Below are 288,358 nucleotides of genomic sequence, written 5' to 3'. Positions count from 1 at the left end.
TCATTTTTTAAAATGTAGGCTACAGGACTCAAATTTTTGTAAGTTGCACATCACTCTACATTTAAAAAGTTCACTACTTTCAAGTAATTTCATTTCTAAACTGCGTTATGTGCGCTTCTTGTAAATGTGTAGTCAGCATAATGTACTGTATGCACAATGAATCTGTAATTGGCATATTCAAAGTAGAAGTGGAATCAATTTTATTTAACACTTGACAAGATCACCTAAATGTGTCCAAAGACAAGATATGGTTCCCCTTCTACTCAGTCAGTTTATCATCAAGTTATCATCAAGAACACGTCCAAACATGGACAATCTTTAAACAGATGCATCTCATTGGTTGTTTGCTAGATTGATTAACCAAATGTTTTCTGTAAGGCATAGTATAAGAAAAGTCCCTGTAATGTACGGTACACATATACTTTATAATGGAAAAACTAGTAGTGTAGTGTAATGAAGTGTATAATAAAGAGTCACACTGTCTGACCCAAATCAGATGTTTAAGCTTTTAGTTGAAGTGGGAAGGAATTTGGGGTGAGGTGTTTTCTGTAATATATGGGTCTCTATGGGTTACAGAATCCCCCATGCTCCTTCTGGTTCTGCTTCTACTGCACCCATTTACTGTAAATGGAGTGTCTGTTGTGTTGTGGGCGTCTGTTAAGTGCTGGTAGTTTTGGTATTATTACCAGGGTGCAGACCAAGACCAGTGTAGCGTGGGTAGTTGCGCGTGGGAGGCTATGACTGAGATTACTCAGCATTCTGTTACTGGGCAGAAAAAGGGAGGCCTCCATGACATCTGCTACCTAAATTGTATAATTTTTATGTATCAGATAAATGCTGCACAAATTTTACATTTTGTATTGGCACTATGCCCCTTATATACTGTATCTTCCTCTCTTATATCTTATTTCTTGTGTTTATTTTTTATTTTTGATTAGTTATAATATTTTGATAATGAAAACTGCACTGCTGGGTAGGACTTGCAAGTCAAGCATTTCACTGTACTCGTGCATGTGACAAATACAACTTGTTTAGATAGAATGGAGTTGAGTAGTTTTAGCAATAAGGATTGGTCTTGAAATGTAAGCATGTAGGCTTGTCTATTTCTGTAGATTAGATGTCAAATGGCATAACTATTGATACTGAAGGTTAAATACAGTATTTTTTTAGCAACCTTAGCAGGTGTAAAAGGTCTCTGTGTAATGCGCATGTTAACATGACTTAAAAGCTTTCTTCATACGGTGCAGAACTTGTCAGTTATCACATTGTGTGGGTTGTGTTTACAATTTTAATCTTCTTTCAGAGTGGGAGGTTTATGATTCCCTGTATAGATGATGTCAAATAGAAAATGTATAAATGTCAAGTTAATGTCACTGATGTATGTATATGAGTAGTAGTAGCTTAGTGTCAGCGTCCTGAGTGAAATGGAAGTCGCCATGAGTTCTGGTCAGAACTCAATGATTAATACCTAAACAATGACCTTTTCATTACATCAGATGTGTGTATCTAGTAAGACACAGCAGATTTCTTCAAAGAATACAGGCCTAATGTGTGTGTGAGGCTTTCAGTGTGTGTCAAGTGATTCAACAGGAATGATTGTGGTTGAGCTCTTACAGAAAAACCACATGATTTCACGTGGAAAATCACATGATTTCACATGAAATTTCATGTGGAATCATGTGAAAACGTGGTTTTGGAACTTCACATGTGATCACAGGTTTTCACATGTAGTTTCATGTTATCACGTTGCTTTACATGTTGTAACCTGTTATCACATTAACTTCACATAAGATCACATGTGATCACATGAAAACATGTGTTTTTGGAACACTTCATATGTGAAATTCATGTGTTTTTTCCATAATGGTAGTTTAAGCCCTCTGGCCTTGATTCAAAAGAAACACAAAACCTTTTTTTCCCTACAGCTTGGAAATATAGATTTACCAGTAGTTCAACGACTAAAATATTTAGTTGTATATGTCACATTTTCAATAACTGTTTTGGACTCATCAGTTTTTAAACTACAGTATGCTTGCAATATGGACTATGGGATTCAATTGTTTTCACAGTGGCACTATATTTATATCATGAAACAAAGGAATAGGGTTACGCAACGACATGCTTATTCAACAGTTTATTTTGACAAATACATAGACACAAATCAAATCAAAATCTATTGGTCGCGTACACAGTTTATCAGAGGTTATAGTGGGTCCAGTGAAATGGTTGTGTTAATAGCACCTAACAGAGCAGCAAAAAATGTCAAACAAGTACACAAATAAACAAAAACAACAAATCACGAATGTCAGAACGAATCCAGTTAACAGAAATAACACTTTGTAAGTAATCCAAATGCAACCTATGTGTATATACACGAAAACGATCAACTAAGAATGATATATACAGCGGTAGATATATTACAGGGAGCTATGCTGAGAATCCAGTGTATAAACAGTGTAACTAAATGCAATGTACAGTAGTAGATATATTAGAATGAGCTATGTGAAGAATACAGTGTGAAAAACAATATAAAAGAAGCAGTCCAGTGTTTAATGTCTCTAGGCTATATACATGGCACAGCAGTGTTGGCTGTATGAGTGTGTGTGTGTGTGTGTGTGTGTGTGAACTTGTGTGTGAACTTGTGTGTGTGTATTGTGTAAGTGAGTCTATCTTTGTCTCTTACTACAGGAGATGGTGCGATGGCTTTTCAACAGTCTGATGGCCTGGAGATAGAAGCTGTACTGTCTTTGTCTGCTAGATGGTAGCAGAGTGAACAGACCATGACTTGGGTGGCTGAGCTCCTTGATGATCTTCTTGGCCTTCCTTTGACATCGAGTGCTGTCCTACAGGGCAGGCAGCATGCCCCCTGGCACCACTCCGCCAGGACTCTAACCTCCTCCTGTCAGGAAGGTGGAGGTGATACAGTGGCTTGCGAAAGTATTCACCCCCTTGGCTCAATTAAAATAGATTTTTTGGGGGGTGTATCATTTGATTTACACAACATGCCTACCACTTTAAAGATGCTAAATATTTTTTATTGTGACACAAACAAGAAATAGGGCAAAAAAACTGAAAACTTGAGCGTGTATAACTATTCACCCCCCCAAAGTCAATACCTTGTAGAGCCACCTTTTGCAGCAATTACAGCTACAAGTCTCTTGGGGTATGTCTCTATAAGCTTGGCACATCTAGCCATTGGGATTTTTGCCCATTCTTCAAGGCAAAACTGCTCCAGCTCCTTCAAGTTGTATGGGTTCCGTGGGTGTACAGCAATCTTTATGTCATACCACAGATTCTCAATTGAATAGAGGTCTGGGCTTTTACTAGGCCATTCTAAGACATTTAAATGTTTCCCCTTAAACCATTCGAGTGTTGCTTTAGCAGTATGCTTAGGGTCATTGTCCTGCTGGAAGGTGAACCTCCATCCCAGTCTCAAATCTCTGGAAGACTGAAACAGGTTTCCCCTCAAGAATTTCCCTGTATTTAGCGCCATCCATCATTCCTGACCAGTTTCCCAGTCCCTGCCGATGAAAAACATCCCCACAGCATGATGCTGCCACGACCATGCTTCACTGTGGGGATGGTATTCTCGGGGTGATGAGAGGTGTTGGGTTTGCGCCAGAAATAGCGTTTTCCTTGATGGCCAAAAAGCTACATTTTAGTCTCATCTGACCTAAGTACCTTCTTCCATGTGTTTGGGGAGTCTCCCACATGCCTTTTGGCGAAGACCAAACGTGTTTGCTTATTTTTTTTTTTAAGCAATGGCTTTTTTCTGGCCACTCTTCCGTAAAACCTAGCTATGTGGAGTGTACGGCTTAAAGTGGTCCTATGGACAGATACTCCAATCTCCGCAGTGGAGCTTTGTAGCTCCTTCAGGGTTATCTTTGGTCTCTTTGTTGCCTCTAGGATTAATGCCCTCCTTGCCTGGTCTGTGAGTTTTGGTGGGCGGCCCTCTCTTGGCAGGTTTGTTGTGGTGCCATATTCTTTCCATTTTTTAATAATGGATTTAATGGTGCTCTGTGGGATGTTCAAAGTTTCTGATATTTTTTTATAACCCAACCCTGATGTACTTCTCCAGAACTTTGTCCCTGACCTGTTTGGAGAGCTCCTTGGTCTTCATGATGCAGCTTGTTTGGTGGTGCCCCTTGCTTAGTGGTGTTGCAGACTCTGGATTCTTTCAGAACAGGTGTATATATACTGAGATCATGTGACAGATCATGTGACACTTAGATTGCACACAGGTGGACTTTATTTAACTAATTATGTGACTTCTGAAGGTAATTGGTTGTACCAGATCTTATTTAGGGGCTTCATAGCAAAGGGGGTGAATACATATGCACACACCACTTTTCCATAAAAGAAAATATATATATTTATTGAAACAAATTTTTTGAAAATGTGTGTATGTCCATTACATTAAATCCAATTAAAAATTCATTTAAATTATAGGTTGTAATGCAACAAAATAGGAAAAATGCCAAGGTGGATGAATACTTTTGCAAGGCACTGTATGGTCCTTGACTAGTCTCTAAAAGCACTTCATGATGACAGAGGTGAGTGCTACGGGGCGGTAGTAATTTAGTTCAGTTACCTTAGCTACCTATGTAGTTAGATTTGTGTTGACTGCTTGTTGAGGCACGGTTGACAGTTTAATAGATAGAGAAGCATCATCATCATCATCATCATCATCATCTCTCTCTCTCTCTCTCTCTCTCTCTCTCTCTCTCTCTCTCTCTCTCTCTCTCTCTCTCTCTCTCTCTCTCTCTCTCTCTCTGACAGATAATGTATCATGGGTGGGAATAGGAGATTGGTGCAGGGATTATGTGGGGTTTTTGGAAACTGAAACAGTGTGTTGCTAATAATTTGATTCACAGTAATAGTGACATTTGGTACATGAAAGTGTGGTTGTGCTTAAGGGGTGTCTTGTCCTTCCAGAACTGATTGGCAGGTTATAGCCAGTAGATGGCGTTACAGTCCCAGGAAAGCCTCTGAGCTCACTGACTGCAATGAAAAGGGCAATTCGACATTTTATAACACCTCATTCTACTTTTTTCGTTTCAACATGGACTTGTAATGCAACGATAACCGAGTAAAATATCTTATTTCATATATGAGTAACGTTTATATAGGTATGTATATATGACATTAGAATAGGCCTATATTGAGTGTAGTGCAATAAAGCAGTGGTTCTAGAACACAGTTTACTCATATACCTGCTGTTCATCCGCATTGCGGTTTATACAGTCTCTACATATACATACACTATTAGCCTGCAATATCTGTAGTGTTATTTCTGACGAAACCACAGGCAAATGTGGAAACAACATTGATTCAACCAGTGTGTGGGGAAATACTATTTTCATGGCACTTCGATACCGAAGTGACATTTTCGTAGCAGGTTAGGAGTCAGAAGTTAAGGTTAGGAAAAGAGTTAGGTTTAGTGAAAATGCTATCCTAACCTGCTACGAAAATCACTTTGTATCGAAGTGCGGCGAAAAGTGTGTGTCCCTCATTGTGTGCGCAGTGGGTTACTTTCGTAAATTGCTCACTCAGAAAACGCCAAGTCATCTTCTTCAGAATGTTTTGCTAAAGTGATTTCAGATAAGAATGGTAGATATGATATAAATCATATTACAGTCTCATACTAATGTTCTATAATTGTGTCAGTCTATTTAATTTGGTTATTGCGATAACAATAGCCTACACCACATCTTATTTCAACGTTTTGAAATTCAGAATAGATTTGGAAATTATTGATGGATCTTATTCAACTAAGCTACTCAAATATCTTGCTTAACAATGTTGGCCTAATTGTAAAGAATAGTATAACCGAAAATTAAACGTAATGTTTGATGAATTAATCGAAATGTCATAGATCTACAACTCTTATGTGCCATTTTGTTTTGAGAAAACAGGTTGATATGCACAGTAGCCTAAACCTAATGAATGAACCAAAGGCTATTGTATTATTTTTTTAAACTTTGAGCGCAAAATGTATAATAGAAAACTATGCAAGGCAAGCTACCAATAATTATTGCTTATCAAATCATATTTGTCACATGCGCTGAATACAACGGGTGTAGACTAACGTGAAATGCTTGCTCACCAGCACTTCCCAACCATGCAGAGTTTTAAAAAATTGTTACACACGAGGAATATAATGCACAATAATGAAGTGATAAGGGCTACAGAGAGCACCAGTACCAGATCAATGTGCAGGGAGGGGTACCATGTATTTGAGGTAGACTAACATGAAGACAGGGTAAAGTATGTTATGAATTTATGCAAGCCCTTTTTATTTGGTAAAAAAAGTACAACTTAATATAAGCCTAGTTGCAAATAACCTACTAGTGTAGATACAATCCTGGTTAGGCCTATATATCAACTCAGAAAATAACTGTTATTTTTTGTTTTGATTAGGCTATTTGCATCCGTAACATCAGTTGCGCAGGTGTAGACAAAAACACTGAAACTATGAGTTTGTTTATTTATAGGCCTACTGCTTTCTGAACCAACAAATCCATCAAATGTCACAAACAGTGCTGAGACTGATAAGAAGTTGATAAGAATAGACCTTACCTGACATTTAGCTAACTTGGTAGAGGTTTGGATATGACTATTTTGTGCAAATGTATGCAGCTTGCAGCACTGTCGGGAGAGGTAGCCTTGAGGTCAATATGAAACACCTACAGTATCTATTTGTTTTTAAACATTAATACATATTTTACTGGTGAATATATATCAAATGGAAAGATTTTGAAAATGATCATTGTGATAATGAAATACTGATTGAATGAAGCAATGAAATACAAATTAGATGCATATTTATTCTGTAATAGGCCCATTTTAACACTTGTAAACCATGAAAAGGGTTCATTTGAAAAAGTAGGACATGACAAAAATGGGTTAGGATTTTGTGGCAATGATAACCAGGCTTGATTTGGGAAAACTCAATGACATGGTCTCTCACAGATCTGTAGTCACTGATACCACAAATGGGTGTTAAAGGATGTGTGTTTAATGTCACATAAATTGAACTTGTTGCCTTCAGTAAAAAAAAGTATTATATTGGTCTCTAGAGTTCTTGAGAATTGTACACAGCTAGAAGCCTATTTTGTCAAAGGAAAGTTGTGACTGGCACTTTCTGAGTCAAACACCTCCACAGTCTGTGGTTATGGCAATTCATGATGCTCATCCTTTAAGTCTTTTTCACTTTCAGTCACTGGAAAAAAAATATGAGAAAGTCGTCATAACTTTAAAGAACTGTATCCGCAAGATAGGACCTACTGCTTTATAAATCAAGTAATACCTTTTGATTTCATGCCACACTCTCCCTATCTCCAACCAAGCAAAATGGTTCCCTTCTGCATGAAGAAAGTACAAGGGGTTTGGTAAATATACACAAATTATTTCAGTCTATGGATTCTGTCATTTGTAGTAATTATGAGGTTTGCTATTTTCATGAGAACCTTTTGGCATTGAACAGTTAAATCCTTGATTAGGCATTGTGTCTCTCTTTGTGGACAACACGTGTGTGTGTGTGCGTGTGTGTGGGCGCTCGCGCATTGAGCTCTGACCATCATCCAGTACCTGACAGTAGTGTTTTGACATATGTCTGATTGTTTTGGCATTGATTGTCAGAACAAGCTGAGTTAGTGTGAGCGTGCAGTGTAGAGAGACTGTGGGATCCAAGTAATAGACAGCAGAGCTTTAGAATGAGCTGTGTCTAACTAGAAGACCACTTCATGGAATTCACTTTGTGGAAATCGGTCTTCATGACAAAGGAGACGTTAAGAAAACATGACAACAGAGGCACTGAGCATTTAGGTTGAAATAATACAAGGTAGCATAACATGATTCATCTATTTGTGATGTGTCTATCCCATTGTCCTACCTCCCAGCATCTGTTTGTCTATGTGGTGTTATAATCTTCAAGTATTATTATGGTCACTTTTATGTAGATGTCCGTAATAATTATTTCACACATCATAAAGATGCACATGACATAGCTCGGCTAGATTTGCAGTAGGTTTATAGGAACAAAGTATATATTTTTAGTTGACACAATTAAGGTAAAATGTGTGTAACATAAAGTAATCTTATTAGCCTTACTGTCTTTTTTGTTGCTGTTGATAGTCACATTGTAATATTGTCCTTGGGTACTGTATCTGACAGATAAATTGTGACAGTCAGCAAGTGAAAATAAGAGGATGACACAACTGGTGATTGAAGCAGATTGCATCTATGAAACTCTAGGCTCTGAAAACGTATTGCAGGCCTACAATATATCAACCTGAGACAGAGTGAAACTTCAGTGGACTTCCATGACGTAACAATTTGAATGATGTTTGACTGTGCAATTGTTGTCCTCTGAAAAAGCAAATTGAGCCAGGGTCTGGTTTTGAAGACCATGTCATAGAAGTTTGAGATGTGACATACCCTTGATACTCACTGTTACAAAACATGCCGTGTATAGAGTAGGCTTACATGGCCTTGAGGAAATACAACAAACTCACATTATAAAAGCAAACAAGATTTTGAGGCTCAATAGTGGGTCATTCATGTTCTTCAGAACAAAATATTTGTTTTAATTAAAGACATAATCAGATAAGTGAGGGTTGATTTTATCCACACAGACAAAAGTAATGTACTGTAATGTACTTCAATACAATAACCTCTCCAAACTATAACATTACTTCGGTAATGTTTTTCAAATGTCAGCGTTGACCTTTCTAATTAGTGTGTCTGATGTTCTTTTGAGTTGGAGTGTATTATCTAGAGGCTTATGCATTATTGCCTTGGCATTTAAAAAGAGAACTGAGGAGAGATATGAATGTGACCCCTGACCTTTCAAGGTCATGTTAGTCAAGTCAAACGTTATACACATGGCTAAGAATTTGTATGTTGATAGCAATTATACATCTCTAGTACAGTGTAATATAAACATACAAATTACAGTTAATGCATTTCAGGTTAAAAGAACGAATACACAAAGGTCAGAGCTGTCTAGACAGTCCAGATATAGTCCAGGCAGACGTTTCAGAGATGATTGTTTATAACACCCTAAAGCTGGACTTGCTCAAACAGGTTTCAGTGTGTATATATGTACCATATCATAATACTGCATTTAACATGGAATCTCAATGTACCAATAATACAGGACAATGTGAATAAAGCAACAAAACTTAAAACCATCAATATGACATTGTGTTTGTGTGAGAGAATGTGTAAGGCTCCCACAAAAGAGGGGAGATTTGAGCACTGAGCAGTGAGTCAAAGTGCGCGTGGGCTTGTTTTGAATGCACAGATGGCACCAACCAAACACATAGGATGTTGAAATGTCACCCAGAAATACCAAATCCTCCACAAAATATCTGTCTGAGCTTTTTGTGAAAACCACAAGCCTTTCTCAGTTTTGTTTTCAGGCGTAATTTGTTTAACCTGGAAGTTGGTTTGTTTTTGTTCATGTAAAAGTTAAATTCACATTCTTGGAACTACCTGGAAGTTGGCTGTATTGTTCATGTAACAGTAAAATTCTGCCTGCTATCTTGCTTGTTCTTTTGTAAAACTTAATTTTATCAAATTAGGTGCTCCCGTTTCACTGTATTTTGGTACACAAATGGTATGAGAGGAATTATGTTACAGTTACGTGGTCTATCACTAACAACAAGAGAATACAGTTGATGATATGTAACAAATTAATGAATGTCCTCTATAGACATTTACCTGTAGAATTTCAGGACACTTTTGTGTAGGATCTTAATTTGATCACCCTGTTGCAGGAGAATGTTCCTGCAATGCAGGAAATTTAAAACTTGTAGTTTGAGGTTTATAAAGGCTTCTGAAGTTTGTAATTTCCCCTTTAAAATTTCACTTGATTTTCCCTTACAAAAAATGTATCAACCCCTACAAAAATATCCATTAATTATAATCCACATAATAATTCACATTTCCTGATAACAAAGAGGGAGCCTATAATGTGTGTGTGTGCGCGTGTGTGTGTGTGTTTGTCAAGACTCCCACTTGTGGTTGTGTGTGACATTCGGGTTGCTCCTAGCTAGACTGTGGGAGGCCTGCAGACGCTTAACGGCTTTCACACGGGCACAAAATGTCTGCTGCACATGATGAACACACCTCAGTCCATCTGATGTGGAGTCTGTTACTCTACAGTGTTCAGAAAGTGGAAGATTCATTCACTGATGGCCAGAATTGTCCGATTTTTATGTAAAGAAAATGCTACATGTTTATGGCACGTACATTCCTTTATGAGCTTGTACAACTTACCCCATCATTTATAAACAAGCAATGCAAAGCAAAATATGTTACTTTCTCATGGACTTAGCTTTGGCAGTGTCAAGTTGTTGAAATTGCATATTGTGCTTCCATGGTGTCACGGTTTTCACCTGTAGGCAACTGCATTTTATTTTCAGGTTACAGTCAAACTATTATGTTCAGTCATTTATACATTTTAGGTACATGTCAGATGAGGTTAGTGTGCTTTCAGATGGAGTAAGGCGCCGTCTTTTGTTTACATCCCACTGGTGGCTATAGTTGTCCTTCTGAAAAGTAATCTGTGGTAAATCTACTCTGATTCTTTTCTTATTTATGTGAGTTTCAGTATTGATCGTTGAGGTTCGTTATTACATAGGAATGATTGGTCTTTGTCTCCAGTGCCCAATGTCAATCTTCTCTCTAAGATCGTTTTTAAATTGAAACCAGTTTAAAGAGACCTACATTTAACTTCAGTCTATTTAGCTTTCATCACTTTACAGATCATGGTAATGTCATGCTTCACAATTCAGCTTAAAATGGGCGGTGCTGTTTTGAGAACATTGCTGTCTTTCCTCCATTTGTTGTCTCAGCCTCTCTCTGTGGGAATTCCATATGGTACAGTAACTCTGTTAAGTATCATGTTTTAAAGCTGTAAGTGTATCATAATTCAGCGGTCCTTTCTCTCTCTTTATCTCTCTCTCTCTTTCTCTGTCTGTGACAAATAAAAAGGTGGGAAAATACTCGGCAAGTCTGCCCACGGCTCTGAAATCCTCTCAGTTTAACCACGGAACGCATCAAAGAAATGCTCTCAAAACCTCTTCTGTGTCATCTGACTAATTTTGATAGTGAACATGCACAGTAAACTCTATATTTAGTATTTTTACAATACAAGCATGCTGTCATGTTTGCTGTTAAATAAAGAAATGGGTCAAATGATCTGTTTACTGTAAGAGTTGTTTATTTGATTTGGAAACAAATTCACACTTAACAAACCCAGTACAAATTGTTGACCTAAATCATTACTTTTTTTAAATTTATATTTCTTCATGAATAACAGCTAATTGTATGAAAAACTGAAGTGTTTGTTGTTTTTGTTAAAGGCCTCAAAGGTTTTGTTAGGCCTTAACTTTGAGTATTTATAAGTCAAAAGTTGACAAGATTAGCATTCATTAAGAAATTGTGTAATAAACTGTAGTAGCTCATTAATATTGAAACCTATTTGTGTTAGACTTGTTTTTATATAAATACATCCAGAAGTCATTCTGAAACTATGATGGCTGGGGTGATAATATACAGGCGCTCAGGGGAAATTTGCCTCATGAAATGTTCTTTCACAACCCACTCAGTTTCGATAGGAAAAATCGTTAACCTTTTCAGCAACAACAAATGCCTATCAAAAAAACAAGTGCAACATATTTTAAGGCTCTATTTATTTATTTTTACCAGAGACAGACTACTGGTGGAAATGATTGGTTTACAAAAGAATGCATGGAAATCTAAAGTATACATCTACCATCCAAACGCAGACTTAGTTCATCACAAATTAGTTTAAGGCAATTGTTGTACATTTCCCCCCCAAAAATCCTTGCTTTAGCCGTTATTTAAGTTTGATGAAGTTTAGACAGTTTGTGTATTTCCTGTATAACGTTGGTACAGTGTGTTGAAGTGTGTTATTGTTATCATGTAGACTACTGTATGTGTTGGTTTCCTGTAATATTTAGACTCCACGGTATAATTTATTTGTAGGTAGTTATAGTTTTCTGGATTAGTTTAAAGTGTACATAGTTGTAGAGTCTGGACTCCCTACTTTCATGACCATAAAGAAGGCACATTACACATTTAGTTGTAAGTGTTTTCTGTTATTGTTGTCATGAGTAAAGTGTATACAGTATTATTGTATTATTGTGATGGCTGTCAGTTTAGTGTACAGTATAATGTTAGCGAGTGGCAGATATTTCCACAGTGTGTTTGTTTTAAAGCTTAGTCCTGTCACCCGTTTCACCTGTCCAGGTCTCTTTATCTCCTCAGATTTCCATTAGTCGGAGTGTGTGATTATTTCTGTGTGAGAAATACTTCTTAAACTCGTGTTACCCAAACTGTAATATTTTGCAATTCAAATCAGAAATATGTATTATTTGCATAGCTATAACCTCTTCATTAAGCTTGCTGCTGTATATCTTAACTGCTGTCCTGTGTGTGGGAATTTGTTTCTCTTCAACTGGACACTGGTAATTTGTATCTGTTTTATATGGTTTTGATGGGGATATGACATCTAAGTCTCATATTGGAAATCCTTGTAAAACATGGGCCTGATGTAATATGCCCTAAATAATAGACAGACACAGGGCACCATGGTTAATCAATGTGTGTGTATATGTTAGGACTTGCTATGTGCTTTCTTACAAAGGAAAGGTATGTTGAAAATGGAAATATTACAGGATTTGGACTTGTGCTTTAGCTGTTCTGAACCAATGCAGATATTAGCATCTCACTTCCTGTTTGAAGCTGTTTTGTTTACATTGATGGTGCTATTTTTAAATGGCTTAGGCATACAACTTATTCAAAAAATGTATTGGTTTGTTTTGTTGTTTTTCCTCGTTCTCTTTTTGAGTATACTACAAAACCCCAAGTAATACAGTGTGACTCTGTTAATTAATAGAATCTGACCACAACCCAGGAACCTAACGCATATGTTTTTCTTTGTAAGTGGAAGCATAATTAAATGTGTGTTTGCTCATAGTCTGTGTGTGTTTATACACATACACCTATACTTAGATGACTGTCTACCGGAATTGCTTTGTAAAAACAAATACTATTTTCTTTATATGTATTGTATCTCTGTCACTACATTATCTTAATTCTGACATGTATTTGATTAATGCCCATGCAATGGCTTTTCTCTGACACACTCCCAACTGACAAACTCCCAGACTGCCTTAGCCATGTAATTTACACCTCAAATTCAGCTCCACAAAGTTATTGACCTTCAGTGCATCACTTTTGTGTCTGACTAATTCCAATAGAACTTTGCGTTCAGTAAATACAGATATAGGGCTAATTTGAGTTTCTGTCCTCTCGTTTCAGTGTCTGTTTACAACGTGTGTTGGAGAAAAGAAGAGGAGGAGATCGGAGAGAAGAATAGTGGCGGAACGGTCACTCTCTCCTGCAGGGCATGTAGGGTAAAGTAACTACACCTGTTAATGATGAACGGAGACCTGAAACCTCAAAGAGAAATGTTCAGATCAGTGTGTGATTAAAAAATGCCTGCAAGTTTAGTCAACCTCCTGCCTGCCCCCACAAAGCCACTCTGAGTTGGCCTGCCGCATGTGTGAATCGTTCAGACAACGTACAGGAGACATTTACTAATCACCCCGCAAACCATCCCAACCACATAATGGATGGAAGCATGTCTGGGTTTTTCCCCTCTTTCTGTTTGAGATTAATTCACTTAAGTGGAGCTTATCCATTAAGTAGCCATGGATGATCAATAGCTGTCATCCATAGCAGAGTGAACAAAGTACTGGCTGCCATGATCTCTTAGCCTGGGTGCTGGTGTCAATGCTGTGCTCCTATACGTTGTCTCACTCACCACATCTGTCTGTTAGGCTAAACAACAAGACAGAGAGAGAGTGTACGCTTCAAAGATGGGACAGTGACCTTGTTAGTGACCTTGTTATACTGTAGAGTGAATCTGCTATATGTGTTCTGTTTTGGAAACAGGGTCACAACAGTTCCTAGTCAATGTACTGTGACTGCATTCAAAGCCATAAAATGGTCATTGGGCAGAAATCGGCCTGAGAAGATGTGCATTTCAGGCAGTAAAACACTGCTGTTAGACTGGTTGTTTTTCATGGCTTATTATGACAAGCGTGTGTGAGTGCATGCAAATCACCTTTTTTTGTGGTGCATCTTTTCTGGAAGCTTAACTGGTGGTTCTTAGAACAATTTAAATAATGCACACTTTTTTTGTTGTAATGGGGGATGCTTTAGATAAAAACACTGTGTTTTTGATGAAGAGAGGGAGCGTGCAAAGTGTGGTTTGCTTTTATTGTTGTGGGTGGGTTTCTCTTCATTTGATCAAAGATAGCGAAACAAAAGATGAGTGAATTTTTATTTTTTTTTACCATCTGCTCTCCTACTCTGTCTCTCTCTCTCTCCCTTCGCTGGTCTTTCATACAACAACGTGTGTTTAGAAATTGGATCAATTGTGTGGTATAGTAATTATTTATTTAGAGAATATCTGATAATGTATTTTTAAGGTTATTCATATTTTATATTATATATGAATATTTTCCTCTAGTAGATTTTTATGAAGTTTCACATTTTATTAGTCGTATGTATGGGATATATATAATATACGGCGTCCAACTAAATGCTCACTTGCAGGTTCCTTCTCCACATTGCAACAACAATAAGAAATAATAAAAGATAAGAATACAAACATAAAGTAAATGGCTCAGTAGAATAGAAATCAACATTGTAGCATAAGTATAATACAGGAAGGCACAATTTATAATCCAATATTTATACATGTTTTGGTGAAAGGGGGATTGGGGTGCAAGTGTTTAAATTGTGCAGTATTTAGCAATAATAATAAGAGTCTGGTAGCAGCAGTTATGATGTGTGTGTAGTATGAATTTATATTTGTGTGTGTGTGTGTGTGTGTGTGTACCAGTCAAAAGTTTGGACACACCTTCTCATTCAAGGGTTTTTCTTTATTTTTACTATTTTTTGCATTGCAGAATAATAGTGAAGACATCAAAACTATGAAATAACACAGATGGAATCATGTAGAAACCATAAAAAAATATTTTAGATTTTAGATTCTGCAAAGTAGCCACCCATTGCCTTGATGGCAGCTTTGCACACTCTTGACATTCTGGTGAAGACGGCTCAGTACATCACTGGGACCGTGCTTCCACCCATCCAGGACATCTTCTCAAAACGGTGCCTGAGGAAGGCCAGCAGTATCATCAAGGACCCCACACACCACAGCCATAAGCTGTTCACTCCCTTACCGTCGGGCAGACAGTATCTGATACCAACAGGCTCAAACACAGTTTCTATATACAAGCCATCAGACTGCTGAGCACTTTAACTGGACTGACCACCTGCACTGACTCTCTGCACCTTAGCACACATGACGCTTTTGCGCCCTCTTGACAAGAGTGGTGGTGTTGTTGGTCCATGACAATACCCTGATGATGTGAACGCCGAGGAACTTAAAACTGCTGACTCTCTCTACTGCAGTCCCATTGATGTGGATTGGGGCATGTTCCCTCCTCTGCTTTATGAAGTCAACAATCAACTCCTTTGTTTAGCTGACATTGAGGGAGAAGTTGTTGTCCTGGCACCACAATGCCAGTTCATTTACCTCCTCCCTATAGGCTGACTTGTTGTTGTTGGTTATCAGGCCTACAACCGTGGTGTCGTCAACAAACTTGATGATGGAGTTGGTGTCGTGCAAAGCCACGCAGTCGTGGGTGACAGGGAGTACAGTAGAGGGTTGAGGACACAACCCAGGGGGGCCCCTGTGTTAAAGCCTTCCGCATGTTTTGGTTGAGCTGGCGCCTAGCTGAACATAGGTGCACCGAGCGAGTATGCTTGCATACTCCCTTAAAAGACATTCACTTGAATACACCAGTATCCACTTCTTCAAAATAGTCAAAATTAATGGAAGATAACTCAAACAATCGGTCATTCATTTCGATTTTTGACGAAGAGATCTTAGTTGCGCAATTTTGCAATTAACTAATTTCGCAAGTGAAACATTTTGCATGAAAACAATTTGTCTCTCTTTGAATGACAACAAACACTTAATTGAAGAATCGCTACTGTTGACCAATCATCGACGAAGGGGTGTAGACTTCGGCTACTGACTTTGGCTTGCCTCGAATTTTGTTTGTGTGCACAAACAACTGGAAAAACCCTTGGCGAAGACCAAACCTAACAAAATCTTCACAAAATGTTGTCAGAATATATGCACAAACTGTTCCGAACTGTTTCAGAAGCATGGGAAGCATGCAGATGCTTTAATAACCAGTGTGGAGGAGGTTTGGAGGAGGTTTGGAGGAGGTGTTGTTGAAAGGGGGGTTTCTATGAAAGGCAGCAGTTCTAATGACTTAATTCAGTGCAGAGAATCTTGTCGTCACCTTCGATCCTGAACCAGTTAATACATCAGTGTGAAAAGTAGGTCTCTAACATGCTAAATTATGAGATGCATTGTATCAAGCAGGACGACAAAGCTCTCTAGTCGTTAATCAATCTTTGTGATATAGTGTCTGTACAATAAATAATTCATGACACTTTCTCTGTCCTGAGGAATGTGGTCATGATGAATGACTGCCCTTGTTGTGGAAAATGTCTCTGACATCCATTTTAAAGTATACAAATCCCTCTTTCCATGGCAGGATGATAAACAGCACACTGAAAACACGTTTAAAACTCTAAATCTCTATGTTCTAATTTTTGCAGTGCATAGCGACATATTGGGTTATAAATGGAGGTTTTTAATTTATTGTTGACTTTTTAAGGCCTCTTTAATCATAACGTCCACCTGCGATGTGTTTAGGTGCCCTGATAAATGTGTCTTGTGTAGGAGAGCCTATCGTCAGTTGGGGTTACGTGGCAGTGAATGGGACTACTTTCTGTCTATGACACACACTAAGTAATGATGCTATTTTTCACTTTGGGCCGGCCATTTTAAGCGTGTCTATGTTGGACTTGACATTCTTATTGTGTGCTGCAGCATCTTTCTGGATGCTTTGTGATGAACACAGGACACAGCAACACGAATGCTAATGTATTTCTGTGTAAGATTAGTGCAGTAAGGAATAGATCACATGAGTTGCAAAACTGCTCATCTAAAATGTAAAGCAGTTGTGTATTTCACTCAAACTTGAAGGGACGGTTTCACGGACATAGATAAGCCTGTGTCTTAACTAAATTGCACTTCAATCCAGACCACTGAAATGTGGTTGCATGAACATGATTTAAATACACTCCAACTCACTGACTAGTCCTCAATCTACTAAATTAGGGGGGGAAAATCCAATCTATGACTGTGAAACAAACCCAAAATGTCTTAGGTCTCTGAGCAGAGTGTGGTGGCCCACCAGTGTTTGTGGCACAGTGAATAGCCATCTCAGGTTTCATCCTCATAGACAGGGCCTTCCTGCCAACAACCTCTCTGCTTTTTATCTGTTTAGTCACGGTCAACCCTCACGGTCCAGTTAAAACCAGAGCAGCCAACCACAGCTCCTCTGACCAGTGTGTCAAACAAAGTCAAAGTACATTTTAAACCAACAGGAGATTCTCTTTGGGATGGAAATCCAGGTGTTTTCTTTTTACTTGAAATCATAGCTTGAATTCCCTTGTATTCCCTTTGTAAACATTTTCACATACAGTGAGAAGAAAACTGACATTAAATCAAAATACGAACCCAATTGCCATGGAAAGGATGTATTGTCCTGTTCAGCAATACAATTATGTTATTTGAAAAGATAAATAAGAAATTTAGATTAAGCTTCAAGCTTCTTTTTATATTTTATGAAAGGTTGTGCTTTCCGTCTAATCTGAGGTTTTGCTCAAGTCTCTGTTTACGCGCGTTTACAATACTTCACTGAGGATGTGGGTTTTCAGACAACTTTCTGTCAATAGCTAATAAGAGCATGGTGATAGTAGGTGGTGCTTGGGAGTAACAAATAACACCCTGTGGTGTATGAGCAAGTCAGAAGCAGTAAAATACATGACACATAAACTTGGATTTTTGTTTTCAATGGTGTAATGCAAATAATATTGTTTAGAATCTACGAGAATTATATACATTATTTTCTGCTAAATGTAAGGATTGATTTAGTTATATAAATATTGTTGTTTTGTAATGGCAATATAAGTAGAGAGTGGGACATAAGTACCAACTTGAGTGAAGCTAGATCAAAACATGTTACACATGAATAATAACACATCATATTATTGCGTCATATAAACACCACAAAGCCTTTTTATAGGATAATGATATCAACGGTTTGAGTTTCTGTTTACAGTATTTATCTGCCCCTGGATACAATGTGTCTATCATCTATTTATTTACCCTTATTTCTCTCTTCCACTTTAGATTGAGATGGATGAGATGAACTACCCTGTTTGAAATGATCTTGTGAGGACACTGAGACAGAAGCAAGACTTCTTAGTTAGATCCCACCGGCTCAGCCTGTCTCGTACTGTACCTTGGCAGGTGGGAACACAATAATTTAGTTTGAACTATAGTATGTATTACTGTATGTACATTTCACTTTTCAGGCATTATAAAAAAGATCATGTCTGGGTATCACAAGGATATGATATCATTAATTGACAAGTGCATTTTGGTTTAGAAAAACCTTTGATTGAAAGGATCCACTCAGAGGACCCCAAAGCATTGAAATCAAATACCTAAATTCTATATTTTTTAAACACTTTTTTTTAATGTATTCCCTGGTTTACGGTACTATTGCCTTTATCCTATATGTAATATGATGGACTGTATATATCCTTTCCATACATAGACCAAAATCCCAAAAATGTACCATGCCATCTTTTTCATAGATCTGAAAGGGATAGGGTGTAAAAAAAAACATGGTCAATTAAAATCCACCTAAAGACCTAGTTATGGGGTGGCAGGTAGCCTAGTGGTTAGAGCGTTGGGCCAGTAACCGAAAGGTTGCTAGATCGAATCCCCGAGCTGACAAGGTAAAAATCTGTCATTCTGCCCCTGAACAAGGCAGTTAACCCACTGTTCCTAGGCTGTCATTGTAAATAGGAATTTGTTCTTAACTGACTTGCCTAGTTAAATAAGACAGACCCTGTAACCGAAATACAGGTATTGGGTATGTGTGAATGGTTCCCTGCTTTTTTGTAAGTAAATTCATCAACACTTCTATTGTTTAACACCTCCCTAATTTGAAATGCAAACAGCCCCCATGGTTTAAGAACATGGTTTAAGAACTCCCAATTTGCCAGTTACCCACTGATATGTATAATACAGTGGAGGCTGCTGAGGGGAGGACAGCTCATAATAATGGCTGGAAGGGACTGAGTGGCATCAAACACATGGAAACCACGTGTTTGATGTATTTGACACCATTCCACTAATTCCGCTTCTGCCATTACCACAAGCCCGTCCTCCCCAATTAAGGTGCCACCAACCTCCTGTGGTATAATAGCGGTATACCTGCAAATAAGTGATAAATAAGGGACTGTTTGAAAGGGGGTCATATAAACATTGCCTTATATTTTTTACAGGTTGGTGTTTTTTTGTTATTTCCTGTGTGATCGTGTCATGTGGCTCTTCATAACTTGTCCTTTCCTGACACTCAGGGGACCCCGTCAATTAGCTGTATTCTGTTTATATTTCCTCCCGCTAGAACACCTGGCAAACAATTACTCTACTGTTAAAGCAGGAGGGAGTTTTTGGACAAAGCACCTCATAGCACCCAAGTGATGACATGGATCTGTTAAATGGCTCTAAAGCTGTTTTTGTGTTATAAAGAGAGCCTCTTTGCAGACTTTTGTCTTTGAAAGGCATTGCCTGAGGCTCAAATACTACGAGGCTGCCTGTTAATGACTTGTCAAGAGAGAGAGGGGAATAGCTGGAGACAGGAGATCATGCTAAGCTCTGCTGGGTTTTTCTAATTGCAGTTGTGATTCCTCGGTTGTTGAGGGCGATTTGTTGAAGTTTAGTCCTTGATATCTCAAAATGGTTCTGTACCTTTCACATGACAACAATAAATTATTTGAAACTAAGAATGTTGTCTGACTTGAGTTTTTTGTTTTATATGGACAAATATAAATGTTTTAAATAATTGGAAGAAGCATAAATTCCCCCTGAAGTGCCAAAAGGGCAAATACATTTTTCTCATGAATAGTGTCTAAAGGCTAAAGTCTTCTGTAGTTGACAGGGAATCACTCTTAACTTTGAGCTCAGTTCTGAAGTCCTTTGAAGTCTTTGAAACAGAATGATTAGTGATTCCATGTCCACTCAAATTACTCAAAATAAACACTCTTCCAATGAAGATACTGTCATTTTCTGTCACAAGCTGCACACTGGGGTGTTTGAGGTCATGAAGGTCAGCAACTGGGGGTACATTTACATTACATTTAAGTCATTTAGCAGACGCTCTTATCCAGAGCGACTTACAAATTGGTGCATTCACCTAATGACATCCAGTGGAACAGCCACTTTACAATAGTGCATCTAAATCTTTTAAGGGGGGGGGGGGGCAGAAGGATTGCTTTATCCTAGGTATTCCTTGAAGAGGTGGGGTTTCAGGTGTCTCCGGAAGGTGGTGATTGACTCCGCTGTCCTGGCGTCGTGAGGGAGTTTGTTCCACCATTGGGGTGCCAGAGCAGCGAACAGTTTTGACTGGGCTGAGCGGGAACTGTACTTCCTCAGTGGTAGGGAGGCGAGCAGGCCAGAGGTGGATGAACGCAGAGCCCTTGTTTGGGTGTAGGGCCTGATCAGAGCCTGAAGGTACTGAGGTGCCGTTCCCCTCACAGCTCCGTAGGCAAGCACCATGGTCTTGTAGCGGATGCGAGCTTCAACTGGAAGCCAGTGGAGAGAGCGGAGGAGCGGGGTGACGTGAGAGAACTTGGGAAGGTTGAACACCAGACGGGCTGCGGCGTTCTGGATGAGTTGTAGGGGTTTGATGGCACAGGCAGGGAGCCCAGCCAACAGCGAGTTGCAGTAATCCAGACGGGAGATGACAAGTGCCTGGATTAGGACCTGCGCCGCTTCCTGTGTGAGGCAGGGTCGTACTCTGCGGATGTTGTAGAGCATGAACCTACAGGAACGGGCCACCGCCTTGATGTTAGTTGAGAACGACAGGGTGTTGTCCAGGATCACGCCAAGGTTCTTAGCGCTCTGGGAGGAGGACACAATGGAGTTGTCAACCGTGATGGCGAGATCATGGAACGGGCAGTCCTTCCCCGGGAGGAAGAGCAGCTCCGTCTTGCCGAGGTTCAGCTTGAGGTGGTGATCCGTCATCCACACTGATATGTCTGCCAGACATGCAGAGATGCGATTCGCCACCTGGTCATCAGAAGGGGGAAAGGAGAAGATTAATTGTGTGTCGTCTGCATAGCAGTGATAGGAGAGACCATGTGAGGTTATGACAGAGCCAAGTGACTTGGTGTATAGCGAGAATAGGAGAGGGCCTAGAACAGAGCCCTGGGGGACACCAGTGGTGAGAGCGCGTGGTGAGGAGACAGATTCTCGCCACGCCACCTGGTAGGAGCGACCTGTCAGGTAGGACGCAATCCAAGCGTGGGCCGCGCCGGAGATGCCCAACTCGGAGAGGGTGGAGAGGAGGATCTGATGGTTCACAGTATCGAAGGCAGCCGATAGGTCTAGAAGGATGAGAGCAGAGGAGAGAGAGTTAGCTTTAGCAGTGCGGAGCGCCTCCGTGATACAGAGAAGAGCAGTCTCAGTTGAGTGACTAGTCTTGAAACCTGACTGATTTGGATCAAGAAGGTCATTCTGAGAGAGATAGCAGGAGAGCTGGCCAAGGACGGCACGTTCAAGAGTTTTGGAGAGAAAAGAAAGAAGGGATACTGGTCTGTAGTTGTTGACATCGGAGGGATCGAGTGTAGGTTTTTTCAGAAGGGGTGCAACTCTCGCTCTCTTGAAGACGGAAGGGACGTAGCCAGCGGTCAAGGATGAGTTGATGAGCGAGGTGAGGTAAGGGAGAAGGTCTCCGGAAATGGTCTGGAGAAGAGAGGAGGGGATAGGGTCAAGCGGGCAGGTTGTTGGGCGGCCGGCCGTCACAAGACGCGAGATTTCATCTGGAGAGAGAGGGGAGAAAGAGGTCAAAGCACAGGGTAGGGCAGTGTGAGCAGAACCAGCGGTGTCGTTTGACTTAGCAAACGAGGATCGGATGTCGTCGACCTTCTTTTCAAAATGGTTGACGAAGTCGTCTGCAGAGAGGGAGGAGGGGGGGGGAGGGGGAGGAGGATTCAGGAGGGAGGAGAAGGTGGCAAAGAGCTTCCTAGGGTTAGAGGCAGATGCTTGGAATTTAGAGTGGTAGAAAGTGGCTTTAGCAGCAGAGACAGAAGAGGAAAATGTAGAGAGGAGGGAGTGAAAGGATGCCAGGTCCGCAGGGAGGCGAGTTTTCCTCCATTTCCGCTCGGCTGCCCGGAGCCCTGTTCTGTGAGCTCGCAATGAGTCGTCGAGCCACGGAGCGGGAGGGGAGGACCGAGCCGGCCTGGAGGATAGGGGACATAGAGAGTCAAAGGATGCAGAAAGGGAGGAGAGGAGGGTTGAGGAGGCAGAATCAGGAGATAGGTTGGAGAAGGTTTGGGCAGAGGGAAGAGATGATAGGATGGAAGAGGAGAGAGTAGCGGGGGAGAGAGAGCGAAGGTTGGGACGGCGCGATACCATCCGAGTAGGGGCAGTGTGGGAAGTGTTGGATGAGAGCGAGAGGGAAAAGGATACAAGGTAGTGGTCGGAGACTTGGAGGGGAGTTGCAATGAGGTTAGTGGAAGAACAGCATCTAGTAAAGATGAGGTCAAGCGTATTGCCTGCCTTGTGAGTAGGGGGGGAAGGTGAGAGGGTGAGGTCAAAAGAGGAGAGGAGTGGAAAGAAGGAGGCAGAGAGGAATGAGTCAAAGGTAGACATGGGGAGGTTAAAGTCACCCAGAACTGTGAGAGGTGAGCCGTCCTCAGGAAAGGAGCTTATCAAAGCATCAAGCTCATTGATGAACTCTCCAAGGGAACCTGGAGGGCGATAAATGATAAGGATGTTAAGCTTGAAAGGGCTGGTAACTGTGACAGCATGGAATTCAAAGGAGGCGATAGACAGATGGGTAAGGGGAGAAAGAGAGAATGACCACTTGGGAGAGATGAGGATCCCGGTGCCACCACCCCGCTGACCAGAAGCTCTCGGGGTGTGCGAGAACACGTGGGCAGACGAAGAGAGAGCAGTAGGAGTAGCAGTGTTATCTGTGGTGAGCCATGTTTCCGTCAGTGCCAAGAAGTCGAGGGACTGGAGGGACGCATAGGCTGAGATGAGCTCTGCCTTGTTGGCCGCGGATCGGCAGTTCCAGAGGCTACCGGAGACCTGGAACTCCACGTGGGTCGTGCGGGCTGGGACCACCAGGTTAGGGTGGGCGCGGCCACGCGGTGTGAAGCGTTTGTATGGTCTGTGCAGAGAGGAGAGAACAGGGATAGACAGACACATAGTTGACAGGCTACAGAAGAGGCTACGCTAAAGCAAAGGAGATTAGAATGACAAGTGGGCTACACGACTCGAATGTTCAGAAAGTTAAGCTTACGTTGCAAAAAATAAATAAAATAAAAGATCTAATTGACTAAAATGATATAGTACTGCTGGCTGGTGAAGTAGCCTGGCTAGCAGTGGCTGCGTTGTTGAAAGTGAAGCTGGCTAGGTGACCTCGACAATTTCTCTAAATTTCTCTAAACTACACAATTATCATGGATACAAGGACAGCAAAGACAACTAGCTAACACTACGCTAATCAAGTCGTTCCGTTGTAATGTAAGTTTCTACAGTGCTGCTATTCGGTAGTAGTTGGCTAGCTAGCAGTGTTAGCTAGCAGTGTTGGCTAGGTAGGAGGACGGCAGCGCGGCAGGCGAAAATAGCTGGCTAGCTAACCGATAATTACTCAAAGCTACACAATTATCTTAGATACAAAGATAGCAAAGAAAACTATGTAGCTAGCTAACACTACACAAATCAAGTCGTTCCGTTGTAATGTAATCGTTTCTACAGTGCTGCTAATCGGTGGCTAGCTGGCTAGCTAGCAGGGTTGACTACGTTACGTTACGTTAGGACGAGAATACCTGGCTAGCGAACCTCAGCGAACCTCGATAACTACACAATTATCCTTGATACAAAGACGGCTACGTAGCCAGCTAAGTAGCTAGCTAAGATCAAACAAATCAAAGATAGCAAAGACAACTGTGTAGCCAGCCAACACTACACTAATCAAGTCGTTCCGTTGTAATGCACTCGTTTCTACAATGCTGCTATTCGGTGGCAAGCTGGCTAGCTAGCAGTGTTGGCTACGTTGCGTTACGTTAGGACGAAAATAGCTGGCTAGCGAACCTCAATAACTACACAATTATGTTTGATACAAAGACGGCTATGTAGCTAGCTAAGATCAAACAAATCAAACCGTTGTACTGTAATGAAAATGAAAATCAGACCGTTGTACTATAATGAAATGTAATGAAAAGTTATACTACTATTGGGTAGACGGTGGACGTTTGCTAGCTGGCTAGCTGCTGGGCAGATAGCAGTGTGGACTACGATAGACGACGAAATACGATAATTACGCAATTATCTTTGATACACAGACGGCTATGTAGCTAGCTAAGAAGAAATTGCTAAGGTTGGACAAATTAAACCGTTGTACTATAATGAAATGTAATGAAATGTAATGAAAAGTTATACTACCTGCAGAGCGAATGCAAATGCGACCGCTCGCTCCAAACCGGAAGACAGACAATATCTGGGGTATCTGGGGTATCTGGGGTATCTGTCTTTAAGTCATGAAAAGGGTTAGTCTGATTCAGGGTGAATTGGATAAGGTGTTAAAAGTGAATCTGACAGTGGTAGACAAGGGTAGTTGAGGTCATGGACAGGGGTTCCCCAGGGGGTGAGATTGGGTCATGACCAAGGTTGTGACTGGGTGAGGTAGGGACAGCCACAGCTGGCTCTAGTATAATGTGGGGTAAGCAGTTATCTATCTATCCCAGGCTATAAATGGGTTATCTCCAGTACAGCAGAGTAGAGTGTCTTATCGGGCACCTGGTAATGCCCGACTCCTATACAGTTTGTCTATGATATGACGCTGAAGACAGCCTTATACAATAGACCCACAGCTATCACCAGGTATAACTGATGTTTTATAGCCCCAGTTAATTCTTATTAGGACTGTTTTATGGCTAATTTGTGTCATGACATGTTTCAATGTTTATGGCCAAAGTCCAGAATTGAATCAAAACTGGTTTATCGGGTCAGGCAATACAACATTATCACGTAGGATTTTGGGTGTTGTCATTGGTCAGGCCTCAGAATATGAATCAATCAGTGAACTTTTAGACAGAACATACCCTGGATACATCTGGCTCCACATAACGTCACAGAGGGTGATGAACAAGCACAATTGCCCAATAAACTACTGTGTGGTTGCCTTATTCAGTACGTGTTCATTTTGATTCAATTGAGATGCTTCTACACAGCTTTTTAAATGAATGTTTCTCATGTTTCTTGAATATGGTATTAGATTATTAGTGTTGCTGTATAATAGGGGATTCAAATGAATTTGTGACTGTATTTTGTTACTCTCATTATACTTTATGGTCAAGATGATGAAGACAATGCCAGTTGTCAAGACAATGTATCTTTGGCATAACACTGTTTTCTTTTTACATGATTACATCTTTCTGTGATCCCTCTAACAACTCTGGTGACTCAGCGAAAATACAGGAAGTTGTGTTACTTACATAGTGATGTACTGTATGTCTCTGAGATTTCTGTACAGCTTAGTTTCTACCCCTCCTTGCACCTCTCCTTGCAATGGACACTCACCAAATTACCAACTTCTATCAGTTACCTGCTTGCTTAGCTACATTCATTTGCATCACATACCTTTTTGTATAAATCAACAAACTAATATTACATGTAATAAAAAATTGCTTTTATTGTGTTGAATGCTTGTCGACAGTAGTCTGTCAAGATCAACAGAGCAGAGAATGTGTCTGGAGCGACACACACCGACCTGCAGGAGCCAGGGCGCACGTGATGCACGTCGGATGAATATCTGTTTACAAGCTACTGAAAGCCGCCACACAAAGGCTGGAGTGACTCATGGCAATCAGAGACACAGGCTGTTATACTAGCTCATTTTCTGCCAATGTTATTGTCGCCTTACTTGGGCTCACTCAGGGGCGCTAGTCTGAAGGTACACATGGTACAGTTGCAATGGGGAGTAGCACATTTAACTTATTTATTTACGTGAGCATGTATGTACTGAGTGTTTACTGTGTGTGCCTGTGTGTTTTTTTGTATCTGTTTAATTTGTTACTATATTCCTGGCTGAAATACTAACTATATCCCCAGGTCATCACTCTGAGACGGCCGTCTGCCTTTTGTTCCTTCATGTCCGAACTGGCTACAGTTACAGTGGCAGGCAGATAGAGTGAGCGTCTGAACAGTTTCTGTCTGACACTCGTGAGCATGCTCAGTAGTGCCTCAGGGTGCAAGCTCTACAATGTACAGACAGGGATACGCCCAGACATGTTGAGCAGTCGGTAGCTCACTCCCCCGGTTTACTGCTCTGTCCAGCAATATAAACACAGCCTTGTTGCTATCTGGGCTATCAATTGCTGCTCAGCTATAATGTTCCTTATTGAACCATTTGTTCTGTATAGCCAGTTACTTCATTTACTTCCAGTCAGCACCCATTAACCACACTGACCCTTCATTCATCCCCTTATCATAACCTTATGACACAGTCCCCCACACCCTAATCAACAGGCATCCTATTATGTAGAAACCTGCTAATAGTCTGTTACAGAATGTAGTCTATATTCACTCATAGGCCTGTTTAGCCTCACTATTACCCAGTGCAGCATAGCGTCTTGTACATAATTCAGTGTTACTTCAACAACTCCCCTTCACCCCTGTACCCCTCCAACACTGGCCCTTAACACTGTAATCTCTCCCCAAATGTGCGTTTTCTACCACATGTAAAAAGGGCTTCTCTTTAACAAGTATAATTTTTTTGTGTAATACAAAATTAGAACTTAAGGTGGAATTGTCAGGAACTGAAATAAAAAGAAGATGCTAACAGAACTGTTTGACAACTGATGACATATACTCATATCCTTTATTCTCAGCACTGTACCAATACAATGATGATCCTTCTCGGACCCCAAGCTTATATCCCTGCAATGATACTATATACCCAATGTGATAATATTAGTCTGTTCAAAACTGTTTGGTTCCTGCTTGCCTAGGACAACTCCATAGCAGTGAACGCAGCCATGACCTCTTCCCCACAACCACTAACTAACTCAGCATTACTCCACCATTAGAACTCTGGGTGGTAACACATGTTACCCACTGATTACTTCTGCTTGACAACAAGTGCTTTGCCAGTGAGGTATATAACAAAGAGGCTTTAACATTGAACTTGGGATCAAACACTGATTAAAAATCTGATTTTAACCATGCTGAGTGTCAGGAGAACATAGTCTCATACAGGTGTCTGGGGAGTTCAACTTGATAAGAACTCTGGCAGTGGTTTCCTTGTTTGGATAAATTGTTAGATAGTCTAGTCACATTTCAGGGATGTGACTTTGAACAGGGTTGGGTTGTCAGGACTGGGTTGTGATAGTCAGATTCAAGGTGCGGGTAACTGGGGAGAGGAATGAGATGCTGACTAGACTCTTTTGTTTTGCCAAAGTGCTCCTCGGCTGTTGGAAGACATGTTGGTGAGATCAGATAGCAGATAGCAGAGTGGAGCTCCTGGCTGTCTGTCTCTTACCCCAGCCTGGAAGACAGCATGATCCCTCATTACCAGTCAACCAACACCACACCAACTCTTTCACTTTGTGGCTGAGCAACACCTGAGGAGGCATCTACTGTAGTTTTGTTTTTGTTTCTTGCTTGTTAGAATACAAGGAACAGTTGATGGAATCTAAGTAGATTCTCACTCTCATTGGATTTAAAAATAAGCAGTGTATTGTAATCCTGAAATGAAACAAAAAAGCAGAAGTTTGTAACCACTGGAACTTTAAATGTCCAACAGTATGACATTGCTGTCTGCCAGGATTACAGTCCATTAATTACACCATCCACAGGAGCATATGTACTACAATCACGGCATTTTTAATTAGATGCACAGGTAAATCGGACATATCTAATTCAATAATTCTTAGAACAGTCTAATATTCTTCAAACAGCATATGGAAGGTTAGTTACATGTTCTCTCTGGTTAAAAGGAGAAGCTCTGTGTTGCTGAGAGGAGAGGAGGCACACAACCTCAGTCAACTAGTCTCAGTGACAGAGCCTGTTGACTTATGGGAGGACTCTTTCCTGTTCAGACGGCAGTCATTTTGATTGTGCACTCACAGGGAAAAATGCAGAGTCATGTAACAAAAGAAACTCATGTAACAAATAAAGTCTTGTGTTAGGAAATTAACTATGAATTTAAAAAAATACAGTTTCAACAAAACTGACAAAATGAAATATTACAGAAGGACTAATTCACATCATAAATATGTTTGAATTTATAAGAAAACAGAAAGCAGATATATGAGATTGAGATGGTAGACTTTCATCCCTGAGCTCAGCTACAGAAACTAACTACCACAGGATCTGACCAACTCTCATTATATACCTGCATTGAAATAGCCCAGCCAATCACAGATGAGAAGACTGACAGGTAAGATGACTCACCACAGCAAAAATAACTCACAATGACAAAAGTATAGTGTTCTGAGAGACTTTCCATTGGGAAACAAATACAATACAAGGATATCAGATAAGGTGCTGAATTGGAAGATTAATGAGAAGCATTCCAAATGTCTTTGTCAAACAAGCTGAAACATTCATCTTATCACAGCAAAGCATTCAAATCCCAAACTAGACATTAGTCATCATTCCATCTCTTTATTTGAAGCAGGATGTTCACGTGAGAGCTCCCTGACGGGAGGGTTATGTGTTGAGAGAGTGAGGCACCATGTTTAGTGACTAATATCTCAGCAAAGTACTGAGGGCTCTAAGACTGATGACTTAGAGCCTTGGGGCAGGAGAGGCTTTCTGTGGTTAGAGGTGTGAGGCTGTAAGGATCCGACAGCGGTGGGTAATCTGCCTTTACCATCGGTCCTATTAGCCAATGTACAATCACATAATAAAATAGATGAGCTACGAGCACGTATATCCTACCAACGGGACATTAAAAAGTGTAATATCTTGACTCATGGCTGAACAACGACATGAATAACATACAGCTGGCGGGTTTTATACTTTTTCGGCAGGATAGAACAGGCGCCTCTGGTAAGACAAGGGGTGGCGGTCTATATATATTTGTAAACAACAGCTGGTGCACGAAATCTAAGGAAGTCTTGAGGTTTTCCTCGCCTGAGGTAGAGTATCTCATGATAAGCTGTAGACCACACTATTTACCAAGAGAGTTTTCATCTATATTCTTCGTAGCTGTCTATTTACCACCACAAACCGATGCTGGCACTAAGACCACACTCAATGAGCTGTATACGGCCATAAGCAAACAGGAAAACGTTCATCCAGGGGCGGCACTCCTAGTGGCCGGGGACTTTAATACAGGAAAACTTAAATTGTTTTACCTAATTTCTACCAGCATGTTAAATGTGCAACCAGAGGGAAAAAACTCTAGACCACCTTTACTCCACACACAGAGCTCTCACAAAGCTCTCCCTCGCCCTCCATTTGGCAAATCTGACCATAATTCTATCCTCCTGATTCCTGCTAACAAGAAAAAACTAAAGCAGGAAGCACCAGTGACTCAGTCAATGAAAAAGTGGTCAGCAGATGCTAAGCTACAGGCCCGTTTTGCTAACATAGACTGGAATATGTTCCGGGATTCTTCCGATAGCATCTGAGATGTACACCACATCAGTCACGGGCTTCATCAATAAGTGCATCAATGACGTCATCCCCACAGTGACTGTACGTACATACCCCAACCAGAAGCAATGGATTACAGAACACATCCGCACTGAGCTAAAGGGTAGAGCGGCCACTTTCAAGGAGCGGGATTCTAACCCGGAAGCTTATAATAAATCCCGCTATGCCCTCAGACGAACCATCAAACAGGCAAAGCGTCAATACAGGACTAAGAATGAATCATACTACATCGGCTCTAACACTCGTCGGATGTGGCAAGGCTTGCAAACTACAACAGACTACAAAGGGAAGCACAGCCACGAGCTGCCCAGTGACACGAGCCTACCAGACGAGCTAAATTACTTCTATACTCGCTTTGAGACACTCTGAAACATGCATGAGAGCATTAGCTGTTCCGGACAACTGTGTGATCACGCTTTCCGTAGCCGACGAGAGTAAGACCTTTAAACAGGTCAACATTCACAAGGCCGCAGGGCCAGACGGATTACCAGGACGTGTACTTCGAGCATGCGCTGACCAACTGGCAAGTTTCTTCACTGACATTTTCAACCTGTCCCTGACTGAGTCTGTAATACCAACATGTTTCAAGCAGACCACCATAGTCCCTGTGCCCAAGAGCACTAAGGTAACCTGCCTAAATTTCTACCGACCTGTAGCACTCATGTCTGTAGCCATGAAGTGCATTGAAAGGCTGGTCATTGCTCACATCAACACCATTATCCCAGAAACCCTAGACCCACTCCAATTTGCATACCGCCCCAACAGATCCACAGATGATGCAATACCTATTGTACTCCCCACTGCTCTTTCCCACCAGGACAAAAGGAATACCTATGTGAAAATGCTATTCATTGACTACAGCTCAGCGTTCAACACTATAGTGCCCTCAAAGCTCATCACTAAGTTAAGGATCCTGGGATTGAACACCTCCCTCTGCAACTGTATCCTGGACTTCCTGACGGGCCGCCCCCCAGGTAGTAAGGGTGGATAACAACACATCCGCCATGCTGATCCTCAACATGGGGGCCCCTCAGGGGTGCATGCTCAGTCCCCTCCTGTACTCCCTGTTCAATCATGACTGCATGGCCAGGCCTATAGGGAGGAGGTCAGAGACCTGGTCGTGTGGTGCCAGGACAACAACCTCTCCCTCAACGTGATCAAGACAAAGGAGATGATTGTGGACTACAGGAAAATGAGGACCGAGCACGCCTCCATTCTCATCAACAGTGCTGTAGTGGAGCAGGTTGAGAGCTTCAAGTTCCTTAGTGTCCACATCACCAACAAACTATCATGGTCCAAACACACCAAGACGGTTGAGAAGAGGGCATCGACAAAGCCTATTCCCCCTAAGGAGACTGAAAAGATTTGTCAATGGTCCTCAGATCCTCAAAAAGACAGCTGCACCATCGAGAGCATCCTGACTGGTTGCATCACTTCCTGGTATGGCAACTGCTCAGCCTCCAACCGCAATTCACTATAGAGGGTAGTGCGTACGGCCCAGTACATCACTGGGGCCAAGCTTCCTGCCATCCAGGTCCTCTATATCAGGCGGTGTCAGAGGAAGGCCCTAAAAATTGTCAAAGACTCCAGCCACCCTAGTCATAGACTGTTCTCTCTGCTACCGCACGGCAAGAGGTACCGGACCGCCAAGTCTAGGTCCAAAAGGCTTCTTAACAGCTTCTACCCCCAAGCCATAAGACTCCTGAACACCTAATCAAATGGCTACCCAGACTATTTGCATTGCCCCCCTCTTTTATGCTGCTGATACTCTCTTTTTATAATATATGCACAGTCACTTTAACTCTACCTACATGTACATATTACATCAATTACCTCGACTAACCGGTGCCCCCGCACATTGACTCTGTACCAGTACCCCCTGTATAAAGCCTCGCTATTGTTATTTTACTGCTGCTCTTTAAAAACCTGTTCATTTTGTATTTTTTTTTACTTAGCAATTTTTTACTTAACACTTATTTTTCTTAAAACTGCATTGTTGGTTAAGGGCTTGTAAGTAAGCACTTCACTGTAAGGTGAAACCTGTTGTAACCTGTTGTATTCAGCGCATGTGACAAATACAATTATTTATTTTTTTATTTGGACATATCAACAGCTTTAGCAGAGGAGAAGGGTGAGGTTAGGGGCCCTAACGAGAGCTCTTAAGGTTACTACAATGCCATTGCATGAATGACTTGTCCTACAGAAATGTTGAAAATCCTGCAGGAATTGTCATGTTTGTGCAAATTTTTCAACAGTATCAGGGACTTTTCCTGCAGGATTTTGTCAAGCCTACAGGATTCCTGCCGGACACCTGCACAATTCCTTCACAAAAGGTTGAATTCATGCAGGATTCCTCCAGGACGTTTTTGAAAGGGCATGCTCAACCAAGACAGCAATCTTGAAGTTAAAGTGATTTTGAAGTTGATTAGCTTCCCACATCGCCATGTGAAATAATCTGATTTAAAATTAAATAATATGCTCTGGCAAATATTTGTGTACTTGCCATTGTAACCTACAATGTTATTCTAACATGGCTACAATGTTGTTTGGTTTATTGTTTGAACAGTAGCTGAGATTACATTTGTTTATCAATGCAAAATTAGCTACTTTGATGCATAGCATATAGACTATAGGTCAGATTAAGCAACTAATCCATGCTTGATTGCCTACACTGCACTGCCCCCACGTCTACGGAAGGGACAATAAGACGCATTAAAATGTTAATGTGGCATGGGAGTAGGGAGTATGAGTAGGGAGTATGTTGACTGTCGGAGCGCACTACAAGGAGCCGCCCCTTTTGTGAAGAAAAACAACATTGCTACACTGTGTTACACTCTGTCATGTTGTCTGCATATTCTGTGTAGACCCCTATTATGGGCCAATAGGAAATGTATGCCTTTGTTATGCACTTCTCAGTAGTTGATATTCAGACTTACCTTATTCAGTTGCATAACGGACTTTGTAAGGCGTTGTTCCTTTGCGCATGCTGAATACATTTAATTCAACTGCTGAAAACCCTCCCACTTGCTGGCCAACAGATTTTCTCCTGGAGTTTTCATTCAATAGGGGTTTCAGTATATTTATCTAAAGCCAACCCTATAAATTTGGTGTTCCTTTAATTTGAAGTTTCTTGACAGACTCACTAGACTGTATGGAGAGAACAGTTCACAATATTAGTGATCAATAAATTAAAAAAAACATGTAAATGCACACATATTTGTCTCCTTTTCAGCACCAATTGGTAGATAAAAAAAATACTCTGATCTTCTATATTATTTAGGGTTAGGAAAGTATTTGTGAATAAAAAAAATGGGTTTGGAGAGCCTTTACACATCAAAATACAGTGCCTTCAGAAGGTTTCACACCCCTTGAATTTTTTCACATTTTGTTGTGTTCCAGTTTGAATTTAAAATGGATTTTAATGGAGTTTTGGTCACTGGCCTAGACACAATACCCTATAATGTCAAAGTGGAATTATGCTTTTAATTTTTTTTCTAATTAATACAAAATTAGAAGCTGAAATATATGAATAAATATTCACGTGGGTATGCCATCTGTAAATACAAATAAAATAGTTAAATTACGAGCCTTGTTGGTTAAGCCACAGAAAAAGTCAGCAACCTTCCCACTAGTCATGATTGGTTGAGATAATGAGTGGGCTGGACATGCCGAGAGATGAGTTCGGATTGGTCTGTCATATAGAAGGCTTCTGTCTATTTGAGCTCGTCAGTCTGTGTTGGTAATCCTGTCGAACGTGGATAAAAAAAATGGATTATGTAGTGGAACTGCATACGTGTTTCTCTCCACATTGTGGAGGATCAAGTTTTGTAATCAGTGGAATTAGAGTATGATAGCTAAAGAGATGGAGAAAACACCTGTCTCTGGATTACATCTTCAAACTAAGGGCAACCGTGGTATGGCATTCCTGACAGGGAGACGCGTTCATCATGCATGATGATGAATCCAGGTAAGATAGTCTATCGTTAGCTAGCTGCATTTTCAGATATTACACGTTTCTAATTTTGACAAAGTTTTTTATTTTCAAGCTAAAGTGTACTGTTAACTCGCTGGCTCCCCAGCTGACGCTATTAGTCGTATCCCAGAGCCGTATTCATGCAGGGTAGTAATGACATGATTTGGCACTGTGCTCATTGTTGTTTAACTAGCTGGCTGGCTCGTTAGCTAACGTTTCACACCCATTTTACTTGTTTATGCACCTTGCCCCTCCACTTCTTGCAACATTTTATCACTAAACACTTATCTGACAGGATTCTTACAACGTGGCATCAACAGTTATTTTTTTCTGTCCAATTTATTTATTTTTATTGACCCTTTATTTAACTAGGCAAGTCAGTTAAGAACCAATAATTATTTACAATGACAGCCAACACTGGCCAAACCCGGGCCAATTGTATGCCACCCTATGGGACTCCCAATCACATCCAATTGTAATACAGCCTGGAATTGAACCAGGGTGTCTGTAGTGATGCCTCTTGCACTGAGATGCAGTGCCTTAGACCGCTGCGCCACTCAGACTAAATAAGGACTGAAAATGCATTCTGGTTTCTGCAGTTGCCTAAGTAAAACCGTTCAACTAAAACTAAAAATATTTATCATTATCAAAACTCGAACCTTAACTCGAACCCTAATCCATACCCTAGAGCAAGCTGTTTCATTTTTGTTGAAGGTTTGTTGATAGTATGCATCTATTGACAATCTGCAGGGGACTATCTAATTAAAATGGGACCAAAAATATGTATTTTTTAAATTCAACCCACCTCTGCTGTTTTGGGACTTGCACAATTATGCACTCAGTGACCTGTGTCTTTTAAACATAGTTCCAAAATACTCAACAGACCAGCAGCTCAGCAACCTCGATATGCAGACCAGACCAGACAGTATTTATTTGTCATCTCTCACAACGTGACACACAGTTTCCATGACCCTCCAGATGTGGTTGTCCTCCTTGGTCACACTCCGAAGGGCTCAGAGTCGTGCCAAAGCCCCTTTCCTGGAAACAGCTGCTATCAGAGAAAAGGGCAAGGCAATAAAAGAGCAGGGTGCATGTAAGTATTTGTTCTAGGTCAGTATTACCAGAAGCCCATGGTTTCTCTTCCTCATCTCCTGGGACATGGGGATTCTTCAACCTGAAACACTGACACTCACAGCCTGAGGTGTCTGTCCCTGTTATGGGCTCACTTTACAGTTTTTGTCAGGGGATTTTTCATTTAATACAGTATCTGTCACACAGTGTGTTAAATACAGCCCATTCCACATCTCCATGGTTTAGGTTTAGGTTAATTTGAAGATCTTGGTACATATATTGGGGCAGCAGGTAGCCTAGTGGTTAGAGTGTTGGGCCAGTGACCAAACGGTTGCTAGATTGAATCCCTGAGCTGACAAGGTAAAAATCTGTTGTTCTGCCCCATGAACAAGGCAGTTAACCCCCTGTTCCTAGGCCGTCATTGAAAATAAGAATTTGTTCTTAACTGACTTGCCTAGTTAAATAAAGTAAAAAATATGCAGAAACATACATAAAATGCAATTTCATACAATATATACTGAACAAAAATATAAACTCAACATGCAACAATTTATAAGATTTTACAGAGTTACAGTTCAAATAAGGAAAAGGCCCTAGTCTATAGATTTCACATTACAGATACCTTAAAAAAAGGTAGGGGCGTGGACTAGAAATCCAGTCAGTATCTGGTGTGACCTCATGCATCGCGACACGTTTGCATAGAGTTGGCTGTTGATTGTGGCCTGTGGAATGTTGTCCAATTCCTCTTCAATGGCTTTAGGAAGTTGCTGGATATTGGCGGGAACTGAAACACGCTGTCGTACACGTCAATCCAGAGCATCCCAAACCTGCTCAATGGGTGACATGTCTGGTGAGTATGCAGGCCATGGAAGAACTTGAACATTTTCATCTTCCAGGAATTGTGTACAGGTCCTTGTGACATGGGGCCGTGCATTATCATGCTGAAACATGGATCTCGTCAGGGTATCTCTGAGCATTCAATTTGCCGTTGATAAAATGCAATTGTATTCGTTGTCTGTAGCTTATGCCTGCCCATAGCATAACCCCACCACCACCATGGGGCACTTTGTTCACAACGTTGACATCAGCAGATTGCTCGCCCACACCACCCCATATACGTGGTCTGCGGTTGTGAGGCTGGTTGGACGTACTGCTACATTTTCTAAAACAATGTTGGAGGCGGTTTATGGTAGAAAAATTAACATTACATTTTCTGGCAACAGCTCTGGTGGACATTCCTACAGTCAGCATGCCAATTGCACTCTCCCTCACAACTTCAGACATCTGTGGCATTGTGTTGTGTGACAAAACTGCACATTGTAAGAGTGGCCTTTTATTGTCCACAGCACAAGGTGCAACTGTGTAATAATCATGCTGTTTAATCAGCTTCTTGATATGCTACACCAGTCAGGTGGATGGATTATTTTGGCAAAGGAGAAATACTCACTAACAGGCATGTAAACAAATGTGTACACAAAATTTGAGAGAAATAAGCTTTTTGTGCATATGGAACATTTCTGGGATGTTTTATTTTAGCTCATGAAACATGGTACCAACCCTTTACATGTTGCATTTATATTTTTGTTCAGTGTAAAATGCAAGTAAAAATATAGATAGGATCAGCCTAACTATATGGACAGTGCATAAGTCATGAGTCATAAACAACATATTGGCATGCCACTAAATCAATAAATATGCATAACTAATGGATTTAGTGATAGGGAGTTACATTTGCATAGTTTGAGAGCTCTTGCCAATAAATATCTCTGGTGTCTTATTGTTGCAATAGAGTATTGCCTTGAACTACTCAGATCATGCTGACTCTGTGTACGGGTTAGGAACTTATGCAGTGGACTTGTGTGGTCGTGCAGGAACGCTGTGAAAGTCTTGACTGTGGCTTTATCCCGTCTACTCTCTGGAGATGTGAGTGAGTTGTAGGGAGTGCCAATGATTAGGCAACATAATCCCTGAATGCCTTCTAAGTCATTGGAGAGACACTTTGGAAGGCTGGCCCACACTGGGGAGGCATATTCCATGATTGGACAAATGAAGGTCAGGCATACCTGCAGTAGGACTTCAGTTGGGAGACCTTGCTACAGTTGAAGTCGGAAGTTACATACACCTTAGCCAAATACATTTAAACTCATTTTTTCCCACAATTCCTGACCTTTAATAATATTAAAAATTACCTGTCTTAGATCAGTTAGGATCACCACTTTATTTTAAGAATGTGAAATGTCAGAATAATAGTAATAGTAGAGTGAAACAATTTAAAGCCAATGCCACCAAACAGCTTCTATCTCAAGGCCATCAGACTGTTAAACAGCCACCACTAACATTTAGCGGCCGCTGCCAACATACTGACTCAACTCCAGCCACTTTAAAAATGGGAATTGATGGAAATTATGTAAAAATGTACCACTAGCCACTTTAAACAATGCCACTTAATATAATGTTTACATACCCTACATTACCCATCTCATATGTATATACTGTACTCTATATCATCTACTGCATCTTGCCATCTTTATGTAATACATGTACCACTAGCCACTTTAAACTATGCCACTTTATGTTTACATACCCTACAGTACTCATCTCATATGTATATACCGTACTCTATACCATCTACTGCATCTGCCATGCCGTTCTGTACCACCACTCATTCATATATCTTTATGTACATATTCTTTATCCCTTTACACTTGTGTGTGTGTGTAAGGTAGTAGTTGTGGAATTGTTAGGTTAGATTACTTGTTGGTTATTACTGCATTGTCGGAACTAGAAGCACAAGCATTTCGCTACACTCGCATTAACATCTGCTAACCATGTGTATGTGACTAATAAAATTTGAATTTGATTTGATTTGATTTGATTTGAAATACTAATTGAGTGTATGTAAACTTCTGACCCACTGGGAATGTGATGAAAGAAGTAAATGCTGAAATAAATAATTCTCTCTACTATTATTTTGACATTTCACATTCTTAAAATAAAGTGGTGATCCTAACTGACCTAAAAACAGGGAATTTTTACTAGGATTAAATGTCAGGAATTGTGAAAAACTGAGTTTAAACGTATTTGGCTAAAGTGTATGTAAACTTCTGATTTCAACTGTAGGTAGTAGATACTGGGTTGAACCTTTTTTAGAATGTACCTGATGTGTTCATCCCAGGTCAGGCCAGCTGACACCATTACACCCAGTCGACTGAAGGACTCCACACGCTCAACTGGATGGGCGTTTACAGCAACCGCTGCTGGAAAGGCCTTGTCAGTAGACCTGAAGCAAATGACCATATCCTTTGTCTTCTTTTCCTTCATTTGCAGGCAGTTGGTTTTTCCTCACAAGTTCAAGTTTGTTTATTCGTCATATACACATGATATACATTGGGTAAACAGTGCAATGAAATGCTTACTTGCAGTTTCACCTCTCGACAATGCAACGACAATACGAAAAGTAAGTAAGCGAATAAAGGGTAATACAAACATAAAAAGCTCAATGAATAAACAATTGATAAAAATATAAGAAAAATGAAATACAAGAAGGCACTCAAACAAATTGAAGTAGGATATTTAATACATGTGCCAGGTATTGTCACTGCATTGACTGCTGCTTGTGTTTGGCCAGGTAGCTTGCCATGGCACAACTCAGTGAATGTAAGGTCATCAGCGTACATAACAGGGTGGATGCTGCCTTAGGAGGCTGGAGTCTAGGGTGTTCGTGCATAGCACAAACAGTAGGGGAGAGAGCCCTCCACCCTGGGGAACTCCAGCTGGGACTGGCTGTGGGTTAGAAAGGCATGTTTTCCACCTCACCCTTCACTTGCGGTTTTCTAGGTCGCTCTTGATAGTAAGCCATTGTGAGCGGGACACCTCATGCTCTTGATAGTAAGCCATTGTGAGCGGGACACCTCATGCTCTTGATAGTAAGCCATTGTGAGCGGGACACCTCATGCTCTTGATAGTAAACCATTGTGAGCGGAACACCTCATGCACTTGATAGTAAACTATTGTGAGCGGAACACCTCATGCTCTTCATAGGAAACCATTGTGTCCGGGACACCTCATGCTCTGCTAGATTGAGTAGGAGCTAGCCATGGTCTAGTGTCAAATGCTCTGGAAAAGTCTGTAAAGGTTACATGAACATCCTGCTTTTGCACTTTGTTTGTTGTAAGGTTTGGTTCAGTTCGGTTCACCTTAGGTCAAAAGTTCAGGAGGATTTAAGATGGGATTTTAGTTGCCTAAGGTAGTAGTAACATTTTATGTATTTGTTTTGAAGATGCACTTCGATTCCAAAACCTGTGGTGTAAATTACTGCAATAACCACAGATGTTATAATCTTTAAACAAACCCTTAGTGCACTCTATGCAGATTACCAATGTTTCAGTACTTGTTTCTCTGGCAGTGATTCAAGGTCTGGTGAAACATAGCACGAGGGGAATACTGACAGGGTAACCACTCATAGTGAATCACTGAGAATCACAACCTGTTTGTTCAGTCACAGAACACAACTCAGGATTATAGTGAGGAACAACCTATCATTACCGCATGATGCTAGTGGTACATACATAGTATAAAATGTAAATTAAATTATATTTTGGTGTGTTCTCTCTGTTGAGCTGTTATTTCATTGAAAGTGTTCTACTACATTTACTGTATAATTAAACACTCTGTAGTTTTAAGTGTCACTGAGCTCTTGATCACAGGATGTGGTTGCAGTGGGTCCTACTCATCTGCATTTTACACAACTTAACACAAAATGGATCCAGACCTGTCAAATGCATTGTGCCACAAAAAAAGATTGATTTTACTGTACGCTTTTGTTGAGTGTAATGGGTACAGAACCGGTTACTTATGCACGGTTACATGCACACAATAACATTATTATTGTTAATAGTAAGATTAATATAATAGCTTGTTTAAAATGCTTACATGCTTTGCAAGAATAATGATTTCCCTAATAGGGTCTTTCTATGAACTAGGGTACCAGTGAGCATTTATTGTAGTGGACTTTTTTATGTGAATACATTACATTTCTTTTCTTACATTCATGATACTCTTGTTTGTTCTTAGATCATATATTAAGCATTTAATAATTGAATTACACATTGACCTTGACCCTGTGACATTCCTGGATATTGCTGTTGGATTCTTTTTTGTATGGCGATCTCAGAAGTGTACTGTAACCTTGTAACATTTCGTATCTCCCTATCAGTACCCATTATGAGGTAGCTACAACCTAGCCTATCAATGAAAGTTTACAATGTAGGTGCACAGGTCGATAAAAAAATTAGAGAAATCAATGTGACAGACAGTGACACATTCAATACCGCCTTGCACACTCTTGTCTGCATCTAGCTGATCTAGGGTGTAATCATTAGTCCATCAGTTGCAAACTAGAGTTTCTATTGGACAATTCAGGTATGTTTATCCCTGTTCCATTTGCTTCCGTTTAAGAAACATTTTTCAACGGAATTGGCGGAATGAATACACCCCTGATCACACGCAAACATAGTTCACTTTCATAGCAGCCACACACAAACAGAATGATCAATTTGCTCGTTGTATAATTCCTTCTCGCATCTATGTGCTCTTCCTCTCATGTTTTCCCTTCGCTTGTGGACTTCAGTGCACAACACATCAGCTGTCCGTGACATGGCTAAAAAACTTTCCAAGCCAAACCTTCATATCATAACCACTAACCGCTACAAACAGCCTACATCGTTGTCACCATATTAGCTAACATCCTAGTCAACATAGCTACTAGAAGTAATGCATTATTAAACCTGCTACAATCATGCAGTACAGTGTACAGTCAGCAAGCAGTTTAGCAGTTACACTGGCAGGCTCCGATGGCAATTAATTTATAAAACCAAAAGCTTACCTTGACTTGGAAGAGTTCCAGTGTTGGATAGCCATAGCCAGCTAGCTAACATAGCATCCTTCTCAGTTTGAACTGGTTGTTTGAGTAGGCTAAACTAGCTAGCTACATTCGCTAGCTAAGTGAAAGTGAAAAACAATACAACGAAACATAGCTCTCTCTCTCTCTCTCTCTCTCTCTCGCTCTTGCTCTCTTGTTTCTCCTTCATTTCTAAAGAAATGAATTTGTTCAAACTGTTCAACTTTTGCCTTTCTCTCTCTTTGAGTCAACTTCTCACCACATTTTATGCACTGCAGGGCTAGCTAGCTGTAGCTTATGCTTTCAATACTAGATTCATTCTCTGGCTTTTTTATTGGGCGGATAACATCTCAGTTCATGCTGTAAGAGCTCTGATAGGTTGGAGGACGTTCTCCGGAAGTTGTCATAATTACTGTGTAAGTCTATGGAAGGGGGTGAGAAGCATGAGCCTCCTAGGTTTTGTATTGAAATCATTATACCCAGAGGAGGACGGAAACTAGCTGTCCTCCAGCTACACCATGGTGCTACCCTACAGAGTGCTGTTGAGGCTACTGTAGACCTTCATTGCAAAACAGTGTCTTTTTATCAATTATTTGGTAACATATTTAGTATAGTTTTATTTTTATGAAATTCACTGAGGAGGATGGTCCCCCCCTTCCTCCTCTGAGGAGCCTCCACTGTTCCCTATGTTACGGTGTGAAAAGAGTTTTCATGCACCCACATATCCAAAATAATGTATGTGATTGCAAAATCCAATGCTTCAAACAGAAAGAGTAACTTTAATATGATTAATAAAACAAAATTTGATACTGTCATTAACAGGGTCCTTCAATAATTACTCATAATAGTTGTTTGATATGCGTTTTATGTCTAGCTGTTTAGTTAATTGGGGACAATATCGCGCAACATCAGCTGATTCAGGAAAGGATTTTCAGAATGACTGTCAAGTGATAAAGAGGTTGTGTGATACTGCACGCGATTTAACAACAGCTAAAGTGCGGGAATTAATGTTTATCTTGAGGATTGACAGAACATTTTGGTGTCTATGTTGTTAAGGTGGTCTAAATAATTAGCCTACTTCTTCGACAACATTATATCAAGATTCGGTAAAATTGAGGGAAGATTATGGTTTGTACGTTTTGATCATTTGTTTTCCGAGTTAAAACGGAGCAACGTGAAAACAGCCTTTCATTTTTTAATTGCTTTTTGAATTTGTTATATTTTTGCATATAAAACAAAAAAATACTTGATATTTCAATGTTAAAATGTGGGTGAGGTTAAATGTGGAATGCCTGGTCAAGTGAACAGCCAACACTTCCTATCCTTTCAAAGCAGGACCCCCTTCTAACTCCATTCTTCAAATCTATTAATCTACTATCTATTAATTAATTGATTAATAGCTGCCCATACCTGCCACAGTGCCAAAATAAGGTAAGATTGCTAGACTAGAGATATGCACTAGCTATAGTTAGTCAGTGGTTGCACATCTAACTAGCTGGAATGAAGCAAGGGTGTGAACAGTAGACATGTAAATATATCCTTTCACTGTTTACAGCAGGTCTTCAGCTACCCAGACCTGTCTGATCAGCCTGGTAGGGTGCCGTGGGTGTGTCCAGTTCACGCCTGTGCAAATCTGTGTGTGTATAGCAATGGAAGTAAATATCCAATGCCTCAAATGTCATGCTGTAGGTCCACCACACACCCAAAGGGTTGTGGGGTTCTGTCTAGAAACAACCCCTAGCCCTTACCCCTTACCCCTAGTGGAGATCTGAGAGAATTGGACTGGTGTAAGCAATACTGCCAAAATTCCACCATGCATATCAGAGGGTAAGGTGGAGCTCTCAGCATGTCACCACCCATCAATCCCTCTCAGATCTCCACACGTGTCTAGAATCTGGGCAGTAGGGGCAAGGGGTTGTTTCTGGAAAGGCCATGAATATTATGGTAGCTCAGTCAGTCAGTCTGGCACTGTCAAAAAATGGGAATAGCTGTGAAATACTTGCTTCCTCTGCCCTTGGGAGAATGTAAATTACATATCCTTGATTTGTTGAATCCTCTTCCTCATCTCCTTCTCAAAACCCATTGAATGAGAAGGTCAGAGGTCCCTCCCCTCTCACCTTCTTATTCAATGGACTTTGAGGAGGCGAGGAGAGAGGAAGTGAGGAATGAAGGAAATGCAATTAAGATTCTCTTCTTGTTTCCTCCATTCCTCACCTCCTCAAAGCACATTGAGGAGAGGAGGGAAGGTTCCTCGCCTCAGATTCCAATGCACTTTCAAGGAGAGGCAAGGAGTGGAGGAAACAAAGACAGAGGACGCAAGAAAGTGATAGTTTTCACGCACGCACGCACGCACGCACACACACACACACACACACACACACACACACACACACACACACACACACACACACACACACACACACACACACACACACACACACACACACACACACACACACACACACACACACACACTGCTGAAGAGTTTACTGATTATAGTAAATTAAATATTGGTTATTAATGATTTTGTTGACAGGACACATTGTATTATATGATTGTAATCAATTATTATATCAACTATTTAAAAAAAATGTGTATCTTTTTCATTCTTCTGGAATGTTTAGCATGGCTATAAATGATAGAGAAGTTGACCAATGCACAAATAGACCTGGCTGCTAGGCATGACATTTAATATTTTGAATGACATGTAGATGTTTTGTTGTTGCTAGGAGTTATGGTCTTGTTGTGCCTATCTAGACTCTTATTACTATAACTACACATGTGAAGCTGCTAGAAAATCATATTTAAATGTACACTACTGGTAAAAGGTTTTAGAACACCTACTCATTCAAGGGTTTTTCTTTGTTTTACTATTTTCTACATTGTAGAATAATAGTGAAGACATCCAAACGATTAAATAACACATGGAAACATGTAGTAACCAAAAAAGTGTTAAACAAATCAAAATATATTTATATTTGAGATTCTTCAAATAGCCACCCTTTGCCTTGATGACAGCTTTGCACACTCTTGGCATTCTCTCAACCAGCTTCACAAGGTAGTCACCTGGAATGCATTTCAATTAACATGTGTGCCTTCTTAAAAGTTAATTTGTGTAATTTCTTTCCTTCTTAACTTCTTACGGCTGAGATCCCGTTAACGGGATCGACTTGACAACAGGCAGTGAAAGTGCAGGGCGCCAAATTCAAACAACAGAAATCTCATAATTAAAATTCCTCAAACATACAAGTATTTTACACCATTTTAAAGATAAACTTGTTGTTAATCCCACCACAGTGTACGATTTCAAAAAGGCTTTACGACAAAAGTACACCATCTGATTATGTTAGGTCAGTACCTAGTCATAGAAAAACACAGCCATTTTTCCAGCCAAAGAGAGGAGTCACAAAAAACAGAAATAGAGATAAAATGAATCACTAACCTTTGATGATCTTCATCAGATGACACTCATAGGACTTCATGTTACACAATACATGTATGGTTTGTTCGATAAAGTTCATATTTATATCCAAAAATCTTAGTTTACATTGGCGCGTTATGTTCAGTAATGTTTTGCCTCCAAAACATCCGGTGACTTTGCAGAGAACCACATAAATTTACAGAAATACTCATAATAAACATTGATAAAAGATACAAGTGTTTTACATGGAACTTTAGATAAACTTCTCCTTAATGCAACTGTGTCAGATTTTTAAAAACCTCTACGGAAAAAGCACACCATGCAATAATCCGAGTACGGCGCTCAGAAACAAAAACAAGCCATACAGATAACCGCCATGTTGTGGAGTCAACAGAAGTCAGAAATAGATTTATAAATATTCACTTACCTTTGATGATCTTCATCAGAATGCACTCCCAGGAATCCCAGTTCCACAATAAATGTTTGTTTTGTTCGATAAAGTCCATCATTTATGTCCAAATACCTCCTTTTTGTTCACACATTTAGTTCCAAAATCCAAATTCATGACGCGCAGGCCAGACGAAAAGTCAAAAAATTCCATTACAGTTCGTAGAAACATGTCAAACGATGTATAGAATCAATCTTTAGGATGTTTTTAACATAAATCTTCAATAATGTTTCAACCGGAGAATTCCTTTGTCTGTAGAAATGCAATGGAACGCAGCTAACTCTCACGGGGGCGTGCCTGAGTGAGCTCGTGGCACTCTGCCAGACCCCTGACTCAATCAGCTCTTATTCCCTCATCCTTCACAGTAGAAGCATTAAACAAGGTTCTAAAGACTGTTGACATCTAGTGGAAGCCTTAGGAAGTGCAATATGACCCCATAGACACTGTATATTGGATAGGCAAACCTACAAACCTCAGATTTCCCACTTCCTGGTTGGATTTTTTCCCAGGTTTTTGCCTGCCATATGAGTTCTGTTATACTCACAGACATCATTCAAACAGTTTTAGAAACTTCAGAGTGTTTTCTATCCAAATCTACTAATAATATGCATATCTTAGCTTCTGGGCCTGAGTAGCAGGCAATTTACTCTGGGCACCTTATTCATCCAAGCTACACAGCCATAAGAAGTTAATGTGTTTGAGCCAATCAGTTGTGTTCTGACAAGGTAGGGGTGGCATACAGAAGATAGCCCTATTTGGTAAGAGACCAAGTCTATATTCTGGAAAGAACAGCTCAAATAAGCAAAGAGAAATGACAGTCCATCATTACTTTACGACATGAAGGTCTGTCAATACGGAAAATGCCCAAATAAATGCTTCACAGAGTGCAAATAACAGACACATCTCAACATCAACTGTTCAGAGGAGAATGTGTGAATCAGGCCTTCGTGGTTGAATTGCTACAAAGAAACCACTACTAAAGGACACCAATAATAAGAAGAGACTTGCTTGGGCCAAGAAAAACGTGCAATGGACATTAGACTGGTGGAAATGTGTCCTTTGGTCTGGAGTCCAAATTGGAGATTTATGCTTGGCTATTTGACCAAGAAGGAGAGTGATGGAGTGCTGCATCAGATGACTTGGCCTCCACAATCCCCAGACCTCAACCAAATTGAGATGGTTTGAGATGAGTCGGACCACAGAGTGAAGGAAAAGCAGCCAACAAGTGCTCAGCATATGTGGGAACTCCTTCAAGACTGTTGGAAAAGCATTCCAGGTGAAGCTGGTAGAGAATGTCAAGAGTGTGCAAAGCTGTCATTAAGACAAAGGGTGGCTATTTGAGGAATCTCAAATATAAAATATATTTTGATTTGTTTACTTTTTTGGTTACTACATGATTCCATATGTGTTATTTCATCATTTTGATGTCTTCACTATTATTCTACAATGTAGAAAATTGTCCAAAAAAAACAAACCTTCAATGAGTAAGTGTTTCGAAAACTTTTGACAGGTAGTGTATATCAAACCATTTTGACATTTTGACCCTTTTATTTATAGAAGGACCCAATAATCTTGTTGGATACATCTGAAATCAGGCTACCTGATGGGACTTTTGATGAATGCAGAAAATCGGCAATCAAAATAAACGTTCTAGCACAGTGACCATGTTACTTTTGCAGAGACTATTTGATTCTGATTTCGGACATATAAAGTTTATGTGAAAACTATTTCTAAGATGCATAATTTTTCTGAGCATTACAGCCTATTAAAAGTAAATTTATGCTTGATCCAGTAATGTGGGTCACACACTCCTTACAGAGGGCGTGACGCAGCCTCCGGAGGCTTGCGGAGGCCAAATAAAGCTCCGTATGGTGATGCCGTGCGCCTCCCATATTTTGTAACAATGCAGAGGGCTCCGCATAGCTCCGTTTATGATTGGATGACAGTCGTTGGGGGCGGTACATCCTGTATAAACACAAACTCACTTCCTTGACAACAAACATAAAGAACTTTGACAAAATGCTATCAGAACAAGTTCACAAATAAAAAACATCGTAATGATACCTCGTGTAGGGATTTCAAAGACACGAAAATGGGTTTGAACTGCTGGAAAGAGACCAGGGAGGTAATGGTGATAGATTCGGTAAAGAGGTCAGTGGAATGCAGACCGTGGGGAAGGGATAGAAGTACGCTGGATAGGCGCACATTCATCAAATCTGATCAAACAAAGTGGATATTTGTCAAATCCGTCATGATTGATGTATTGTAACAGGCCCACAATGTGGTTACTAAAACCCGATTTGGATATATTTTACAGTGTTTTCACTGCACAGCATTTAGAAGTTGTCCCTTTTCAGGTTTAGAAAAAGTGCCGGCTGAATGCTAACTCCAGTTCATATAAGCTGGTAGCATAGCTAGCATACAGAAATAGGTGGTGGTAGTCAGTAGTTTTTAACTGTAATGCAGTTGACTGATGACGATAACATGAACATGTATTAGGGTTGACATCCATACAAGCATTATACTCAAATTTTTACCTCAACATAGTGAGAAGTACACATGAACAATAGCCTAAATGTAGGCACATTTTGCTGGGGGACAATGGGGAGATTCGGGATGGATTGCAGGTGGGAAAACGGTGCAGTCTTAACTCCTGTCAAGCCTGCTCCCGCTCTTCCCCCCAGGCCCTCTAGGGCGCCAGGCTCCCCATCATTACGCACACCTGCCTTTCTCCCCGTCACGCGCATCAGCGTATTATTGGACTCACCTGGACTCAATCACCTGTTTATTACCTCCCCTATATTTGCCATCTCTGTTCCCCGGTGCTGCATTGGTTGTCGAATGTCGTTTCGCCCGTGTGCGGACGCTGTGCCTGTCTTGTTTCATGTTGGTTCTTTATTAAATGTTGACTTCCCGTATTTGCTTCTCATCTCCGGCGTCGGCCCAAAGCATCAGGGGGAAGGGGGGGGGGGCTGGCTTTCTGGTTGGTGGTGACGTCAGGTCCGGGGCGAGCGTCAGAGCCGGTGTAGTAGGATTCAATCTTAATCATGTATTGACGCATTGCTTGTTTGATGGTTCTTCTGAGGGCATAGCGGGATTTCTTATAAGCATCCGGATTAGTGTCCCGCTCCTTAACAGCGGCAGCTCTATCCATTAGTTCGATGTGGATGTTGCCTGTAATCCATGGATTCTGGTTGGGATATGTATATACGGTCACTGTGGGGACGACGTCGTCGATGCACTTGTTGATGAAGCAGGTGAATGAGGTGGTATACTCCTCTATGCCATTGGATGAATCCCGGAACATATTCCAGTCTGTGCTAGCAAAACAGTCCTGTAGCGTAACATCCGCGTCATCTGACCACTTCCGTATTGAGCGAGTCACGGGTACTTCCTGCTTTAGTTTTTGCTTGAAAGCAGGAATCAGGAGGATAGAATTATGGTCAGATTTGCCAAATGGAAGGTGGGTGAGAGCTTTGTATGCATCTCTGTGTGTGGAGTAAAGGTGGTCTAGAGTTTCTTTTCCTTTGGTTGCACATGTGACATGCTGATAGAAATAAGGTAAAACAGATTTAAGTTTGCCTGCATTAAAGTCCCCGGCCACTAGGAGCGCCGCTTCTGAATGAACATTTTCTTGTTTGCTTATGGCCTTATAGAGTTGGTTGAATGCGGTCTTCGTGCCAGCATCGGTCTGTGGTGGTAAATAGACGGATACGAATAATATAGATGAGAACTTACTTGGTAGATAGTGTGGTCTACAGGCGAGCAATACCTTGAGACTTCTTTAATATTAGACATCTCGCACCAGCTGTTATTGACAAATAGGCACACACACCCACCCCTCGTTTTATCAGAAGTAGCTTCTCTGTTCTGCCGGTGCATGGAAAATCCTGCCAGCTCTTTATTATCCATGTCGTCGTTCAGCCACGACTCGGTGAAACATAAGATATTACAGTTTTTGATGTCCCGTTGGTAGGATAATCTTCACCGTAGGTCATCGATTTTATTTTCCAATGATTGCACGTTGGCCAATAGAAAGGATGGCAGTGGGAGTTTACTCGCTCGCCTATGAATTCTCAGCCTGACCTCCGCCCCCTTTTTCTCCAAATTTTCTTTACACAAATTATTTGGATTTGGGCCTGTCCCCGGAAAGCAGTATATCCTTCTCGTCGGACTCGTTAAAGGAAAAAGCTTCTTCCAGTTTGACGTGAGTAATCGCTGTTCTGATGTCCAGAAGTTATTTTCGGTCATAAGAGACGGTAGCAGCAACATTATGTACAAAATAAGTACAAAAGATAAGTTACAAACAACGCAAAAAAACTAACAAAATAGCATAGTTGGTTAGGAGCATGTAAAACGTCAGCCACCCTCTTCGGCGCCATTTTCGACAATGACAAGATTGGTTGACGGTAAGTGGGGCCGGTAGGTCCTGTATAAACACAAACTCACTTCCTTCACAACAGCTCTGCTCCCCGAAACGCAAAATGTATGAATTCCCTGACTTCTGCAGAGGCCTTTTCCCCGTAAAGGCTGTATGACCAATGCAGATGCCGGATTGACCATGCAGAGCCTTTGGTGGCTTGCACTACTGGTTCTGATATACCACAGGAACACTGATTAAGCTGTTTATATGTCCTATTAATATGAAAGATTGCGTAGAAAACCATTTGTTTTTATCGGTGTATGCTTACTTCGATTATGACCTTACGTCTATTAAGGTAAGAAGAGTAAGGTGTTTACATGACTATTGCCATATTTGGCCATAATCTGTTTAATATCTCATTATTAGTGTGCATGTAAACATAATGCTGTTACTGACATCAAAAAGCTGTATGCGTGGTGGGGTTGATGTAAATGTGATGCAATCTCTGCAAGCTTTAACTGAGATGGGCTAGAGAAACTGTGCTTCAAACACACACACACACACACACACACACACACACACACACACACACACACACACACACACACACACACACACACACACACACACACACACACACACACACACACACACACACACACACACACACACACGCACTGATTTGGTTGCTAGAGACGCAATCCAGTTGTACTGTATCTATGGACACGACCCAGTCGTTCATTATAAATGTTCCATTGCCATACTGGCTGGCAATGTTCTTATCCCTTGCTTGCTAGCTAGCCAACTACGGCTAATTTACAGCCACGTCAAAAAGTGCAGCCAGATGTACAGCATTTGTTTAAGCTCTTTTCTAGTGACATTTATTTGGATACATCCATAACAATGAGCTAATGAGGCATTGAAAATGTGCTCACTCATCAGGAGACTCTTGTTCAGAGGAGCTAGCCAACAACACAGCTAACACAATCACTTCAAACTGAAGCTGCAAAGACTGTAAACTAGCTGCACTTCATTTCGTTTTACCTTTTTTCAATTGACATTTCTCTGTATATATCCTTAAAAATCATGCCAGCTGATTCATGATTTCGACTGACTAAGAAACGCTGCCTTGCAGTCTGTCTTGTCCCGACTCCTGACATGTTCATTACTATGGGACAGCTGGAGATGGAATTTGAATATTGAAACAATGTTGCAAAAGTCAGAGACAGACAGCAAGGTTTATACAAATATTTTAGTCTAAAAGAAATGTGAGATAATGTCTAGATGCATTTATAGTGGAGATCAAGTTTATAAAGTGCCTGGCTGGGCTGATAAGACAATGGATTGTGCAGTCAGATAGAACAGAGTAAATAGGCATTTTAATGTCATAGATTTAGCAGGTGATAACTTGTGGAATAGACACGGTTTTCACCAATCAGCATTTAGGATTAGGCCCACCCGTTGTATAATCAACCATACATCTTTCAAACAGAATATAGCGAAGAAGATTTGAGAATAATGAGTTGGATTTAGTGATTGTGGATTTAGCGAGTGTGCAAAGCTGTCATCAAGTCAAAGGGTGGCTACTTTGAAGAATCAAAAATATATTTTGATTTGTTTAAAGGTTTTTGGTTACTACATGATTCCATATGTGTTATTTCATAGTTTTGATGTCTTCACTATTATTCTACAATGTAGAACATTGTAAAAAATAAAGGAAAACCCTGCAATGAGTAGGTGTGCCCCAACTTTTGACTGGTACTGTACTACTGTGTTACAGTGGGGGGAAATCGAAGGGGGAAAAATCTGTTTGCTAACTTAGCAAGGTAGCTAGCTAGCTAGGTAGTTAACTTAGCTTAACAACTACCGGTAGCCATATCTATGACAAAAAAAAATAGAAGAGGCTTTACAATCAGAGATCTTTTGTTTCTTGATTGTAAAATCTCTTATTTTTAGTTGTAGATATGGCTACTAAACAGCAAGCTACAATATTACAACCAGCAAACTAAAGCTAGGTTTACCAGCAAATGTTAGCAGATGACTTAAGTTGGCAAGCTAGTTAGCCTGGCGCTTGTTAACTTGTTATGTTGGGGGGGGGCACACGGGGAGTGTGGCAGAGTCAGGTTGGAGACCTGAGCCCACTCCTCGTGCTTATTGTAAGCAGCGCATTACTGGTCAGGCACCGTGTTATGCGGTTTAGCACACGGTGTCGCCAGTACGCGCCCATAGCCCGGTGCGCTATAGGACAGCCCCCCGAAAGTGTCATGCGAGTGTGGGCATCCAGCCAGGGCGTATTGTGCCTGCTCAGCGTGTCTGGTCTCCGGTACGCCGTTTCGGTCCAGAGTATCCTGCGCCGGCTCTGCGTGCTGTGTCTCCGGGGCGCTGGGAGGGTGCAGTGCGTCCTATGCCTGCGCTCCGCTCGTGCCGGGCGAATGTGGGAATTGAGCCTAAGAGGGAGGTGCGGATAGTATGCACCAGATCTCCAGTGCTCACCCACAGCCCGGTTCAACCTGTGCCTGCACTCTGGAGGGTCCGGGCTAGAGTAGTCATCCAGCCTGGGGGAGTGGTGCCAAGGCTGCGCACCAGGCCTCCTGTAGGTCTCCCCAGCCTGGTGGGTCCTGTGGCAGCTCCACGCACCAGGCTGTCTCTCCGTCTCCTCCCTACAGGTGCTCCCGTCTGTCCTGAGCCGCCTGAGCCGCCCGTCTGTCCTGAGCCGCCTGAGCCGCCCGTCTGTCCTGAGCCGCCTGAGCCGCCCGTCTGTCCTGAGCCGCCTGAGCCACCCGTCTGTCCTGAGCCGCCCGTCTGTCCTGAGCCGCCTGAGCTGCCCGTCTGTCCTGAGCCGTCCTTCAGTCAGGAGCCGCCTGAGCCGCCCTTCAGTCAGGAGCCGCCTGAGCCGCCCTTCAGTCAGGAGCCGCCTGAGCCGCCCTTCAGTCAGGAGCCGCCTGAGCCGCCCTTCAGTCAGGAGCCGTCTGAGCCGCCCTTCAGTCAGGAGCCGCCTGAGCCGCCCTTCAGTCAGGAGCCGCCCTTCAGTCAGGAGCCGCCCGTCAGTCCAGAGGCGCCCGTCAGTCCAAAAGGCGCTCCTCAGTCCAGTGGTGCCCTTTACTAGGGTCTCCAATCCAGGTTCGGTGACGAGGGTCGAAGGTGTCACAGAAGTGGGCCGAGACTATGGTGGAGTGGGGTCCTCGTCCCGGTCCAGAGCCGCCACCGCGGTAAATGCCCACCCAGACCCTCCCCTATAGGTTCAGGTTTTGCGGCCAGAGTCCGCACCTTTGGGGGGGGGGGGGGGGGGGGGGGTACTGTCACGTTCTGACCTTAGTTCTTGTTATGTCTTTATTTTAGTTTGGTCAGGGAGTGAGTTGGGGTGGGCATTCTATGTTTTTCTATGTTTTGTTCTGTAGGTAATTTTCTATGTGTTTGGCCTAGTATGGTTCTCAATCAGAGGCAGGTGTCAGTCGTTGTCTCTGATTGGGAGCCATATTTAGGTAGCCTGTTTTTCATTGTGTTTTGTGGGTGATTATTTTCTGTTCTGTGTTTTTTGTTTCACCGTACAGGATTGTTCGTTTGTCATTTTCTTGTTTTTGTTCAGCGTTCATTATTTCGTATTAAATCAATATGGACACTTACCACGCTGCGCATTGGTCCTCCTCTTCTTCCAACCACGACAAGCGTTACACTAGTTAAGTAACTTAACTTCTTGTCAATATGGGGGCGCTGTTTTCACTTTGTAAAAAATCGTGCCCAAATTAAACTGCCTCGTACTCTATTCTAGATCGTACAATATGCATATTATTATTACTATTGGATAGAAAACACTCTCAAGTTTCTAAAACCGTTTGAATTATATCTGTGAGTGAAACAGAACTCATTTTGCAGCAAACTTCCTGACAGGAAGTGAAAAATCTGAAATCGAGGCTCTGTTCCAGGGCCTTCCTATTCATTTGATTGAAATCTATGGATATACATGCACTTCATACGCCTTCCACTAGATGTCAACAGGCAGTGGGAGGTGGAATGGGGTGCCTAGCTTGATCTGAGGTCGAACAAGAGCTCTTGGAATGACGTGACCACTATTTCCTTTGTCTACCAAGGCGCGGGAAGGACATCAGCATTGGCTTCTGAAAAGCGTTCGGTATAGACGGCTAATATCTCCGGCTTTGATTTTATTTGATACATGTGATAATATCATCGTAAAGTATGTTTTTTCAATATAGTTTTATCAGATTATTCAACGTTTATCGGGAGTTTTGGAGTTTTCCGTTCTCTGCGTTAGGTGAAGATGGACATCTTCGCGCCACTTGGCTAGCTAAGGTTGCTAATTCGACAGGAGAAGAGGACATTCTAAAACCAAACAACGATTTATTCTGGACAAAGGACTCCTTGTACAAGATTCTGATGGAAGCTCAGCAAAAGTAAGAACCATTTATGATGTTATTTGGTATTTCTGTGGAAAATGTTTAGTCGTATTTTCCTTCCTTTTTGCGGGCGCTGTCTCGCTATAACGTAAGCTGTTTGTTATGGTAAAGTTATTTTTAAAAAATCTAACACGCCGATTGCATTAAGAACTAGTGTATCTTTCATTTGCTGTCCAACATGTATTTTTTAGTAAAGTTTATGATGAGTTATTTGGTCAGATTAGGTGAGTGTCAGAAATATATCCGGAGATTCTGGGAAAAAGTTGCTACATTTTCACAATGTATAACCACGGTTTTCAGCTCAAAATATGCACATTTTCGAACAAAACATAAGTGTATTGTATAACCTGATGTTATAGGACTGTCATCTGATGAAGTGGGTCAAGGTTAGTGTTTTATATCTTTTGCTGTTTTTTTGCGATCGCTACCTTTGCGGTGAATGAATGTGGTTGTGTGTTTGGCTATTGTGGTAAGCTAATATAATGCTATATTGTGTTTTCGCTGTAAAACACTTAAAAAATCTGAAATATTGGCTGGATTCACAAGATGTTTATCTTTCATTTGCTGTACACCATGTATTTTTCATAAATGTTTTATGATGAGTATTTAGGTATTTCACGTTGCTCTCTGTAATTATTCTTGCTGCTTCGGTGCTATTTGTGATTGTAGCTGCAATGTAAAACTATGATTTATACCTCAAATATGCACATTTTCGAACAAAACATAGATTTATTGTATAACATGTTATAAGACTGTCATCTGATGAAGTTGTTTCTTGGTTAGTGACTAATTATATCTCTATTTGGTCGGTTTTGTGATAGCTACCTATGCGGTAAAAAAATTGTGAAAATATGCGGTTGAGTCTTTTGCTATTGTGGTTAGCTAATAGAAATACATATTGTGTTTTCGCTGTAAAACATTTTAAAAATTGGAAATGATGGCTGGATTCACAAGATGTGTATCTTTCATTTGCTGTATTGGACTTGTGATTTCATGATATTTATATGCTAGTATTTACTTGTGGCGCTATGCTAGGCTATGCTAGTCAGCTTTTTTACTGATGAGGATGCTCCCGGATCAGGGATGGTGATGAAGTAGAGATTAATTGACGAGAGTTGACATTGATTATGATTATGACTGTGGATGCATTTCAATCTCACAAAATTATAGGCATGACACAAAATATGATTCCTAACAGATGTAAATAACAAGTATTGTATATCCAGCAAGATAGCTAGCTAAGTTTATTAGCAAAAAATGAGGAGAACCACTAATACAACAATTTGCTGTTGTAAATCTCTAAAACTGAAGCTGGTTTTACTAAAAACATATTTGCCTCTGCATGCCTGATAGACATGGATGTAGGTAGATACTGTCTGCCTACCTACCTAGGTACATTTGTACGGTCTGGTCACTGTGCAAAGTTTGAGGGTTATTGTCACGCCCTGACCATAGTTTGCTTTGTATGTTTTATGTTTTGTTTGGTCAGGGTGTGATCTGAGTGGGCATTCTATGTTGTATGTCTGGTTTGTCTATTTCTATGTGTTTGGCCTGATATGGTTCTCAATCAGAGGCAGGTGTTTTTCGTTGTCTCTGATTGGGAACCATATTTAGGTAGCCTGTTTTGTCATTGTGGGTTGTGGGTGATTGTCTATGTGTAGTGTTTGTGTCAGCACGATTGTTCATTAGCTTCACGGTTGTCACTTTGTTGTTTTGTAGTGTTCAGTTTTCCATTAAAATGACGAACACTTACCACGCTGCGTATTGGTCCGACATTTCTTACTCCTCAGATGAGGAGGACGAAGACAGCCGTGACAGTTATGCCATATTTCTTTCTATTAGGCTAGATATGGTGGGAAATGTAATCTCTGTGCCTGTTCACATGTATGCATGTTCAACTAGTCTACCTTAATGTTGATACTGGCACAGTTCAACTGTTGTTCAAACTACAATAGAGTATAATTGATTACATTCTTTTGTTTTACAGACAATACCGGGTGCCTGGGCTTCTTCTTGGAGTGAATTCTAGATACAGAAACAGAATTCCTTTGCCTGCGTGTGTCATTGTCACAGAACTGTATCCCGTGATCTGTATCCCTCTCGAGGGTTCATACATTATGCTGGATTTCAAGCAGATGACTCATGAGGAGCTGAATGGCAGTTTGATCATGACAATACTCCTCCCACAGCTTTACAAGTATTCCCTGAACTTTACTACACTGATCTTATTGTATTTGCGTACTGTATGTTTCTTTGTGAATGGCAATTTCATCAAGACCACCAGTTCTCTTAGCTACAGATCGTTACACCAGATAATGTGATTTAACCAAAGATTTTTGGTATCCATTACTGGGAGTTACAGGATAGTTACTGTTTGGTGTACCACAGAGAATTACCTACCTTCACCACCTGGGGCGGCCCGTCAGAAAGTCCAGGACCCAATTGCACAGGGTGGGGTTGAGACCCATGGCCTCAAGCTTAATGATGAGCTTGGAGGGTACAATGGTGTTGAATGCTGAGATATAGTCGGAACTAGAAGCACAAGCATTTCGCTACACTCGCAATAACAACTGATAACCATATGTATGTGACCAATAAACTTTGATTTGATTTGAGCCTTTAAGACTCTTCAAAAAGTGGTGTAGGGATTCTTAACTACCAACTGTTTTGTCCTGGTACTGCACGTCTCCTGCAAAGACATGGTTGTGGTGTTAGCATTTTACACTTTTTGTGGAAGGGACGTAGAGCAGCACACCTTTGTTGGTAAATGTATCAACCGACTGGGACGGCTAGCATATTGTTTAGGGACAATGAGGGGACATTGGGAGCTGCTTTTGAGAGGAAAGATCAGTCAACAAAGTGAATGGGCTGGGGGGCCAAAAAAGGTGTGAAAAGTCTTAGGAGGGCAGTTCTTACACAGTATGAATTGTTGTGTATGGGAGACTGAGGAGAATTGACACCACAATCGCTCTCATACAGAACAATACATTTACTGTCTAACCACAACACTGCACAACCAAAAACCCCTTCCTCATCTCAAAGTACTGTCTGTAAACTTCCTCCAGCCCATTGACTTTCACAGATCATTCTTGTCAATAGTAGCCCTTTGCAGGGGATTTTTGTAGGCATGTCTTTGCATTATGTTTTAAGAATCTGCAGAGAGAAGAATGAGGTGGTTGTGTCATTACTGTTGGAGTCTTGATTTGATAGATTTTAGTGTCCCTTGCTGGTTTCTGTCCCAAAATCTTGTTGTGCTCCATGACCGCAAGCTGTTTCTGCTCCCTGATACTTGTGTACCCACAAATGCCACCGCTTTGGGGTATTTTTCAGCAGGGCACTGTGTAATGACTCCAGCTAACCTGAGTTTTACAAAGACAAAAGGTAAAAAGAGAAGAGGGGTAGACTAAATGAATTACATGTTCTGGAAGGTTCTCAGGCTACCTCTAACCATCTGTAACCAATATTCCCTCTAAGCAGCTCTCCCTGGACTGAACTTCACTCAACTTTCTAGTTTTCCGCTTTAGTTAATACTATCAACATTTCATTCTACTGTGTGAATTGTAATCGAATCAATGCAATATTAGCCACTTTCAATGCAACATACGAAAACAAAACAAACTATGCAATATATTTTCTTGTAGGCAGAGCGCATTGGGGTAGGATTCAATTGCATTTACAGACATGACTCAGGCCCATACTCTACACAGACCGGTGCACCAAAACCAATCAGAGCCGCAGTATCCCTATATCCAAATAGACCATTGCCATATATGGATCTGTGCCATTCACTTTGAACTGGACTGTGTTTACAGCATAAGTGGTCGCAAGTAGACACACTTATTGTGAGATCAAAGCAAGAGCTGCATGTAGCATTATTAGCCCAGTTATAGGTAATTTCTAGTCAGCAATGGGGGATTGGTTTCTTCCTACAAGAGCACAAAACATGTGCATTTCTAGCCGTCTTTGAAAAGCAAGTCAATTAAAGAGCTTTTTCTTCTGTAAGGGGCAATGTTGTATTTCGAGACAGGCCTGAATAAGCTAAGTAGCCAATAGGCAGAAGGTAGCATAATTTGTCTGATTCTCTGTAATAATGGTTTGGCAAAAATAATGAATTGTATTTTGTTAAGTGGTTTCTTGCATCAAATAACACAACATTTTCAGTCACCTCCTTGTCTGAAGAACAAGTGGATAAACAGGTTAATGTCAATTCCTACATGTTTTTTTTTCAAAAGTCTCATGGAATGTAGGCCTACATTGAACACCACACATTGGCTGCTACTGTAGGCTGAAAGATAGAACAGCTATTTCCATGTTAAAATGTTATGGGATGAATTTTCTCCATTTTTCCCAATATTGTGTAGTTGTTGTTAGCTAACTAGCCTCACTAAATTGCAAGCAAGATTGCTATTCAGCTGAGACTGTCTGAGAGCTAACTAACCAACCATTTATACACATTCATTATTGCTAACGTTACCAGCACACAAACAGAGTGAGTTAGCTATATCGACAATTCTATTTTTAGTAACAGTGTTTTCCAGACAAGGGTGAATTAGATGTTTATCCAGATTGAGCTACTCTTATTTGCTAACATTAGCTAGCTTATGTTAGCTAAAGAAAAATAGAAATAGCAGACATAGAACAGATTTACCGCTTCTTAGACTTGCTGTCAAGTAGAATGATATATCAATACTCATATTTCTATGTGAATTTAGTCGGATCACCGTTACATATTGCAATTTTAAATCAAATCAAATTGTGTTGGTCACATACACATGGTTAGCAGATGTTATTGCGAGTGTAGCGAAATGCTTGTGCTTCTAGTTCCGACAGTGCAGCACTATATAACGTAATCTAACAATTCCACAACAACTTCCTAATATATACACATCTAAGTAAGGGATGGATTAATAATATATACATATAAATATAAGGATGAGCAATGCCCAAGCGGCATAGGCAAGATGCAACAGATGGTATAAAATACAGTCTATATATATGGGATGAGTAATGCAAGATATGTAAACATTATTAATGTGGCGTTAGTAAAGTGACTAGTGATCCATTTATTAAAGTGGACAATAATTTCAAGTCTGTATGTTGGCAGCAGCCTCTCTGTGTTCGTGATGGCTGTTTAACAGTCTGAGGGCCTTGAGATAGAAGCTATTTTTCAGTCTCTCGGTCCCAGCTTTGATGCACCTGTACTGACCTCACCTTCTGGATGGTAGCGGGGTGAACAGGCAGTGGCTCGGGTGGTTGTTGTCCTTGATGATCTTTTTGGCCTTCCTGTGACATCGGGTGCTGTAGGTGTCCTGGAGTGCAGGTAGTTTGCCCCCGGTGATGCATTGTGCAGACTGCACCACCCTCTAGAGAGCCTTGCGGTTGTAGGCGGTGCAGTTGATACAGCCCGACAGGATGCCCTCAATTATGCATCTGTAAAAGTTTGTGAGGGTTTTAGGTGACAAGCCAAATTTCTTCAGCCTCCTGAGGTTGAAGAGGCGCTGTTGCGCCTTCTTCACCACACTTTCTGTGGGTGGACCATTTCAGTTTGTCCGTGATGTGTACGCCGAGGAACTTCTTCTCCACTGCTGTCCCATCGATGTGGATAGGGGGGTTCTCCCTCTGCTGTTCATTGAAGTCCACGATTATCTCCTTTGTTGACGTTGAGTGAGAGGTTGCTTTCCTGACACCACACTCCGAGTGCCCTCACCTCCTCCCTGTAGGCTGTCTCATCATTGTTGGTAATCAAGCCCACTACTGTTGTGTCGTCTGCAAACTTGATGATTGAGTTGGAGGCGTGCATGGTCACACAGTCATGGGTGAACAGGGAGTACAGGAGGAGGCTGAGCATGCACCCTTGTGGGGCCCCAGTGTTGAGGGTCAGCGAAGTGGAGATGTTGTTACCTACCTTCACCCCCTGGGGGCGGCCTGTCAGGAAGTCTAGGACCCAATTGCACAGGGCGGGGTTGAGACCCAGGGCCTCAAGCTTAATGATGAGCTTGGAGGGTACTATAGTGTTGAATGTTGTGCTATAGCCAATGAACAGCATTCGTATATAGGTATTCCTCTTGTTAAGTATATTTATAACCTTGACTTTGACTTTTACTTGAGTCATTTTCTATTAAGGTATCTTTACTTTCAGTCAAGTACGACAATTGGGTACTTTTTACACTACTGTTTATCTGAGTATTGAAAGCCAGGGCCTCTCAGGATTCCTTAGAAAGTAGATAATAAGAGAGGCTCACAGGGGTTAACGCCTATCCAGAACAGTCTGTACAATTATTAGACTGAGGATGAGTTGAAAACACATAAACACACGCACAAGCGAAAAAACTCACACTAGATTAACCAGGACCCGTGAAGATGCCCTTGTTCTGTGTTGGATCTTCTTTTATGTGTCTGAGCCATATACGAATCTCATGCATGCAGACGCAAAAACACACACACACGCACACGCACACACACACACACACACACACACACACACACACACACACACACACACACACACACACACACACACACACACACACACACACACCCTCTCAGGAGGTCAACTCCAGCTGCTGACGTTTGAAGAAGAAAGGAGAGAAGGAAAAAAAACAGTTTAATCTTGTGATTATCAAAGGGACGAGTGATGAGTTCAAAGAAACTACTCAACATTTCTAAAATTCATTACATTTTCAAAAGGGGGGGGGGCATAAAGGGAAGACACTAAAGTTAAGTTCAACATGAGTCTCACATGAAGTATTTCAAAGCACTCAACAGAGGAAGAGATTTGACTGAGGTCTCTGACCACAGTATCCTAAGCACGTTGCCTCTTGGCTTTAGTGCAGAGAGGTAAAAACAGACTCTGATTAGATACAGAAAGAATGGATTTTCACTGTGCATTTCAAGCTGTAGAGGCTGTCATTGAAAATCAGCCATCTCTAAAAGCCTATGACTGTGAAATAGCACCACTGTACTATACCAATACACTACAAATGGCATGGCTTCTAGTAATCTCAAATTCAATGAATTAGCATTTGAATTTCTAATCCTGTAGACATTCTCATTCTGTATTAGATCAAAATCCCATGTGCTATGAGTTCTTCCGCCTGAGGTGATATTAAGGGAATATGCCATTGCGCCAGTATCACTGTCACAAGAGAAACACTGAAAGTGTTGAGGGATGACCTGAACAGATAATGGATTTTAATTAATTTGCTATTCCTAGAGATTACACAGTGCTATGTCCTATGTATACCACTGAATCCAGCAAGTGAAGAACTGAATAAGAAATAAAATAGTATTGTATATAAGTGTGCTATGCACTTGTTTGATTTATCATAGGGCTGATATAGTTGGGTCTTTAGTGATCCTTCAGGTAGTAGTCCACCACTTTGGGTATTCCACTGAGTCAGTGGTGAAGAGTGTGGGATTCAGGGCTCAGTTTGGATCTCTACAAAGCTCAATTAGTCAGCTAGTCTGTTTTGGATAAAGACAATGGCTGTGTGTGTCTGCTGTTAGGCTGTGAAACTCAAGTTCATGTAAACTCTCACCAAGCAGCTGAACTTTAATAATACTTAGCTGAAATATATTGTGATGCTCGAATTCAGACATGCTCAAGTGTGTGTGTGTGATAGAGAGAAGGAGTTCAGATCGTTCTTGATTCATTTGACTCATCTTACAATTCTTACGCAAGTTTCAACCGAATGTTTACACCTCAGGCTGAATAAATACCTACCCACCGTACTGTCCTCCCAATAGTTTACCTTGCCACTAAGTGGATAAAAAGTTTTCTCTATACGGATACTGGAATTCACCCTGGACTGTGCACAGTCACATGGAGCTTAGTGTAGCAGCCACTGACTGGCTGAATATGGGATGTATAATTATCTCAGGCTGTTTGTGCCAAGCTAGGGAAGGTACCGTACTTTCCATGTCCTGCAGATGATCAGAGATAAGCGTGGCCACCACACAGAGGAAGAAAGTCCTCTTTTTACACAGATACACAAATGAATAGTCTTTTCTATTTTCACTTGAACCCAAATAGTCATTTTTTGAGAATGTATGACACTTACAAAAATGTAGACATGTTAATGAGAGTTTGCACTAAAGATATTTCGCCACACATTTTTCTTTGGTCAAACTTTCTATGAACTGCCTGTGATTAATGACTGCAATATGAGTGGTTCTAGTTATAGAACAATGACAGGGGCTTACTAACTTATCATTAAAAAGAATGTGGTTTAATCAACAATGAAAGAAGATTCCAGAAACACATTTTTAAAAAGATGAAAAAAGGCTTTATACAGGCACAGCATTATGCACAATTTAAATCACAACCTTAAAACATTTCAGTGCAAAAAAAAAAGAACTGAAAAAAATTGACATTTTGCTACAAATGTACTGGGTCCTGTGAGTCAGATAAATCAGTTTATGTCTGTCTGCGCTCAGTGCAAAAGGGTCCTGAACAGACAGAAATCTGGGACAGTAATCATAGTGCAAGAGGGACACACCTGCACTTCCTCCACCAAGATGACACTGGTTGAAATTTATGGCTCTTGCTAAGGACAACTTGGGAATGTTGCGGATCAAAATTAAGTTATTGTATGTGTCTGGGAAAAATGCTATTTCTATCTATGGTCTGGTCTCTACCCATTAAGAAGTATGGACAGTATGGACTATGCTGTCAGTCAATGGATTGATATCTAGAGTACATGGAACCATTGGCTGACTGTCTGAGAAGTTTCCATATCAGTTTCAGAAGGTGAAAATTCAGCTTTCAGTTGTTCTCTTGGAAAGCCTCTAGACTCGACTACACCCTTCTGAGATACACAACTTTGAAATTAGGTCTTTGGTTTCATTTGACAACACCAAAAAATAAAATAAAATTTTGGCACAAAGAAAAACATGACGGAATGATACGCTTCTCAATAAAAATTGGGTTTGCAGATAATTTCATCAACTAATACCTTACATTTCGTCTACATGGCGAATAAAAAATCTAAAAGGCAGATGTTTGGCAATTAAAACCTCTAATGAGCTGTAAGTGCTATGTTATTTTAAAGATAGGCTTTTATCTGCACATTTTATACCGTTAACATTTAATTCCATGGATAACATTTATTGAACTGTGGGTGTGAAATTAATTTTCAAATCAAATACTGGCAGACTGACAAATATGAGGCAATGGAATCAAAAGGGTGGCCACGGCAGTTGGACAGAACCACGCCTATACTGTACTATACAATAAGATCTAACCAGCAAAATTACAGTGTAATCAATCTTTGGCTCACACAAGAGGACACATAACATTTCAAACCAACCCATGGTGCACAATGTGGTAGCATGTAACATTCAAAGTAACCCTACTTCAATTTTTGTTTATCCTTAAAGGCCCAATGCATCTGTTTTTATCTCAATATCAAATCATTTCTGGGTAACAATTAAGCAAGTGCCTTACTGTAATAGTTTTCCATTAAAACTGTAAAAAATAAACAAAAATAGCTCTTTAGCAAAAAACTATTTCTCTGGCAATAATTTTGTTAGGACTGGCGGAGTGGTCTGAGTATGTAATCTGAAAACTAACTGTTATTGGCAAAGAGGTTTGGAACTCTTTGTTATTGGTATATATTAACTTATACTGCCTCAAATTCCTTCCAACTTTTAAAGTGATAGTTTCATCAAAACACAGGAAAAACAGGATTTTGACTGCACTGGGCCTTAAAAAAACATTCATACTACCACAGATTAGAAATACAACAATTTTTCAAGAATTTGAATATAGATCCTTCAAGGTTGTTGGGTGGTTTTTATCCCTGTCTATCGATCTAAGTTCTCAAGCACTGCAAGTCATCCCATCCATTAAAACCTGTATTGAACCCATTGGCTCTCTCTGCCTGTTCCTCTGGCTAATGTTAGCTCATGGCTCTCCATTGACAAAGCCCTGCTCCCCTGGTGCTCAGAGTTTGGTTCTCTTCCAGCAAAGCTTCTATGAGCATTTAATGACCTGGCAGCGCTGCACAGGACCTGGCCGGGCCAACATGAGTGTCAGCTGGGCTAAGAAAGCCATGACAACAGCCCGTCCGAGGTAAATGCTAAATGATAACAGCAATTATGTTTGACATCTGAAAAGGGGCAGGGTTAAACAAGTGAGACAACAGTAAAATAAGTTGTTTCAAGAACTTACATTATTTGCCCTAATTCATGTACTTTAATTTAATTAAATATTATTATTTTAGGCATTGTATTTGCTATCAATGTTTTTAGCTGTTGTTGTTCTTACAATTATTACTAACATCCTTGCTATTGTACTGAATATGTTTGGAAAGAAAATACATTTAAAAAATGGTGCTTACAAATAATTTTATATTTAATAATAAGATTTAAATGTCTGGGGTCAATGGAACCGGACATGGAACTGGCTGCATCAAATTAGAATTGCAGATGATGTTTGGATGAGGAAAGGAAACAGTGAGAAGCCATGAGAACCAGGAGGAACAGACACAGCGCAGACTCGACACATCTGACCATGGGTAAACTCACAAACAAATTAAATACATAGGTGAAAAATAAATAGCTGCAAGAAAAAGAAAACAGCTTAGTAAAAAAGCGAGAAACTGTACAAGGCACATGTAATCTCCACAACGCATTACCCACATGGCATTATCCCTGTGAGTGCTCTGCAACAGGACACTCCATCTTTGGTGGTTTGATTAGGCTCAGCTTTCCAAATCTGAGCAGGAAACATACAGTAGGTGCAAAATTCCAGTTGTTGTAGAATTCCCAAAGAAAGTATTCTCCAAAGCTGTACAAATTCCCTATTCCAACTTATCCTGGATCAGGGAATCTTGAGGCCATTCAAAGTTAAAAACCATCAAGACAAATTTGTATAGGTCCACATATGCAGGAGGATCCATTCTGAAAATGTAGCATTTTATATAATCACATATGTACAGGGTCTTTTGACAGAATTCTCCCAGGTGCTACAGTGCATGTCTGCTGGGTGCTGCAGGATTGGGATTGAGGCTTCTGTCTACCCATCATCTTCTCTGCAGGATGATCTGTAATAGTCGTCCAATCAGGAGCCCCATCCACAGAAGGAAAGCGGGCTCTTGGTGCATCTGCTGCAGGTTTGCCTGGGCAACTTGACCGTTTCTGCCAGCAAGGCGCTGTGGGGTACACAGCGAAAAGAGCCCTGTTACATACACATACTCCTGTATACATAACCACTAAACATATACACAAACATACAGGATAAAGCATTCAACATTATTGCCATAACACATGGCGTAAGAGTGCCATTCACCTGACAACCATAATGACCCGTGCTGTGTGTGGAACGCAGACAGCTGAGGTTTGCTGATAATACTGGCTATGGACATGGCTGAATTCAACTGTGGTCAGTGTGCCAGTCCTTTCATGAGGGGTAAATTCTCGTCATCACACACATGCAGCCCTACAAACACAGGAATCAGGCCAACACAACTCGTTCCTGACATCCTGGTCCACTTCAACCCAAACCCTTGGTCCCTCTCCAGGTGTTAGGACCAGTGGGTTCACTCCACACTCAGACAAGAGGCCCAGACAAATACATATAATGTTCTTACATGTGTTTGTGCTCCTGTGATACAGTACCATGATGTGTTTGTGCTCCTGTGATACAGTACCATGATGTGTTTGTGCTCCTGTGATACAGTACCATGATGTGTTTGTATACGAATGAGTTTGGTAATGATGTGTACACAGCATTGAATTATAGAAGCACAATTGAGCATTAAAGTCTGGAACCAACAGGACCCTGAACAGCTTCAACCCCCATGCCATAAAGCTGCTAATTAACCAAATAGCTACACGGACTATCTGCATTGACCCTTTTTGCACTAACTCTTTTGACTCATCACGTATGCTGCTGCCACTGCTTATTATCTATCCTGTTACCTAGTCACTTTACCCCTACCTATATGTACATATCTACCTCAATTAACTCGTACCCCTGCACATCGACTCGGTACTGTTACCTCATGTCTATAGCCAAGTTATCATTACTCATTGTGCATTTATTCCTCGTATTATAATCTTTCAATTATTTTTATATTTTTCTCTCTGCATTGTTGTGAAGGGCCCATAAGTAAGTATTTCACTGTTAGTCTACACCTGTTGTTTACCAAGCATGTGACAAATAAAATTTTATTTTATTTAAATGAGCAACCACGTTAACTGTATTTACCATCTCAATTGAGGGTTAATGTTCTGCTCTTCTGATCTTTGTGTCAACATTGCTATGTTGGTCAGAGGCCCTGCAAACAACCACACTAGTCCTACAGCCTTGGGCTGAAGAGAACCCTAACATACCAGGTTTACAACATATCTCTTAATGAGCACTACAATGCAGCAGCAGTGTCATAAAGGCCATTCTATTAGGGCAGCTACTTCAGCTCCAATGGAAAGGGCACTTCATGAACTAAACACAAATAGGGACATTTTCACTGTGAGGTGAATGGAGATTAGGGAAGAGATTGAGCCATTCTATTAGGTCTTCAGTGGTGCACTTGGACATGGCCAGGTCATGGTATCCTAATAATGAGGGATGGATGGACTACTTCTCTCACAGACAATTACCTCTGCAGACTTGGCATAGTGGAGGTGAAAACAGGTGGCTATCTTGGCCAGGCCGGCACTTTGGCCTGAGGCCACTAGTTTGGCAGGGCTTTTGCGATAAGCGCTGAGCATTTCCCCTGTGGCCCTTTGGCAGACGGGACGGAGGAAGCGTGATTCATTTTACAAGTATAAAATGAAGAGAAAAAAATTATACTTTTCCCTTAGTGCTTCGAGGTGAAAAAAACAACTGTTTCTTACAGGAACTGTGCTGAAGTATGACTTGGGCATCGCTCCATTAGTGAATCACTGCAGGTGTGTGGATTCAGAGCAGCTTGGCAGGTAACCATAACAGTGCAGACATTGTAAACCAGCCCTGTGCCTCAGGTATTCTGCTCTCAACAAAAGGATTTTAGGAACAAATGCAAGAGGACTATCATTGCTTGGTTTTACGCTAAATGAGTCGTGCCAAGAACCACAGAAACCTGGAGTGACTGTGAATAGTGTCTGAGGAAACAGGTGATGAGGAAGTAAACTTAAATTGAGGTGCATTAACTCCTCTGTGAGATAGACTTAGAGCAGGACTGGCAACCTTGTAAAACCCCATTCTCATTCAGGCCAAACATGATGAGTTCATTAGAGAATTGACAGATCGAAGGTTTGGCTAGATGTAAATTATGGTTCTGAAAGCCTTAACAATAACTTAAAACAAGCTGTTGAAAGGTTGTTTGATTAGAACATATCCTCATTCGAAGTTTAGGACCATTTAACAATGTGTGAAACAAATACTATATGTTCCTATGGTAAAGAGATTTTAATGGAATGAGATGGAAAGAGGAATGACTTATATACTTACTGTAAGCTCTACAAATGAAACACATGCTGCCATTCCAGGCAGTGGTTTCAACACAGTGTAAACACATAGACTTGTATCCTGAGATTTGGCCATTGAGGCTGAGGGTAAAACCTCTCTGGTGTGTATTATAGTATCATGACTACATGTTGCATTTTGTATGGCATTATATAGTACACACAGTATGTAATCACACGCCACTTCACACCCAGATGCATGCAACATGAGAGGGTGGCATAAGGCAAATCAACAGGTGAATGATCCCTTTAATAATATGTTATTAGCTGGGGGGGGGGGGGTACAGTAGAAAACATATTCCAATATTACTTTCAAAGACGTTCAGCTATTTCACACATAGCTGAAATGGAGTTAGTGTGTATTGTACTTGTTAGTTTCCTTAAAAACTGGGATCAATTTCTCTTTCCCTTTAAGAATATTGTGAATACCCAAATTCACGAAATACACACACTGAACGTTTTACACCCATAACCAGCAAATTGGTACAATGTTGCAAACAATGAACACTTAAACCATGTCTCAAGTATAATGGATCAGGGCGTGAGTATTCAGCTGTTTCTGTGCCCAAAATGTGTTGTGGCATGCCGGCATCACACACAGACTGACTAATCTCTCTCTGACAATTGATCTGGGGTGAGAGAACGCAGAGTACAGCGCCACATGCAAGCAAAACCAAGAAGCCATGACTTACAAGACCAGAAGAACACTGAAAAACTATTCGACCAAATTGGGAGAGCAGACAGAATTTGGAATAGACAACATAAAATTAAAGTGACTCGTTATTACGTTCGCAGATGTCTGCCTGCAATTGCTGCCTGAGGAAAAACAAAGTTGTCACTGAAACATTCAATGCTACTCAGCTTGTGCTTTTATTTGATCAAAACAAGGTATTACACAGCTGCTTAAAATAGTTTCCAAACAGACAAACTTCTCTCTCCCTCTTTCTACAAGAGAAAGACTGCTGGTCCTAAGCCAAAATAACCTTGCATCACATATAAGATGGGGTGTCACCACTTTCTAAGGAAAATGACTGAGTAACAAACCCCATTTAAAAACAGAATAGAGACTCAACAAAGAAGTCAGCTGCCATGTAAATGCTCAGATAATTTGGGTGGCAAACTGCAGACATTAGTTCTCTTAGAATACAACATGTTTCTGTGGCCAGACATCTGCTTTGCATTAGCAGGGTGCTTGTCCTTTTGTTTCACTCTACTATCTGCCATATCTACCACTGGAGAGACGTCTCACCAGACCTGGGCTCAAATAGTACTTGGATTTCTTTCAAATACTTTAGCTGCACTTTATTGAGCAGGCCTAGTGCAATGGAACCAATGGAATAGTCCCAAAAATGCAAACCCTGCACATCTAAATAAAGGTGAAATAAAAAATCTGTCAGTCTGGGAAGGTTCAGTTAAACGCTCAAAGTATCAGAGGAGTGCCCTGAATTAAAAGCCTCCTTTTTCAGTCCACAGGACAGAGCACCTTCACATGCAAAGTTAACTTCACAGCATTGCCACCACTAAACACACACACAAGCAACACAGAACCAGATGAACAGAGTATGGAGACACCCAAACCCACAACACACTCAAAGACTTAACAGCGGACCAACTCCACTTAGAAGTTCTTTCCAGTGCCTCTCACAAAGCATGACAACCGCTGGAGCCCTGGGTTCAAACTGACTCTGGGAGAAAGAGCAGGTCCGGAGAGCCAGGCCGGGGATGGACTGAGTGGGTCTCCATGGCGCTGGGTGAATGAGGCCTGTAAAGGCGGACCTGTGGATAATTAGAGACCACAGTGGACTCTCTGAGAGCCTTAACCACAGGGTAGGAATAATGAAGCGGAGCAGTCACGTAGCCCTGCCATGCTGCAACACAACCACTCACTCACTAACCATCTGCCCAGTCACTATAACCTGACCCTTCCTCCTCGGAGCTCTCTAACCCCAAAACTTGATCTTGATTGCGCACTCAGACAGCTAGAGTATTTTCCATAATGGCTATTAGGCAGAGAAGGAGGAGTGTGTGTGTGTGTGTGTGTGTGTGTGTGTGTGTGTGTGTGTGTGTGTGTGTGTGTGTGTGTGTGTGTGTGTGTGTGTGTGTGTGTGCGTGCGTGCGTGCGTGCGTGCGTGCGTGCGTGCGTGCGTGCGTGCGTGCGTGTAATGTAATAGGTCACTGGTCAGTTGGCGCCAACCCACTGTCTGGGTTGGCGACCCCCCTTGGGTTGTGCCGTGGTGGAGATCTTTGTGGGCTATACTCAGCCTTGTCTCAGGATGGTAAGTTGGTGGTTGAAGATATCCCTCTAGTGGTGTGGGGGCTGTGCTTTGGCAAAGTGGGTGGGGTTATATCCTGCCTGTTTGGCCCGGGGTATCATCGGATGGGGCCACAGTGTCTCCTGACCCCTCCTGTCTCAGCCTCCAGGATTTATGCTGCAGTAGTTTATGTGTCGGGGGGCTAGGGTCAGTCTGTTATATCTGGAGTATTTCTCCTGTCTTATCCGGTGTCCAGTGTAAATTTAAGTATGCTCTCTCTAATTCTCTCTTTCTCTCTCTCTCTCGGAGGACCTGAGCCCTAGGACCATGCCTCAGGACTACCTGGCATGATGACTCCTTGCTGTCCCCAGTCCACCTTTTCCGTGCTGCTGCTCCAGTTTCAACTGTTCTGCCTGCGGCTATGGAACCCTGACCTGTTCACCGGACGTGCTACCTGTCCCAGACCTGCTGTTTTCAACTCTCTAGAGACAGCAGGAGCGGTAGAGATACTCTCAATGATTGGCTACGAAAAGCCAACTGACATTTACTCCTGAGGTGCTGACATGTTGCACCCTCGACAACTACTGTGATTATTATTATTTGACCATGCTGGTCATTTATGAACATTTGAACATCTTGGCCATGTTCTGTTATAATCTCCACCCGGCACAGCCAGAAGAGGACTGGCCACCCCTCATAGCCTGGTTCCTCTCTAGGTTTCTTCCTAGGTTTTGGCCTTTCTAGGGAGTTTTTCCTAGCCACCGTGCTTCTACACCTACATTGCTTGCTGTTTGGGGTTTTAGGCTGGGTTTCTGTACAGCACTTTGATATATCAGCTGATGTAAGAAGGGCTATATAAATACATTTGATTTGGCCAGTTGCGTGGGTGGCCAGAGGCCATAGAGACAATCCGAAGTGAGGACTGGGAAGTCTGACAAATGACACAGATCTGCAGATCAGCGAACATACTGCGCAGGAGTTTTTTAAATTCACCTTAGGTGACACCTGAAAACACACAAACGCTTTGTTTACAAGGAAATAACTCACTAGCCAGGAGATACTACCTCTGATCCAGATACAAGCATTATGACAGTTAATGGCAGTTGAAAACATATACATAAAGCCAGATGAAACACCTGAATTTGTCAGTAACACACAATGTAACAACCTGTATATAGAGTGCCTTCGGAAAATATTCAGACCCCTTGACTTTTCCATATTTTGTACGTTACAGCCGTATTCCAAAATGGATTAAATAAATAAAAATCCTCAGCAATCTACACACAATACCCCATAACAACAAAGTGAAAACAGGTTTTTAGAAAATAAACTGAAATACCTTATTTACATAAGTATTCAGACCCTAAATTGAGGTCAGGTGCATCCTGTTTCCATTGATCATCCTTGATATGTCTCTACAACTTGATTGGAGCCCACCTGTGGTAAATTCAATTGATTGGACATGATTTGGAAAGGCACAAACCCATCTATATAAGGTCCCACAGTTGACAGTGCATGTTAGAGCAAAAAACCAAGCCATGAGGTCGAAGGAATTGTCCGTAGAGCTCCGTGACAGGATTGTGTCAAGGCACAGATCTGGGGAAGGGTACCAAAAAGATTCTGCAGCATTGAAGGTCACCAAGAACACAGTGGCCTCCATCAATCTTAAATTGAAGAAGTTTGGAACCACAAAGACTCTTCCTAGAGCTGGCCACCCGGCCAAACTGAGCAATCAGGGGAGAAGGGCCTTGGTCAGGGAGGTGGCCAGGAACTCAATGGTCACTCTGACAGAGCTCTAGAGTTCCTCTATGGAGATGGGAGAACCTTCCAGAAGGACAACCATCTCTGCAGCACTCCACCAATCAGGCCTTTATGGTCGAGTGGCCAAAAGGCACCTAAAAGACTCTCCGACCATGGGAAACAAGATTCTCCGGTCTGGGGAAACCAAGATTGAACTCTTGGCATGAATGCCAAGCGTCACGTCAGGAGGAAACCTGGCACCACCATTCCTACGGTGAAAAATGGGGGTGGCAGCATCATGCTGTGGGGATGTTTTTCAGAGGCAGGTACTGGGAGACTTGTCAGGATTGAGGCAAAGATGAATGGAGCAAAGTACAGAGAGATCGTTATGACAACCTACTCCAGAGCACTCAGTACCTCAGACTGGGGCGAAGGTTCACCTTCCAACAGGACAACGACCCTAAGCACACAGCCAAGGCAATGCAGGAGTGGCTTCAGGACAAGTCTTTGAATGTCCTTGAGTGGCCCAGCCAGAGCCCAGACCTGAACCCAATCGAAGATCTCTGAAGACCTGAAAATAGTTGTGCAGCAACGCTCCCCATCCAACCTGACAGAGCTTGAGAGGATCTGCAGAGAACAATGGGAGAAAACTCCCCAAATAAAGGTGTGCCAAGCTTGTCGAGTCATAGCCAAGAAGACTCGAGGCTGAAATCACTGCCAAAGCTGCTTCAAACAAGTACTGAGTAAAGGGTCTGAATACTTATGTAAATGTAATGTTTAAGATTTTTCATAAATTTGCTACAATTTCTAAAAACCTGTTTTTGCTTTGTCATTATGGGGTATTGTGTGTAGATTGATTCAATAGTTTTTTCCCTCATCAATTTTAGAATAAGGCTGTAACCTAACAAAATGTGGAAAAAGTCAAGGTCTGAATACTTTGCGAAGGCAGTGCAGTTATTTAATATACATTTGAGACAGATAGGAGACATACAGTATGTGACCTGTTTCAGGAAACTAGGCCTATGCCGCGGGTCACTACTTCACAGGAGAGCTATTTGAACGTACAAAAAATGTATTTAATCAAAATGCGTTTTTTGGCAGAAATACCTTCTCGAGCATGTGAACTTTCAAGTGTCTTAATATCAAACTTGTATGCCATCTGTAAATATGTATAAAATTGTTAAATTATGAGCTTAGTTGGTTTAGCCACAGAAAAAGTCAGCAACTTTCCCGCTAGCCATGATTGGCTGAGATAATGAGTGGGCTGGACATGCCTAGAGATGAATTTGGATTGGTCTGCCATATAGCAAGCTTCTGTCTATTTGAGCTGGTCAGTATGTGTAGGTAATCCTGTCTAACGCTGCTTTAAAAAAAAAATATTGCGTAGTAAAACTGCATTAGCAGAATTCGAGTATGATAGCTAAGGTGATGGAGAAAACACCTGTCTCCGGATTACATCTTCAAACTAAGTGCAACCATGGCATCCGTGACATCTATGATGTCTACGGGTAAGATAGTCTAGCTAGCTACATTTTCAGATATAACATACTTCTAATTTTGACATAAAAAAAATTCATTTCAAGTTAAAGTGTACTGTTAGCTAACAATGAACCTGGTTGGTTAGCTACCTGCAGATTCATGCAGGTTAGTAACGTCATGAGTTGGGATTATGGTTTATTGTTTAGCAAGCTAGCTAGCTACATGTCTTAACAAAATACTCCACTATGCAAGTATACATTTCAATAGAATGTCATTGCAAGAACTGTTGATAGATGCAACGTTATCTGGTAAATTCGCTCTGGCTATCTACTCCGATTTCAGACCACAGTTAAGATAGTCTAGCGGGCCACATTTTCAGATATTACACATTTCTAATTTTGACATAGTGTTTTCATTTCAAGTTAAAGTGTACTGTTAGCTAGCTAGCTAACATTACGTGTATGATCTTATTATTCATACCTCAGAATATTTTTGGGGGCTAGTTATAACCTAATGTTAGCTAGCTAACATTGAACCTGGTTGGTTAGTTACCTGCAGATTCATGCAGGGTAGTAACGTCATGAGTTGGGATTATGGTTCATTGTATAGTTAGCTAGCTAGCTACATGTCTTAACAAAAGACTCCACTATGCAAGTAACCATTTCGAATGCGTTCATAAATTCAGTCTGGCCATCTACACTCTTGTCTGAGTGTGCCAGAGCGCAGAATAACTGATGAATTACCAAACGCTCAAAACCCATTGAATATTGCCGGTGTCAGTAAACATCTGCAAAAAAGCGTAATTAAATCGTTGCCAGCAGCACAGTTACAGTCACCAACGCTCTGGATAACATGAAAACAGCCTAACCAGCTCTGCTAGGGCGAGTACAATGGTCAGAGTTTGGGTGGGGGCTAAAGCTTAAGAGGGTGTGAACGATGTTGAATGGGTGTAGAAAAAGAAGAGATCTCCAGTAGATAACAAAATATTCTAACACCATTTTCTCTAAAGTGAGGTTTCAAGTTCATCAACTTTCAAAGCAGAATTACTTTCCCATTGTACCTCAAATGCAGTGTATGAAATACAATTTTGTAGCTCTGTGTCTCTGCTTTTATCCAATGTAAAGAACACAATTTCAAATTTTGCTACATAAGACCGAATCAAGGCGGTCGGTCACATATGAGACAGCTCTAGATTCTAGACAGAGACAGTCTTGCAGAATTCCTCACTCTGATGTCAACCAAACACCTGAGACCAAAACACGGAACATAGAACACAACATGTTCTGCTTTTTATTGGGCTCATTGTTCTCAAAATACATACACCTCCCTCTAGCCAATACAGTACCACACACACACAAACAAGCCCTGTTCTGTTCTACAATGTGTGTTAAGTCTGAATCACAGCCTCATTTGTTGAAAGGTGTATAAATATTTATTTCTCCTCAGACATTGAGGCCATTAGTAACACAACATTTACCTCACGGCAATTCCTCACACACTCATTTGAAAGAAAAGTATGTGTCTCCAGTGAATCTTTTTGGTTATACAGACAAACTGTCCGCCTTTATGGGTACCAGGCAGTGACTCTTGGGGATGGTGATGAAGAAAACACATCATAACATTCTTCAGATGCAAGATACACAATGTCCACGACAAGAAAATCCCGGTGTTATGAGCTGGCAAGAAAAACGTATTTAATTTCAGCCAATTCAAGTCTGCTCAGATGGAGAGTGACAAGAAAGGAACATGGGAGAAAACTCTCCATAGAGTGTAAACAAAATATTTTCTCCAAAAATGAACACAACAAGCCTTGAGTATTAGTGTTCAAGTGTAAGAGTTACAAAATGAACCAGGAAAATGATAACCCGGGGTAAGATGAATCACCAACTCACAGATATTGTTTAAGGTACAAAAACATGACATTATACTGTAGATGAACAGCTGGCTGATTAATCGCCATGCCCACATACAAGCTACTGTACAATGTTGCAATAGCAGGTGCACAGATTTCCCTTTATCTTGCCTTCTGCACTATGCACCACAATTTCAATGTGGCTATTGGATCTGTCCTGTATCTATTATAAATAATGTTATAAAACCAGAGAGCCCTCGGTACATAAGAAATTACAGCACAGAACGCGTCTATGCTAGGTCAAGGTCACAAAGAAAGTATGGAAGCGTGAAATAATTTAGAATGGCACATGTTGAGCTGAGCACCTTATCAGCTCCATTTGATACAGTGCCGTCCTTGATATGGTTTGTAAATAAGGTGATGCAACCTCCAGAAATGTGCTGTGCAAGTAGCAAGAGAAGAAAAAAAACGTATGGCAGCACAGGCATGTTGTTCACCAGTGCTGCCATGATTTTGGCAGCAGCTCTGAGAGAACACTTAAATTATTGACACTATCTAATGGGAAGATTAACTTTCCCCTGCCCTGCAGTGACACCTGTGATTATCAAGACCCTGATATAATAATTGTTGCAGTGCCTATGTAGCATATTTGTACCCCCTGGATATTGAAGCTACCCATTCCCTGAAGAGAGTCCTTTAATTAAATGCTAACACCCCCAAAATGATGCATCTTCTGGATATAAGGGGCATTATCATCCTCATCATCACTTATATGTGGCTCCTCCAACCCTGTATGTGTATATACAGTAGTAGGTTACAAGACTCAGTGCTGGTGTGGTGTACCTACTCACCCCATGTATGAAGAGGTCGTTAAATTCATCTCCAATGCGCTGAAGCTCCTGACCGATCAGTGTCTCTGGCCACATGTCCCCTGCAGTTGGCGGTGGCCGTGGTCTATAGGGGTGGAGGGGGTTGGGCCACGCGTCTGGTGGACAAAGAGCAAATGGCTGTCAGAACTCATTAGAACACAATCTAGTAACAAAGACCAAGCTACAGCATTACTAAGAAAAGGCCAGTATGACACTTTGCAGACATGCCAAGTGGTTCCTATAGTGTGGTTAAGTTGTCAATATGAATGTGTTCTGATCTCTTTCTATGACTCACAGGTGTCATGAAACATATGTGTAATATTTCTCATATCCCTCACGGGCCCTGTAATATCAGTGGAACCATATGTTAATGTGGAAACACTTTACTGCAAGTGGCCTGGTATAATGTTGTTAAATCACTGTCATAAAAGAGACATAACAATAACACAGCACAGTGACAATTCATGACATGCATCATGCATCACCACAACATTTCCCAAGATAAGTGTAGGACTGGTATTATGAAATGTGGCATTCTGTTATATTATGACAACCTTATGACTGAGTTATAAAGGATATTTGTTAAGAATCCTCAAGTAAAGTTGTCAAAATCAAAATGCCATTTAAGTCACCAAAGGCATTATGCCCTGAGAAGATATAAAACCACAGCTGTGGTGTTCTACATGTGCGCTAGGATCACTCATATCTGATAGTCAGAAAATAATTCTTCCACAGCATCTGTCTCCCTCAGGCAAGAACAGACATACGGTAGAACTAAAACTGGAGAACATTTGTTATTCTCCACAAACATACTATTCAGACTTTATCTAAAAAAAAATTGATTTGAGTTGGAGCCAGTTCACTGACTTCCCAAGATCAGAGATAGAACAGTTGTTGTTCTCTACCCCATTAAGAGTAGCCTCTGGGATTAGAGATGTGGTGAAACACTACAGATAGAGATTTATCTGTCCTTATATCAGCCGGCTCCTAAGGAGAATGAACAGAGATGAATCCCTGTCTGCTGTTGACAAAAGACACAGAGGTCTATTTTGACTGGCCTATACTCAAACTCGCTACATGTTGCCTTTGCAACACTGAGCGCAAATAAAAGGACACAAGTGAATCAGGCTGCTCAATCACATCTATTATGCACTGTGCCTGTTTGTCCCTGTGTATTTCCTTTAGCTTGTCTTCTATGGCCACTAGCTTTGTCAGGGAATGTTATTGAGGTTGAGTGTAAATCTGTGTGCACGCACAGGTGCCTTTAACACACATATGCACGCGCATGTTTTGCTATGACGTGTGCACACACACACCCTGTCTGAGCCCAGGTGGATCCTTGGTGGTTTATGACACAACTCAGTAAACAGAGGGCAGATACTGTTCTTTAGAAACTTCCTGCTGAGGTTGAATTCAACTGTTGGCTCATGGTCACGTAATTATGTTGGCTGGACAGATGCAGATATGGTAAAGACTACGATACTGAAGTAAATATAACAATAGACATTACAAACCGCCCAAGGAACAATAGCATGCAATAAACCAAGACCTTAATATGTTGGAATAGACAGAGAATGTCGTCAACTGGTGTGGGTTAAGAGTTCAAAACAAAGTGCACCTTCCGATTGACACAGGGGCGTGGCACATATCATCATTTGCGCGTCAAGGATTTATCATATACGCCATGCCATGCAGCTGCCCAGCGCGGGCTGGATAGTGAGTAACAACATTTATTTGTGCGACACAAGCAAGGGTGTGCCTTACCATAATCTCGATTGGTCTCCTGTGCTTGAGACATGCGCTGCAGTGCGTGAGTCATGACTTGGCTAGATGGGCTCGGAGTCTGTGTCGACTTATCTTTCAATAGCGGGGAGCTTGGAATAGAATCGCTGTCGAACGAAAAATATCCACTGGATGACCTGGACAGTGTTCTGAACAACGGCGACCTCGACTGGTAACCAAGCAGACTATTCGGCATCATTATTCCTCCCCGTGACTGCTGCTCCCCTTCGCTGAACTGGGGGTTGTCAGTCGGTTCGGCACCGGAGGCTGCTCCGCCACCGGGATTCAATTCTCCGTATTTCCCTCTCTCAATTAGGATGGTCGAGCCATTGGACTGATTTTGTTGTCTGTAGGATAGATCAAGTATCAGAGTTAGGCTATTTTTATTATTTTGTCGGTGCAATGTCATTATTTGTTGGAGATTTGCTATTGTGGACTCAAAGTCTAAACAGTCATACTTTATAGAATGTGTAGGCTAATAAAACAGAGCGCGCATGACTAAATATCCCGCCCGGTCGAGTCAAGTTGTTGACTCCGCTGTTACTTCTTCCTCTGCACATAGGCCTATATCCATTATTTGTTTGGACATAAGTGCTGATTCCAGCATTTTTAGCAGGGGGAAACAGTTGGCATGAAGTTACGAGCCGTAGTAACTGCGTCACAACCCCATCTCCAAGCCAAGTTAACTTCTTCTATCTGAAATGAAAGTTGTGAATATCATATTGTGCATCCCCAAGACAAATGTAGTTATATTCATGTTTTCGAAATTAATCTGATCGTTACTTGGGAAAATGTATTGCATACTCGAATTGGTTCCAAATTACGCATGGAGGATCTCTTGCGCATGAAGGATCTTTCTCTATTAGGCCTATAGTCTACCTGTCGGCTTTATAATACTTCATAATACTTTCAGTAGCCTATTATATCATAAATACTTACTCATATCAAAAAATTCAGAGTTAAATCGAGAGCCATATTTAAGAGACAACGAAAACGCAGTCAAACCGACGAACAATAGAGTCACGCAGTTTGTTGCTTTAGTGTCGGCAGACTCCGCACACATTCTACCAACATGTGTTGAAAGCAGACCTGATTGGATTAATGCCTCTGTGACTGACGGGCGAAAAAACTGCATTCAAAATCATAGGCTAGCGGCCAACTGGTCCATTATCGCCACCCACAGGTTGCAGTAGTAGCCTATCTCTTTTTACTTTGTCTTGAAATTGGAAACACAATTCGGCCCCTCGCCTTCACTGAATCACCCGAGAACAGGAGCCCCATTGTCGTGCAACTTCAACAGGTAGCACATTAACTGCTGGATAGACTGAGAAGAGCGAAGATAGGTTAATGTGGAAAACAAAAGGAAACAAAACAATCAAGTGCCTGCTTTTCTCTCATTCCTATCCCCCAAAAACTGCCCTATAGGCATATTATAGACAACATCGCATTGGAACCAACAGGGCTACATACACAACATAGACTAAATCCAGGCAGTCGTGGGAAAAAAACGCCTATATGTATATATATATATGGTATTTTTATTATATTCAATACCAATCCCACTAGGCACAGACTTCAATTCAACGTATATTCCACGTTGGTTCACTGTCATGTCATTGAAATGATGTGGAAATAACGTTGTTCCAACCAGTGTGTGCCCAGTGAGAATGCGTAGGCTAGTGTTTCAAGCTTTTCTATGATGGAAATAATGGGCTACTAAAGATAATCAGGAACGACGGACATCTGTTAAAACATAATTCTCCCACGCTAAACCGTTGTGCAGACACCGGAGGGACTTAATCAAAACAAGAATTTTCTCCAATTAATGTTACATCGCGCGCGTCTAGGCGTGAGCCGTGAGCTGAATACAACACTTTTGTTTCATTACGTAAACACATGAATAGCCTATTTGATATGGTAGCCTACAAAATAAATCCATTTAGACCAGACAGCATAATGATCTAAAAACGAGTAATTAGGCCTATGGGGCTATGTTGGGTAGTGAAGTCCAAAGTTGGGAGAGCGGCGGTGCGATTTTCTGTTATATTGTTTATTCTTAGTCTTCTGAAATTATAGCTATCAAAAACATCACAGCATGCTATTTCCTTATGTTTATTTTGCACTCACCTGGACGAATAGGACATGTCCTAGACCGCTTCAGTAGCGCGACATAACAGTTGTTAATAACGGTAAAATATCTGAATATCCGCTTTTGAACTTCTTACATACGCGTAAAACGCAAAAGTTTAGAGCCCAATGCCTTTTTAATCAGAAAACTACGATGTCAACATCGAAAGAATAGTGGTTCCGCCTTGTAAAAACAGATCCCCTACAAAATATACGTTGCTTGAAGGAGGGGAAAAGCTTTCGACTCTTTTGTCTCCGGTGTGGATATCTCAGCTCAGCTGAGAATACTTCCTTGCTGTAGCAGTTCACTCGCGATTGATATAAAAAGTTGAAGCGTCTGGTCTGACTCGAGAGTGGGATGACGCCTGTATGCCATCCTCCGCCTCTGACCCGCCTACTCTTTCACTGGGTGGGATCTAAGCCTCGTTTCAAAGCATCCCTTCAAGTGTCCAGATAAACCTCTCTCTCCCCCCTCTCTCTTTAGGCGAACCGTTTACAATACTGACATCAGCCTACCAAATTCAGAGGGGCAACTTCAGCTATCCAATACCTAGCAACATTTCAGTTGTGTCAGAGAAATTATGAGGAGGATATTTTTCTATTAAAATAACAACCTCCAGTAGCTGATAATACATTTCAGTTAAACATTGTTTTATAGATTATCTAATTTAAGAAGAATTGGCTTTTTCTAGAGTAATTTAGTACACATATTTGAGCCCCTAAAATAGTTATTGCATTGGTTCACCACGCTTTTGCCCACACATTCTCAGTTAGAAGAAAGGCTATATCAAAAGACAGTGTTAAAAAGTCAGCTGCACCTTCTCACAATCATCCATGTGTTGATCATTTGCACAATATAACACTATTATATAAATGGTTCACAACCAATTAAAACACAGCATGGCATTTATCTTTGTGAATAATGTATGCGCAGACAACTTTAACTTCTCCTTGGTTCAACTGTTGACTGCAAGTCTATCACACAATTATAAAGGGAAAACATGAACAAAACAAGATACACTATACAGTACATTTATTAAGGGCATTGATAATTGATTGTCAGGTTATGACAAAGATACAGTACACAACGGATTTCACTGTCATGGAAAAGTTTAAGTTTCTATGCAAGATCAAACAATGTTTGTTTATTAAGAGTCGATCAACATTATAGGCCTACATGTAATGCAGACATCTGATCAGTGAATTGAGGGATATAAAGTACTACATTTCCCACATGTATTCTGTCACAAACCATTTTCTATGACTTTGCTCATATTAATAAAATATATTCTGAACATATCTTGTCTGTTTACAATTTTTGTATCTCGCTGAATCAAAAAGCTGCCATAATGGCCTATTCGGTCTTGATGAGAGAAAGTGGCTGGCAGAGAGATTCACAGTAAAAGTGTCCACCCCCACTGGGCAGAGACGTCAATTCAATGTCTATTCCACGTTGGTTCAACGTAATGTTAGTGAAATTACGTGTAAACCTCTTTGATTCAACCAGTGTGTGCCCAGTGGGTCTCTGTATATACTGGGGATTGTATTTGTTGGGTGATTGCACATAGCTCACTGGTCCACATTGTGAAGCTACCTCATGCTGTTAGCAGTGCAGTCCATGTGTCTACTGAGACATACGGCTTCCATACACCTATGGTCTGGTGCACTGTCTCAGGCCAAGGCTAGGTCTCAGCTCATGAGGGAAACTAGTAACAAATGTTACATTACATTAGTCTTAAGACTTGTTGTTAAAATGTAGTTCTGTTCCACTACTATCATGAATACATTTAATTTCAGAGCTTTTTTTGTACAAACAAAATTAGCATATTCATTAAGCAACACTGAGTGTAGACAACAACTGGGCCTGTAGTCTGCAAACCTGGTACAGATTAGGCAAAATACCATGGGCTCTGTTCTAATATCCACACTACGCGACTTAGAATGCATGCCCTATATGTTGCCTTATTCTTAGTGGTATGCTAGTATGGACATTGGAACATAGCTCATGGCTTTTCACTGAGAACTATGTGATGAGTCAAGCAGTGAGCTGGTGTGAGCTAATACTCTGAGATCGGCCCCAGCATACTGCACAGTGGGGCTCATAAAATGGAGGCTCTGATGGGGTACTCTGGTGGGGAATAGAAGGCCCACTCTGCCCGAGGGTTGGCCACCCCAGCAGTGGGGACCTAGATGCAATGGGGACCTGGGGCTTCCGAGTGGCGTAGCGGCGGTCTAAGGCACTGCATCTCAGTGCTAGAGGCGTCACTACAGACACTCTGGTTCGAATCCAGGCTGTATCACAACTGGCTGTGATTGGGAGTCCCATAGGGTGGCGCACAATTGGCCCAGCTTTGTCTGAGTTTGGTTGGTGTAGGCCGTCATTGTAAATAAGAGTTTGTTCTTAACTGACTTGCCAAGTTAAATGAAGGTTAAATAAAAAATGTATTAAAAAAAGATGCAGCAGGAGGGAACATTGAAGTCAGACACAATTTTCAGGGCCTCATAACCTTCACTGATCTACACAGCTGCAACAGCTGGAGGACAAACACAACAGGAGTCAGAGACATAACGTTTGCATAAATCAATGAAATCAATGAATGAGAATGTGAGAAAATGGTAATGGAGAGACTGGTATGAATAGCCTTGTAAGTGAGTCAATGGCTGATTTTTTTGATTTTTTATAACGGAGGTTATGTCTTGAAATGTTTAACATTGTAGGACAGGGTATAGAAAAAGATAGCATTAATCTGATCTGATTTGTGATGACCTTCAAGTCAAAGTTCTGTACAATCTTCTAATTTTCACAACAGTCCCCAGCAAGAGAATGATTCAGCATCTTGAGTAAACAGCATTGGCCATCATGAATAGGCGGTACATTCAGATACAGACAACTCTGGGCAGACAGATGGCAGGTGTTTTATTGCACTGAGGATCTACAGTAAGTGTTCCAGGAGCAGCAGACAAAGTCCAGACTGACTTAAGGAGCCACAGTGGCAAGAAAAAGTATGTGAACCCTTTGGAATTACCTAGATTTCTGAATAAATTGGTCATAAAATTTGATCTGATCTTCATCCAAGTCACAACAATAGACAAACACAGTGTGCTTAAACTAATAACACAGAAATTATTGTATTTTTCTTGTCTATATTGAATACATAATTTAAAAATTCACAGTGTAGGTTGGAAAAAGTATGTGAACCCCTAGGCTAATGACTTCTCCAAAAGCTAATTGGAGTCAGGAGTCAGCTAACCTGGAGTCCAATCAATGAGACGAGATTGGAGATGTTGGTTAGAGCTACCTTGCCCTATAAAAAACACTCACAAAATTTGGGCTTGCTATTCACAAGAAGCATTGCCTGATGTGAACCATGCCTCGAACAAAAGAGATCTCAGAAGACATAAGATTAAGAATTGTTGACTTGCATAAAGCTGGAAAGGGTTACAAAAGTATCTCTAAAAGCCTTGATGTTCATCAGTCCACGGTAAGACAAATTGTCTATAACTTGAGAAAGTTCAGCACTGTTGCTACTTTCCCTAGGAGTGGCCATCCTGCAAAGATGACTGCAAGAGCACAGTACAGCACACCAATATCAAAACTTCATCCCAACTGTAAAGTATGGTGGAGGGAGCATCATGGTTTGGAGCTGCTTTGCTGCCTCAGGGCCTGGACACCTTGCTATCATTGACGGAAAAATGAATTCCCAAGTTTATCAAGACATTTTGCAGGAGAATGTTAGGCTATCTGTCCGCCAATTGAAGTTCAACAGAAGTTGGGTGACGCAACAGGACAACGACCCAAAACGCAGAAGTAAATCAACAACAGAATGGCTTCAACAGAAGAAAATACGCCTTCTGGAGTGGCCCAGCCAGAGTCCTTACCTCAACCCAATTGAGATGCTGTGGCATGACCTCAAGAGAGCAGTTCACACCAGACATCGTAAGAATACTGCTGAACTGAAACGGTTTTGTAAAGAGTAATGGTCCAAATTTCCTCCTGACCGTTGTGCAGGTCTGATCCGCAACTACAGAAAACGTTTAGTTGAGGTTATTGTTGCCAAAGTAGGGTCAACCAGTTATTGAATCCAGTGGTTCACTGTGAATGTTTACACGGTGCGTTCAATAAAGACATAACTTAATTGTTTGTGTGTTATTAGTTCAAGCAGACTGTTTGTCTATTGTTGTGACCTAGATGAAGATCAGATCAAATTTTATAACCAATTTATGCAGAAATCCATCTATTTCCAAAGGGTTCACATACTTTTTCTTGCCACTGTATATACCAGAGCCCATTATCCAGTGGTGTAAAGTACTTAAGTAATGTTTTTGGGTATCTTTACTGTACTATGTATATTTTTTACTACTTTTACGTCACTACATTCCTAAAGAAAATAATGTACTTTTTACTCCATACATTTTCCCTGACACCTAAAAGTACTCGTTATATTTTGAATGCTTAGCAGGACTGGAAAATGGTCCAATTCGAACACTTCTCAAGAGAACATCCCTGGTCATCCATACTGCCTCTGATATGGCAGACTCACTAAATACAAATGCTTCTTTAGTAAATTATGTCTGAGTGTTGGAGTGTGCACCTAGCTATCCGTAAATAAAACAAGAAAATTGTGCTGCCTGGTTTGCTTATTTTAAGAAATTTTAAATGATTTGTACTTTTACTTTTGACACTTAAGTATATTTTATCAACTATATTTACTTCTGATACTGAAGTATATTTAAAACCAAATACTTTTAGACTTTTACTCAAGTATTTTACTGGGTGACTTTTACATTTTCTCATTTTCTGTTCATGTATCTTAGCTTTCACTCAAGTATGAGATTTGAGTACATTTTCCACCACTGCCATTATCTTTACAGGGCTCAGACTGGAATCAGATTGAACTGCCTAAGAACGAAGTGTATTTGCAAGTTTGGGGGCTTTATGCAAGTTTGTAAAATATTACAATGGGACTTAATAGTGCCGACTGACTTAGTGTTCCTAACTTTAACTGCAATAACAATCGGTCTGACTTTCTTGCTTTGACACACAAAATCTCTTGTTCTAAGAAAATGCTGGAACCAACATCCAATCTGAGATATTGACTGTGCAACTAAACAGGAAGGTAACTACACAGCAACAGGCAAACCTAATTATAGCAATAAACATTGAGATGAGCTATTCTGACAAATTTCAGTTGACCCCAGGTCTCTCTGTCATAGGTGCAGGCAGCCTCCCTCATTAGACGACCAGTTCCCCATGGCTGTTGTGTGGACAGTCATATTAATCATAAACTCAGGAGGGCCTATGATGTAATTGTTCCCAGTCAGTAGGAGGGTAAACTTAACAGCCATGGTTTCCATGGGAGAAGAATTACCTGTGGATCATTCAGAAACTCATTAAAACTAATGGGGTGGAGAGGGTGAGTAATGGCAGCCAACCCCACAAATCACTGAGACAGTGTGAACAAATACATATTTCTTAAGACTAGAAAAATATGTTATTCCCTTATATGCTGTAATGAATTTATTGAATGTTTTTCAGCTAAATACTTAGTAAGAAATTCAGTTTATGAAGTGAGGCATTATCAAGCATAATTGTTTAAAAAAAGTCTTACACATTAGCTTATAATATGCCTGACTAAATGTATATCCTTAATTCTGAATTCATTAAGTTTATCTAGTAACATGTCATTGTTCATGCAGATCTCCAATTGTGTGGAGAATATTAATTTCATTAACTGAGATCTTTCCCTCAGATTCACAGCTTGTGTGGTGCTAAAACCCACTTTAATGCCACCTAGTGGCTCCTAACCAGAAAAGCAATAGCATGTCATTTGACTTCATAATGTCAGCTATGAGGCAATCTACTGTGCAATCAAAACACTAAAAGTATTTACCTGTCCAACTGGTATTTGTTCCAGTACATTTGTGCTTTTTTATTTCACCCCTGGACAAGGGGAAGTTTATAGAGACTGTGTGGATACTGCACTACAACTTGGATATAATTGAGTTCTTAAAAGTAACTCACTGATTGAAAGAACAAAATAGACCCGGCAGGTGATACAGTGTTCCATTCAAACAATCCTTCAGTGTTTTATTTGTGTAGCCCCATCTTATCTGAGGTCTATCAGGCACTAAATGATGCTTGGGCATGTTTGACCTGGTGTCTGCACCTTTTTAAAGAGCCCTCCGCCCCTATAAAGGTTCTCAGGGTGTCAACCTGTCACTTGTTTTAATCTAATCCCTCTTCACTCCCTCTCTCTCTGAAGCCTCATTCCCCCCTTTCCTCCCTACTTGTCAAAGATGAAAGGAGAGCAGCACCCAGACAGGTGAAAGGAAGAGGAGCGCCAGGTTTAAACAAACAGAGAGAGAAAGAGGAGCCAAAGGAAAGGTCACCGTCGCCACATCGACACAGCAGCAGACTGAGGGAGAAAGTCAGAGATAGAGGGATTGTTATCTGTAATAGACTATGTTCCAGTTAGTGAGCAGTGACTATAAGGTTAAGAATGTGTGTGTGTGTTTGGTTTTACTATCCTTGTGGGGACATTTCGTCAGTCCCCACAAGGAAAAATGCTATTTTACGCTTTGGGTTTAGGTTCAAGATTAGGGTTACAATTAGGGTTAGTATTATGGTTAGAATTAGGGGTTAGGTTTAGGAGTTAGGTTTAGGGGTTTAGGGTTAAAGTTAGGATTAGGTTAAGGGTTAGAGGTTAGGGGTTAAGGAAAATAGGATTTTGAATGGGAATCAATTGTTTGGTCCCCACAATGATAGTAAAACAAAGGTGTGTGTGTATGTGTCTGTGTACGTGAGTGGGTGTTTGGGGTTATTGACGACTAGCTATTGACAGCTATAGCAGTAGCTGGCAGAGCCCAGGTTCCCATGCAGTGAACCATATCACTCCCCACAGCCCAATATTGACCAGTGTAATAAGAGAGCTCTGTTCACATTGGCACTGTGACTCTGAAAGGCTGGACTCATGTTGAGAAAATGTCATCTATGTGTTCCAACTGTGCTTTGTCTCCTCAACAAACAACAGAAAAAAGTCCCCCATGTGCCCGCTATATTCCTCAGGGACACACGCCCAATCACACACAGCTTTTCTTAGTGAGCCTTAAGCAAGATCACATGGAGCCACCATGCTAACAAACTGTAAGCAGTATGTAATACAGTATGTAATGTATGTGTAATTAATTTGTGTAATTAAATAACTACAATCACACTAACTCGCAGTCAATTATTTCACAACAACAACAGACATCCATAGACCATCTTCCTTCATTAACGTTCATTAGACAGTCATTGTAAAGTAGAGGAAGAGGGGGCTAGATTAGAGATTGTTTTTTAAATGACCTGACCTGTGTCTGTTTATACAATCAATTATACAATCATGCAATCAATTTGACTTTGCTTTTACCAATTTAACTACATAATAACATAATGGTTCATAATACAGGTGAATGCATTATCAGTGTGTGCATGCATTGAGTTACTAAACTTGTTTTGGCTGATTTCATTGTGCTACAGATGAAAAATAAAAAGCAATTTGGGACTTATTTTATTGTACTACTGATCAACATTTGCATAGGGGAAGCAATCTCTTATTTTCTAAAAGTGTACGCTGTCTCATTTAGACCTAATGACGTCATCCACACACAGTGAGATCATTGAGTGAGAGAGACAGAAGAGGCGTGAGGCAAGGGAGATGAAGTGAATTAATCAAGTTCTTGTCAATGACTATGGTTTTTGGCGACAATCAGTTTTGAAATCAGCATATTTTGCGTTATAGTTTGCATATTATCACAAACAATGTACTAGGATAGTGAACTGATGTTAGCTTCAGCTGTAAGCTAGGACAGTTAGCCTACACAGCTGGATGCTAATGGTATTTTCTTGCATTGTAAAGTGTTCTAGCCTGGAAAATGGACAATGTTTTGCGAACAGTAATTAACATTTGCAACACTTCCACATGCCGTGTTGCATTAACTTCTGTGCAGCATGAGTGGAGAGCTAACATGATCCAGCCCAGACTCCCAGTGAGTGCAATGGTTCTTCTGACAGGCTAGAGCTAGCAATGAGTAAGTGGAGCAGGCACGGTGTGCTCGTACTATAAGGAGACGTAGACGGACTTAATCCTCTCTCAATCAGTAGATGACGTGAGACACATTTGACACAAGTACCGAAAGTAACAAAACATTTTGTACCAAACAGTTTTTAATGTTCTGGTACCAACGTTTCAGTATACTATACAATACTAAACTTACGTGACCAGTCACATTTTTTTCACTGGAACCCTATCGACCAATAAAAAATTGGTGTCACACTTCAAAGTCAAAGGGTCACAAATGCGAGTGTTTTGGTCGCTGTCTCGAACCCTGCTGTCACTTAAGCAGACTGTTACTATATGGTATCAAAAGAAAATACAAAGACCGTCAGGAACCGTCCCAATATTGAACTGACAAGAACAGCAACAGCAAGCAGCAGTGTGTGGGTGTGTGGGCACACATTAAGAGCAGGTGTGTGCATAGAGATCAATCTGGAGAGATGATCATCATGCACCCAAGACTAGCGTATAGGAGCCTGTCTCTGTCCAGGCTCACACAGTACAGTCAGGTGGGCAGGGTGATTTGCATGGCCTGTTTCATACTACTGCCTGTGTGGTGATAAGCAAAGACAGTCACTCTTATCTGCTCTGTTTTTTAGTGACTCTCACTCTACCTTCAGAGGAACTCACCTTTGAGAGATGAGGAGATGAGGCTTAGATATGCAGGAAATGGAAGGTACAGCAGATTGGCTCATTACATAAAACAATATTTAAATATAGCTTACCTGACATGAGGAGTGTGGGAACCAAGCCTGTGTAAACGTTTCAATACAGCCTTCTACTTCTATTCTGACCTCAATATTTTTCTTGCTACTTACAGTCTTCATACCACTTAGTTCTGGGTCTACAAGGGATACCACAATGATCTAGTTAATCACCGTTAAATAACTGTCTCCTCAGATATGACTGTACACAGTGGGGGGGATCTCAATCAAATCAAATCAAATTGTATTTGTCACATGCGCCGAATACAGCAGGTGCAGACCTTACAGTGAAATGCTTACTTACAAGCCCTTAACCAACAATGCAGTTTAAAGAAAATACCTAAAAAAGTAAAAGATAAGAATTACAAATAATTCAAGAGCAGCAGTAAATAGCAATAGCGGGGCTATATGCAGGGGGTACTGGTACTGAGTCAATGTGCGGGGGCACCGGTGTCGAGGTAATTGAGGTAATATGTAAATTAATGAAGAGTTATTAAAGTGACTAGGCATAGATAATAACAGCGAGTAGTAGCAGCGTAGGGGGGGGGGGGGGGGGCAATGCAAATAGTCTGGATAGCCATTTAATTAGATGTTCAGGAGTCTTATGGCTTGAGGGTAGAAGCTGTTGAGGAGCCTTTTTGTCCTAGACTTGGCGCTCCGGTACCGCTTGCCGTGCGGTAGCAGATAAAACAGTCTATAACTTGGGTGACTGGAGTCTCTGACAATTTTATGGGCTTTCCTCTGACACTGCCTATTATATAGGTCCTGGATGACAGGAAGCTTGGCCCCAATGATGCACTGGGCCGTTTGCACTACCCTCTGTAGCGCCTTATGGTCAGATGCCGAGTAGTTGCCATACCAGGCGGTGATGCAACCGGTCAGGATGCTCTCGATGGTGCAGCTGTAGAACCTTTTGAGGATCTGGGGACCCATGCCAAATCTTTTCAATCAGGGAACTCCTTCAAGACTGTTGGAAAATAATTCCAGGTGAAGCTGGTTGAGAGAATGCCAGGAGTGTGCAAAGCTGTCATCAAGGCAAAGGGTGGCTACTATGAAGAATATAAAATATATTTCACACTTTCTTAGTTACCACATGATTCCATATGTGTTATTTCATAGTTGTGATGTCTTCACTATTATTCTACAATGTAGAAAATAGTAAAAATAAAGAAAAACCCTTGAATGAGGAGCGGTGTCCAAACCTTTGACTTGTACAGTATGCACTGAACTTGTCTGATGCTTTAAGCAGGCTGTTTGATTAAATAATTAAGACACAAAAAATACTCAAGAGGGAGCCAGAGATCAAGATAGCCTAACCAGAAGAAGAAAACCTATGCCCGACCCTCCTTCACCCACTGCTGGTAGTCTTCGCAGAATTATTCTTCGGAAGTTGTTGGTAATAGGCTGGCTGCACCAGCGGTCGGCATCCTTTTCCATTTGGAGTGACAATTTATGTAAAAATGGCTACCAGTTATGATGCCGGTTATGATTTCCATATGCACATTTCCATAGAACAGTTTAATGTCATTTATATTACTCTATCTCAAAATAATTGTCTGTGGTTAACAGTGGCGCAACATTCACGCCACTGTGAATGTTGTGACCCCCCCCCCACACACACACATTTTGAAATTGCATTTTTGTGCTCCCCAGTTTTATCATTGCACTGTGATACAAGATAATGGCATTGCGTGCATTAGGACCATGTGGATGCCTCAGAACGATCGGGCAGGCTGTTTAGCAGTTTCAGTCAGCTGGATTTAGGACCATGCAGATACCACAGAGCGGGTGGACAGGCTGTGTGATGGCAATGCTATTATTATAGGACCAGCACAGTGCTGCTGTCTGCACCTGCTGTCTCTGTGTGTTGCTCTATTTCTCCGGGTTGTAAAAGCAAACAGGGCAAGAACTGGCTACCCTTTATTTGACTGATGAAGCTGGCAAGGTAACAGCTGTTTGACTGAACATAATCTTGACATTTTTTTAATTACTTTTATTGATCAACATTCTGCTAAATTTCTCATCAATTAAACATTTGATCTCAATACAGTTTTCTGTTTACAAAACTACAATCGGTTACGAAAAGAGTGGACTAAGTTTTGTAGACTTTACCCTTGTAACGGCTGTCTTCCTCCTCCTCTGACGAGGAGGAGTAGTAAGGATCGGAGGACCAATGCGCAGCGTGGTACGTGTTCATACTCTTTATTAAAACAATCGAACACTGAAACAAAACAATAAACGACACGTGAAATAACCAACCGAAACAGTTCCGTGCGGAACACACAGACACAGAAAATAAACACCCACGAAACACAGGTGGAAAAAGGCTACCTAAGTATGATTCTCAATCAGAGACAACTAACGACACCTGCCTCTGATTGAGAATGATACCAGGCCAAACGATTGTTGATTTATTTGTATTTTTATATAAATATGTTATTTGGGGTCTCCTTGGGCAGTCTTAATAATTGCTTAATTTTCACGCAAGTAAAACTGGATCTGGGTTTTAAGGGTTAAGATACAGTTTTCAACAGTTTAATATCAGTGTTTCATACTTAATTTGTGGATTATACCTTTGGATTTACCTTTTGATTGCAAGCCTTTCATATTTTTTACCTTCATAATTGTTATACCTTTTTAGCATCAACATCAATTGGAATCTGTCCATGTTTTACCATTCAACAATTAAGGAACACGTCTTACAAACCCTGGACATTTGAGTATAATAAATTGACATTTTTGTCATGGAAAGAGCAGGTGTGTTTTGTACACTCAGTGTAGAGCTGCTGCCTAACAAAATCACTATTTTAGTAGTTCTTTAAAACCTTTTGTCAATAGGGGGAGCTGTTAGCATTATTTATTTTTTTACATTTCCAAATTAAACTGCCTCATACTCAATTCTTGCTCGTACAATATGCATATTATTATTACTATTGGATAGAAAACAATCTCTAGTTTCTAAAACCGTTTGAATTATGTCTGTGGGTAAACCAGAACTCTTTCTACAGCGAAACTCATGACAGGACATGCGAAGCTCTGAAAAATAGTCTCTGATCTCAGATCAGTTTAAAACTCTGTGTGTGCCCTATGGCTTGACATGAACTGCACCCGCCTTCCCCTGGATGTCAGTAACCAATGAGAAGTGGAATGGTGTCTCTAGGTGTTTCTCAGAGTTTATAAAAGGGAATGGAGTGAGATGACCCTTCTTTTCGACGCTCGCCAGGACGCAAGGGAGGACATCAGAATCGCATGCTCAAAAGCTCTCGTTATTGATCAAAGATATATCCGTCTGTGATTTAATTCGATATAGGTGTTAGAAACATCATAACGAAGTTATTTGAAACCGATTTATATCAGTTTATGCGAGTATATTGCTATTTTTCTGAATTTCCTTAGTATTGCGTTTGAGGATTTGGGCATGTGTGTGCCGTGTAGCTATCGTTAGCTGCTAGTTCCGAAGTTGAGGAGGTCGTTTTACAACAAAGGAACGATTATTTTGGACAAAGGACACATTGCCCAAGATACTGATGGAAGCTCGTCCAAAAGTAAGAGTTATTTATGATTTTATTCCGTATTTATGTGGAAAAATGTAAACGCAGTTGTCAGCCATTTTTTGCGGCACTAGTCTGGCTGTAACTCACAATGTATGTCTAGTAACGTAAATTTTAAAAATCTAAATCAGCGGTTGCATTAATAACCAATGCATCTTTCATTAGCTGTCCAACCTGTATTTTTGTAGTCAATCTAATCGATAAATAATCGTAAACATAGGTGCCTTTCCAAGATGGCGCCGGCCCGAATGCATGCCATGTTTTGACAGATTACATTGCATAACCACGATTTGTGATGCTAAATATGCACATTTTCGAACAAACTCTATATGCATTGTGTAATATGATGTTACAGGACTGTCATCTGAAGAATTCCGAGAAGGTTAGTGAAAAAATTAATATATTTTGGTGGCGATAACGTTATCGCCCCTTTTGCCTTGATTTAATGCTGGTGTGATGTTAGCTCATGTGGTATGCTAATATAACGATATATTGTGTTTTCGCTGTAAAACACTTAGAAAATCTGAAATATTGTCTGGATTCACAAGATCTGTGTCTTTCGATTGCTGTAGGCTGTGTATTTTTCAGAAATGTTTTAGGATGAGTATTTTGGTAATTGACGTCGGTCTCTGTAATTATTCCGGCTGCTTCCAACGCTATTTCAGATTGCAGCTGCAATGTACAACTGTGATTTATACCTGAAAAATGCACATTTTTCTAAAAAAACATATCCTATACCATAAATATGTTATCAGACTGTCATCTTATGAAGTTGTTTCTTGGTTAGTGGCTATATATATCTTTATTTAGTCGAATTAGTGATAGCTACTGATGCAGGAAAAAAATGGTGGAGAAAAAAAGTTGTGTCTTTTGCTATCGTGGTTAGCTAATAGATTTACATATTGTGTCTTCCCTGTAAAACACTTAGAAAATCTGAAATATTGTCTGGATTCACAAGATCTTTGTCTTTCAATTGCTGTAGGCTGTGTATTTTTCAGAAATGTTTTAGGATGAGTATTTTGGTAATTGACGTCGGTCTCTGTAATTATTCCGGCTGCTTCCAACGCTATTTCAGATTGCAGCTGCAATGTACAACTGTGATTTATACCTGAAAAATGCACATTTTTCTAAAAAAACATATCCTATACCATAAATATGTTATCAGACTGTCATCTTATGAAGTTGTTTCTTGGTTAGTGGCTATATATATCTTTATTTAGTCAAATTAGTGATAGCTACTGATGGAGTAAAAAGCTGGTGGAGTAAAAAAAGTGGTGTCTTTTGCTAACGTGGTTAGCTAATAGATTTACATATTGTGTCTTCCCTGTAAAACATTTTAAAAATCAGAAATGATGGCTGGATTCACAAGATCTGTATCTTTCATCTGGTGTCTTGGACTTGTGATTTAATGATATTTAGATGCTTGTATTTACTTGTGACGCTATGCTAGGCTATGCTAGTCAGCTTTTTTACTGTGGGGGGTGCTCCCGGATCCGGGATGAGTACCAAGTAAAAGTTAAACTAAATAAGGTATACTTTTATGTCTGCTGAATACCAACTATCAATCACTTAGATCATGTATTTTTATGTAGAGATACCTCGCGAAGCAACTGCTCTCTACTCTATCCCTCTCGATTGCGCATAGTCAGTTCTATCCGGGTACCTTGGGACGTCCCTACCCCATTGAAGTTGAAATTTAAAATGGTTAAGGTAAGGGTTAAGGTTAGGGTTAGTTAAGGGTTATGGTTAAGGTTGAAGGGGAATTTCACCCTGGGGGAATCTTGGCATGTTTTCATCATGTCCGAGGCATTTCTAGGACAGTGAGATGTATTTTATACATAATTGCCTAGGTGGAAGGCAGGTCTGGGCTTTGTGCGTTGAATGATAAACCCTATGACAGCTTCCGGTGTATTGAATGGGGAGGGGGGTGAGATCTGAAAATAAATGTAGGCCTGCTTTGAGGCATTTTGTGAAGGCTCTATGTTATACTGATCGAACTATACTTTTTTGTGTGTGTAGATATGGTTGTCCTTGTTCGATAGAGCCATTGGATGCCAAAAGTTTGGGAACCCTTGATCTACTCTAATGGCATCATGCTATCTTAGCATCTCTGTCCCCAAAATGTGTGAACTGGATTGTAGAAATGGCCATAAGCCAAAATATGCATATACAGTATTTATTGCTGTGGTCTACCCCAAACTGCTTCGTCTGGCTGTTGGTTTTATTTCTGATTATTTGAAACCCTTTCTGGCATCTGAACTGGTTGTGTTAGGAGAAGTATATCTTGATTGGATTACTCATGCCTCAGATCAGTTTAAAAATATCTGTCTTGCATTCAACTTAACTCAGTTGATAACGAAACCAACTCGGATGAATGTAAAAAACCTAGCAAACTCCTCGTTGATTGACTTTATCCTGACAAACCATGCCCATAAGTATTTGGCTAGTGGTGTTGTTGCAGATGATATCAGTGACCACCGCCCTATTGCCTTCATTAGACATTACACATTGAAAAACCCTGACCCTCGTATAATTGTGAAGAGAAATAAATAAATAAAAATCTTGCCCTAGACGTTCCTTCATGATCTACAGTACCAGTCAAAAGTTTAGACACACCTAGTCATTCAAGGGTTTTTCTTTATTTTTAGTATGCTCTACATTGTAGAATAATAGTGAAGACATTATAACTATGAAATAACACATACGGAATCATGTAGTAACCAAAAAAGTGTTAAACAAATCAAAATAGATTTTAGATTTTAGGTTCTTCAAAGTAGCCACCCGTTGCCTTGATGACAGCTTTGCACACACTTGGCATTCTTTCAACCAGCTTCATGAGGAAGGATTTTCCAACGGTCTTGAAGGAGTTCCCACATATGCTGAGCACTTGTTGGCTACTTTTCCTTCACTCTGCGGTCCAACTCATCCCAAAACATCTCAATTGGATTGAGGTCGGGTGATTGTGGAGGCCAGTTCATCTGATGCAGCACTCCATCACTCTCCTTCTTGATCAAATAGCCCTTAAACCTTTTCTCAATAGGGGGGGCGCTATTTTCACTTTGTAAAAAATCGTGCCCAAATTAAACTGCCTCGTACTCAATTCTTGCTCGTACAATATGCATATTATTATTACTATTGGATAGAAAACACTCTCTAGTGTCTAGAACCGTTTGAATTATATCTGTGAGTAAAACAGAACTAATTTTGCAGCAAACTTCCTGTCAGGAAGTGAAAAATCTGAAATCGAGGCTCTGTTCCAGGGCCTTCCTATTAATTTGCCTGAAATCTATGGATCTACATGCACTGCATACGCCTTCCACTAGATGTCAACAGGCAGTGAGAGGTGGAATGGGGTGTCTAGCTTGATCTGAGGCCGAACAAGAGCTTTTGGAATGACGTGTCTGGAATTTTCATTGTCTTGGAAGACGCGAGAAGGAACCCCAGGTTGCGTTCTGAAAAGCTTTCGGTATAGACGTTAGATATCTCTGGCTCTGATTTTATTTCATATATGTGACAAAAACATCATAAAGTAGTTATTTTAAACCGAGTTATATCAGTTTATTGAACGTTTATTGCGATTTTCGGCATTTTATTTTCTTTGCGTTATGTGAAGTTGGGCACGATTGCGCCACATGGCTAGCTTTGGTTGCTAATTCGATAGGAGAATAGGACATTCTACAACCAAACAACGATTATTCTGGACAAATGACAACTTGTACAACATTCTGATGGAATGTTTTCCGCCCTTATTTTGGGCGCTGTCTCGCTATAACGTAAGCTGTTTGTCGTACTAAAGTTTTTTTTTAAAATCTAACACAGCGGTTGCATTAAGAACTAGTGTATCTTTCATTTGCTGTACAACATGTATTTTTTAGTAAAGTTTATGATGAGTTATTTGATTAGATTAGGTGACTCTCCAAGATTTCTCCGGACAATTTTGTGCATTTTGACTACGTATTGTCACGGCTCCTCCTCTGCAGTGCAGGGGGCGGTTCCTCCTGCAGGCAGAGGAGGGTCGTTAGTGATTGGAGCCACCTGGGCTCAGGGTATAAAACTGCTTACTAATCACCTCTCTCTCTCTCTCTCTGCTCCTCCAGGTATGCTCATGATTTGTTTGTTCCTTTTTAGTTTTGCATAGTTTTCACTCAGTCATGTTCACACACACATATTCATGCACCCATGCACTTTACATACACCTCACATTATGATACATCCACACCTCATTCCTTTTTCTTAGTTTAAGTTCATAGTTTGTTTAATAATAAAGAACACTTTTAAATTGGCCTATACCTGTTGTTCGTGTCCCCTCATTTTTGTCACAGGCTATGAGCCGGCTTGTGACAGTATTCACATTGTAAAACCACGATTTGTACCGCTAAATATGCACATTTTCGAACAAAACATATGTATTGTGTAATATGATGTTATAGGACTGTCATCTGATGAAGTTTGTCAAGGTTAGTGAATAAATGTATATCTTTTGCTGTTTTTTTCGCTATCGCTACCTTTGCGGTGTATGAATGCGGTTGTGTGGTTGGCTATTGTAGTAAGCTAATATAATGCTATATTGTGTTTTCGCTGTAAAAATATTGGCTGGATTCACAAGATGTTTGTCTTTCATTTGCTGTACACCATGTATTTTTCATAAATGTTTTATGATGAGTATTTAGTTATTTCACGTTGCTCTCTGTAGTTATTCTAGCTGCTTTGGTGATATTTGTGATTGTAGCTGCAATGTAAAACTATGATTTATACCTGAAATATGCACATTTTTCGAACAAAACATAGATTTATTGTATAACATGTTATAAGACTGTCATCTGATGAAGTTGTTTCTTGGTTAGTGACTAATTATATCTTTATTTGGTCGAATTTGTGATAGCTACCTATGCGGTAAAAAAATTGTTAAAATATGCGGTTGAGTCTTTTGCTATCGTGGTTAGCTAATAGAAATACATATTGTGTTGTCGCTGTAAAACATTTTAAAAATCGGAAATGATGGCTGGATTCACAAGATGTGTATCTTTCATTTGGTGTCTTGGACTTGTGATTTCATGATATTTATATGCTAGTATTTACTTGTGGCGCTATGCTAGGCTATGCTAGTCAGCTTTTTTACTGATGAGGATGCTCCCGGATCCGGGATTGTGACCAAGTAGAAGTTAAACAGCCTGGAGGTGTGTTGGGTCATTATCCTGTAAAAGAACAAATGATAGTCCTACTAAGCGCAAACCAGATGGGATGGCGTATCGCTGCAGAATGCTGTGGTAGCCATGCTGGCTAAGTGTGCCTTGAATTCTAAATTAATCACAGTGTCACCAGCAAAGCACCACCACAACTCCTCCTCCATGCTTCACGATGGGAACCACACATGCATCCGTTCACCTACTCTGCGTCTCACAAAGACATGGCAGTTTGAACCAAAAATCTCAAATTTGGACTCAAAAAAGACCGATTTTTACCGGTCTAATGTCCATTGCTTGTGTTTCTTAGCCCAATCAAGTCTCTTCTTATTATTGGTGTCCTTTAGTAGTGGTTTCTTTGCAGCAATTTAACCATGAAGGCCTGATTAACGCAGTCTCCTATGAACAGTTGATGTTGAGATATGTCTGAACTCTGTGAAGCATTTATTTGGGCTGCAATTTCTGAGGCTGGTAATTCTAATGAACTTATCCTCTGCAGCAGAGGTAACTTTGCGTCTTCCTTTCCTGTGGCGGTCCTCATGAGATCCAGTTTCATCAAAGCGCTTGATGTTTTTTGCGACTGTACTTCAAGAAACGTTCAAAGTTCTTGAAATTTTCCACATTGACTGACCTTCATGTCTTAAAGTAATGATGGACTGTCGTTTCTCTTTGCTTATTTGAGCTGTTCTTGCCATAATATGGACTTGGTCTTTTACCAAATAGTGCTATCTTCTGTATCTTCTGGACTTTTTTGTAAGGGTATTTTCTTTCACTTTTGTCTCACATGATCTATTCAAGTCCCACAGTTTGAACTAACCCTACCGTCGCTATTTAGACCACATATGTATTTGCCTGTTGTCTTTTATATTTGGGTTTTCTCTTACACAGTGTAGTGCATTTATAGAGTTGAAGAACACCAACTACAGATACACGTGCTTGTTTTTTTCCCCCTTTATTTAACTAGGCAAGTCAGTTAAGAACAAATTCTTGTTTTCAATGATGGCCTAGGAACAGTGGGTTAACTGCCTTGTTCAGGGGCAGAACGACAGATTTTTACCTTGTCAGCTCGGGGATTCAATCTTGCAACCTTTGTCACGATCGTCTATAGGAGAGAGAGATGACCAAGGCGCAGCGTGTGCAAAATACATCTTTAATTATAAGAAGAAAAATGAAACAAAACAACAAACAGACGAACGTGAAGCTATGAAAAAACTAGTGCACACATGCAACATAGAACATAGACAATTACCCACAAATACATGATGCCTATGGCCGCCTTAAATATGGCTCCCAATCAGAGACAAATGAAAAACATCTGTCTCTGATTGAGAACCACTCAGGCAACCATAGACATACCTAGACACATTCACTCAACCATAGACTTGTCTAGAAACATTCACTCAACACAAACCCATACACTCTAACAAATCCCCCTAGACACTACAACCACCCAAGACAAGACAAAAACACAAACATACCCCATGTCACACCCTGACCTAACTAAAATAATAAAGAAAACAAAGAATACTAAGGCCAGGGCGTGACAACCTTGCGGTTACAAGACCGACGCTCTAACCACTAGGCTACAGGTGACAAACGGATTATTTAACTATTGTAACATACAGCAGAGAAAATTATATTGTCCCCGTCAGGAGTCCAGGCTTTTGCCATAGATGGTAGAGTTCACGCCTCTGTACCACACAAGCTTTACAGTGGCTTGCGAAAGTATTCACCCCCTTGGCATTTTTCCTATTTTGTTGCCTTACAACCTAGAATTAAAATTGATTTTTTGGGGGGTTTGTATCGTTTGATTTACACAACATGCCTACCACTTTGAAGATGCAAAATATTTTTTATTGTGAAACTAACAAGAAATAAGACAAAAAAACTGAACTTGAGTGTGCATAACTATTCATCTCCCCAAAGTCAATACTTTGTAGAGCCACCTTTTGCAGCAATTATAGCTGCAAGTCTCTTGGGGTATGTCTCTATAAGCTTGGCACATCTAGTCACTGGGATTTTTGCCCATTCTTCAAGGCAAAACTGCTCAAGCTCCTTCAAGTTGGATGGGTTCCGCTGGTTTACGGCAATCTTCATGTCATACCACAGATTCTCAATTGGATAGAGGTCTGGGCTTTTACTAGGCCATTCCAAGACATTTAAATGTTTCCCCTTAAACCATTCGAGTGTTGCTTTAGCAGTATGCTTAGGGTCATTGTCCTGCTGGAAGGGGAACCTCCGTCCCAGTCTCAAATCTCTGGAAGACTGAAACAGGTTTCCCCTCAAGAATTTCCCTGTATTTAGCTCCATCCATCATTTCTTCATTTCTGACCAGTTTCCCAGAAAAACATCCCCACAGCATGATGCTGCCACCACCATGCTTCACTGTGGGGATGGTGATGAGAGGTGTTGGGTTTGCGCCAGAAATAGCATTTTCCTTGATGGCCAAAAAGGTACATTTTTTTCATCTCATCTGAACAGAGTACCTTCTTCCATATGTTTGGGAAGTCTCCCATATGCCTTTTGGCACCAAACGTGTTCAATGGCTTTTTTCTGGCCACTCTTCCGTAAAACCTAGCTCTGTGGAGTGTACGGCTTAAAGTGGTCCTATGGACAGATACTCCAATCTCCACAGTGGAGCTTTGGTCTCTTTGTTGCCTCTCTGATTAATGCCCCCCTTGCCTGGTCTGTGAGTTTTGGTGGGTGGCCCTCTCTTGGCAGGTTTATTGTGGTGCCATATTCTTTCCATTTTTTAAATAATGGATTTAATGGTGCTCCGTGGGATGTTCAAAGTTTTGTATATATTTGTATAACCCAACCCTGATCTGTACTTCTCCAGAACTTTGTCCCTGACCTGTTTGGAGAGCTCCTTGGTCTTCACGGTGCCGCTTGCTTGGTGGTGCCCCTTGCTTAGTGGTTGTTGCAGAGTTGCAGACTCTGGGGCCTTTCAGAACAGGTGTATATATACTGAGATCATGTGACAGATCATGTGACACTAATTATGTGACTTCTGAAGGTAATTAGTTGCACCAGATCTTATTTAGGGGCTTCATTGCAAAGGGGGTGAATACATACTCACGCACCACTTTTCAGTTTTTATTTTTTTGAATCTTTTGAAAAAAGTTATTTTTTCCATTTCACTTCACCAATTTAAACTATTTTGTGTATGTCCATTACATTAAATCCAAATAAAATCAATTTAAATTACAGGTTGTAATGCAACAAAATAGGAAAAACGCCAAGGGGGATGAATACTTTTACATGGCACTGTAGATTGCATTCTGCTAAGGCACTTGTCTCTCTCTACGTTGGTTAGCTACATTGGTGAGCAGGATGGGATCCTTTCGATACGTCTATGAGGCCTGGGCACACAAATGGTCCTAGATAGAAGGGGGAATACTGAAGCATGCGTTCATGACAGTTCTACAGTTTCCATCAGTCAAATTGCCTGAGCAGACATAGTGTTGAAATATTCTTTTTGTGAGAAAATGTGCAAGAAATGAAGGTGCCAATACTGTCATATACAACAAAAAAACAGCTCCTCCCTCGACGGGGATTGATTAACTTCAGTCTTTCGGCTTTGGCCCACAACCTAATAACACAGCCACTCCACAGATAGAACAATTAGCCAGATATCTCACCGGATGTATAAATGTGAAGCATCCGTTTGGCTACCAAATATGGTGATGAGAGGAAGCCCAGTGGCCGGCAGTGGGAGAAAATGGAGTGAAATGGATTTGGGTCGACGTTTTACTAATTTCCTCCTCAATGAAACATTTGATCTCAGTACAGTTTTCTGTTTCCAAAACTAAAATCTATAACAAACAGAGTGGACTACGTTTTGTAGACTGTATCGTTTGCCTACGTTTCTAAAAAGTGCTTTGTTTTGAAGGAGTATCAGGTTTGAAGGTAAGACCCAGATGCAGACAATGTCAAATTAACAACAGTTTAATAATCCAACAGGGGCAGGCAAAAGACAGGTCAAGGGCAGGCAGAGGTCAGTAATCCAGAGGTGGGGCAAAGTTACAGGATGACAGGCAGGCTCAGGGTAGGCAGAGTTGTCAGGCAGGCGGGCTCAGAGTCAGGACAAGCAAGGGTCAAAACCAGGAGGGCAAGAAAAGAGAGACTGGGGAAAGCAAGAGCTGAGACAAAAAATGCTGTCTGACTTGACAAACAAGATGAACTGGCCCAGACAGACAGATAACACAGGTATAAATACACAGGGGATAATGGGGAAGATGGGCGACACCTGGAGGGGGGTGGAGACAAGCACAAGGACAGGTGAAACAGATCAGGGTGTGACAAGGAGTGCAAGGGCGAATTGAGTTATTGCACACGTGCACTTCACAGAGTAGGTGTTTCCTAACGGAAATATGCAAACAAATACTACAACGTGCCAATAGGATCTCGCTAGCTCATGCTTGGCTTTGCCCACCTCCTTGCTTGTTGTGCCCACTATGATTAATTTGATTTGCTCCCAATGGAAACGATAGGCTCTGGTCTATCTTGGGTTAGTTATACAAATCTTTGGCAACACAGTCCGTGAAGGGCATGAGGTGTGGCTAATGTTAGCCAGCTTGAGCTAGCTACCAAGCTCAAATCAAATCAAATTGTATTTGTCATATGCGCCGAATACAACAGGTGTAGACCTTGCCGTGAAATGCTTACTGACAAGCAATTAACCAACAATGCGAGTTTTAAGAAAATAGAGGTAAGAAAATATTGACACAATAAACAAAAAAAACTAAAATTAAACAATAAAATAATAATAATGAGGCTATATACAGGGGGTATCGGTACTGAATCAATGTGCGGGGATACAGGTTAGTCGAGGTAATTTGTACATGTAGGTAGGGGTAAGGTGACTATGCATAGATAATTAACAGCGAGTAGCAGCAGGAAGCTTGGCCCCAGTGATGTACTGGGCTGTACGCCCTACCCTCTGTAGAGCCTTACGGTTGGATGCCGAGCAGTTGCCATACCAGGCAGTGATGCAACCGTTCAGGATGGTGAAGCTGTTGAACTTTTTGAGTATCTGGGAACCCATGCCAAATCTTTTCATTCTCCTGGGGGGGAAAAGGTGTTGTCGTGCTGTCTTCATGACTTTCTTGGTGTTCTTGGTGTGTTTGGACCATGATAGTTTGTTGGTGATGTGGACACCAAGGAACTTGAAACTTTCAACCCGCTCCACTACAACCCCCGTCGATGTGAATGGGAGCGTGTTCGGCCCTCCTTTTCCAGTAGTCTACGATCATTTCATTTGTCTTGCTCACGTTGAGGAAGAGGTTGTTGTCCTGGCACCCCACTGCCAGGTCTCTGGTATCGCAACTGTTTGGCATCCGACCGTAAGGCGCTACAGAGGGAAGTGCATACAGCCCAGTACATCACTGGGGCCAAAATTCCTGCGATCCAGGACTTACAGTTGAAGTCGGAAGTTTATATACACTTAGGTTGGAGTCATTAAAACTCGTTTTTCAACCACTCCACAAATGTCTTGAAAACAATTTATAGTTCTGGCAAGTCGGTTAGGACATCTACCTTGCGCTTGACACAAGTCATTTTTCCAACAATTGTTTACAGACAGATTATTTAACTTATAATTCACTATATCACAATTCCAGTGGGTCAGAAGTTTACATACACTAAGTTGACTGTGCTTTTAAACAGCTTGGAAAATTCCAGAAAATGATGTCATGGCTTTAGAAGCTTCTGATAGGCTAATTGATGTAATTTGAGTCAATTGGAGGTGTACCTGTGGATGTATTTCAAGGCCTACCTTCAAACTCAGTGCCTCTTTGCTTGACATCATGGGAAAATCAAAAGAAATCAGCCAAGACCTCAGAAAAACAATTGGAGACCTCCACAAGTCTGGTTCAACCTTGGGAGCAATTTCCAAACGCCTGAAGGTACCACATTCATCTGTACAAACAATAGTATGCAAGTATAAACACCATGGGACCACGCAGCCATCATACCGCTCAGGAAGGAGATGCGTTCTGTCTCCTAGAGATGAACGTACTTTGGTGCGAAAAGTTCAAATCAATCCCAGAAGAACAGCAAAGGACCTTGTGAAGATGCTGAAGGAAACGGGTACAAAAGTATCTATATCCACAGTTGAACGAGTCCTATATCGACATAACCTGAAAGGTCGCTCAGCAAGGAAGAAGTCACTGCTCCAAACCCGCCATAAAAAAACCAGACTACGGTTTGCAACTGCAACTGGGGACAAAGATCATACTTTTTGGAAAAATGTCCTCTGGTCTGATGAAACAAAAATAGAACTGTTTGGCCATAATGACCATCATTATGTTTGGAAGAAAAAGGGGGAGGCTTGCAAGCCGAAGAACACCTTAACAGCTTCTACCCCCAAGCCTTAAGACTGCTGAACAATTAATAAAATTACCACCCGGACGATTTGCATTGACCCCCCCCCCCGTTTGCTTTTACATTGCTGCTACTCGCTGTTTATTATCTTTGCATAATCACCTTACCCCTACCTACACTAGCATTAAAAAGTTTGGGGTCACTTAGAAATGTCCTTTTTTTTTAAGAAAAGCACATGTTTTGTCCATTAAAATATCATCAAATTGATCTATAATACAGTGTAGACATTGTTAATGCTGTAAATGACTATTGTAGCTGGAAACGGCTGATTTTTAAAATGGAATATCTACATAGGCGTACAGAGGCCCATTATCAGCAACCATCACTCCTGTGAAATTTCTAAGTGGCCCCAAACCTTTGAACGGTAGTGTGCATGTACAAATTACATCGACTAACCTGTACCCCCGCACATTGACTCTGTACCGGCACCCCCTGTATATACTGTAGCCTCTTTACTATTATTTTTTAATTATTTGTTATTTTTATAGTTATTTTTTATTTTTTTTATTTACTTGAGTTTATTTAGTAAATACTTTCCTAACACTTATTTTTCTGCAAACTGCATTGTTAGTTAAGGACTTGTAAGTAAGCAATTTTAACTGTGAGGTCTACAGTTGTTTTCGGCGCATGTGACATATAAAATTAGATTTGATTTAGAGCTCAGAGACAGGATTGTGTCGAGTCACAGATCTGGGGAAGGGTACCAAAAAAATTCCCAAGATCCCCAAGATCACAGTGGCGTCCATCATTTTAAATGGAAGAAGTTTGAACCACCAAGACTCTTCCTAGAGCTGTCTGCCCGGTCAAACTGACCAGTCGTGGGAGAAGAGCCTTGGTCAGGGAGGTGACCAAGAACCCGATTGTCACTCTGACAGAGCTCCAGAGTTCCTCTGTGGAGAAGGGAGAACCTTCCAGAAGGACAACCATCTCTGCAGCAATCCACCAATCAGGCCTTTATGGTAGAGTGGCCAGGCGGAAGCCACTCCTCAGTAAAAGGCACATGACAGTCCTCTTTACCAAAAGGCACCTAAAGGCCTCTCAGGCCATCAGAAACAAGATTCTCTGGTCTGATGATACCAAGATTGAACTCTTTTGCCTGAATGTCAAGCATGGAGGAAACCTGGCACCATCCCTTCGGTGAAGCATGGCAGCATTATGTTGTGGGTGTCACACCCTGACCTTAGAGATCCTTTTTATGTCTCTATTTTGGTTTGGTCAGGGCGTGAGTTGGGGTGGGCATTCTATGTTTTTGTTCTATGTTTTCTATTTCTATGTGTTTGGCCGGGTGTGGTTCTCAATCAGAGGCAGCTGTCTATCGTTGTCTCTGATTGAGAACCATACTTAGGTAGCCTTTTCCCACCTGTGGTTTGTGGGTAGTTGGTTTCTGTTTTTGTGTCTGCACCAGACAAAACTGTTTAGCTTTCGTTCTCTTGTTTGTTGTTTTTGTTCGATTAGTTTTTTTGGATTAAATCATGAACACTTTAAACGCTGCACCTTGGTCCACTCTTCCTTCAGCCCACGAGAAGCGTTACAGAACTACCCACCACCAAAGGACCAAGCAGCGTGGCCAGGAGGAGCAGGGATCCTGGGCCCGGGAGAAGAGAGAATGGAGGACATCGTGGACATGGGAGGAGGTGATGGCAGGGGACAAGACCCTGCCATGGAAACAGGCTGAAGTAGCGAGGGAGGAACAACTTCGCTACCAGGAGTCACGGCAACGAAGCAGACATGAGAGGCAGCCCCAAAAAATTTTTTGGGGGGGGCACACGGGGAGTGTGGCAGAGTCAGGATTCAGACCTGAGCCAACTCCCCGTGCTTACCGTAGGGAGCCGAGGATGGAATCAGAGCCAGTCGGGGTGAAATTGGAGGTGAGCGAAGGGAGCGAAGCAGAGACAGTGAAGGAGTTGATGGGGAGATTGGAGGAGAGAGTAATGAGAGAGTTGCTGTGTTGGTGCATGAGGCACGACATCCGCCCGACGGAGCGTGTCCCCGATTTGATGTCACCTGAGTAAGCTCTCCATACTCGTCCTGAGGTGCGTGCTAGCCGTCTGGTGAAGACTGTGCCAGCCCCACGCACCAGGCCTCCTGTGCGCCTCCCCAGCCCTGCACGTCTTGTGCTAGCTTGGCGCTCCAGACCTCCAGTGCGCCTCCACACCCCCTCCTTCAGCCCACGAGAAGCGTTACAGTGGTGATGTTTTTCCGCGGCAGGGACTGGGAGACTAGTCAGGGTCGAGGGAAAGCTGAATGGAGCAAAGTACAGAGAGATCCTTTATGAAAACCTGGACCTCAGACTGGGGTGAAGGTTCACCTTCCAACAGGACAACAACCCTAAGTACACAGCCAAGGCTACATGGGACTAGCTTCGGGACAAGTCTGAATGTACAGTAATACAATGCAATATATTAGCAAAAATGTCTAAAAACCTATTTTTGCTTTGTCATTATGGGGTATTGTGTGTAGATTGATGAAAAAACTATTTCATCTATTTTAGAATAGATTAACGTAACAGAATGTGGAAAAATTGAATAGGTCTGAATACTTTCCGAATGCACTGGATGTACTGTATTCTAGTCAATGCCACTTCGACATTGATCGGCCTAACATTTACAATTCCATTATTTTACTTTGAGATCTGTGTGTATTGTTGTGAATATTTAGATACTACTGCACTGTTGAAGCTCGGAACACAAGCATTTCGCTACACCCGCAATAACATCTGCTGCCGCCGACGGAGATGGCAGCATCGCTACTAGCTCTTAAGCAACTCTGCAGTATTTTGTTTATTCATGTACTATTTTTTACATTATTAGCTCAGCAATTGTTTTGTGTCATTACATACAGCTGGGAAGAACTATTGGCTATTATAGCGGTGGTAACTCACCAGAACTTCCAGCATTAAAACCAGGATTATGACTTCCCTGGAGCGGATCCTTTGTTTGCTCTCCCGAGAGCAATCAAACTTATTCCAGAGGCTGACCCAAAACAACGCCAGCGAAGGAGAGGTACTCGAGGTGGTCTTCTGGTCCGACTCACAACACCCACCGGTCCGTGCACAACACCCACCGCTCCCGAGTATTTTACTCGCTAATGTCCAATCTCTGGATAATAAAATTGATGAGCTCAAGGCAAGAGTTGCTTTTCAGAGGGACACCAGGGATTGGAATGTACTCTGCTTCACGGAAACATGGCTCTCTCTCGATATACTGTCTGACTCTGTAAAGCCAGTTCGGTTCTCAGTACATTCCACCGACAGGAACAAACATCTCTCCAGGAGGCAGAAGGGTGGAGGTATATGTTTTATGATTAACGACATATGGTGTAACTGTGATAACATACAGAAACTCTTCTGTTCACCCGATCTAGAATATCTCATAATTAAATGCCGACCGTACTATCTCCAGCGAGAATTTTCATAAATAATAGCCATAGCGGTCTATGACTATTAAAACCTACCCCATCCAGAAACCGTGGATAGATGGCAGCATTCGCGCAAAACTGAAAGCGCGAACCACCGCATTTAACCAGGGCAAGAAGACTGGGAATATGGAAGAATACAAACAGTGTAGTTATTCCCTCCGCAAAGCAATCAAGCAGGCTAAACATCGGTATAGGGACAAAGTTCAACGGCTTAGACACGGGACGTATGTGGCAGGGTCTACAGACAATCACAGATTACAAAAGGAAAACCAGCCACATCGTGGACACCAACGTCTTGCTTCCAGACAGGCTGAACACCTTCTTCGCTCGCTTTGAGGATAATACAGTCCCACCGACGCGGCCCGCTACCAAGGACTGTGGGCTCTCCTTCTCCGTGGCCGATTTGAGTAATACATTTAAGCATGTTAACCCTCGCAAGGCTGCCGGCCCAGATGGTATACTTAGCCGTGTCCTCAGAGCATGCGCAGATCAGCTGGCTGGTGTGTTCACAGATACATTTAATCTCTCCCTATCCCAGTATGTTGTCCCCACATGCTTCAAGATGGCCACCATTGGCCCTGTACCTAAGACTATCGCCCCGTAGCACTCACCTCTGTCATTATGAAGTGCTTTGAGAGACTAGTCAAGGATCATATCACCTCCACCTTACCTGCCTCCCTTGACCTAATTCAATTTGCTTACCGCCCCCAATAGGTCCACAGATGATGCAATCGCCTGCACACTGCCCTATCCCATCTGGACAAGAGGCATGTAAGAATGCTGTTCATTGACTATAGTTAATTGACTATAGCTATAGCCATCATCAGCTATAGCCATCAGACTGCTAAACAGCCATCACTAGCACATCATGCCTTATAGACATAGATTAGGAATTACTGGCCACTTTTAATAATGGATCACTAGCCACTGTAATAATGTTCCGTATGTAGCATTACTCATCTTATATGTATAAACTGTACTCCACACTATTCCACGGTATCTTAGTCACTTTTAAATTGTGTTTACATATTGCATCACCCTTTCATATGTATATACTGTATTGTATTCTATACTACACCACTGACTGTTAAACAGCCATGTCCAGCACATCAGAGGCTGCTGCCTATAGACATAGATTAGGAATTACTGGCCACTTTTAATAATGGATCACTAGCCACTGTAATAATGTTCCGTATGTAGCATTACTCATCTCATATGTATAAACTGTACTATATACTATTCTACGGTATCTTAGTCACTTTAATTGTGTGTAAATATTGCATCACCCATCTCATATGTACAGTGGGGAGAACAAGTATTTGATACACTGCCGATTTTGAAGGTTTTCCTACTTACAAAGCATGTAGAGGTCTGTAATTTTTATCATAGGTACACTTCAACTGTGAGAGACGGAATCTAAAACAAAAATCCAGAAAATCACATTGTATGATTTTTAAGTAATTAATTTGCATTTTATTGCGTGACATAAGTATTTGATCACCTACCAACCAGTAAGAATTCCGGCTCTCACAGACCTGTTAGTTTTTCTTTTAGAAGCCCTCCTGTTCTCCACTCATTACCTGTATTAACTGCACCTGTTTGAACTTGTTACCTGTATAAAAGACACCTGTACACACACTCAATCAAACAGACTCCAATCTCTCCACAATGGCCAAGACCAGAGAGCTGTGTAAGGACATCAGGGATAAAATTGTAGACCTGCACAAGGCTGGGATGGGCTACAGGACAATAGGCAAGCAGCTTGGTGAGAAGGCAACAACTGTTGGCGCAATTATTAGAAAATGGAAGATGTTCAAGATGACGGTCAATCACCCTCGGTCTGGGGCTCCATGCAAGATCTCACCTCGTGGGGCATCAATGATCATAAGGAAGGTGAGGGATCAGCCCAGAACTACACGGCAGGACCTGGTCAATGACATGAAGAGAGCTGGGACCACAGTCTCAAAGAAAACCATTAGTAACACACTACGCTGTCATGGATTGAAATCCTGCAGCGCACGCAAGGTCCCCCTACTCAAGCCAGCGCATGTCCAGGCCCGTCTGAAGTTTGCCAATGACCATCTGGATGATCCAGAGGAGGAATGGGAGAAGGTCATGTGGTCTGATGAGACAAAAATAGAGCTTTTTGGTCTAAACTCCACTCGCCGTGTTTGGAGGAAGAAGAAGGTTGAGTACAACCCCAAGAACACCCTCCCAACCGTGAAGCATGGAGGTGGAAACATAATTCTTTGGGGATGCTTTTCTGCAAAGGGGACAGGACGACTGCACCGTATTGAGGGGAGGATGGATGGGGCCATGTATCGCGAGATCTTGGCCAAAAACCTCCTTCCCTCAGTAAGAGCATTGAAGATGGGTCGTGGGTGGATCTTCCAGCATGACAACGACCCGAAACACACAGCCAGGGAAACTAAGGAGTGGCTCCGTAAGAAGCATCTCAAGGTCCTGGAGTGGCCTAGCCAGTCTCCAGACCTGAACCCAATAGAAAATCTTTGGAGGGAGCTGAACGTCCGTATTGCCCAGCGACAGCCCCGAAACCTGAAGGATCTGGAGAAGGTATGTATGGAGGAGTGGGCCAAAATCCCTGCTGCAGTGTGTGCAAACCTGGTCAATAACTACAGGAAACGTATGATCTTTGTAATTGCAAACAAAGGTTTCTGTACCAAATATTAAGTTCTGCTTTTCTGATGTATCAAATACTTATGTCACGCAATAAAATGCAAATTAATTACTTAAAAATCATACAATGTGATTTTCTGGATTTTTGTTTTAGATTCCGTCTCTCACAGTTGAAGTGTACCTATGATAAAAATTACAGACCTCTACATGCTTTGTAAGTAGGAAAACCTTCAAAATCGGCAGTGTATCAAATACTTGTTCTCCCCACTGTATATATCGTACTCTATACTATGCCACTGTATCTTAGTCCAATGCAGCTCTGACATATATGTATATATATTCTTAATCCATTCCTTACTTAGATTTATTTTGTAGTTTGGGTATATGTTGTGAATCTGTTAGATATTACTGCACTGTTGGAGCTAGAAGCACAAGCATTAATCTACACCCGCTAAACACGTGTATGGGACCAATATAATTTGATTTGATTTAAATATGTGTATGTGAAAAATACACATTTATTTGATTTGTTTGTTCTTATAGGTAGCCAGATCGTGATTACAACAAAACATTTTACCACACTGTCTTGTTACATTGGTGAGTAAAAACTCATGCTTCCTCATACCCTTTAACTTTTTTGTCTGAAAATAAAATATTAATTTGACTAAACTGCGTTACAAACTCCAGTGAGCAGATGGCGATGTGGGACTTTAAGGCAATGCTGCCAATGTGACGTATAATCTAGTGGACGGGACGCTTCTTACCCACAGCAACAGTTAGACAGCCACCTCGGTAGCTTGCTAGCCGAACCGATACAGCTCGTTAGACGCTTTCGTGTATATTAGCCACTGTGTTTTAAACCCATTTCTGTTATCTAGTTAGTTATCCCATTTAATGTCATATTTACTGTGTTGTTATTGGTAAACTAGCTGGCTGGTTAAATTAGCACTATCCTAGCTAGCAAGCTAACATCGCCGACCATGACCTCACTAAGCTACTCTCCAACTATTAAAGAAGAGGTCTGCTGGACGGAGAAGGAGGACGTGGAGGATGAGGCTGTTAGAGTGAAAGAAGAAGAGAGAGAAGTTACAGTAAAAGAAGAGGGAGACGCGTTCAGAGTGAAAGTGGAGGAGGAAGTTATGGTGAAAGAAGAGGAGCAAGAGGAGGATGGAGTTGTCGGAGTGAAAGAAGAGAAGAGGGAGCTGACTGTCACATCGAAAAAGGAGGAGGAAACTGGATATCTGGGCCCGGTTTCCCAAAGTGGTCTTAAGGCATCCTATGGTTCTAACGATGAATTTAGCCTTAAAATACGTTTGGGAAAATCGGCCCAGATTAACACTAGTAAGTACTGTCTTAAAAACAGAGGCACAAACTCTGCAGTTATTGAACTGACGTGTGGTGTTAAAGGGTAAATCTGCAGTTGTTGAACTGACATGTGGTGTTAAAGGGTAAATCTGCAGTTGTTACATCCATATTTGGACTTGATAATTATTTATATATAGCCATTGATTCTTGAAGAATATAACACATGCCTCATGGGCTTAGTTCAAAGTTTTGTCTTAGCTTGATTATTGTCCAGCCATGTGGTCAAGTACGGCAAAGAAATACCTAGTTAAGTTGCAGCTGGCCAAGAACAGAGCTGCAGGTCTTGCTCGTAAATGTAATCAGAGGGCTAATATAAATGCTATGTATGCCAGTCTCTTGACTAAGAGTTGAGGAGTTGCAGATTGGTTGGTTGATTGATTGTGTGGCTTTTTTAAAGGGGCAACCAAGGATTTAAACAGCAACAAAATGGTATCCCTGAGAATTGGTTTGGTTAACATCTGAGGGATGGGAGCTGGATAAATGTAACCACTCTCAAATCCACAGAGAAAGCTATTGTAGAAACCTTAACCCAAAACCTAGCGTCCTCATCAAGAAGTTCGGACATCTTGGCGTAACGGTTATAATGTGTTGTCTTGACAGTGGCTGGGCCCAGGTTTGGGTCCAGCTCAGAGCTCCCCCTGAATTCGCTACACTATGGATACAAGTAGTCATCTACCGATATGACATTTTTGTCTAATACCGATATCCAATATTTTCCTTGCCAAAAAAAATACGATACCAATATTTAAAATGTTAGCAGACTTTTAAGCATTCTGGTACAGTTAAATAGTTAACACACACACACACACATGGACACAGCGGTCTAAGGCCCTGCATCTCAGTGCAAGAGGCGCCACTACAGTCCCTGGTTCGAATCCAGGTTGTATGACATCCGGCCGTGATTGGGAGTCCCATAAGGCGGTGGACAATTGGCCCAGCGTCGTTCGGGTTTGGCTGGGGTAGGCGTCGTTGTAAATAAGAATTTGTTCTTAACTGACTTGCCTAGTTAAATAAAGGTTACACATACCACACTGACCAAAAAGTTATTTTGTTGGCATTTACATATGTCCCCATTATCAGTAAAACATCATCAAAACCTATTTCTTTCACTTACTTGCTGTGCGGTTTCGTTGTTCATTTGTTCAGTTTCATTCTCAACCAAGATTTCTCATACTATGGAACGCCGTTTGGCTCTTTATGCTGTCAAATAACACTATTTGACGTGACAAATAACACTATTTGACGTGTCAAATAAGCTTGTTGACCAATCAGGACCTGAATATGACTGCACGTCACATAATAATTGAACGAGTATACATTTTTTATGTAGTTATTACACATTGATTACACTATCACTCGTATTTCATATGTCACAATGATTCATCGATACGTATGCTATGATGCTGGTAAAGTTGTCTTGTGCACCTACAGTCCTGGTCATAAAAAAATTAAAGCTAGCTAGCTCATGGATGCAAACAATGTTCTTCCCCAAAAACATAGCAAAACAACATCTGTTTTAGTAGCTCTAGTTAGTTAGTTAGCTAACATCATCTAAAATAACCCTAATTTACAAGACCGTTCTTATTTGATTAATGGTGGTCGGACCCATCTATGTGAAGCTAGCCACAATAAAGATTAGCCACAATAGTGGACTTTGCGGTTAGCCTTCAAAATAAAAGTATGTAATTGACAGTGACGCAAATGAATACAAATAGTAGAATTATGCCATAATTGCATAAGCACGGTTGGGATGTTGTTATATAAAATCAACAAAAGACAATAATTTGTTAATTTGACAAAAATCTGTTGAAATCACACTGGATGTATTATACTTTAGAATTGCATTGGGGACATACTTATTTCACTGTACAGCCTTACCTATGAATTGTGGATCAATGACATGGGGTATCAGTCTACTCAGTGACTCCCAGAGAACCCAGAGAACATTAGCGTCGTAGCTCTTATTGCGAGACTCTGAAACAACTGTGAATTGAGCCAAATTTATTGTCAAACACTTCCTGAGGAAAAACAATACTGCGTGGATGTTTTGGAGTCTGATAACTGACGAGGACATTGGGAAAAAATATATTAGGTATTGAGTAGACTGATATACCATTTCATTGATCCCCAATCCTTAGGTAAAGCTGTACAGTGCAATATGAATGTCACTACACACAATAGGCTGACAGGGGAGGTGATTTCACACAGTCACAGTCCTGCGATAAGAGCTACAATGCTAATATTTGCATAAACTCTTCAGTTGTTTTCTGTGGGTGTCACCAAGTTGACTGATACCCCATTTCATTGCTTCATATTCCAATCTTGTTTAACATTATCTAGTCTAAATATGGCATGATTCCACCAATTGTAACCTTCTGCATCACTTTCAAAGAGTTACTTTTATTGCAAACTGCAAATTCCACTATTGTGACCAATCCTTATTATGGCTAGCTTCACAACATATAACCTGGTCGGGTCGAGCATCACTAGCCAGATGAAGCTAGCTGGCTGCTTATAACGTTAGCTTTTGGCAACAGGGTTAAGTAGCTGGCTAGCTATTTATTTTCATGAACTGAAGTTCAATTTCAATAGGCGAACAACAAGTGGCTACCTAGCTAATACTTACTCACAAGGATTCTTAAATCATTGCTAAGAATAATGAAAATGACTGCAGTTTCTACAGGTCATTGTTTTCAGGCTGGTTATATTGGTGCTAGCTAGGTACCAAGCTAAAGCTAGTTACCCCAGAAGTTGCGGTCGAACAAATAATGCTTTATTACCAACGCGGTATTGTAAACACATTGTTCCTGGCCGATGCTTGCCTGTTTGCAGACTTTTTTGTACAGCTTTGACAGTGCTACTGATTGTAGTGGTGGCGCTAGGCTAGCATGTGCGCGTGAAAATTCAGAACACACAACATTCTATAATAGAACTGTGTTATTTGACGTGTATCTTTTTTGACACGCAAAGACCCAAACAGCGTTCCATAATATGTCGTGAAGCTAATAACAGTGCCGCTATTACTGTGTAACTCCAGTAGGGCAACATCTGTACCGGTGCTCGACCAGTTGGCGAAAGCCAACATCACCCACGACAGAGAATGGTACTGAATTCCATTATCTTGACGTTAATGGATTTCGCCTTTGAGTTGTCTCGCTGAAATGTTCTTACTCTTTCAAATGACTGCTCGACTTGTTGACTGCTGGATCCACACAGCAGACATTGTGGGCTAGGTTAGGAATGCTGTGTTGCACATGTAGCGCAACATTTTACGTGGCGTCATTACATAATTTACCTACGTTATATAGGTATGCACGTCAGTTTTGACATCGGTTTTGCACATCGCGTTAAACTACACATCGGGCCGATACCGATGTTGGCATTTTTAGCAAATATCGTCTTATTCTGATATGTTCACCGATATATCGTACATCCCTAGTGTCATGACGCTAGCCCTTTCAGTGAATTGACTAGCAGAGATGTGAACAACCCCCCCCCTCTCCTGTTAGTTTTTATGACTTTACAACCACTTAGTAAATTCGTTCAGTGCCTTCGGAAAGTATTCAGACCCCTTGACTTTTTCCACATTTTGTTACGTTACAACCTTGTTCTAAAATTGCATAGGATTTGTTTTTATTTAATCAATCTTCACACTACCCCATAATGACGAAGCGAACATAGGTTTTTAGAAATGTTTGCATTTATTAAAACATAAAAACAGATACCTTGTTTACATAACTATTCAGACCCTTTGCTATGAGACGTGAAATTGAGTTCAGGTGCATCCTGTTTCCATTGATCACCCTTAAGATGTTTCTACAACTTGATTGGAGTCCACTTGTGGTACATTTCAATTGATTGGACATGATTTGGAAAGGCACACACTTGTTTACATAACATCCCACAGTTGACAGTGCATGTCAGAGCAAAAACCAAGCCATGAGGTCGAAGGAATTGTCTGAGAGTCCGAGACAGGATTAGAGCTCATAGAGCTCCGAGACAGGATTGTGTCAAGGCACAGATCTGGGGAAGGGTAAAAAAAACATTTATGCAGCTTTGAAGGTCCCCAAGAACACAGTGGCCGCCATCATTGTTAAATTGAAGAAGTTTGGAACCACCAAGACTCTTCCTTGAGCTGGCTACCCGGCCAAACTGAGCAATCGGGGGAGAAGGGCCTTGGTCAGGGAGGTGACCAAGAACCTGATGGTCACTGTGACAGAGCTCTAGAGTTCCTCTGTGGAGATGGTAGAACCTTCCAGAAGGACAACAATCTCTGCAGCACTCCAGTCAGGCCTTTATGGTAGAGTCGCCAGACGGAAGCCACTTCTCAGTAAAAGGCACATGCCAGCCTGCGTGGAGTTTGCCAAAAGGCACCTAAAGACTCTCAGACCATGAGAAACAGGATTGTCTGGTCTGATGAAACCAACTCTTTGGCCTGAATACCAAGCGTCATATCTGGAGGAAACCTGGCACCATCCCTTCGGTAAAGCAAGGTGGTGGCAGCATCATGCTATGGGGATGTTTTTCACCAGCAGGGACTTGGAGACTACTCAGCATTGAGGCAAAGATGAACGGAGCAAAGTACAGAGAGATCCTTGATGAAAACCTGCTCCAGAGCGCTCCGGACCTCAGGCTGGGGTGAAGGTTCACCTTCCAACAGAATAACAACCCTAAGCACCCAGCCAAGACAATGCAGGAGTGGCTTCGGACAAGTCTCTGAATGTCCTTGAGTGGCCCAGCCAGAGCCCGGACTTGAACACGATCGAACGTCTCTGGAGAGACCTGGAAATAGCTGTGCAGCAACGCTTCCCATCCAACCTGACAGAGCTATAGAGGATCTGCAGAGAAGAATGGAAGAAACTCACCAAGTACTGGTGTGCCAAGCTTGTAGCGTCATACCCAAGAAGACTCAAGGCTGTAATCGCTGCCAAGGTGCTTCAACAAAGTACTGAGTAAAGGGTCTGAATACTTATGTAAATGTAATATTGAAGTTTTTTAGTTTTAATAAATTAACTAACATTTCTAAAAACCTGTTTTTGCTTTGTCATTATGGGGTATTATGTGTAGATTGATGAGAAAAAAACAACTTAATCAATTTTAGAATAAGGGTGTAACCGAAGAACATGGAAAAAGTCAAGGGGGCTGAATACTTTCCGAAGGCATTGTATATACAAAAGTATGTGGACACCCCTTCAAATTAGTTGATGTGGCTATTTCAGCTATACCTGTTGTTGACAGGTGTATACAATCGAGCACACAGCCATGCAATCTCCATAGACAAACATTGCCAGTAGAATGGCCTTATTGAAGAGCTCAGCAACCTTCAACGTGGCACTGTCATAGGAGGCCGCCTTTCCAACAAGTCAGTTCATCAAATCTCTTCCCTGCTCGAGCTGACCCGGTCAACTGTTAGTGCTGTTATTGTGAAGTGGAAATGTATAGGAGCAACAACAGCTCTGTCGCGACGTGGTAGGCCACACAAGCTCATAGAACGGGACCACAGAGTACTGGAGTGTGTAGCTTGTAAAAATTGTCTATCCTCGTTTGCTACACTCTCTACCGGATTCCAGACTGCCTCTGGAAGCAACGTTAGCACAATAACTGTTCGTCGGGAGCTTCATGAAATGGGTTTCCATGGCCGAGCAGCCACACACAAGCCTAAGATCACCATGCACAATGCCAAGCGTCGGCTGGAGTGGTGTAAAGCTCGCCTCCAATGGACTCTGGAGCAGTGGAAACACGTTCTCTGTAGTGATGAATCACACTTCACCACCTGGCAGTCCGATGGACAAATCTGGGTTTGGCAGATGCCAGGAGAAAGCTACCTGCCCAAATGCATAGTGCCAACTGTAAAGTTTTGTGGAGGAGGAATAGTAGGGTTGTTTTTCATGGTTCTGACTAAGCCCTTTAATTCAAGTGAAGGGAAATCTTAACGCTACGATTCTATGCTTCCAACTTTGGGGCAACAGTTTGGGGAAGGCCCTTACTTGTTTCAGCATGACTATGCCTCCATGCACAGAGCGAGGTCTATACATAAATGGTTTGTTGAGATCGGTGTGGAAGAACTTGACTGGCCTGCACAGAGCCCTGACCTCAACCCCATCAAACACCTTTGCGATGAATTGGAATGCAGACTGCGAGCCATGCCTAATCGCCCAACCTCAGTAATGCGCTTGTGACTGAATGGATGCAAGTCCCCGCAGCCATGTTCCAACATCTAGTGGAAAGCCTTCCTAGAAGAGTGGAGGCTGTTATACCAATAAAGAGGGGACCGACTCCATATTAATGCCCATGATTTTGGAATGTGATGTTCGACAAGGCCCAGACGGCATCCCTAGCCGCATCCTCAGAGCATGCTCTGATCAGCTGGCAGGTGTGTTTACGGACATTTTCAATCTCTCCCTATCCCAGTCTGTTGTCCTAACTTGCTTCAAGATGTCCGCTATTGTTACTGTACACAAGAACACAAAACAAACTTAACTAAATGACTGTCGCCCGTAGCACTCACTTCTGTCATCATGAAGTGTTTTGAGAAGCTATACGCCGTTCCTCGGCGTATACATCGCTGACAATCTGAATAGTAAATGAATACTAAATACTGAATACTAAACAGTTGGAGCTAGGAACACAAGCATTTCATTACACCCGCAAAAAAAATCTGCTAAATATGTGTATGCGAGGCTATAAAATGTTGATTTGCGCGCAGGTGTCCATATACTTTTGGTCATATATTGTAGATGTCCAAGCTTACCTCTTTCAGGTAATACATTCAATGCATTATTAGCCTTATATTTAGCTCGTTAATAATGGGTTATGCATAATAAGCTTCTAACATATAGCCTCTGCCTCTTGCGCAATACGCACTCACCTGCCTCCTTAAATAAAGTTAAGTTGGAGTCCCATGCAGGAAAAGCTAGACTAGAATAGCTTGCTGGACTGTGTTTTTAATTTTGCATTGCTTATACAAATAGACTATTCGAAAAGGGACGCTAGCTCTTGTTTTCTGAATGTTAAATACAGCAGCCAATAGAACTCCCAGGTAGTTTGAAAGAAGAGCGAATGCGCGATTGCAGTAGGCTAAAACAGTTATTTATTCAGACCCATAACCATTCGATCTTTGTGAAAAGTTGTGAAAGTCTTCTGCATCTAATTCTAGTCCTATATTATTCAAGGATGTCATTAGAATGATGAAGATGAGGACAACACAACTTATTTAACTGTTTACAGCGAGGAAGGAATGAAGCAACAATAGAGAGAAAGAAAGTTATTAGCCTACCTCTTTCTCTCTCTTATGAAAGGTATATGTGTCAGCCTACTAATTATACAAATACGCCCTGTTATATTTAAAAATCAAATTTGCTAGCTTATACTTGTAACTTTGTAGGCAGCATGTGCTGCACCAGAATCACATGTTCTCTTCCCTGCTTTATCATGGTTTGAAAGATGTACAGTTGAAGTCGGAAGTTTACATACACTTAGGTTGGAGTCATTAAAACTAGTTTTTCAACCACTCCACAAATGTATTGTTAACAAACTATAGTTTTGGGAAGTCGGTAAGGACATCTACTTTGTGCATGACACAAGTAATTGTTTACAGTCTTATTATTCACTGTAGCACAGTTCCAGTGGGTCAGAAAATTATGACATGGCTTTAGAAGCTTCTGATAGGCTAATTGACATAGTTTGAGTCAATTGGAGGTGTACCTGTGGATGTATTTCAAGGCCTACCTTTAAACTCAGTGCCTCTTTGCTTGACATCATGGGAAAATCAAAAGAAATCAGCCAAGACCTCAGAATTTTTTTGTTGTTGACCTCCACAAGTGTGGTTCATCCTTGGGAGCAATTTCCAAATGCCTGAAGGTACCACGTTCATCTGTACAAACAATAGTACGCAAGTATAAACACCATGGGACCACGCAGCCGTCATACCGCTCAGGAAGGAGACGCGTTCTGTCTTCTAGAGATGAACGTACTTTGGTGCAAAAAGTGCAAATCAATCCCAGAAGAACAGCAAAGGACCTTGTGAAGATTACCTTGTGAAGTATCTATATCCACAGTAAAAGGAGTCCTATATCGACATAACCTGAAAGGCCACTGCTCCAAACCCGCCATAAAAAAGCCAGACTACGGTTTGCAACTGCACATGGGGACAAAGATCGTACTTTTTGGAGAAATGTAATCTGGTCTGATGATACAAAAATAGAACTGTTTGGCCATAATAACCATCGTTATGCTTGGAGGAAAAAGGGGGAGGCTTGCAACCCGAAGAACACCATCCCAACCGTGAAGAACAGGGGTGGCAGCATCATGATGTGGGGGGGCTTTGCTGCAGGAGGGACTGGTGCACTTCACAAAATAGATGGCATCATGAGGGAGGAAAATGATGTGGATATATTGAAGCAACATCTCAAGACATCAGTCAGGAAGTTAAAGCTTGGTTGCAAATTGGTCTTCCAAATGGACAATGACCCCAAGCATACTTCCAAAGTTGTGGCAAAATGGCTTAAGGACAACAAAGTCAAGGAATGGGCCAAAATGCAACTTATTGTGGGAAGTTTGTGGAAGGCTACCTGAAACATTTGACCCAAGTTAAAGAATTTAAAGGCAATGCTACTAAATACTAATTGAGTGTATGTAAACTTCTGACCCACTGGAAATGTAATGAAAGAAATAAAAGCTGAAATAAATAATTCTCTCTACTATTATTCTGACATTTCACATTCTTAAAATAAAGTGGTGATCCTACCTGACCTAAGACAGGGAATTTTTACTAGGATTAAATGTCAGGAATTGTGAAACTGAGTTTAAATGTATTTGGCTAAGGTGTATGTAAACTTCCGACTTCAACTGTATGTAATTCCAGTCTGTATAATACAGTACAGTAATGCTGTTCACACAAAAAAAATTGCCTACTGGAGCTAGTTTCAAATCAAACCACATTTTAATTGTCACATGCGCCGAATACAACCGGTGTAGACTTTAGCGTGAAATGCTTACTTACAAGCCCTTAATCAATGCAGTTCAATAAATAGTTAAGAAAATATTTACCAAAGAGAGCATCTAGCTATCTACATCTATGGGCTTTTATGTTTTTCTGTCGTGCATAATGTACAGTAGGCTATATCATTGGCTACAGTATATGCATTGGATAACGGCACAATAATTTGGGATTTTTTGGGTTTGGGCTCATTAAATGTCTGATGTAGGGCTCGTATTTAATGTATAGCTCTCATCAAATCCAGACAGGCCTATTTATGTGCTTTTGAATGACACTTCTTGTTTTGGCGGGAAATACCGGGTTACCCAGGAGAACATTTATTTATTCTCTGGGAAAATATTCAACCCTAGTTAAGCAATAACGCAATGTTTTGTCAGCCAATCAGCATTCAGGGCTCGAACCCCAAGTTTATAATGTATTTTATTCCTTTAAGTTCACATGTGGAACTACATGAAATGTGTACTTACTTTTGTTTCTAATCATTTAGAAAACTTTTAGCAAAAACTGTTTTTAGCAAATTAAATAACTGAAATATGCCATTTACATAAGTATTCAGACCCTTTACTCAGTACTTTGTTGAATCACCTTTGGCAGTGATTACAGCCTCGAGTCTTCTTGGGTATGACACTACAAGCTTGGCACACCTGTATTTGGGGAGTTTCTTCCATTCTTCTCTGCAGATCCTCTCAAGCTGTCAGGTTGGATGGGGAGCGTTGCTCCACAGCTATTTTCAGGTCTCTCCAGAGATGTTAGATTAGTTTTAAAGTCCAAATATGGATGTACCAAGCCTGGATCGCCCCCCTTTATTATCAGCCGCTGAAATAGGAGAGACTGTTTGCCTACTCAACCCAGAGTGAAACCAAAACACCTCATGCAGCCCGTGGCAACGTGATGACGCCGAGTCACGTCATAAACAAGTACGTGGGGGAAAACAACTGACGTTTGTCATCTGTGCCCATTCAGCAGCCTAGATTTACCAGGTTATTACTTCTACACCAACACTTTTTGGGGTTTTCATAGGCTTACAATTGTTGTTTTGATTATTGCTTGAACAGTCGCTACGATAATATTTGGTTGTGATAGTTGCAAAATACCTATTTTTGGATGCAGCACTTGTTAGCTTGAATGCTAACGCTCATTGACAGGCTCGTAGCAAAGCTAGCCAAAGAGCATTTTACTGGTTGAAGTGTTTTTTAAGTATAAAGCAGTTGCGATGATGACACAAAATTAAGCAGGACATTCAAACAAGCCTTACGATTATAATCCAAAGGTAGTGTGAAATGCACTCAAACAACATTTTTGCTGGCATCCTACGAGGACTCCCATGAGTTTTTCCCCATGGTGGGGAAATTGTGAATAGCGACACAGCTTAATGTGTAGCACTCCCGATCTTGCACTGGTAATGCGCTGTAATTTACGGAATACATAGGGAAAAAACCACACTGAATAAAAATATAAACGCAACATGTAAAGTGTTGGTCTCATGTTTCATGAGCGAAGTAATAGAGCCCTGAAATTTCCATACGGACAAAAAGCGTATTTCGCAATTTGTGTGCACAAATTTATTTACATCCCTGTTAGAGCATTTATCCTTTGCCAAGATAACCCATCCATCTGACAAGTGTGTCATATCACGGTCGCCAGGTGTACGGTGTTTCCTCCGACACATTGGTGCGGCTGGCTTCCGGGTTAAGTGGGCATTGTGTCAAGAAGCAGTGCGGCTTGGCTGGGTCGTGTTTAGGAGGACGCATGGCTCTCAACCTTCGCCTCTCCCGAGTCCGTACGGGAGTTGCGGCGATGGAACAAGACTGTAACTACCAATTGGATACCATGAAAAAGGGGTAAAAAAAATAATATATATATATTACTAATTAAAAGACACATGATCATTACACAGGTGCATCTTGTGCTGGGGACAATAAAAGGCCACTCTAAAATGTGCAGTTTTGTCTCACAACACAATGCCACAGATGTTTTGAGGGAGTGTGCAATTGGCATGCTGACTGCAGGAATGTCCACCAGAGCTGTTGCCTGAGAATTGAATGTTCATTTCTCTACCATAAGCCATCGCAACGTCGTTTTAGAGAATTTGGCAATAGTTCCAACCGGCCTCACACTGCAGACCATGTGTATGGCATCTTGTGGGCGAGTGATTTTGCTGATGTCAACGTTGTGAACAGAGTGACCCATGGTGGGGTTATGGTATGGGCAGACATAAGCTATGGACATCAAATACATTTACATTCATATACGATGGCAATTGGAATGTACAGAGATACCGTGACGAGATCCTGAGGCCTATTGTGGTGCCATTTATCCGCCTCCATCACCTCATGTTTCAGCATGATAATGCACGGCCCCATGCTGAAAGGATCTGTACACAATTCCTGGAAGCTGAACATTTTCTAGTTCTTCCATGCCCTGCATACTTACCAGACATGTCACCCGATGAGCATGTTTGCGATGCTCTGGATCGACGTGTATGACCGCATGTTCCAGTTCCCGCCAACATCCAGCAACTTCGCACAGCCATTGAAGAGGAGTGGGACAACATTCCACAGACCACAATCAACAGCCTGATCAACTCTATGTGAAGGAGATGTTGCGCTGCATGAGGAAAATGGCGGTCACACCAGATACTGACTGGTTTTCTGATCCACGCCCCTACCTTTTTTTTTAAGGTACAGTAACAGTCAAAAATGTGGACACATCTACTCATTCAAGGGTTTTTCTTTATTTTTACTGTTTTCTACATTGTAGAAATATAGTGAAGACATCACAACTATGAAATAACACATATGGAATCATGTAGTAACCAAAAAGGTGTTCATCAAATCAAAATATATGTGAGATTTTTCAAAGTAGCCACCCTTTGCCTTGATGACGGCTTTGCACACTCTGGCATTCTCTCAATCAGCTTCATGAGGAATGCTTTTCCAACATACTTGAAGTTCCCCCATACTGAGCACTTTTTGGCTGCTTTTCCTTTGCTCTGCGGTCCAACTCATCCCAAACCATCTCAATTGGGTTTAGGTCAGGTGATTGTGGAGGCCAGGTCACTCTCCTTGGTCAAATGAGTCCCACAAACCAGATGGGATGTCCTATTGCTGCAGAATGCTGTGGTAGCCATGCTGGTTAAGTGTGCCTTGAATTCTAAATCACAGACAGTGTCACCAGCAAAGCACCATCACACCTCCTCCTTCAAGGTGGGAACCACACATGCGCAGATCATCCGTTCACCTATTCTGTGTCGCACAAAGACACGTCAGTTGGATCCAAAAATCTCAAATTTGGACTCATCAGACCAAAAGACAGATTTCCACCGGTCTAATGTACATTGCTTGTGTTTCTTGGCCCAAGCAAATCTCTTATTATTATTGGTGTCCTTTAGTAGTGGTTTCTTTGCAGCAATTCAACCATGAAGACCTGATTCACGTAGTCTCCTCTGAACAGTTGATGTTGAGATGTGTCTGTTACTTGAACTCTGTGACGCATTTATTTGGGCTGCAATCAACTCTAATGAACTTATCCTCTGAAGCAGAGGTAACTCTGGGTCTTCCTTTCCTGTGGCGGTCCTCATGAGAGCCAGTTTCATCATAGCACTTGATGGTTTTTGCGACTGCACTTGAAGAAACTTTCAAAGTTCTTGAAATGTTCTTGATTACTTTAAGACATGAAGGTCAGTTAATGATGGACTGTCGTTTCTCTTTGCTTATTTGAGCTGTTCTTGCCATAATATGAACTTGGTCTCTTATCAAATAGTGCTATCATCTGTATACCACCCCTACCTTGTCACAACACAACTGATTGGCTCAAACGCATTAAGAAGGAAAGAAATTCCTTGACACCGGTCAATTGAAATGCATTCCTGGTGACTACCTCATGAAGCTGGTTGAGAGAATGCCAAGAGTGTGCAAAGCTGTCCTCAAAGACTAGGGTGGCTACTTTGAAGAATCTCAAATATATTTTGATTTGTTTAACACTTTACTACATGATTCCATATGTGTTATTTCATAGTTTTGATGTCTATACTATTATTCTACAATGTAGAAAATATTTAAAATAAAGATTAACCCTTTAATGAGTAGGTGTGTCCAAACTTTTGACTGGTACTGTATATGTGACTAACAGATGCGTATCTGTATTCCCAGTCATGAATTTATTGAATTTATTTCAGTTCACTGATTTATATTAACTTTAACTCTGTAAAAACTTTTGAAATTGTTGCATGTTTCAGTTATATTTCTGTTCTGTATAAAATCTTCGCTCACAATTTTTGCTCCATGCAGATATACTGCATCCGTAACTAGCGGTTTCCGCATTAGCATGGAGCAGTTTCTGCAACCAAATTGCGTGCACACTGCCCTCATGCGGCAAATTTTAGCAAACCTAGAAGGGGGCCTGCCTATATTGGTGACCAAAAGTAATCTGGCACAGAACGAAGGGTTTCAGAAAGTCTCATTTATTTCTAGCCTAGAATAATACACTTTACCACTAATGTGAAAAAATATTAAATATGACTGTTGGTGCTCACTTGACTGTCTTTAAGACAATTGGCAAATACATTTGTAAAAGCATTTATACTTCATTAGACAGTCATGGGCATCACCTTTTTAGCTGAACTAAACAGGTGATTTCTGCTGTTGTGGGCCTTTAACCATCTGTCTGACTTTGTTGTTCACACAGGAGAGAGACTTGACTATCGTGGATCCTCTGTAGAGCCTCAACAATATCATGAAGCTGACGAGGCAGAGAAGAGTCTCTCCACATCAGAACACCTCAAGAAACACCAGCGGAAACCCACAGGGAAGAAATCTCACCGATGCTCTGACTGTGGGAAGAGTTACTCAAGATCAGATTCACTAAAGGTACACCAGAGAATTCACAATGGAGAGAAACCTTATACCTGTGATCAATGTGGGAAGAGTTTTGTTACATCTAGCCGTCTGACTATACACCAGAGAACACATACAGGAGAGAAGCCATATAGCTGTGATCAATGTGAGAAGAGTTTTGTTACTTCTAGCCATCTGACTATACACCAGAGAACACACACAGGAGAGAAATCTTACCATTGCTCTGATTGTGGAAAGAGTTACTCAAGATCAGATTCACTAAAAGTACACCAGAGAATTCACACTGGAGAGAAACCTTTTATCTGTTATCAGTGTGGGAAGAGTTTGAATGATCCAAGCAGCATGAAAACACACCAGAGAATTCAGGCTGGAGAGAAACCTCATTGCTGCTTTGACTGCGGGAGGAGATTCACCTCTTCAGAGGACCTTAAAATACGTCAGAGAATCCATACAGGAGTGAAACCTTATAGCTGTTATCAATGTGGAAAGAGTTTTACTGAATCTAGACAGCTGACAATACATCAGAGAGCACACACAGGAGAGAAACCTTACCCCTGCTCTAACTGTGGAAAGAGTTTTGTTTCTTCAGTACATTTAAAATCACACCAGAGAACACACACTGGAGAGAAGCCTTATAGCTGTAATCAATGTGGGAAGAGTTTTACTCACTCAAGCTGCCTGATGGTACATCGGAGAACACACACAGGAGAGAAACCTTATAGCTGTAACCAATGTGTGAAGAGCTTTGTTACATCTAGCCGTCTGACTATACACCAGAGAACACACACAGGAGAGAAGCCTTATAGCTGTGATCAATGTGGGAATAGTTTTACTACATCTAGCCATCTGACTATGCACCAGCGGACACACACAGGAGAGAATCCTTATAGCTGTAATCAATGTGGGAAGAGATACACTGGTAGAAAATCTCTGATTAAACATCAGAAAATACATATATGAAGACGTTGTTCCATGATTTCAATTAAATAATGTCACAATGTAGAATGTTTTTAACATTGTAGTAGGAGTATTTTAATGTCACAATGTACAGTGAGGGGGAAAAAGTATTTGATCCCCTGCTGATTTTGTACGTTTGCCCACTGACAAAGAAATGATCAGTCTATAATGCTTCTTCTTGAGCCACTCCTTTGTTGCCTTGGCCGTGTGTTTTGGGTCATTGTCATGCTGGAATACCCATCCACGACCCATTTTCAATGCCCTAGCTGAGGGAAGGAGGTTCTCACCCAAAATTTGACGGTACATGGCCCCGTCCATTGTCCCTTTGATGCAGTGAAGTTGTCCTGTCCCCTTAGCAGAAAAATACCCCCAAAGCATAATGTTTCCACCTCCATGTTTGACAGTGGGGATGGTGTTCTTGGGGTCATAGGCAGCATTCCTCCTCCCCCAAACACGGCGAGTTGATGCCAAAGAGCTCCATTTTGGTCTCATCTGACCACAACACTTTCACCCAGTTGTCCTCTGAATCATTCAGATGTTCATTGGCAAACTTCAGACGGGCATGTATATGTGCTTTCTTGAGCAGGGGGACCTTGCGGGCGCTGCAGGATTTCAGTCCTTCACGGCGTAGTGTGTTACCAATTGTTTTCTTGGTGACTATGGTCCCAGCTGGCTTGAGATCATTGACGAGATCCTCCCGTGTAGTTCTGGGCTGATTCCTCACCGTTCTCATGATCATTGCAACTCCACGAGGTGAGATCTTGCATGGAGCCCCAGGCCCAGCTTCCATTTGCGAATAATCGCACCAACTGTTGTCACCTTCTCACCAAGCTGCTTGGCGATGGTCTTGTAGCCCATTCCAGCCTTGTATAGGTCTACAATCTTGTCCCTGACATCCTTGGAGAGCTCTTTGGTCTTGGCCATGGTGAAGAGTTTGGAATCTGATTGATTGCTTCTGTGGACAGGTGTCTTTTATACAGGTAACAAACTGAGATTAGGAGCACTCCCTTTAAGAGTGTGCTCTTAATCTCTGCTCATTACCTGTATAAAAGACACCTGGGAGCCAGAAATCTTTCTGATTGAGAGGGGGTCAAATACTTATTTCCCTCATTAAAATGCAAATCAATTTATAAAATGTTTGACATTTGTTTGTTGTTATTCTGTCTCTCACTGTTCAAATATACCTACCATTAAAATTATAGACTGATCATTTCTTTGTCAGTGTGCAAACGTACAAAATCAGCAGGGGATCAAATACTTTTTTCCCCTCACTGTATAACCCTAAACGTTTTCCCCCCCATTCTATTGATTTCAGCGTGAAATGGATATTAGCCTCATAAGGGCAAAAATCCAGGCTCTGAATTGAAAGAGCACTAGTTATGTGATTAACAAAGAAAGTGTTGTGTTACACTTACCGCATTGGGACCCACTTGAAAAGAAATGCAACACCTCAAAATGTAGCTATATGTTTTCTACAAATTGTCCTCTAACCAGTGATGTAAACATTATTCCCAGATTCCATGTGGTTTTTGAGCTGTTAGTTTTAACAGGACATGCAATCTCATCTCCCCCCTCTCGTGCAACTGATTTCAATGTGATATCTATATGAGTGATGACATAAGTGTTGCATTTCTATTCATTTTTGCGACCCCTAAATTTAAACGCATTACTCAAATGTAGCGGACTGAAATTCCACAAATGAACTTTTTAACAAGGCACACCTGTTAATTGAAATGCATTCCAGGTGAAGCTGGTTGAGAGATTGCCAAGAGTGTGCAAAGCTGTCATCAAGGCAAAGGGTGGCTACCATGAAGAATCTCAAATATAAAATATATTTTGATTTGATTGCTACAGGATTCTATATGTGTTATTTCATAGTTGTGATGTCTTTACTATTATTCTACAATGTAGAAAATAGTAAAAATTAAGAAAAACCCTTGAGTAGGTGTGTCCAAACTTTTGACTGGTATTGTATGTTCACTTTTGGCTGACAGTGAAAGTTGAAAATACATATTTTTCAGTTTGTTATTTCAATGACTTGAAAATAACTTAATTTCAACATACTTGCAGCCTATACACATTGACAGAGTATTAAAAAATTGGTCTATTAACAATCGTACATCACTCTAGTATTTATACACACTATTTCTTTACAACATTCAAGTGCTAATTGTATTTATTCCTCTTCTGAAGAAGCGTGACTCAAATCACCTACTCATCAAACATCCAGCGTAGCAAAATATATATATTTTGTATTATTCCATGCCTCACCATTAAGTGAATTATTGCCAATACCTATTAACAAAGGGGTGTACATTTGGTTTTGATATGTCATAATATTTACATTTCATGTAACATTTAGTCATCTTAATTATTCATGCAACCAACTTTTTACAAGTATATTGTTTACAAACAATGGAGTAAAACAAGCTTATATTTTGGTTTGGACATTGCATCTTATTCTTACTATTTTAGCTAATGGCATTTCCTTAGGGTGCTCGTTAGTCTTTATGTTTTTATCGTTATTCTTTAGTTTTTTATCCTCTTATGTTTGTTGTGTAGTAAATATTTCAGTTCTTTAAAAAAAAATCTATGAAGTGCATTGTGTTTTATCCATGTCTGAAATGTGCTATATAAATAAAGCATAGTTTAATTTTAACATATTGCAAAACAAATGGAACCAATGACCAACTTCATCCAATCCAGTGCATTTTTGTTGAAAAGGAAAAATGTTGAAATCAACAATGCGTCAAAGGATTCAACTACTGAAACAAACAGATCAATCCCACTTTTCAAGCCTGCTGGTGGCATGGTAAACACCACCCCGGGCTCTACCAGGGGCACACTTAAGGTGGTCTCCCACAGCTCTGCATACTGTATGTGGCAGTAGGTAGTACCAATGCCTGACCTAGCGCCTGAAGACAAAAGTCAGACACAGATTCCAAATGATGGCCATTAAATGATTCCATTAGGTTCAATACATGAAGTAATAGCTTCAAAATAGATGTCTACCATCTCTATAATGAATAGGCTGACCAAAATATAGCATAGTCATTTCGAGCTTCAATAATAATAAATCAGTTATTTATTGCTTTTCTTATGTGCCAAAAGTGACAGGAAAACAGTGTGAGCTAGCAATCTTTCTTTACATTGAGTATCACCCCTTACCTGCGATTTCATGATTTGTCCAAATGATCAGTGACACAAAATCTGTATACCTGAACAAAGTTCCTCGTTAGTCGTTGCACAGTCTTGACAGCATAGAGATAGATAGGCCTCAACTTTGTGTGTCATTGTGGCATCCGTGATTGCATGGGCAGCGCCATTGAGGCTACAACCCATAGGAATCGCCACCCAGTTGACAACTCTGACTACTTTAAAATGGTGGAAGCCCTCAATGTCTCTGCACATGCTAAAACGGCCTTTTGGCCACTAGAGGCCTCTATCATTCTCAATGGTTGGCAGATGCTGCTACTGCACCATTTATGTTACCTGCATCTGTCCCTGAGTATTCTCTCGTGGACAGAGTACAGCTGACAAATTACGCAAATTCTGGGTTAACCTAGATTAGTTAATGAGAAATTACACGTTCCATAAACCATGGTTCATGAACAGAAATGTTCATTTTTGGCAACCGGAGGGAAATGAGTGCTAATTTCCTCGTTTTATTTGTGTTTATTGAGGATGAGGGTTGTTTATGTCTGGCAACTCTCGTCAAACATGAGGTCTTGGCCATGTTGACATTGATGTGTTATTGGCACACAGAAGCCTTGGGCCTCTTTCTCTGTTCCCACTCTCTTCCTCTAATGGTAACCTGGGAAAAGGTCTGAACAGAAATGTATCACCGGGTCATTAAGTTTCTTATTGAGGACCATTCTCCCCAAATGCTCTTTAAAGGCAGGTAGGTCTACATGGTAAGTATAGGAGCATCACAGGGCCATCAGAGATTATTTAACATCAGATTGGATGTCTGACCTTGTTAGCAACCTTGCTTGGAGAAATCTGAAACCTATTCCTGTCAAATAACAACACAAGACTTACAATAAGAGCCGCATGGGAAGACTGCATTTGAGCCCTATTCAATCGGCTAAGACCGCCAATATATGTAAGGCGCTAACCATGTAGTTTAACATAGGGTACGTACTTGCTGTGTGTTGCCCTATAGGAGCTCCAAGTACTTCCAAATATCTATGAGGTTTTCTGGACACTAATCACACGATTGGTGTAGCAGATGCAACTGTTGGTGTTTGCAAGCAAATAACTGTTAGGCCTCTAGTGGAATTAAATCGTCATGCTTCTGAGTCAATGGAGGTATTTACTCTACTTACACAGTTCTAACAATGCTCAAGTTTTAGCCCAATTATACTAACCGAGTAATCAAAAAATCCACCACAGCCGTGCTTGAATGTATTAATGCAAGCATGGTTAATGAATACCACGGTAAAACACTTTTTAGGCTTTTGGATTATGAGTGTTTTCCATGTGGTCTTTGTTGTCAAAGATATTAGATGTAACCATAGATCTTGTGGCAATGCTGAGATGCTTAAGCAGTGTTGGAATGTCAACATTTCCAACGCGAGGCTCATTGAATACTTCTGCTTCAGTATCTAAGCACCAGCTGTATACAGAAATCATCCACCATGCCCAACCTGTCTGTCCAAGAATTGTACTTTTGAATTTCGTAAAGTCAGTGTGGAAGAGGTGAAAGACAACAATCATTTTATCTTAAATGTAAGTCTACGAGAAAGTGTGCCCCCTCAGGCCTAGCGAGAAGCTAAAGTCATTCCGCTACCCAAGAATAGTAAAGCCCCCTTTACTGGCACAAATAGCTGACCAATCAGCCTGTTACCAACCGTTACTAAATTTCTGGAAAAAATTGTGTTTGACCAGATACAATGCTATTTCACAGTAAACAAATTGACAACAGACTTTCAGCACATATAGGGAAGAACACTCAAGAAGCACAGCACTTACACAAATGACTGATTATGAGAAATTTATGATAAAATGATTGTGGGGGCTGTCTTGTTAGACTTCAGTGCAGCTTTTGACATTATCGATCATAGTCTCGTGCTGGAAAAACGTATGTGTTATGGCTTCACACCCCCTGCTATAATGTGGATAAAGAGTTAGTTGTCTAACAGAACACAGAGGGTGTTCTTTTAATGGAAGCCTCAAACATAATCCAGATAGAATTTAAGAATTCCCCAGGATAGCTTTTTAGGCCCCTTGCTTTTTTCAATCTTTACTAACGACATGCCACTGACTTTGAGTAAAGCCAGAGTGTCTATGTATGCAGATGACACTATACATGTCAGCTACTACAGCGACTGAAATGACTGCAACACTTAACAAAGAGTTGCAGTTAGTTTCAGAGTGGTTGGGAAGGAATACGTTGGCCCTAAATATTTCTAAAACTAAAAGCATTGTATTTGGGACAAATCATTTACTAAACCATAAACCTCAACTAAATCTTGTAATAAATAATGTGGAAATTGAGCAAGTTAAGATGACTAAACTGCTTGGAGTAACCCTGGATTGTAAACTGTCATGGTCAAAACATATTGATACAACAGTAGCTAAGATGAGGTATGTCCATAATAAAGCGCTGCTCGGCCTTCTTAACAACAATATCAACAGGCCCTAGTTTTGTCGCACCTGGACTACTGTTCAGTCGTGTGGTCAGGTGCCACAAAAAAGGACTTAGGAAAATTGCAATATTGGCTCAGAACAGGGCAGCATGGTTGGCCCTTGGATGTACACAGAGAGCTAATATTAATAATATGCATGTAAATCTCCCCTGGCTCAAAGTGGAAGAGAGATCGACTTTATCACTACTTGTATTTATGAGAGGTATTGACATGTTGAATGCACCGAGCTGTCTGTCTAAACTACTGGCACACAGCTCGGACACCCACGCACACCCCACAAGACATGCCACAGAGGTCTCTTTACAGTCCCCAAGTCCAGAACAGACTATGGGAGGCGCACAGTACTACATAGAGCCATGACTACATGGAACTCTATTCCACATCAAGTAACTGATGCTAGCTGTAAAATTTGATTTAAAAGAAACGGATAAAAAAAAAACACCTTATGGAACAGTGGGGACTGTGAAGCAACACAAACATAGACACATGCATACACACACACTCGATAGCATACACATTATACACACACAAACATGGATTTAGAACTGTTGATATGTGGTAGAGTAGGGGCCTGAGGGCACACAGTGTGTTGTGAATGTATTGAAATGTTTTTATAAATTGTATAAACTGCCTTAATTTTGCTGGACCCCAGGAAGAGCTAATTGGGATCCATAATAAATACAATACAACGAGAGGAAATTATAGGAGGCCTCCTTTCTGGCTCCAAGTGTGTGACATTTACAAAAGGCTACTACTTTGCATCCACACAGTCATCTGACTGACTGTCTGACAGTTTAACACAATGTTCTAGCACTAAAACCAACCGTGTGTTTGAGTAGTTCACATAGAACCAGAAGCATCACACAAAGACAAACATATATCATCTTGAAAATGTATTGTGAGGTAAATGTTATGTTTATGTATCAAATCAATGCTACAAAGTATCGAAACAATGCTACTTTCTAATAACTAATTAGAAAGGTTCATGCAGGTGACTGACTGATCGTCTATGGAGGAATCCTCACTATCACTGTTCCTCAACTTGGCAGTACGCCCAGAATATTGCTATGGGAACAACCGAGGTATCTCAGTTTCAACGTCTCAACTTGGAGACAGAGAGCCTCGTGAGGTATTGGTCAGTCACATGTGCAAGCCACTGGTAGTGATTAATTCATTATGTTAAATCATTCAAATATAACTTGTCTGTGTATAGCCGTATATAAGACAACTGCCCCAAAAGAGTGTTTGATAGACCTGTACAGTGTGCAGGTCAGTGGTTCTACCTGTGGAGCATCCCAGTGACGGTCTGTGAGGGAACACTGGTGGCGCATTCCATGTGAAGGCGTGCAAGGGAAATTCCTGTCTGACCAAAGACGACGTGTACCTGCCCGCCCAGACTTTTACTGTGGGCGGGAAGGGGCTAGAGTGTGGTCAGGAGAGGCCCCACTGACAATTGTCTGTAAACATTTATATGAAAAGTGTCTTTGTGGTCTGAGAACCATTGATAATAGCACAAGGTGTTATTTTAGGCATTTATGAGAAGCGTATATGTGGTCAGGGAACCACTGCGAATAGCATAAGGTGCACCATAGCATTTATGACTATATAAACTATTGATACTATGATGCTGAGGGACTATAGATGCTGTAGGGATTATTGATGCTCAGGGACCATTAATACTGGAGACTAGAGGAACCGCAGAAGATACATATGTATGCATAGGAGGTAACGACGAGTGATACGGGAGATTACTGAGTGTGTTTGGGAATAGTACTAAGTGAATATGGATGAGTGTATTGTGTGCTTGACTAATTAACTGAACAGGGTTTAAGCCCCGGTGTGAATGTGGGATGACGTGTTAAGTTTTTTTCTAAAGAGTTGCACAAAGGGTTTGAGTACGGGAAAGGGAAATAGTAAGAGTAGGATGGAGGATATGTGCTGGGAACCAAAAGGGTTGTGTTGTGTTACGGTAAAAACATTTGGTAGGGTACTGAACCAAACAGAGGACTGGACAAAATGGACAGATGGACATTTCCCTGTTGATGGGACACGAAGCACAGAAAGACTGGAGTTTGTGAGAGGCCAAATTGAAAGAAAACACAAGAAGGTTAAAGTGAAGTGGGACGATTTCAGAAAGTGGGAGAAAGAAGCAGAAGATGCAGAGGATAAAGCTGTAAGAGGACTGATGGTAAAGCAAGTGGAACCGGAGAAGAAAGAGGAAGATGGGGGAAAAAAAGAAAAAGAAGCCTGGCTGGCCATTCTCTGTCGGGAACCCTTGCATGGGGGCCCCCCTTGTATCCCCCACTGCCAAATCCGCCACCAGTACACAGAGATGTGGCCTCCCACACCCTCCTAACACAGTTGGGGTTGGGCATGTGCCAGGTGGAGGAGCCGTGGGATTAGGAGCTGTTGAAGGGGCTGCAGGTGCTGAAGACACAAAGCTAACGGCAAAAACAAGGACCAAAGAGAACGAGCAGAGAGGTACAGAGGAGAGGGAGAGGAGCTAGAAGAGCTCAGGAAAGAACTGGAGAAACGTAAGAGAAAGGAGGAAAGTAGAGAAACAGGAAGCAAATTAAGGAGTGCAAGAAGAAGAAAGTAGCCAAGACGAAGATAAAAGGAGCAGCAGTGAGGACAGCAATGAAGGCCAAGGAAAGACAGTTGAAGGAAAATGAAACGAAGGACGGAAAGACACTAAGAAGGCACAGTTGATGTACTACTCTGGAGGAGGAAGAGGACACCAGGAAAATGGTGGCAACCAAGGAAAGGAGGAGGTAGAGAGAGAGGTAGAGGCCAAGGGGCCCCTGCTGGAGCTGACAGAGGGAGAGACTGGAGCTGCTACAATTGTGGGAAGGTAAGGCATCTTTCTCCCAGTAGGAGAAGGCCAAGGAGAGTGGCTGTCCCCACCTGCAGGTGTGCAGGTGACCAACCCATTTTGGAAAAGGAGGTGGACGAGGGGGCTACCAACCATAGGATGACGCGGAAACAGAAGAAGAAACGAATTAAGAAAACAATGATGAACAACCAGAAGAAACCTGTCAAATGCTAAAATGTACCACCTTGTCAACCCAAAACCCCATTAATGATATCTTCGGTAATAAACATAAATTGCATTCTTGGTGGACGCAGGGGCCACGGTCTCAGTGTTTAAAATGTCTGCCCTGTCTGTCTCCCCCTCAAAGAAAACAATGTACACAGTGGGAGCGTCTGGAATTCTGGAGTGGGGAGAGGGCAAATGGAGACACCGATTCTTGTACTCCTCCCTATGCCCAGTAAATTTATTAGGAAGAGATTTGATGTGTAAAATGAATTTATCTGTTGCCTGTACTGAAGAAGCATTGTCATTGGGATCGATAGAAAATGGAATCTTCCCATGCCTGATGAATTGTTACTATGCTTGGCACCCGAATGATCTCCATGTTGAGGGACAGCTGAGAGAGCAATCCATCTCTCCCCGTTGCATGGTAACTGGGAAGTGTCTGAATACCTACATTGTACTGCTGCTGTTCCCTCATGCGAAGAGGACCCAGAATACCAACAGAGATGGTCAAAACAAAAAGAGAAAGTGGAGATAACCATGAATGGGGTATACAGAGGAGAATACTTTGTAGCAGCTGGAGTGTTGTTGATGGATACTCAGATGAGTTTGTATGAAGTCCCTGGCTCTGTTCCCCATTGTAGCTTATCAAAAACTCCAGAAAAACAATGGAAAGATGTGGGTATTTGGATGAGGAAAGTGATGGAAGCAACTGATTGGGTGGCCTGGGAAGGGGAAGGACAGTGGTCAGCTTCTACAGCAACTTTCTATTCCCCATTCTGGGCTGCTGCAATGACCAAGAAAATAACCAATTCCCGTTGAAACCATGCCTGTGTTATTACAAGATAATTCACATATTGATTGGCTAAAAGATATCCCTGAAGAACATTGGGCTAAATCAAAGACCGACATTGGCTGCATGAAAGGAGCTGCACCAGTTGTGGTAATTCCAAAAAGCACCGACAGACCTTACAAAGCTCAATAACCTCTTAGCAAGGAAGCCGAAAAGGGTATCATTCCCATTCATAGTGTGTTAGTTGAAAGAGGCACTCTGGTTCCCTCCCCGAATTCGCCTTGTAACACAGGTTCAGTATGTTTACGATTAGTTGGTTTGCTCAAAATCTTCAAAGATAGATTAGAGGCAATTTAAGCTTTGCATAAACCTGTTACCAAGCAGTACATAATGTCTTTGTTGGGTGTGGCTGGTTACTGTCAACCATGGTTGAAAGACTGTGCAGAGATAGTTCAACCGCTGCAGCATTGTATTTATGGGAGAAAGATGGATGCGAGTGAAGTTGTGGTCTGGACGGATGAGGCTGAGGTGGCAATGGTAAAATTGAAACAAACATTTATATCTAACCCTTGCTTGGGTTTGCCAGAACATAATAAACCCTTCCATCTCTTTGTTTCGGAGACGAGTGGGTTTATGTCAGCAGTTTTGACGCAGTATCATGGGGTGGGATATAGACCTGTTGGTTATTATTCTAAACGATTAGATAGTGTGATCAGGGGAATGGTTTCCTGTTTGAGATCAGTAGCGGCCGCTACTGAGGCTGTTTAGGCATGTTCTGATATTGTGGCTCTCTGCCCCCTAACCATCCATGTGCCCCATGCTGTGCACACAATTATTACACAGGCAAGAACGGCTCATTTGGCGCCTGCCAGACTGCTAGATTATCAGAACATTCTGTTGACGATGTCTCATTTTACTCTGAAACGATGTTCAATTCTTAACCCCCTCAACTCTTCTCCCGACAACAGATGCTGGTGAAGATCATGACTGTGACGTAGCTATTGAAATTGACTGTAGCCCTAGATTGGATTTGAGAGACACCCCGTTAGATAATCCAGACTTTGTTTTTTTGTCGATGGGTCTGCTCAGAGAAATTAAAAAGAGGATCAATTAGTTGGTTATGCTATTATGACTGTTTTGGAAACTGTGGAGAGTGCTCTACTCCCTTCACACTTATCAGCCCAGGCGGCAGAACTTTTTGGCCTGACTAGAGCTTGTATTTTGGGAAAGGACAGATCTGTTAACATTTACACTGAAGCAGGTATGCGTTGTGCATGATTTTGGAACATTGTGGAAGAATAGAGGGTTTTTGACCTTGTCTGGAAAACAGATTGCGCACAGTAACCTTGTTTCGTCTCTGTTACAGGCTATCCAGCTGCCCTCCTCTGTTTCTATAATCAAGTGTCAAGCACATTCTTCCTCTAACGACAACATCTCTCTGGGGAACGCTAAAGCTGACCGTGCAGCTATATTGGCTGCTTCCTCTTCTGTTTCCCCCCTTCCTACAGATGGCAGCAGTTCCAGCTCCCACCAACCCTTTCTCTGTTGATGACGTGGTTGCTTTGCAGGCAACGGCTGATGAGTCAGAGAGACGCAAGTGGGTTGGGTATTGTCGTAAAGACGCATCGGGTGTATGGCTGGATGAGAGGAGCAGACCGTTGTACTTTCCATTTCCTTGCCAAGTTGTCACATGGTCAGGATCATGTGTCCAAAGGAGGGATAGTGGATCTTGTAAGTAAATATTGGTGTACAGTAGGTTTTATTGGTGTACAGTAGGTTTTATTGGTGTACAGTAGGTTTTACTGTGTTTGCAGAAAATATCTCCAAGAACTGTTTGATTTGCATGAATAATAATATTGGACGCGGCATTTCAGTATTCCCATGTCCCATCCAAGGCCTGAATGACCTTTTGAGCGCTTAATGATGGACTGCATTGAGTTGACCCCTTGTGAGGGGAACAAGTATTGTTTGGTGATTATTGACATGTTTTCTAAATGGATTGAAGCTTTTGACAAAGAACATCTTGTCCCTGCAAGGAATGGAGGAAGGTTGACAACATGGTTGATTATTGTGTCACCCTTAACAGTGTTCTCAATACTCTCTTTCCTCGAGTGAAGGCGTCTTTGCTGAACATGGGCAGGTGGAGCTGAGCACTGTTTGAGCCATGGTGATTACATAGTGGTCAAAGACTTCAGGAGAAAGAGTTGGAAGAGGGGTCCAAGTTCCAAGTTCTTCTGACCACCCCCACTGTGGTGAATGTTGCTGAGAGAGATACCTGGATCCACGTGTTGCTCTGCAGACGAGTTCTTGATCCAGGAGTAATGAGGCTTCGCTAGTTCAAGTGGTGCAGTGTGGCCCTCCTCTGTGTTAGCACAGGAGTGCTAATAAAAACAATAGGTTGTCCTATTGTCGGAAACCTGACAGAGGATGAGATAAGTCCTGAGCCAACGGGGCCAACGCCGGTCCGGAGTAGTGGCACAGAAGTAGATGATCATTGGGCCCTCATAACCATGAAGAAAATGTGTTCCTCTCTAGAGCAGAAATGGTTGCTAATCTTACATCTGGACAAAAATAGTGTTGGGTGTGTGGGTTGGGGCCAATTAAGGTAGGAGCAGGTTACCACTTGTGGGAGTTTCCATAGGGGTCAATCTGAATATACACTGCTCAAAAAAATAAAGGGAACACTTAAACAACACAATGTAACTCCAAGTCAATGACACTTCTGTGAAATCAAACTGTCCAATTAGGAAGCAACACTGATTGACAATAAATTTCACATGCTGTTGTGCAAATGGAATAGACAAAAGGTGGAAATTATAGGCAATTAGCAAGACACCCACAAAAAAAGAGTGATTCTGCAGGTGGTGACCACAGACAACTTCTCAGTTCCTATGCTTCCTGGCTGATGTTTTGGTCACTTTTGAATGCTGGCGGTGCTCTCACTCTAGTGGTAGCATGAGACGGAGTCTACAACCCACACAAGTGGCTCAGGTAGTGCAGTTCATCCAGGATGGCACATCAATGCGAGCTGTGGCAAAAAGGTTTGCTGTGTCTGTCAGTGTAGTGTCCAGAGCATGGAGGCGCTACCAGGAGACAGGCCAGTACATCAGGAGACGTGGAGGAGGCCATAGGAGGGCAACAACCCAGCAGCAGGACCGCTACCTCCGCCTTTGTGCAAGGAGGTGCACTGCCAGAGCCCTGCAAAATGACCTCCAGCAGGCCACAAATGTGCATGTGTCTGCTCAAACGGTCAGAAACAGACTCCATGAGGGTGGTATGAGGGCCCGACATCCACAGGTGGGGGTTGTGCTTACAGCCCAGCACCGTGCAGGACGTTTGGCATTTGCCAGAGAACACCAAGATTGGCAAATTCGCCACTGGCGCCCTGTGCTCTTCACAGATGAAAGCAGGTTCACACTGAGCACATGAGCACATGTGACAGACGTGACAGAGTCTGGAGACGCCGTGGAGAACGTTCTGCTGCCTGCAACATCCTCCAGCATGACCGGTTTGGCGGTGGGTCAGTCATGGTGTGGGGTGGCATTTCTTTGTGGGGCCGCACAGCCCTCCATGTGTTCGCCAGAGGTAGCCTGACTGCCATTAGGTACCGAGATGAGATCCTCAGACCCCTTGTGAGACCATATGCTGACACATGCACATTTGTGGCCTGCTGGAGGTCATTTTGCAGGGCTCTGGCAGTGCACCTCCTTGCACAAAGGCGGAGGTAGCGGTCCTGCTGCTGGGTTGTTGCCCTCCTATGGCCTCCTCCACGTCTCCTGATGTACTGGCCTGTCTCCTGGTAGCGCCTCCATGCTCTGGACACTACGCTGACAGACACAGCAAACCTTTTTGCCACAGCTCGCATTGATGTGCCATCCTGGATGAACTGCACTACCTGAGCCACTTGTGTGGGTTGTAGACTCCGTCTCATGCTACCACTAGAGTGAGAGCACCGCCAGCATTCAAAAGTGACCAAAACATCAGCCAGGAAGCATAGGAACTGAGAAGTGGTCTGTGGTCACCACCTGCAGAATCACTCCTTTTTTGGGGGTGTCTTGCTAATTGCCTATAATTTCCACCTTTTGTCTATTCCATTTGCACAACAGCATGTGAAATTTATTGTCAATCAGTGTTGCTTCCTAAGTGGACAGTTTGATTTCATAGAAGTGTGATTGACTTGGAGTTACATTGTGTTGTTTAAGTGTTCCCTTTATTTTTTTGAGCAGTGTACAAATGGATTTGACCCTGACCCCATGATGTTTTCTGCATTATATAACCACATAGGCCCACCATCGTTTGCTAGGCCAGAGAATACTTTACTCCCACCCATGTCAGTAGCAGGAGTGATGGCAGCCCCTTGGTGTATTAGAGGAGAAAGAAGTAATCATTTGGGTGAACTAGAATGTAATTGTACAATGTATTAGAACGGGTCCAATACCTGTAAGTTAACTGTTAACAATGCCGTCACTGGATGAGCTTCCTTTCCCCCTGTAGATTAGGACGATGAGTGAGAATTGGAGGTTGTTTTTGTTTGACAAGTTTAGATGGCCCAAGCGGATTTGTTTTATGTTTTGACTAGTCTCAGGAACAGTTGGTGCAGAACAGATGTCGCTGCAACCCGATGGTGGTAAGAACTATGTAAACAATGGTTAAACATTGAGAGATTTAGTCAATCCTAAATTTGCAGATCCCTTGTGTATGTGTGTGCAATTCAGATTGTAAAACCCAGAGTGAACGGCTTGTAAGATTGGAGTGTCTGGTGCAACGTGTTGATTTCACTGACTTTAATATAACCTCCTGTGATAGAAGCTATAATCTAATGCTTACATAAACATTTTACAATAATTATCACAGTGATAAAAGAAGGGAATGTGAGGTAAATGTTATGTTTATGTATCAAATCAATGCTACGAAGTATCGAATCAATGCTACGAAGTATCGAATCAATGCTACTTTCTAATAACTAATTAGAAAGGTTCATGCAGGTGACTGACTGATCGTCTATGGAGGAATCCTCACTATCACTGTTCCTCAACTTGGCAGTACGCCCAGAATATTGCTATGGGAACAACCGAGGTATCTCAGTTTCAAGATCTCAACTTGGAGACAGGGAGCCTCGTGAGGTATTGGTCACATGTGCGAGCCACCAGTAGTGATTCATTAATTATGTTAAATCATGCAAATATAACTTGTCTGTGTATAGCCGTATATAAGACAACTGCAGGGACCACCCCAACAGAGCTTCTGATAGATATGTACGGTGTGCAGAGTTTGCTGTAACCTCTCCAGCGTGCTGATAATAAAGAGTGATTCATTTTAAGGTTGGCTTCAGGTGTCCCTGGTGTTGAATTTCCACCACAGTATTATATTTTAAGAGCAGTAGATGGTAGGTAGAGGGTTCTTTCCACCCTAAAAACAAGTAAGACCTTCATGCCACCCCCACAGTTAGAGAGACAGAGATACAGGGGAGAGACCCTGATAGTACCCACATAAAGGGGCTTACCTGGTTATGAAGGACTCAAGGCAGCTTCGCTAAGGCAAAGCAGCAATATTATCAAGCACATACAGGATGGGTAGATAGCTGTGTAGGTTGTATACTAAGAGCAGTGAACACTATGTCTGATGCAGAGATATGGGAAGCTGGACCCACACACGTGGCAGAGGAACAGCAGACTCAAGTGGATGATGTCACTTCATGAGGTCATTACTCAGCGATGGTACAGTAACACCGGAATGTATCACATTACCTTGTAAGGAACTCATGAAACGTGTTCAAAGCTTTGTTTCTGAGAACTTTCCATAGGACCTACCTGATGATCAAAAGCAGAGCTTACAGTGGCTTGCGAAAGTATTCACCCCCTTGGCATTTTTCCTATTTTGTTGCCTTACAACCTTTTTTTAAATATAATTTGATTTACACAACATGCCTACCACTTTGAAGATGCAAAATATTTTTATTTTGAAACAAACAACAAATAAGACAACAAAAACAGAAAACTTGAGCGTGCATAACTATTATCCCCCAAAGTCAATACTTTGTAGAGCCACCTTTTGCAGCAATTATAACTGCAAGTATCTTGGGGTATGTCTCTATAAGCTTTGCACATCTAGCCACTGGGATTTTTGCCCATTCTTCAAGGCAAAACTCCCCCAGCTCCTTGATGTTGGTTGGGTTCCGCTTTAAGTCATACTATAGATTCTCAATTGGTTTGAGGTCTGGGCTTTGACTAGGCCATTCCAAGACATTTAAATGTTTCCCCTTTTAAACCATTCGAGTGTTGCTTTAGCAGTATGCTTAGGGTCATTGTCCTGCTGGAAGGTGGACCTCCGTCCCAGTCTCAAATCTCTGGAAAACTGAAACAGGTTTCCCTCAAGAATTTCCCTGTATTTAGCGCCATCCAGCATTCCTTTAATTCTGACCAGTTTCCCAGTCCCTGCCGATGAGAAACATCCCCACAGCATGATGCTTCCACCACCATGCTTCACTGTGGGGATGACGTTCTCGGTGAGGAGAGGTGTTTGGTTTGCACCAGACATAGTGTTTTCCTTGATGGCCAAAAAGCTAAATTTTAGTCTCATCTGACCAGAGTACCTTCTTCCATATGTTTGGGGAGTCTCCAACGTGCCTTTTGGTGAACACCAAACATGTTTGCTTATTTTTTCTTTAAGCAATGGCTTTTTTTCTGGCCACTTCCGTTAAGCCCAGCTCTGTGGAGTGTACGGCTTAAAGTGGTCCTATGGACAGATACTCCAATCTCCGCTGTGGAGCTTTGCAGCTCCTTCAGGGTTATCTTTGGTCTCTTTTTTGCCTCTCTGATTAATGCCCTCCTTTCCTGGTCTGTGAGTTTTGGTGGGTGGCCCTCTCTTGGCAGGTTTGTTGTAGTGCCATTCTCTTTCCTTTTTTTAAAATAATGGATTTAAATGGTCCACCGTGGGATGTTCAAAGTTTTGGATATTGTTTTATAACCCAACCCTGATCTGTACGTCTCCAGAACTTTGTCCCTGACCTGTTTGGAGAGCTCTTTGGTCTTCATGGTGCCGCTTGCTTGGTGGTGCCCCTTGCTCAGTTGTGTTGCAGACTCTGGGCCTTTCAGAACAGGTGTATAGATATTGAGATCATGTGACAGATCATGTGACACTTAGATTGCACACAGGTGGACTTTATTTAAATAATTATGTGACTTCTGAAGGTAATTGGTTGCATCAGATCTTATTTAGGGGCTTCATAGCGAAGGGGGTGAATACATATGCATGCACCACTTTTCCATTTTTTATTTTGTTTAATATTTTTTTTTTTTTTTTTTCACTTCACCAATTTGGACTATTTTGTGTATGTCCATTACATGAAATCCAATTAAAAATCCATTTAAATTACAGGTTGTAATGCAACAAAATAGGAAAAACGCCAAGGTGGATGAATACTTTTGCAAGGCACTGTATGGTTTTATACTGAACGGTAAGAGACAGAGGAGTGAAACACTGATTTCACACATACCTTCATTAGCAAGGTCTGGTCTTCTTCAACTGGGCACACTTGAACTAGAACAAAATGCTCTAGAGTTACTATGGAAACAAACAAAAAAACAATGAGGTTAAACAAACAGTGCTATTACCCAGCCAGGCAGTGGGTCACAAATGTTCAGACTCAATGCAGTGACAGTCACACTGAATCACATTTAATGGAAACTTCATGAAATAATGGGTTCTCTTTTACAGTTTGTAGCTTTGCCTTATTGTAATACAAAACAGGATACCATATGCACATGTGATTAATTATAGTCATTAGATAGAGTAATCAGTATGAATTGATTGACTAAATAAATCCTAACAATAAACACTTTAAAGAAAGTATCTGAATATGAATCTTGTGTAAATGACATAGAACTTAAATATTGTGATATGCATTCCTGAATCACTGTTAAGAATCACAGATCCTTAACTTCTAAGAAGTATGAGGCAGTTGGCCAATTGTGGTGGCGACACCTACAACCACACTCACTATAGTAGAGGATCTCATCACATTTGGTCATAGTGATACTAGGCATAACCACTAACACACTCACACTGGGTTATGTGCTACTGCACCATATTCTGTAAAAAAGACAAAACTACTATGCAACTACAGTGCAATTGAGGGAACTTTTTTTCAAATGCTGTTAAAACTCTGTTTGGCAAAGGCATTAAATTGCTAAGGCATAAATATTTCATATTTCACCAAACCCTTTCACACTGATGGTGCCTCAATGTATCAGTCAGCCCCCAGACCGCTCTTATTTTTCAAACATCAGAGACTTTTGTGTACTTTATTGTCTTAGGGCTGGTTAAGGTTGTAAGACTGCCTGTGTGTGTTTGTCAGTGGTGTAAAGTATTTAAGTCGTTTTTGGGGGGTATCTGTTCTTTACTTTACTATTTATATATTTTTGACAACTTTACTTTTACTTCACCACATTCCTAAAGAAAATATTGTACTTTTTACTTCATACATTTTCCCTGACAACCAAAAGTACTTGTTACATTTTGAAGGCTTAGCAGGACAGGACAATTGTCAAATTCACACACTTATCAAAGAACACGTAGTCATCCATACTGCCTTTGGTCTGGTGAACTCACTAAACAAAAACTTCATCTTTTGTAAATCATTTCTGAGTGTTGGCGTGTGTCCCTGGCTGTCTGCTTTGCTTAATAGAAGGAATTTTAAATTATTTATATTTTTACTTTTACTTTTGATATTTTAGCAATTACATTTACTTTGGAAACTTAAGTATATTTAAAACCAAATACTTTTAGACTTTTACTTAAGTCGTATTTTAATGGCTGACTGCAACACTATACAAGTCAGCTACTACAGGGAGGGAAATCACTTAACAAAGAGCTGCTGTTAGTTTCAGAAGGAATAAGTTAGTCCTAAATATTTCAAAATCTAAAAGCATTGTATTTGGGACAAATCATTCACTAAACCATAGACATCAACTAAATATTGTATTAAATCATGTGGAAGTTGAGGTGACTAAAATTGTTTGGAGTAACCCTGGATTGTAAACTGTCATGGTCAAAACATGTACAACAGTAGCTAACATGGGGAGAAGTCTGTCCATAATAAAGTGCTACTCTGCCTTTTTAACAACACTATCATCAAGGCAGGCCCTACAGGCTCTAGTTTTGTCACACCTGGACTACTGTTCAGTCGTGGTCACGTGCCACAAAGAGGAAAATTTACAATTGGCTCAGAACAGGGCAGCACGGCTGGCCCTTAAAGGTACACGGAGAGCTAATGTTAATAATATGCATGTACATCTCTCATGACTCCAAGTGGAAGAGAGACTGACTTCATCATTACCTGTTTTTGTAAGAAGTGTTGACAGGCTGAATGCACCGAGGTGTCTGTTTAAACTACTAGCACACAGCTCGTACCCTCATACATACCCCACAAGACAAGCCACAAGGTCTCTTCACAATCCCCAAGTCCAGAACAGACTATGGGTGGCGCACAGTACTGCACAGAGCCATGGCCACATGGAACTCTATTCCACATCAGGGTAACTGATGCAAGCAGTAGAATCAGATATATTTTTTTAAACAGATACAAATACACCTTATGGAACAGTGGGGACAGGCAGACACGCATACACATGATAAGACACGCACTCTACACACATGTACACATCAATTTTGTAATGAAGATATGTGATAGTGGAGTAGTGGCATGAGGGAACACACTAAATGTATTGGGCATACTGTTATGAAATGTAATATTGTGTAATATTTTAAATTGTACATAACTGCCTTAATGTTGCTGGACCCCTGGAAGAGTAGCTGTTGCCTTGGCAGCAGCTAATGGGGATCCTTAATAAATATAAATACAAATACTTGAATAACTTCCCATTAGGGTATCTATACTTTTACTCAAGTATGACAAATTCATACTTTTTCCACCACGTGTGTGTGTGTGTGTGTGGGGGGGGGGGGGGTGAAAGTGAGTGAATGGAAAGGTTATTGTCTTGTAAGAGACAGGGGTGTCTTTACATAGGTAACACGTTACCGTAGGTGTCCTTATTCATGCATTCATAAAGCCTTTATAAACAGCTATATAACACATTACAACATTTGTCGTAGTTTTGGAGTAGTAGTTGTAATTAGTTATAAGCATAAGATTTTATTAAACTAGTTATAGATGACTTCATTTGACCTCATCAAGCCATGAGGTCAAAGGAATTGTCCGTAGAGCTACGAGGCAGAATTGTGTCAAGGCACAGATCTGGGGAAGGGAACCAAAATATTTCTGCAGCATTGAAGGTCCCCAAGAACACAGTGGACTCCATCATTCTTAAATGGAAGAAGTTTGGAACCACCAAGACTCTTCCTAGAGCTGGCCACCCGGCCAAACGGAGCAATCCGGGGAGAAGGGTCTTAGTCAGGGAGGTGACCAAGACCCCGATGGTTGCTCTGCCAGAACTCCAGAGTTCGTCTGTGGAGATGGGAGAATCTTCGAAAAGGACAACCAGCTCTGCAGCACACCAACAATCAGGCCTTTATGGTAGAGTGACCAGACGGAAGCCACTCCTCAGTAAATGGTACATGACATCCTGCTTGGAGTTTGCCAAAAGGCACCTAAAGACTCTCAGACCATGAGAAACATGATTCTCTGGTCTGACGAAACCAAGATTGAACTCTTTGGCATGAATGCCAAGCGTCACATCTGGAGGAAACCTGGCACCATCCCTACGGTGAAGCATGGTGGTGGCAGCATCATGCTGTGAGGACTAGGAGACTAGTCAGCATCTAGGCAAAGATGAATGGAGCAAAGTACAGAGAGATCCTTGATGAAGACCTACTCCAGAATGCTCAGGACCTCAGACTGGGGCGAAGGTTCACCTTCCAACAGGACAACGACCCTAAGCACACAGCCAAGACAACGCAGGAGTGGCTTCAGAACAAGTCTCTGAATGTCCTTGAATGGCCCAGCCAGAGCCCGGACATCTCTGGAGAGACCTGAAAATAGCTTTGCAGCAACGCTCCACATCCAACCTGACAAAATGTGGAAAACGTCAACCGGTCTGAGTACTTTTCGAAGGCACTGTGACATGATTATGACGCTCATCATTCCATTCAATGTAATAATGTGATATAGAGTTTGGTAACTGATCCAAGTCCTGTAATAACATCTGGTATGTAGACTTATGTAGCATGTTGTAACATATAAGGTTCTGATGAGTAGTTGAATGATGTGTTAAAGTAACTGTCCAGTGAAAGATCACTTTTAAACGTTTATATTCTGTTAACTTATACCCAAATATATGTTGTTGACTCGTCCTATACTCGTATTTGTGGCCAAAGCATAAATTAGGCCCATGGTCTTGCGAGTGTTGACCTGATTAAAGACACAAAACCCCCACCTCAAACTTGGATCTCGAACAGACCATTTAAAAAAATGCTATTTCCTCATAGAACATGATGTCATGTTGGCTCATTGGCTGAGCTGGCTAATTAGCGGTCGATTTGCATGAGTATATTTAATGACTGGTGACTATTTAATGACCCACACCATTCTGTAGTTTGAGTACGCCCACACCATTCAAATAAAGAAAATAGTTTTTTTGTAACATACATAATTAAACATTTTGGAATGAAAACTATTTAACTTATATTGTAATTAATTATAGTTCATACAGTTGAAGTCAGAAGTTTACATACACCTTAGCCAAATACATTTAAACTCAGTTTTTCACAATTCCTGACATTTAATTCTAGTAAAAATTCCCTGTCTTAGGTCAGGTAGGATCACCACTTTATTTTGAGAATGTGAAATGTCAGAATAATAGTAGAGAGAATTATTTCTTTCAGCTTTTATTTCTTTCATCACATTCCCAGTGGGTCAGAAGTTTACATACACTCAATTAATATTTGGTAACATTGCCTTTAAATTGTTTAACTTGGGTCAAATGTTTCATTTAGCCTTCCACAAGCTTCCCATAATAAGTTGGGTGAATTTTGGCCCATTCCTCCTGACAAAGCTGTGGTAACTGAGTCAGGTTTGTAGGCCTCCTTGCTCACACACACTTTTTCAGTTCTGCCCACAAATGTTCTATAGGATTGAGGTCAGGGCTTTGTGATGGCCACTCCAATACCTTGACTTTGTTGTCCTTAAGCCATTTTGCCACAACTTTGGAAGTATGCTTGGGGTCATTGTTAATTTGGAAGACCAATTTGCGACCCAGCTTTAACTTACTGACTGATGTCTTGAGATGTTGCTTCAATATATCCACATAATTTTCCTCCCTCATGATGCCATCTATTTTGTGAAGTGCACCAGTCCCTCCTGCAGCAAAGCACCCCCACAACGTGATGCTGCCACCCCTGTGCTTCACGGTTGGGATGGTGTTCTTCGGCTTGCAAGCATCCCCCTTTTTCCTCCAAACATAACGATGGTCATTATGGTCAAACAGTTCTATTTTTGTATCATCAGACCAGAGGACATTTCTCCAAAAAGTACGATCTTTGTCCCCATGTGCAGTTGCAAACCGTAGTCTGGCTTTTTTTATGGTGGTTTTGGAGCAGTGGCTTCTTCCTTGCTGACCGGGCTTTCAGGTTATGTCGATATAGGACTCATTTTACTGTGGATATACATACTTTTGTACCTGTTTCCTCCAGCATCATCACAAGGTCCTTTGCTGTTGTTCCGCGATTGATTTGCACTTTTCGCACCAAAGTACGTTCATCTCTAGAAGACAGAACGCGTCTCCTTCCTGAGCGGTATGACGGCTGTGTGGTCCCATGGTGTTTATACTTGCGTACTATTGTTTGTACAGATGAACGTGGTACCTTCAGGCATTTGGAAATTGCTCCCAAGGATGTACCAGACTTGTGGAGGTCTACAATTGTTTTTCTGAGGTCTTGGCTGATTTCTTTTAATTTTCCCATGATGTCAAGCAAAGAGACAGTGAGTTTGAAGGTAGGTCTTGAAATACATCCACATGTACACCTCCAATTCACTCGAATGATGTCAATTAGCCTATCAGAAGCTTCTAAAGCCATGACATCATTTTCTGGAATCTTCCAAGCTGTTTAAAGGCACAGTCAACTTGTATATAAACTTATGACCCACTGGAATTGTGATACAGTGAATAATAAGTGAAATAATCTGTCTGCAAACAATTACTTGTGTCATGCACAAATTAGCTGTCCTAACCGACTTGCCAAAACTATAGTTGATTAACAAGAAATTTGTGGAGTCGTTGAAAAACGAGTTTTAATGACTCCAACCTTCTGACTTCAACTTCTACTGTAAACTTTCCGACTTCAACTGTATTCCCTATAAATCTGGAAACACTGGACAGTTACAATACTTAAAGGGGGCTCTATGTAAACCACCGCCCCCTTTTGAAAACTAGGCTAATTGCAACAACACTTGCATGCATTCAAACATTATTTTGTTGGCTGCAGCAACAGGAAATTTGAATTATTATGTGTATTATAATTCATGGAATTTGTTTGCGGGGGTTGATACATTTTCCGCTAGGCAAAAATATAGTCTAACGTTTTAAAGTGGAAATGACACATTTTAGAAGCATTTTTTAAACTTCAAATACACTACAAATTAGCATTTTCTGCTGTGCAGGAAAATTCTCAGCAACAAGATTAATCAAATTAAGATCCTGCATCTGTACCCTCTAACTTTTTGGGAAAGTGGTTAAAGTAGCTGGTTTGTGTCAAAAGTTACATTGTTTACTGTAAATGTTGGAAGTCATGATGTCACAGTGTGACCCTTAGATATTTAGAAGAAATCCCATTAAAGTGGATGAGGTTTTTTAAGAAGGACAAAAAAAATTATAACTTAAAATGTCTTACGCAGCCCGACGTCAGCCCGACGCCGGTACACCTATGACAACATCCAGCTCAAGTGCAGGGCGCGAAATTCAAAATCATTTTTTTTTAAATATTTAACTTTCACACATTAACAAGTCCAATACAGCATTTGAAAGATAAACATCTTGTCAATCCAGCCAACATGTCCGATTTTTTAAATGTTTTACAGAGAAAACACCACATATATTTATGTTAGCTCACCACCAAATAAAAAAGGAGGACAGACATTTTTCACAGCACAAGTAGGATGCAAGTAGCATGCACAAGCCAAACTAACTAACCTAGAACCAACCTAAATAACCTAGAAAAAACTACCTCAGATGACAGTCCTATAACATGTTACACAATAAATCTATGTTTTGTTCAAAAAATGTGCATATTTTAGCTATAAATCAGTTTTACATTACTGCTACCATCATAGCTACAGTCAGAAATCGCACGGGAGTAGCCAGAGAAAATACAGACACCAACGTCAACTACTAATTACACATCATAAAACATTTCAGAGAAATATATGGTGGATAGCTAATGAAAGAGAAAGATCTTGTGAATAGAGCCAATATTTCAGATTTTTGAAGTGTTTTACAGCGAAAACACAATATATCGTCATATTAGCTTACTACAATAGCTAACATCACAACAGCATTGACTCAAGGCAAACGGTAGCGTAGCACAGTTCGACAGATATATGAAAAAGCATCCCAAATTGGGTCCTTATCTTTGTTGATCTTCCATCAGAATGTTCTCCAAGGGGTCCTTTGTTCAGAAATGTCTTTATTTCGATCCAGAACGAACAATTTCCCTCTTGAATTAGCAAGCACACTGGCAGTGCGACGCTAACCTCTCCATCTTGAAAGAATTCTTGCGTCGCATCACGTCTAAAGTCCAGAATACATTTCAATAATATAATTAAACTATATTGAAATAACATACTTTAGGATGATATTGTGACATGTATCAAATAAAATCGAAGCCAGAGATCATATTCACCTTTACAGAGTGTTTTCCAGGAGCCGAGTCCAGGTCCTACTTCGCGCCCAGAAAGAAAAATAAACTGCGCAACACTCACTCCAAGAGGTTGTGTTCAAATCCAGGACGAGATAATCAGGTGATTTCTTCTCTCACTTCCGCATGACACCCAGAGGAAGGCGTATGACGTGTTTCTACAGTCCTAAGTGACATGCCCTTTTATAGACAAGGGCTTGAAGAGCGACATCGATTTTGGAAATCTCACTCCCGGATAGGAAATGGGCTGTAAAAATAGTTCTGTTCCACTTAGAGAAATAATTAAAACGGTTTTAGAAACTAGAGACTGTTTTCTATCCAATAGTAATAATAATATGCATATTGTAAGAGCAAAAATTGATTAAGAGGCCGTTTGAAAATGTGCACATATTTTCCAGTTTTTCAATACGCCCCCTGCAGCCATAACAAGTTAAATGTCAAAGTCCCCTGTTTCGGAGATTGCCGTGTTTCTGGTACCGGTTCCAACTGACATTTTTGTTTATAAATATATCTGTGAACAGATACATTTGAAATTGCTTGCATTGAGCGATAGCACTGGTTCCCACAGACACAGTAGTATATTTTGTCCTCCTGTGTGACGTTGGGTGTGAAATCTGAAAGAACTTGAAGCAGGGATGTCCCTCCTACCATTTAACTCGCTATTTCAACTGTCCATCAACTCCTGGCTGAATCCTATGTCACAAATACTGACAAAACACATGCCTGCAATCCTTACATCATACACTCTAAAAAGTAAAGGTTCCCGGAGTATCCTTTAGAGGTTCTTCAAATTGAAACTGTTTAATGGCTCTTCAAATAACCTTTTGAAGTCCCCTTTGGGGTAAATTTTTGAACTACCCCCCCACCGCCTCTATTATTATTATTATGAATAATAATATGCATAACAATAACAACAATAACACAATATTTTAGTTTTCAGTGCTTATTATGATTTTAGTGGCAAAGCAGAATAGAAAAATCCAAATATGAGGTAAACTCACAGCAGAGCCCCAAGTCCAATGGGTTTATCCTCTGGTGTGTTGATGTTCTCCGTATCCATAGCCAGAATGATTTTGCAGTGAATGGTGATCGAACAGGTTTCCTGTCATATTCATCAGAGGTGTAGGGAGGGTGAAGTCTGTGAATCGCCCAAAAAGTATACAGATGATTAAAAAAACATGCACACGACAGTACTCATACCTTGGTTTTTGTGGTTAATGTGAATGAAAGAAAAAACGCTTGATAATGGTTTTCATAGACATACCTTGTCCATAATGTAGAGGCCTATGGGATATTTATTGAAGAGGTAAGGGAGGAGGATGGTAACTGTGATCTACATAACATACCAGTACCAATTCATATACCTTAGTATGCGTCCTCATCTGTATACCTGCAGACACAGAAACAAAAGTGAGCAGTTCAGTCATCTGCACCCAATACAGCTAGCCTTCAACATATTCTTATAGCCTACATATTCTTTCCTCTTTGTTGATTGATATCCATTGAATTGTGTCCATTTTCTGTTTTAGAAGGATTTGCACAAACATGAAAAGATAGATGGTGTCGTGTCTTTGGCTATGGCGGATTAAGTGATGTGACATGCTATTCTATAAAACAATTTCTCTGTAATTCATGTTACCTGATTAAGATAATCAGGTGAATGTAATTAACTAGAAAGACGGTGCACGAAAAATAATGTTTATGGAGCTGTTATCTTCCGAATAAACTCTTAAAGACCTAGTAATCTTTTACATCAATAGCAGTCATTATTTAATCGTCACTTTATTCAGTCTCATCTGAAAGTTGTAAATTCTTGGTTATCTTCACAAACCCTGGCTAACAAGTTGAATCAGCAATACAAAATTTGGTTTAATTATTTATTTACTAAATACCTAAATAATCACACAGAATTACATTTACACAGAATGGTTCATACATTGATTACAAACTATGTCATAAAGAAAACGTCCCTGGTGGACGGTACAGATACGACGGCTGGTTACACAAAGAGAGGGGGTTGGGTTTGAGTGAAAGAGCGGGAAGACTGAGTAACAAAGGGAGAAGCTATGCTATCGTAAATACAGAATCTTATGCATTCTAAATAACCGCCCATTTGAAAAAGGAAAATGTAATAAATATTTACTCTGAGCTGCGCTTCGGTAGATTGCTTGTAGATGGGAGGCCGGGTGGTCCAGCATGGATCTCTGGTGGTAGAATGGATACTTGGTAGTACCGTCGTTCTGTGGTAGAACACATACTCTGTCCGTCCTCTCCTAGCCCACGTCTACAGTTTCTGCGCTAACGCGGCGGCTAGGAGGTATCACTTCTTTAGTGAATAAGAGTTCAAAGTTCATACCAAGTTGCCATACTGTAAGCTCATGCTATATTCTGGCTGGTATAGTCGAAATTCATCCTTGTGTAGGTCGTCACCTTCACATTGAAATTCGATGCCAATTTCGTTAGGTTCTTGCTGATGTTGGCTTAGTTCTGTAGGTGGTCTTTGTCCTTTCAACGTGGGGACTGCCAGTCCGCACGTCCTTGGAACAGGAAGTTACATTTTCGTAAAGGGCTTATATAGGATTGGGAGAGAGGGCCGTGTTTCATAGTTTACAACCAGTGTCTGTTCACATGGGCATTGAGCAGAGTTTCTCTATGATAAACTGTTCTCTCATTTAAGAAGCTAAAACTTACATTTAATCTTTTCACAAATAGTTTCATAACAATTCCATGTGAATCTGATAACTAGAATGTGTAGATTTTCCAAGATACAGTTTATGTCGTCCAATCATCAGTAATCATGTCTCAGACGCCAACTGAACTGACATCATATTCATTAAGTCCCAACACATATTTCAACTGGTTGGATTACCAAAATATGGTTCCGTTTCCCATCTTTTGATGTCACCAGACTCTCTCTCAATGTTAACAAAGTGATTTTCAATAGTCACATCGGTAGAGTAGAGAGGGGAAAAAGGGAAAGGTATTTATGGGGGTCATAACCCCCCCCCCCCCCCCTCAGGCCAACGTCATGATAATGGTTATCATAAAACAATATCATTTTAGATCATACAAGGGACATAACTTACCTTAAATTGAGGAGATCTTTACTTTTTTTTCCAGTTAAGTTTCTGCACCTGCTGTCCTTTCAAATTCAAATCCAAATGTTTCAATTGGGCAGCTAAGTTCCTGCAAGAACCCCCACCTCCTATGAGGTTCTTGGAAGAACCTTTTGGGGGCAGTTTTCAGAGCCAAGAACCCTAAGGTTCTTCAAAGAACTTTGAGGGTCTTAGAAGCACCCATGTTGATCCCCTAATTTTTAGAGTGTAGTGCAGCAGGAGAGAGTTGTTTCATCACTATAGCACATCCAGAGCTCGATTTATAGCCATTAATTTAATCTAAAATAATTAATAGATTTTAAACAAAAAACACTTTCTGTTTGTTATAGATGGACAAGATCAATATGAGATGAAAGGCGGGTTCCTAAAGAGTTCAGGAAGTCAAGATCGAGCTTTTTGTGAATCAAAATATATTTCATATTTGAGATTCTTCAAATAGCCACCCTTTGCCTTGATGACAGCTTTGCACACTCTTGGCACTCTCAACCAGTTTCACCTGGTATGCTTTTCTAACAGTCTTGAAGGAGTTCCAACATATGCTGAGCACTTGTTGGCTGCTTTTCCTTCACTCTGCGGTCCGACTCATCCAAAACCATCTCAATTGGGTTGAGGTCGGGGGATTGTGAAGGCCAGGTCATCTGATGCAGCACTCCATAACTCTCCTTCTTGGTAAAATAGCCCTTACACAGCCTGGAGGTGTGTTGTATCATTGTCCTGATGAAAAACAAATGATAGTCCAACTAAGCGCAAATCAGATGGGATGGCGCATCGCTGCAGAATGCTGTGTGCCTTGCTGGTTAAGTGTGCCTTGAATTCTAAATAAATCACAGACAGTGTCACCAGCAAAGCACCCCCACACCATAACACCTCCTCTATGCTTTATGGAGGGAAATACACATGTGGAGATCATCCGTTCACCCACAACACGTCTCACAAAGACACAGCGGTTGGAACCAAAAATCTAAAATTTGGACTCATCAGACCAAAGGACACATTTCCACCGGTCTAATGTCCATTGCTCATGTTTCTTGGCAGCGAAGAGTCCTTTCCAAGTCTTAGTCGGCTCGCTCCGACTGGCCATTGGACTGGGGGTGGAACACAGAGGACAGGCTGGCCGACGACCCAATGAGCGTTCAGAACGCCTTCCAGAACCGGGACAAGAACTGAGGACCCCGGTCGGAGACCATGTCCACTGGGATTCCATGGATCCGGAAGACATGCTGCACCATGAGCCGGGCCATCTCTTTGGCAGAGGGTAGCTTGGAATGAAGTGGGCGGAAAGTCCACTACTGTCAGGATGGCAGTGTTGCCATCAGACAGGGGAAGACCCGTGATGAAGTCCAGGGATATGTGATACCAGGGACGGTGAGGGAAGAAAACCAGCCGGAGCTTGCCGAGAAGTCTTGTTCTGCGCACAGCAAAGGGTGGACCAGACAATGATATTCTAGACGATTCTGTGCTTCCAACATTGGGGTAACAGTTTGGGGAAGGCCCTTTCCTGTTTCAGCATGACAATGCCCCTGTGCACAAAGCGAGGTCCATACAGAAATGGTTTGTCAAGATCATTGTGGAAGAACTTGACTGTCCTGCACAGTGCCCTGACCTCAACTCCATGGAACACCGTTGGGATGAATTGGAACAACGACTGCGAGCCAGACCTAATCGCCTACCATCAGTGCTCGACCTCACTAATACTCTTGTGGCTGAATGGAAGCAAGTCCCCACAGTAATGTTCCAACAGCTAGTTGAAAGCCTTCCAAGAAGAGTGGAGGCTGTTATAACAGCAAAGGGTGGACCAACTCCATATTAATGCCCATGATTTTGGAATGAGATGGTCAACGAGCAGGTGTCCACATACTTTTGGTCATTTAGTATATGATTGTACAACAGTTGGTCTGACACAAAACCACCTTCATGTTCACACAGTCACACCCTTGTAAACACACTTCAACCAATTCAACCACCTGTCTATAGAGATACAGTATCATCCTCCACGATGAAATCAAACTTGGACAATGATTTCACTATCCAGTTTATGAGCTTATGATGAAATAATCTGATTTTTGAGTCTCCCTCTACCCCGACAGCACTGTATCTGAATGGTGACCTTGTTCCTATTATCTCAGAGGCCAGAGAGTCATGTGTGTGTGGGTATGTGCGTGTGTGCGTGTGTACGTGTGTGGTACACTCATCACTTCAACTTCAGTCCAAGTTGCTACGTAGCTTCCCTCTACAACTCGCAAAGAAGGAGAAATGCCCTTCATCCCATAAAGCTGATGGCTCTATGCGCAGATCAAGTTATTGCAAATTCAATTGTGTGAAAACGCACACTAACGACCTTTTATCTCAAAGCACAATCACCTTCTAGAAAATCTCAGTCTATAATTTTGCCAAAAATGTGAGGTTCATCTCACTCGTTTGAGAAACAATAGCAGACTCTGTGAGCGCTATCAACATGTTTGTCTAGAAGCCATGGTTAGTATTTAAAACATTTCACATCAAAAGTGTGATGAACAAAACAACGTAATATGGTACTTGACATTTCAGATAAGGGGTGTGGAAAATATTGAAGAGAACTTTGACCTGCTTTTGGTTTTCCTACATGTCACATGACGATGTTGTCACCTTCAAACGTGAGGAATACATCAGTTACACTTCAGAGCTGGGATTCAATTCTCCATTATAAAACCCTAACAGAGAGAAGAACACACAGAAACCTGCCATCTACTGGTATAAAGACACACCTAATTTGCATACAGTAGTGATGGGCTTCACATTCATATTTACAATTCATGTACAGTATGTAAATGAAATGAGTGGTCAGGAACCCTGGTCCTAAAATGCCACAGATTATGTTTTTTTTAAAATTCCAGTCCAGCACTAGAACACCTGATTCAGCAAATCATGGTACAGGAACCAGCAGGGTCGTTGACTAATATGTTGACCAAATTAAATAATAGATCAACATTACAACCTTGAATATTTTGACTTTTGAGAAATGGGACTCATGTTCACAGTTAATTCAAAAATCACAACGGCTTCACTTCTGAAAGCAGTGAAATGAGCAGCTAAATGTCAGACGATGTCACTACAAAGTGCGGTCTGTGTAGGATCAGACACTCAAGAGATGCGAGCACTCCCACATGACAAGGTGCAGTGTTGTGGTTTCCCAAGTTGCCCTTACATCACCTCAACGAGAAACACTCAAACCTATTCATCACATTATTAGAGACTTGATACAATGAAACCATCCTCTACGACCGCAGTATTGCATCGTCCAAGAACCCTCGGCACTCCTTCATGGACCAGATCCACAACAAGACAATGGGCCTGGGTCTTTAAATTAGTAGTGGGGAGTAGTGGTATTTAAGATAAGATTGGAATAATGCACGTCACATACACGTCTGCACGTGGTTGAGAGCTTCAAGTTCCTCAGTGTCCACATCACTAAGGACCTACCATGGTCCAAACACACTAACACAGGTGTGAAGAGGGCACGACAACGCTTCTTCCCCTTCAGGAGGCTGAAAAGATTTGTCATGGGCTCTCAGATCCTCAAAAGGTTATTAAGCTGCATCTTGATTGGTTGCATCACCGCTTGGTATGGCTACTGCTTGGCATCCGACCGCAAGGTGCTACAAAGAGTAGTGCGTGTGGCCCAGTACATCACCGGGGCCGAGCTCCCTGCCATCCAGGACCTCTATACCAGGCGGTGTCTAAGGAAGGCCCTAAAAATGTGATCTCTGCTAACGCACGGCAAGTGGTAGCAGAGCACCAAGTCTAGGACCAAAAGGCTCCTGAACAGTTTCTACCTCCAAGCCATATGACTGCTGAACAGTTCATCAAATGGCTATCTGGACTATTTGTATTTTGGCTCTATGAACACTCACTGGACTCTACCCACACAGTCACACATACTACACTGACACTCCAACACACACACATACTACACTGACACTCCAACACACACACACCCACACACACACACACACACACACACACACACACACACACACACACACACACACACACACACACACACACACACACACACACACACACACACACACACACTCACACACTCTTCACATACGCTGCTGCTACTCTGTTTATTATCTATCCTGATTGCCTAGTCACTTTTACCTCGACCTACATATACATATTACCTCAATTACCTCAAATAGCTCGTACCCCTGCACATTGACTCTGTACCAGTACTCTTTGTATATAGCCTCGTTATTGTATTTTACTGTGTTACTATTCCTATTTGTTTTGCTAATATTTTTGTACTTTTTAACTCTGCATTGTTGGGAAAGGCCTTGTAAGTAAGCATTTCATGGTGAAGTCTACACCTGTTGTATTCGGCGCATGTAACAAATACAATTTGATTTGATTTGAGAATGCATCATCATAATAGCAAGACTGCCATCTAGTGGCATCAGATACCAGTGCTCTTTTCACCACGAAGTCAGTCATATATCAAACCCATCAATCAGTATGTGAGGGGATTTTTTTTTAAAGAATAGTGTTTATATAGCCCAGTGTATGGTCCTGAGAGTGGAGGCAGTTTTAAGTGGTGTTTGATGATGGTCTCCTCTGATATTGGTGTGTCTAGAGGTAGTGTTAAAGAAATGCTCCGGAACTTTGGCGACTACTAACTCTTTTTTAAACCTCCCGCTTTGGGCTGTATGTGTCAATGTGTAGTTCATACATGCATAATGTTTGAGCAGAATTACTGTCTTAACTCAATTAGCCACAAAATCCCTAGTTTGAAAGTGACTGTTTCTCTGAAAGCTGTGCTGCCAGATTTTTCCCCACATGGGCCAGCCCCCTAGCAATTCCTGTTCAACCAATGAGCTTCAGCCCCTCGCCATTTCAGTGAAGGCTAGCAAGAAGCACATGATGCACGCCCAGCAGAGCAAGAGAGAGAGCAATGACGTGGTGCACATATCTGTACATATGTGATGGAATACACCATTTTCGGGGACCACTTTTGGCTAAAAAGTATACTGGTTAAAAAGTATACAAAAGTACCGGAGGATCTCTTTAAAAGTATCTGGTGGTGAAGGTGAGAGCCAGAGCTGCAGCCAGGTGAGGCATCAGTCTATGGTACTGGGTCTGGTGCTTAATGATCTTCAACTCTTCCTTGTCCTTCTGCCCAAACTGAATGACGACTGGAAGGAGAGAGGAGAGCGGAAGAGAGTGAGGAATGAGTAGAGCATGAAGGAGGCTTACATTTTGTGTGTGTGCATGTTTTGTACTGTGAGTATGCATATGCTGATGTGGTGGAACATTAGTTTTGTGGAATGTATGTTGAGTGGTGAGATGTGGTCATCGTCACACACATGCCTTGATGTGCACCTGTTGCTCTGGAAGCACTACAAAGCTTATCTCTGACTACTGCATATCTAAAACAGCACAGGTGTCTCAGAGGGGAGAGTGGGGGAGGGTTTGGGTAGACAAAGGCGATGGATGGTGGTATATAGGCTGGTTTACAGGGTACATGAAGATACTGCCATCTCAAAAGGACGCACTGTTACCATTCATATTCTGATTTCTAGACTGAAGGGCAAAATATACTAACTTTGATGACATAAGCTAACTAACCAAGATACTGTAAAGTTCATGTAATGTGACACTCAGATGTTATTTATTTATTTAACCTTTATTAATACAGGTTTTTCTCATTGAGATAACATCTCTTTTCCAAGAGAGACCTGGTCCAATAGCAGCAGGTGGAACAACGTTTCAGACAAATCAACTTACTAACACAACATTAAACAAAACTACAAACACACATACAGTACAACAATTACATATTACTTTAAAAACACAGAAGTCTTGACTAAAAACAGCTCTCCTAAAGACAATTACACTCTTCTATGATATTACATCGATCAAGTGTTTAAACTCCACCAACGAAACTAGATCATCAAATTTTAAAATATTCAGGAGAGAATTCCAGAACCACGGAGCTAAGTAACTAAAACTATTTCTTCCATGACCTGTTCTAATTTTTGGTATTGTTAGAAGCAAATTATGTACTTCAGATGTATTGTTTAAGTTGTACACCCTAACTGTACGATTGACAGTCCAATGTTACTGCTAAGATGTGTTAACCAGAAAGATCACACAGATGTTTCTACTATGTCAAGGTTTGTCCCCAATCTGCTTTGACACGATGCCAGACCACAGAAGAGAACACACCTGGGTGTTAACACAGAGGGGAAGTCCTCACACAGACGACATCCCCACAACCTATCCTCCAAGTACAGTAGTCTCAACTCTGAAGACAAAGCTAACAGTGGTTACACAATGTACTGTTCAAACACAGCTACAGTGCCTTCAGAAACTATTCATACCCCTTGACTTATTCCACATTTTGTTGTGTTACAGCCTGAATTCAAAATTGGGTAGCATTTTCCTGGAGTAAAATGACCAAATCGCCCGATAGTGGCCTCAAGGCTGAATTGCTTTAATAGTTGTCTTAATTTCATAATTATTAATTAATTAACATGAAGAAAAAATTTATTCCAGAAATCCAGTGTTTCTATGCCAAACGGTTTTGTTATATTTCAGTCTTATGTGATGAATATAAAGTGTAATATTGGGACGCAAACTCAAAATTGAATACATTTCAACTTTATATCTGACATGGTACAGGTGTCTTCTTTTTTTTTAAGCCCATAACCATGTGTGTGGTGTATACTTTTGTTTCAAGTAGATTTGTTTGACTACCAAGAAACACTGTGTGACCCTGATTTAGTCCACTGCAGTAAAAGGTTGATTCGTTTTTTCCCCCTCACCCATTTACACACCATACCCCATAATGACAAAGTGAAAATATGTTTTTAGACATTTTTGCTAATTTATTGAAAATTAAATACAGAAATATCTCATTTACAGAAGTATTCACAATCACAACCCTGTGTCAATACTTTGTAGAAGCACCTTTGGCAGAGATTACAGCTGCAAGTCTTTAAGTGTGACATTAGTGCTCGTACGAACTCGGACCCAGAGAAACACAGCAGGCAGAGGTAAGGGTAAATCCAGAATATTTACTTAAGGTCTTCATAGCAAAACAACAAAGCAAGGGCCCACGAGAACACTGAACAAAACATGAGACCTGAGCAACTGGCCCAGTCCACAGAGGAACCTAAATAGTCATCCAGCAGGTGATCCCAATAAGCCCAATCAGGGCCACCTCGATACTAGAAGTAACCCAAGGGTGCTCTCCAGATGCAATCTCAGGTATTACACTCCTGGGAGAAAACCTGACCTGTGACACTAAGAGCTTTCCACACCTGGATTGTGCAACACTTGCCCATAATATTTTTGAGAATTCTTCAAGCTCTGTGAAATTGGTTGTTGATCATTGCTAGACAACCATTTTCAGATCTTGCCATAGATTTTAAAGTAGATTTAAGTCAAAACTGTAACTCGGCCACTCAAGAACATTCACTCTCTTCTTGGGTTATTGTCATACTGAATGGTGAATTAATCTCCCAGTGTCTGGTGGAAAGCAGACTGAACCAGGTTTTCCTCTAGGATTTTGGCTGTGCTTAGCTCCATCCGTTTATTTTTTATCCTGGAAAAACTCCCCAGTCCTTAATGATTACAAGCATACCCATACCATGATGCAGCTACCACTAGTCTTGAAAATATGGAGAGTGGTACTCAGTAATGTGTTGTATTGGATTTGCCCCAAACACAACACTTTGTATTCAGGATAAAAAGTGTACTTTATTACTTTAGTGCCCTGTTGCAAACAGGATGCATGTTTTGGAATGTCTTTATTCTGTACAAGCTTCCTTCTTTTCACTCTGTCAATTAGGTTAGTATCATGGAGTGACTACAATGTTGTTGATCCATCCTCAGTTTTCTCCTATCACAGCCATTAAACTCTGTAACTGTTTAAATTCACCCTGAGCGGTTTCCTTCCTCTCCAGTAACTGAGTTAGGAAAGATGCCTGCATCTTTGTAGTGACTGGGATACACCATCCAAAATGTAAGTAATAACTTCATGATGCTCAAAGGGATGTTCATAATCTGCTATTCTTTTTAATCCATTTACCCTTATTTGCGAGGCATTCAAAAACCGCCCTTGGCTTTATGGTTGAATCTGTGTTTGAAATGTACTGCTCGGCTGAGGGAGCTTACAGATAATTGCATGTGTGGAGTACATAGATGAGGTAATCATTCAAAAAGCACGTTAATCACTATTATTGCACACAGAGTGAGTTGATGCAACTTATTATGTTACTTGTTAAGCATATTTTTACGCCTGAACTTATTTAGGCTTGCCATAACAAAGGGGTTGAATACTTATTGACTTAAAACATTTCAGCTCTTCATCTATTATTCATTTATAAAAATTGGGAAAAACATAATTACACTTTGACATTATGGGGTATTATGGGTAAGCCAGTGAAGAAAAAAAAAGCTATTTAATCAATTTTAAATTCCCGGCTGTAAAACAACAAAATGTGGAAAAAGTCAAGGGGTGTGGATACTTTCTGAAGGCACTGTAACCCTGATTGTATGTCTGACACTCTACAAATGTCTAAAACTGGCCACATGGCCCGAATATATATATATATATGTGTGTGTGTGTGTGTGTGTGTGTGTGTGTGTGTGTGTGTGTGTGTGTGTGTGTGTGTGTGTGTGTGTGTGTGTGTGTGTGTGTGTGTGTGTGTGTGTGTGTGTGTGTGTGTGTGTGTGTGTGTGTGTGTGTGTGTGTGTGTGTGTGTGTGTGTGTGTGTACCAAGACCACTAGCCCCACTTTAAGTTCCTGATGGGGGTTATTGGTCTTGTTGTGGGTTCTTTGTCATGGTGCCAGATGGAAAGCCTGATACCACGGTTAGGTACAGAACAGAACATTTGTCACAAAACAGGAAATGTGTCCTCCATGTGCAGTAGCCTGAATCTACCTTGTGATTGCCTCCCTCCCTCTTTCTTTCTTTCTTTCTTTCTTTCTGTCTTTCTTTCTGTCTTTCTTTCTGTCTTTCTTTCTGTCTTTCTTTCTCTCTCTCTCTGCGTGGGGGTTATTCTCTGGATACCAACCACAGAGAGAACCCTCCCCTTCCCCTCCACCCACGCATTTGCCCCCATATTGTAAACTTCAGCAGAACACACGCAACCCACATGTGAGGATACACAAAAACACAACAACAGATACAGAAAAAAAGAGACTCAATAGGGCTGTCAAAAGAACTCTGTTTTCTGAGGTGAACAAAATAATGCTTCATACCAACTGTTGTTTTCTTTCCATTTTGAGCAGTTAATGCTTTTGTTGACATTCTAAACATATTACACCTAATAGGAATTAAATGGAGTTGGGTCATCTACATAGATAATGTATTACATATATTATGTGATGAGCTGGTTTGGAGCTAACCTATCACTTCTATTGGCTTTATGGAAACATTCCACATAATGAAAAGTGCTTCAAATCAACTATTGTGCTTGAGCAGGGAGTACAAAAGGCTGCCTCTAGAATGACTGTCAGAACCTTTTACTTTTCAGTTGGAAATACAACTGACAAAATGATATCTTCCAATATCAATCACATCCAATGCATATGTATATGCATACAGTACCAGTCAAAAGATTGGACACACCTACCCATTCAAGGGTTTTTCTTTATTTTACAATTTTTTTACTAAAAATAAACCAAAACCCTGGAATGAGTAGGTGTGTCCAAATGTTTGACTGGTACTGAAAATAAACTCAGCAAAAAAAGAAACGTCCTCTCACTGTCAACTGCGTTTCTCTTCAGCAAACTTAACATGTGTTAATATTTGTATGAACATAACAAGATTCAACAACTGAGACATAAACTGAACAAGTTCCACAGACATGTGACTAACAGAAATTGAATGATATGTCCCTGAACAAAGGGGGGGTCAAAATCAAAAGTAACAGTCAGTATCTGGTGTTGCCATCAGCTGCATTAAGTACTGCAGTGCATCTCCTCCTCATGGGCTGCACCAGATTTGCCAGTTCTTGCTGTGAGATGTTACCCCACTCTTCCACCAAGGCACCTGCAAGTTTACGGACATTTCTGGGGGGAATGGCCCTAGCCCTTACCCTCCGATCCAACAGGTCCCAGACATGCTCAATGGGATTGAGATCTGGGCTCTTCGCTGGCCATGACAGAACTGACATTCCTGTCTTGCAGGAAATCCCTCACATAACGAGCAGTATGGCTGGTGACATTGACATGCTGGAGGGTCATGCGATCACGACACGCAGGTTAAAATATCAAAACAAACTCTGAACCAATGACATTAATTTGGGGACAGGTCGAAATGCATTAAACATGTATGGCAATTTAGCTAGCTAGTTAGCTAGCTAGTTAATTTGTCCTATTTAGCTAGCTTGCTGTTGCTTGCTAATTTGTCCAGGAATATAAACATTGAGTTGTTATTTTACCTGAAACGCACAAGGTCCTCTACCCCGACAATTAATTCACACATAAAACGGTCAACCGAATCGTTTCTAGTCATCTCTCCTCCTTCCAGGCTTTTTCATCTTTGAACTTATATGGTGATTGGCATCTACACTTTCATAGTATTACCACGACAACCGGCAAACAGTTCGTCTTTCAATCACCCAAGTGGGTAAAACCAATGAGGAGATGGCACGTGGTTACCTGCTTCTATAAACCAATGAGGAGATGGGAGAGGCAGGACTTGCAGCGCGATCTGCGTCAGAAATAGAAAGGAGTTCTATTTTAGATGCTCGTTGGCGCCAGTGTGGGTGCAATAATTGAATATCATGGATTTCTAAATTTACTTTGCAACGCTCGCGCACGCGATGTGTCCGTTCTGGTCAGCATGTGAAGCCAGCGCAAATTGCTACTATTTATGTGTCCAGATTAAACGTGGGACGTCCCTCATTATAAACAAACAATCAGTTGAATTCATGGTTATTGCATAATTTTCATCATTATTGCATCTATTAGAAGCGATTAAGAGACGAAACAACAATGTCATTTAACCAATTGACTGGCCAAAGATCAGTGCATTCATCAGCAAAGACGCAGTGCAAGCTGATAGTATTTTGTGTGTCAGCTGTATGGTGATTTGCGATTCATAACTTACATTTTACCGGTACTACCAGTAGTAGTAGGCCAACCGATAACACCACGACGGAATGCGTTTGAAGTAATGATGCGCCGCCGAGAAGAGTTAGCATGTCCAGCAAAGTACATCGCCAGTGGCACGCACAAACTTAGTGCAGATCAGCAGGTGGGGGCTTTTCGTGGCAGCCAGACGAGACAATCGAAGGAGGTTGCTCTGAGCAAAGTTACTGGGCTCGAATTTAGTCACGCTTGATTGATGCTAGATTGATGCTTCTAATTGTGCATCTTGTAAACAATTTTTTTTTTTATGATTAAAGGTTATACTCTATGGCTGGATTTATGTATTTTTCCCAATGCTACATTAATTTGGCAGAACTAACTTGATTGACCCTCTTTCTACAAGGCCTAGTCTATGAGAGGCCTAATCATATTTGTATGAATATTTTGTTAACGCCTAGGCTTTAGAGATGCTTTCAGGTAATTAACTCATTATTATGCATCAACATTTTAATTTGATTAAAATTATTTATTGTCAATCATTCCTGAATTTGTTAGGCTATACAATTCAAGAGATTAATGAACTGATAATACATTCATGCATTACTTTTTACTTTTTTTAAAATAATTTTTGAATATGATAGAATTTTACATTCTATTATACATCCTATGTGAATAATGTTCATTAATGTTAATGTGTGTATTAATAATAATAATCAGAAAATCAGTCTGAAATGGAATATTTCGCCTATTGGACAATGTGGTAAAGTACTGTTATTCCTTATTCCCCTAATGAATGAAAAAAAAAATATATATATATATATATGTATATTTGTATTTTTTTCACTCGCGCGCCTCACTTTCTGGGAAGGAAATCCGTTAACTTCTTTGGGCTGCAGGGGCAGTATTGAGTAGCCTGGATAAAAGGTGCCCATTTCAAACGGCCTCGTACTCAATTCTTGCTCGTACAATATGCATATTATTATTACTATTGGATAGACAACACTCTCAAGTTTCTAAAACCGTTTGAATTATATCTGTGAGTAAAACAGAACTCATTTTGCAGCAAACTTCCTGTCAGAAAGTGAAAAATCGAGGCTCTGTTCCAGGGCCTGCCTATAAATGTGCTTTATATCTATTAGTATACATGCACTTCATACGCCTTCCACTAGATGTCAATAGGCTGTGAGAGGTGAAATGGGGTTTCTAGGTATTTCTATGGTCAAAAGAGACAGCTTGGAATGACATGACCCCAGAATTCCTCTGTTCAGGAAGCGCATAAAGGTCACCAGTTTTGGCTTCTGAAAAGCATTCGTTATAGACGTCTTATATCTCCGGCTTTGATTTTATTTGATAAATGTGATAATATCATCGTAAAGTATGTTTTTTCAATATAGTTTTATTAGATTATTGAAATTTTTTCGGGACGTTAGGCGTGTTGCGTTGTCTGCGTTTGTTCAGGAAGGAGAGCTTCGCGCAACTTGGCTAGTTATGCTTGCTAATTCAAGAGGGAAAAATGACATTCTAAAACCAAACAACGATTGTTCTGGACAAAGGACCTCTTGTACAACATTCTGATGGAAGATCATCAAAAGTAGGACCCATTTATGATGTTATTTCATATATCTGTCAGAACATGTTTACTATTAGTTTGCGCCCAGATTTTGGGCACTCTCTCGCTATAACGTAAGCTGGATGTCGTAATGAAGTTATTTTTAGAATTCTAACACGGCGATTGCATTAAGAACTAGTGTATCTATCATTTCCTATACAACATGTATTTTTTAGTAAAGTTTATGAATAGTTATTTGGTCAGAATAGGTGAGTGTCAGAAAAATATCCGGACATTCTGGGAAAAAGATGCTACGTTAGCACAATGTATAACCACGAATTTCAGCTCTAAATATGCACATTTTTGAACAAAACATAAGTGTATTGTATAACCTGATGTTATAGGACTGTCATCTGATGAAGCTTATCAAGGTTAGTCAAAAATTATATATCTTTTGCTGGTTTGTTACGATCGCTAACTTTTGCTGCTGGTAAATGGCTTGTGTTTCTGGCTATTGTGGTAAGCTAATATAATGCTATATTGTGTTTTCGCTGTAAAACACTTAAAGAATCGGAAATATTGGCTGGATTCACAAGATGTTTGTCTTTCATTTGCTGTACACCATGTATTTTTCAGAAATGTTTTATGATGAGTATTTAGGTATTTCACGTTGGTGTCTGTAATTACTCTGGCTGCTTCGGTGCTATTTGTGACGGTAGCTGTGATGGTAGCTGCAATGTAAAACTGATTTATACCTCAAATATGCAAATTTTTCGAACAAAACATAGATTTATTGTATAACTTGTTATAAGACTGTCATCTGATGAAGTTGTTTCTTGGTTAGTTTGGTTGGTTCTTGGTTAGTTAGGTTGGTTTTGTGCATGCTACCTGTGCTGTGAAAAATGTCTGTGCTTTTTTGTATTTGGTGGTGAGCTAACATAAATATACGTGGTGTTTTCGCTGTAAAACATTTTAAAAATCGGACATGTTGGCTGGATTCACAAGATGTGTATCTTTCATTTGCTGTATTGGACTTGTTAATGTGTGAAAGTTAAATATTTCTAAAAAATATCTTTTGAATTTCGCGCCCTGCACTTGGACGGGCTGTTGTCATAAGTGTACCGGCACCGCCCTGCAGCCATAAGAAGTTAAACTGTGAATCAATTTTGTCTGGCCTAAGTAAAAAATAGAAAATAAAAGTAACAAATAATTAAATAGCAGCAGTAAAATAACAGGCAAGGCTATGTATAGGGGGTACCGGTACAAAGTCAATGTGCGGGGGCACCGGTTAGTTGAGGTAATTGAGGTAATATGTACATGTAGCTAGAGTTAAAGTGACTATGCATAGATTATAAACAGAGAGTAGCAGCAGCGTAAAAGAGGGCTCTGGGTAGCCCTTTGATTAGATGTTCATTAGATGTTCCATACTCACTACCCTCTGTAGTGTCTTGCGGTCGGAGACCAAGCAGTTGCCATAGCAGGCAGTGATGCAACCAGTCAGGATGCTCTCGATGGTGCAGCTGTAGAACCTTTTTTGGATCTGAGGACCCATGCCAAATCTTTTCAGTTTCCTGAGGGGGAATAGGCTTTGTTGTGCCTTCTTCACGACTGTCTTAGTGTGTTTGGACCATGATAGTTTGTTGGTGATGTGGACACCAAGGACCTTGATGCTCTCAACCTGTTCCACTACAGCCCCGTCGAGGAGAATGGGGGCTTGCTCGGTCCTCCTTTTCCTGTAGTCCACAATCATCTCCTTTGTCTTGATCACGTAGAGGGAGAGGTTGTTGTCCTGGCACCACACGACCAGGTCACACGACCAGGTCATCGGCAAACTTGATGATGGTGTTGGAGTCGTACCTGGCCATGCAGTCATGAGTGAACAGGGAGTACCGGAGTGGACTGAGCACGCACCCCTGAAGGCCACCGTGTTGAGGATCAGCACGGCGGATGTGTTGTTCCCTACCCTCACCACCTGGGGGCGGCCCGTCAGGAAGCTCAGGATCCAGTTGCAGACGGTGTTCAGACAGTATAGTCAGTTGAGGAAGAGAGAGAGTGTCGAGCGACACCACAGATTACCCATTAATATTGACCAGATACTCTAGTGGTCGCTCTAACATTGAAAATACATGTCTTCAAAAATGGAAGTCAGATGGAAGGAGGCAAGATCAGGTGGGACCATTCTAGCCAATGAGAGGGCAGATCTGCTTGTGAACAACAGGAACAACAGTTTCCACCAGTTACCCCCCTCCATCCTCACAAAATTCTTGCCCCCTCTGAAACTATTGGTGCATGACGCCCCTGGCTGAAACATGTATGAAATTATACATTGTATCATACCATTTTAATTTCTCTGTCAGCAAAATGAGAGGGAATATTGTTTGAGACAGACATGTAATGTGTATGGTAACTGAAGAAAAACATTCAATCGAACATTGTATAATGCCTTTCCGGAGTCGCTGCCAGGTCAACTGTATGTAAAAAAGTTTATTCAAATCAAATCAAATTTTATTTCTCACATGGGCCGAATACAACTTTACAGTGAAATTCTTACTTGCAAGCCCTTAACCGACAACGCAGTTCAAGAAATACAGTTAAGAAAATATTTACTAAATAAACTAAAGTAAAACATTTAATATTAAGTAAAAAATAAAATAATAATAACGAGGCTATTTACATGGGGTACTGGTACCGAGACACTGTGTGGGGGTACAGGTTAGTCAAGGTAATTTGTACATTTAGGCAGGGATATAAGGTGACTATTCATAGATTAAAAAACGCGAGGAGCAGCAGTGTAAAAACAAGGGGGGGGGGGGGGGGTCATTGTAAATAGTCTGGGTGGCCATTTGATTAATTGTTCAGCATTCTTATGGCTAGGGGGTAGAAGCTGTTGAGGAGCCTTTTGGACCTAAAAAAAAGTGTTATACAAATCAAATTCTATTTTATATTTGAGATTCTTCAAAGTTGCCACCCTTTGCCTTACTGACAGCTTGCACACTCTTGGCATTCTTCATGAGGTAATCACCTGGAATGCATTTCAATTTAAACGTGTGCCTTGTTAATTTGTGGAATTTCTTTCCTTCTTAACGCCTTTGAGCAGTAAAGAATTTATATTACAGTATGTTAGACTTTAAATTTACAGATGGTCTCAGCTTGGTCACCAAATAATTATATATATATTTTTTTCTTCTAGTATTGTATGCATTTCAATCCAACGGTCTTATTACGTGTAACCTGTCACATTGTTGGCAAGCATGGCCATTACGACAAAAGCCAGTGCCAACGTCAAAAGGCATTCTTACTAGGACTTTGAACATGATTATTATAGTTCACCTCATGTGGCATGTAATTCATGGAACTACACTGTGTGGCACATATGATCCTGGGGTAAAATTCCGTTACTCTGAACTGAATGATTGATATCATAAAATACAGACAAGGAGGCTGATATCAATCATTGAACCAACTTTAATTAACATACTTAAGTGCAGTGGTATAAAAACAAGGATTACAAGATGTGTATAAAGAATCTAACATGAAGTATATCATGTCTACTCTATCTCATGTCACACTTTCACAAAAATGCCCTTGAATGGCTGCAGTGTAAGACAGTCAAGTGGAGTAACAAGTGTCACACCACCAAATTCAGTTTAGCTACTGCATACCAGCTCTCCTGCCGGTTGGGGTTGAACTTTCCTACTCTGTCAGTGTTTCCCTTGCGTCCTGTCTCAGTTCAGTCAGTGCTCATCCTGTCTGCTATCTACTTGCAGTACAGGTCATACTTCAGTTTAGCCCCCAGCTTAGTCCCTGCCAGGTGCTTCTCAAATGCTGTGTCCATCTCCTGGCTTTGGGCTGGGCTGAAATGGTTCTTCCAGTCTCCTACTTCACCTGGGGAGGAAATACCCATTAAACACACATGAGCAAGACTAAAACACGTGATCAATGTAGAGCAAGTACATAACATAAGTTATCTTTAGATTACAGTTATTCATAGATTACAGTTGACCTAGTCTTTTAGGTAGTGTGAGGTAACCAACATATTATAAAATATAACTTTGATTGATAATAAGATTACCTCAACCTCACACCTAAGACATGCAGCATACCGTAGTGAATGTGCATGGCGAGTATGAAACATACAGTATAATTACACAAATGTAACCGAGAAATCCCAGTCCACCAAGTTTAATGTTGGTGGTGTGATAATCATGTATGAAACTAACTAAACAAGTGTGCAACAGCCTTTTAGGATTGTGTATGGAGTGTGCTCTGCTATTATCCATTGTGATCAGTGGACAAAGCTGACATATGATTGCATTATATAACTGGCAGTCAATTAGATTAGCAAGTGGGATTGTTTTTTATTTTTATATTTACACATTTGCGATCTCAATTAATCCTAATACACAATGGATAATATTATAAATTGTAAAAAAATACCTGTATATGTATCCTTTAATAAGTTTCAGTGAGCTCAATGTCACATATGCTGTAGAGTGCCATATATGACCCTTGGCCTGCTATACATGCGTGAATATCACGTATAAGCTGTTAAACTACTGGCCTAATGTTCAAAGACACGCCCAGCATGAGGCTGTCTGTTCAGCACAGGCATGTTAAGGTTGTGTGAGGTCATGGAGAGAGAGAGAGAGAGAGAGAGAGAGAGAGAGAGAGAGAGAGAGAGAGAGAGAGAGAGAGAGAGAGAGAGAGAGAGAGAGAGAGAGAGAGAGAGAGAGAGAGAGAGAGAGAGAGAGAGAGAGAGAGAGAGAGAGAGAGAGAGAGAGAGAGAGAGAGAGAGAGAGAGAGAGAGAGAGAGAGAGAGAGAGAGAGAGAGAGAGAGAGAGAGAGAGAGAGAGAGAGAGAGAGAGAGAGAGAGAGAGAGAGAGAGAGAGAGAGAGAGAGAGAGAGAGAGAGAGAGAGAGAGAGAGATTCAACTTATAGGAGGTTACCAAAGGTTATTAGCTTTCTCTCCCTGAAAAGGACAAGGGTTGTTTTTGGAGGACCAGGAGACCTGAGACATGAGTCTGTATTTAAAGTTGACAGACATCATATCAAGTGTATGTTTGTCTCACCATAATGCCACATTTTCTGTCTCAGGTAGGTGGGATTAAACAAACACAGTCACTCTGGAACAAAGCTCCCTCATACAGCTCTCTCCTCTCTCTCTCAACACACACACCTTTCCTGAACAAGACGTTGCCCATCTGGCCGTGTGAGTCATTGGAGCTCTCCTTCATAGCGTTGAAGGTGCTCTCCTCTGTGATGGCCTGGATCTGAGGATCACTGAGACTGAAACCAAAGAACTCAGAGACCCTTCGCACACCTTCACTCAGGTCCTGGGTGGGTCACAATTAACAAGACAGAATGTAAATGACAAAAAGCAAACCTATCAAAAATATGGTCTGTTTCCAAAACACAAGGAATGTTTGATACCTGTTTTAACTCCTCAAAGGTGACTATTATCACGTTAGGGTCATCCATTCTCTTCTCCCAGCCAAGTACATGGTCGAAATATGAACCCCAGGGAACTAGGAATAGGCACATACTATTCTGATGAGGCTTTGTAATGTATAGATACATCTCTTACTGTAATACCAATGACTCAAGTTGTATTTTTAGATTAAGCAAACCCCAAAATATAAACCCAATGTTCATAAGGGCTCTTTACTTTAGGTACCTTTTCCACTCATAAACTCTGAGAAGAAGTGGTCCCAGGACTCGGCAGTGGGTAGACATGGATTTTTGTTGGAGAAGTGATAAAAGGAAACCACTGTGTCTTTCGGGTTCCTGAATATCACCAGCATCTGTTTTTGATCAACAGAAGACCATAACATAATAATAATAACAGTATATCTTTAGACTGATCCAGGCAGCCTGGTCTCATAGACTAGACGCAACATAGTAAACAAACATCACTCAAATATGTATGATATGTTATGTTTGGTGTGGTTACATAACACAAAGGTTAATATATTTTTTTTTTTTATATATACTGTATATATCATTTTTTTAAGGGGTAGACCAGCTTTTATATTGCAGATAGATTGTAGCTTCCATCAATGTAATTGTCTGCATAAATTTCCAATCCCCCATATATTATTTTGTAAATATATACACTACCGTTCAAAAGTTTGGGGTCACTGAGAAATGTCCTTGTTTTTGAAAGAAAAGTAAATTTTTTGTCTATTTAAATAACATAAAATTGATCAGAAATACAGTGTAGACATTGTTAATGTTGTAAATGACTACTGTAGCTGGAAACGGCAGATGTTTTATGGAATATCTTCATAGGCGTACAGAGGCCCATTATCAGCAACCATCACTCCTGTGTTCCAATGGCACGTTGTGTTAGCTAATCCAAGTTTATAATTTTAAAAGGCTAATTGATCATTAGAAAACCCTTTTGTAATTATGTTAGCACAGCTGAAAACTGTTGTGCTGATTAAAGAAGCAATACAACGGGCCTTCTTTAGACTAGTTGAGTATCTGAAGCATCAGCATTTGTGGGTTCGATTACAGGCTCAAAATGGCCAGAAACAAAGACCTTTCTTCTGAAACTGGTCAGTCTATTCTTGTTCTGAGAAAAGAAGGCTATTCCATGCGAGAAATTGACTGGCGGTTGGATTGGGGATGGAATCCGGAGGATAGGCTGGCCGACGACCCATTAAAATTGCAGAACGCCTTCCAGAGCTGAGACGAGAACTGAGGACCACGGTCGGAGACAATGTCCTCCGGGAGTCCATGGATCCAGAAGACGTGCTGCACCATGAGCTGAGCCGTCTCCTTGGGAGAGGGTAGTTTGGGGAGAGGAATGAAATGGGCGGCCTTGGAGAACCGATCCACTACCGTCAGAATGATGGTGTTGCCATCAGAAGGAGGGAGCCCAGTGGCAAAGTCCAGAGAGATATGGGACCAGGGATGATGAGGGACAGGTAGTGGCTGAAGGAAGCCAGAAGGAGCTTGCCGTGGAGTCTTGTTCTGAGCACACACAGTGCACGCAGCGACAAAGGCAGAGACGTCAGGAACCATTGTGGGCCACCAGAAATGTTGTCGGAGGAAGGCTAGGGTTCGACCGGAACCTGGATGACAGCCTGGAGGAATGAGCCCATTCCAGGACCCGGGACCGGACTGAGTTTGGGGCAAACAACTGGTCAGCCAGGCCCCCTTCAGGTTCAGGCTGGGAGCGTTGTGCCTTGCGACCCAGGGTTTCAAAACCCCAACCCAATGAAGCCGCAAGGCATATGAGGTAGGGAGAGTGGTTTCGGAGACCGAGGGTGTGGCAGAGGAACGGTATAGGCTGGAGAGGGTGTCAGGACTCATATTTTTGGACCCTGGGCAGTAGGAAAGGGTGAAGTTAAATATTGTAAATAACAAAGCCCACCGGGCCTGCCTGGAGTTAAGGCGCTTGGGTGTACGGAGATATTCAAAAATGTTATGGCCGGTCCAAACCAAAAAAGGCTGTTCTGCTCCTTCCAGCCAGTGCCTCCACTCTTACAGCGCCATCTTGACAGCCAGAAGTTCTCTGTTGCCTACATCGTAGTTCCTCTCTGCTGGATTGAGATGATGGGACAGGAAGGCACAGGGATGGAGCTGGTCCTGGGCAGATTGCTAGGACAGGACTGCCCCCACTCCAACATCAGAAGCATCAACCTCTACCACAAATTGTCGACACAGGTCCGGATGGACGAGGATGGGTGCTGTGGTGAACCGATGCTTCAGGTCCACAAAGGCTCTGTCAACAGCTGGAGACCATGTGAAAGGTACTTTGGGAGAGGTGAGTGCAGAGAGTGGGGTCACCAGGGTGCTGTAGCCCCGAATGAAACAGCGGTAGAAGTTAGCGAACCCCAGGAAACGTTGTAACTGCACCCTGGACGTAGGTTGAGGCCAATCGACCACTGCTTTCACCTTTTCAGGATCCATTTGGACATTTCCATCAGCAATGCCATATCCCAGAAAGGATATGTAGAGCGGTGGAACTCACACTTCTCTTCTTTCACAAACAACTGGTTCTCCAGGAGGCGCTGAAGGACTTGTCTGACATGGAGATTGTGTTCTTGGGCAGACTGGGAAAAAACCTGGATGTCATCAAGGTAGACGAACACAAAACAATTTAGCATGTCCCGGAGCACATCGTTTACCAGGGCCTGGAAGACAGCGGGGGAGTTGGTGAGTCCAAACGGCATGACCTGGTACTCATATTGTCTGCTGGCTGTGTTAAATGCTGTCTTCCACTCATCTCCTTCGCGTATCCAACCAGGTGTTAGGCATTCCGAAGGTCCAGCTTGGAAAAAATGGTGGCCCGCTGGAGAGGTTAAAAAGCCGAGGAGAGGAGTGGTAGGGGGTAACGATTCTTGATCGTTATATCATCAAGACCCCGGTAGTCAATACACGGCCGCAGGGTCTTGTCCTTCTTCTCCACAAAGAAAAACCATGCACCGGCAGGAGATGCAGATGTACGGATGCCTCCAGTAGCCAGAGAATCCTCAATGTACTCCTCCATGGCCTTGGTCTCCGGGCCGGATAGAGGATATAGCCGACCACATGGTGGTTTGGTGCTGGGGAGGAGATCAATGGCACAATCATAAGGACAGTGCAGGGGAAGAGAATTAGCACGTGCCTTACTGAATACCTCCAGGAGGTCATGGAACTCAATGGGAACAGCAGAGACATCCGAGGCTTTGCTTATGCTCTGAGGAGGACGTCTCGGGGACGGATGTGCCGCTTTAAGGCAATGGGAATGACAAAACGGGAGCTTGTTGTCCAGTCAATAACAGGGTTGTGTTTTTGGAGCCAAGAAAATCCCAGAACAACAGGAACATGGGGTGAATCGATGAGGAGGAACTGTATGGTCTCACTGTGGTTTCCTGAAACCCTTATCTGAACGGGCACTGTGCTATGGGTGACTCTTCCAATTGAATTTATGTCCAGTGCCCTTGCATCCATGGGGACAGAGAGAGGTTGAGTAGGAATACCTAATTCAGAAACCATGGTAGCATCTATAAAACTTTCATCAGCCCCAGAGTCAATGAGCACCCGGAGAGACTTAGACTGGTCTCCCCACAGCAGAATCACAAAAAAAGGTGTACGGGTGATAGGAATTAGGGAACTCCCAGTCTGGCTCACCAGAATACTTGTACCCACTAGAGAAAAGGGTTTCTTGACAGGGCAGGTGGCTATATAATGTCCCACACCTCCACAGTACAGACAACAGTTAGAACTCAGCCTATGTGAATGTTCCCCAACCGATAATCTAGCTCTTCCCAGTTGCATGGGCTCTGGAGTATCCATCTCACCTATCGCCGATGATTCTCGAGGAACCTCGGGTGTTTTCGGCTCTCGTTGGAAAAACACACTTCAGGGATTTCCGGATTCCTTAGGGCAGACGAGTGTTCCCGATGAACGAGAGTACCCGAGGCCCAACCTCCTCTCACACCGGCGTTCTCGTAAGCGCCCATCAATCCTAATCGAAATGGCGATGAGGGAATCTAGTTCCAGTGGTATTTCCCGAGCTGCGAGCTCGTCCTTTATCACCTCCGACAGTCTATGGAGGAAGGTGTCTAAAAGAGCCTCCGGATTACAGGAACTCGCGGCCAATGTGCGGAAATCTACTGCGTAGTCTGCCACACTACGGGAGTTCTGACGTACCTGCAGTAGTTTTCGAGCCGCCTCCCTCCCGGGCACCAGAGAATCGCAAACCTTCCTCACCTCTGCCATAAATTCCTCCAGGCTATGGCACACGGATTGCTGCTCCTATACAGCTGTCGCCCAGGAGAGCGCTCTTCCGGACATTAGCGTGATTAAATACGCTATCTTCGATCGGTCCGATGGGAACGAAGAGGGCTGGGGTTTGAAAATGAGGGAGCACTGGGAAAGGAATGCCCGGCAGGTACCAGGATCAACTGCATAACGCTCCGGAGGAGGTAAGCAGGGTTCTCGGGGAGCCGGGGTAGGTTGAACCAATCCACAACTAGTAGAAAGGTTACTGGGTGGTTGGGAGGTCTCAGATGTGGCGTGCCTATGAGCTACTTCACGGATTTGCTCCATTATCGCCTTAAACCCTTGGTCGTGGCATTCCATCAGGGAACGAAGCCCTTCCAAAAGATGCCGAAGTAGCTCCTCATGCCTCCCAATGGTGCCTCCCTGTAGGGAGACAAGATGACGGAGCTGGTCCAAGTCTGCTGGGTCTGTCATGGCCAGTTCGTACTATAAGGGCACAAGGCGAGACCGAAATGCAGACACAGGAGGCAGATGGTTGAGCTCCGATATTTATTATGACAAAAGAGGTAGGCAAAAGGCAGGTCGGGTACAGGCAAGAGTTCATAAACCAGGTCAGAGTCCAAACAGTACCAGGCGATAGGCAGGCTCGAGGTCTGGGGCAGGCAGAGTAGTCAGGCAGGCGGGCTCAGAGTCTGTACTGGCAAGGGTCAAAACCAGGAGAGAAAGAAAAGAGAGACTGGGAAAGCAGGAGCTGAGAAACAAGAACGCTGGTTGACTTGACAAACAAGACAAACTGGCACAGAGAGACAGGAAACACAGGGATAAATACACCAGGGAAAATAAGCAACACCTGGAGGGGGTGGAGACAAGCACAAGGACAGTTGAAACAGATCAGGGTGTGACAATTGGAGTAAACTAATGAACAACAACACTTAGGCTTCTACTTCCAGCTTATACACACTATATACATTTTACACAATCTTTTTAAAAATAATTATATTTTGTTTGTTTGTACTCCAATCCTTCCGTTACCCTCAACCTCTCTGTCTATTTCTGAAGACCATCCAGTTCTATTTGCCATATATTTTTAACTGTGCTGTTTCACAAAAGTTCTAAGCCTATTTTACAGACACGATATATTTTATAGAATATTACTTAAGGCAAAACCAAAAGGAAGGTGGTTGGATGGGTAAGCATATAACTCGAACATTTAGAAATCCAAAGGCTGCATGTTACTACTTTTTTAGCTACTTTGCAACTACTTAGCATGTTAGCTAACCCTTCACCTAACCATAACCTTAACCCTTTAACCTAACTTCTAACCTTAACCCTAACCTTAAACCCCTTACCCCTAGCCTAGCTAACGTTAGCCAACTAGCTACCTATCTAACATTAGCCACAACAGATTGTAATTCGTAACATATCATACGAGTTATATATATTTTTAGATTTGAGTGGAGTGTGATTGTCTGCTGAATAGTGTCCTACGTGTGTATGTTTTGTTCTTTGCTCTGTCTACCATGTTCTCTGTTCAGTTTGTTCTTTGCAGTGTATATATCTATGTCTGTGTGGTACTCTGAATGCAGAGAAACACTAGCTCTGACACTGCACAGGAAAAGCTTTCACAATTACATAACAAGGGAATTACAAGTTGTTGTTTGGAGGAAGTCGTGGTAGAATTTCATATCACTCATATCAAAAGAGGAAGTTCTGTGGGTCCGAAGCATAAAAACACTGCTGGAAAAATAAACATGGTAATCGTGAGTTCCATCACAACAACACTTAGATACCTTGTTGAAAGTACATACCTTTGTTTTCTTTGTGGTGAAGGATGCAGGAATGTTATCTGGGTGCATGTGTGTCCCTAGAAATCTGGGGGACGGTGCTTTGTGAATAGCCTGAAAGTTAGACAAGGCTTCCATTTAACGCTACATGAGCCATGGTATGCTGTTGCTCTTACGGTCATATACTGAACAGACACTGTGCATACAGGCATGTTATGTTGTTTTAGGCATAGGGGATCACAGGGAACCAATGTAAGAACAGTTACACACTCTTCAATCCTGACACAGTTGGCCATACAAAACACTGTTATATTATACCATCTCACTATATCCTCCATGTTAATTGCATTCGGTGTGAGAATCATGGGTGTATACTGTAGGTAGACCACTCTTGTTGGATGAGGTTTAAGGTCTAGCTGTGCTAACATTTCCACACACAAGGGCTCATGAGGGCGTTCATTGGAGGCCACTCACAGCACATGTTTGTAATTCACTAACATTCACTAATGGGCCTTAGTGGATCACAGCATGATTGCAACACATGCATCTAATTATTGTGACTAGTTACAGAACAGTAAAATTACATTATTGTTTGCCTGTGTAACAGATGCGGATCTGTGAAACTCACTCCTCAGCCTGAAGTGTCTCTACTTGCGCTGGTGAAGAGATGGTGGTGGCGCGACTGGGTAAGATGCTTCAGGGGTGCAATCACACCTGTTTGCGAGGCAGAGGTCCTGGGTTGGAGCCTCTGCATGAGCCGAATCATTAGGAAGCAGTACTTGCTAAGCAAGCAGCGTGACGTCCTTTACACCTGACTGTATAGATATTCTCTCTGTTTGTGACATAAGTAGCATAGAGAACAGTGTCCTGACCTGATGTTGTGTCATGAAAACCTACTTTATGGACCTAAAGTGGGCTAAAAACGTCCCAATATAACTACAGCACCTCTTTATGCAACAGGGAATGTGTGAATTTGTGAACCATACAACCCCACACAACACATACACAGCATTTCCAATTATTACACACAAAGCATATTCCATTATTTACACGTTTGATTTATTTGTGGCAGACAAACCTGCAGTGTTGCTAAAACTACAGGGGAGACAAGCAGTATAACATACCTGCTGCATTTCTGGCCCAAAGAACTCCATCAATGGAGGGATTTGGGACTCTGCTTTCTCACCAGTTGCTGCTGCTAGTATTTTACGAAGTACCGCCACCATCCAATTAAAACCTGCCAGAGACAGTGAACATTCAGGTCCATTAACATTTGAGCATAAGAGAAGGTTGTTCAATTTACACAGAGGGATCAGGAATAGAAAGGGTTAGTGTCCTTTGATATTCTTAAAAATGCTTCCCCACGTTTCACAATTAGGCAAGAGTGAGTTCTAAGTTATTATCCCAAAATATTTGTCATGTGAGTGGCAATCCGCTAAGGAGCAGTTTCCCAGAGACAGATGAAGTCTTGTCTTGGTATAAAAACCATTCTCAATTGAGAGTCTCCATTGAAAGCCAGCCCTTAGTGTTTTGTAATATCCATAAAATGGTTTCATGGACTGTGAAAGATACAGCTAAAAAAGAAACAGGGTTAACATCAATGAGGCCGTTTGAGGCTAAAAGGGGAGACAAGGTAAAGGGTGGGACACACCTTCAAAATCAGGATTTGAAATATACTCAGAGTGCTCTTTGCACTTTCTAAATTGTTCTTTACCATTTGCATTGTCCTTACAAGATACTTTGAATGGTAGGCTATGTATGCTTTGAACTATTTGAACTGTGTACTGAAGATTCCAAAAGGAGCGAAGTAAAAGATATACCTTTATTTACACCAAATTAACAATGTATAGGGCAGGCAGAGCCACGGGAGGTAGTGGTGCTTGGGTGGTGAAATGGTGAAATAGCACCACTCCCTGCAGAAGAGGTGTAACAATTTGTGTTGTTGCAATGAAAACGACAAAACTATTTTTCCTTTGCACTATTGCTATAAATTATACTAGGATTGGGGTAAGGGAGAGAAAAAACATGGGATATTTATATAGGGATCCCATTCTTAGGGGTGCTCCCGACTGGTGCAGCAATCTAAGGCGCTGCATCTCAGTGCTAGAGGCATCACTAAAGACCCTGGTTTGATTCCAGGCTGTATCACAACTGGCCATAATTGGGAGTCCCATAGGGCAGCACACAATTGGCCCAGCGTCGTCCAGGTTATGGTCATTGTAAAAAACTATTTGTTCTTAACTCACTTGCCTAGTTAAATAAAGGTTAAATAAAATAACATCTCTGCATGGAAAGCTCTCAGCTCTGTTTTGTAAGTGGTGCGTTCATGATCTTTTCTATTCAGTTGTGTGGGTTTGGAGTCAGAAACACGCTCTTCTGTACAACAGACAGTTTAGTTTGAGTTGAGTGGGGTCTCTCTCTCCCTCTCTGTTCCTCTCTCATCTTTTGCTCCCTCTTCTTTTCTCTCCCCCTTGTGGTGGATATTAAGTGATCTGGAGCATGCTCACAATAGTTTTCCACTTATATTTTCTATTAGTTTACAATTCTAAAGTTGGCTAAAATGGGAACAATATTTTTAAAAAGGAGGATGAATTGCACAGCTGTCCATTTGTGCTCAGTTTTAATTGTAACAATCTTGTTTTTAGTAATTTAGTTACAAAACTCATCTAATTTTCTCTCTCTCACACACACAGACCCATTGTAATTATGCACTACAAAGACATGTACGGTCTGTTCACAACGGTCTATTTTGTTTTGCAAACAGTCATGAGGTAAATTAACTTAGGCTGTAGTGAATACTATTACCGAATATTGTTCTATGATTAGGCTACTCGTCACATTAGGAATCGTATATTATTGTTAGCCTGCAAGCGCTTTATTATAAAGGTGATTTTTTAAAAGAGAACTTGGAGATAAAGTTCGGAAATGAAGGTCTCTTCAACCACATAAAATATGCATCCAAGCCAAGCTGAAATCTTATCAGAAACATGTTGGGTCTTTTTCACAGCTTTCTATTTCCTTACAACCAGTCAAATTGATGTACATTTTTTTTGTCATTCCATTTTCTCTCAGGTCCCTAAACGTCTTTGCTCCACGCAAGAAGCAGACATGACAGAGCAAACTTTACCAATGTCAACTAGATTGAAGTATTCATTCTATACTTTATGACATTATTCTTTATTTAGTCTAAGGCAACATATAATAACAGAAGAGAAGCTGCATGTATTTGTATTATTATTATAGCCTACCAAAATGTTGGAAATTATGAGCAGAAACATATAAAATGTTGGCAATTTATATTTTTGCATCCCCTGTCAAAAACTCATGCCGCCATCTCTGACTGTAGCCTACAGCGCATTTTCTATATATGTGGGTCAGGTGCGGACTTAAGATTTTCACTTCATCAGTTGCGGATGGGTTATTAGCAATTGCGGGCTGTTGAACAAACAGCTGACCCGCGCACCACTAGTGTGTGTGTGTTATTTTGTCACGTCACTACGTGTACCTGTGAGTGTGTGTGCAATGTGCATTTGTGTGTTTGTAATACACATTGAGTCTGTATGTGTGGGTATATACCAGTATGTGTGTTACGGTTAAATTAAAGATATATAATACATTCATAACACCTTTATTAAACTATTCATAACCGCTTTGTGAATGTTGCAGTATCATTTATAACAACCTGTATAACACATTTATACAATATCATTCATATGGAACCTTCAAAATAAACGTTTTTTTTCATTACAGCATTACAATTAATTTTATTAGAAATATATTGTGGGAGTGAGCCGGACAGTTGCTGGTGTTACTGCCTGTGTTAGACCTGCTGAGCTAAAGCCAAGTAATTCGCTTGTGGAGCTAATGCAAGTCTCAGGCAAGGTTAGTTGACATATTACAATGACACCAATTGCACTGATGCCCTCCAGACCTGGGTTTATATAGTATTTAAAATCGTTCCAGTACTTTGAGGGTTTGCCTGGAGTGCCAGAAGAATTTGCACTTTTGGGACTATTCCATTGGTTCCATTGCGCCAGGAAAGCACAATCATCAAGTACATTGAGTTAAAGCATTTGAAATATAGGGCCTACAATTTACATCCAGGTCTGGCTCCATCGTGGACTTGAGCCAGGCATATAAACCCAAGGAACAAAAATACTGTATGAACTCAACATGAAACAATTTCAATTATTTTACTGAGTTACAGTAAAATCAGTCAACTGAAATAAATTCATTAGGCCCTGATCTATGGATTTCACATGACTGGGCAGGGGTGCAGCCATGGGTGGGCTTGGGAGGGTTCATAGGCCCACCCACTTGGGAGACAGGCCCAGGCAATCAGAATTCGTTTTTCCCCACAAAAGGGTCCACCGAAACGATCCCACAGGTGAAGAAGTCGGATGTGGAGGTCCTGGGCTGGCATGGTTACACGTGGTCGGCGGTTGTGAGGCCGATTAGACGTACCGTTAAATTCTCTAAAACAACATTGGAGGCGGCTTATGATAGAGAAATTAACATTAAATTCTCTGGCAACAACCCTGGTGTACATTCCTGCAGTCAGCATGCCAATTGCACGCTCCCTCAAAATGTGATACATCTTTGGCATTGTGTTGTGTGACAAAACGGCATATTTTAGAGTGGCCTTTTATTGTACCCAGCACAAGGTGCACCTGTGAAATGATCATGCTTAACACTTTGTTGGTTACTACATGATTCCATGTGTTATTTCATAGTTTTGATGTCTTCACTATTATTCTACAATGTAGAAAATACTTCAAATAAGAAAGACCCTTGAATGTATCACATTTTAGGGAGGACCCAGATGCAGACGTGTCAAAGTAACAAAAGTGTATTACTAGAACAGGGGCAGACAAAAGGACAAGTCAAGGGCAGGCAGAGGACAGTACTCCAGATCAGAGTCAAAAGGTACAGAACGGCAGGCAATCTCAGGGGCAGGCAGAGGTCAATAATCCAGGGCGATGTGACAAGGTACAAACCGCAGGCAGGCTCAGGGCAGGCAGAATGGTCAAACCGTGAAAACTAGAAAACAGGAACTATAGAAAAAGACAGGAGCAAGGGGAAAACCGCTGGTAGGCTTGACGGACAAAACAAACTGGCAACAGACAAACAGACAACACAGGTATAAATACACTGGGGATAATGGGGAAGATGGGCGACACCTGGAGGGGGTTGGAGACAAGCACAAAGACAGGTGAAACAGATCAGGGTGTGACAGAATGAGTAGGTGTGTCCAAACTTTTGACTGGTACTGAAGACCTTCTCCCTGTGCAAGCCCTCCATGAATATTGCAACACCAACGTTTGATTGAACATTAGTTTTGTGAGAAACGTAATCATAGTAATTTTTGTTTGTTTGTGAGAGAAATCTGATATTGCTGCTAACAACTGAAGTTTGTCTTGAAGGACAGATGTGTGGAGCTCTTAGACCTTGAGATGTTGTATGGAAATTATGTAAGCCTATGGAGCTTGTGCTATTTCTGTGGCGCTGAAACTAAAATAAATTGTTGCATCGCTTCAGTTGTCTGTCCTTGATGCAAAGAACCTGTGCTTAGTTTAGTCCCAAGGACCTCACCTTGTGTTTAAAAAGGTGGCGTATTGTCTGCTAGTACAGGAATAGATATTTGTGTAAATCTCCCACGTTAGATTGGGAGTAGCGTGATTCAAGGGTAGGCTTTGCCTGTGCCTCTCAAGGACTTTCACATTCTTATTCTGAAGCCATTCCAGTGTTGCTTTGGCTGTATGCTTGGGGTTATTGTCCTGTTGGAATGTAAATCTTTGCCCTAGTCTAAGATTGTTTGCCCTCTGCAGCAGGTTCTCATCAAGGATTTGCCTATATTTGACTCTATTAATTGTTCCCTCTATTCTTACTAGTCTCCCAGTCTCTGCTGCTGAAAAGCATCCCCATTGCATGGTGCTACCACCACCCTGCTTCACGGTAGGGATGGTGTTAGACAGGTGATGAGCTGTGCCGGGTTTTCTCCAGACATAGTGCTTTGCATTCAGGCCAAAGAGTTCAATTTGTCTCATCAGACCACAGAATCTTTTGCCTTATGATCTCAGAGTCTTTCACTTGCCTTTTTTCAAACACCAGGCGTGCTGTCATGTGCCTTTTTCTCAGGAGTGGCTTCGGTCTGGCCACTCTCACATAAAGCCCAGATTGGTGAAGTGCTCTACACACTGTTGTCCTTCTGGCAGGTTCTCCCATCTCAGCCAAGGAACTCTGTAGTTCTGTCAGAGTGGTCATTGGGTTCTTGGTCATTTCCCTGTGCCTGACTAAGGTCCTTCTTGCCCAGTTGCTCAGTTTGGTCAGACGACCAGCTCTAGGCAGTGTCTAGGTAGTTCCATATTTTTTCCATATCCCAATGATGGAGACCACTGTGCTCTTGGAAACTTTCATCGCTCTAGAAATTGTTTTATACCTTTCCCAGATACTGTCACAGTTCCAAAAGTATTGGGAAGTGACAATTTTTGTTTTGTTTTTGCTCTGTGCTCCACCACGTCAGAGCAGAAACTATACAATGAAGTTCAAGGAACTGTCCTTAGATCTCAGAGAAAGAATTCTATCTCAGAGATCTACGGACAGTTCCTTGGACTTCGAGGTATATTTTCTGCTCTGACATGCACTGTCAACTGTGGGTCCTTATATAGACATGTATGTTTCTTTCTAAATCATGTCCAAACAATTGGATTGGCCACACGTAGACTCCAATAAAGTTGTAGCGACATCTCAAGGATGATCAAAGGAAGTTGGATGCACCTGAGCTCAATTTGGAGTTTCATAGCAAAAGGGTGTGATATACTTAGTGCCATGCAAAAGTATTCATCCCCCTTGGTGTTTTTCCTATTTTGTTGCATTACAACCTGTAATTTAAATAATTTTTTTTATTTGGATTTCATGTAATGGACATACACAAAATAGTCCAAATTGTTGAAGTGAAATGATTTTTATTTTATTTTAAATAATGTAATTATGGAAAAGTGGTGCGTGCATATGTATTCACCCCCTTTGCTATGAAGCCCCTAAATAAGATCTGGTGCAGCCAATTACCTTCAGAAGTCACATAATTTGTTAAATAAAGTCCACCTGTGTGCAATCTAAGTGTCACATGATTTGTCACATGATCTCAGTATATATACACCTGTTCTGAAATCCCCCAGAGTCTGCAACACCCCTGAGCAAGGGGCACCACCTAGCAAGCGCATGAAGACCAAGGAGCTCTCCAAACAGGTCAGGGACAAAGTTCTGGAGAAGTACAGATCAGGGTTGGGTTCTAAAAAAATATCTGAAACTCTGAACATCCTACGGAGCATCATTAAATCCATTATTAATAAAATGGAAAGAATATGGCACCGCAACAAACCTGCCAAGAGAGGGCCGCCCACCAAAACTCACAGACCAGGCAAGGAGGGCATTAATAAGAGAGGCAACAAAGAGACCGTAGATAACCCTGAGATTGGAGTATCTGTCCATAGGACCACTTTAAGCCGCACACTCCTCAAAATGGCACTGAAGGTATTTGGCTTTACGGAAGAGTGGCAGAAAAAAAGCCATTGCTTGAAGAAAAAAATAAGCAAACACATTTGGTGTTCGCCAAAAGGCATGTGGGAGACTCCCCAAACATATGGAAGAAGGTACTCTGGTCAGATGAGTCTAAAATTGAGCTTTTTGGCCATCAAGGAAAACTCTGTCTGGCGCAAACCCAACACCTCTCATCTCCACGAGAACACCATCCACAGTGAAGCATGGTGGTGGCAGCATCATGCTGTGGGGATTTTTTTCATCGGCAGGGACTGGGAAACTGGTCAGATTTTAAGGAATGATGGATGGCGCTAAATACAGGGAAATTCTTGAGGGAAACCTGTTTCAGTCTTCCAGAGATTTGAGACTGAAACGGAGGTTCACCTTCCAGCAAGACAATGACCCTAAGCATACTGCTAAAGCAACACTCGTGTGGTTTAAGTGGAAACATTTAAATGTCTTGGAATGGCCTAGTCAAAGCCCAGACCTCTATCCAATTGAGAATCTGTGGTATGACATAAAGATTGCTTTACACCCACGGAACCCATCCAACTTGAAGGAGCTGGAGCAGTTTTGCCTTGAAGAATGGGCAAATATCCCAGTGGCTAGATGTGCCAAGCTTATAGAGACATACCCCACGAGACTTGCAGCTGTAATTGCTGCAAAAGGTGGCTCTACAAAATATTGACTTTGGGGGGGTGAATATTTATGCACGCTCAAGTTTTCAGTTTTTTTGTCTTATTTCTTGTTTGTTTCACAATAAAAAATATTTTGCATTTCAAAGTAGTAGGCATGTTGTGTAAATCAAATGTTACAAACCCCCCCAAAATCCGTATTAATTCCAGGTTGTAAGGCAACAAAATAGGAAAAATGCCAAGGGGGGTGAATACTTTCGCAAGCCACTGTAAATAAGGTATTTCTGTTTTTATTTCTCAAAACATGTTTTCACTTTGTCATTATGGGATATTGTGTGGATAATAAAATCATATTTAATCCATTTCGAATTCAGGCTGTAACACAACAAAATGTGGAATACGTCACGGGGTATGAATACTTTCTAAAGGCATTGTATATATGTGGTTCGTTGTTATATTGAGTAGTGTCAAATAAGTGCATATACAGTATTTGTCCTATAATGAAGTTGTGCGTTCACAACAGAGAATACGGCACTCCTTTTCTCCATATGAAGTTTCTAGTCAGACTCTTCTTTCACTTGTTATTAGTAACCTTTATTCATGTAGTTAATTCATCTGTTTTTCTATGACCGTGTAAAAGTGGGAACATGACCATCTCAGTAGATGGCAAGGTGTAGGCGTATTCAAAGAAAATCTGGATTCTGTCTTGATATTGTGGCATCTGGATCAAAATGATCCTATTCCGATCCTTTAAAAAAAAACTGTCTCAAAATCGGATAAAAAAAGGGGATTACACAATCCGGATCATTATTATCCAGAATAAATATTTTTAAGACTGGGACCTGAGGCTTACCCGGTGCCCCCAGACTGTTGCATAAATCGTGTGTCAGGGGGTGGGTACCGTGGCAGCAAAAATACAAACTTCCTTTGTAATAATAAATAAAGATCTATTCAAAGGAAGTTTTATTTTTTAAAGTTCCTTACGAATGATGTTGAATAAATGTGTAATAACGGTTGTTATGAATGATATTGTAACACTCATAAAGGTGTTATAACTGGTGTCATAAAGATGTTACCCCCTTCATATAAAGTGTTACCTGTGTTTCTGTGTGTGTGTCTGTCTGTGTGTGAGTGTGTGTGTGTGTGTGTGTGTCTATGACTGCATGTGTGTACATTTCAATGTGTGTTTGTGCGTGTGTGTGTAAGAGTGCGCATTGGTTTGTGTGTGTATTTTCAATAGGTGGAGAGTGGTATGTGCATTCAAATAAGGGAAATGATACATATTTTTATTTATTTTAGTACGCTATAAGATGATTGGTTGCACATACTTTGGCTATTAATCCAAAAAGTTGTTTCATGGTTTTACATTAACCGGTTTTATTACATTATAAATATTAAAGTTATTACATGAACCGTTGTTACAAGGGGGCCTCTATGTCTGCAGTATGTTGAGTGGCTTGTGTTAAATTCAACATTCATCAACACTGATTGCTTATCTTACATCGCTCTATAGTGTGCAGAGGAAAGAACTGACAAAGCGAGCAAAACTGGCTGCAAATTTGGGTTGTAATAACAAGGTCAAAACCAGAAACAGACTTTATTGCAACCAATTTTGCCTGCCGGGGAGGCCCTACCCCAAAGCACACAGATCATATTCTGCAAGTCCAAATGCTCAGAGGCCCATCCATTGTGAAATTGAATTATAGGTCACTTTTGTAAGAGAATACCCCAAACCCACTCAGCAAATCAAAAACCTTTTGTATGGCTGCAATAAAATGGCATACACTATGAGCTATGAGTAAGACAACACTATAAGTAAGATGAATTGCCCCAATTGTATAATGAACTTGAACTTTGAACCTTATGTAGGTAAGGCCATAGAGTAGACAACTGAAGACCAAGAGGAACACTCCTTATTTTAATGATTAAACTTGATATAATAGTAAAATCAAATCAGAAATCGAATCATATTGTATCCGTCACATGTTTCATAGACAACAGGTGTAGACTAACAGTGAAATGTTACTTACGGGTCTTTTTCCAACAATGCAGAGTTAAAGATTAAAAGATAAGATACAAAATAAAAATGTAAATAGTGACACTACTGTAAATAATGACAATAACGAGTAAAAATAACATGGCTATATAGTGAATGACTATTAGAAAAGGTAAATGCTTAATCAAGATGTCCATTGCCCAAGGATGACCATCTAAATGTTTAACACTATTTCCACATTCAAATATTTTTGACTTACCACATTTGGGATATGCAACTAACATTACATCATCTGCTCTTGCTTCCAGCCTCTCCATAGCCTTCAGGTTCTCCACTGGACTCATGATGACAGGGTACAGCACTCCATTATATCTGTACAACTTATCCTCCTCCTTCATATCTTTAGCCAGTTCCATTTTGGCTGAGAAAGAGCTACTCATTTTGGATAATACTGCAGAAAATCTCAAGGTAAAGAAAATTCAGTTTCCACCGCTAACAGGCATCCAGTGTATTTGTGCAGCTGGACGGCCACGAGCTCCGCTCTGTGTATGAGTGTGGGTGTGTGAATGTGGGTGTGTGTGAGAGAGAGAGTACAGTAGGAGGAGAAGGAGGCACGTCTTTCAAAGACAGAGCTTGCGTGAGAAGCAGGAGTTTCCTGGTTTCTGTAGGGGAGAATGGAAGATCTGGTGTCCTGTGTGATTGATGGGGAGATGCCTGTGCAATACTAACCAGATGGGAGGGACCGCTAGAGCTAAGACTACAGTAGGTCATTGAATGGAAGGAACTGTTTGGGGAGGGTATCCAAAGACAGCTGGCCAATATCTGTCCAATGTTGCATGGAAGTAAACTATTTCTATTACATCATTTTCTTTCCTAAGCGTCTAAACAACACCGTGCTATCTGACAGTGAACATACTGTAAATGAATCACTTTGAGAGAATGCTGTGTATCCCTTGCTACACATTTTGCCATTATGTAAATAGGGAGCGTTTGAAATATCCCAGATGTTGAAATGTCCTGCCACAAGTGTTTTTATAAACAATACCTATGTGGATGTATTTCCCTTAGAATCTAGTGGCCCCTATAGCTTCATCCACTCAAAGGCAAAAGTAAAAACTGTTGCCTTATTCACATTTTTTACTGTCACTTGATTAACCGTTTCTGTACAATGTGACTATTCATGCCTATAGAAATAAGCAAATAAGCTTCCTCTCTGGCCTCCCTCTGGCATGGTGCCACCAACTCAAACACCCAGCAGGACATAAAGCATGGCATGTGGTTACGCTTCACATTTTCACATACTCTTACTGGAAATGAATAATCTCTGAATAATGCTTTGAAATCGAGGTCCATTCAACAGTGCCGGCAATAGACAACGTCAGAGGTCGATCAACATTGAAATAGGAAAGTATTAACGGGGCGTAAATTAATAAAATGGGAGGTTTTAGTTAGATAATTTTCTCGGTTTCACTGCAAAGTGTATCATGCTATAATCTCAGTATGCATACATCATTAATTATCCCTTTTAGGTTGTTGTTGTTGGACTATTCTTTACTGAGACATCCATACAGGGAAAATGATGACACCCGATCAACCCATAAAAGCCCAAAACAGGCCTAGTTTATTTAGGTCTAGCTGGGCCTAGTTGTATGCGGTACAGGCTTAGTGGTGAAAGTGTGCATTGGATGAGATTTTGACATGATGTGATATGTTATGACTGTGGTTATTCTGACCCTGCTGATGTACAATCGACAGGACCGATACTCTTTTTCTGGATGACTTAGACAAGTTACATACTGTATACCACCCACCCACCCACACAGAGCACTATAATGGAACGACTCAAGTGCACATAAGGGTGTTTTATCACCCAAAGCTGCACAGCACCCAGACTCTAACTCACCTTGACACATGTCAAAGCCTATTGGAGAGAAAGCGGTGACTGCGTTTCAAAAGATGAGGTCCTCCTTTCCAAACAGCCAGTCAGGAGATGTGCCCTGTGCTAAACATAAGAAGCTCTAGCAGGCCTCCAGTCTCTCCAAGTGACTACAGGACTTACAACGGCTGGATGACCAAGTGAATTCAGTGAGTGCGGATGTGAATCTGAACACAAACAACACAGCCTTCTCCCATAGCTCTGCAGTGTTGTAGCAAGCACATAACACTGTGATAACCTGGGGAGAAATAATGTAAACCGACTGTATGAGGTGCAGAGATACAGAGTGAAATACAGAGTAACAGTAGAACCAAACTGGACCATCACTGGCATGTTCATGGATCACTCAAAATTGTCTCCCACTGCTGACAAGTGCTTGGCAGTCAAGTTAGCTTTGATTCACTGTGAAAGCCCATTTGTGTGGGACTGTATTATGTAAAGACAGTAAAAGAGAGATACGTTGTCTGTATGAGGGAGCCAAAGGTTTAAGGATCTGCTAATATTGCTCTTGTATTAGACAAGAGCTGTTATCACCCAGCTGAATCACATAGCCTGCTGTTGAATAATCATTCAGCACTTTGCTTTGTGTTATGTGTATTATTTTTATTATTATTTTAAGTCTCTGTAGCTGCAGAATAATGCTTACACCCACACTACGTGTTTCCAGTTATACAACAAGTTAAGTTGCTGGTCAAACGCCGGGATTATATCTTCTATTTTATTACTGCAGAATCCGAAGAATGTAGTAGGCATATGACTATTGTGGTGGTCAACCAAGAAAAAAGGGGTGTGAGCAGATCTGGGTCCAGATTTACTGGGCTTTTGCACCTGTTCTATGATATTATTTCTAGAATCAATAAAAAATGTAAAGTACAATTAAGGATGAAAGCCTCATATAAACACAGTTTCATGTTTGTTTGTTTTTCATTGTTATCTACTTGGTTGGTCACATATTTTGCTAACTATTTGTGCAAACGAAATACTATATAGTACTGTTTTTTTATGTTTGTGGAAACTATAGAGTCCATGAGCAATATTTACAGCTATTTAACTATTGACTATGTAATGGTGTTGATAACAAGTGGGTTGGGCCAGGTGGTAAAACACTGACAGACCAGGGGCCTGTTGCACAAAACTAGGATAAGGGATTAAGCCAGGATATCTTGGTGATCCTGGCTCAATTGATCCGTAATCCGGTTGCACTAAAGATGGATAGGGGGCAGGAGGATATGTTATGGTATAAATTACCATGGAGATTTATTCTGTGGAGCTAGCCTGCTCCAGACCAGGCTAAATTCCAGGATCTATTTAATCTCATCCCTAATGTCAGTCAGCAGTCACCACAAATGGAAACCAATAGTTATTTCACTGCTCACTATACATTGTTATCACATATAACTAGACCCACTGTTATTATTTAAACGTTTGTGATCATTAATTTCAATGATTTTGGATAAAAAATGATTTTTAGATGATGTTGCTATCATTAGATAATTTACAGTTTCCCATAGACTATAAGGCTATATATAAAATGATAGAATATTAGGGCCACAGAGGGGAAAAAAACACAAGTCATAATATTGTAACCAGTTGTTTTAAAGGAGGACAGTTGTTAAAATGACAGATGTGGGGCATTTCGTGAAATTGTACTTCAGTATGGTTTCATAAACAAAGACATGCTGATGTGCCAGAATATTAAGTATCACATTGTCATAAGTATCAAAACTGTAAAAACAATATGTAGCTTTTCTGCAGAAAGAACCAGCCTCATAAATTTATGACTTTATCCTTTTTCTTCAGTGTGGCCCTAGTACTCTGTCATATAAACAAATACACATTCCATATGAATATAAAAACACAATGTGTAACATTATGTTCCTTTATTGAATAAGGACAAAACAAAGCAGGTAAACCATCAGCTCCTTTCGAAACTGAAGTCACAGTGACTCTACAAGATGGAAAGCACAGAATCCAAGCATATTATACAAAATGATACATACACATTCAAAGGTCTGTATATAACACACCCTGCATGTCTGCACACTAAAATAAATGCAGGACAAATCCATACACATCAACTGAACAGACAAATGAATGGATGCAGTAGCCTCCCTGCAGCCTTGTATTACACACAGTATACCGCACAAACATCATAAGAGGCCAAATTCGTCAAAAAACGAACCCAAAAAAACCCAAATTCCTCTGCCACCGCAGGACATATTTAACCAAAATTGAAAGCACACATACTAACTAAAATAATTCAACACATATTGGTCCCTCAGCAGCCGACCACTGTCGTCATCAGGGAAGATTGCCGGATTGTCCCAGTCCATGGCTGGTGGCACTCTGGGGGCCCTCTCCTTCCTCAGGCAGGCCACATTGTGGAGGACAGCACAAGCCACAGTAATATCACATGCCCTAACAGGGCTGACCCTTAATTTGTGAAGGCAGTGAAAGCGTGCCTTCAGGAGGCCAAAGGTCATTTCAACTCTGGCCCTGGTCCTGGCATGGGCATGGTTGTAGGCCTGCTGTGCTTCCTGGGGGTCTGTGAAAGGTGTCAGGAGAAAAGGCTGGCAGCCATACCCCCTGTCTCCCAGCAACACACCAGAGAATTCACCTGTCAACACAAAATCTCATCATTACTACCTCATAAACACAGTGATATTCTTGACACAGCCATGATGGTTATAAATAGGGGTTGTGTGGCTTACCTTGTGATAGGCACTGATAGATTTCAGAGGCCCGAAAGATTCTGGAGTCATGGACTGAGCCAGGCCATTTTGCCACAACATTGCTGATCACACAGTCAGCATTGCAGACCATCTGAAATCATAAGATGAGGAATATTACACCAATCAATGCACATCACTGGCAATGCAGAGTGTTCGTCAATGGACAATATCAAAAAGTTATGTTCACCTGAACATTAATGCTGTGAAAGGATTTCCTATTCACAAAATCGGCCTCATGGGCACCTGAGGGGGCTTTTATCCTTATGTGTGTGCAGTCCACTGCACCAATGACATTGGGGAAACCTGTCACACAAAGTAATGAGTATCCTACTATGTGTTAACAGTTGTCCTGTAATTTGTAGATCCTCTTACCTGCAATCCTATAGAACTCCTCTTTGATGTCACAGAGTCTTCTGTGGCCAGGGAAGGAGATGAAGACATCTGCTAATGCTTTGATAGCCAGACACACACTCCTTATTGTGCGGCAAATTGTGGCCTTGTTCAGCTGTTCTGCATCCCCCACTGAGTACAGGAAGGCTCCACTAGCAAAAAAGCGCAAGGCCACACAAACCATTTGCTCCACACTCAGTGCATGGCTCCGTGCAGTGCGGTGCTTAATCCTGGGACCCAGTAGTCTGCATAGATACCTGATGCCATCTGCAGAAAACCTGTATCTTTCATATAGATGGTCATCAGGGAAGGCCAGTGGGTCCAACCGGTCCCTGAAGACCCTTTCTCGCCTGAAGGCTCTCCTCAGCACAAGTGCTTCTTCATCCACCACATCTCGCACGAATGGGCATGCCATTGTCAGAGCAGAAAGGAACACACAATTTTGGGCCTTCATATAGGCTAGTGGCCACACCTGGTGCTGGGGGGGTGGGCAAAAGAGGGCGATGCCTTATAACGATGACTTGGTTGTACTGATTGCTGGGAAAATAAAAAAAACCTTAGAAAGATGCCACCGTCCTGTGTGCTCACAATAAGAGCTCATATGTCATGGCTCACTTGACTTTACGAGAATATACCTAATTTTTATTTTGAGCTGTGTCATCTTCTTGGAGCTGGGGGAGGAAAGAAAAATAATGAATAATACATTTGTGTTACAGTTAGCATACAGTGTACATTGAAGGCATATCTCACCTCCCTCTCAAGTTTTTTTATTTCAAGGTCCAGTTTCCTAATTGTCCTCTTTTTTATTTCGGACTCCAGTGCAAGATTTTCCATCTTTTTCTTCTTGTACTGAATGTCTATGTCTGCCAGTTCTATTTGGCGCCGGAGGTGGTTGCCATACAACTTTCTGATAGCTTGTGAGCTCTGTGAACACAATACAATTAGCGCAGCTGGAATTTGGCAGGATGTGGTGTCCTTTTATTAATACGCACTATGTTGCCAGGCTGGTTTTCCCACTGTATAGCATCTGGGTCCTGTAAAAGAAATTAGATTTTTTGAGTTTGATGAGGACTCCTCACCATTGTAGAGTAAATAGTACTTTCACAGTCTTAACATGATACCTCATGCCTTCTGGAATCCAGAGAGATGGTCTCCTCCTCATCATCGTCTCCATCATGTGCTGTTGCTGCTGCACTGGGGCCTTCACCCTATCACATTTAATCGGATTCATATTGAAGCTAGTAGACAAGACATGCCAGGCCTACAGTATGCCTTTGATGGAGTACTCACTGGATCAGCATCGTCTGGTGCTTGTGCTGGTGGCTCTAACAGGAACACAGTGCTGCCAGACACTGCAAGGCAATAGGTAAACCAAAGTCAGACAGTCCAAATTGATTCAATATGAATGTGGTTGTATCCCATGTAGAGATGGAAGGACATACCTTGAATGAAGCGGGTGGCATCTTGGGAGGAACCTATGCTCGTCTCTTTCCCCCCAGGGATCCCCTCTAAGACGGGCCTGCCTTTATTTAGCTCCAAGGCCATGTCCTCTGCTGGGGTAAGGTCAGCCTTTGGTGACCCACCACCCGTGCCTTGTCTGTGGGTATTCTTTTTCACTGCTAAAACAGTACAGACAATGTGTGAGCAGGCACCTTCTGGGTACAATATATGCTTGTGCTTTGTTAAATATTAGTCAGGGACCATACCATTCTGCAGAATGTTCTTGTATTTGATTTTGACCTGCTGCCATGTCCGTTTTGGCCCGTTCATGTTTAATCTCACACACACACACCCACACACATTTAATGGAGTCACACTGCAAAAAATTACTTGGTATTTTTGTCTTGTTTTCAGTAAAAATATCAAAAAATTTATCATAGCTTTATACAGTGTGATGGAGTTACTTTACACAATTTCACTCATATCTGCAGTGCATTTCAATTAAAAATTTAACCGTTTCATAATTACAGTACAACTGCATTTTTGGAGATGTGAATTAAATATTTGAATTGTAATTGTGATGTTTCAGCGGAGCGGTGAGTGTGTAATTGTGCACTACTTACGCATTCAGGCGGTCTGCAATACTTTGCCACGCTTTTTCTCTTTGCTTTATCACTGTGGCGGTGTTGCCTTTCTTCTTAATTATATCTTTTACCTCCTCGTATGCCTCCATGAGGATTTGTGCTTCCGACGGGGAAAAGTACGCGGCTCTAGTTGCCATGGTAAATCAGTTAATCTGTGATCTGTGGCGGGGTCTATTTGAGTGAGCCGTGAGCGCGCACCTATCCAGGATTGGTTTCACCTGGCTTAATGAATCCGTGTCTGCTCATCCTGGCTTGGTCTTTGTGCAACCAATTAAGCCTGGACGCACATGTTTTGGCTTCATTGAGCTCAGCTGAGTCATTTATCCCGGATGTCTTAATTCTACTTTTGTGCAACAGGCCCCAGTTAGGCAGCTTGTTGAGATATACACTGAGTATACAAAACATTCAGATGAGGTCCAATGTACTGCATAGTGCAGTGCCACATACTTAAAAGGACTTCCGTTTGTGCTTAACAATCCAATATACTGTTATGTTTTGTATATCCCCACGGTATGTAATACGGTTTACAGAGAAAGTACACAAACACCAAAAAAGTATACTGTTTTTGTTTTAAGTAAGGTGATCTCCTTCTCATGTCATACCACAGTGTAATTACTTAACACTAACTTTCCTTGTTATCTTATCAAATAGCATAGTAGCATCTGAACCTTTGTTGAAGTGTATTTCATTTACTGCCCATGTGGCTATACCTTGTTTGACACTGTTTCCGCATATGAATGAGGGAGTTCGACTAAGCTGAACCGGTGTGCACCGGGCTATGGCTCATGACGTGAACGGGCGATTTGTTGTGGCCTGTTCCACCTGTGCCCAATGCAAGTCCCCAGCCGGCACTGGTCCCACCTGTCCATAGACTTTATCACAGGGTTACTTCCATTCCAAGGGCTTACTACTATCCTGGTGGCCGTTGATCAGTTCTCCAAGGCAGCCCATTTCATTGCCTTACCCAAGTTGCCCTCAGCGAAGGAGACTGCTGATCTCATGATTACCCATGTCTTTCGACTATACAGACTTCCCCAGGACATCGTCTCGGATCGTGGGCCCCAGTTCATCGCACGGTATTGGAAAGCCTTCTGGTCCCTGTTGGGGGCGTTAATGAGTCTCTCCTCGGGATTCCACCCACCCCCCAAAACAGAGCGGGCCAACACGGAGCTGGAGAAGTTCCTCAGCTGTTTCGTCTCCACCCAGGCCAGCAACTGGAGCAAGTTCCTCGTCTGGGCAGAGTATGCTCAGAAGACACTGCCGAACTCGTTCACTGGACTGTCGCCATTCGAGTGTCAGTTAGCCCCCCCCCCCTCCGTTTCCTGAACAAGAGGTCGAAGCGGGGGTGCTGGATCAGAGCACCTGGATCAGAGCGCGATCCTCCTTGCTCCGCTTCTTTGCCCGACACCTACACCAGCCAAACCAGCACCGAAGGCCTCTTGGGCTCCTCCGACCGGGTCAGCGGTTGTGGCTGTCCACCTGTAATCTTCCCTTAAAGGTGGACTCGCGGAAGCTCGCTCCACCTGCATAGGGCCATTCAAGATCATGAGTCGCATCAATCCGGTCACCTATCGTCTCAAGCTTCCCAGGTCTTTGAGGGTCTGTCCATCCTTCCATGTCTCCCGTCTCAAGCTGGTAAGGACCAGTCCCTTCACTCCCCCCACACCTGCCCCTGTGCCCTCGACATTTTGCTGGTCACCCGGCCTACACTATCCAGCATCTGTTGGGGGCTTGTCGGGTCCGAGGCACCCTGCAGTACCTGGTGGACTGGGAGGGCTACGGCCCTGAGGAGCGGGCGTTGGTGCCTGCCCGGGACATCCTGGATCCGGGACTTGTTCAGAACTTCAACCAACTTTGTGGTGGTTGCCCTGGCGCCGCGGCCTAGAAGAGGGGGTACTGTCATGGTTCCACCTGTCACCAGAGGGCGGCAGAGACCGTCCTAGAGACATTAACAACAATCTGGTGTGTCCAATTTACTCATTATGATTTCCATGTTAAAAGAGGTGTGTTTTCTGTTGTCCTTTGCAGAGCTTGAATTGTTTACTGTGTGCATGTGTTTCCTGAGTGAGTTTTCGAGACTTAGTGTTTGTTGTTTTTTCAAGTGTACTGTGTTCCTGCGGCTACCATTTCTTAGTAAAGTATTATGTTTATCCTTAACCACTGATTCCTCGTCTGGTCTCTTCTCTGCACCTAGGTCCAACCTTACCACGTCACACTTTCTGATGCCTATTAATCATTTGATAAAAATGTTTACTTTTCATCATTCACACTATGAAAATAGATACTTGATACAAATAGGCTATCCAATATCATAGCTTAGGCTACATGTTATTGCATAAACACACAGACAATAGGTCATACATTGGTTACTGACATGATAGAAAAGTCCCTAGTGGGCTAAGCCGATATGACGGCTTGGTAGACAAAGGAAAGGGGGTGGGGACAGCTCAAGAGCGGGAAACTCAGAGAGAATTCACTGTAATACAGTTGATAACTACACTCATGAAATGCTAGTACTTTTAACATGAACAGCATGAACATTCAAAAAGAAATAGCAATTTACATATTTACGAGTGCATGCCTTTGTTGTCCCTCTCTGTGATCACTGGTCCGTCTGCTGAATAGTCAGTAAACAGAAAGCCTCTGGTTTGTCCACCAGAGATCAAAGTCTGTTGGAGTTGTAGGTTGTTATTATGGATACTTCAGAGTACCATTCTGAATTGTTCTTAGGTCGGGTGCGTTTACCAGACTAAACTATTTAAACAGCTGCAGCCTGAATACTTGTTCTTTAGTTTGTAGATTTCTTAGCCATTTCAACGTGGGAACTCCCGTTCCTGAGTTTTTGACTAATGTCAATTTTGTTGGAAGTGGCTTTTATACTAGAGTAGAAAAGGGGGCGGTCCATGACGGCAATGTAAATGTCTGTACTCACAGGGTGTCATCACTGACTAGTTAAAACTTGATATGAAAACCCATACTCTCATTTAGAAGGCTAACATCACATTTCATCTTCTCACAAATAGTTTCATATTTAATCAGATATTTTATACCATATTCAGATGCAAACCCCATAATTGAGAACAGTACACAACCAAAGACACAGTAATGTGTGTTTCTTGTCCTTCATGAGATCCCCAAATGAAACACACTCAACATGACTGCCCCTTAATTAAGTGTCCACGGACCACTCCCACATTCTCAAAAATATAAATGTTGTTTAATTCTTCAATTTTAGGGATTAGGAGTTTTGGCAAGAAGGAGCCATGATATACACCCAAAAGGGCCACCTCGTGACAACTATATAGCCTCAAAACCCATGTTGCCCAAAAAGTTATACTTTTGCATCATCTGTCAAAAAGAACATTCTTCCAAGAGTCTTGATGATCATCCAGGTGCTTCCAGGTTCTTTTTGGCAAACTTGAGTCAACTCTTTTGACAACATGGTGCCCATTATGCCTGGCGAAAACCAAACACTGCATTCCACAGTAAGAACATCATACCAACGGTCAAGCATTGTGGTGGTAGTGTGATGGTTTGGGAATACTTTGCTGCCTTAGGACCTGGACAACTTGCCTTAATAGAAGGAACCACGAATTCTGCTCTGTATCAAAATTCTACAGGAGAATGTCAGGCCATCCGTCTGTGAGCTGAAGCTGAAGCGCAGCTGGGTTATGCAGCAAGACAATGATCCAAAACACACGATCAAGTCTACATGAAGATTACTAAAAAACAACAAATTTGAAGTTTTGGAACAGCCTAGTCAAAATCTAGACCTAATCCCAATTGAGATGTTGTGGCAGGACTTGAAACGAGCAGTTCATGCTTGAAACCCCACACATGCTTAGATAAAGCAGTTTTGCAATGCAAGTGTGGGCCAAAATTCCTCCACAGCAATGTGAGAGACTGATCAACAACTACAGGAAGCATTGGCTTCAGTCATTGCAGCTAAAGGTGGCACAACCAGTTATTGAGTGTAAGGGTAATTGGGTGTTATAACTTTGTTCAATAAATAAAATAAGTATCCATTTTTGTTTGTTATTTGTTAACTCAGGTTCCCTTTATGTAATATTAGGTTTTGGTTGAAGATCTGATAACATTCAGTATTACAAATATGAGAGAAAATCAGAAAGGGGGAAAATACTTTTTCATGGCACTGTAGGTCTCTCCATGGGTGGGAGATGGACATTTAAGCTTATCAACGATCTCTTTATTTTGAGAATGGCTTACCAAGAAAAACTTCCAAAAGGACTAATTCAAAGTAAAAAGGAGTTGGAGCACTCAACAAAAAAAGGTTGAGATTAATTTCTTATTGCTCACTTTAATCGATTGTACAGGATGCGAACAGGTGACTGAGGTTTCAACGTCAAGCTGGCGTCTTCGTCAGTGACCTGACCATTGCACATAGCTCCAATTGATAGCCTAAAACAAAGAGGCATTCTGGAAGTACTCCTTAGACACTGTGGATCCAAAGGGGCTGAATTATGATTTTCACTGTCCTTGTTTCTATAATGTTGTTGCCTTGTTTTTTGGGGTGTCTGTGTCTCCGGATTCACAGACACCCAAATATCACCTGTATATTTTGACATTAACTATTGATTAACGAGACACACTATTTCGCTTATTTTTTGTGCTATAATTTGACATTTACCTTGAAACATTATCATTATAAAATATTTTACATTGTTGTGTCTCAATGGGCCACTAGGCTACAAATAGGATCAATGTGCAATGGTCAGGTCACTCTGAGGAAGACATCAGCTTGACCTCAAAACAGCAGTCACTTGTTTGCATCCTGTACAATGGATTAAAGTGAGCAATTAGAAATCAATCTCTGACATATGCAGAGCTGTGGGATATCACCTCAAGCATGCCCCTGGTAGAGCCGGGGGTAGTGTTTACCACACCTACAGCAGGCTTGAAAAGTGGGATTGATCTATTTGGCTTTGTTTGAAAAGTGGGATTGATCTGTTTTGTCTTTGTTTGTTTCAGTTTTCAGTAGTTAAATCCTTTGACTTATTGGGGATTTCATAGTTTTTCATTTTCAACAAAAATCCACTGGATTGGTTGAAAAGTGATACTAAACTTAAACTAAGGTTGTTTCTCAAAATTCATACTACCGTGCTCCGTGCACACCAATTGGAGCACGGAGGGTCGGACTACGAGTCCAAATAAAAAGTATGCAAAACGGAGTATGGAAGGCAGTTCTCGAATGCGTACTCCGTTTGTACATATTTTTAAGCATGCATCGATGCAAGCTTCAACGGAAAGTATGCAAAGAAATTTGAGCTGAAGCAAGAGAAAATGCACTCAGACTTCGGAATGAAATGTTGCTTATTCACATCTCATTAATAGCCACAAATAATTGTTAGCTAGCTACCCACAAAAAATGTACATCTACCTTGTATAAAATTTGTTTTAGGTCATTTTTGTCTGTTTAACTAGTTGGCTAGCTAGATTATTATGATTCACATATCTAGCTGATAATTATGAAGTAAAAGTTTGCCTTCTGTATATCTTGTTTCTTCTATTGTTGCCATTGTTCCAACATCAGTCGCCGTTCCAATTCCTCCCAGAGGTGTTTGGGGAGTTTTTTGTTAAGACACGTAGCTAGCTAGCTAGCTAAACAATGAACCATAATCACAACTCATGACGTTACTACCCTGCATGATTCTGCAGGTAGCTAACCATCCAGGTCCAATGTTATCTAGCTAACATTAGTCTATAACAAGCAAAGCAAATGGCTCTGAGATACGAATAATAAGATAATACACATAATGTTAGCTAACGAGCCAGTCAGCTAATGTTAGCTAGCTAGCTTGAAAATACTTAATGTCAAAATTAGAAACGTGTAATATCTGAAAATGTAGCTAGCTAGACTATCTTACCCGTGGTCTGAAATCGGAGTAGATAGCCAGAGTGAATTTACCAACTAGGATATCGTCTCCGACCCTGACCCCCAATTCACGTGACTGGTATGGAAAGCCTTCATGGAGAAGCTGGGGGTCATGGTCAGCCTCACTTCCGATTACTGGCCTCAGTCTAACGGGCAGATGGAGAGGATGAACCAGGAGTTGGGGATGTTCCTGAGGAGTCACTGCCAGGGAGTGGGCCCAATTCCTTCCTTGGACGGAATATGCCCAGAATTCATTGCGCCCTTCTTCCACCGGGCTGACTCCCTTCCAGTGTGTTCTGGGCTACCAGACAGTCCTGGCCTCATGGACTCCAAGCCAGACCGAAGCGCCTGTGGTGAACGAGTGGTTCAGGCGCACAGAAGAGGTGTAGAACAATGCTCATGTGAGGCTCCAGCGCGCCATCCGCTGTCAGAAGGAGCAGGCGGATTGCCAGTGAAGAGACGACTCCGGGATGCTGGCCTTCTAGGCAGAGTTCCTCTGTCCATTGTCTGTGTTCTTTTTGTTCTTTTGCCCATCTTAATTATTTTTTTTTATTAGCCAGTCTGAAATATGGCTTTTTCTTTGCAACTCTGCCTAGAAGGCCAGCATACCGGAGTCGCCTCTTCACTGTTGATGTTGAGACTGATGTTTTGCGGGTACTATTTTATAAAGCTGCCAGTTGAGGACTTGTGAGGCGTCTGTTTTTCAAACTAGACACTCTAATGTACATGTTCTCTTGCTCAGTTGTGCACCGGGGCCTCCCACTCCTCTTTCTATTCTGGTTAGAGACAGTTTGCGCTGTTCTGTGAAGGGAGTAGTACACAGCGTTGCACGAGATCTTCAGTTTCTTGGCAATTTCTCGCATGGAATAGCCATAATTTCTCAGAACAAGAACAGTTTGTGGGCACTGCTTGTCGCCATTATAGTGCAATTAATGTATTGTTTAGTGTTGTTTAGTGTCTTTGCTGGCATGCATCTAAAAAAATGTTTGAGAGTTTGCCCCACCAAGATTTACATGCTAAAAACGCCACTGGGCATATGGCCAATATACCAAGGCCTGTTCTTATGCACGACGCAATACCCAGAGGTGCCTTATTGCTATTATAAACTGGTTACCAACATAATTAGAGCAGTGAAAATAAATGTTTTGTCATACCCGTGGGATACGGTCTGATATACATCGCCTGCCAGCCAAAGACCATTTTTTAAATACTGTTTACATGTGTACGCAAGTACGTTGGAATTATGTTTTCAATTCGTTGAAGTAACCTGAAACGTCTTTTCAACGAAAACCGAATGTAGACGGACATCTTTGTAGTCGTCTTTTCAATGACATGAAAGATACTGTCTTTTCAACTTTCAACCAACACCGACTGTAGATTGGACGTCGGGCATAGTAGTCTTTTCAACGACATTTTGCTAGGTAATTGTCTGTGTCGTGTACAGTTCATGGATCATAAAAAGGCCTAACAATTTTCAAACGGCAACTTTAATCACGATTTTCTCAACAAAAAAATACAGACTGGTAAAAAATAGCTACATTTCCAACATTGATCGCAACTATGTTGGAAATGTGTATGTATATTTTTCTTATCAACCACCAACATAACTACACTTTTCTTTCAAACAGAAAGTGGGCTTTCAATTTATCATTCAGAGATCTGTGATTTAATTAAATTTGCGTTTTTTTTTGCCACAAAAAGTATATTTTCTCGACTTCCGTTGTATTACGCGCTGAAATCACTGACTTCTAAGCATTGTAAACCATCTTATTTTGGCATAGCGAAGAGCTAACGTTACATCACGATTATATTATTTACAGATCTGTGCATTTGCGCAGGCGATTCATTTTGTGGCTGAAGAGTAAAAAATGGCGATGGACGGTGGCATGTCCACGTCTCCATCAGACCTATCGTATCACAATGTTGGGGACTTTTACCCCAGAAAATTCGGTTCCAAGCCGGACGTGGTGCCGTCCGGGGTGACCGAGAGGAAAGTTGGTCCCCTTGATAAACCTGACATGGTGGCGGTGGACGTTGTCAACATCAACGACTCAGGTAGCTGCTAACGTTACCGGTAGCTAGCTAGTTTTGCTAGCTAGCCAGTGCAATGCAATTTATTTGGGGTACCTAGCTAGCTGCCTAGCCACGTTTAGCTAGCCCCATATACAGCTGTGAAGCCTCTTTCCACAACTGTGTGTGTCGCTAGTAGCGAACTAGCTAAATCTTCACTTTAGCTAGTGTATTGTTATTCATTGCCAAGACAATACTTGCTTTAGAGTTTACCTGAATTCCGGGACAAAGCTAACTAACATTAGCAATGCTCTATCATCTAACGAAAGGTATGTAACGTTGTCCTTTGTATATTCTTTATATATACTTGTGTTCCCCCCGTGTACTTTTTGTATTGATTTGTTGTTAATAAGTACTAAAATAAAATATATATATATATATATATCTCAAATGTAAAAAGTTTAGCTAGGCCTGGAAACCAAAGCAAAGATGGTGGATAAATTAAGATGTCCCACTCAGGCTGTTTACCATAAAAAAAAGAAAGTAAGTTCTGGTCTGCTTAACCGGTTTGCTCTCACATAGGCACAATTTCATTAGAATCTGCGTCTGGTCAGAGAGGGTCCACTCCTGTCAAAATCTGCGCACGTAGGAATACAGCGATTGTGCTTATTCCCGCCGTTGGGACAACAACTCCCATTGTTAGGGCGGAGACAGGAGACAGGAGACAATACCATCTCGTCATTATATACAGTATCTCTGGTCTGCTTAGTTCATTGACTAATTTGACTGATTTGAACCAGAAAAAATGAGGGGGTGGGATGTCTCGCTTCCTCTTCCGCCTCTGACCGAAGCAGATATACAGTTGAAGTCGGAAGTTACATACGCTTTACATACGAGTCATTAAAACTAGTTTTGGCAACCACTCCACACATTTCTTGTTAACAAAGTATAGTTTTGGCAAGTCGGTTAGGACATCTACTTTGTGCCTGACACAAGTAATTTTTCCAACAATTGTTTGTAGACAGATTATTTCACTTATAGTTCACTATATCACAATTTCAGTGGGTCAGAAGTTTACATACATTAAGTTGACTGTGCCTTTAAACAGTTTGGAAAATTCCAGAAAATGATGTCATGGCTTTAGAAGCTTCTGATAGGCTAATTGACATCATTTGAGTCAATTGGAGGTGTACATGTGGATGTATTTCAAGGCCTACCTTCAAACTCAGTGCCTCTTTGCTTGACATCATGGGAAAATCAAAAGAAATCAGCCAAGACCTCAGAAAACAAAAATGTAGACCTCCACAAGTCTGGTTCATCCTTGGGAGCAATTTCCAAACGCCTGAAGGTACCACGTTCATCTGTACAAACAATAGTACGCAAGTATAAACACCATGGGACCATGCAGCCGTCATACAGCTCAGGAAGGAGACGTATTCTGTCTCCTAGAGAAGAACACCGTCTCAACCGTGAAGCACGAAATGGCAGCATCATGTTGTGGGGGTCCTTTGCTGAAGGAGGGACTGGTGCACTTCTCAAAATAGATGGCATCATCAGGGAGGAAATTATGTGGATATATTGAAGCAACATCTCAATACATCAGTCAGGAAGTTAAATCTTGGTCGCAAATGGGTCTTCCAAATGGACAATGACCCCAGCGTATTTCCAACGTTGTGGCAAAATGGCTTAAGGACAACAAAGTCAAGGTATTGGAGTGGCCATCACAAGCCCTGACCTCAATCCCATAGAACATTTGTGGGCAGAACTGTAAAAGCGTGTGCGAGCAAGGAGGCCAACAAACCTGACTCGGTTACACCAGCTCTGTCAGGAGGAATGGGCCAAAATTCACCCAACTTATTGTGGGAAGCTTGTGGAAGGCTACCTGAAACGTTTGACCCAAGTTAAATAATTTAAAGGCAATGCTACCAAATACTAATTGAGTGTATGTAAACTTCTACTCCACTGGGAATGTGATGAAATAAATAAAAGCTGAAATAAATCATTCTCTACTATTTTTCTGACATTTCACATTCTTAAAATAAAGTGTTGATCCTACCTGACCTAAGACAGGGAATTTTTACTAGGATTAAATGTCAGGAATTGTGAGAAACTGAGTTTAAATGTATTTGGACAAGGTGTATGTAAACTTCCGACTTCAACTGTAGCTAGCTAGGTGCCTCCACAGGTGCCTGCACAGTTTTTAAACCTTTTCCATCTGCATCCATTTTGCACGTTAACGTTACGACACGAAGGTTATGGCTAAAGCTAGGCATGCATTAGACACACAAATCTTTACATCAGGGGAGCACTTATGCAAATTATCTGCATAATCTTTTCATCCTGAAGTCTGTGACCGGTGTTCTCACATTGTGATCTGTCAATCAAAATTATATAATAACACAAGGAATAAATACACTATCAGTAATGATAACTTGGCTATATAGGCCTACACTGGGTACTAGTAACCAAGTCTGTGTGCAAGTGTAAGGGGTAATTGAGATTAGATATGTAACTGTAGGTAGGGATAAAGTGACTAGGCAGCAGGATGGATAAAAAAAAAAAACAGTAGCTGCAGCATATATGATGAGACACAAGAGGTAGTGAAAAAGGGTCAATGCAAATATTACTGGTAACTATTTAAGTAACTTTTTATCAGTTTTATGGCATGGTGGTAGAAGCTGTTCAGGATCCTGTTGGTTCCAGACTTGGTGCATCTGTACCATTTTCCATGCGAAAGCATAGAGAACAGTCAATGACTTGGGTGGTTAGAGTCTTTGACAATTTTTTGGGCCTTCCTCTGACACTGCCTGGTATAGTTCATTGATGGCAGGGAGCTTGGCCCCAGTGACGTACTGGGCCATATGCACTACCCTCTGTAGCACCTTGTGGTCGGATGCCAAGCAGTTGCCATATACTCAGCGGTGATGGAGCCAGTCAATATGCTCTCAATGGTGCAGCTGTATAACTTTTTGAGGATCTAAGGGCCCACATTTTTTCAGCATCCTGAGTGGGCAAAGGTGTTTTCGTGCCTTCTTCACGACTGTGTTGGTGTGTGTGGACCATTATAATTCCTTAGTGATGTGAACACAGAGGAACTTGAAGCTCTCGACCCGCTTAACTACTGCCCTGTGGTTGGGGGCGTGCTCGGCCCATCGTTTCCTGTAGTCCACGATCATCAGTTCCTTTGTTTTGCTGATGTTGAGGGAGAGGTTGTTGTCCTGGTTTGTGGTGGTAAATAGACAGTTACAAAAAAATATAGATACACTTGCTTGGTAAATAGAATCCCTCATGATAAGCTGCAGACAATACTATCTCAGGTGAGCAAAACCCCAAGACTTCCTTAAATTTAGAGATCACGCCCCAGCAGACACACACCTCCCCCTTAACCTTACCCGAAGCTGCCGTTCGGTCTAGACGATGTATAGAAAAACCATCTAGATGTGTATTGTTCTTGTTCAACCATGACTCTGAGAAACATAGGATAATACAAGTCTTTAGGTCCCGTTGATAGGATAATCTCGAACAGAACTTGTCCAGTTCTCTAGTGATTGTATGTTCGCCAATAGAAAGGAAGGTAGAAGCGGTTTATTTAGTTGCTGATGTAGTCTCGTCAGGCAGCCCGCTCGTTTGCCTCTCTTGTGCTATGTCTTCCTCTTTCAAGTACCGGGGATTAGGCCCTGGTCCAGAAGGAGCACGTCCAGAGATGCTGACTCATTGAAGTAGAAATCTTCATCCAAATTGACGTTAGTGATCGCTGTTGTGATGTCCAGAAGCTGGTCATATGAAATTATGGCGGAAATATGATTTAAAAATGACAATCAGCTTTAAAAAACATACAAAATAGAAGATTTGGTCAGGAGCCCGTAATACTGCAGCTATCTACTGCAGCTTCATCTTCCATTGTCGCATCGTAGCACCCCCTTGCTGCACAAGATACGACCGGAAATTTCTGGCAAACCAGAGAAATAATCGGGACCTAAGATACGGATCGGCAGAACGCAAGTCCCATAATTGCACGTCTTTCACTCGCTCACATTATGCGACCTACGACGTCTTGGTTGTAGCCTACGATGTTAGGATGTACCTGCAGTCCCCGGAATTTGTTGTGGATCCAAAACTGGCTCCTCCGTCGCGACGTCCCCTGAATGCCCATCTGCTAGCCTACTAGCCGTGGCCCGCTAGCTGTCTAGAGCATATTGGACTGTTAGCTTAAGAGGCCCATCGGACAAATTCTTTGGCCACTATACCTATTCTGCCAATTGACCTGGACCCCTTTTACCACACAAAGCCCTGCTGATACGCGACGACTGGTCTGCAGACATAACAGCACGAGGGGGCTATAACAGACTTTCTTCCATCGCAACGTCCTTCTAAGGCCCTTCTGCTAGCTTGCTATCCCTGGCCCGCTAGCTGCCTGAATCACCGTGTCTCCGGCCCGAGCCACTCACTGGACCCCTATGATTACTCGGCTACGCATGCCTCTCCCTAATGTCAATATGCCTTGTCCATTGCTGTTTTGGTTAGTGATTATTGCCTTATTTCACTGTAGAGCCTCTAGCCTTGCTAAATACACCTTAGTTAACCCTTTAATTCCAACTCCCACACATGCGGTGACCTCACCTGATTTAAATTATGTTTAGAGAGACAATATCTCTCTCATCGTCACTCAGTGCATAGGTTTACCTCCACTGTATTCACATCCTACCATACCTTTGTCTGTACATTATGCCTTGAATCTATTATATCGTGCCCAGAAACCTGCTCCTTTTACTCTCTGTTCTGAACGTACTAGAAGACCAGTTCTTATAGCCTTTAGCCGTACCCTTATCCTACTCCTCCTCTGTTCCTCTGGTGATGTAGAGGTTAATCCAGGCCCTGCAGTGCCTAGCTCCACTCCCATTCCCCAGGCGCTCTCATTTATTGACTTCTTTAACTGTAAAGGCCTTGGTTTCATGCATGTTAACATTAGACGCCTCCTCCCTTAGTTTTCTTTTACTCACTACCTAAGCACACTCTGCCAACCCGGATGTCCTAGCTGTGTCTGAATCCTGGCTTAGGAAGACCACCAAAACCCCTGAAATTTCCATCCCTAACTATAACATTTTCCAACAAGATAGAACTGCCAAAGGGGGCGGAGTTGCAATCTACTGCAGAGATAGCCTGCAGAGTTCTGTCTTACTATCCAGGTCTGTGCCCAAACAATTTGAGCGCCTTTCCAGAAACAAGTCTCTCACCGTTGCCGCTTGCTATAGACCACCTTCTGCCCCCAGCTGTGCCCTGGACACCGTATGTGAATTGATTGCCCCCCATCTTTCTTCAGAGCTCGTGCTGTTAGATGACCTAAACTGGGACATGCTTAACACCCCGGCCATCCTACAATCTAAGCTTGATGCCCTCAATCTCACACAAATTATCAATGAACCTACCAGGTACAACCCCAAATCCGTAAACACGGGCACCCTCATAGATATCATCCTAACCAACCTGCCCTCCAAATACACCTCTGCTGTCTTCAACCAGGATCTCAGCGATCACTGCCTCATTGCCTGCGTCCGTAACGGGTCTGCAGTCAAACGACCACCCCTCATCACTGTCAAATGCTCCTAAAACACTTCAGCGAGCAGGCCTTTCTAATCGACCTGGCCCGGGTATCCTGGAAGGACATTGACCTCATTCTGTTAGTAGAGGATGCCTGGTTATTCTTTAAAAGTGCTTTCCTCACTCATCTTAAATAAGCATACCCCATTCAAAAAATGTAGAGCCAGGAACAAATATAGCCCCTGGTTCACTCCAGACCTGACTGCCCTTGACCAGCAAAAAAACATCCTGTGGCGTACTGCATTAGCATTGAATAGCCCCCACGATATGCAACTTTTCAGGGAAGTTAGGAACCAATATACACAGTCAGTTAGGAAAGCAAAGGCTAGCTTTTTCAAACAGAAATTTTCATCCTGTAGCACAAACACCAAAAAGTTCTGGGACACTGTAAAGTCCATGGAGAATAAGAGCACCTCCTCCCAGCTGCCCACTGCACTGAGGCTAGGAAACACTGTCACCACCGATTTTAAATCCGCGATAATTGAGAATTTCAATAAGCATTTTTCTACGGCTGGCCATGCTTTCCACCTGGCTACCCCTACCCCGGTCAACAGCCCTGCACCCCCCACAGCAGCTACCCCATACCTCCCCCATTTCTCCTTCACCCAAATTAAGATAGTTGATGTTCTGAAAGGGCTGCAAAATCTGGACCCCTACAAATCAGCCGGGCTAGACAATCTGGACTCTCTTTTTAAAATGATCAGCCAAAATTGTTGCAACCCCTATTACTAGCCTGTTCAACCTTTCTTTCGTATCGTCTGAGATCCCCAAAGATTGGAAAGCTGCCGTGGTCATCCCCCTCTTCAAAGGGCGAGACACTCTAGACCCAAACTGCTACAGACCTATATCTATCCTACCCTGCCTTTCTAAGGTCTTCGAAAGCCAAGTTAACAAACAGATCACCGACCATTTCAAATCCCACCGTACCTTCTCCGCTATGCAATCTGGTTTCTGAGCTGGTCATGGGTGCACCTCAGCCACGCTCAAGGTCCTAAACGATATCATAACTGCCATCGATAAGAGACATTACTGTGCAGCTGTATTCATTGACCTGGCCAAGGCTTTCGACTCTGTCAATCACCACATCCTTATCGGCAGACTCAACAGCCTTGGTTTCTCAAATGACTGCCTCGCCTGGTTCACCAACTACTTCTTAGACAGAGTTCAGTGTGTCAAATCGGAGGTCCTGTTGTCCGGACCTCTGGCAGTCTCTATGGGGTGCCACCTGGTTCAATTCTCGGGCCGACTCTTTTCTCTGTATACATCAATGATGTCGCTCTTGCTGCTGGTGACTCTCTGATCCACCTCTATGCAGACGACACCATTCTGTATACTTCTGGCCCTTCTTTGGGCACTGTGTTAACTAACCTCCAGACAAGCTTCAATGCCATACAACACTCCTTCCGTGGCATCCAACTGCTCTTAAATGCAAGTAAAACTAAATGCATGCTCTTCAACCGATCGCTGCCCACACCTGCCCGCCCGCCCAGCATCACTACTATCACGACGGTTCTGACTTAGAATATGTGGACAACTACAAATACCTAGGTGTCTGGTTAGACTAACCTCTACTTCCAGACTCACATTAACCTCACTAGGGAATGTGGGACGCTAGCACCTCTTCAACAGCCAGTGAAACTGCAGGGCGCCAAATTCAAAACAACAGAAATCCCATAATTAAAATTCCTCAAACATACAAGTATTTTACACCATTTTAAAGATACACTTGTTGTAAATCCAACCACAGTGTCCGATTTCAAAAAGGCTTTACGACGAAAGCACACCAAACGATTATGTTAGGTCAGAGCCAAGTCACAGAAAAACACAGCCATTTTTCCAGCCAAAGAGATTAGTCACAAAAAGCAGAAATAGAGATAAAATTATTCACTAACCTTTGATGATCTTCATCAGATGACACTCATGTCTTTACAGGGCTTTACATGTATGTTTTGTTCGGTAAAGTTCATATTTATATCCAAAAATCTCAGTTTACATTGGCGTGTTATGTTCAGTAGTTCCAAAACATCCGGTGATTTTGCAGAGAGCCACATCAATTTACAGAAATATTCATAATGAACATTGATAAAAGATACAACTGTTATGCATGGAATTTTAGATCCTCTTCTCCTTAATGCAACCGCTGTCAGATTTCAAAAAAACTTTACGGAAAAAGCACACCATGCAATAATCTGAGTACAGCGCTCAGACACAAAAACAGATATCCGCCATGTTGTGGAGTCAACAGAAGCCAGAAATAGCATTATAAATATTCACTTACCTTTGATGATCTTCATCAGAATGCACTCCCATGAATCCCAGTTCCACAAATGTTTGATTTGTTCGATAAAGTCCATCATTTATGTCCAAATACCTCCTTTTTGTTTGCGCGTTTAGTACACAATCAAAACTCACGAGGCACGTGCAAGTCCAGGCGAAAGTTCAGACAAAGTCATATTACAGTTCGTAGAAACATATCAAACGAAGTATAGAAGCAATCTTTAGGATGTTTTTATCATCAATCTTCAATAATGTTCCAACCGGAGAATTCCTTTGTCTGTAGAAATGCAATGGAATGCAAGCTAACACTCACGTGGATGCGCGTGGTCAGCTCATGCCACTCTGGCAGACCTCTGACTCATTCAGCTCCCATTCCCCCCCTCCTTCACAGTAGAAGCATCAAACAAGGTTCTAAAGACTGTTGACATCTAGTGGAAGCATTAGGAAGTGCAATATGACCCCATAGACACTGTATATTTGATAGGCAATGACTTAAAAAACTACAAACCTCAGATTTCCCACTTTCTGGTTGGATTTTTTCTCAGGTTTTTGACTGCCATATGAGTTCTGTTAAACTCACAGACATCATTCAAACAGTTTTAGAAACTTCAGTGTTTTCTATCCAAATCTACTAATTATATGCATATTCTAGCTTTTATGGCTGAGTAGCAGGAAGTTTAATTTGGGCACGCTTTCGATCTAAATATTCTGAATGCTGCCCCCTACCCTAGTGAAGTTAAGCATCTCCAATCCAAAATTAAATGTAGAATCAGCTTCCTATTTCACAACAAAGCATCCTTCACTCATGCTGCCAAACATACCCTCGTAAACTGACTATCCTACCGATCCTTGACTTCGGCGATGTCATTTACAAAATAGCCTCCAACACTCTACTCAGCAAATTGGAGGCAGTCTATCACAGTGCCATCCGTTTTGTCACCAATACCCCATATACTACCCACCATTGCGACTTGTATGCTCTCGTTGGCTGTCCCTCGCTTCATATTTGTCGCCAAACCCACTGGCTCCAGGTCATCTATAAGTCTTTGCTAGGTAAAGCCCCGCCTTATCGCAGCTCACTGGTCACCATAGCAACACCCACCCGTAGCACACGCTCCAGCAGGTATATTTCACTGGTCACCCCCAAAGCCAATTCCCCCTTTGGCCGCCTTTCTTTCCAGTTCTCTGCTGCCAATGACTGGAACAAACGGCAAAAATCACTGAAGCTGGAGACTCATATCTCCCTCACTAACTTTAAGCACCAGCTGTCAGAGCAGCTCATAGATCACTGCACCTGTACATAGCCCATCTGTAATTAGCCTATCCAACTACCTCATCCCCATACTGTTATCTATTTTATTTATTTAGCTCCTTTGCACCCCAGTATCTCTACTTGTACGCTCATCTTCTGCACATCTATCACTCCAGTGTTTAATTGCTATATTGTAATTATTTCACCACTATGGCCTATTTATTGCCTTACCTCCGTTATCCTACCTCATTTGCACACACTGTATATAGACCTTTTCTATTGTATTTTTGACTGTATGTTTGTTTATTCCATGTGTAACTCTGGGTTGTTGTTTGTGTTGCACTGCTTTGCTTTATCTTGGCCAGGTCGCAGTTGTAAATGAGAGCTTGTTCTCAACTTGCCTACCTGGTTAAGTAAAGGTGAAATAAATAAATAAAAATGATGGCAAAATCGCAGTTAAAAATTGTCTAATGTATAGCCAGTTTAAACCAGACCAACCAGATTATTGGTGACATTTTGGAAAACATGCTTAATCAGACATGCGTCGTCCTGGTATCTTGAAAATAAAGTTAGATTAAACTTCACTTTGTGTACTGTCCATATCAGTCATCTGTTGTTCTCTGTTTTTCATAACCAAATACTTTCTTTGCAGATATCCCAATCCACAGAAAAAAGCAAGAAACTGACATGTATTTGATGGTAAGTTTTCCTTATTCAAGACACCAGTTGGTAGGGTCTAAAGCAGGGATGTTGAACTCATTTTGCCACATTTGATCTTTAACGAGGTCCGGAGGGTCTTACTGAAAAAATGTGAGAGAAAAAATTGCTCCATCCATTGTTTTTGGCATTTCCGATGCTCCCTGACTTTATAGCTTTCATTTAGGTGATTTATTAGCGAGCTGTACACGGTCAAGAACATTTCCACACAACTAATTTTTGATTTGGTTTCAGTCATAAAGTATATTGAGTATGTCCCCCCCCCCAAAATGCTATATGTTTGACACCCCTGGTCTAAAGCAGAATTTAGTTTTACAGGCAGCCTACTGTAGCTAAATACGAAGAATAAACACTAGATGGTGGTGCTTCTCTCTGAGTCCTTAATCTCACATCCTTCCATGTGACTGTGTGTTTGTGTGGTACCCACAGGGCACTATACACCCATTCCGGAAGACGCACAGATCCTTCTTTGGGAAACTCTCTCAAGAATTCCGCTTGGTGACTTCAGACAGACGGGTAAGGAATTAGTAAGGGGTGTGTGCATGCGTGTACATTAACATGCCACAGAGACAACTGTCCCACAGTGCTCTTTGTTTTGGAATTCCCCATCCCTGTAAAATGACGCTTACTTTATTATTGCATTATTCTGGTAAGCTGTTTAGACATCTCATCTCATAGGCAAGCACCCTAACACCTCATGTTAATCGTTCAAACGTTTTTAGTTGGTGGCACCAGCCCATTATTTGGTTGCACCACAAAAAATTATTTTGCAGCGTCACACAATAGAAAAATGAGTAATCAATCATTAAGTCATTCACAATGCTTTATTAAGAAGTGTGATAATAGACTACTGAGATGGTATTCATTAAAATCGTTGTTACATCTAACAGGTCCAGGCAGGAATGCATGATTCAACATATTTTAATATTCATCCTAATCCAGTGATTGTCATGAATTTTAGGTCGACAATTAGACTATTCATGCTATAATTTTCTGTTAAAATAGGTCTGCAGAATAGAGATGAATTTGCCTTCATCTTTATGTGCGCTAATATTACATATTGGCCTAATTCAATTAACCTCCTGAGGAAGTGGAAACTCAAAATACATTAGCTAGATCGCTAACTCTAAAAATAACACCTGCTGCTAGTAGCAATGTATGAATCTAACAGTAAATGTAATGTCCTTAAAATAAACTTTGCATTGGTAGTAGGCCTACTATCCAATCAGGTCTAGTGCAGTCGCGATGACCAATACGCATTTTGCATGCTTTGTATTTCAAAGCCATATCAGAAATCTTAATTGTAAAAACGTGTGCTTTGAGCTCAATAATGAGATTTGAGAAATACAAATTATACCTACAGCAAGCTGAGACCCTCCTCTCTTTAGCATGGACAATAGAGAACGACCACTAATCGGCCAAGCCGATATATCGTGCCGATATTGCTATTTTCTAGTCTTTCGGCACCCTTTTCTATAAACTTTGCCAATAGTCCCTTCACATAGCAAATCCAAGTGTCGACTCTAAAAACTGCTGCTATCCCAGCCGCCACTCACTGTCTGAGCCAAGAGCACTGAATAGTGCCGAGGAATGTCTAGCTGGGAAAATCAGAAGCAGGCTAGCTCAGTATTGAGAAACTGATGAATTGACACATTGACCAAAATAGAACATGTTGCAAATATTAATTTAGTTTATTCACTAATAGTAAGGCTTGTGTCGACTTGCCCAGACATGCATGCAATAAGCAAGCTAGCTAGCTAAGTAGATAGCTATGTGAAATGTTAGCAAAGTTGATGATAACTAAACCTTTCATCTGTGGTGTTAGCTAGCTAGCTAGTTATATTAGATACTATGCTATCTGGCTTTACAAACATGGTGCAAAGATATAAGATAGGAGCTAATAGCCAACGTAGCTACCTAACGTTACCTGGTTATCAACATGCACCATTTTTTTCCTGATCATTAATTATAAAAAATATAAAAATGCTATGCTGAACAAAAATATAAACACAACATGCAACAATCTCAACGATTTTTCTGAGTTACATGGGTGGGCCTGGGAGGGCATAGACCCACCTGATGGGGAACCAGGGCCAGCCAATCAGAATTCGTTTTTTCCAACAAAAGGGCTTTGTTACATATAGAAATGCTCCTCAGTTTCATCAGCTGTACTGGTGTCTGGTCTCCGATGATCCCACAGGTAAAGATGCCAGATGTGGAGGTCCTGGGCAGGCATGGTTTCACTGACATGTTCAACCTGTCCCTGACCGAGTCTGTAATACCAACATGTTTCAAGCAGATCAGCATAGTCCCTGTGCCCAAGAACACTAAGGTAACCTGCCTAAATGACTACCGACCCGTATCACTCACATCTGTAGTCATGAAGTGCTTTGAAAGGCTGGTCATGGCTCACATCAACACCATTATCCCAGAAACCCTAGACCCAATCCAATTTGTATAGCGCCCCAACAAATCCACAGATGACGCAATCTCTATTGCACGCCACACTGCCCTTTATCACCTGGACAAAAAGGAACACCTACGTGAGAATGCTATTCGTTGACTACAGCTCAGCGTTCAACACCGTAGTGCCCACAAAGCTCATCACTAAGCTAAGGACCCTGGGACTAAACACCTCCCTCTGCAACTGGATCATGGAATTCCTGACGGGTTGCCTCCAAGTGGTAAGGGTAGGGAACAACACATCTACCACGCTGATCCTCAACAGAGGTGCCCCCCCTGCGTACTCAGTCCCCTCCTGTACTCCTTGTTCACCCATAACTGCATGGCAAGCCCGACTCCAACACCATTATTAAGTCTGCCAACAACACAACAGTGATCAACGATGAGACAGCCTATAGGGAGGAGGTCAGTGACCTGGCAGTGTGGTGCCAGCATAACGACCTCTCCCTCACCGTGGTAAAGACAAAGTAGATGATTGTGGAGTACAGGAAAAGGAGGGCCGAGCACGCCCCCATTCTCATCGGTGGGGCTGTAGTGGAGCAGGTTGAGAGCCTCAAGTTCCTTTGTGTCCACATCACCAACTAACTGTCATGGTCCAAACACACCAAGACAGTTGCGAAGAGGGCACGACAATGCCTATTCTCTCTCAGGAGACTGAAAAGACTTGGCATGTGTCCTCAGATCCTCAAGAAGTTCTATAGCTGCACCATCGAGAGCATCCTGACTGGTTGCAGCACCACCTGGTATGGCAACTGCTCGGCCTCCGACCGCAAGGCACTACAGAGGGTAGTGCGTACGGCCCAGTACATCACTGAGGCCAAGCTTCCTGCCATCTAGGAGCTTTATACCAGGCGGTCAGAGGAAGGCCCTAAAAATTGTCAAAGACTCTAGCCACCCTAGTCATAGACTGTTCACTCTGCTACCGCACGGCAAGTGTACTGGAGCGCCAAGTCTAGGTCCAAAAGGCTTCTTAACAGCTTCTACCCCCAAGCCATAAGACTCCTGAACATCTAACCAAATGGCTACCAGGACTATTTGCGTTTTTACGCTGCTGCTACTCTCTGTTTATTATCTATGCATTGTCACTTTACCTCTACCTACATATACATATTACCTCGACTAACCTGTGTCCCTGCACATTGACTCTGTACCGGTACCCCCCCCGTATATAGCTTCGTTACTGTTATTTTATTATTGCTCTTTAATTATTTGTTATTTTTCTATTTTCTTAAATTGTTTTATTTTTATTTTCATTTGTTTACTTCCGTTTTATTTAGTTAATACTTTCATAACACCTATTTTTGTCTTGAAACTGCATTGTTGGTTAAGGGCTTGTCAGTAAGCATTTCACTGTAAGGTTTACCTACACCTGTTGTATTCGGCGTATGTGACAAATAAAACTTGATTTGATTTGTGGAGACTGCTCTCCCTAGAAGCTGTATGGAAAAGACTGGGTTAGATTCTATAGGACCAGAGAGACTGATCGGGGTAAACGGAGTCAATGGAGTTCACTTCACATGCATGGAGAGGAGACTAAGTTTTCCGAAAAGAAAGTTATTTTTGCGGAGGAAGTGGAGAGTGGTGTCTTTCTTCATAAGGGTGTGATGATGTGTGATTATTTAGGTTAGGCTCACTGTGGCTTGACACTGGGTATCTGCTCCATCCATGCACTAGGCAGTGGGAATCTTCCAGACTGATGCTGCTGTTGACCTGGCAGTAAAACTCTTCTCTCCTTCTGTGCTGCTGAGTAGACCTATATTCGTCTAGATTAAAGCTGATGATGAAGTACATGACGTAGGCATATTATCTACAGATGATATATCAGCGACAGTATTCTGTGACTCAGGGAGGCTGATGTTCCTGAAGGTGTTTGCGAATGTGTCACTCCAATTTAAGATTTAACCTAGATATGTGATGTCTAAAGAACAACCCTCAGGAAAAGATGTGCAAACATGTTTACTTGCAATACCTCCTTCACCCAGAGGGTGGCAGTGACATCTCGTTGTTCCCTGCTTTCCCAGAAAACGTGTGGGGTGGGGGGGTTGTATGTGTTGGGCGGCATGCTGTTGCTCTGTTTGCACACAGACACAGGCACAGCTATCTACAGGGCCCTGAAGCTGCAACAGGCCCACACACACACACTTCAGCTCCCATCTCTATCCCTGGCTCCGGCTGTCACAAGACGCCCTAGCCCTGTCATAACACGGTGCACTGCAGTAATTGTAGATTTCACAGCACTCCAAGGACAGCCACTGACTCCAACACGAAGTGACAGACAAAGACGTGGTGGATAGCCTTGAGTTTGTACCGTCCTCACATTTTTGCTTTCCATTTTGTACGTGGTTTGTCTGCAACAAAGTATTCCCTGAATTGGCAAATTAACAATACAATATTATTACATTAGCCTAGCTGACAGATAGGTTAGGCAATGCCATAACATAACCTAACCTATCATCCACCTGCATTAGCTATTAATACACCACTCCAAGCAATCCTATAGATCTAAATGAATTCATTGGTTTAGAAAGCTCTGGTTAATGTTCTGTTTGTGTTTTAGTCATGGAGAATCCTGGTGTTCGGGATGCTGAATGTTCTTTGTACTGGCTGCCTGCTGATGTGGTGCAGCTCCACCAACAGTATGGGTGAGTACTCATCTACATGACACAGTGTTCCACACAGCCAGCCAGGCAGAGTTAGCCTAGAGGTTAGAGGGCCCACTGAGTAAACAAGGACATCTATGGACTACAGCTTTGGATACTACATAGTAGAGTACATCAGTGAGAACACTATGTACTGACATTGTTCTGATACTGTGCTCAGACATAATTCTGTTCTCCCTTAAGTTCTTCACCTAGGGCACTTGCAGTTCCCACCATTATAGTGATTATTCTCCAGCTTCCTAGATCCACTTATGATGTCACATATCCAGAGGGGGAGAGATCCCATATTACAGAGTCCTGCTGACCCATAGGAATAGTAATTAATCTACTATGTTCTGACCTCCCACCCCCACGCAGATTAGATCTCTGCTGGTGTTATTGTGATGGTGTGTTCAGGGCTCTAAAGTGCGACCATTGTGGCCGCATATGCTCCTAAATATTTTGCTGTTCGGCTTTTAATTTGGGCGGACCAGTGCGCCTAAAAAGAAATCATCCAGATGTAATGATGCAGAAAATAGGATCCCTCATTCAAATCAAATGTTATTTGCCATATACGCCGAGTACAACAGGTGTAGACCTTTACGTGAAATGCTTACTTTACAAACCCTTAACCAACAATGCAGTTTTAAGAAAAATAAGTGTTAAGTAAAAAATAACATAGTTAAAGAGCAGCAATGAAATAAGAGTAGCGAGGCTATATACAGGGGGTACTGGTACAATGTGCGGGGGCACAGGTTAGTCGCGATAATTGAGGTAATATGTACATGTAGGGAGAGTTAAAGTGACTACGCATAGATAATAACCATAGAGTAGCAGCAGCGTAAAAAGGGGGGGGGGGGGGGCATAGTCTGGGTAGCCATTTGATTAGCTGTTCAGGAATCTTATGGCTAAGGGGTAGAAGCTGTTAAGAAGCCTTTTGGACCTAGACTTGGCGCTCCAGTACACTTGCCGTGCGGTAGCAGAGAGAACAGTCTATGACTAGGGTGGCTGGAGTCTTTGACAATTGTTAGGGCCTTCCTCTGACACCGCCTGGTATAGAGGTCCTGGATGGCAGGAAGCTTGGCCCCAGTGATGTACTGGGCCGTACGCACTCCCCTCTGTAGTGCCTTGCGGTCGGAGGCTGTTGCCATACCAGGCAGTGCTGCAACCAGTCAGGATCCTCTCGATGGTGCAGCTGTATAACTTTTTGACGATCTGAGGACCCATACCAAATCTTTTCAGTCTCCTGAGAGAGAATAGGCTTTGTCGTAACCATGATAGTTTGTTGGTGATGTGGACACTAAGGAACTTGAAGCTCTCAACCTGCTCCACTACAGCACCATTGATGAGAATGTGGGTGTGCTCGGTCCTCTTTTTCCTGTATTCCACAATCCACTCCTTTGTCTTTGACACGTTGAGGGAGAGGTTGTTATCCTGGCACCACACGGCCAGGTTTCTGACCTCCTTCCTATAGGCTGTCTCATCGTTGTCGGTGATCAGGCCTACCACTGTTGTGTCGTCGGCAAGCTTAATGATGATGTTAAGTAACTGCTGCTACTCGCTGTTTGTTTGTTACCTATGCATAGTCACTTCGCCCCCACCTACATGTACAGATTAACTCAACTAGCCTGTACCCCCACACACTGACTCGGTACCGGTGCCTCCTGCATATAGCCTCGTTATTCTTATTTTGTTACTTTTTTATTTTAGTCTACTTGGTAAATATTTTCTTCTTCTTGAACTGCACTGTTGGTTAATGGCTTGTAAGTAAGCATTTCACGGTAAAGTCTACACTATTCGGCGCATGTGACGAATAAAGTTTGATCTGAGGGCCTGACCATGCTGTCATGGGTGAACAAGGATTACAGGAAGGGACTGAGTACGCACCACTGAGGGGCACCCGTGTTGAGGATCACTGTGGCAGATGTGTTGTTACCTACCCTTACCACCTGGGGGTGGCCCGTCTGGAGGTCCATGATCCAGTTGCAGAGGGAGGTGTTTAGTCCCAGGGTCCTTAGCTTATTGATGAGCTTTGAGGGCACTGTGGTGTTGAACGCTGAGCTGTAGTCAATAAATAGCATTCTCACGTAGGTGTTCCTTTTGTCCAAGTGGGAAAGGGCAGTGCTGAGTGCAATATAGATTGCATAATCTGTGAATCTGTTGGGGCGATATGCAAATTGGAGTGGGTCTAGGGTTTCTGGGATATTGGTGTTGATGTGAGCCATGACCAGCCTTTCAAAGCACGTCATGGCTACAGACGTGAGTGCTCCGGGTCGGTAGTCATTTAGGCAGGTTACCTTAGTGTTCTTGGGCACAGGGACTATGGCGGTCTGCTTGAAACATGTTGGTATTACAGACTCAGTCAGGGACAGGTTGAAAATGTCAGTGAAGACATTTGTCAGCGCATGCTCGGAGCACACGTCCTGGTAATCCGTCCAGCCCTGCGGCCTTGTGAATGTTGATCTGTTTAAAAGTCTTACTCACATCGGCTATGGAGAGAGTGATCACACAGTTGTCCGGAACAGCTAATGCTCTTATGCACGCTTCAGTGTTGTTTGCCTCGAAGCGAGCATAGAGGTAATTTAGCTCGTCTGGTAGGCTCTGGTCACTGGGCAGTTCGCGCCTGTGCTTCCCTTTGTCAGTAATCGTTTGCAAGCCCTGCCACATCCGACGAGCGTCGAAGTCGGTGTTGTACGATTCAGTCTTAGTCCTTTATTTACACTTTGCCTGTTTGATGGTTCGTCTGAGGTCATAGCGGGATTTATTATTTGCGTCCAGGCAACTCTACCCTTTAGCTCAGTGCGCATGTTGCCTGTAATCTATGGCTTCTGGTTGAGTGCATGTACGTACGGTCTCTGTGGGGATGATGTCATCGATGCACTTGTTGATGAAGCCAGTGACTGATGTGGCGTACTCCTCAATGCTATCGGAAGAATCCCCGGAACATATTCCAGTCTGTGTATGTCCAAATGTATGTCCTTGAACCGATTTTATTTTAAAATCACACAAAGAAGAAGATAAGGATAATATAGTTGCTAATGTCAGCCTGCAGTACCCCGGTCGGCCTTCAACTTGACTTAGTCGTTGCAGGCTTGCACTGAGTTAGCCTGCAACGTCACTTCCTGAAGTAAACTTATGTCAAACTGTTATGTCTCCATGAAACGCAATCTTAACCAACTTAATATGGCTTCAATGCGCTATTGAGTCTTCACATTGTAATGAATGGTGTCACGTGATCGATGGCTTTGTCCATTCATATATACAGTCATTGGTGTGTGGTGCTCGAATGTCTAGTAGGGCTGGGCGAAATGGCCAAAATATCCTATCACAATATTTTTCTCATTTTTATGTTATTTTATGTTTTATGTTCAAATTATGCTTCATGAGTAGTGCTTGACCCTAATGTGGCAACAAATACATTCTAAGTGGTTTTAATGGGACTTTCTCTCTGCTGATAGTTTTATACTGTTCAATCAAAATGTTCAGCATTTTCATAAATTTCTGCATTTCCTTCACTCATTTATCATTTCCACACTGGACCAAATTTGTTTTGTATTTGTATGCCTCTAATTTGTAAAAAAGTTACTTAATCAGAATAATTACTGTGTGTGTGTGCGCTGTAGAAGCTAGTGGATGTTGTTTTCGCAGAGGGATGTCTGGTTGGTGCTCAGACCGGAGCAATTCTGTAGTGGGCTTTAGCGTTATTATAGTGTGGCAGCGGGGCAAATTACATTGAACCAAAATATAAACGTAATGTGTTGGTTTCATGAGCTGAATTAAAGATCCCAGCAGAAAAATATTATTTCTCTAAAATGTTAAGCACAAATTTGTTTACGTCCCTGTTGGTGAGCATTTCTCTTTTGCCAAGATAATCTATCCATATGACAAGTTTGCCATATCAAGAAGCTGATTAAACAGCATGCTCATTACACAGGTGCACCTTGTGCTGGGGACAAAAGGCCACTAAGGCCACTTCTCAGGGAAGCTCATCTGTGTGCTCGTCGTCCTCACCAGGGTCTTGACCTGACCGCAGTGCAACATCGTAACCGACTTCAGTGGGCAAATGCTCACCTTCGATGGCTACTGGCACGCTGGAGAAGTGTGCTTTTCACAGATGAATCCCATTTTCAACTGTACCGGGCAGATGTGTGGGTTAGCGGTTTGCTGATGTCAGCCTTGTGAACAGAGTGCTCCATGGTGGAGGTGGGGATATGGAATTGGCAGGCATAAGCTACGGACAAGGAACACAATTGCTTTTTATCTTTGGCAATTTGAATGCACAGAGATACCATGACGAGATCCTGAGGCCCATTGTCGTGCCATTCATCCGCCGCCATCACCTCATGTTTCAGCATGATCAAGCACGACCCCATGTCGCAAGGATCTGTACACAATTCCTGGAAGCTGAAAATGCCATAGTTCTTCCATGGCCTGCATACTCACCACACGTCACCATTGAGCATATTTGGGATGCTCTGGATCGACGTGTATGACAGCGTGTTCCAGTTCCCGCCAATATCCAGCAACTTCGCACAACCATTGAAGATGAGTGGGACAACATTCCACAGGCCACAATCAACAGCCTGATTAACTCTATGCGAAGGAGATATGTTGCACTGCATGAGGCAAATGGTGGTCACACCAGATACTGACTGGTTTTCTGATCCACACCTAGGATTGTTGCGGTGACCATATTACCGCCACACCGGCCATCACAAGTGATGGAGGCAGTCAAATTCCACATGACCGTTTAGTCACGGTAATTAGGCGTCTCCAATCTCTGCTGCTGATGATGGTCATTAGTAGTCTACAAAACTTGCTAACTGCCTGGTACTCAGCACTCTATTGTCCCTCTAATCACTCTGACATCAATGCAAATGTAATAGAAAATCTAAACAAACAAACACTTCATGAGAGCTCGTGTTGCGCAACATTTCTATAGGCTACCCAATTTCCGCTAATAGAAAGAGGATTCCATCAGGTTTCTATAGGCTAGGCCTACTATATTAAGCACATTGATTATATTTACAATAGGAGTATAGCCTACCTTGCTGGCATGAAAATAAACCCCCGGGAAAATCGTCCTCAATTCGCTATTTAAGTGCATAGATGACATGTATTTTTTCAGGTGCATGATAATGGTCCATTCTAAATCAAAACAAATGTCACACATATATATTATTTAGTATATGTAAAGACAATATTAAATCAAGAATAGTCTGATGGGTGCCAATTTTACCCTATCACTTGTGAATTACATGTCACTTGTGAATGATGCCCAGCATAAGAAACAATGCCTTTTTTTTTTTTTTGCAACTTGTTCAACTCATAGTCGCACACCTCATGTAGTCTAGCCCATAGGCCTATATGTTTTAATAAGGTTTGTATAACTTCTTAAAATTAAAGCACATTAATCCGCTTTACAAGGGTTGTAGAGTCTAACTGGCATGTATAAGCAGCACGGAAGATAATTTTCACCAAATTATGTTATAATTTGCACCTTTATAATAAAAGCATTTCATGCATAATTGCATTTGCGGTCACTTTTGATAATGTTGTTTTCTGCTAATGGAACATTTGTGCTTATAACCTACTACCATGTGCGCATTTCTGCTCTTATGTGAAGAAATAACCTCATAGTTAATCAACATTTTAAGCTAAATGTTCTGCCACATTTCATAAAAAGTTTTTTTTTATGCTAATGGTTGTATTAATTTGGGATCTATCGCATCCCACAACTTTCCCAGACTGTTTGGAATATTTATTTCTCACACAGAATAGAATAGGTTGAGTGAGAGAAGCTTCGGATTGCGCAGCACACTCAGGGAGAAGGGCACAACGCATCACTCCGGGCCTCAAAAGGCATGGATTTTTTTAGGGTGCATTATGGCCACACCTTTGTGGCCATAATGCACCCTAAAAAAATCCATGCCTTTGGCTGTGAAGTTCAAGTAATTATCAAGTGCTGGTCAAATTGTGAATGACAGACTATTGGAGTGTGTACAGCCTGCGCAAAAAAAACAAAGCAGAGCTCATGCCTTTCAAGCGACTTTTTTCAAATCATCATTAGTCACATCATGCAGCCTTACAATGTATTAAAAATCTAAACATATAGCCCAACGTTTGTAGAACAACTAAAGTTACATTAATAACTAAATTAAGCATGTAGGAGTACCAATTTCTTTGTAAACCGCTCAACAAAGAATAGATGCATGTGGACTCCCTCAAACCGTTTTGAGAAAATATGTATTTTTTTTTCCCAGCTTTGTTCAATTGTATTCTTCATACTATAAAATAATGCAATGGATTTCTAAGCAAATCTTGTCTGCTAAATGAACTAGTGTAGCCCACAGCCATTTGGCATAGCCAGATCAGGACCTAACATAAGGACAACTCAGAGTATGCTATTATGTTCTTCTGAAATAGACATTTTCTTCATATCATGCTTCTTTAGACCTGTCTAAAATAAATTATGGATTTATTGTGAAGGTGTAGGCTATATTACATGGATTTATTAGACTTTTTTAAATGGCTTGTAGGTTACAGTATATGTGGAAGCCAGGAGATGCTAAATCTGTTTATGTTAATTGACGGTCAATTACCGTGAGACTGACAGTTATTTGCTTGACAATCGCCGGCCGACAAAATTTTGTGACCGCCACAGCCCTATCCCCACCCTTTAAAAAAAAAAAAAAAACTGTGACCAACATATGTATATTTGTAAACCCAGTCATGTGAAATCCATAGATTAGGGCCTAATTCATTTATTTCAATTGACAGATTTTCCTTTTATGACCTGTAACTCAGTAAGATCTTTAAAATTGTTGCATGTTGCATTTTTATTTTTGTTCAGTGTAGCTCTCTTCCACATCTCAATAAGTTTTCCAGTCATTGCATAAAGACCCTGATGTGGCGCTCTGCGCGTTTTGGTTTCTGGTTCATTCGATTCCCTTTCCTTCCTGTCCTCTCTTTCCATCCCTCCCACTTCATAGTAAACAATGCCACCATTACAGCAAAGTTACACTACCTCAGCTGCTGCTGCAAAGGAGATGTACGATTGTCATACTTGTGCTGTACTGCCTCTGGTGCCTTGGGTGGACTTTAATTATTCCAGGAGAGTGTAATAATCATGACCTGAGGGACGGTGTGATTACGAGAATCTCTAATTGCGTTTTTATACGATAATGCACCAAGGCCATGCAGCAGGGAACCACAGAATGCGGTGTTTGCATAATCAGGCCATAATTTATCCTGTCAGCGGCCATATAGTCACAGGGAGAGGAAGAGCGAGGAAGGGCTGAGAACAAGTCTGAAGTCCCCATCAGCAGCACTGAGCTTCATCACTGTGACTGGTCTTAGCTGTGAATGTAGCTGCTTGGTTGTGAGACAGCGGCTTACTGAAGAGATCTCCCGTTGTAAACTTGAGCAGGATCTGTGTTTCCATTACAATTTCCTTGCAGGTTGGATAGAATCAATGTTCACTCCACAGAGTTTGATGCAAACCGGAGGGTGACGCGGCCTTCACTGATCTGTAAAGTTCAAGCTCAGGGTTTGTCGTGAAGCGAGATAATGATTAACTGAGATAAAATGATCTCATTGTTCCACTTTCCAATTCAGTGACACCCTCTCTCTGACTTTTAGGTATACTTAAAGTACATTTCATAAAGCGGTTGTTAAACAAGTGTTCACAACATTACTTGGAAGAGAACACATAATTAACAGTGACATTGCAGGCTATTACTTGGCTTACCATGTATGGTGAATAGAATACATCTAGGCCCTGCAATAAACTAGTGCCCTCTCCAGCTGCCTCACATTACAGAAACAGGAGATAGGGCAGGAGCCTATGTGCTGTTCTGGCTCGGGTGAGGCTACTTACTTATTTAGGTCACATTTTTTGTATATCGAGTGTCTGGATGAATCGAGAACACCATAAATTGAAAAGGTGGCCTATCCTTTAAGATACCATTACCAAGAAGTCTTGAAAATTCGAAAGGAAGACATTGCACTGCAACCAATGAGTTGGTTTCTCATCTGAAAAAAAAAAAGAGTCCTTGATCTCTTAGGAAGCTACTTTTGCTGATATATGTACATTATCCTAGCCTAATAGCTATGAAAAATAGTGGGAAGATATTAGCTTGTAATTTACTGAATTGTTGCCAATTCTGGAAGAATAATATATGCTTTTTTCTGAGACTTTTATAAGGTAGCTACCGGAAATATTTGTACATGTTTTGACCCGACTAAGATCTTCTGGATCAAAACGAGATTAAATGGGGAAAATATTTGGCATCAAACAGTGTGTAGGCCTTTGTTCTTTTCACGTATGTACCATTAGCCCAGCACCTACGTTTCTTGATGGATGTGCATATTACCACAACCATTTCTTCAGCTGAAAATGTTCCCATTCGATAGCAGTATTAGATTCGATTTTTCTTTGTCTGATTTTCACAGAAATTTGCTTAACATACAAGAAAATCCACTGTGATATGGTGAAAGACATGGCATAGGCCCGACATAACATCAAACATACACAAGAATAATGACCGCTTAAAGTGGAACTGACAGCATTTTAGCAACATGAAATGTTATTTTAATGTGTTCATATACACCCCCAGGAAGAATATGACACAGTCAAGCGAGCACTTAGATATGGTAATTTTCACGTTTTCATCATTTGGGAATTACGTATACTAAGGCATTTTGTTTAAATTCTATAGCAATATAGAGTGGGAAAGCGGCCGTGCATTTGCACAAATAATAGACACTGCAGGAATTTAAACCTAATAAAAACATGTCTCGTCCAGGACGGAGTCTACGCAGACCAGTGCGCTATAGCCAATCAGAGCTATAGTAGGCCTTTATGCAAATACACTTTTTGCCACACGGGCCTGCCATCATACACTTTGAACTGGACTGTGTGTTTACAGGCAGTTGCAGCAGCGTGACTTTAGATCATAAGAACGTATTTGCAAAAAGCCACAAAATAAACTTGAATGGATTTCTGCAAATACAGTTGAAGTCGGAAGTTTACATACACTTATGTTGGAGTCATTAAAACTCGTTTCTCAACCACCACCAATTTCTTGTTATCAATCTATAGTTTTGGCAAGTCGGTTAAGACATCTAATTTGTGCATGACACAAGTCATTTTTTCCAACAATTGTTTACAGACAGAATTTTTATTTTTTATTTTTTTATTTTTAATACTTATTCACCATTTATTGTATCACAATTCCAGTGGGTCAGAAGTTTACATACACTAAGTTGACTGTGCCTTTAAACAGCTTGGAAAATTCCAGAGAATTATGTCATGGCTTTTGATATGTCAATTAGCCTCATTTGAGTCAATTGGAGGTGTACCTGTGGATGTATTTCAAGGCCTACCTTCAAACTCAGTGCCTCTTTGCTTGACATCATGGGAAAATCAAAAGATATCAGCCAAGACCTCAGAAAAAAAATTGTAGACCTCCAAGTCTGGTTCATCCTTGGGAGCAATTTCCAAATGCCTGAAGGTACCACATTCATCTGTACAAACAATAGTTCACAAGTATAAACATCATGTGACCACGCAGCCGTCATACCGCTCAGGAAGGAGACGCGTTCTGTCTCCTAGAGATGAACGTACTTTGGTGCGAAAACTGCAAATCAATCCCAGAGCAACAGCAAAGGACGTTGTGAAGATGCTGGAGGAAATGGGTACAAAAGTATCTATATCCACAGTAAAACGAGACCTATATCGACATAACCTGAAAGGCCGCTCAGCAAGGAAGAAGCCGCTGCTCCAAAACCGCCATCAAAAAGCCAGACAACGGTTTGCAACTGCACATGGGGACAAAGATTGTACTTTTTGGAGAAATGTCCTCTGGTCTGATGAAACAAAAATAGAGCTGTTTGGCCATAATGACCATCGTTATGTTTGGAGGAAAAAGGGGGAGGCTTGCAAGCCGAAGAACACCATCCCAACCGTGAAGCACGGGGGTGGCAGCATCATGTTGTGGGGGTGCTTTGCTGCAGGAGAGACTGGTGCACTTCACAAAATAGATGGCATCATGAGGCAGGAAAATTATGTGGATATATTGAAGCAACATCTCAAGACATCAGTCAGGAAATTAAAGCTTGGTCGCAAATGGTTCTTCCAAATGGACAATGACCCAAGCATACTTCCAAAGTTGTGGCAAAATGGCTTAAGGACAACAAAGTCAAGGTATTGGAGTGGCCTGCACAAAGCCCTGGCCTCAATCCTATAGAAAATGTGTGGGCAGAACTGAAAAAGCGTGTGCAAGCAAGGAGGCCAACAAACCTGACTCAGTTACACCAGCTCTGTCAGGAGGAATGGGCCAAAATTCACCCAACTTATTGTGGGAAGTTTGTGGAAGGTACCTGAAACGTTTGACCCAATTTAAAGACAATGCTACCAAATACTAATTGAGTGTATGTAAACTTCTGACCCACTGGGAATGTGATTAAATAAATAATTATCTCTGCTAATATTCTCTTCAAATAAAGTGGTGATCCTACCTGACCTAAGACAGGGAATTTTTACTAGGATTAAATGTCAGGAATTGTGAAAAACTGAGCGTAAATGTAGTTGGCTAAGGTGTATGTACACTTCCGACTTCAACTGTATGTAAGTACCACTGGAGTCCTCTTACATTTGGGAACATTACATTCCTATTGATCAAACAACCATGAAAAGGTAGGCTATCTCTCCCTCAGTTATACACATCAACAATATCAACAACTAATGCTTGCCACAGCATGATGAGCAAAAAAGGAATATCTTGATAACACCTCAAACTTTTTCAGTTTGTTGAATGTCAAAATTGCACTGATAAACGATGGGTAATTGTAGCTTATTTGTCCTTCTGCAGCTTGCCTGCCAATGCATGCTTGTCCCAACCAATCACGCAAGCTATCTGGCTAATATTGGCTAGCTAGCTACTTCCAGAAACAAATGAGGGAACACCACACTGACCATTTTACTCACCCTGACTGATCTGGTTAGGCTGTTTACATGTTTTCTAGAGTGTTCATGACTAACTATTACTTTTTCTGCCTACGTTTACTGACAGCGGGCAGATTGAGCTGGTTTTAGTTATTCTGTGCTCTGGAACACAGACGAGTGTGCTCTGAAATTGGGGTAGATAGCCAGAGTGAATTTGCAAACGAAAGAGATGCTAACTGGATAACAGTTGTTCAACTTCTTGTTAGATACCCAAATTACCCCTGCATTTCTAGCTTTGTATAGCCACCGATAAGAAACAATATGAGGAGGGAAAAAGTCACTTAATCACTCCAATGACATGACCTTCTCCTAGCAGCTAGCTATCTAGCTAACGTTAGGCTCCATGTTTTTAGCTTGCTACATAAATAAATACGCTAGCCTATTAGCCAATTTATGACTGACTGGTGATCATTGCCCTTGTTAGTTTGATTGTATGGACATTACAAGTCATTAAACTGCATCCATCTTTTCTGCCAACAATGCCTTTGTCATGCAATGTTGAGTCAAATATTTATTTTTTAGGCAGTTTTCAGCAGACTTGTTAGCCTAGCTTTTGCCTGTACCGTGACACTGTTGTACCAAGCAGTGATGCACTCTGGATAGTGGAGAAGAACAAGTTCAGAATTTCTGAGCCTGCCCCGAAAGACCTCAGCCTGCAAAGAAAGTACATGCGTTGTTGCACCTTAGCACACATAGTCCACATGGACACTCCATCTCAGGTCATGGTCAACATGTACGCCCAGATATTTATATGAGTCGACCTGCTGCATCTGTTCACTGTGAATGATGACCTGGTTCCGGTCAGCCACTGACGTGGGGTCAAAGATAACGACGTGTTTTTTTTTTACATTCAGGACCAGAGAATTTGTGTCACACCAGGCTGTTTACACTGTCTAGGTACAGAGGGAGGTTGCTGTTGTCACCCATTAAGGCCAGCAGGACGGTGTCATCTGAGAACTTAATTATGTGATGCTTGGTGTTTTGATTTGTGCAATCGTTGGTATTCAGAATGAAGAGGACGGGTGAGCTCACACAACCTTGCGGACCCCCGCAGCTGGTGACCACAGGAGGGGGAAAGGGTGTTGTTTACCTTGACCAACTGAGTTCTGTCACTGAGAAATGAGTGATAGAAGGGAATCAGGTGTGGGTTAATGTCCAGTTCTTTCATTTTGGTTAGGAGAAGGTTTGATTGTATGATGTTAAAGGCAGAGGAATCTATAAAGAGTGCTCTGGTGTAGGTTTTTGGTTGGTCAAGGTGTTTCTGGATCAGGTGTGAGGGTGGTCACTGCCTCCTCTGTACTGCACCCGTTTCTATAGGCAAACTGGTAGGCGTCCACATTCCTATCCACAGAGATTTTTAGGTACCGAACCACTATTCTCTCCGGAGATTTGATGAGCACTGAGGTCAGGGCCACTGGTCAGTAGTCATTGTGCTCCATGGGGCATGGCTTTTTTGGGGATTGGGATGATGTGAGATGTTTTCCAGGTTTGTGGTATTGTGTGTGAGTCGAGGGATAACTGGAAGATGGATTGCCAGACTGGACCAAGCTCCTCAGCGGTGAGGAGGAGTGGGCTCACATTATCTGGCCCTGAGGCCTTCCTTGGGTTCAGCTGTTTAAAAACCTTTGTCACCTGCTCTGTGGTAATTATGATTTCCACTGCGTCAGAGGTAGGGACAGTCTGTAGGACTACAAAGTAGGCATTTGTGTAATTTTTGGATGTTGCCGAGCAGCGCACGGCAAGTATCTGATAATGGTGCCTTAAAGGGTGGTGTTGGGAGGTTTCCAGAGGGGAATTTAAATTGTATTTCCTTGATTCTTTGCGTCCTCTGCTCACCTCTTCCTCAAAACGCATTTTGTGTGTGTGTAACTTATCCTAAAGTGGTGAGCTGTTCCGTAGCCTTTCAGAATAAAACATATGAGTCTACAGGATGCCGTTTGGTGTTGTCAGCTGGTCCAGATCAAATTTTGCACCGGTAGACTAGATAAAGTTTCAAGCTTTTGAAAAATGCTTTAATTTGATATGCACATTCCTCTTTTGTCAACACTTCTTTTAGCTGGATCAATACTCGCTGCGGAACATGGGTTGTGTAGGTCATTACAGACAAACACAAACTGACTGCACGCAGTTAATGTTTTCAAGGCCAATGATCCTCTAGGTTTATTCCCTTCTTATACTGTGTTTGTTTACTATGCCAATTATTCTGCTAAATTGATACGGGGGATTATACTGGATGGTTATAGTGGGTTACTTTTAAGCATTTTTAATGCTCCTTTGTGATTTCTGGAAATTCAGGACTTTTCAGCGTTGATGGTGTTATGGAACATGGACACACACACACACACACACACACACACACACACACACACACACACACACACACACACACACACACACAGAGGTTAGTTGATCAGTGTGAGTGTGTTTTCATGTGATAGGTTATGTTTGTTTTTGTGTTAGTTGGTGCATCTGATGTCTTTCTGCTCCTTTTATATCAGACAGCATCCTGTCAGAAGCACTAGTCTCTGGGACTGTGTGTTCCCGCCGTACACCGTATTTCTACAGCTGGAGGAAGCCAAGCGAAAGGAGGTCAAGTGCCTGTTCTGCAGGCTTATAAACACCCCTCCTCCCTTATCCTCCCTTATCTTCCCCATCCTCATCCTTCCTCCTGCTCAGGGAGCGAGAGAGCTGAATGAAAGGGTTTACCCTGTCGGACAACCCCCCTAGTCTGAGCTGCTGGCCCAGTGTGGCTCTCAGGAGACTGGCATGGTGGCAAACTCTATGCAGATGCCCCCCAAAAACGTATGTGGTTAAGAGAGTGTGACTGAGAGTGATGGAAAAAGAGAATGTGTGTGGCACTTGAGACTGAGCTTGTCCTCGCTAGGCTCTTGCAGCATGTGTGTCCAACTGTCCATGAGTTTGTTTGTTTGTCAGTGTGTGTTTGTTTGTCAGTGTGTGTTTGTTTGTCAGTGTGTGTTTGTACATGTGCGGCTGTGTGTAAGTGTGTGTGTGTGTGTGTGTGTGTGTTTTCGGTGAAGGGAGAGTTGGTTAGTCCCCAGGCCCCTCCTGTTCTTCCACGTTAGAGCACAGCTGGTGAAGCCATTGAGTCCCACAGGGCTATGAGTAAAGGGAACAGTCCTACATTCAGATTCACTGTCTGTTCCAAATGATTCTCAGCTTTGCCTATAATGAACTCACTTACTTTATTCCCCAAACGACCGCATCAGGAAGATCACATCTGCTTTACTTAGAATCTGTCTAAGTAAAGCACACCGTGATTTAAAGGTAATAATCGGTCCATGGGGTTAGCTTTTTTCATAGACATGTAGCTAATAGGCTAGAACTAGGTGATGTCGACAGTACAGTCGTGGCCAAAAGTTACAATGGACTACTGAAGTATAATTACAAGCATTTCATAATTGTCAAAGGCTTTTATTGACAATTACATGAAGTTGATGCAAAGAGTCAATATTTGCAGTGTTGACCCTTCTTTTTCAAGACCTCTGCAATCCGCCCTAGCATGCTATCAATTAACTTCTGGGCCACATCCTGACTGATGGCAGCCCATTCTTGCATAATCAATGCTTGGAGTTTGTCAGAATTTGTGGGGTTTTGTTTGTCCACCTGCCTCTTGAGGATTGACCACAAGTTCTCAATGGGATTAGGGTCTAGGGAGTTTCCTGGCCATGGACCTAAAATATTGATATTTTGTTCCCCGAGCCACTTAGTTATCACTTTTGCCTTATGGCAAGGTGCTCCATCATGCTGGAAAAGGCATTGTTCGTCACCAAACTGTTCCTGGATGGTTGGGAGAAGTTGCTCTCGGAGGATGTGTTGGTACCATTCTTTATTCATGGCTGTGTTCTTAGGCAAAATTGTGAGTGAGCCCACACCCTTGGCTGAGAAGCAACCCCACACATGAATGGTCTCAGGATGCTTTACTGTTGGCATGACACAACTAATGGTAGCGCTCACCTTGTCTTCTCCGGACAAGCTTTTTTCCGGATGCCCCAAACAATCGGAAAGGAGATTCATCAGAGAAAATGACTTTACCCCAGTCCTCAGCAGTCCAATCCCTGTACCCTTTGCAGAATATCAGTCTGTCCCTGATGTTTTTCCTGTAGAGAAGTGGCTTCTTTGCTGCCCTTCTTGACACCAGGCCATCCTCCAAAAGTCTTCGCCTCACTGTGTATGCAGATGCACTCACACTTGCCTGCTGCCATTCCTGAGCAAGCTCTGTACTGGTGGTGCTCCGATCCCGTAGCTGAATCAACTTTAGGAGACGGTCCTGGCACTTGCTGGACTTTCTTGGGCGCCCTGAAGCCTTCTTCACAACAATTGAACCGCTCTCCTTGAAGTTCTTGATGATTCGATAAATGGTTGATTTAGGTGCAATCTTACAGGCAGCAATATCCTTGCCTGTGAAGCCCTTTTTGTGCAAAGCAATGATGACGGCACGTGTTTCCTTGTAGGTAATCATGGTTGAGAGAAGAAGAACAATGATTCCAAGCACCACCCTCATTTTGAAGCTTACAGTCTGTTATTCGAACTCAATCAGCATGACAAAATGATCTCCAGCCTCGTCCCCGTCAACACTCACACCTGTGTTAATGAGAGAATCACTGACATGATGTCAGCTGGTCCTTTTGTGGCAGGGCTGAAATGCAGTGGAAATGTTTTTGGGGGATTCAGTTCATTTGCATAGCAAAGAGGGACTTTGCAATGAATTGCAATTCATCTGATCACTCTTCATAACATGGAGTATATGCAAATTGCCATCATACAAACTGAGGCAGCAGACTTTGTGAAAATTAATATTTGTCATTCTCAAAACTTTTGGCCACAACTGTATGTTCAGTACAGCTAATGTATGTCCTCATCTGCCTCATCTTATGTAATATTTTTAGAGCTACCATCCGTCCGAATGAGCTAATCTAATAGCGGCATCCGGTTTTGTTGCTGTTAAATTAAGAGGAGACTGTAGTAAGACACCTAAGACATTCCACAGGCACAGACTGAGATCCACCCTGACAACAGAAGCCTATCCAAGCCAAGTCTGGCCAGAGTGTATTCAGCTCAGGGTTGGAGCAGGGAGCTCGCTCTCCTGTCTCCAGGGCAGGGGACGATATCACTACAAGCTGGTCTGAAGCTCCTCAGGGGCCTGTCCTTGTACCCCTATTCATTTCTGACAGCCTACTTAAAGTGTAGAGTTCCAGTCTCCATCTGTAGCCTCGCGTTACACAAGCCTATTCCTTATTGGAAAAAAACTATGTGCTGCTCACCCATGTCTTCCTATTCAGAGGGCTACATCCTACTAGCCTCATCCATCAGGATTCAGTGTAGCTTGTCACTCTGACAACAGTAGGGCCACCTTGTATAAGGGGGGTGGGATGGGGTGCTCAATTACACTAAACTTTGGAATAGGTGAGAATTGACGGGCAGGTAGTTATTTTATATTTTTGATAACAACTAGAATTGTCTTTAGGCTGTGCTGCGCTGTGAAACACCAACTGTCAAGAGTGAACAAGTGAGAAATCTTTACATAGAACCTGCAGCTTTTTAAAGATGTGGTTAAAACCATAAAAATACAATCTCATTAAATTCTGTGGTTACAACACTATACCTTGACCATTATCATAACACTATCCTCCTAAATCAGTCGTGTACCCATCTTCACTTTGTTTCCACTGAATGGTGAATATAAATGTTGATCTCAGAGGTCAGGTTTTCTTTCAAGCAGTTACTCCATTTATTTAGTGGTCTGGTGAAAGTTCTTCGTGAGAGCTAGTAGTCACAGCTAGCTTCAGGTTTTGGTTACTGATGGGTCAAGTTTGATGGTTCAACTCTATCTCATCAACAGTCGTGTTTTTATATATGTGTGTATGTATGTAAAATATATATACAGTGGGGAGAACAAGTATTTGATACACTGACAATTTTGCAGGTTTTCCTACTTACAAAGCATGTAGAGTTCTGTAATTTTTATCATAGGTACACTTCAACTGTGAGAGAAGGAATCTAAAACAAAAATCCAGAAAATCACATTGTATGATTTTTAAGTAATTAATTTGCATTTTATTGCATGACATAAGTATTTGATACATCAGAAAAGCAGAACTGAATATTTGGTACAGAAACCTTAGTTTGCAATTACAGAGATCATACGTTTCCTGTAGTTCTTGACCAGGTTTGCACACACTGCAGCAGGGATTTTGGCCCACTCCTCCATACAGACCTTCTCCAGATCCTTCAAGTTTCGGGGCTGTCGCTGGGCAATACGGACTTTCGGCTCCCTCCAAAGATTTTATATTGGGTTCAGGTCTGGAGACTGGCTAGGCCACTCCAGGACCTTGAGATGCTTCTTACGGAGCCACTCCTTAGTTGCCCTGGCTGTGTGTTTCGGGTCGTTGTCATGCTGGAAGACCCAGCCACGACCCATCTTCAATGCTCTTACTGAGGGAAGGAGGTTGTTGGTCAAGATCTCGCGATACATGGCCCCATCCATCCTCCCCTCAATACGGTGCAGTCGTCCTGTCCCCTTTGCAGAAAAGCATCCCCAAAGAATGATGTTTCCACCTCCATGCTTCACGGTTGGGATGGTGTTCTTGGGGTTGTACTCATCCTTCTATTCCTCCAAACACGGCGAGTGGAGTTTAGAGCAAAAAGCTCTATTTTTGTCTCATCAGACCACATGACCTTCTCCCATTCCTCCTCTGGATCATCCAGATGGTCATTGGCAAACTTCAGACGGTCCTGGACATGCGCTGGCTTGAGCAGGGGGACCTTGCGTGCGCTGCAGGATTTTAATCCATGACGGCGTAGTGTGTTACTAATGGTTTTCTTTGAGACTGTGGTCCCAGCTCTCTTCAGGTCATTGACCAGGTCCTGCCCTGTAGTTCTGGGCTGATCCCTCACATTCCTCATGATCATTGATGCCCCACGAGGTGAGATCTTGCATGGAGCCCCAGACCGAGGGTGATTGACCGTCATCTTGAACTTCTTCCATTTTCTAATAATTGTGCCAACAGTTGTTGCCTTCTCACCAAGCTGCTTGGCTATTGTCCTGTAGCCCATCCCAGCCTTGTACAGGTCTACAATTTATCCCTGATGTCCTTACACAGCTCTCTGGTCTTGGCCATTGTGGAGAGGTTGGAGTCTGTTTGATTGAGTGTGTGGACAGGTGTCTTTTATACAGGTAACGAGTTCAAACAGGTGCAGTTAATACAGGTAATGAGTGGAGAACAGGAGGGCTTCTTAAAGAAAAACTAACAGGTCTGTGAGAGCCGGAATTCTTACTGGTTGGTAGGTGATCAAATACTTATGTCATACAATAAAATGCAAATTAATTACTTAAAAATCATACAATGTGATTTTCTGGATTTTTGTTTTAGATTCCGTCTCTCACAGTTGAAGTGTACCTATGATAAAAATGACAGACCTCTACATGCTTTGTAAGTAGGAAAACCTGCAAAATCGGCAGTGTATCAAATACTTGTTCTCCCCACTGTACACAGTGGGGAGAACAAGTATTTGATACACTGCCGATTTTGCAGGTTTTCCTACTTACAAAGCATGCAGAGGTCTGTAATTTTTTATCATAGGTACACTTCAACTGTGAGAGAATCCAGAAAATCACATTGTATGATTTTTAAATAATTAATTTGCATTTTATTGGATGACATAAGTATTTGATCACCTACCAACCAGTAAGAATTCTGGCTCTCCCCACTGTGTGTGTGTGTGTGTGTGTGTGTGTGTGTGTGTGTGTGTGTGTGTGTGTGTGTGTGTGTGTGTGTGTGTGTGTGTGTGTGTGTGTGTGTGTGTGTAAAATATATATATATACACACACACACTTGTGTTTGTGTGCAAAACTATATGTGGTGTGTTATGACACACTTCTCCCCCCTGGGCCACTAAGGTGTGTGTGTGAAGGTAATGTGTGTGAAGCGTGTGAACGTTTAAACAAAGTTGGGATTGTTATCGTTTATAAATAAATGAATAAATTGTTTAGGGATATAGGGCTTTTAATATACACTGCTCAAAAAAATAAAGGGAACACTTAAACAACACAATGTAACTCCAAGTCAATCACACTTCTGTGAAATCATACTGTCCACTTAGGAAGCAACACTGATTGACAATACATTTCACATGCTGTTGTGCAAATGGAATAGACAAAAGGTGGACATTATAGGCAATTAGCAAGACATCCCCCTATAAAGGAGTGATTCTGCAGGTGGTGACCAGAGACCACTTCTCAGTTCCTATGCTTCCTGGCTGATGTTTTGGTCACTTTTGAATGCTGGCGGTGCTTTCACTCTAGTGGTAGCATGAGACGGAGTCTACAACCCACACAAGTGGCTCAGGTAGTGCAGTTCATCCAGGATGGCACATCAATGCGAGCTGTGGCAAGAAGGTTTGCTGTGTCTGTCAGCGTAGTGTCCAGAGCATGGAGGCGCTACCAGGAGACAGGCCAGTACATCAGGAGACGTGGAGGAGGCCGTAGGAGGGCAACAACCCAGCAGCAGGACCGCTACCTCCGCCTTTGTGCAAGGAGGAGCAGGTGGAGCACTGCCAGAGCCCTGCAAAATGACCTCCCGCAGGCCACAAATGTGCATGTGTCTGCTCAAACGGTCAGAAACAGACTCCATGAGGGTGGTATGAGGGCCCGACGTCCACAGGTGGGGGTTGTGCTTACAGCCCAACACCGTGCAGGACGTTTGGCATTTGCCAGAGAACACCAAGATTGCCAAATTCGCCACTGGCGCCCTGTGCTCTTCACAGATGAAAGCAGGTTCACACTGAGCACATGTGACAGACGTGACAGAGTCTGGAGACGCCGTGGAGAACGTTCTGCTGCCTGCAACATCCTCCAGCATGACTGGTTTGGCGGTGGGTCAGTCATGGTGTGGGGTGGCATTTCTTTGGGGGGCCGCACAGCCCTCCATGTGCTCGCCAGAGGTAGCCTGACTGCCATTAGGTACCGAGATGAGATCCTCAGACCCCTTGTGAGACCATATGCCGGTGCGGTTGGCCCTGGGTTCTTTCTAATGCAAGACCATGCTAGACCTATCGTGGCTGGAGTGTGTCAGCAGTTCCTGCAAGAGGAAGGCATTGATGCTATGGACTGGCCCGCCCGTTCCCCAGACCTGAATCCAATTGAGCACATCTGGGACATCATGTCTCGCTCCATCCACCAACGCCACGTTGCACCACAGACTGTCCAGGAGTTGGCGGATGCTTTAGTCCAGGTCTGGGACGAGATCCCTCAGGAGACCATCCGCCACCTCATCAGGAGCATGCCCAGGCGTTGTAGGGAGGTCATACAGGCACGTGGAGCCTCATTTTGACTTGTTTTAAGGACATTACATCAAAGTTGGATCAGCCTGTAGTGTGGTTTTCCACTTTAATTTTGAGTGTGACTCCAAATCCAGACCTCCATGGGTTGATAAATTTGATTTCCATTTATCATTTTTGTGTGATTTTGTTGTCAGCACATTCAGCTATGTAAAGAAAAAAGTATTTAATAAGAATATTTCATTCATTCAGATCTAGGATGTGTTATTTTTGTGTTCCCTTTATTTTTTTGAGCAGTGTATATATTTTTTTACAAATACCTAATACAATACTGTAATGCTAGTAGGAGGTGATATGCATCTTTCAAGTTATTTGCCACGTCATTGTCATCAACAGAAAAATGGCAGTGAGACAGGGAAGCGACACCAGCTTATATGACAATAAGTTCAATAGGAAGGTGGTGAAATGCCAACTTTGCAATTAAGTTACGGTGTCAGTACAGGTGCAATGCTTCCCTGGAAGGGTGGCACCGTGAGTCCCAAACCGTTGCTGTTAGCAGCGCAGACCCCCACCAACAGACATTCGACAGGCTCGTCACACAAAAGTACGATAAGGGATGGAGTGAGAAAATCGCAGCGCTGATTACAGAAATTATTACATTTGATATGCAGCCATTGTCAATGGTAGAGGATGTCGGCTTCAATGCCCTGAGGGCATATCTAGAACCAGGCTACCAGATACCATGTCGAAAAACCGTGTGGAGAAATTGTACAATGACTGCTCTGCAAGTCCGAAGTGCGAGCTCTCAAACCACATACATAGCGTTAACAACAGATTGTTGGACGTCTATGAACACACTGTCATACATCGCTGCAACGAGCCATCACATCGATGAGAAGTGTGACATGAAGTCCCATCTACTGACCACTGTGATCATGGAGGAGAGGCACACAGCAGGGAACCTAAAAACGGCATCAACTACCATCGTTGCTGAGTGGGTGGGGGACAGGATTAAGGTGAGTGCCGTCTGGTAGACATGACTGCGGTAGATTGAACTACATTGCCCCCTAGCTGTCACATGCAGGACCATATCTGCATTTTGAATTCACCATCGAAATCACCAGTAGATAGTGATAGCGCAGACGTCATCCACGTATTCCTGTGGAAAACCCCCGATGGCGCATGAAGCCGGAAGTATTTGAATTTGAAGCGCGCCGTATTGCTGGAGGCCAAAACGTCCATCCATTTTTTGTTGTTGGTGCTTGGCCGTTCTGGCGATTTTGGTAATTTATCATTTATATAGGCTTTCTAGGGTAGACCAGGGCTTGTGACTTCATGCTTCAGATCGGATGATGGGGGCCCTGGAATTCACGTCATGTCATGCTTTTTTTTTTATCAATTAAATTATTAAAAAAGGTTAGTTTAAACATTTAATAAAAATCACATTTGTCACATTCCTAGTGTGAGTGTGTGTGCTCTCAGCTCTCAATGCTATGTAGCAGGCAGCCCTGAGTGTGTTTCCCTGGTCACCCCCCCCCCCCCCCCGTGGCTGTCAGCACTGGCCCAGACCAGCAGCAGCTTCCTTTGCACAGCTCCCATTTCCCCTGCCAGGTGTTTCTATGTAGTAAGTCAATAAAGCTTTTAGTTTACATATGGAGCGATTTATTGTTGTTTTAATGTGCCGCGTCGACAGACACCCGAGATGCCCCGGTCGATGCGTGTTTCTCTGCGCAATGACAGTCCACACAGCTGCAGTTAGCAAATCTTTCCTATCTGAGATACTGTGTGTGGGGAAGGTGCTATGGGTGTATACTAGGGTGAATATTTTCCAGGTATTTTACAAATGTTCCATCCCAAGAAAAATCACTTTTCTCTGGGTTAACCTGGTATTTCCCGCCCAAACCGGAAGTTTCAGTTTAAAGCATACAAATAGGCTTTGATCGAAAATTCTGGTCTGATGAGCCATACATTAAAAACATTTTATGAGCCCTACATTAAAGATATTTTATGAGCCCAAGCTCGAAAAGCCCAAATGATTGTGCCGTTATCCAAGAGAGCAGTATACTGCAGTATACTGCACATTATGCACAACAGAAAAACATAAAAGCCCATAGATGTAGCTAGCTATATGCTCTCTTGGGTAAAGCTCCAGTAGGCTAGTCTTTTTGGGTGTGAATTGTATTATCTGGACTGGATTTACGCACCTCTTTCAAACCATGATAAAGCTGAGTGAACATGCGATTCTGGTGTAGCACATGTGGCCTACAAAGTTACAAGTAGAGGTCGACCGATCTATGATTTTTCAACGCCGATACCGATTCTTGGAGGACCAAAAAAAGCCGATGCCGATTTTAAACGATTAAAAAAAATATATACAGTGGGGAGAACAAGTATTTGATACACTGCCGATTTTGCAGGTTTTCCTACTTACAAAGCATGTAGAAGTCTGTAATTGTTATCATAGGTACACTTCAACTGTGAGAGACGGAATCTAAAACAAAAATCCAGAAAATCACATTGTATGATTTTTAAGTAATTAATTTGCATTTTATTGCATGACATAAGTATTTGATCACCTACCAACCAGTAAGAATTACGGCTCTCACAGACCTGTTAGTTTTTCTTTAAGAATCCCTCCTGTTCTCCACTCATTACCTGTATTAACTGCACCTGTTTGAACTCGTTACCTGTATAAAAGACACCTGTCCACACACTCAATCAAACAGACTCCAACCTCTCCACAATGGCCAAGACCAGAGAGCTGTGTAAGGACATCAGGGATAAAATTGTAGACCTGCACAAGGCTGGGATGGGCTACAGGACAATAGGCAAGCAGCTTGGTGAGAAGGCAACAACTGTTATTATTAGAAAATGCAATTATTAGAAATTATTAGAAAATGGAAGAAGTTCAAGATGACGGTCAATCACCCTCGGTCTGGGGCTCCATGCAAGATCTCAACTCGTGGGGCATCAATGATCATGAGGAAGGTGAGAGATCAGCCCAGAACTACACGGCAGGACCTGGTCAATGACCTGAAGAGAGCTGGGACCACAGTCTCAAAGAAAACCATTAGTAACACACTACGCCGTCATGGATTAAAATCCTGCAGCGCACGCAAGGTCCCCCTGCTCAAGCCAGCGCATGTCCAGGCCCGTCTGAAGTTTGCCAATGACCATCTGGATGATCCAGAGGAGGAATGGGAGGAGGTCATGTGGTCTGATGAGACAAAAATAGAGCTTTTTGGTCTAAACTCCACTCGCCGTGTTTGGAGGAAGAAGAAGGATGAGTACAACCCCAAGAACACCATCCCAACCGTGAAGCATGGAGGTGGAAACATCCTTCTTTGGGGATGCTTTTCTGCAAAGGGGACAGGACGACTGCACCGTATTGAGGGGAGGATGGATGGTGCCATGTATCGCGAGATCTTGGCCAACAACCTCCTTCCCTCAGTAAGAGCATTGAAGATGGGTCGTGGCTGGGTCTTCCAGCATGACAACGACCCGAAACACACAGCCAGGGCAACGAAGGAGTGGCTCCGTAAGAAGCATCTCAAGGTCCTGGAGTGGCCTAGCCAGTCTCCAGACCTGAACCCAATATAAAATCTTTGGAGGGAGCTGAAAGTCCATATTGCCCAGCGACAGCCACGAAACCTGAAGGATCTGGAGAAGGTCTGTATGGAGGAGTGGGCCAAAATCCCTGCTGCAGTGTGTGCAAACCTGGTCAAGAACTACAGGAAACGTATGATCTCTGTAATTGCAAACAAAGGTTTCTGTACCAAATATTAAGTTCTGCTTTTCTGATGTATCAAATACTTATGTCTAGCAATAAAATGCAAATTAATTACTTAAAAATCATACAATGTGATTTTCTGGATTTTTGTTTTAGATTCCGTCTCTCAAAGTTGAAGTGTACCTATGATAAAAATCACAGACCTCTACAGGCTTTGTAAGTAGGAAAACCTGCAAAATCGGCAGTGTTTCAAATACTTGTTCTCCCCACTGTATATATATATATATTTTTTAATACGAAAATAAATAAATAATTAAAAATATATAATAATAAAAAATGTTTTGTTTTTTATTTGTAATAATGACAATTACAACAATACTGAATGAACACTTATTTTAATTTAATATAATACATCAATAAAATCAATTTAGCCTTAAATAAATAATGAAACATGTTCAATTTGGTTTAAATAATGCAAAAACAAAGTGTTGGAGAAGAAAGTAAAAGTGCAATATGTGCCATGTAAGAAAGCTAACGTTTAAGTTCCTTGCTCAGAACATGAGAGCATATGAAAGCTGGTGGTTCCTTTTAACATGAGTCTTCAATATTCCCAGGTAAGAAGTTTTAGGTTGTAGTTATTATAGGAATTATAGGACTATTTCTCTCTATACGATTTGCATTTCATATACCTTTTGACTTTTGGATGTTCTTATAGGCACTATAGTATTGCCAGTGTAACAGTATAGCTTCCGTCCCTCTCCTCGCCTCTACCTGGGCTCGAACCAGGGACACATCGACAACAGCCTCGAAGCATCGTTACCCATCGCTCCACAAAAGCCATGGCCCTTGCAGAGCAAGGGGAACAACTACTTCAAGGTCTCAGAGCGAGTGAAGTCACCGATTTGAAACACTATTAGTGTGCACCCCGCTATCTAGCTAGCCATTTCACATCGGTTACATCAGCCTAATCTCGGGAATTGATAGGCTTGAAGTCATAAACAGCTCAATGCTTGAAGCACAGCAAAGAGCTGCTGGCAAATGCAGGAAAGTGCTGTTTGAATGAATGCTTACGAGCCTGCTGCTGCCTACCACCGCTCAGTCCGACTGCTCTATCAAATATCAAATCCTAGACTTAATTATAACATAAGAACACACAGAAATACGAGCCTTAGGTCATTAATATGGTCAAATCCGGAAACTATAATTTCGAAAAACAAAACGTTTATTCTTTCAGTGAAATACGGAACTGTTCCGTATTTTATCTAATGGGTGGCATCCATAAGTCTAAATATTTCTGTTACATTGCACAACCTTCAATGTTATGTCATAATTATGTACAATTCTGGCAAATTAATTAAGGTTTTTGTTAGGAATAAATGGACTTCACACAGTTCGCAACGAGCCAGGTGGCCCAAACTGCTGCATATACCCTGACTCTGCTTGCACGGAGCGCAAGAAGTGACACAATTTCTCTAGTTAAAAGAAATTCATGTTAGCAGGCAATATTAACTAAATATGCAGGTTTAAAAATATATACTTGTGTATTGATTTTAAAGAAAGGCATTGGTGTTTATGGTTAGGTACACATTGGTGCAACTACAGTGCTTTTTTCGCGAATGCGCATGTTAAATCATCACCCGTTTGGCGAAGTAGGCTGTGATTCGATGAGAAATTAACAGGCACCGCATCGATTATATTCAACGCAGGACAAGCTAGATATACTAGTAATATCATCAACCATGTTTAGGTAACTAGTGATTTATGTGAAGATAAGTTTAATGCTAGCTAGCAACTTACCTTGGCTTCTTGCTGCACTCACGTAACAGGTAGTCAGCCTACCACGCAGTCTCCTCATGGAGTGCAATGTAATCGGCCACAATCGGTGTCCAAAAATGCCGATTACCGATTGTTATATGAACTTGAAATCGGCCCTAATTAATCGGCCTTTCCGATTTAATCGGTCGACCTCTAGTTACAAGTGTAGGCTAGCGAATTTGATTTTAATTTGGAAATATAATTTGGCCTATTGTTATAATTAGTAGGCTGACGCAGATATGCCTTTCATAATATTTCCCCTAATGTTATTAGCCTACCTCCTCCTCCTCTCTCTATTGTTGCTTCATTGCTTTCTCGCTTTCAACAGTTAAGTGAAATACGTTTCATTGTCTTTATTTTCCTCATTCTAATGACATGCTTGAAAAATATAGGACTAGAATTAGATGCAGACGGCTTTCACTTCTCTTCATGGTCTTCCGAGTGGCGCAGCGGTCTAAGGCACTGCATTGCAGTGCTAGAGGCGTCACTACAGACCATGGTTCATTCGCAGGCTGTGTCACAACCAGCCGTGATCGGGAGTCCCATAGGGCGGCGCACAATTGGCCCAGCGTCGTCCGGGTTAGGGGAGGGTTTGGCTGGGGGGGTAGGCCATCATTGTAAATAAGAATATTTCTTTACTGTCTTGCCTAGTTAAATAAAATTGAAGATTGAATGGTTATTGGTCTGGATAAATAACTGCTATAGCCTACCGCCATCGCGCTTTCGCTCTTCTTTCAAACTACCCGTGAGTTCTATTGGCTGCTGTATTTAACATTCAGCAAACAACAACAAGCTAGCGTCCCTCTTCGAATAGTCTATTGGTAAAAGAAATGCTACATTAAAAAAATGTCCAGCAAGCTATTCTAGTCTAGCTTTTCCTGCATGGGACTCCAAGAGCTAAGGAGTGTTTTCTTTTTTTTCTTTTTTTCTTTTTTTTAGGAAGAGAGGCCAGCGGAACATAGGTGGGTGCATATTGCACAATAACGAAGCTATGTTAGAAACGTATGCATAACCCATCATTCATTAGCTAAATATAAGGCTAATACTGCATTGAATTTATTACCTGAAGAGGTATATAGGACATCTCGATAAATCCTGTTCAAGATATCTATCTATTTTGGATGTAATTGATGCTGAGAGAGAGACTGCTCACTCATGCTCTGATTTAAAGCAATGATATTTGAGTGATAGGCTGTTTTAAAATGTAGGCCTACCTGTCACAAGAAAAAAAGTTACCATGATGAGATGATAGGTTTACATCCATTGTAAACTGCACTCCAAACTGAGATGGGCTGTCTGTCCCCACCATGAGCATTGAGGATTTGATCATGCAGAGAGAAGGTCATAGAGAAGCCAGATTTAGTCATTGTATATCATTTAACAGTTCCATTTCACGTCATGCTGTTGATAAAAATCATTTATTATAATTGACCGGTTTCTCGCAGTTATTTATCCCGGGAAAAGGGACTAGTTTTGGGCGGTTGATCTCAGAAACCGGGTTCCTTCCATTCAACCCTAGTGTATACCTGTGTGAAACTGTCTATGCGCCAAGGCAGTTAGGAACCAACATGGCCTGGCCCAGGGAAAGGTGATACACAACAATGGTCCAAAGGCCCCTTTTAACTTTTGCTTATCCTCCGATAACCAGGCAGCACTTAATACCGTTAATGGATTTTGTTCCCTGGGGTGGGTGCGACTGATGGGCTGGGGCTAGGAGGTGGGGCTGGGATTGAGCTGGGGCTGGGATGGCAGAAAGGCATGGGGCACAGTCAGCCGATCAGACTTGTTTGGGCTTCTGCTCTGCAGACATCATTAAATATGCAGCTCCCGGGTCATATTCCTCCACTCTGCTCCTTCCCTTTTATCTCCCATTGATCAGGTCTACAAACATACACAAATGACCTTTAATCTGGACACGTTATGCTTCACATATTGGGTTCAGCTCCGGAGGGAGCCGAAGTTATGACTAATGTACTTGTGCTGCATGATACCAGACAAGTGTTTTGAGTGCCAGTGTTTGTATCCATGATATTTGGATGGAAGTCTATTTTAAAACAAAAGAGAGCAGAGACAGTCAGGTGGGTCAGTGTGTAAAACGCTTAGCATTAAACTCATTCAGACAATTGGGTAGGATATGTGTCCTAACGGACGCAGTGTGTCGTGAATAGAACACTGTGTGATGGATGTAAAGTACATTGTAAAGGCGCTGAGCTGATATGGCCGGAAGAAAATCTCACCCTCTATTGTTTTATTAAACATGGTCCGTCTTCTAATCATTGAGTGAATAGCCCATGCTTAGCACCAGGGCTCATCCAATTGGATAATGTATTTACCAATAGGCAAGTCTAGCCTATGTCCTCCCTGATGTTCTAGTACATTCACATGATTAAAACCTAATGTTAATGCCTGTACCACAGTGGATTTTATAGGATTGGGCCACAGTTGAAAAGCCATATGGGATGATACCCTATTTGAGGTGATCTCATATACCTGTTTGCTCTGGCAGTGACACAGTGCTGAGCCGTCACTGTGGCAGCGTGGCCTGGACAGAACAAGCAGAGCTCAGTCAGTCCGATAGATCCACTGGGTGAACGGATAATGGATTACGTCAACTCAATTTAGTCAACATGGTAGAGCAGTGTGAAAACAAAATGTTCCTCTCCATGCAAAGCTTTGCTAATCTTTCCATCATATTCGGCTTACATAAAGCCGGGTTTGCAGGCCGGCGGATATCACTCTGCCTCCACCTCTGTCTCCTCCTCGTCATCCAGCCTACTGCTTCTCTACTCTACAGCGCCCCCTAGGACCAGGGAGTTTACTCCCTGTGTTTTTTAAAGTGTAGATACATTGGGGAGCCGTAGGTGGCTGGAGACTGGTTAAGGCCTGTTCACTGAGTCTATTCACAATTACTGGCTTTGTCTATCAGCATGCGTGGGAGTTGGCATTTTAATTTAGACACCACAGCTACACTGTCATCTCGACTGGATAGGAATAACACCGTTTTTGTCAACCAGAGGATATTAATGTTTGTGTGTCTGTGAAATGGCTGGTACACTAAGGGTGTTACGACCAATGTATCATTATAGAACATTTGTCTTGTTGATTGACAGTATATTCAATTGCGGTTTATCTCACCAAAATTGGCTATATTCTTTCAACTGGTGTATTGCAGCTACCAGCTTCCTACTTAAACGTGTTGCAATAGCTTTTACAGAGCAAAAAAAATATTTCCTTGATTTCTATTACAATAATTTCAATTAAAATATAGCACTCAATGATCATCTATTTCTCTTTCATTTCAGCCTTAACTGCATTCACGTACCTCACCATCTTCGATCTCTTCAGGTGAGTAAGTGGGAATCCTGGGGTTCATTATGTTTTGTCAGCGCTGTCTGAAGAAGTTTTACACTAAGCTAAGTTGTGTACTTAACATTTGTGTTGAGCTCTTTTTACTGCTATGCAACTGCTTGTGTTGAGCTGTTGTTGTTAGTCATGATGACTTATGTGTGTGTACCTGTTGGCCCACAGTCTGATCACCTGTTTGCTGAGCTCTTGGGTGGCAATGAAGAAGCCTAGTCAGCTCTTCTCTTTTGGGTAAGTCCATTAGCACACTGATTCTACAGAAGCCCCCACTGTTAATCTTTAAAAAATTTAGTCATTAGATGATCGTGTTTCCATTGGCCTGTATTGATTATTAATATGTGTGGTGTTCTTTTGTGGTGTGTATGCATTAATGTATGTGATACAACACTTACATACCAACACAGCTTAGGTTGTTTAAGCCCCTGGGGGTACGACAACGACTATGGATCTGTCTCCGTCTGTTCGCAAGTTAGTTTACAAAATAACTCTGATTGGCCCAAGGGATGCTATAGTAATCGACTGAAATTCCAAACTTTGAACAAACATATCTCCTGTCCCATTTGAGCTACAGTCATGAAATGTTGTACACCTATTCATCCTCTCATGAGCAGCAAGTTTCCCGTTAGGACCTATAAGCTCCGGCAATTACATTTTCTGGCAAATTATACTTTTTGTCCCCCACAATTGTGGTGGGGAATAGATTAAAAAAATATATAATGCTGCTACTCTTCCTTCCTATATGATTTGATGACACTACATAACCGCCTGGTATTTTGTCACAAAACTTTGCACAATGTGCAAATCTCGCTATGGCCCCCAGAATTGCTGCTTTTAGATATATATTTTTTTAAAAACTGATATTCAGATTTTTGCAACAGCTCTGACATCTGCCTGTTCACTTATTTTCATTGTTATGAAATCAGAAACCTTGGTTAATTGTTAAAGACTAACAAAAAATATACTGGCTGGCGTTAGGCAAATTAACATAAATGTGCATGCATTAGATATTCTCAACTTAGGTTTTTTTGCGAGTACTTGATAATAATTTAAGGTGAGTAATTATTTAAAATGCCCTAGGAGTGTCTTACATGCCTACTGTATAGATACGATCTACAACAGTGGATCGATGTGAATATTTCAGTCAATTCATTGACATGGGACCATTCTGTTACTTTCAGTTTAGTCTAGCGAGACTACTATCAGTATAACTGTCTCTCGTCTGCCCATAAAAATAAATCCTGTTTATATCAATGCTTCTTCCTATCAAGCAGTGGAGTCCGTTCTCTGAAATCCCGTCCATTTTGAGCTATCAAGTTTTGGTTTCAAGTGAGGGGAAAAAATACTTGATTGTTTTTTGTCTCTCTCTCTAATTAATCCATGCAACATACATTTTAAAAATTGTCACTAATTGGGGGCGAGGGACAACATGTTTACTGTTGCCTTGATGGGGTACGACAGTTGAACTAAGCTCATGAGGCATTTATAAGTTATTTTCTTCAGTAACCAGTGGGTACATATCATTAATGTATAAGAAGAAATGTATGTAGCAACTGCTGATTGCCCCTTTACAGCTGGAAAGGCTTAAACATTGGTATAAATGTACAAGGGTATATGATCACATACTGAGATATGGAATTTGAGATGTATTTTTCCGTGCCTTTGCTTTCAAAATGTTAGCCCCACAAATTTTGTGAAACAGAAAGTAGAATATTTTATAACTGAAAATGATGTGTTTTGTTTTGTTAACATTATTCAGTATGATTTTGAATATATAGGAAAAGCGTATTCATAATTTGTTTGTGGCCGTTTTGTTCGCACAGTTTTTGGTCAGTTTAGGATGAGCTCATTGATATGGATTTCCCTCCCAGTGAGTTAATGGGTTCACGACGCTCTCTGCTCAGCCCCTAACAGCAGTACACTTCTCTGCAGCTCCCTGACATCCAGGGGACCCCCATTTTGATTTTGTTAGTTATAATTTTAACATGGCATAAATCATGGCAGAATGTGTAGAATTTCATAATTCGCTTTAAAACAGCAAATGTTTCTCTCCACCCCATGGCAAAATGAGTAGAATTGCATGAAATGATTAATACAATTGCTAAATTCTTTCCGGCCTATGGCAAGATGTGTAGAATTGCAGGAAATTAACTTTAACAATTTTAGGGTGGGGGGGGCAACCAAATCTTGCTTAGGGCCCCCCAAAAGGCTCACAGTAGTACAGTACTGGGAGCCACGCTCCACTTCTCTGCTCAGCCCCTAATGCAGTATTTAGCATTTTATTTTGATCCCCATTAGCTGCTGCCAAGGCAGCCGCTACTTTTCCTGGCATCCAAACAGGAACAAAACAATATTTCGCAACAAAACAATAGTCTACACTTCTCTGTGAACTTGGCTAGGCTTAGTGGGCGGAGCTGGGGGGGGTCAATATCGAGCCTTTGTTTTACAGGGGTGTGTTTGAGTTCAACTAAAGGGTCTGTTTGCAGTTCTGGCAAACACCAGAGTGACCCAGTGACATTTGAATGTTGGCTTGACGGCCCCACAGAATGGGACATGGCACTCTGTTGCCCAAACACCCCATTAGGCTTCATTTTGGGGATATGCGATGCCTCACCCTCTTTTTGTGTTCTGCTTTTTGTGGGCAGTGTTATGGTGTGTTAGCAAAACAGAAGTTGGGTATGCAACATTTGACACATGAGTTTTAATTTGACATTCTAGTTGCCAGTAAACATCAACCCAACTGATGTACATTAGTATTGTTGTTTGTCTTTGGGTTTTGGGCAGACCACTGAGGCTGAAGATGGCGTACTGGTTTGTATCCCGGTCAGGGGAACAGTTTTTGAAGATGAATGGACATTTGTGTTATCTGGGATTAAAATGATACAGTAGCACTTTCATTAAGGCTTACAGGGAATTGTCCTGTGCGTCATATCACCCAGTCCCAAAATTCATACATTGTATGTTGTTTTATTTATGGACATCTGTTATTGTTTCACAGAATGTTTATATTTACCTCTCTGTTGAGGTTTTCATAAGACACAATGAGATCAGTGACAAATGTTTTTTTAAATCCTATTTTCAAGGATTTTAGTAGTCTTTCAGTAATTTAAATGAAAATGCATGGTACAAAGCACATTTTCTGATGTCAGTCATGTGTATTTTCAGTTATGTCGGTTTACTTGATTGCTCATGTATTGTGTGTATTCAGTGTTGGTGTGTGTTCGGTCACACTTTATTTGGATAGTCAGGATAGTCCATCTGTAGATGCTATACAGATGGTCATCAGTGCCAGGATAAAGTCACTAACCGGGGCAGTTGAAATCGGCGAGGAGGCAAAATGTTTTGGGCTTCTTGCATTGGAATTATATTGAATTCTGCTTATATTATCATGCTACACCACAATAAACGTAACATTCAAATCCAAGACTCCGAGATCATTGAGTGCTTTTGAAAGTTGTAGCTTATCTCTGCTGCTCTGTATCAGCACAATGGACAGCGCCCTACAGCTAGGCCGTTTGGGTAATGAATATAGGCTACAAGCTAGAACGGGCATTCACCTATTACAAACAGCATATTTGAATGCAGCTGTACACAGCTGTTTTACCAAAATAATGCAAACTAAATGCTGAAAGTACTGGCCTACTGAATAGCAGTTTGCCTTAGAATACTGACAACTGCGAATGCAAACCGAATAAAACAGCGGTGCCAAGTAGTAGGCCTAGTAAACAAAATATCAGATAAAAAATGCATGACAAATTATATTTAGGCTAGTTACATTAACAGTAAACAAAAGGTGAATGGAGATCCAAATAACCAAAACATAGCCTATTACAGTGAGATGCAGCCAGTAGGGCTGGGTGGTATTCTGTATTTTACTATATACAGTGGCTTGCAAAAGTATTCATCCCCTTGGCATTTTTCCTATTTTGTTGCCTTACAAACTGGAATTAAAATAGATTTTTGGTGGGTTTGTATCATTTGATTTACACAACATGCCTACCACTTTGAAGTTGCAAAATATTTTTGTGAAATAAACAAGAAATAAGACAAAAAAACTGAACTTGAGCTTGCGTAACTATTCACCCCCCTAAGTCAATACTTTGTATAGCCACCTTTTGCAGCTATTAAGTCTCTTGGGGTATGTCTCTATAACCTTGGCACATCTAGCCACTGGGAGTTTTGCCAAGTTCTTCAAGGCAAAACTGCTCCAGCTCCTTCAAGTTGGATGGGTTCCGCTGGTGTACAGCAGTCTTTAAGTCATACCACAGATTCTCAGTTGGACTGAGGTCTGGGCTTTGACTAGGCCATTCCAAGACATTTAAATGTTTCCCCTTAAACCACACGAGTGTTGCTTTAGCAGTATGCTTAGGGTCATTGTCCTGCTGGAAGGTGAACCTCTGTCCCAGTCTCAAATCTCTGAAAGGCTGAAACAGGTTTCCTTCAAGAATCTCCCTGTATTTACCTCCATCCATCATTCCTTCAATCTGACCAGTTTCCCAGTCCCTGCCAATGAAAAATGGTGTGGATGGTGTTCTCTGGTTGATAAGAGGGGTTGGGTTTGTGCCAGACATTGCGTTTTCCTTGATGGCCAAAAAGCTCAATTTTAGACTCATCTGACCAGAGTACCTTTTTCCAAATGTCTGGGGAGTCTCCCACATGCCTTTTTGGCCAACACCAAATGTTTGCTTATTTTTTTCTTTAAGCAATGGCTTTTTTCTGGACACTCTTCCGTAAAGCCCAGTTCTGTGGAGTGTATGGCTTAAAGTGGTCCTATGGACAGATACTCCAATCTCCGCTGTGGAGCTTTGCAGCTCCTTCAGGGTTATCTTTGGTTTCTTTTTGCCTCTCTGATTATGCCCTCCTTGCCTGGTCCGTGAGTTTTGGTGGGCTGCCCTCTGTCAGGTTTGTTGTAGTGCCATATTCTTTCCATTTTTTAATAATGGATTTAATGGTGCTCCATGGGATGTTCAAAGTTTCGGATATATTTTTATAACCTAACCCCGATCTGTACTTCTCCACAACCTGTTTGGAGAGCTTCTTGGTCTTTGTAGTGTCACTTGCTTGGTGTTTCCCCTTGGTTAGTGGTGTTGCAGACTCTGGGGCCTTTCAGAACAGGCGTGCGTGCGTCTCCCTCCCTCCACCGGGGCCTCCCACTGGTTGGGAAACGCACAGTATTAAATAGAGCCATGACTACATGGAACTCTCTGCCACCCCAGGTAACTCAAGCTAGCAATAAAACCAGTTTAAAAAAAGAGAAAAAAGAACACCTTAATGCACAAAGGGGAGGGTGAAGGGACACAGCCATTTTATATCAATCATTCAATCAATCAAATTCATTTATAAAGCCTTTTTTACATCAGCAGATGTCACAAAGTGTTTATACAGAAATCCAGCCTAAAACCCCAAACAGCAGGCAGCGTAGAAGCACAGTGGCTAGGAAAAACTCCCTAGAAAGGCAGGGAACATAGGAAGAAACGTAGAGAGGAACCATGCTCTGAGGGGTGGCCAGTCCTCTTCTGGCTGTTCCAGGTGGAGATTATAAGAGTACATGGCCATTAAGGCCAGATTGTTCTTCAAGGTGTTCATAGATGCCCAGCAGGGTCAAATAATAATCACAGTGGTTGTAGAGGGTGCAACAGGTCAGCACCTCAGGAGTAAATGTCAGTTGGCTTTTCATAGCCGATCATTCAGAGGTCAAGACAGTAGGTGTGGTAGAGAGAGGGAGAGTCAAACAACAGGTCTGGGACAAGGTTGCATGTCCGGTGAACAGGTCAGGGTTCCATAGCCGCAGGCAGAACAGTTTGAAACTGGAGCAGTAGCACAACCAGGTGGACTGGGGACAGCCAGGAGTCATCAGGCCAGGTAGTCCTATGGCATGGTCCTAGGGCTCAGGTCCTCCGTTAGGGGAGGAAGAGGGGGCGAGAGAATTAGAGGGAGCATACTTCACACAGGACACTAGATAAGACAGGAGAATTACACCAGATATAACAGATTGACCCTAGCCCCCGGTACATAGACTATAGCAGAATAGATACTGGAGGCGGAGACAGAGGTGGTCCCCCAGACAGCCCCCACACCACTAGAGGGATATCAACAGACCACCAACTTACTACCCTGAGACAAGGCTGAGTATAGCCCACAAAGATCTCCTCCACCGCACGAGCCCGAGGGGGCGCAAAACCGGAAAGGAAGATCACGTCAGTGACTCAACCCACTCAAGTGACGCAACCCTCCTAGGGACAGCATGGAAGAGAACTAGTAAGCCAGTGACTCAGAGGCATAGAATCCCAGTGGAAAGAGGGGAGCCGGCCAGGCAGAGACGGCAAGGGCGGTTTGTCCTTGCCGTTCACCTTCACACCCCTGGGCAAGACTACACTCAATCATAGGACCTACTGAAGAGATCTCGAGACCGAGTCTGTGTCTCTCACATTGATAGACAGACCATTCCATAAAAATTCAGCTCTATAGGAGAAAGATCTGCCTCCCGCTGTTTGCTTAGAAATTCTAGGAACAATAAGGAGGCCTGCGTCTTGTGACCGTAGTGAACGTGTAGGTATGTAAGCCAGGACCAAATCGGAAAGATGGGTAGGAGCAAGTCCATGTAATGCTTTGTAGGTTAGCAGTAAAACCTTTAAATCAGCCCTAACCTTAACAGGATGCTAGTGTAGAGAGGCTTGCACTGGAGTAATATGATAAAATAGTATGGTTCTAGTCAAGATTCTAGCAACCGTGATTATCACCAACGGAAGTTTATTTAGTGCTTTATCCGGCTAGCCAGAGAGTAGAGCATTGCAGTAATTTTATCTAGAAGTGACAAAAGGATTGATTGACTTTTATGCATCATTTTTGGACAAAGAGTTTCTGATTTTTCAGAAATCTGAAACGAAGATGGAAAATAGCTGGCCTTGAAATATTCTTGGTATGTTCGTCAAAAGAGAGATCAGGGTCCAGAGTAACGCCGAGATCCGTCACAGTTTTATTTGAGACAACTGGACAACCATCAAGATTAATTGTCAGATCCAACAGCAGATCTCTTTGTTACTTGGGACCTAGAACTAGTATCTCTGTTTTGTCCAAGTTTAAAAGTAAAACATTTGCAGCCATCCACTTCCTTATATCTAAAATACAGGCTTCCAGTGTAGGCCATTTTGGGGCTTCACCATGTTTTATTGAAATGTACAGCTCTGTGTCGTCCGCATAGCAGTGAAAGTTGACATTGCATTTCCGAATGACATCACTAAGAGGTAGAATATTTAGTGAATTCAATTGGGGTCCTAAAACAGAACCTTGAGGAACACTGAAACGTACAATTACTTTGTCAGAGGACAAACCATCCACGGACACTGACTGATATCTCTCTGACAGATAACTAAACCAGGCAAGAACTTGTCCGTGTAGACCAAATAGGGTTTCCAATCTCTCCAAAAGAATGTGTGGATCGATGGTGTAAAACGCTGCACTAAGGACTAGGAGCATAAGGACAGATGCAGAGTCTTGGTCTGACGCCATTAAAAGGTAACTTACCACCTTCCCGAGTGCAGTCTCAGGTCTAAAACCAGACTGAAGCATTTCGTATACATTATTTGTCTTCTGGAAGGCAGTGAGTTGATACACAATAGCTTTTTCAAAAAGATTTGAGACTAATGGGAGATTCTATATAGGCCAATAGTTTATTACATTATCCGGGTCAAGGTTTGGCTTTTTCAAGAGAGGCTTTATTACTGACATTTTTAGTGAGTTTGGTACACATCCGGAGGTTATGGAACCATTTATTATGTTCAACATAGGAGCGCCAAACACAGGAAGGGAGCTCTTTCAGTAGTTTAGTTGGAATAGGGTTTAGTAAGCAACTGGAAGGTTTAGAGGCCATGACTATTTTCGTGAATGTGTCGAGATACAGGATTTTAAAAACTTGAGTGTCTCCATTAATCCTAGATCCTGGCAGTTCTGTGCAGACTCAGGACAACTGAGCTTTGCATATATACGCAGATTCAAAGAGGAGTCCGTAGTTTGCTTTCTAACGATCGTGATCTTTTCGTTGAAGAAGTTCATGAATTCATCACTGCTGAAGTGAAAGCCATCCTCTCTTGGGGAATGCTGCTTTTTAGTTAGCTTTGCGACAGTATCAAAAATAAATGTTGGGTTCTTATTCTCCTTAATTAAGTTGGAAAAATAGGATGATCGAACAGCAGTGAGGGCGCTTCGATATTGCACGGTACTATCTTTCCTAGACAGTGCCATTTCCGTAAAAAAATTCTGGAAGATTGCTTCAGGGCTTGGGTATTTTCTGTATACCACGGAGCAAATTTCTTATGACAAATATTTTTTGTTTTTAAAGGTGTGACTGCTTCTTGGGTATTACGCAAGGTTACATTTAGCTCCTCAGTTAGGTGGTTAACAGATTGTTGTGCTCCGACGTCCTTGGGTAGGTGGAGGGAGTCTGGAAGGGCATCTAGGACTCTTTGGGTTGTCCGAGAATTTATAGCATGGCTTTTGATAATCTTTGGATGGGGTCTGAGCAGATTATTTTTTGCGATTGCAAACGTAATAGGATGGTGGTCCGATAGTTCAGGATTATGAGGGGGAAAAAATTGATCCAAAATATGTATTCCTCTGGACAAAACTAGATCCAGGGTATGTCTGTCACAATGCGTAGGTCCGGAGACATGTTAGACAACATCCACTGAGTCTGATGGCTGCGAAAGCCTTTTGGCGTGGGTCTGTGGACTTTTCCATGTGGATATTGAATTCACCCCAAAAAATGATCAGCCTTGACCCCAAATGTTCCTATTTGACCTTGTAAACTCACCCAAAACAATTCAGCCTTGACCCCAAATTTTCCTATTGGACCTTGTAAACTCAGTGAGGAATGCTGTATATGGCCCAGAAGGCCTGTCAACAGTGACTGTAAAACGTGATTGAGAAGGCTGCATAGATTTCATGAATAGAAGCTCAAAAGACGCAGTCATTTTTTGGGTTGGTAAATTTTGTTGTTGGAAATGTTAGCTACACCTCCGCCTTTGCAGGATGCATGGGGAATATGGTCACTAGTGTAACCAGGAGGAGAGGCCTCATCAGGCTTGAGCCATGTTTGTCAGGCCAATCACATCAAGGTTATGATCAGTGATTAGTTCATTGACTATGACTGCCTTGGAAGTGAAGGATCTAACATTAAGTAGCCCTATTTTGAGATATCAGAATTTCTTTCAATAATGACAGTAATGGAGGAGGTCTTTATTCCAGTGAGATTGCTAAGGCAAACACCGCCATGTTTACTTTTGCCCAACCTAGATCAAGTCACACAGATGCTGTTTTAATGGGGATAACTGAGCTGACTATACTGACTATGCTAGTGTCAAACTACTAAACTGACAGGCTAGCTAACAACCTGCAGCATGGCCTGCACCCTATCTCATTGTGGAGCTAGAGGATTTAGAGCCCTGTCTATGTTGATAGTTAAGATGAAGGCACCCCTCCAGCTAGGATGGAGTCCGTCACTCCTCAGCATGTCATGCTTGGTCCAATTATCTACAAATTCAATCTTTTGAGAGGGGCAGAAAACAGTTTTCAACCAGTTTTCAACCAGCGATTGAGTTGTGAGACTTCTGTAGGGCTCATCACTCCCCCTAACTGGCTAAATGAGCAACTCCGGTTGAGCATGCCGACAGCATTTCTTTCCAGAAGCCTTGAGAAAATTGTCAGACTGCGTGGATTGTGCGGGGGGGATTTGTACTACTATCTGTACTTACTGGTGGCACAGATGTTGTTTCTTCCTTTCCTACTCTTAAATTTCCTTTGCCTAACGATTGCGTCTGAAGCTGGGCTTGCAACTCGGCTATCCTCACCATAAGGCAGTAGTTCTCCTGCATATTATGAGTACAGCGTCTACAATTAGATGGCACAGCGTTAATGTTATTACTTCGCTTTTTTGGCTGGTGGAGGTTCTCTAGAACCCTGTCCAGATAAAGTGTCCAGGGTGAAAAAGTTGAGCGCACAAAAACTAAGACGTTGGTATAAGTATATATTTTAAACCTGCATATTTAGCTAAAAGAAATCCAGGTGAGCAGGCAATATTAACCAGGTGAAATTGTGTCACTTCTCTTGCGTTCATTGCACGCAGAGTCAGGGTATATGCAACAGTTCGGGCCGCCTGGCTCATTGCGAACTAATTTGGCAGAATTTTACGTAATTATGACATAACATTGAAGGTTGTGCAATGTAACAGGAATATTTAGACTGATGGATGCCACCCGTTAGATAAAATACGGAAAGGTTCCGTATTTCACTGAAAGAATAAATGTTTTGTTTTCGAGATGATAGTTTCCGGATTCGACCATATTAATGACCTAAGGCTCGTATTTCTGTGTGTTATTATGTTATAATTAAGTCTATGATTTGATAGAGCAGTCTGACTGAGCGATGGTGGGCACCAGCAGGCTCGTAAGCATTCATTCAAACAGCACTTTCGTGCGTTATGCCAGCAGCTCTGCTGTTTATGAACTCAAGCCTATCAACTCCCGAGATTAGGCTGGTGTAACCAATGTGAAATGCCTAGCTAGTTAGCGGGGTGTGTGCTAATAGCGTTTCAAACGTCACTCGCTCTGAGACTTGGAGTAGTTGTTCCCCTTGCTCTGCATGGGTAACGCTGCTTCGAGGGTGGCTGTTGTCGATGTGTTCCTGGTTTGAGCCCAGGTAGCGGCGAGGAGAGGGATGGAAGCTATACTGTTACACTGGCAATACTAAAGTGCCTATAAGAACATCCGATAGTCAAAGGTATATGAAATGCAAATCGTATAGAGAGAAATAGTCCTATAATTCCTATAATAACTACAACCTAAAACTTCTTACCTGGGAATATTGAAGACTCATGTTAAAAGGAACCACCAGCTTTCATATGTTCTCATGTTCTGAGCAAGGAACTTAAACGTTAGCTTTCTTACATGGCACATATTGCACTTTTACTTTCTTCTCCAACACTTTGTTTTTGCATTATTAATATCGGCTTTTTTGGTCCTCCAATAATCGGTATCGGCGTTGAAAAATCATAATCGGTCGACCTCTACTCAGGATGCTTTACTGTTGGCATGACACAAGACTGATGGTAGTGCTCACCTTGTCTCCGGACAACCTTTTTCCGGATGCCCCAAACAATTGGAAAGGGACTTCATCAGAGAAAATGACTTCACCCCAGTCCTTAGCAGTCCAATCCCTGTACCTTTTGCAGAATATCCGTCTGTCCCTGATGTTTTTCCTGGAGAGAAGTGGCTTCTTTGCTGCCCTTCTTGACACCAGGCCATCCTACAAAAGTCTTCGCCTCCCTGTGTGTACAGATGCACTCACACCTGCCTGCTGCCATTCCTGAGCAAGCTCTGTACTGGTGGTGCCCCGATCCCGTAGCTGAATCAACTTTAGGAGACTGTCCTGGCGCTTGCTGGACTTTCTTGGGCGCCCTGAAGCCTTCTTCACAACAATTGAACCGCTCTCCTTGAAGTTCTTGATGATCCGATAAATGGTTGATTTAGGTGCAATCTTACTGGCAGCAATATCCTTGCCTGTGAAGCCCTTTTTGTGCAAAGTAATGATGACGGCACGTGTTTCCTTGCAGGTAACCGTGGTTGTCAGAGGAAGAACAATGATTCCAAGCAACACCCTCCTTTTGATGCTTCCAGACTGTTATTTGAACTCAATCAGCATGACAAAATGATCTCGAGCCTTGTCCTCGTCAACACTCACACCTGTGTTAACGAGAGAATCACTGACATGATGTCAGCTGGTCCTTTTGTGGCAGGGCTGAAATGCAGTGGAAATGTTTTTTGGGGATTCAGTTCATTTGCATGGCAAAGAGGGACATTACAATTCATCTAATCACTCTTCATAGCATTCTGGAATATATGCAAATTGCCGTCATACAAACTGAGGCAGCAGACTTTGTGAAAATGTATATTTGTGTCATTCTCAAAACTTTTGGCCACGACTGTATGTATTGATATGTGTGACGTTTTAAATGTATGTATTTCAGTCCTTGACTAATAAAGTCCTGTACTATTTCATGTGGACCCCATGAAGAGTAGCTGATGCTTTTGCAGTGGGGATCCTAATAAATACCAAAACATATTTAGAACTTGTATTATTCAAAAAGATTAAAAACCATCATACCGTCAATAATGTGAAAAATATTGTGATATGATATTTTGGCCATATCGCCCAGCCCTAGCAGCCATGTACAGCTGTCTTGACAAATAAATAGGCCTATACAGGCCCGCTTCAAGCATAGAAAATCATGCCACTCGCTCATGAGTTCAGCAACACGTTGTGATATGGCACAATACACTTCTGTGAATCAAATTTGACCTACATAATCAATTAAGCAATACCATAGAAACGTTTCCATTATATACAGTTCAATTTACAGAAACGGAAACCAATAGGCTATCAAGAAAACCATAATAGCACCTGCAGTAACCAAGTGTTCCAGCCACTCTCTTCCTATGAACCAGTTGCTATAAATTAACATTTTTGGATAGAACCTGCGGCTGGGGTAGGATTCTAAGCTAACCTGGGCTGGCTCCTCTGTTCCAAGATCATTAGGAACAGTCGGAGGTGGAGGCGACTTTGGAGCCATTATCCTGGCTGCACTTATGGAAGGGTGGGTAGGCTCTGCACAAGGAGTTAGCTGGAGCTCGGCAGCGGCCTTGGTGGTTTGATGCTGCTGCTCATCACTCTCCTTCTCCTTTGTTTGGGTACTTTTGGCTAAGCAAATTTCTGATCGTGGCAGATTAGCTGGTTCGAGCTAGCTAAATAGACTAAGGCTAATAACACTAACGCTTTTTACAGCTAGCTAAGCGTGAAGCAGCTTCAATAGTAAACTTGACCCCGCCCTTATAAATCAAAATCAAATATTACAGGTGTATTCACGTTATTCACTTAGCCTGCCACCGAGATGACAGATAAGAAGCCTTTTTTCATGATTTTTGTGGAAACCCAAAGTAGTCCTACCTAACCGCCCAGTGGCTTTCCGTAGCCCCCCTACACACACCACGGCACGTCCTGTCCATTGTGCTGACACAGCGCAGAGGAGTTGTAGATTTTTTTTGCGCCAACCTGTCACTCATTTTAACTTTTTAGCTATTTTTATAAAGGGACATAAAACTAACCGAGGGGGCTGTGCCCCCTTTAGCCGCCTCATGGAGCTGGGCTCAATGGTCATACGATTAACAAACTATCTGTTGATAAGCAATTGCTTGTTATGGCTAGGGTTAGGTTTAGAATAAGGGTAAAAGTTAAGTTTAGGGGTAGGATAAGGGTTAGGGCTACGGTTAGTAGATAGTTAGTTAGTTAATTGAAATGTTACTGATAGTGTTTAGACCGTCTACAGATGGACAATCCAAATAAAGTGTTACCATGTGTTCCTCCAGGTTTGAGCGGCTGGAGGTCCTAGCTGTGTTTTCCTCCACGGTGCTGGTGCAGCTGGGAGCTCTGTTCATCCTGAAGGAGAGGTGGGTGGAACCAGGGTTTACCCCTGTTTGTGACAGGGGATGGAGTGGGGTGGGGGACTGGGGCTTCTGAATATTTCAGAGCTGTGGGAATGTCTCCTCCTGCCTGTGCCCACACCTAGGACCAAGCGCCCAGAACCAGGGTTTATCCAGCGGTCACGGCTCAGGCAGGGAAGGGGTGAGGAGGGGAGTGAGTGCTGCCAACTAGTACATCAACCATGTGTGTGTGTTTGTGTGGCCCTTAATTCCAATAGCATAGAGAGTAAGAGCGAGCGAGAAAGAACCGGACTGAATGGGGTTGTATGAGGAGAAGATGTATGTTTGTGTTGATGAGTGTAGGACATATTTCAGAGCTGGGGTCATGTTTGCTCCTGCATATGTCCACACCTTAGCCTGAAGCACACATTATAGAAGACATGGTTTATCTAAAGGTCACGTTTCTGGAAGGGGAGGGGAGAGATGATGATGTTACACCGTCATACAAGCATGTGTGTAACAAGGCTTCCGGTATTCAGAGAGAAACAGAGGGGGAGGGGAGGGTAATATGAGAGAATACATACTGTGTATTTGTGGTAAATGTATGGTAAATATAGACTGGCTGCATGCCTTCTTCCCTCCATGCCACCATGAATACTGGACACAGGTTTTGATCGTCCACCTTAAAAGGGTCAAGTTGATGTTGTCATGTTTACATGTTGGAATTTATCCTGTTGAAATATGCAAAAACACTTCTGTATAGCCTTGAGGGGTGTTTCTGAATATCTTTTGTCACGGTGAGTGGTACTAGTGTCACTATCAGACTTAATCAGCCATTTAGCTCCCAGCGTGTCCTGGCCATCTATTATATCACTCTGCTTTAACATCTCAGCACAGGCAACAGTTTTTCCCGGTCAGGTCACGTGGAACATTTTTTGTTTGTTTATTTACTTGTCCCATATTGCCCCATGTTTCTGTGTGACAGTTTTTCTTCCCTTCTGTTATTTTGCCAGTCTGGAGAGATTCGTGGAGCAGCCGGAGGTGCACACGTAAGTAGGCCCCTGTCCACACACGCACTCCCATGCACCCCTGTTCCACACACACACACACACACACACACACACACACACACACACACACACACACACACACACACACACACACACACACACACACTCCAGGGAGAACATCAGCCCAAACAAACATCACAGCTGGGTCTGGGTCCAGATAGAATTAGCCTACCGTTCCTCTCATCCCTCTAAACTGTACGCAATGGGATTCTCAGCTAATCAGGTTGCCGTCCCTCGCTGCAGCTGCACCATCCTGGATCGCCATTATGAAACAAAGATTAGTAGTTTGATGAAAACACGACCGACTTAAACCCGTCTTCGTTGACGAGATTACCTTTCAAAGCAGTGGAACATTGGAGATGTGATGTTGTGTGTAATGCGGGGCAATATCACTAAAACTACAGATTATTATCACTGCTGGGCAGCAGGTGCCAGCCAGGCAAGACGCCACATGTTCTAGGTACCAGAACACTTAATCTAGTGGAGAACATCCATTTACACTGCAGCACCAACTGAATTCCTCCAGCATTAAAATCTGCCTCTATTTTTATGTTTATGTGGATGTTTGTGTTTTGGAAACGTTTACACGTGTTTGTTTCCCATTATGATTCACTTATTTCACTTCATTGTGAAAGTGTCATGTATTCCAAATTAATTTTAGCAATTATATTGAAGTCAACGGAGACTACTGTATAAGCCATGGAGAGTATGTGTTGTGTTTGACATGTGTTACAAGTATGCATCTATGTTGTACTGATAATGGTCCTATGTGTGTGTAGGGGTCGTCTGTTGGTGGGGACCTTTGTAGCGCTGTTCTTCAACCTGTTAACTCTGCTCTCTGTGAAGAACAAGCCCTTTGTCTATGTCTCAGAAGGTAGGTCAACTCTGACTCTCCTCACCTCTCACTGCCTAGTATGTCTGAGGTTATAATAAACTGCTATACTAACTTACTGTGTGTAAAAAGAGGTTGACAATATTAGTGTCAATAATAATATATAATAATTTATGCCAATTTATAATGCATCATTATTGTGGTTCATTCTGGGATACTATCAGGTTTTCAGCTGTTTTTGTGAGTAATGGATTCCACACGGTCATTGATAATCAATTATAGCTGTAGTACATGCCAGTCCTAGTACCATGGTGCCTCCTCACTGTCCCTGGTCCTGCTGTATGTGGGTCTGTCTGCTGCAGTCTGTCTGTTATTCCCTGAGCTGCCAGCAGGGGGCCTGGCGCTGCACGATGCCTGTGGCTGCAGTGCTCCACTATGCAGGGCCCAAGCTGTCATGGCACACTGTTTGTTTGTAAATCCTCATTGACACAGTTATGGACTCTAGGACAATCCAGACCCCAGACTAGTTGACCCTCTAAATCTGTCTGCCTGAAATCCAATGAGACTTTTAATTGTATACACCGTGTACACACAGCCCTGGGCACGTCATTTGCACTGTCTTTACTCTAGCCCAAGATTGAACCACGTATTCAGAGAAAAAGTTTGCTAGGAGAGATGGGAGGGATGCGGTAAGGCGAGAGAAAGAGATGAGAATGGCCATAGAAGAGAGCCAGAATGAATGGAGACGGGAGGAAAATACAATACCTGGAGATCACACAGTCAGCACTTGACCTAGTAAAGGCCAGCATAGAAAGCTGTTCTTCCTGTCTTTGTTTGTTTGTTTTGAGCCCAATGTTTACGACACAAGCAAAATGTTGTCTGTGTCCCCTTCGCCTATGGTTTGTGCTGTGTTAGTGTCAGCTCCGATTTGCCCAATGTTTTTGATTGGTCCAGATGTGGTCCATGGCCTCTTAGAGACTATATAGCTTTGCTCTTATGTAATTAAGGGCTTTAATTGAGCAGTATGCTTGATTAGGAGCACTACGACTGTCTTGCCTTCCTCCTTTGCCTTTCATTGGAATGACTTAATCTGCTCGAGGAACATTATTAGGACTCGAGACGAGACTTAGATCATGGACGACTTGTCTTCTCTTTCAGCCTGTCTGTTACCCAGTCACGTGCCACAGAGAAGAGCTCTGAATGGCTCTAGTTGTACCTCTCTCCACCAGTCCTCTCCTTGGTTTGGAAGGATTTCTTCCTGTGTTTTGGCCCTTAGCAGGTTGCATTGAGTAACAGTGATGTAGTGCACAATGACAGATGGTTTTCATGTTAGTATGCACATTTAGATTGTGCTGTTTGTGATTGATGAGTTGTGGTGAAGCTGTACATTGGGTACATTTTGTCTGGGTCATTCACTTTACCCCACACTCAAATAAACCAGGCTAAATTAACAGGCTAACTTCATTTAACATCTCATTGCCAGGAGTGCATTAGTCACGCTAAAGGCACACACACACACACACACACACACACACACACACACACACAGTGAGTTCAAAATTGTATTATATAAGCATGTTCCAGACGGCAGAGCCCTGAGGCAGCCAGACAGGCTGCCATATCATAAATAAGTCACTCTGCTAAAATGGTTCATTCATGGAGTAGGCCCAGCAAAATTACCCTTCCTGTGGCTTTACTCAACACAAGTCCCCAGAATGGGGGGTGGGTTTCATGTGTTACTCTGACTGTTTTTGTACACTAAGATGGTTTGCATTATGATTATAAATAATTGTTTTTATTCATAATGATTAGTAATGTATTATTCAAATGAACATTTATAGACTTAAACACCTTTATAATGCTGTAACGGAAATGGGGCTATGGACAGTAAACTTGAAAGAGGATTGCTTATCTGTTGGTTAGCAAGCAGACTTTCTAGGACTATTCCTGTCTCCATCACAAGCACCTCAGACTCATATCCTTAAGAAGCGGTACATGATACTAGGGTTGGGGTATTTTACGATTGCATCGTCTATAAAACTTTTCAACTGTCAAATCAATAACACGTTCTACGCTACATAACCAAAAGTATGTGAACACCTGCTCATCAAACATCTCATTCCAAAACCATGGGCATTAATATGGAGTTGGTCCCCCCTTTGCTGCTATAACAGCCTCCACTCTTCTGGGAAGGCTTTCCACTAGATGTTGGGACATTGCTGCGGGGACTTGCTTCCAATCAGCCACAAGAACATTCGTGAGGTCGGGCACTGATGTTGGGCAATTAGTGTTCCAATTCATCCCAAAGGTGTTCGATGGGGTTGAGGTTAGGGCTCTTTGCAGGCCAGTCAAGTTCTTCCACACTGATTTTGACAAACCTTTTCTGTATGGACCTCGTTTTGTGCACGTGGGCATTGTCATGCTGAAACAAAGATTTCCCTTCACTGGAACTAAGGGGCCTGAACCATGAAAAACAGCCCCAGATCATTATTCTTCCTCCACCAAACTTTACAGTTGGCACTATGCATTGGTGCAGGTAGTGTTCTCCTGGCATCTGCCAACCCATATTTGTCCATCGGATTGCCAAATGGTGAAGCGTGATCCATCACTCCAGACGCTTGGCGCATGGGGATAGGTTTGTATGCGGCTGTTCGGCCATAGAAACCATTTCATGAAGCTCCTGATGAACATTTCTTGTGCTGACGTTGCTTCAAGAGGCAGTTTGGAACTCGGTAGTGAGTGTTGCAACCGAGGACAGATTATAACACTACCCGGGAAAAGTCTGAATCCACTAATTTCAAGTGGTGTCCACATACTTTTGGGGGTCAATGGAAAATGTTTGTTTTCCCCAATTTGTGGCCGTGGTCACGGAAGTCCTTCTTATTACATGAAAAGCAACTCGGAGTATGAACAATGTTTGACAGCCATCACCGATGGTGACGACATTGTGATGTTACAAACAATGGTTTAGCATATTTGAATTTGACTGCAATTCCTGATGAAACTGAGTATTTTTGTCTGTAATAAAGCACTTTTGTGGGGGGAAACTCATTCTGATTGGCCTAGGCCCGCCCATGGTTGCGCACCTGCCCAGTCATGTGAAATCCATGGATTAGGGCCAAATTAATTTATTTCAGTTGACTGATTTCCTTATGTGAGCTGTAACTCAGTAAGATTGTTGCATTTCTATTTTTGCTCAGTAGTGTAGAAAGAGCAGAGAGCACCAAAGCAGAGCAAAACGTCAGATAGGGCCTAACATGTTTTATTCCATCCTTCCAATGTCGATTTATCATGGGCCTTTTGCAGCAGACACTCTGGCGTATTGTTTTAAAATCTTTATCTCCCCAATCTCCAATCGATTTTAATGTGACTTGTTGGCCTAGGCATAGCCTACTCTTTCATGATCAACCATCTCAGAAAGTTGTTTAGTAATAATGAGAGAGATAACAAACAATTGCAAGAGAGACTTATCAAATAGGAAGTTTAAACAAACCTGGTACGTTTCTGCTTTAGTTGAAGTGTAGGCAAATAAATTGTGCCCTTGGGAAATCCCTCCTTGCAAACCAAACAGGCAATAATATAGGCCTACACATAGGCTACTGTCAATAAAAGTTGCAGTAAATGTTTATTTCACAAATTAAACAATATAGGCTCATTTTTCTAATATTATCAAAGTGTTTGTTATTGTCGTTGAATTGCTCAGTGGGCAATCGGCATAAGCTCCCGCAACAACGCTTTTTAATATCATTTTCAATAGCTTACAAATTTTGCATTTACAGTGCATTCGGAAAGTATTCAGACCTCTTGACTTCATCTACATTTGTTACGTCACAGCCTTATTCTAAAATGGATTAAAAAAAAAAAAATTTAAATCCTCATCAATCTTCACACACTACTCTATAATGAAAAAGCGGAAACAGGTTTTTCAACAAAAAAAATGCATATTTATTAAAAATAATTAACAGAAATACCTTATGTTACATAAGCATTCAGACCCTTTGCTATGAGACTCGAAATTGAGCTCTGGTGCATCCTGTTTACATTGATCATCATTGAGATGTTTCTATAACTTGGTGCAAGTCCACCTGTGGTAAATTCAATTGATTGGACATGATTTGGAAAGGTACACACCTGTCTATATAAGGTCCCACAGTTGACAGTGCATTTCAGAGCAAAAACCAAGCCTTGAGGTCAAAGGAATTGTCAATAGAGATAGATCTGAGACAGGGTTGTGTCGGGGCACAGATCTGGGGATTGTCTGCAGCATTGAAGGTCACCAAGAATCAAATCAAATGTTATTTGTCACATGCGCCAAAGGTGTAGACCTTACTGTGAAATGCTTACTTACAAGCCCTTTACCAACAATGCAGTTCAAGAAAGAGTTAAGAAAATATTTACTAAATAAACTAATGTAAAAAAAATCTAATCAAATTAAAAAGTAACACAAGAAAATTCCATAACAATAATAAGGCTATATACAGTGGGGAGAACAAGTATTTGATACACTGCCGATTTTGCAGGTTTTCCTACTTACAAAGCATGTAGATGTCTGTAATTTTTATCATAGGTACACTTCAACTGTGAGAGACGGAATCTAAAACAAAAATCCAGAAAATCACATTGTATGATTTTTAATTAATTAATTTGCATTTTATTGCATGACATAAGTATTTGATCACCTACCAACCCAGTAAGAATTTGAATCTTGCTCACATTGAGGGAGAGGTTGTTGTCCTGGCTCCACACTGCCAGGTCTCTGACCTCCTCCCTATAGGCTGTCTCATCGTTGTCGGTGATCAGGCCTACCACCGGTGTGTCGTCTGCGAACTTAATTATGGTGTTGGAGACGTGTTTGGCCACGCAATCGTGGGTGAACAGGGAGTACAGGAGGGGCCCAAGTGTTGAGGATCAGCTTGGCAGATGTGTTGTTGTCTACCCTTACCACCTGGGGGCGGCCCGTCAGGAAGTCCAGGATCCAGTCCAGTTGCAGAGGGAAGTGTTTACTCCCAGGGTCCTTAGCTTAGTGATGAGCTTTGTGGGCACTATGGTGTTGAACGCTGAGATGTAGTCAGTGAACACAGTGACCTCCATCATTCTTAAATGGATGAAGTTTGGAACCGCCAAGACCTTTCCTAGAGCTGGCCGTCCGGCTAAACTGAGCAATCGGGGGAGAAGGGCCTTGGTCAGGGAGGTGACAAAGAACCCGATGGTCACTGACAGAGCTCCAGAATTCCTCTGTGGAGATGGGAGAACCTTCCATAAGGACAACCACCTCTGCAGCACTCCACCAATCAGGCCTTTATGGTAGAGTGGCCAGACAGAAGCCACTCCTTAGTAAAAGGCACATGACAGCCCTTTTGCAGTTTGCCAAAAGGCATTTAAAGGACTCTCAGACCATGAGAAACAAGATTCTCTGGTCTGATGTAACCAAGATTGAACTCTTTGGCCTGAATGCCAAGCGTCACGTCTGGAGGAAACCTGCCACCATCCCTAGGGTGAAGCATGGTGGTGGAAGCATCATGCTGTGGGGATGCTTTTCAGCGGCAGGGACTTGGAGACTAGTCAGGATCGAGGGAAAGATGAACGAAGCAAAGTACAGAGAGATCCTTGATGAAAACGTACTTCAGAGTGCTCAGGACCTCAGACTGGGGCAAAGGTTCATCTTCCAACAGAACAATGACCCTTAGCAGACAGCCAAGACACCGCAGGAGTGGCTTCGAGACAAGTCTCTGAATGTCCTTGAGTGACCCAGCCAGAGCCCGGACTTGAACCCGAGCAAAAATCTCTGGAGAGACCTGAAAATAGCTGTGCAGCGACGCTCCCCATCCAACCTGACAGAGCTTGAGAGGATCTGCAGTGAAGAATGGGGGAAACTCCCCAAATACAGGTGTGCCAAGCTTGTACGGTGGTGTCATACCCAAGAAGACTCTAGGCTGTAATCGCTGCCAAAGGTGCTTCAACAAAGTACTGAGTAAGGGTCTGAATACTTATGTAAATGTGATATTTCAGTTTTTTTTTTTTTTTACATATTTTTCCTTGGTCATTATGGGTATTGTGTGTAGATTAATGGGGGGGACTATTAAATCAGTTTTATAATAAGGCTGTAACGTAACAAAATGTGGAAAAAGTCAAGGTGTCAACAACAATCAGATAAAAAAAGTTTTTTGCCTATAACATCCTTTATAACACTTGAATGAACATTGGCTTAGGCGAAAAAACGAATAGGCCTATTATCCTTAAGCTATATGCCTTTTGCCTGTCAAACTGTAATAATCCTAAATATATAAACCGATAAAGCAAATTAATATTTATAACATTCTTTATAGCCTAACACATGAAAACAAATGAACATTTGCTTATGCATTCGCTTAAAACTAACAGGCCTATTTGGGTATGCCTTTTTCCTATCGTACTGTACAAATCCTAAATACAGGCCAGCAAGTTATAAAATACATTAGTTAAGTTGTGTAAACAAAATGCGAAACAACCTAAATTAGTTTTAAAATATATTTTCATGGTTTGACGGAACATTTTTGCCTATCCCATAGACTATGTCTTTCGAATAAGATGCATCTGGATTTGAATATAGGCTACATTTTAAAATAAATCATAAAGTGCAACAAGGAACCATTAGGTCTAGTTGTTTTTTACCATGTCTTAGGCCTACCGAATATCATAGCCATGGGAACTACGGGTGTTGAGGATGCTGCAACTGGGAAAAAATATACTTTAAAAAAAATACTTATTGTACTAGGCCTTTTATTACTCCTGTATGAGCGGAGAAAAATACTCCTCATCAGAGCGGAGAAAAATACTCCTCAGCAGAGCGGAGGGGAAAAAAGAAATAGCTTTTATTGCACATTTGCAACTGTTATCAATTTATTAACGTTTTGTGTTTTTGCGCATGCACATGATTTATCAGTACAAATTAATTAGAGCATAAGACTATGTCCTGTCCCTTTTTGCCACACCATAGTCTCTTTCAGAGAATATTGTCGTACAAAATCTGGACCAAACATTTAGCTTTGCTTTGAAAATGTGGATGTTTTGTGTCCTGTCATCTCAGAGTCAGGGAGAGACATGTTCAAGGAGAGCAAACACACATACACATACACAAACACCCCAAAACTCCTGGTGTGGTCAGGCTTATGTGGGGGAGTGAAAATTGGATTTGGGGAAGGCTTTTTTGTAGTCTCTCTCAATGCCTCTCACTTATCTGCCTAAACCACAGTAAACTAGCCAATATGAGCTGAGAGGTTTGCTCTGTAGCCATTTGTGTTTAAACATCACAGATGGCGGTGGGATACTCTAAAATCATATATGTGCCCTCCCCTGGTCAGTCGTCTGTGATTGTAACCCATCCTGCGGGGTGGACAGCTGAGGACACACTCTGCTTGCTGATCAAATGGCACTCGGGTCCTGTTACCGCCACAACAATGGCAACTGTGGAGGAAGATATATGGGAACAGACTGCAGATAAGGGCTGCTAGAGTGATGCTCTCTCACTGTGTTGATGTGTGTAATTCTGACCCCTGTCTTCTGTCTTCTCTCTTTTTTTTTCTCCATCCCTCATTCTCTCCCCCCCGCACCATCCTCCCAACAGCTGCCAGCACCAGTTGGCTCCAGGAGCATGTCGCAGACCTGAGTCGAAGGTAAGATCCTCTTTCAATGAGTCATCCTGCTGTATTGATCCTCCTTGTTTTCCCCCTGTAGTCCAGAAGTGGACAGTTTCCCTCCCAAGCATCCCTCAGGAAATATATGCACCACAGTGTATGTGTGTAATGTGATTAGCAGTCTGTCCCAATCAAACTGAGGCTAAAGGGTAAATAGACACACAGAACTACCCTACGCCTTGACCCTTTTTCTCTCCAGATGAAATCCTGCGACTAGTGAGGTCCGGTCACCCGACAACCTGTCCGCTCAACCCGATCCCCTCCTCCCTTCTCCATACCATCTCTGGAGACCTTCTCACTTCCCTCATCAACTCATCCCTGACCACTGGCTGCGTCCCCTCTGACTACAAAATGGCCCGAATCGCTCCCCTCCTAAACTAACACTTGACTCCTGACGTCAAAAACTACAGACCTTCTTTATTTTCTTTCCAAAACACTTCAGCGTACTGTCTCTGACCAACTCTTGCTATCTTTCTCAGAACGATCTTCTTGACCCTAACCAGTCATGCTTCAAGACGGGTCCCTCAACCGAGACTGCTCTTCTCTGTGTTTTACGGAGGCTCTCTGCACTGCCAAAGGCGACTCTCTCTTCTCTGTTCTCATCCTCCTAGATCTATCCGCTGCCTTCGACACCGTAAACCGTCAGATCCTCCTCTTCACTCTCTCAGGGCTGGGTGTCTCTCAGGCTCTGCACACTCTTGGATTGCATCGTACCTGGCAGGCCAGTCCTACCAGGTGACGTGGAGACGATCTGTGTCTGCACCACGTACTCTCGCTACTGGTGTCCCCCAAGGCTCAGTTCTAGGCCCTCTCTATACACCAAGTCACTCTGCTCTCATCCTCACATGGTCTCTGCTATCATTGCTATTTGGATGACACTCAACTACTTTTCTCCTTCCCCCTTCTGACACCCAGGTGGCGACACGCATCTCTGCGTGCCTGGCATATATCTCCATTTGGATGTCGGCCCACCACCTCAAGCACAACAACACGGAGCTACACTTCCTCCCGTAGAATGCCTGCCCGCTTCAAGACCACTCCATCACGGTTGACAACTCCACGGTGTCCCCCTCCCAGAGTACAAAGAACCTTGGACAACACTGTTGTTCTCTGCAAACATCAAAGCAGTGACTCACTCCTGCAGGTTCATGCTCTACAACATCCGTAGATTATGATCCTACCTCACACAGTAAGCGGTGCCGGTCCGAATCCAGGCACTTGTCATCTCCTGTCTGGACTACTGCCTCGCTGTTGGCTGGGCTCTCCGCTTGTGCCATCAAACCCCTGCAACTTATCCAGAACGCTGCAGCCTGCCTGGTGTTTAATCTCTCTCATGTCACCCCGCTTCTCCACACACTCCACTGGCTTCCAGTCGAAGCTCGCATCCACTACAAGACCATGGAACTTGCCTACAGAACAGCAAGAGGGACTACCCCTTCCTACCTTCAGGCTATACTCAAACCCTACACCCCAACCCAAGCACTCCATTCTGCCACCTCTGGTCTCTTGACCCTCCCACCTCTACGGGAGGGCAGCTCCCACAGCCCAGTCCAAGCTCTTCTCTGTCCTGGCATCCCAGTGGTGGGACCAGCTTCCCCCTGAAGCCAGGACAGCAGAGTCCCTGTCCATCTTCTGAAAACATCTGAAACCCTACCTCTTCAAATAGTATTTTAAATAATCCCACAGCATCCCCCTTGCGTGAACTAACACTCGCACTTGTCTCCCCCCCTTTACTAGCGCTGACTTTGCTGCTAGCTACTTTATTGAGGAAAAATGTGCTTACCGGTACTATGAATGTGATATGTGGGTGTCTGTCCCACTTAGCTTAAGATGAATGCACTCTGTAAGTCGCTCTGGATAAGAGCGAAATGACTAAAACATTTCAAAATGTACATAAAACATGACATGGGGTGTAGTAGTATATTTTTTCAGCAAGATGTTAGGGAGTGGCTTTTTCAGGGAAATATTGGCTTAATTGAGCTTCTTGGAATTATTGTAAGGTATCTGGACAGCAAGGGCCGGTCTCATGTCATTTCCAATGGATTACAATGACCCCCTCTGGCGAAACCTGCCTGTAGAGGTCAGGTGTGAAACTCTTATCTTCCCTTTCACCTCCTCCATATTGTGCTGTGTGCCCTTGCCCTGGGGTTAAGACCTGATGGATACTCTCAGGTCAGCCACTTCCTGGCCCTCACCCCTGGAGACCCTGTGCAGGGCTGGGGAGAGGCTTGACAGTGAAACTCCACCCCCTCCACCTTTCCTCATATAGTAGCTTCCAGGATGATGAATCGCCTCACTTGTTTTGTCTGAATAATGGATGTTGGTGGGTTTTGTTTCAGTCCAGAGTGTTGAGATCATTTTGCACCTCTACTTTCTCTGCTGGTGCCCCGGTCTGGATTATGCCACTCAGGAAGTGGAAAATGACAAAAGGCTGAGTCATGTTTGGAGTTGGAGGACTCATTGAAAAAGAACCCTCCCTTACCTCCTAATGGGTTATGTGAATGAGCTGCTGAGGGTCATGTGAAACAAGCCTCTAACTCATTGCAGGTCCAGCTATATTTTGCTTTCCATTATGCAGGCGTTCCCTCATAGCTATAACACCCTGATCTCAAATAATATAGCAGTAGCAGTCTATGAAACAAAACTAGGCCTAAATTAGATTGACTCTCATAATCTATTCTAAAACCCCAAATATTATTGAAGTGGCTTTCTGTCGCATTCCATCCTGAATAGTAAAAGGCACGTACAATCCTACCCACTCTCCAGGTTACCTAGGGCAAAAGCACCTCATATACATTTTAACAAATGTATTGAAAATTCAATACAGAAATATATAATTTACATAACTTTCCACACCCCTGAATCAATACATGTTAGAATCACCTTTGGCAGCCATTACAGCTGTGAGTCTTTCTGGGTAAGTCTATAAGAGCTTTGCACACTTGTATTGTACATTATTTGCACATTCTTTTTAAAATTCTTAAAGCTCTGTCAAGGTGGTTGCTAGTTGCTAGACAGCCATTTTCAGCTCTTGCCATAGATTTTCAAGCTGATTTAAAGTCAAAACTGTAATTAGGCCACTTATGAACATTCAATGTCGTCTTGGTAAGCAACTCCAGTGTACATTTGGCCTTGTGTTTTAGGTTATTGTCCTGCTGAAAGGTAAATTTGTCTCACACTGTCTGTTGGAAAGCAGACTGAACCAGGTTTTCCTCTAGGATTTTGCCTGTGCTTAGCTCTATTCCGTTTCTTTTTATCCTAAAAAAAAATCCCTAGTCCTTGCCGATGACCAATATACCCAAAACATGATGCAGCCACCACCAAGCTTTAACATTTACATTTACATTTAAGTCATTTAGCAGACGCTCTTATCCAGAGCGACTTACAAATTGGTGCATTCACCTTATGATATCCAGTGGAACAACCACTTTACAATAGTGCATCTAACTCTTTTAAGGGGGGGGGGGTTAGAAGGATTACTTTATCCTATCCTAGGTATTCCTTAAAGAGGTGGGGTTTCAGGTGTCTCCGGAAGGTGGTGATTGACTCCGCTGACCTGGCATCGTGAGGGAGTTTGTTCCACCATTGGGGTGCCAGAGCAGCGAACAGTTTTGACTGGGCTGAGCGGGAACTGTACTTCCTCAGAGGTAGGGAGGCGAGCAGGCCAGAGGTGGATGAACGCAGTGCCCTTGTTTGGGTGTAGGGCCTGATCAGAGCCTGAAGGTACGGAGGTGCCGTTCCCCTCACAGCTCCGTAGGCAAGCACCATGGTCTTGTAGCGGATGCGAGCTTCAACTGGAAGCCAGTGGAGAGAGCGGAGGAGCGGGGTGACGTGAGAGAACTTGGGAAGGTTGAACACCAGACGGGCTGCGGCGTTCTGGATGAGTTGTAGGGGTTTAATGGCACAGGCAGGGAGCCCAGCCAACAGCGAGTTGCAGTAATCCAGACGGGAGATGACAAGTGCCTGGATTAGGACCTGCGCCGCTTCCTGTGTGAGGCAGGGTCGTACTCTGCGAATGTTGTAGAGCATGAACCTACAGGAACGGGTCACCGCCTTGATGTTAGTTGAGAACGACAGGGTGTTGTCCAGGATCACGCCAAGGTTCTTAGCACTCTGGGAGGAGGACACAATGGAGTTGTCAACCGTGATGGCGAGATCATGGAACGGGCAGTCCTTCCCCGGGAGGAAGAGCAGCTCCGTCTTGCCGAGGTTCAGCTTGAGGTGGTGATCCGTCATCCACACTGATATGTCTGCCAGACATGCAGAGATGCGATTCGCCACCTGGTTATCAGAGGGGGGAAAGGAGAAGATTAATTGTGTGTCGTCTGCATAGCAATGATAGGAGAGACCATGTGAGGATATGACAGAGCCAAGTGACTTGGTGTATAGCGAGAATAGGAGAGGGCCTAGAACAGAGCCCTGGGGGACACCAGTGGTTAGAGCACGTGGTGCGGAGACAGATTCTCGCCACGCCTCCTGGTAGGAGCGACCTGTCAGGTAGGACGCAATCCAAGCGTGGGCCGCGCCAGAGATGCCCAACTCGGAGAGGGTGGAGAGGAGGATCTGATGGTTCACAATATCAAAGGCAGCCGATAGGTCTAGAAGGATGAGAGCAGAGGAGAGAAAGTTAGCTTTAGCAGTGCGGAGCGCCTCCGTGACACAGAGAAGAGCAGTCTCAGTTGAATGACTAGTCTTGAAACCTGACTGATTTGGATCAAGAAGGTCATTCTGAGAGAGATAGCAGGAGAGCTGGCCGAGGACGGCACGTTCAAGAGTTTTGGAGAGAAAAGAAAGAAGGGATACTGGTCTGTAGTTGTTGACATCGGAGGGATCGAGTGTAGGTTTTTTCAGAAGGGGTGCAATATTAAAATATGAAGAGTGGTACTCAGTGATATGTTGTGTTAGATTTTCCCTAAACATAACGCTTTGTATTCAGGACATGAAAGTTAATTTATTTGCCAAATGTTTTGCAGTTTTACTTTAGTGTACTATTGCAAACAGGATGCATTGAATATTTTTTATTCTGTACAGGCTTCTTTCTTTGCACACTGTCATTTAGGTTAGTATTGTGGAGTAACTACAATGTTGTTGATCCATCCTCAGTTTTCTCCTCTCACAGCCATTGGACTCTGTAACCGTTTTAAAGTCACCATTGGCTTCATGGTGAAATCTCTGAGCGGTTTTCCTTCCTCTCCAATAACTGAGTTAGGAAGGATTTGAGGAGTTTCTCCCATTCTTCTCTGCAGAACCTCTCAAGCTCTGTCAGGTTGGATTGGGAGTGTTGCTGCATAGTTATTTTCAGGTCTCCAGAGATGTTCGATCAGGTTCAAGTCAAGGCTCTGGCCAAGCCACTCAAGGACATTCCGAGACTTGCCCCGAAGCCACTCCTACGTTGTCTTGTCTGTGTGCTTAGGGTCGTTATTCTGTTGGAAGGTGAACCTTCGCCCCAGTCTGAGGTCCTGAGTGCTCTGGAGCAGGTTTTCATCAAGGATCTCTGTACTTTGCTCTGTTCATCTTTCCCTCAATCCTGACTAGTCTCCCAGTCCCTGCTGCTGAAACACATGCCCACACCATGATGCTCCCTCCACCATGCTTCACCGTAGGGATGGTGCCAGGTGTCTTCCAGACGTGACGCTTGGCATTCAGACCAAAGAGTTCAATCTTGATTTCATCAGACCAGAGAATCTTATTTCTCATGGTTTGAGAGTCCTTTAGGTGCATTTTTGGCAAACTCCAAGAGGGCTGCCATGTGCCTTTTACTGAGGATTGGTTTTCGTCTGGCCACTCTACTATAAAGGCCTGATTGGTGGAGTGCTGCAGAGATGGTTGTCCTTCTGGAAGGTTCTCCCATCTCCACAGAGGAACTCTGGAGCTCTGTCAGAGTGACCATTGGGTTCTTTGTCACCTCCCTGATCAAGGCCCTTCTCCCCCGATTGCTCAGTTTGGCCGGGCGGCCAGATCTAGGGAGAGTCTTGGTTGTTCCAAATGTCTTCCATTTAAGAATGATGGAGGGCTCTGTGTTCTTGGGCACCTTCAATGCTGCACAAATATTTTGGAACCTTTCCCCAGATCTTTACCTTGACAAAATCCTGTCTCGGAGCTCTACGGACAATTATTTCACCTCATGGCTTGTTTTTTCTTCTCTGACATGCACTGTCAACTGTGGGACCTTATACAGACAGGTGTGGGCCTTTCCAAATCATGTCTAATTTACCACAGAATCCAATCAAGTTGTAGAAACATCTCAAGGATGATCAATGGAAACCAGATGCACCTGAGCTCAATTTTGAGTCTCATAACAAAGGGTCTGAATACTTATATAAATAAACTTTTTTTTTTTTTTTTATACATTTGCAAACATTTCTACATTTTGCTTTGTCATTATGGGGTATTGTGTGTAGATTGATGAGAGGGGGCGGACTATTTAATCAGTTTTAGAATAAGGCTGTAATGTAACAAAATGTGGAAAAGTCAAAGGGTCTGAATACTTTCCGAATGCACTGTACACCATCCAAAGTGTAATTAACTCCACCATTCTCAAAGGGATATTCAATGTCTGCTTTTTTTATTTTTACCCATCTACCAATAGGTGCCCTTCTTTGCGAGGTATTGGAAAATGTCTCTGGTCTTTGTTCTTGAATCCGTTTTTGAAGTTCACTGCTTGACTGAGGGACCTTAAAGATAATTGAACGGAGATGAAGTAGTCATTAAAATCCTGTTAAACACTTATTACACACAGTGAGTCCATGAAACTTACTATGTGATTTAAAGCACATTTTTACTCCTGAACTTATTTAGGCTTGACATAACAAAGGAGTTGAATACGTATTGATACTATTATTAATAAAATATTGTTTTATTCATTTGTAAAAATGTATAGAAACATAATTCCACTTTGACATTATGGGGTACGTTGTATGCCAGTGTATGTGTACGTTGCCACGTGTATGCCAGTGACACAAAATCTAAATTTAATCACTTTTAAATTCAGGCTGTGTTACACAACAAAATGTGTGAAAAGTCAAGGGGTGTGGATACTTTCTGAAGGCGCTGTATAACAGAGTAAAGTTCTGATTGTTCTGAATAGAAGGCACAGTGGACAGGATGTCCCGGACTACTTTGACTCATTGTTTCATTATCTGCTGTAATCGTGTCATCCGTGTCTCTGGGCCTCACCACCCTCCCTGGGGTTTGGTGGGTAGACATTATATAACCCTCAGAGCTAGTCCACTGTGTACTATTATTTGGGCAACAGCGTTTAGCCTGTATTTATAGCCGACCGACATCATATCAAGTGTTTGTCTCACCGTAATCCCACAATTTCTGTCTCCAGTGGGTGGGATTATACAAACTGTCACTCTGGAACAAAGCTCCCTCTATCCACACAGTGTTCTCGCTCTCTCTCTCTCTCTCTAGGCAGCGCCGGACGCACAGACAGACGGCCGTGGAATCACACGACCCTGTCCCTAGTACTCAAATTATATCAATGCAGCGGGGAGATTTAGGAGATTATTGGGATTGTAAATCCTGCTTCCCGCTCACCCCACTCACCCCCCTCAAATGTTGGCTTCAAATTAAGTGACCGGAGGTCGAGCTTCTTAAGGTTAATGGGTTTTCTTTTCTTTTTTAAAGATAATGCCTATTTTTTTGTGTGTGTCCTTGTTGGACACCAGTGGACTGGTATCCATGCATGTTTAATAAGAGGTTGACATTGGACAGGGATGCAGTTTAAAAACACTATATAGAATTCATCTTCTCAGTATTTATCTAATCAAATAATATTATGCCAAGATCTGAATACATCGCTGCAAATTAAATAAAACAGGCTAAATGTCAGTGTATGATTTCACATTGGCTAAATGTGAGTGAACTCATTGCCCTCTACTCCCCCTACTGATGCTGATGAGTATGATGTGTGGTCCCAGACACTGCGATCCCCAGTGTTGACAGCACTCATCTGTCTGAGTAGGACATCACTTCATATCATCACGCCTACTCTGATGGGTTACACCTCCTAATGCACTGCATTAACATCTCTGATTAAACACAAAAAACTGATCTGTAAAGCATGCACACTGCCTCATCACCACACAACTGTAAGATCTGAGGGGGTTCCACTCACTATAGGAATCTTGTTTTTCTTTTTGTGAAATGAGAGCAATGTATTTATTTTAGTCACATGCTGAAAAGCGACACACATGAATGCGTAATTGTACATGAATTGTATCACAACGGCATAATGAACGGCTAGCCATTTGAATTAGATCAGACATTGGTCATTTATGAACAGGACGAAGCACATCCCAAAAATAAAATATAATCTGATCCAAAAACACACCACGTAGAGAGAACACGGGATGAATGCATCCATCTGTCTGTAAAATAATACATTGAAGAGTTGGGTCCCAAGAATATACACTACATGGTCAAAGTATGTGGACACCTGCTCAACGAACATCTCATTCCAAAATCACGGGCATTAATATGGAGTTGGTCCCCCTTTGCTGCTATAACAGCCTCAACTCTTCAGGGAAGGCTTTCCACTAGATGTTTGGAACATTGCTGTGGGGACTTGCTTCCATTCAGCCACGAGCATTAGTGGGGTCGGGCACTGATGTTGGGCGATTAGGCCTGGCTCGCAGTCGGCGTTTCAATTCATCCCAAAGGTGTTCGATGGGGTTCAGGTCAGGGCTCTGTGCAGGCCAGTCAAGTTCTTCCACACCGATCTCAACAAACCATTTCTGTATGAACCTCACTTTGTCCACAGGGGCATTGTCCTGCTGAAACAAAGATTTCCCTTCACTGGAACTAAGGGGCCTAGCCCGAACCATGAAAAACAGCCCCAGACCATTATTCCTCATCCACCAAACTTTACAGTTAGCACTATGCATTGGGGCAGGTAGCGTTCTCCTGGCATCCGCCAACCCAGATTTGTCCATTGGATTGCCAGATGGTGAAGCGTGATTCATTACTCCAGAGAACTCGTTTCCACTGCTCCAGAGTCCAATGGCGGCGAGCTTTACACCACTCCAGCCGACGCTTGGCATTGTGCATGGTGATCTTAGGCTTGTGTGCGGCTGCTCTTCCATGGAAACCCATTTCATGAAGCTCCCGACGAACAGTTATTTTGCTAATGTTGCTTCCAAAGGTAGTTTGGAACTCGGTAGTGTGTGTTACAACCGAGGACAGACGTTTTTTACGCGCTCGGCAGTCCCGTTCTGTGAGCTTGTGTGGCCTACCACTTCGCAGCTGATCCGGGGCAGCTCTTGCAGGGCAGAAATTTGCCGAACTGACTTGTTGTAAAGTTGGCATCCTATGACGGTGCCACGTTGAAAGTCACTGAGCTCTTCAGTAAGGCCATTCTACTGTCAATGTTTGTCTATGGAGATTGCATGGCTGTGTGCACGATTTTATACACCTGTCAGAAACGGGTGTGGTTGAAATAACCGAATCCACTAATTTGACGGCGTGTCCACATACTTTTGTGTATGTATATTAGTGTTTCATATTTCATAAATTCTAACATCAGTAAAAAAAAAAATCTTCCATTTTTACATTTCAGAATATTTTGTGTAGATTTTTGACGAAAAATGACATTCATTTTAATCACACTTTGTAACACAACAAAATGTGGAAAAAGTCAAGAGGTCTGAATACTTTCTGAACACACATTGAACAACACAGCAGCTTTTCAGCATGTTTTGTTATTTCCAAAAGTCGATGAAGTACGTTTGTTTTCCAAAATGTGCGGTCGTGGTCGAGGGGAATTCTTTCGTATGACATGAATTCCCGACTCGGAATATCAACAATGTTTGACAGCATCGTAATGTTACAAATAATGGTTTAGTACAAGCATTTCGCTACACTCGCAATAATATCTGCTAACCATGTGTATGTGACCAATAACATTTGATTTGAGGATATTTCAATTTGACTGCACCTCTGGAGTCTGGCACCGCAGTGAGCACACCAGCCACCTGGACATCTGATGAAACTGAGGAGTATTTCTGGCTGTAATAAAGCCTTTTGTGGGGAAAAACTAATTCTGATTGGCTGTGCCAGGCTCCCCAGTAGTGGGGCTATGCCCTCCTAGGCCCACCCATGGCTGCGCCCCTGCCCGGTCATGTGAAATCCATAGATTAGGGCCTAATGAATTTGTTTCAATTGACTGATTTCCTTATATGAACTGTAACTCAGTAAAATCGTTGAAATGTTTTGCATTTATATTTGTGTTTAGTAGATTGTAGAAAGAATATTACAATCACTTAGTCTCAGCATTATTAATATTTTAACTTTTAAGAAGATGTGTATATTACAGGTGCTTTCTGTGAGTCCCTGTCTTGGATTGTTTGTGTGATTTATTTGGTTGCCCTTTGGTAATGTGTGTTGTCACTTTGGTAATGTGTGTTGTCACAGTAACTCTAACAAGTTTAGACACGTTTGGAGCATCACCGCAGGGTTGAATGGCTCAGTATAGTAATTTTATTTTTGTGTTTGTATGTTTTCAGCCTGTGTGGGATTATCCCTAGTCTCAGCAGTGTCCTTCTGCCTCGTATGAATCCCTTTGTCTTAATCAACGTGGCCGGAGCTCTCTCACTCTGCATCACCTACATGCTCATTGAGATCAAGTAAGTCCGACATGGTGTAATGGAATTAGTTAGTGGATTCGGGGAAGTTATAAATCAGTATTGTTGAGAAATAATGTGTACTCTGAATTGTGTTTCCACAAAGCCCCCATTATCGACCTGATGTGTGTTTGACATCCCTCTTGTTACTTATCAACCTCCATGATAACTCTTGACAGAAATGGGACAATAAACTGAAAATTATCGACACCGACCACTTATCGTGGGCATTTGCTGATATCGCTCATAATGATAAGTTGCCTATACTAGAGACATGTGAAGTTTGAAATGAAATAAGTCTGCTTATATGTAAATAGCCTTGCACGAGCCGCTCATAGGGCAGGAGCCTGAGGCAGCTTAATGTACATGTACACACCCTGGACAGAAAGATTGAGGGTAAGGCCGTGCGATAGACTAGCTATCTCCTTAATGCGGCAGGTATTGAGGACTGTGGGCGGCAGGGGCTCAGGGGCGGCAGGTAGCCTAGTGGTTAGAGCGTTGGGCCAGTAACCCGAAAGGTTGCTGGATCGAATCCTGAGCTGACATGGTAAAAATCTGTCGTTGTGCCCCTGAACATGCAGTTAACCCACTGTTCCCTGGTAGGCCGTCATTGTAAATAAGAATTTGTTCTTTAAACCTCTCTAGGCTAGTATCCAGTGAAAGTGCAGGGCGCCAAATTCAAACTACAGAATTGTAAATATTTAACATTCTTGAAACTACACATGCAATATGTCAAAATAAAGCTAACTTCTTGTTAATCCAGCCGCGGTGTCAGATTTCAAAAAGTCTTTACGGCGAAAGCAAACCATGCGATTATCTGAGGACAGCGCCCCATCATACAAATGCATAACAATCATTTTCAACCAGGCAGGTGGCGACACAAAAGTCAGAAATAACGATATAATTCATGCCTTACCTTTGAAGATCTTCTTCTGTTGGCACTCCAATATGTCCCAGAAACATCACAAATATGGTCCTTTTGTTCGATAAATTCCTTGTTTATATCCCAAAAATGTCAATTTATTTGGCGCGTTTGATTTAGAAAAACACCAGTTCCAACTCATCCAACATGACTACAATTTATCTAAGAAGTTACCTGTAAACTTGGTCCAAACATTTCAAACAACTTTCCTAATCCAACCGTAGGTATGCTAAAACGTAAATAATCGATAACATTTAAGACGGAATATACTGTGTTCAATAGCGGATAAAATCAACGTGGAGCGAGCTACAGGTCGAGCGCCCCAAACAAAAGACTCCACTTGGCTTGACACTCATTCTGAATAGCCGTACTTCATTTCTCAAAGGAAAAACATCAATCAATTTCTAGACTGTTGACATCTAGTGGAAGCCATAGGAACTGCAACCAGGTGCCTCATAAATCTAGTTTCCCATAGAAAACCAATTGAAAACACAGTGAACTCCAAAAAAAAAAATCCTGGATGGTTTGTCCTCGGGGTTTCGCCTGCCAAATAAGTTATGTTATACTCACAGACATAATTTTAACAGTTTTAGAAACTTTAGAGTGTTTTCTATCCAATTATATGCATATCCTAGCTTCTGGGCCTGAGTAGCAGGCATTTTACTTTGGGCACGCTTTTCATCCGGATGTCAAAATACCACCCCCTATCCCAAAGAAGTTAACTGACTTGCCTAGTTAAATAAAAATAAATTTAAAAGATGCTGAGTGCCAAGCAAAGACTCATAAGGTGCCATTTTTACAGTCTTTAGTATGACTCGGCCGGGGATCGAACTCACAGCCTTCCAATCTCAAGGTGGACACTAACCACAAGACTACAGTACTGAGTTATATGAATGATTGTGAGTAACGGTGGTATACATGAATGTTATAAACGTATCGTTATCATGATAATTCAGTCAGTTTATTGTGATATGGATTTTTGTCCATGTCACCCAGCTCTATCCTGACAGCTATATGCTCCTAACTTAATAACGTACTAATATTATCTATTATGAAGTACCTGATGATTTTCTCTCTCTCTCTAGTAATTACAATGCTGTGGACACAGTTTCGGCGGTGGCCATCGGCCTCATGATCTTTGGCACCATGTATCCTATGAGTGTGTACAGCGGGAAGGTGCTCCTTCAGGTAGGCTATTCAAACATGTCCACAGTCTAAATTGAACTGGATCATTGATTCTCTGTAGGATGTGATGTGGATCGCACAACTTTACTGTAACTCAACACTGTAAACTCTTGGAATGACTGAGTTATGTTCTGTCCGGATTATGTTTTCCTTACAGTTGTTCTTCCTTTAAAAGTTGCAGCACGTCATTTAAGTGTCAGCCATTGTTGTCAGAATGACGCAATTTACCACAATCTGCCACCATCTACCACAAACGGTCGTGGCATAAGCTCAAAACTTTTAAAGGAAGAAGCACTGTACACTGTTAAGGCGGCAGGTAGCCTAGTGGTTAGAGCGTTGGCCCAGTAACCGAAAGGTTGCTGGATCGAATCCCAGAGCTGACAAGGTAAAAATCTGTCATTCTGCCCCTGAACAAGGCACAAGGCACTGTTCCCCGGTAGGCCGTCATTTTACATAAGAATTTGTTCTTAACTGACTTGCCTAGTTAAATAAAGGTTAAATAAATCAATTAAAGAGAGCATGTTCTTTGAAGGACCTTAGCTCATTACTCATTAAAGGGAAAATCCACTCCAAAATTTAATTTTGGGATGTTTTTTCTCATTAGTCAGTCAATTGTTGATACAGTCCCAAAATATTTAGCATGTGAGCAGTCAAGTTTTCAAGATATTGGACTTTTAAGAAGCAAAGGCCACATCATCATGATGATGCAGGAGACATTTTGGGACTGCATCAACAGTGGACTAATGAAAGAAATACTAATAGTTTTTCTGTGGATTTTCTGGAGTGCTGTGTTTTGAACAGAGACACTCTGGTGACTCACACCTGGCTGTTTTCTGTCCTGTCCTTTAGACCACTCCCTCCCATGTCATCGGTCAGCTTGACAAACTGCTCAGAGAGGTAAGAGCACTCAAGTGGGGGTGATGTTTTTGTTGTTTAATTAACTATTGAAATAGGATGGGAGGTCAATTAAGGACGGTTTTAACTAGGTGGTATACAGCTACGGAATGTACTTTTTTGTAGCTGGTTAGGAGAACTTAGGCAGCGGGTTTGAAGAATTAACGTAGCAGGTTCGCTAAAATGCTCTCCTAACCTGCTACAAAAAGTAACTTCCGGTCATAGTTGTACTCCATCTAGACAAAAGCAATGAGGACAACCCTAGTGAATTGTGGAGAGGAGATAATTCTAACAATAAAGGGAAAGAGGAATACCTAGTCAGTTGTACAACTGAATGCATTCAACTGAAAGGTGTCTTCCACTTTTAACCCAACCACTCTGAATCGACATCCACGTCATCGGCACAACAAAGGGTAATGTCCAAATGGAGCTAGTTAGACATGAAATACAATGTTAATAACGAGGCATATGAGGTGGAATACATGTAAATTATTTACATAATACGGGATATTTACACAGTGATCAAACCGTTTACAGAAAACATTTAAAAAATGTTTTTTTCCCCACCATTTTTGATGGTCCAACAACTCTTGAGTTGTTTGGCGCCATGGTTGTGGAGGGCAAAGTGCTGGAAGCGAATGGGAACATTTCATCTTTGCTCCTAATGGCAATCAGTGATGCGTTTGCTGAGGGTTGTCCTCTTTTGACCTCTTTCCTATTTTTCAAGCCCGTTGCACTCGCTAAATAAGGCAGTTGAAATGTGTTGCGTGTACTATGTGTATTGAAGCCAATTTTTGTCTCTGTGCGTTATATGCATATATTATTGAAGTGTATTTCACAGTGTGCAACAACTTGAAATGATTCCCTACCATGTTTTAAAATATATTGTGCCCCTTGGGGTCCTATTGTGCCACTCTATCAATATTATAACTAGAGCCAGTTATAGTTTTTTCAGACCATGGGAGTTGACTGGGACTGGTCACACGATCAGGTTAAACTGGTCCCCTCATGGCAGAGACTCTGTTAGACCCCTACAGAGATTGTGGCGTGGTCTGCATTTTTCATGATGCGGTCAGATCCCGCAGATTATTTGGAAACGGACGTCTTTCTGCTTTGTAAGCCTTCCTATTGTATTAAAAGCACCTCTTTGTCGCGTTATTCACACACCCTCAGAATTTCGCTGCTTCAAGTTCAGTAGCCTTCCTCTCCTAGTTGGGTGTGCGAGATCATGTGCGCCAACAGTATGTGTGGTTTCAGTGAAGTAGAGTAGGCTGCCTATGCATGGGCAGAGAATCATTTGGCTAGAGCCCGACTGATATGTTTTTTGGGGTCCAATACTGATTCCTTTTTTTTGGGGGGGGGCAAAACATCTGCCGCTACCGGCTGTTTTACTCCAGGGAAATTAAACCGATATAGCATTAAAAAAAACAATATCGGACAATTTTAATGTCGGGCTCTACACGTTGCAGTTATCTTTCCAAAGGAAATTAATTTCAATATGATTAGGCTATAGTTTACTACGGTGACTGTAAAGTAATATTGATAATGGAAAGAAGTGTAGGGCGCTCAACCAATGTGAGTCCAGGTGCAATAAAAAAAAATATCATAATTGAAAAGGCGCAACGCGTGCATAGGCTACCATCGTGAGTGAGCATTGCGCCTTTTCCATAAATATGAATTACCCATTTATTTGTCTCTGCCTGCAAATCGTCCTGCTCCTGAAGGTAGTCTACATTCTATATGCAAAACGTAGCTCAAGAAAAAGTGGAAGTGTCCGCCCTCATCATTTTTGCTGCTTCAGGTTCAGTATCCGTACGTGCAAGATCAGATGGGCATGTGGTCTCAATTAAATACAGAAGGCTATAGCCTATGCATCGGTGGAGAATCATGGGGCAGTTATCATTTCCAAGGAAATGTACTTCCTAAATATGATTTATGCGATAGTTTACTACATTGCCTTGAAATAAGTACTGATCACCCATATGTCCCATCTGAAAATTGTCCTGCTCCTTAAAGGTAGGCTATAAAATGTAGCTCAAGAGAAAGTGCAAGTGTCCACTCTGCTCTCTTCAAACTACATCTAGCCTATTGGTTGATAAAGCCCAGTAATACCTACCGATAGCCTAATATAATGGGCCATGTGACATAAGAAACTTAGGTATTTTTGCACATTTGGATACTGCCTATAGGGTGCAGAATTGCTGGGACCATGGCTGGCAAGTAAGCTGCGTCACATACGCCTAAAATAACATTGCGGGACTGCGGTTGTGTTCGGGACCAGTTATTGCGGGAGCGGGTGGGAGTCAGACAGAAAGCCAGCGGGAGCGGGCAGGAGCAGACCTCTAGACTGTATGTACTGCTGTATGTGTGTAAAACTGGACTTGTCTTCCATCAGGTCTCCACTCTGGATGGGGTCCTGGAGGTCCGTAACGAACACTTCTGGACGGTGGGCTTTGGCTCTCTGGTATGTCATCATCGTTCTGTCCCTGCTGTCTCCTCATTATACCCAGCAGACTCCCAGCAAAATGCCTCACACTGTTTGCTCTGCCTCTAGGAGAAGCAAGGCCATGTTCTTTGATTCCCTTTGTGAAGACAGAGTAGTCACACAAAAAGATGACAGTTGTCACGTCGTACTCCAATACAGGGAATATGGCATAAAGACAGAAATTGAGTCATTCTGGTTTCATTGAAACGCCTGAGATGTGAATTATTCAGACTGTGGCTCTAACAATGTTGCTTCACGTAGAATTACTTAAATACAGATTCTGTCTGGTCTGCTGCTACGTTAAATCTCATTCAATGAAATAACACTTATTTGCACTCTGCATAATAGCAGTATAATGTAATGGTAACATTACGCAATTACAGCATCACTGCTGTCATATTGATAAATAGGCCAGCTTCTTGGCTGCACTCGTAAATTCCTGTGTAGACTAAGTTTATACAGTGGTGTTGCTGCTGTGCTCAGTTGTTGTCACACAGTTCTGGGTTGTCGCCACACTGTTCTCTCCAGACTGTATGCCCTAGCGTACTGCCAGTAGAGCTAGAGGGAGAGAAAGGGAGCGAGAAAATGTGGAGTAAACACACAGACTGACTCTTTAACTCCTTGTCGTTTCCACCGGCTTTGTGTGCAGGCTGGCTCCGTCCATGTCCGAATACGCCGGGATGCCAACGAGCAGATGGTGCTGGCCCATGTGACCAACCGCCTCTTCCCCCTCGTGTCCACGCTGACGGTTCAGATTTTCAAGGATGACTGGATCCGGCCTTCCCTGAGTGTGCTCCCAGCCAGCACACTCAGCCCCTCTGACCACGGGGGCCTGTCCAGCTTTGTCCCCCCTCCCCCCAAATCCTCTGAGGACATGGACCGGCTCACCTCCACCCCATCCAAACCCAGCAGCCCACCGCCAGAGTTCTCCTTCAACACCCCAGGGAGGCATGTCCAGCCCATGGTGCTTCCCAGCACCCAGCACCAGAGGCCCTACAGCATGGGCCTCAACTACGGAGCATCCCCCTACACCAACATGCTCAACCAAAACCTAGTCCGGCCGGGGAGTGGGCCGGGGATGGGTATGAACCCGGGAATGGGTGTAGGGATGCCTTCATCACAACAAGGTTTCAGAACTGCCTTAGGTGCAGCGCCACAGCGATTTGGAATCAACCCTCTCCCATCACAGTACAGCCAGTACAGACCCTGATGTTTAGAACATAAGGTATAGAAGTGGGATATTCAGAGAGAGAATATATTATGGTATTTATTTTGATGGGACCAGGACATACATTCTGACCTTTGGTGGATTTTCTATCTTTCTATATTTTTTGGTACTATTCTTCAAAAAGCAAATGAGTTTGAAATGAACTGTAGGCATGTGTTCTGTATATGATATGCCAGTTAACATTTTTCTTTTGATTGGGAATCGTTAATTGACTTTCGTGCTCATAGGACTTGAATGTTTGATTACATTAACTATTATTCCCTTGGTAAATGGTCATCACAAGATGGTCAGCTCAGCCGTTCCTACCTGGAGTAATATTTGTAGGTAGAAAACGGTGACCTAATGCAGGGGCAATACATAATGGGGTAATTAGACTCTTTATTATGTTTTGCCCCATAACTGCTGCATTAAAGGCATCACTTACACTAATGTTTCTTAATGCCAACCTCATTGTGAAGGAGTGGTCTGTATTATGTCTTTTCACCTTTAATGGAAAACAAAAACTGTAATTTTCCGTTTCAGTATAGTCTGCAATAAATTAAACGCAAATGTACTGTACTTGCCCTATTATTTGTCACTTACTCTAACTTTCTAGGTCAATGTCCATTGAAAGACTCTCCAATGAGTTTGGCGACTCAGCGTGGGACATGAATTATCCTAGGCACACCCTGGGCTACCTTTTGAGTGTTGTTGAGGGCGAATGTTGAATAGTGAAGAGGACCATAAAGAAAATGTAAGTGTGGGATGAAAGTATGGCGTTTAATTTAAAACAAATCTGATTTGTATTTCTCTTTTTGTTTTAATTCATGTTAACAGTAATTCATACAAAGTGTGTTAAACTAATTTGGACATTTTAATTTATTGGCAATTGGTAAAATAAAATCAGAGCATAAGACCATAACTAAAGAAATTGTAATTTTCCATGAAGAACAATTGTGACTTGCAAGAAGTTAAAACTTTTGATTGAGATGTTGAGAGTGAATGTTGTTGAATAGTGAAGAGGCCCATAAAGAAAATGTAAGTGTGAGATGATTGTTTAATTTAAAAATCTGATTGTATTTCTCTTTTTGGTTTAATTCATGTTAATAGTAATTCATGAATCCCCCGTGGCGCAGCGGTCTAAGACACTGCATCGCAGTGCTAGAGCGTCACTACAGACCCGGGTTCGATCTCGTGCTGTATCACAATTGGCCCAGCGTCGTCCGGATTAGGGGAGGGTTTGGCCGGGGTGGGGCTTTATTTGGCTCATCGCGCTCTAGCGACTCCTTGTGGCGGACCGGGCGCCTGCAGGCTGACCTCTGTCAGGTGAACAGTGTTTCTTCCGACACATTGGTGTGGCTGACTTCCGGGTTAAGCAGGCGGGTGTTAAGAAGCGTGGTTTGACGGGTCATGTTTCAAAGGACGCATGACTCGACCTTTGCCTCCTGAGCACGTTGGGGAGTTGCAGCAATGAGGCAATATCAAAATCGTGGAGAAAGAGGGTAAAATACTACTACGACAACAACAAAAAATACATACATACATACAGTACCAGTCAAACGTTTGGACACACCTACTCATTCAAGGGTTTTTCTTTATTTTTAATATTTTCTACATTGTAGAATAATAGTGACGACATCAAAACTATGAAATAACACATATTGAATCATGTAGTTACCAAAAAAGTGTTAAACAAATCAAAATAAATCTTAGGTTCTTCGAAGTACTCACCCTTTGCCCCGATGACAGCTTTGCACACTCTTGGCATTCTTTCAACCAGCTTCACCTTGAAGGAGTTCCC

The 288,358-nt window shown here is 42.0% G+C and overlaps 5 protein-coding genes across 11 annotated transcripts; 2 read left to right on the top strand and 3 right to left on the bottom strand.

Annotated features, from left to right (window-relative positions):
- Nucleotides 1-61,740: 61,740 nt before the first annotated feature.
- On the bottom strand, nt 61,741-79,454 carry LOC139571005 (bcl-2-like protein 11). The gene is made up of 4 exons (XM_071393444.1): nt 79,082-79,454; nt 76,937-77,301; nt 75,155-75,288; nt 61,741-64,684 (listed from the first exon to the last, which is right to left on the bottom strand). Exons 1-4 carry the CDS (start codon nt 79,096-79,098, stop codon nt 64,556-64,558), a joined length of 645 nt encoding a protein of 214 aa, XP_071249545.1. The 5' UTR covers nt 79,099-79,454; the 3' UTR covers nt 61,741-64,555.
- Nucleotides 79,455-109,805: 30,351 nt separating this feature from the next.
- LOC139571017 (zinc finger protein ZFP2-like) lies at nt 109,806-127,888 on the top strand. The gene is made up of 2 exons (XM_071393473.1): nt 109,806-110,394; nt 124,103-127,888. Exons 1-2 carry the CDS (start codon nt 110,034-110,036, stop codon nt 125,230-125,232), a joined length of 1,491 nt encoding a protein of 496 aa, XP_071249574.1. The 5' UTR covers nt 109,806-110,033; the 3' UTR covers nt 125,233-127,888.
- A 40,885-nt stretch (nt 127,889-168,773) lies between these two features.
- On the bottom strand, nt 168,774-187,657 carry LOC139571004 (sulfotransferase 6B1-like). The gene is made up of 7 exons (XM_071393442.1): nt 187,254-187,657; nt 177,949-178,061; nt 176,849-176,938; nt 171,001-171,127; nt 170,757-170,851; nt 170,503-170,659; nt 168,774-169,211 (listed from the first exon to the last, which is right to left on the bottom strand). The coding sequence occupies exons 1-7, from the start codon at nt 187,432-187,434 to the stop codon at nt 169,084-169,086; spliced, it is 891 nt and encodes a 296-aa protein (XP_071249543.1). The 5' UTR covers nt 187,435-187,657; the 3' UTR covers nt 168,774-169,083.
- Nucleotides 187,658-190,772: 3,115 nt separating this feature from the next.
- On the bottom strand, nt 190,773-193,831 carry LOC139571003 (putative nuclease HARBI1). 2 transcript variants are annotated; one of them, XM_071393441.1, is made up of 10 exons: nt 193,759-193,831; nt 193,495-193,671; nt 193,343-193,404; nt 193,174-193,260; nt 193,045-193,086; nt 192,803-192,976; nt 192,688-192,723; nt 192,035-192,589; nt 191,642-191,753; nt 190,773-191,547 (listed from the first exon to the last, which is right to left on the bottom strand). In XM_071393441.1, exons 1-7 carry the CDS (start codon nt 193,820-193,822, stop codon nt 192,688-192,690), a joined length of 642 nt encoding a protein of 213 aa, XP_071249542.1. In that variant the 5' UTR covers nt 193,823-193,831; the 3' UTR covers nt 190,773-191,547; nt 191,642-191,753; nt 192,035-192,589. The 2 variants fall into 2 exon arrangements, with proteins under 2 accessions (XP_071249542.1, XP_071249541.1); XM_071393440.1 differs by lacking the exons at nt 192,688-192,723; nt 192,803-192,976; nt 193,045-193,086; ... (2 more) ...; nt 193,495-193,671; nt 193,759-193,831 and adding an exon at nt 191,850-191,965 and having other exon boundaries at nt 192,035-192,670.
- A 7,555-nt stretch (nt 193,832-201,386) lies between these two features.
- LOC139571002 (zinc transporter 6-like) lies at nt 201,387-287,131 on the top strand. Of its 6 annotated transcripts, none has more exons than XM_071393438.1 (16): nt 201,387-201,450; nt 211,819-211,865; nt 212,313-212,399; nt 214,084-214,215; nt 216,904-216,988; nt 246,138-246,180; nt 246,364-246,429; nt 259,611-259,691; nt 260,678-260,713; nt 261,514-261,608; nt 269,170-269,218; nt 279,748-279,867; nt 281,872-281,974; nt 282,821-282,868; nt 285,261-285,329; nt 286,000-287,131. In XM_071393438.1, the coding sequence occupies exons 2-16, from the start codon at nt 211,854-211,856 to the stop codon at nt 286,558-286,560; spliced, it is 1,587 nt and encodes a 528-aa protein (XP_071249539.1). In that variant the 5' UTR covers nt 201,387-201,450; nt 211,819-211,853; the 3' UTR covers nt 286,561-287,131. The 6 variants fall into 6 exon arrangements, with proteins under 6 accessions (XP_071249539.1, XP_071249536.1, XP_071249535.1 ...); XM_071393434.1 differs by lacking the exon at nt 201,387-201,450 and adding an exon at nt 201,830-202,084; XM_071393436.1 differs by lacking the exon at nt 201,387-201,450 and adding an exon at nt 202,182-202,368.
- Nucleotides 287,132-288,358: the final 1,227 nt, after the last annotated feature.

Source organism: Salvelinus alpinus, chromosome 3 (assembly GCF_045679555.1).
Source record: "Salvelinus alpinus chromosome 3, SLU_Salpinus.1, whole genome shotgun sequence".
In the NCBI taxonomy this organism is placed as follows: Eukaryota; Metazoa; Chordata; class Actinopteri; order Salmoniformes; family Salmonidae; genus Salvelinus; species Salvelinus alpinus.
This window is presented reverse-complemented; position numbering and strand designations above follow the sequence as displayed.

What these genes read in the sequence shown, in the direction of transcription:
- LOC139571004 (XM_071393442.1), bottom strand. Translation starts at nt 187,434, where the DNA reads ATGAGTAGCTCTTTCTCAGCCAAAATGGAACTGGCTAAAGATATGAAG. An exon ending in TCACCACAAAGAAAACAAAG is followed by an intron (nt 171,128 to 176,848) that starts GTATGTACTTTC and finishes GATCAAAAACAG; the next exon opens with ATGCTGGTGATATTCAGGAA. An exon ending in CAACGTCTTGTTCAGGAAAG is followed by an intron (nt 169,212 to 170,502) that starts GTGTGTGTGTTG and finishes TTTCCTCCCCAG; the next exon opens with GTGAAGTAGGAGACTGGAAG.
- LOC139571002 (XM_071393434.1), top strand. Translation starts at nt 201,898, where the DNA reads ATGGCGATGGACGGTGGCATGTCCACGTCTCCATCAGACCTATCGTAT. An exon ending in TGGTGACTTCAGACAGACGG is followed by an intron (nt 212,400 to 214,083) that starts GTAAGGAATTAG and finishes ATGATCCCACAG; the next exon opens with GTAAAGATGCCAGATGTGGA. An exon ending in CAGCTCCACCAACAGTATGG is followed by an intron (nt 216,989 to 246,137) that starts GTGAGTACTCAT and finishes CTTTCATTTCAG; the next exon opens with CCTTAACTGCATTCACGTAC.
- LOC139571017 (XM_071393473.1), top strand. Translation starts at nt 110,034, where the DNA reads ATGACCTCACTAAGCTACTCTCCAACTATTAAAGAAGAGGTCTGCTGG. An exon ending in ATCGGCCCAGATTAACACTA is followed by an intron (nt 110,395 to 124,102) that starts GTAAGTACTGTC and finishes TTGTTCACACAG; the next exon opens with GAGAGAGACTTGACTATCGT.
- LOC139571005 (XM_071393444.1), bottom strand. An exon ending in GGAGACCAATCGAGATTATG is followed by an intron (nt 75,289 to 76,936) that starts GTAAGGCACACC and finishes TTTGTCCACCAG; the next exon opens with ACGCGTGGCCCAACCCCCTC. An exon ending in ACGACCTCTTCATACATGGG is followed by an intron (nt 64,685 to 75,154) that starts GTGAGTAGGTAC and finishes TGTACCCCACAG; the next exon opens with CGCCTTGCTGGCAGAAACGG.
- LOC139571003 (XM_071393440.1), bottom strand. Translation starts at nt 192,506, where the DNA reads ATGAAGGCCCAAAATTGTGTGTTCCTTTCTGCTCTGACAATGGCATGC. An exon ending in GGAGTTCTATAGGATTGCAG is followed by an intron (nt 191,966 to 192,034) that starts GTAAGAGGATCT and finishes TTTGTGTGACAG; the next exon opens with GTTTCCCCAATGTCATTGGT. An exon ending in TTCACAGCATTAATGTTCAG is followed by an intron (nt 191,754 to 191,849) that starts GTGAACATAACT and finishes TTATGATTTCAG; the next exon opens with ATGGTCTGCAATGCTGACTG.